The following is a 288,358-nucleotide window of genomic DNA, read 5'->3' as shown; positions in this document are numbered from 1 at the left end:
GAGCCGTGACCACGCTACTGCACTACAGCCTGGGTGACAGTGAGATCCTGTTTCAAAAAAACAAATGAAAACAAGCCTACAACACTACTTCTTTAGTTCTGAATAACTCTAAATTATATTTTAAATTAATAATTTCCAAACCAAGAAAATGAAAGACTAAATTAATTATAAGACCCCAAACAGAAAAAAATATTTTAAAACAATCAAGACCATAAAATTCACAGACCTTCTATTTGGTCAATGCAGAGACATAGATCTTTGTTCTGAAGTCTCAATTTAAATGCAAAGCTTCAGAGTCTGAAAACATCGAAAATTATACCCATAACTGACAACTGGCCTAAGCTCAATGTCTTTGGAATTTGCTCTACTAAATTTGCTACTGTTTGAATGTGTTCCCTCCAAAATTCAGGTGTTTCTAATGTGATGATATTAAGAGGTAGGACCTTTAAGAGGTGATTAGGCCAAGAGGGATCCTTCCTCCTTAATGGGATTAAGGCCCTTATGAATGAGGCTTCACACATTGGACTAGCTTGCTCTCCTGCCCTTCTGCCTGCTACCATGTGAAGATGCAACAAGAAGGCCCTCAGACACCCAATGTTGGTATTTTCATCTTGGTCTTCCCAGTCTCCAGAACTGTTAGAAAATAAATGTCTGTTCTTTATAAATTACCCTATCTCTGATATTCTATTATAGCAGCAAGAAACAGACAAACAAAATCCCTTGATGATTTTTTCAACAAGAGACAGTTTCACTACTTCTGGTGAGTAGTCCCTAACATGTTCTCAAATTCTCCTTTTATGCAAACATAAAATTTTTTAAACTTACTAGTCTCTGCCTAAAAATAACCAAATACAGGGTAAGGACTGATTAGTATTAAATATAAATAAAACTTTGGTGCTAAAAGTTAAGAGCTTTTGTTTTCCAGGAAATCAAATCCAAAGAATTCAGATAAAGCAATTTGCTCAAAAGTGTCTCATCAGTTAGAGGTAAAGCCAGAGTTGAGAAATTATATTCCATTCCAAATACAATGTGCTTTCAATTATTCCACATTAATAGTAATTTACAAAGGAGATTTAGAGAATTACTCAAACCAAAAATGATGACATTTATGAAATATCATTCTTACATAAAATACCTACTTCTGCCATCTCCTCTTCTTCCTCTTCCTCTTCGTCTGAAGTCACTTCTTCTGTTGTCCCATTCTGAAATAGAGAAAGAATCTGCCAGGGCTACACAGGCTGAATATAGGCTGAGTCCATTAGAAGACTGGTGCCACAGCTTTAGTGACAAACTCTCAACCATCTGTCACTGCAGTGCCGCTATCAGCTTATTAAAACTAAATGTTTATTTTTAAATCCAACTTTGACTTGACAAACAACAGTTATCAGCTTTTAAAAATGGAACAAATAAAAGAATTAGGAATAAAGAAAAGCAGTCAAATATAAAGCAAAACAAAAAAAAGTTAAAACATAATCTAATTTAAAATAAGAAAACATTTTACTTACATGGCTATGTGTATAAGATCAATGGCTTATTTTGTTTAAAATAAATGTCACAAACTATCCATTCCTTAAAATAACTACCGTTTTAACTTTGAAAAGCCTGAATCATTACATAAATTCAATTGCCTTATATTTTAAAAGATCAGATGTGTTATTTATGGACACCTCACAAAACTAAGAATTATGAAATGATTACCACCTTACTAAAATGCAAATTTCAGTTTTAAAAACATGTTATTTACTACAAAATACCTCTCTACAAGACAGAATTTAACAACTGACACAATTTACAATTACTAAGTTTAGAAATGAGTGTAATGGGGTTTTAGGAAGGGCCTTCATACTCAGGGCAAATTTCAAAAGATAAGCTTCCTGGCCAGTGCACAGTATATAAATGCATCTTTAACCATGAAGGCCAGTTCAGGTTAGAACTCAGAATATGTAAAATATCAAGGAACTATGATCCAGAGATCAAGTAAGACCAACAAAGGTCTCAGCAGTATCTAAGCATCTGTTCTTAGATACTCTGATGGAGGAATACTTAAGAAAAACAACCCATGATCACAGAGGGTGTTAGAACTCTGCTGGATTAGTAAGCTGGAGAATGCCATGTAGATAAACATACCCATGCAGCATTAACTTATATTTCCTTTAAATCTGCATCTCTTTAGACATTGTCTTCTAAAAATTAAATGGAAAAAGGAAGCAAGCAGCAGCTTCCAAAATAAAATTCACCCCTTCTTCATTTCCCTAAATTGTTATATTCCAAATCAAACTATTCTGAGTATCTAAAGAATATATACTTAGTCTAAAAGTCCCAAAGACTTTGGTTGCATCAGTGATTGAAAGAGCATTTTTGAAATGCTCATTTCAAAGCCTACCCAGAGAATGGTTTTTTTTTGTTTGTTTGTTTGTTTGTTTGTTTAACAGATGGAGTCTTGCTCTGTCGCCAGGCTGGAGTGCAGTGACAGGATCTCCGGCTCACTGAAAACCTCTGCCTCCTGGGTTCAAGCGATTCTCCTGCCTCAGCCTCCCCAGTAACTGGGACTGCGGGTGCGTGCCACCACGCCCAGCTAATTTTTGTATTTTTAGTAGAGACAGAGTTTCACCATATTGGCCAGGATGGTCTGGATCTCTTGACCTCATCATCCGCCCACCTTGGCCTCCCAAAGTGCTGAGGAGAATCTGTTTTTAAAAAGCTCTCTGAGGTGGTTCTGACATGCATCCAAGTCTGTAACCATCAGCCCAGTTACTATCCTTCACTTTACACATGACACAGCTGAGCCCCCACCCCTCAAAAAGGGTAAATTAATCAAAACAAAAAGTGAATTAGGCTCGATCTCCGCTCACTGCAACCTCCTGCCTCTGCCTCCCAAGTAGCTGGGATTAAGTCGCCTGCCACCATGCCCAGCTAATTTTTGTATATTTTAGTAGAGACGGGGTTTCCACCATATTGGCCAGGCTGGTCTCAAACTCCTGACCTCAGGTGATCCGCCCGCCGCGGCCTCCGAAAGTGCTGGGAATTCAGGTATGAGCCACTGCACTGGGCCAAAACACCTAAAATCTTAAAGGCCTTTCCCATTCCCCGCCTGGGCTCAAACAAAGCTGGAGCCGCCCTGCCCCGCCCTGTCGCGGTCCCAGGAGCAGGCCGGCTGACTGAGGACGACCTTGGGTCCCGAGAGGGCTCTGGCTTCCGCGGGCTTCTACCTTGGGGCGCGGCGGCGGGGGCCAAGAGGATCCAGCAGCCCCCAAGCCAGCCCGGCGCGAGGAGCCTAGAGACCCGCCCTCCGCCTCCTCCCACCCAAACCTCGCGCAGTCCCGGGGCAGGGCCGGGCCAGTTGAGGGAGAAAGGGGCGGGGAACCTGGGCCTCTCCGGGGCAGGCTCCCCTTTGTCCCGGGACTCTGGGCGCCCCCTCTGCGCCCTCGGCCTGCCTCGCGAGGCCGCCGCCGGGCGCCTCACCGTGATGTTGCAGTGGAGCGTGAGCGGCGGCTGGGCTCCTGGTTCTTGTGGAAGGGACGCCAGCAACTTCAGTTTGGCCTTGAACCCTGACACGGACATCTTCCCCTCATCTCCGCTGGGAGGGGCGCAGAAGGGGAGCCCTCCTCCGGAGCCACTGTCATGGCCCAGACCACCTGGCAGGGCCGCACGGCCGAGCTCTAGCGACTCGGCCTCTCCCCGCCGCCTCGACCCTGGTGGGAGCCGGCTGGAAAATGGCAAGGGGCATGGAGGCCTTGGCGGGAGCTGTGTGGCGGCCTGGGGGGCTGCTCCATTTGTAACTGACTCCACAGACAGGAGGCAAGGCTCCTGTCAAGCCACAGCTTAAAAGGGCAACAGCACCACCGCCCCAGCTACCACCTGGGAAAGGGCTGCCCCCACCCTGCCACCGTCCCTGTCACCCCTCACTCCTCACCCCTCAACCCTCACCCCTCAACCCGGCGCACCCGCGCGCACCCGTTTCGGCGGGTACACGAGTCCAGAGCGTGCACTCGCTCCTGGCTGCCCCCTCCTCCCCTTGACCCAGCACCTTTCTGTGCGACCCATCTGATCCCTTCCTCACACTCGCGGAGTGGAGGCCCAGGGCGGCATAACCACAAACTCGTGTGTGTGTGTGTGTGTGTGTGTGTGTGTGTGTGTGTGTGTGTGTGTGTCTCCCAAGGGTGGGTGAGTGTGTCTCCCAAGGGAACAGAGCACTGCTGAGTTCAGGCTGATTATTAGTTCCTGGGCAAAATACAGTCACAAGAAGGCTATGTGCTGATTTGTCTTTTGTGGTGACATCATGTTGCTCGTGTTTTATGTTTTTCAGAGTTCATTAGTTTCTATTTGTTCTCAGTTAATATCCAGCTGAATAGATTATGTAAGTAGAATACCCCCAAACTGAAAGTCACCTACATAAAATATAGTGAAAAATATGTCATCCACTTAAACTATAGTTGAAGATGTGTACACATTAGTTTTGTGTAGCCAACACTGGATAATGGGTAAGGGCACAGGATCCCGGGGCCAGACTGCCTGGGTTCAGGTTCCAACTTAGCCACTTGCTGGCTGTGAAATACTTCACAGCTTTAAGCCTCAGTTTCTTTTTTTTTTTTTTTAACTTCATCCCAAATGTGATAGTAAGTCTCAGTTTCTTGATCTGAAAAACAGAAATTATTCAATGAGAGTCTATGTGAAAACTTAAAAGTTTTTAAAGCCACTGCCTGGCTCAGGAAAGTCCTCAGCTTTAGCTGTTGAAGTTTTAAAAGCCACTTTAAAGATTTGAAAGCCGCTGCCTGGCCCAGGAAAGTCCTCAGCTTTAGCCGTTATTAGCTATGATTCTTATTGTGTTGGCTACACGTGCATTAATGAGACAGGAAAACAATCAAGGATGACAACCAAGTATCCAAATTACCTCATCAGACCCAGAGAGATGCATATGTGTGCATGCTCTTGTTTCAGCTCAGAGCTCTTTGTCTAGAAGGCTCTTGAACTCAGAGGCCCAGGCATTATCAACTTGACTTGGCAGTGGAGTCATCACTTTTGTTGATCAATGAAATTGACATAATGCTCTTTTCTTCTTCTTTTTTTTTTTTTTTTTTTGCACCAACCATGTGCCTAGAGCTAACTGTGTCAAGAAGAGCATGCTTCAGTTGGCTGGAGTGAGCAATTCAACTTGTGGAGGAATGAGAAATGTTACTGTTGAGACAAGAAACATAAAACCCCAGGGTAAGGTAGGAATCACTGAAAGTCAAGCAGAGGAACTGGCATCCAGTAATGAGTTAGACTTTGTCAGCCTCTGGCCCTACAGATGGCTCTTTGGAGAGGAAAAAATTAAGCCAGGCCTGAGGGCACAGATCCTAAGGGAATGCTGGCAGCTCTAGGCTGTCTATGGAAGAGAAGCAGAGGGTGGCACCTGGTTGAAAGAGGGGGCTGGGGGACATAGCTTGAGCCTGTGTATATAGATGGAGTCCCTGATTCCTGCGACTGGGGAAGGAGATCGTGCCCGGATCAGGGGACCTCAAATCAGAACCCTTCCCACCCACACACCTTCTTTTCAGGGCATCTTTCATTGCAAACAACAGATAAACTAGTTGGAAAGCTCAGCAGATTCTCACGGTGGTGCCTAGCAGACCAGGCCTAGCTGCCCTTTACCCTGTGACTGAGGGTGATGCCACTGGCCTGTAAGCACACATTGGAAAATCTTTACATCCATGGACATGCCATGCCCACAGAGACAGCTGTGCATGGCTCTTTAGGTTTGGGGTGCTGTCCTGGCAGTTGCCTTACAAATATGTAGGATTAAAATGGGATACCCTAGAGCTTATCTAACATTTATCCTCCTCCCCCTCAAAATGAAGGGGAACTAGTTTTGTTAGCTTTATGAAAGATGGATCTGTCATTGTTTTTAGAATCTTTGGAGAAAGATTTCTTGGGAGGAAGCTATCCTGAACCCCCAGAGATTTTCTCATTTACTGGCGCACCAGCTTTAGAGTCTTAAGTCTTCATCCTGGCTCAGCTACCCTCCAGCTGTGTGACCTTTGAAAAGTTGCTTGACTACACTGAGTCTTGTTGTCACCTATGAGTGGAGGTTGCTATATTGCTACTGTGTGGAGCACCTACCCCCAGGCACTCTTATAGAGTGATGGCAAAGATTAAATGCAATAATAAGGCTGCAGGAGGAGGATCGCTTGAAGCCAGGAGTTCGAGACTAGCCTGGGCAACAAAGCCAGACCTCATTTCTATGAAAATGTTTTTTAAAAAATGAGCTGGACTTGGTGGCTTAGGCCTGTAGTCCCAGCTACTCGAGAGGCTGAGGTGAGACCACCTGAGCCCAGGAGTTTGAGGCTGCAGTGAGCTGTGAGTACATAAATAAAATAATAAAATAATGTATACAATTAGTACACTAGTACATGATCAGGTACATGATAAATGCTTGATAAATGGTAGCCCCAATAAACTTTGTAATGTTTTGGGAGACGGTGTCCTTTGGACTCAGCCCAGAAGCATTTGAAGAGACTGTTTTGTATGATGGCTATTTCCTACAGGTATAGACTATACCTTCAGGGACCCAAGGCATTGGCTCAGTGGGGCACCTTGTTCTATTTACTCTTGTTTTGGTTGGCACCAATTGCCCTACGGCTAAGCAGGACTGCCACCACAGATTGCCAAGAGTATCCCCCTCCCCATGCTAGCCATGGAAGCCACTTGCATCATAAGACTACAGGAAATCAAAAGGAATAAAAAGCACAATTTAGTCACCTGCTCTCCAGCTGATGGGCAATAGGTTTTTGCTATTTTGAACAGAGCTGTAAGGAACATTCCTTGTCCACATACCCTGTTTTATATAGGCAAGAATTTCTGTTGCATTTAGAGTAGAATTGCTGGGCTGGGAGGAGTGTGAATATTCAACCTTATGAGATGGAGCCAAACTGTTTTCCAAAGTGGTCATACCAGTGTATACTCCCAGCAGCAGTTCTTAAGAGATCTCAGGATCTCTATCTTCTGGTGAGGTCACAAGCAGTCAAAAAGAATGAACGCCAGCTATAAACAACAATAAGAATCTTAGCAATATAATATATTAAGTGAAAAAAAAAACAAATTCCATAAGGATGCATATAGCATACTTTATATAGCTTGGAAAAGAAAATGTATATATAGGCCAGGTATGGTGGCTCATGCCTGTAATCCCAGTACTTTGGGAGGCCAAGGAAGGAGGATTGCTTGAGGCCAGGAGTTCAAGACCAGCCTGGGCAACATAACAAAACCCTGTCTCTATGAAAACTAGAAAAATTAGCCAAGTGTGGTGGTGCAGGCTTGTAGTCCCAGATACTCATGAAGCTGAGGTGGGAGGATCTCTTGAGTTTAGGTGTTCAAGGTTACAATGAGTCATTGCACCACTGCATTCCACCCTGGGCAACAGAATGAGACCCTTTCTCTAAAGAAAAAAAAAAAGTAAATAAGTAAAATTTAAAAACAAAATGTGGGCTGGGCACGGTGTCTCATGCCTGTAATCCAAGCACTTTGGGGGACCAAGGTGGGCACCTCATTAGGTCAGGAGTTCAAGACCAGCCTGATCAACATGGTGAAACCACATCTCTACTAAAAATAGAAAAATTAGCCAAGCGTGGTGGTGCGCACCTGTAATCCCAGCTACTCAGCAGGCTGAGGCAGGAGAATCACTTGAACCTGGGAGGCAGAGGTTGCAGTGAGCTGAAATTGTGCCACTGCACTCCAGCCTGGGTGACAGAGCAAAACTCTGTCTCCAAAAGTAAAAATAAAGTAAAATAATTTTTTAAAAGTTGTTTTTTTGAAAAGATTAACAACATTGACAAACAAAAGGAAACATGACAACTGATATCGCAAAAACTCAGGCTGGGCATGGAGGCTCACGCCTGTAATCACAGTACTTTGGGAGGCCGAAGCGGAGAGATCACAAGGTCAGGAGATTGAGACTATCCTGGCTAACACAGTGAAACCCTGTCTCTACTAAAAATAACAAAAAAATAGCTGGGCGTGGTGGTGGGTGCCTGTAGTCCCAGCTATTCGGGAGGCTGAGGCAAAGAATGGCGTGTACCTGGGCGACAGAGCTTGCAGTGAGCCGAGATCGCCCTACTGCACTCCAACCTGGCAACAGAGTGAGACTCCATTCCCCCCCACTCAAAAAAACAAAAAACAAACAAACAAACAAAACTAGTGGCTATTATCAGCAACTATATGCAAACAAATAGGAAAACCTACTAAAACTAGATAAATTTCAAGACACATCCAGACTACCAAGATTGAACCACGATGAAATCCAAAACCTGAACATACCAATAAAAAATAATGGGATCAAAGTGGTAATAAAAAGTCTCCCAGCAAAGAAAAGCCTGGGACCTGATGATTCACTGCTGAATCCTAGCAAACATTTGAAGTAGGCTAATACCAACCTTACCCAAACGATTCCAAAAATAGAGGAGGGAAGACTTCCAAACTCATTCTACAAGGCTAGTATTATCCTGATACCAAAACCAAAGATACATCCAAAAAAGAAAACTACAGGCCAATATCACTGATGAATATTGATGCAAAAATCCTCAACCAAATATTAGCTAATTGAATTCAACAACACATTAAAGCTGGGGTGCAGTGTCCCAGGTTCACTCAACACTTCCCATTTTCCTGTGTGTGTGTGTCTACTTTGCCGTGTTCCCTGGTGGCAGCAGGGGTGGCAGTGTTGGTGTGTGGGCCTCCCAGGACAAGGGGAAAGTGAGTATGCCCTTTTCTTGCCTCCTGCCAGGCATCTGCAGCCTAGCACAAGCTCTGGCCAGGTCTTCAAGCAAGGGAGCTGGAGATGTTCTTTTACAATTTCTGGATTGGTAACTTGAGGCAAATTCTGGATAGTAGAGTCAGAACTCAGACAAGACTTGAATCACAAGAGTCTGTGGTCCTGAGAGGCAGAGGCGTGAAACCCTCTAGAGCTGGGTGTGTGTTCGGGCCAGTTGCTTCTCTCTGTGCCTCAATGTTCCAGGTACCCTTGGAGGGGCTGAGATCCTAGGGATCCCTGGAGCCTGGCTGCATGGCCCGGCCACCCTGACGCCCTTGTGTGCTCCATGACAGGACAGCAAGGCTGAGGAGAATGGCTCCGACAGCTTCATGCACTCCATGGACCCACAGCTGGAGTGGTAAATGGAAACCACCCAGAACCTGGTGGAGTCCTACATGGTCATTGTCAACAAGACCGTGTGGGATTTCATGGTTGGTGTCATGCCCAAGACCACCATGCACATCATGATCAACAACATGCATGCACTGCCTCATGGGGACAGGAGGTTCCTTTGGCACTGGAGATGCAGGTGGCCATGTTGGCCTGGGGGAGATGCCGACCAGCCCTATGGGACCAGGTCCACGGAGGGAGGCATGTTCCAGACCATGAGCGGTGATCTCGCCCACTGTACTCCAGCCTAGTGACAGAGCAAGATCCTATCTCCAAAAACATTTTGAAACAACGAGAGTAGACAGGTGTCCTGGTGGCATGATAGGTCCAGGGTCCCCTCCCAGATCTGTGACCTTGGACACGTGACTTTTCCTCTGGACCTCAATGTCCCTTTCTGAGTGAGAAAAGGGCTGTGGGGAGGCAGATCTTTGAGTCTAAGTGGTGTAGAAGCCACATCTGAAAAGCCATACTCAGGGCTCCAAGTCCAGCACACAGTCCCACCAGGGCCCGGCAGGAGGCCAGTGCAGCACAGGCATCAGGTCCCAACCTCCTTCCTTCTTTGCCCACTCTCAGACCAAGGAGTTCATCTTCTCGGAGCTGCTGTTCCACCTGTACTCGCGTGGGGACCAGGACACGCTGATGGAGGAGTCAGCAGAGTCGGCAGAGCAGGCACAGTGGTGCAACGAGATACTGTGCATGCACCAAATGCTAAAGGAGGCGGTCAGCATCATTGGCGACATCAACACGACCACCATCAGCATGTCCACGGGGGCCCATGGACGACTCCCGGTTGGACGCAGGTACCAGGGCTGGCCCCTACTAGCCCCAAAGCCCCACAGCCTCCATGGCTGACCCTGGGCTCTTGGAGCAGGCTCTGTGCCCAAGCTGGCAGACATGGGTGCTCTCTGGAGCTGTCAGAGAGCTTGTGGTTTATGGTGTAAGGGCTGAGAGCTTGGAGGGGGTTGTGTGTGGGGCTGTACTCTGAGGTGGCCAGAGGCCTAGGAATGTCATCCTGGGCACACCGTACCTGTTGTGCAGTCTGAGTCATGCTGCCAGGGCAGGGCATCCAGCTCCCAGTCTGGGAGTGCTGAGAGCCAAATCCACTGCAGAGCAGGGGTGATAGTCAGGGTCTCACCTCCTCTATCTGTCGGCAATTCAGTGGTGATTGAGGATAAAACCTGGAGAGTCACATATACATGATCAACCCACAACACACCTCACAGGCCAGTCAGGGACACACAGCCCCCTTCTCTCCCTCCCAGGTACCATCATAGCTGCTAGTGTGTGCCTGAAGGCAGGGTCCCTGGCCCCAGCTGATGCACTACCGCCAGCCAGCAGGCTCACACACCTTGGCCTATTGCTTCTAGAGGTCGCCTTTGCTATTCAGCCAAGAGAACCACAGTGGCTGCTGGCCCGGCTGAGCTCCGCCCAGCAAGCCCGCCCATCTCCCTTGCCATGGACTCTCCCTGTTCTGCTTTTCCCAACAGGAAGGGTCCAGTCTCACCTGTGCGACCTGCAACCCCCAACAAGCTGAGGCTCTCCTCTTAGACTTATAACATCTATAGCCAGTGGCATCTGGCTGCCTGCCCTCCCTGTTTCCCCCAGGGTCCTGGGCTTTCTGACTGCCCAGACGGGGCTCCAGTGATTACTCCAGCCATCCATCCCTTTTAGCTTCATCACCCTGGTTCAAGCACTGTTCCTTCTTTATCAGGGCTGGTAGTTGTTGCGTTGGACTCCCAAAGGCAAGAGGTGGCCCCGGGCTGGTGGGTTGGGAGATGGATGACCAGAGATGAGGGAAGCCCGAGGGGGCTCAGCATTGCTCTGAACAGTGGGTGCACTGCCTGGGTGTCCTGGAAGAGGCCAGTGTGTGTGGGATGGGGTGGACACTGCAGCCCCCAGGTATAACCCGTGAAGCTCCAGCTCCTCCCTCCATCTTCCTCCCCTTTCCCTTCCAACCCCTTTCCACGAACCTTGCCATACCCACACATGCGCCCTCCCCTCCCCAGCCCTCCCACACCTGCTGTGGCACACCTGTGCTCTGCACTTGCCTCTCCAGCTCTCTGCTCGCCTTTCTCTCTCCTGTTTTCACTCTAACTGCCAGCCGAATGGGTCAGGCAAGACCATGCCATCCTCAGAGCCTCAGACCCCACTTCCACCTCTAAACAGATCTGTCCTCTTCTTGGAGACCTCCCTTTCCAAGCCTGCCTGGGTGGCTGTTCTGTGACTTCACAGTGGCTCCCCCAGCCCCAAAGCCAGCCCCCTACATCTGTGACTTAGTCTGTTGTAGTGGTGAGCGGACACATCCAGGTGTGACTGTTGCTGAAAACTTGTGCCCCCTCTGTGGTACGCCCCTGCCCTGGTCTATAAATATCTTTAAATATATATATATATACACCAACACGTGGCCGACCACTTCACCTCTAGCGCTGGGAATCAGTGACTGTGCTGTCTTTCTGGAGTCTTGTGGCCCAACAAGAGAAATCTGTCCCCTGACATTGCCCCTTCAAAGTGCACCACCTCTAGTGAGCCTCCCTGCCATGCCAGGCCTGTGGACGTCCAGCCCCCACCATCCTTCCCCCCCCCCCCCACCAAGCATGGCGGTGCTGTGCAGGCCTCTGTGTGGCCTGACAGTCTCTACCAGTCCTGCTGTCCCTCAGCTGAGAATCAAACCCATTTCTGGATGACGGGGAAATGTATCCTCTGCTGACTGTGTTCTCTGTGGGCCTCAGAGGAGGGGAAAGACCAAGCCATTTCTAGGGTGCTGTTGGGAGTGGTGAAAAGGCCATACCTTTTCCAAGGGACTGTTTTCCTGGAAAGCCCCTGAAGCTTAGCTGGCTCTTATCCTGTGAAGCCGGCTCTGGCCAACAGGGGGCAGGGCCATGAACTCAGCCTGGAGGGAGACTGAGGGGCAGCCAGCACTCTAGAGGGACAGACGGAACAGGCCACCAGGTGCAGACAGGAGAGGGAGGCAAGAAGACAGAACTGAAGATGCCTGGGGTGGGTGGAGGTCAGTGCCCTTAGGTGCTGGTACCTGTCTTCCTGGCCACCGCCAGATCAGGCTTCTGAGTCTATTGGCTGTCAGGGCCAGACTGCACCCCATAGGCTCCATGGCAGTTCCCATGGAATCCCCCAGGTGTCACCAGGCAGCAACAGGTAACAGGCCTGGAAGGTCCCCAACAGTCCAGCTGGACATGCTCAGACACTCTAGGACTCCCCGTCCAGTGGCACAAACTCCAGGACCCAGTGAGGGAAATGGGAACACACCAGACCAAGCAGTATGGCTAAATCCATTTATTCCAAAATAAAAAGCAAAATAAACAGGAGTCGCATCACCAGGGAGTCACGAGTCCATCCCCTCCTCCTTCCTTTGTCCTATGCTAGCAATAAATAAGTTTCCCAGCCACAAATAATTATTAGAACCTCCTCCCCATGTGTCAGCTCCAACCTCCACTAGCTACGATACAAGGGCGGCCCTACCCTGTGGAATATACAAAACATTACACAGACACAATATGTACATCGGGGAAGGGGGCCCACCCCAGCAGCCCGTGCCCTCGCCTGGTCCACATTTAGCCCCACTGGCCCACCTCAGCTACCTCTCTGAATAAGAAGATGGGAGACCCCCTGAGGGAAAACTTGCTATGGTGAGAGTAAGGAGACCATCAGACCTCCTCCGAACAAACCAACTCCACCAGCCTCTGGCTCTTAAATAACAATCATCATCATCCAGAAATCTAAGAACTCATCCCCGGTCAAGGCAGCAAAGGGTCTGTTTGTCTTTCCCCATTAGACAGAGGTCTTGTGTTGCTACCCTAATTGTAACGGGGTGACTGGGAAGGGGTGGTAGGGACATGGTGGCAGTGGAGACTCCAGCCCCATTTCCCCAGGCTTTGCTGACAGGGACTTGCTTTTAATTTTTATTTTTATCCCATGACTTTTTAAAAAATCCCATAACTTCTTTTTCATAACTTTTTTTGTAACTGTTCATGAAACTTTTTTCTACTTTTATCCCACAACTTTTTTGTCACAACTTTTTTACATTTTTTATCCCATAATTTTCCACCCCATAACTTTTTTTAATCCTGTAACTTTTTTATTTTGTGTTCTCTTAATAAACACTTGCATAGTTATATTCCAATTTTGTAAAAATGAAACAGATTATCTCATGCCAAGCATGCCCAACATTTGCACAGTATCAATATGTTTAATACTATAGTTTTCAAGACAGGCAAAATAAAATTTTAAGGCAAAAGCAGCAATGTGCAATAATTTAATAATTTATTACATTACAGTAGCATCACACCAGCAGTCAATAATTCCACTTTAGGCAAAAGTTTTTCAGTATTTCCATTATACATTCTGTTTACAAGAATTTATAAATAGGTAAAATTCATTCTAAGAAAGCTTGGCAACTAAAGCTTTGGACTGGAACTGGCATTTCTTTCTCTACTTTTCATTCCCACCGTTTCTTTCTTTTAAGCTACAGTATTCATATTTTAAAATGTTTTAACTTATTTCAGAACATTAAGATAGCAGTTACATTTTTTAATAGTTATACTATTTTTAAATGACTCTTTAAGTAAAGGTTTAGAGAAACTATATTACAGATAGAGCTGATTTATATTTTCAAATTTCAAATTTTCTAAAAATCAACTTTGGTTTTAGAACTGATTTTTTTTTTTTTTCATTTCTGGAAAACCTATCAGGTTTAATCAACTACTTTAAAAATAATTATTATATATTGCAATCTTTAAATAGGTGTTTTGATTCTTCCTACAGAAACTCAAATTTATTCAGTTGAACTCGCATTTTAAAATTCTATGTTTCTGATGAACTCTAACCTTCCAAGCAAATCAAAAGCTGCCTTATACTGAATGAGGTATCGCAAAAGACTGTACGCACTTTGAAGAAAGACTTAAGTTATTGTCATATGATTTCCATTCTTTTTAGCTTTCTCTTAAATATACAACAAATACACAAAGAGTGGTATTTCAGTTAATATAGTAAATTTATTTTCCTGACTGACATTCAGCTTCAATATGCCAGTATGTGATTTAATCCATAGGCAGCTGATGAACACATTATTGTCAGATTGGTCACAGATGCTAAACACTATCTGCTGGTCATTCCTGGTCATTGATATTTATCAGGATAAAAGTGAAGTGGTTTCAACGTTAAAAGTACCTTTGAAATAATTTATCGATGTATTAGATAAAGCCAGTTTCAGAATGATAAAGAAAAAACATTAGACCAAATAAAGGTGGCTAATTAACCGTGGTACAATTTCCAGCCCAAGGGTTTAAAATGGACTTAAAGTAACTGTCTTTAAACTGAACTCAAAGAATGCAAAAGTGGCAAGTTCAGAAAATAAAAGGCAAGAACAGGACGTTAAGTCCATTTTAAACCCACGGGCTAGAAATCCTACCACTGTTAATTAGCCGCATTATTTGGTCTAACATTTTTTCTTTATCATTCTGAAACTGGGTTTATCTAATACATTGATACATTCATATAATTTGGAAGAGTCAGTTGAAGACACAAGGACCCAATATTTGCACTCTTTCAGTGAATGCAGGCATATCTGTTATTCCATGTGTAAAATCGTATTGTTGCTCTCCTGTTAATGTCGTATTTATAAGAGTATCACGCTAAAAATTGAGATGGTCTAGTAACTAGAAATCCCCACCCCAGGGAGCACACGTACACATCTCCCTACATCCTAATAAGGTGATGTGTTTTGAACTTCATGAAGTTTGAACTGTTGAGTCTTTCCCAAGCATCATCAAGTTATGATTTAGGCAATATATGAATGAAATCATTCATTCATCATGGATAGGCACAATCACATAAATATTGCACAAAATATGTCCCTAACTGAAACCAAGAGATACAAAAACATATTTCACTCTTTGTGAAGAAGTTTGTGAGGAAATATAGCTCTGTGATTGTATAGACACGTTTCCTGATAATACATTGACATTCGCAAGCAGTAGATTGCACTGTAGTTTATAAACATTTTAAATTGCATAAACTTCTCCTTGAATTTCAAATATAGTATAATACTGTCTACTGTAACTCCTTTTTGTTTCAACTAAGTACTCTCACATATATTAGTTTATAATAATGTTTGTTATTATTTTTTAAAGTGTTTTCCATTCAAGGAAAAGAAGTAAATTCCTATGTCAGAGTAACCAAGGTGGTTGAAGAATAAGTATTATCCAGAGAGGTCTAGATGGTAAATCAATCTTCAAGCCCCAAAGAAGCCCCATGAACAGAGAGGAATGCCAGGTGTCACACAGCTTTCCTTCACTCTAATTCATTCTTGACTAGAGCCCATATGCCTGTTCCAGGGACATCTAAACTCTCAAAGGATTTCTTATGATCTTTACTAAATACGTTAAGAAGAATGCCAACCAGCACTCTTTTGTGTACTGGGACATGTGGCCATGGGATTAAAACAGGTAACATGAACTCTGACTTTAAAATGTATTATAGATACAAATGCTCTAAGCTAGGAAAGGTTTTCCATATCTACAGTCAACCATGGGAGCCTTTCATTCCTCAGAAATAATCCCTTTTTAGGTCATCGAGAAAGAGCACAACTGCTGCAGCTCATGGTGCAACATCTTCATGAGCCCAGAGCACACACAAATCCTGAGGGAACTACCACAGTACAGCGCTCATTCTTGGTACCGGAACAAATGAAACACACTCTATCCCGCACACACCTGCCAGAGCAGGCCACTTTCCTCTTCTGTGAGATTTAAAAATCCCCCAAAATGTTGTTACTCCCATCACCAATACACAGAAAATGGGGGAAAGGCTGTTTCCAGTTCTCAGCCTTTAAACAACTCTAAATGTCAGTACTCACAGTGGCATATTACAAAGTAATAAACAGTGCACACTTGGGGGCAAACCACATATTGAGCTAATGAAGAGCTCACTGTGACTAAGATTAGGTCAAACAGTAGCAGAACATAAGCAGATTTTATCTGAATTCCATAATGAATATACGTGCTGCAATAACATTAAAAAAGCATGGCAGCCTATTCCAAACCAGCGACAATAGTTTTGTGCAAATAGTGGGTCTTTGTGTGTTTGACCTCCCACCACATAAGGGCGAACTCGATACGCATGCTAATGACCTACAATTATGAAATTAAAGAAGAAAAATGCTACAGGATGCCAGAGTGAACATCAGTGAAAGCCTCAGAGACCCACTCTCCTTTAACTTTTTACAAATAAACTTAAATTGTAAATTAGAAACACAAATAATCATGAGTGGCTCTAACATTCAAATGAAGTAAATGAATTGGGTAGGAGATTAACCCCATACCTTTGTTTCCTTTTTTAAAATTTCTTGACCAGCTCTTTGATGATGGTGATGTTAATCTCCTTCTTCTCGGCAGCGAAGCCCGGCAAAAGAATGGCACACAGGGGTTGATGCCCAAGCCTGGGTGCTCCACGCTGTCGGTGAGGCTCACCTCACAAAGATCTTTGGGGAGAGGGAGGCGGGGATCTGAGCGCAGTGTGAGCCTCTCCTGCCCCTGCCTGCCCACCTGCCTGAGGACTCTACTCACCACCATGCTTGTTGGCAGCTCCCAGCTCCTGCGGGGCTGGGTTCCTGGACTGGGCTCATCAGCAGGGTTCTGGGCAGTGGCCGGAAATTTGCCGTGCCCCTCGTTGTAGTCACCACAAGCCACAGCATTATCTCCTGCAGCTCCAGCAGCTTCACCTGGATGGAGGGGTGCTCAGCTGTCATGCAGCTACCAGCGCCCACCCTCACGCCCACCCCCACCCCATCAGATATGTTGCACACCCTACATTCATCTCCTCCTTGTCCTGGGCCAGCCTGATGGCCTCCTGGTGCTGCATCTTTGGCACTACCCCCTGGCTCTATTATAATGTGATGAACTTTCCTTCGGGACAACAGGGCTCAGACGCTGAGGCCCCTCCGTTGGCCCTGCAGCTCCCACTGCCATGCCCTGGCCTCCAGCTCACTGATGGCATCTGTCTTTCCAGTTCTGGATGAATCGAAGCTGTAGTTTCTCCACCGACTCCCTCAGGTCCACCTTCTCCAGGAGGTCCATAAGGCCGCTCTGGAGCCAAAATAATGGTGTCACATCGCGGCAGCAATCAGTCCCACCCCTGCCCTTCTTGGACCATGCCAGGACTCACTCACCTCTAGCTTCTCCATGACCTCCTGCAGGACCCGGTGGGTCTCCCCACTCAGAGACTCACCCCCAGTCACTGGCGCTGGGATCACTGCTTCTGGCTCCTGCTGGGCCGAGGCCACCAGGTGAGCCAGGCGCTGGCAGCACACTCTGTGCTCTGTCACCTGCTCTCGGAACTGTGCCTGCTCCTCCTGGGCACTGGCTCCAGCGGGGTTGAAAAATGCCACCTGAGGGCAAGAGGTGAGCATTCTTGTAGGGGCATACACAGAACAAACGGGCAGAGAGGTGGAGCGCAGCCCCTTCCCTTGGGGCCTCAGAGAGTGCACCTGTTGGTCACAGGTGAAATGGTGTCTGACCACTGGCTCCCAGAAGGGGTGAGGGTCCGGAAAAATCAGAAGGCAGAGAAACCAAGAGCATAAAGGGGTCTTGGAGGGACCACACAGGAAGGTGGCAAAATGGGTGCAGGGGGAGTCAGGCTCACCATGGCCTCCCAGCTCTCCAGGTCCTCCGGGACGGTCGGCATGGGCTGAGGTGCCTCCTCCTGCTCACTGTCCAGATGTCCTCCTCCATCTCCTGTGGGGGGTGGCCAAAAGGGTCCTCAGACAACCCAACAAGGGAGGTACTGTGGGCCCACCTCTACCTCCACCATCACTGTGTAACCCTGAGCCAGCCCCTACCCAGAGAGGAATAAGCTGCTGTTTTTTATTTTTACTTTTAACGACAAAGATCTTGCTATACTGCCCAGGCACAGTCCCACTACCGGTCAGTGCTGGAGTTCTGACCTGCTCCCTTTCTGACCTGGGCCAGTTCAGCCATCCTTAGGCAACTTGGTGGACCCCACTCCCAGGAAGTCACCATATTGATGCCGAACTTAGTGCAGGCACCCAGTCGGCATAAGGACCAGCTGTTCTGAAGGTCTCTTCCAACTCCTCAATCCTGCGCTGCTAACAGTGCCCCCTTCCTCCTGGGGCTCTCTCCTCTTCCTCTGAGCAGGTTCCTGTACCTTCCCCAGGAAGAACCATGAGGCTCAGCTGGGCCTGTAGGGGCTGGTGCTGCTGGCTGGAAGTTTCCAGGCGCTCCTAAGGGGCCAAGAAAGGGTGAGAAGGCATAGAGTTTGCCAGGTTGTCCCCCTTAGGGCCCCAGCCTCAGCAGCTCCCTCCCCTGGGTCTCCTGCAACTTTTTGTGGGCCAGGTTGGCCACCACTTTGCCCCAAGCTTCCTTGTGATGCAGCTGGTTTATTAGCTGGGTCTGCTGCAGTAACTGCCTGTGCAGCACCTCATTCTCAAAGGTCAGCTGCTGATAGGCGGCCACCTGCTGCTGATAGGTGGCCACATACTGCTGCAGGTGACCCAGGTGATGGTCTGGCTGCTGCTACAGACTCTGAGCCCCTTGGCTCTTCAGCTTCACCTGCAGGAATATGCTGGGTGTGAGGGCATGTGGTGGCTGGCTTCCAGATTCTGGGACCATTAACAGGGTAGCCAAGGAAATGTGGGGCTCTGTCACCTGCCCAGGCCCTGGCCCCTTGCTCTGGGCCTAAGTGACTGCCTCCTTTTCCTAGAACCCCATGCCTCCTTCCCCAGCCTCAAATCGCATACTCTCTTCTCACCATTTAAACTGTAGGCCACAGACTGGTGGAAAAGCAGTGAGAGACAACCACCATCTGCTAAGTGTGCTACATCCTTAATGCTTTCCAACTATTATCTCATTTAATCCTCAACTCCTCTGTAAGGAAAATGATAACTTCCTTTTGAAGTTAAACAAACAGAGACTTAGAGATGCAAAGTATTTGAATGGTGACCAGTGGAACCGAGGCTGGAATGCGGTTTTAATCTAAGAAGCGTTTTTGTTTTGAGACAGAGTGTCACTCTGTGGCCCAGGCTGGCATGGAGTGGTGCAATCTCAGCTTGCTGCAATCTCCACCTCCTGGGCTCAATCGATTCTCATGCCTCAGCCTCCTGAGTAGGTGGGATTACAGGCATGTGCCACCATGCCTGGCTTTTTTTTTTTTTTTTTTTTTTTTTTTTTGTAATTTTGATAGAGATGAGGTTTTACCATGTTGCCCAGGCTGATCTCAAACTCCCGACCTCAAGTGATTCTCCTGCCTCAGCCTCCCAAAGTGCTGGGATTACAGGCATGAGCCACCGTGCCTGGAATAAGGAGCCTCTTATACCACTGTGTCTTCCCCTATGACTGGGAGCTCCATGCCTCTAGCTGGGATGATGATGTCCAGACCTGGGAGGAGCCCAGGCCTCACACGTCTAATAGTCAGAGGGCAGGAAGCAAGAAACAGTCACAGGACTGCCCTGGAGGGTGCTGGGGTCACCTGCTCCAAAGCTGGAGCTGGCTCTGGCCTGGCACCTCCCCTCCCCAGAGGCTGGTGCCCGCTTCCCAGCCCTTCTTGGATGGGGCAGAGGTTACCGTTTCCTTCACCTCACCCAGCTTCTCCTGCAGCTCCTTTACCTGCTGCTCCAACTGCAGTGCGCTCTTGTTCTCATTGTTCTGGACAGACAGAAGCAATCAGCAGCCACCCACTGCAGCTGGAGAACCAAGAACTTGGTGTCTGCCTCCCATGGCACCAGGAAGGATGGAGGCAGGTGAGAAAAATCATCCCCTCTCTCCACAGCCTCCAGAGCAGGGCTCTGGCTCACAGGTGCCTTTAGAAGTAACATTTCACGTGAGGGCTACACTGTCCCGTTTTACAGGTGGGGAAACAAAGGCCTGGAGGGCTAGGGAGGAGGGCAGGCTCCCCAGGTGGGCAACACACCAGCTTCTCGAAGCCACTCTGTGGCTCGGCCAGCTGCTGAAACCTCTCCTCCTGCTCCTAAAGCCTCTCTTGCTGCTCCGAAGCCTCTCCTCCTGCTGCTGAAGCCTCTCCTTTTGCCCCCAGATCAGGACACTCATGCGCTGATTGTTGTCCACCTGGGCTTGGAGTTCTCCTGCCATTCTCTCCACCTCCTTCCTCAGATGCTGCAGCTCCACCTCAGAGGGCACTGCTGGAGGCTCCAGAGGCAGGGGTTCAGCGGAGAAAGGAAGCAGGCAATAAGGGCCTCTGGATTCTCAAAAAAACAAAACAAAACAAAAAACCCTCCTCTTAGTGCACAGCTCCTCTCAGGCTCCCCAAACTTGGCCTTACTGCTAATAATTCCTCGGACTCAGATGGTAGGCAATCTTCTGAACCACTTTCAGATAGAGAGCACTGTGGGTGGCTGACAATGGGCCCCCTTTGCTGATGGGGACACTGAGGCTCATGGAGACGACAAGACTTGCTATCTCCTGGCACAGACCTCTTTTCCTCTGCCTCAAAGCCCTTCCATCCACTCACCTCCCTGGGGCACTCTAAGCCACTCCCAGGGCCGTCTGATGCCAGGCCTGCTCCCAGGTCATGCCAGCCCCATCTTACCCCTCTGGTTTTTGTTTGGACAAGCTCCTCTCCAGCTTCTCTACCCGACGTGTATCATGCTTCTTCTCCTTCTTCAATGTGCGAACCTGCCCAAAGCACGGGGGCAAAGGGCCCTGGAGAGAGGGGCTGGTGGCTGGACAGGCTGCCATCTCCCTCTCTGCTCCCACCTCCACAAAGCCCATGACCACCTCTGGCTGTACTATTTTCATTTTACAGATGCCCAGAAAGATCCAGTGACCTATCGAAGGTAGGGGGCTGAAGGGTCAGATCTCACCTCCTGTGACATTTTCCTCATCCTCTGCTGCCACCAGGCCCTCTCTCCTTTTATGTGTTGAGCATATTCATCTCTCTCTAGCTGGACTTGTTTAAGCAACTCCTTCAACTGCAAGAATGGGCAGAGAAGTTAGGAAGGGCCGTCACTGGTCCTCACCTGCTCCTGGCCACCTGGGGTCATCTTCCTTCCACATCCCTCCCTCTGCAAAACCTTACCCATGTCATGTGTGCATTCAGCAGTGCCTGCTCCCATATGGACCACTCTAACTGCCACTGAATAACAGCTTTACTGTGGCTCGAGGTCTGGATGGTGAAGAGTGAGAAGTTTCAATCTTAGGAGCCTGGGCCATTCCACACAGTGCCCCGTAAAAGGGCTGGGCTTGGCTCAATATACAACTTGGTCAGTAAAGATCAAGGCATTTCCAAGCCTGTGGTCTGGTTTTTAAAAGAACTCAGTCAAGTTGGAAGGGACAGGGAAAGAGACTGAATTTACAGCTGGCTAACAGAGGTCCAGAGAGATCAGATAATATTGCTTTGTTATTACTGTTATTGCTACCACTGTTTGAACTTTTATTGAGTGCTTCACCAGTTACCATGCTGGCAATCCCATTTAATCCTCGCAACTACCATAGGAGACAGTTACTATGATTACCTCTATTGTGTAGATGAAAAAACATGGAGTATTCGAGGTTAAGTGCTTGCCTAAGATCACTTAGGCAGAGCTGGGATTTGAACACCCAGGTCTATCCGATTCTCTAAGCCCATTTTTCTTGCTGGGGGTGGGAGCACAGATAGGAAGGGGAAAATTAATATTTTGTTCACTTTTTGAAAGGATGATACATTTGCATAGTCCAAAACTCAGAAGGTACAGAAGGGAAGTATCTCCCAGCCACCCTGTTGCTCTCTCCTGAGTTTTTTATGAATGCTTACAGACATGTTTTATGTCTATTATAGTATGTACACACACACACACACACACACACACACACACACGTTTCCTCTCTTTACAGAAGTGGTAACATATTAAAGGTATTCTTCTGTTCCTATGCAGTACAAATACCCAATACCCCACCTAAGACTTGGCCAAGACCACAGCCAGGTAAGGGCAGGGCAGGCACTTGGCCTCCAAGCTCTGCGTCCAGTGCTCGCTCCCCACAGTGGGCCCCAACTCACCCACAGCAGCTGACTCAGCCCCAGGCTGCTCTAACAACCATACACAAAAGCAGAGGGAAAAGGCCATGCTGTGTTCTGGGCAGGACACTCCATCCTGTAGAATGGAGCTTTAGGCTCACTCCTCCATCTAGGAAGCCAAGCTGCCAGGGGACAGGACAAGTGGCTGAACTCACACTGATCTCCTTCTTCTCCTGTGTGGCAGTGACAGCAGAGAGAGCCCGCTCTAACTCTGCTATACGCTGCAATGAATGTTGCAGGCGGCTGGCCAGATCCTTGGACTCATCTGTAATGAGAGAGTTGAGACGGGGCCCAAAGAACTCCCCCTAAAGACATGTCAAAGTGCCAGGTTGAAGGATGACAAGGTGCCCAGATTCCTACATTCAAAGTATCTGGGAGAACGTTTCATGTGATATAGGTCTGTATTTAGTTTCCCTTTCTGTGTGTTCAATCTCTGGATTTGAACCTTTGGGAGAAAAGCAAGTGCTGAAAGAGAAGGAAAGAAACATTCTCCGGAGGACAGGAGGGAACTGCACAGCCTCCACTCACCTCTAGCTCCCTTTCGGCTTTGTTTCTCATTGTTTGCTTTCTTTTCCTATAGGAAGAGGAAGACAGAGCTCTTACCAGGGGGATGCAGAGATGGCACAGCAAGAGACAGGCCCCCAGAATGCCACCAATGCCCCAGGACAGGCCCACCCATGGGACCAGGTTATCAGGGACCCTGTAGGGATGGGGTGGAATCTGAGGGGTGAGCCTTCTTCCGCAGGCTGGGAGTGGGTGAGATGAGACTTGGGCCTCTACATCTGAGTGCCCCCCCAAACCCAGCAGTCACGTCGCGAGCAAACAAAGAAATCACGTTACTACTTCCAGCTGATGTTGCACTTGTTTCTTCTGTTCTTTCTGTGGGGAGAGTCAAATTAAGATGATGGAGGGTGGCCCCCTCAACTCTATTCCCCAGACCAGGAAGTGGTAGGCAGGGCCAGGGATGGATTTTAAAGACAAAGTTCTCAGACCCAAAGGGAACACTACCTGGTCAAGCTCCCAAGGACAGAGGATTTGGGTCTTTGTTGGTTTTCAACCACAGCCACAGAACTCAAAGTCTGAATCTGTAATCTCTTGAGAAGAGAGTAACATAAACCTCTAGAGAGAGAGTTTGGGAAAGGCCCCCCTTCTGCCAGCTTGTGATTTAGAAAAGTGCGTTCATTCAATAAACATTTCTGAGCACATATGGGCCAGGTACAGTTCTTCACAGCAGATATAGGATGGAAAAGGACAGACAGGAGCCCTTGGCACTGAGATTTCCACTGTAGGGGGCCTTTAAATCTCTGACTCTCAGAACTAACAGAAAGATATTCTGATACTCCATATCTCCTCTGGAAACATGAGCTCAAAAAGAAGAGGTGGCTTGTCCAGAATCAAAGAGCAAATTAGGGACTGAGTCACGGCAGAAATACGGGGCCCCTGACAACCAGTCAGGCCAGCACTTCCCCGAAGGGCAACAACCCCAGGGCATGTGTAGCAAGGAGCACGGGTGACTGGAGAGGAGAGAGTCAGCAAAGAGGGCAGCAAAAGAAGAGCCATGCTGCATGCTCTGGGTTCCCTCCAGTTGAGGCCTGGGTTCCCCAACTCCCTATTTGCCCTTGACACCAGGGGAACCCAGTCCCATTCTTCAGGGCCCCAAGGGGAAACTGGAGCCCAATATTGGCAGCGTGGAATCAGGGAACCCCACTGGACTCTTACCAGAGATTTGATGATGTTATTCAGTTGACTGATTTTTACGGACCTTGAGTCCAGGACTACTGCTAGCTCTTGGCACAGGCTCTGAGGCACATGCAGTGAGAAGGAGGTGGAGGAGGAGTCAGGGGAGAGGTAGAGAGAACAATCATTAGGATTAGAGTGTGTGTGGGCTGTCTCAACTGGCAGAGGGGCACCCAGTCCCCGCTGTGGGAGGAGGCTGGAGGGCTGGCCTGCAGGGTCACTGCACCTCCACCCAGAGCCTCTTACCTCCAGATCCTTCAGGGAAGCAGATGATGTAGGGCCCTCCCCGTGGATACCTGTTGCTGACTACAAGAGATGAGAGTGTACATGGAGATGTTCTGACCCCCTCAGTGTCTAAGCCCTCTGACTTCCTTTCTTCCCCATCAACTGGCAACATTTTCTTTTCTGCCTATCTTGGACCCTTTCTCCCAAAACTCCTCTGTGCCAACTTCTCTCATGGTTCTTATCTCCCTCCATCCCACCCTGGGACCCTTTCAGTGAGTCCTGATGGCAAGTGACTGTTCTCATTGCCCTGGTTTCCCCTTGAGACTGGGGATGAGGAAAATCAAACAGCAATGACAATATCCTGGGTGTCCTGGGTGTTTACAGCAGGTCATGTACTAGGGATTAACATAAAAACAACAATAACAAATCTCATTTAAACTTCACAAATGGAAGTCAAACAATACCACCTCTATTATACAGATGTAAAAAGAGAGACCCAAAGAGTTCAAGCAACTTGCCCTACATCATATCCCTAGCAGACGGAGAGGCAGGATTCAAACCCAGAATTCTTAACCAGTACCTAACAGTCCATCCCCAATCTTAACAATTACCCTCTACTGCTCCTTGGGCCCCCTGTTCCCAGAAGCCTGGCCAGCCAAGACTCACATCTCCAGGTGAGTGGCAACCATCAGCAGTGGCTGTCTCAGGGCCACTGCCATTTGTTTTCCTGTTCCTCTTTGCTCCTGCTGGAACTCCCGGGCTGTTTCTCTGCCAATATTTTTTAACTGTGGGAAAGAAGAGCAGTAATACTCATGAGAACTATCAGCCCCTACAGCCACATCCTCCTTTACAGTTTTTACAAAATACTCTTATACACCAGCTGATTTAATGACACCAACAACTGTACAAAGTGTTGTCACAATCAGTTAGTGACCAAGAGGGATTGATATCATGGCCAGGAAAGAAAGAAAGAAAGAAAGAAAGAAAGAAAGAAAGAAAGAAAGAAAGAAAGAAAGAAAGAAAGAAAGAAAGAAAGAGAGAAAGAGAAAGAGAGAGAAAGAAAGAAAGAGAGAGAGAGAGAAAGAAAGAAAGAGAGAAAGAAAGAAAGAGAGAAAGAGAGAGAAAGAGAGAAAGAAAGAAAGAAAAGAAAGAAAGAAAGAAAGAAAGAAAGAAAGAAAGAAAGAAAGAAAGAAAGAAAGAAAGAAAGAAAGAAAGAAAGAAAGAAAGAAAGAAAGAAAGAAAGGAAGGGAGGGAGGGAGGGAGGGAGAGAAAGAAAAAGGTGATAGTGGAACTTTGAAACTCAGTCTTCTGACTCCAAGCTCTGGGGTTTTGCCGAGAATCAGTAGCTGCCAGGGACCAAAACCAGAAGCAGAGGTAAAAAAGTAAACATTAAGTAGGCAGGAACTGTATGCCGCATGGTTTAGAGTCATACATCCTCACTTGTCTATTAGTGTGAAGCAGTGCACCAGTACCTCTCAAATTTTATATCAATGTGTCCTCATGGCAGAAGGAAGCCTTTCTGTTAAATCTGGGAATTTATCAGAAAGAAGGCAACCCAAACCTCATTTCAGAGAGAAGTCTGGTATACTCTTAGAAACCTATGTGACTGTCATCCCTAAGTACAGTAATGTTTTTTCTCTTGATCTCAGGAGAATCAACAGAAACTGATGCTTCAGAAAGATGTCCCACATTTATCCTGTGGCACTCAGAGTACCCCAGGTTCAGATAATATGAGGAAGATTCAAGCTGTCAAGTTCAGTTTCCCAAGATCTATCCCACAGAAGATGAGCAAATCTCACTTCAGAGACCAGTGAATGAAGGGCAGTCTGGTCCCAGAACCATGGAGAATTAGAATATGAGGTGGAGAACTCAGAAAAAAATGTTAAAATCTCTCTGGAAAGTAGAAGCCTGGGAGAAAAACCAAACCAAACCCATTCCCCCATTGCCACCCAGAGATAATGTCCATATTTTGAGCTCACCGGGAAAGTGCAGGCTTTTCCCACTGTCAATGTCTATGTGAAGGGAGTAAGGCAGCCTGAAACCTCTTGCTCCTAGGTCCCATAGTCTCCATTCCCCTTCCAGTTGGAAATTTGTGCTGTGACCAGAGGAACCAGAAATGGAGCGAGAATGTTTACGGGACTGTGTTGTAAGATCAGTGGCTGCTCTTGCAGTAATGACAGTTCCTAGGCAGACTGCGACATCACTACATTCCACTCCTCCTGGTCGGGGGGAGGGACCACATCAGTACGATGTCTGAGTCACCACTCCACAATGGGGGAGGGAAACACAGGGTTGGGACCCAGGTCCTTGGAGACGTCAGCACAGAGAGCCAAGGGAGGTCGACCTTGAGGCAGCAGGAGTGGACGGTAAAGTCCACAGCAGAGAGCCCCAAGAGTCACCAGCCCGAAGTCACCCAGGGACAACTGACAAGGGTGGGGCCTGCGGTTGGGGGGCTCAGGTCCTTGGAGACTCGAGCCCAACAGCCTAGGGAGGTCAAGCTTGGGGCAGCAGGAGGTGAGGGCCCCGTAATGGAGCAGGGAGCCCCAGGAGTCACCTGCCCAAAGTCAATCTGGGGTGATTGGCAAGGGCAGGGACTGGGCTGCTTGCTGAAGGGGCAGGGCTGATTGACAAGACTTTGGTGGGGGGACCCCAGAGGCGCCGGTGTTGGAGGTCCCAGTCAGGTGAGTCTCAGGAGTGGTAAGGACTCTGGCAGTGGTCTTGCCATCAGAGGGGAGCTGTGGCTGGGTTGGGGGACCATGACCTGGTGCGTTTTTACCTTTTCCTTTGCTGTGGCCAATTTGTTCAGTCAAGTTTCTTCTGCCATCACGGGGTGGGGAGGGAGGTGGGGTTGGGGCCACGTCAGCGAAATCCCAGCGAGCACTGATCAACACCTCCAGTCGCCTACCAGGCAGCTGTGGGACTGAGCCAGAGGAGGCATAACCAGGGCCCCAGTAGAATGCAGAAAGGGGGTGTGGCCTTAATGCTACAAGCCCATTGGTCAATGAGAAAGATGAAGGGGAAAGGGGCGTGGCCAGGCAGTAGTATGTACAGAGAGACTTGTGGCATCACAAGGAAAGCTGCCCAGGCAACCGCTGTCCCCGCCCACTCTGAGAGAATGGAGGGGCCGCCCAGTCTGAGAGAGGGAAGGGGCTGGCTTTTGCTTTAAAAGCTTTAAAACTTTAAAAAATATATGTGTGCATACTTTATATATACGTGCGTCTGTGTGTGTGTATCTATGTGTTCTTCCAGAGCTATCTTCATTATCCAGCTTCTATGCAAGATCTGTGATTGTGGCCTGTATTTTTCATCTTCAAACACAGTACAAAAATTACCAGTATTACCATAACTGAGATACAGAGCCTATAAAAATGGAAAATCCATAGCATGCTTGATGATTAATGAAGCAGACTATATTATCCAACATTCCAATAAGATAAAATCACAATAGTTTCTCTCTTTTGGAAAAACGTGTCTCTTATTCTCCTACGTTATTAAGATTTTTTTTTCTTGAACAATAAATGTCTAATATCTGTAACAACACAAAGCTTTTGAGCCGGGTGCAGTGGCTCATGCCTATAATCCCAGCACTTCGGGAGCCCAAGGCGGGTGGATCACCTGAGGTCAGGAGTTCAAGACCATCCTGGCCAACATGGTGAAACCCCATATCTACTAAAAATACAAAAACTAGCCAGGCATGATAGTGGGTGCCTGTAATCCCAGCTATTTCGGAGGCTGAGGCAAGAGAATCACTTGAACCCAGGAGACGGAGGTTGCAGTGAGCCAAGCTCACACCACTGCAGTCCAGCCTGGGTGAAAAGGCGAGACTCCATTTCAAAAGAAATAAAATAAAATACAAAGTAAATTTTAGAAGCTTTCAATTTAATAAGCACTCAAAGCACTTTACCGGTTTAAAACAAATACAAGGCCCGTTTTTCTAGAATCACCTGGCCTCTCTAAGCTTTGCAAATGAAACTGAATTTCTCACATACTTGGCTATGACTTACAATCGTGAAAACCAAGAATTGTGTTATGTCACTGTGTACTGCTTTTTACCTGAATTCCACACGAGACTGGGATCAAGGGTTGAATCTTTCATGATTTGCTCCATAACCTGTGTGCTTCTTATTCCAGACCAAACCAAGCTTTTGTCTAGAGTTCTATAATTTACAGTTAGTAGACAAGAGTGGTTCTCAGTAATGTCATCTCTGGACTAGCAGCGCCAGAAGCACCTGAGAACTCTTTATAAGTGCAAATTCCCAGACCCTACCCTGGACCTGGTGAATCAGAAACTCTGGAGTAGGGCTCAGCAATCTGTGCTGCAGCCATCCCTCCAGGTATTTAAGAACCTCTGCCATACAGCAGGTAGAAAAATGTGTTTCCTTCTGGAGGCCCAAAGCCAGGGATACTATATGTTCTGTTTGATATGAAACAATGACATGCAATTAAAATACATAACACATAACTCTCCTTCCTACTCCCACCCTCCATCCAATGTGTTTTATTTTTATGAGTTCAATAAGAAAACAAGTGATAATCAGAGGTTTACTCTAAAAAGTATATTTATAGGTATCAGTTCTTATCCAGCTTGATCTCACACAAAACCATTTACATCCTCTTACTGCTAAAGTTTTAAAAAAGTATCTTCACAATAAGTCTCAGGCACACTAGGAGTTCTATAATAAAACACCAAGTAGATAAGAATGTCCAAACTTACTAGAGAAGAAAAGTGGAATCATTGGCTATATTTTCAAATTGCATTCAAAGGAAATTTAAGTTCTGAATTTTTTCACCTTCATACTTCCAAGTTAATAGAATTCAACCAGAACACTCCATTCCTTCGAAGCCTCTAGCCAGGCAAAGTTTTACTGTATTACTTCTTGCTTTCAATGGATACAGGCAGAGTCCTGGTAGGCACATTTTGTATACCTGCAAAGATGCAGAACTAAACTGTTCCATCTGTTCCATGTCAAAACAAAAGTCCTGTAAACCTTGGATGGTGAGTGTAATGCTTCAGCACTAGCACCAAAGCCTCAAATAAGAAAAGATACCAAGAACACCACTAGCAAACAAAACTAAACTCTCGGCTGGGAGCAGTAGTTCACACCTGTAATCCCAGGACTTTGACAAGCCAAGGTGGGAGGATTACTTGAGGTCAGGAGTTCAAGACAAGCCTAGGCAGCATAAGAAATTCACATCCTTACAAAAAAATTTTAAAAATAGCTGGGTGTGGTGACACACACCTGTAGTCCTAGCTACTTGGCAGGTTGAGGTGGGAAAATTGCTTCTGCCCAGGAATTTGAGGCTGCAGTAGCTATTACGGCACTGCACTCCAGCCTGGGTGACAGAACAAGACCTAGATAATTATATTCTCTCCTGCTCCTGTTTACACTAAAATCACTAAGTTAAAACACTTTCAAGTTTGGCAGGACAAAAATTAAGTGAACTGTGACTTCGGCATTTGGAGAGAGAAAAAAAGAAGGAAGGAAGGGAAGGAGGGAGAGAGGGAAGGAGGGAGAGAGGGAAAGAGGAAGGGAGGGAAGGAAGGAAGGAAGGAAGGAAGGAAGGAAGGAAGGAAGGAAGGAAGGAAGGAAGGAAGGAAGGAAGGAAGGAAGGAAGGAAGGAAGGAGGGAAGGAAGGAAGGAAGGAAGGAGGGAAGGAAGGGGAAAATGAAAAGAAAGGAAAGGAAGAAGGAAGGAAAGAAGGAAGGAACGAACGAACGAACGAACGAGAAAAGGAAAAGAAAGGAAATGAAGAAGGAAGGAAGGAAGGAAAAGGAGAGAAAAGAAGGAAACAAAGGAAGGAAAGGAAGGAAAGGAAAGGAAAAAGAAAAGAAAGGAAAAAAAGGAAAGGAATTAATATACATCCAGCTATTAAAAATGATGATGCCAGGATATATTTACTGCCACAGAAATATGTCCAAAATATAGTAAGTGACAAAAGGCTATCTATTATGATTCTACTTTTTAAAATGTTTACATGCATAAAAAAGTATAAAAAGCAACAAACCAGAATGTTTTGAGTGGCAAATTAAAGATTTTTCTTAATATTTGTCATCCAAAGAATTACAAAAAGAATGTGATTTCCTTTATAACCATGGAGAAGTGTTATTTTCATTTATTTATATTTAAATCTCTTTTCTTTTTCTTGGTTTTTCTCCCATATGTATCCCATGTAGGCTAGAATCCCTGTCTCTTAAGGGAAACCAGTCCATTTTGGGGAAGTGCACTACATAAAGTTGTCCCATCTTCCCTTTATTTTAAGAGATCTGGAGACATTTTTGTTTCACATTCTTTTAATGTTCTCGGAATATATATATGTGTGTGTATGTATATATGTGTGTGTGTGTGTGTGTGTGTGTGTGTGTATATATATTTTTTAATATATGAAATTGAGGAAAAGACAAAGGGAAGGCTGACTCCCTACCACCCTCCTGGGGCTACTCTTCCAATATTTGCTGCTATTGTTATGTATTAATATTCACTGGGCACTAAAAAGATGGGCAGCCCCTTAGATCCTTTTTTCTTATCTCTTTCTCATAATCCTACTTCATTCCTTCATTCACTTACTTTTTAAAGGGTCATGTGTACAAATATATAGTCCAGAAATGTTTTAAACATAATTATCCATAAAAGTATGGGGCAAAATCCCCTTCACAGTCTTATTCTCCTTCCACAGCCAAATACTTTTAATTCATTTCTTATATATCATTCAGAATGTATCTTTGCAAATTACACATGTATATTCTTATTCTACTCTTCTCTCTCAACACAAAAATTAGCATACCACACATACAATACCATTCCTTCTCCCTTTTAAAAAACACACACAATAGGTCCGAATTCTTCTACCTGACTACAGAGGTCTTCCTCATTCTTCTTTTCAGCTGCACAGCATGCATCGTTTGGATGTACCACACTTTACTTAACCAGTTCCCAGTTGGTGGACTCTGAAATCGTCCCTATCATACTATCACAAACAATAATGCCAAGCATAACCACCCACACACACCAAGTTCATTTCTGAATCTGCCTTCCATGAAGCCTCTGTTTGAATCACCACAAGGTCACAAGGCTGAAAAGTTAGCCTCTTTTTTAGTTTTCATTATGTACAGCAGCATGTAGCAAAAGACTCCCTCGGGCAAAGCAAATGTACTCTTTGGGGATTTACTTCACAACAATAAATGGATAAACAGAACACCAAGGAGAACCATTTCTACTTAACCATGCACATGTATGTATACAATCATGCATATGCATATAAACTATAAAATAAATAAATCCATCAAAGCATTAAGCATTGTCTCAGTATGGTGGATCTATGGAGTGTTTTGTAGACCGCCCTCCTTGCCTGTCAATTCCTTCTAATTTCACAACAGTAAATGTGTATACTTTTGCAATATAAAATTTCAAAAAATGCTAACTCAAATTAAGCTGCATATATTCCTTCGGTCTGTCCTATATTTGTATGGTGCTCCAGAGTGCTCAAATATCACTTCATTTAAAAAAGTTATTTATTCAAAAAATTACTTTTCTGAAGATTTCCGTGAATATCTATGTGTTAGATCACAGTAAAGAAGTTCAGGCATTTGCATGCTTGATTCACAATGAGACTCAAAATATGGAGCTGGAGGGTGAAATAAGTGCTCACCTGTTCCCAGACTTGCCACAATAGGTGGTTCTGTTTTTACAGAAAGTGAGTGATGCAGAAATATTGACAGCACGTCTGTTCAATCATTGTGTTCCTTTGGACTTAGATTCCAGATAATTGGGACCCTCTTAGCTGGTGGCTAGCTTGAATAAAGTATTGTTTTTAAAATGCAAATGAAGGTACATATATGACTGGAAGCATATTTTGTACAGAAACCATGGGTTTGGGATTCTGAAAGATCAGGAACGAAATGCTAGGTCCATAACTTCCTCCTGTGTGATCTTGGACATATTACTCCTTCTGTATTTATTTTAGATTTTCCATCCTCAAAATGAGTACAATAATATCATCTTATCTTTCCTTTCACTTCTATACCCTTCTCTTTCTAGGAATATTTATTGGGAGTTTGTTCTCTTTCCATTTTGCTGGCTGCTTTAAGATACAATGTAGAGCAAAACCAATGCTACTCCTGGTCTGCTGGAAATTTCAGGCTAGTAAGGTTGTTACGAAGATTAAATAAGATAACATACATAACTTAGCTCATGTGCAGTGTTTCAATAAGTGTTGAGACCCTTTCTTCTTATGAAAGGCCTATGAATATCTTAGGGCATTCTATTCAGGAGATCCAAATACCTCTTGCCAGTTGCCCAAATAGAACAACTTGTTCAGAGCCTAGGAGAGCAGGGTCAATAGAGGAATACTTTACAACACCTAAGAAGTTTAACAGACACTTAATTCTTTGTCTTTAAATGACTTTATTTTGTTGCTCATTTATATATGAATATATAGAGTGACAAAAAAGTAGAATGCACTGAGCTATAGTAAGATAAATCTTGTAAGTGTAAGCATTTTAGATATCAACTCAGTATTAATTTTGACTTGTATGGAAACGTTATGTCTGAGGGTTCCCAGTTTTGCTAATGACATACTTAACTGACAATATAATTGTCACACTGAAGAGCGTGAAATTAAAATCTTAAGAAATATGCAAACTAATAGCATGATTCTTTGTGTGATCAAAGCAGTTTAACTGAATAGTACCTTATTTATGATTGACTTTTCGTACCTAGATGATTCTGTCTGGTATCTAATGGAAAAACTGATCTAAAACATTAATGACCATTTGCCCCTTTAATAAAAATTGTCAAAAACAGATATTGATGATATTTCTAAAAATTATTAAGAGGAATAGAGCAGCATTTCACAACTAGATTCCAAGGATTGTGTTCTGGACAGCACAAACCACATATTTTCATCCATTGTCTAGATCTTTATTAGGTCTAATGCATTTATAATATTTTTGCAAGTTTATAGTTTTAATTATCACTAGTACCTCAATGCCCAATAGAGATGATACAACTAACCAGTCACCAATAAGATGCAGACTTTGAGTTTTATGTTTCAGGACTTATGGGTTGCAATGTTTTATTTATGTTCAATCACACTGTTTCTCTTCAGCTCCAGTGTAGTGATTGAAGTCTTCTACCAGGCAGAGGACCACGTGACTAAGTACGTATGGCACGGGCCACTGAATAGACAAGACTTAATCCTGTGCTTTTGGACTAATGGTCTGGTGTGCGGACCAAATAAGCATTTCAAAACAAATGATTCTCATCAGTATTATTATGTGTTCTCTTACAGATTGAGGATTTTATTTTTCAAATAGGAAATGGCTAATTTATTTTAAACTATGTATCATACTATACATTCAAATTTCAAACAGTATCATAAAATGATGTGAATACTTAAGTTTTATAATTTAGCTTTAAAAAGTTATGTAAATTGTATGGACACTGATGGGATAGAAATCTGCATTGGAACTTTTAACTCCTTTATGTTTTTATAGTGTCATCATAATACAATAAAATTACTGCTCTATTGCATTAAAAGTATATACTCATTAAGGAAATAGCCAGGAAAAAAATATTCATATACTCAGGGAAATTTTAACACGAGATATTTGCCTTAGTGTGTATATCACTTGAACTTCCTTTGAACTCTACACACTACTTGCTATTTATGACAAAGAAAGCCATTGCTCACAAAGTATTGGATTTGCCTTTGAAGAAATATCAGGAGATCACTGACAAAAGGCAGGGCTGAGATTAGATGTTGAGGGTTATTACCTTGCTATAGTCCCAAAGCTATGTGAAACGTCAGCTAATTGAAAATGGTAATTATTCTAAATAACAGCATAAACTGTTTCTTTCTAGGATACGTGATGCTTTCAAATTATATAGCCATTGATCTGTTTTTTGTTTTGTTTTGTTTTGTTATTTCACAATTCTTCTCTGCCTTTTTGTCAAATTATCTAGCCATCAGTCCTTGCGACAAAACCCATTGCACCATTTGTATGGACCATGGTTTAATGAGTGACCTGGTCTTCCTGTTTGCATAGATTGTAATAGGTCCACCCATCTGAGAGTCTGTCAGCCAGACTGAGATGTGTAATTTCTATGTATACTTAGTTTCTAAGTAGAAAGACTTTAAAATGAAAACCAAGTAATTGTGTTATGGTGGCCATTTGCATTTATTTCAGATACTGGTCGGGAGGAGTCCTATTAATCACAGTTGTAATAGATCTTCAAATTATGACCTACTGAGCAAGGTCATCCCATATGAGATGAATATATATTCAAAATGTTCAGCTTGCTTCTAATGGGCAGTACTTCATACCAAATGGTGCTGAGGGAAATATGTATGGTATAATTTTTCAGACAAAGGATTAAAATTCCTAGTTGTGATGGTTAAAAAAAAAAACCCTCTAAAGTGGAAATTAGAAATATATATTCTCCATAGCTATAAAATGAACTACAAGTACAGTTTGATTCTGTAAAATTGAGTTACTTTGGAAAATATTTCAAAGTAACCTAATTCCAAGTCAAGATTCTCTACTGGAATTGGTAGACAACCCAAATATACTTGGGCTTGATCTATTTTAACAAAATGAAGAAGACAGGAAGAGTATAAGAAATTATTCAAATATATTCATAAAAATATCTGCTGAGGTTAGAACACTAATATACAGTGATAACAGAAAAGTTATATTCCGTCCTTAGATCAAGCCTTGCCACAAAATCATAAAACCAATTTTCTTTTTGAGTGTGAAGGAAATGAGTACAACGTCTTTCTAATTGTACTAAAAATAGTACAATTAGTGCTTCCTGTAACTTTTTTCTTTTTTCTTTCTTTTTTTTTTTTTTTTTTTTTTTTTTTTTGAGATGGAGTCTCGCTCTGTTGCCCAGGCTGGAGTGCAGTGGTGAGATCTTGGCTCACTACAAGCTCTATCTCCCGGGTTCACACCATTCTCCTGCCTCAGCCTCCCAAATAGCTGGGACTACAGGTGCCTGCCACCATGCCTGGCTAATTTTTTGTATTTTTAGTAGAGACAGGGTTTCACCGTGTTAGCCAGGATGGTCTCGATCTCCTGATTTCATGATCCACCCGCCTCGGCCTCCCAAAGTGCTGGGATTACAGGTGTGAGCCACCGCACCCAGCTAACTGTATTTTTAACTAGTAAATTGTAACCAGGAAGTATACTCACAAACTGTGGAGGCAAGGACACAGGAACAAATTTAGCATTGAAAATAAACAGCTGAAGATAGTGAATCTGACACATTTAATAATGAGCAAATGCTGTTGTGTTCCACAATATTTAGGCACACCTATGCAACAAATCATTTCAGGAAACCATGGCTTTACATCTTAGGAAGCAAAAGTGGAGGCAAAGGGTTGGCAGTGAAGAATAACTTGTTCGCATCCCTTGTTAAAGCAATTCCACATAACCTTAGTCCATTTCAAACCAAAACTGTTTAGAATCTTATGTCCTGTTGCCACAAGAACTGAGCTCAATACTTTACAGTCCTAAGCCCAATATCTGAGAGTGGGTGAAGGTATTTTTAGAAGAACCCAGGCATGTATCTGTAGGACCTTAGTAAACCTCCTGTTTTGCATAATTCTCTCCTGCCTCCCAGTCTGTCTGAGGGCTATGCTTTCTTCTTCCCTCTCCTAAGTGAAGGCAATTGACTGACGCTTAATTGTTATTTCTTTCCGAAACTGATAACATAAAATGAGGGCATTAGGTTTCTTCCTTGAAAATCTTGTGTTTTAATAATAAAAGTAGCTGTAGCCAAAACCTGCCCCATGTAAAAAAGTATCTGTTAACAATTACAAAAATAGGCATATGCATCCGTTTTTTTTTTTTTTTTTTTTTAAATTTATTTATTATTATTATACTTTAAGTTGTAGGGTACATGTGCATAACGTGCAGTTTTGTTACATATGTATACTTGTGCCATGTTGCTGTGCTGCACCCATCAACTCGTCATTTACATCAGGTATAACTCCCAATGCAATCCCTCCCCCCTCCCCCCTCCCCATGATAGGCCCCGGTGTGTGATGTTCCCCTTCCTGAGTCCGAGTGATCTCATTGTTCAGTTCCCACCTATGAGTGAGAACATGCGGTGTTTGGTTTTCTGTTCTTGTGTTAGTTTGCTAAGAATGATGGATTCCAGCTGCATCCAAGTCCCTACAAAGGACTCAAACTCATCCTTTTTTATGGCTGCATAGTATTCCATGGTGTATATGTGCCACATTTTCTTAATCCAATCTGTCGTTTTTTAAACTCAATGAAGTCCCAGAAATCTTTTTAGTGCTCTGATACCTTGTAATAAAGGACCTCTAGAGGTTACTGAGATGAAAGCATGCAGAGTTACTGTAGTGGTATGTTGTTATAGGGGAAAACAAAACCAGCAGTCATTCACTGTACAGCCTCCATTGCTGTAACTGTTGTTGCCCTGTAAACTATCTGGCATGCAAAATGCTATGTATTCAAAGTACCTGGCATTCATGATCACTGTAATACCAAATTGTTGGCATTTGTTTTATTTTCCAAAGCCAGATCATTTGTACTTCTCTTAATATTTTGGCTTTGGAACTTTGTTGTTGATACAGATAATTTATCTCCTTATTGCCCTGTTTCCCTTATTGCTGCCCTGCATTTAGCTGCAATTTGCTTTAATTGAGTCATCCCCATGATCATGGAGAATTTGTTCAGTATTTTGATGTTTACCTATAATCTCATTTTGGATTGTTTATCTTGATAATTAACATTATTGCATGAAGACCCAGTTGAGAAAAAATATTATGTGGGAAATTCATTTTTTAATAAAAGCTGAGTGTCAAAACCTGGAATTTCTCTTCATCCTTAAAAGGCTTGTAAATAAAGACAGTTCAGTTGAAGAAACTATACTCTTAAAGTCAAATATTTTTGGAAATCAGATTTGAGTCTTTGGGATTTTGAAATTTACATAAATAATCTGGACTCTCAGCAAGCCTGAATAAACAATCACTATTTGATGGGATAATTTAAAGAGCGCAACTTAATATTGCAGTGGTAATTTTGAATCAATAAACAGGAATATAATCAGATTGGGGAATATATAAATCTCTGTCAGTTCAGTGAAACCTACCAGCAGTGAGAGAAAAGATAAAAGTGTAAAAATCAGATTGAATTTTGGTTGAAGGCATATCTGCTTTGCCTCTGACTAGCAACATGAAATTGGTTAAGTTATTCAACCTCTCTACATTTCAGTTTCAGGAAATGAAGTGGACAAAGAAGATCATCATTAAGCAATCTGTACCTCCAATATTCTATATTATGTGGAGATATCAAGTCTGTATTTGATTACACAAATCATAGTTCCAAAAGAGTTCAGAATGAGACATATAGAATTGAAAGTCCTATTTATACAGATACTGGTTAAAGCCCAGGGATTAGATGGGTTTAAAATGCTTTATCCCTATATAGAAAAGAGTACAGGCCCAGGAAAGGCCCCAGGGGCATACCATGATTGGGCCGAGGAGCCAGTAAGAGAGTTTCAGTGACTAAGGAGACGCAAGGAGAGGATGAGGTTTCTGAAACCAGGAGAAGAAAGCCTTCATCATAGAAGCAAGCAATAAACTTCACTGAACACTTCTAAGACATTTTGGACAAGAACAGAAGAGTTACCTTTGGATTTTACTGCATGTAGCTTAACAAAAGTTCATAAAGGCAGTGACAATGAAAGCTCAATTAGAGTGGTCTGAGGAGGGAACTCAGGTGATGAAGTAGAGAATGCGACTATAGATGGCTCTTTCCATAAGTTTTACTTTTAAAGGTAGCAGAGAACTAGAGTAGAGCTGCAGACATAGTTCCCCCTCCTCCCCCTCCTCCATCTCCAGTTTCTTCTTTCCATGAGTGCAACAGAATGAAATTTAGAGCATAATCCTGTAGAAGGTAAGAAATTAATGATGCAGGAAAGAGATTGAATAATTGTCCAAAATAAACAAATCCTCAAACAATGCAAGGCAGTGGGCTCTAGCACACAAAGGGGTTGACATCTGATAGGAATTTAGTTGTTTTATCCACATAACAGTTATTTTTTCAGAGAAAATCTAATTGCAAAAATATAGCTGAAAACCAAACATTAGCCCTATGTGTGTGGTAACTTCTGATGTAAAATGCATTTCTCAGTATAGGTCCTGGTCAAAAATCTTAAAAGTAAAATACCTTGAGGGAACTACAGTTAGAAGACAGCAGGATGAAGGATAATCATCAGAAAGAATACAAAGTGGGTCAGGCATGGTGGTTCATGCCTGTAAGCCCAGCGCTTTAGGAGGTGTTGTTGGGAGGATCACTTGAGGTCAGGAGTTTGAGACCAGCCCGGGCTAGTCTCCATCTCTACAAAAATAAAAAAAATTAAAAAAAAAAAAAGACTACAAAGTAGAAACAGCAGAGTGAAACAGAATCTTCAATACAAACAGTAGGGGGATTTTAGGAAACAGTAGCTGACTAATATCAGATGGTGCTAAGGTTTGTATGGAGCTCAGTGCTGAGAGGTCTTTTTTTTTTTTTTTTTTTTTGAGACGGAGTCTCGCTGTGTCACCCAGGCTGGAGTGCAGTGGCGCGATCTCGGCTCACTGCAAGCTCCGCCTCCCGGTGTTACGCCATTCTCCTGCCTCAGCCTCCGAGTAGCTGGGACTACAGGCGCCCGCCACCATGCCCGGCTAGTTTTTTGTATTTTTAGTAGAGACGGGGTTTCACCATGTTAGCCAGGATGGTCTCGATCTCCTGACTTCGTGATCCACCCGCCTCGGCCTCCCAAAGTACTGGGATTACAGGCTTGAGCCACCGCGACCGGCGGAGAGGTCTTTTTAACAAGCAATTTAAATGTGAATATTGCCTTGTTTACATAGCTCAAATAAAATGCAGTACAATGTGCAGAAAACAAAAAAAAAGTGAAAGTAAAAAGCTTAAATAATCTTTATTCTTAGGACAGTGTTTTTCAAACAAGGATTATGGCTCTCTATTGGGTCATAACATAAAACACATTTCCTTACTGTGGATGGCTCCAAGAAAAAGAAAACCCAAGTTTAAGAAGACTGGACAATAGAGAGTTTACCTATGTCATATAAGAAGTCCCGAGTTATACATCTACTAATAACAGCTCCATGGCCAGGTAAATGATAGTATTTGCATTTTGGAATGGTCTTTCTCTCACGTTAGTTGTCTCAGGGTCACAAGATGACAGATGATCCCAGGCCTCATGTTTACATTTGATGACTAAAAAACACTGTGGTAGGTAGGAAATGCCCCTCCCCAGAGTTGACTCCCAAGTCCTCATTCCCAGACCTGTGAATGTGTTGCCTTACATTGCAGATGTACTCTGCAGATGTGATTAAATTAAGGATCTTGAAATGAAGGGATTAAGCTGTCTTATCTGGGTGAGTTCAATGGAACCATAGGAGTCCAGTGAGCCAGGAGATTCACATAGGGAGGTGTGGCCATGGAAGCAGAATGATGTGGAGTGAGAAAGACTCACCTAGCAATTGCTGGTTTTAAAGATGGAAGGGTATCATGAGCCAAGGCACATAAGTGGCCTCTTGAAGTTGGAAAAGGCAAAGGAACAGGTTCTCCCCTGGAACATCCAGATGATTTCACTCAATGGGTTCTACTTCAGGCTTCTGACCTCCAGAACTGTAAGATCACTAATTTTTGTATTTTAAGACACCAAGCTTGTATTAATTTGTTATAGCAGCAATGGGAAACTAACAAACATGTATGGACAAAAAGGGGAAGAGTCGTGCCAGGTGAGTTTGTCACTTTCTATTTGGAAAGCAAAAACCTTCAGAGAAACCCTACTGAGCTTTCACTTGCTTACATCCGCCTTTCCAGAATTAGGCTGGGTGACCACTCTGGATCAACCACAGACCAAAATAATTCAATTGCCATGGCACTGTTCAATTAGACAATCATAGTTCATCCCTTGCAACTGAGACAGGGGATCATTTCCTTTCTAAGATCTACTGAACTCTCATTAGCTGGGAAAAAAAAAAAACAAAAAACAAATTCTATTGAAAGAGAAGAAGGGCATTGAAGACAAGTGGATTTTTTATACCTAGCTGATGTTGGGAAGCTAAGTATAAAAAGATACTCTGATGTTGGGTGTGTAGCAGATTGTGCCTGACACACTGCCCCATATTCTTTCCACTAACGAGTCTCATTGTTTTCTTTCAAAAATACATTTCAAATTTGTCTTGTATCCACATGTCCACAACCACCATTCTGTTTTAATCAAACAACATCTCTCTTTTGAATTATTCAAATGACCAGTTAATTATCCTCCTAGGAACTGTTTTGCTTCCCACTCACCCCTATTTTGTTTTTTTCCATTAGGCAGCCAGAAGAAACTCCTAAAAAATTAACTTATCCATTCTCTTATTTTTCTGTTACCTAACTACTTCTTGTTGAAGTTAGGATTAAGCTCGAAATCCATAAGCGACTTACCTCTTTTCCAACATTGCTGGCAGAGTAAAAGGTTCCTTAACAACATTCTTCTTTCCAGTTTTCACCAGGTTTATTTTTCCTGAAATATCACTTTTTATATAATTAAAATGTGGTTTATGCATCAATTTGAATGAATACTTGATAAATGTCTCTATTTCTAAGTTATAACTTCCATTAGAGTGGAAGTCAGGTACACTTTTACCCACTATTGTATTGCACTTAAACTAGAACTGCCAAGTGAGTGAATAATTAATCAATAAAACAAGAACAAACAGTTCTCATCCTCAAGAATATTCTAATTCAGTAGGAAGAAAGAATGAGTAACTATAGTTATGCTTTGCTTAATAATGGGGATACTGTATTATGCTGCTAATAAAGATATACCTGCTAACAAAGATTCTCACACTGCTAATAAAGATATACCTGAGACTGAATAATTTATAAAGGAAACAGGTTTAATAGACCCATAGTTCCACATGCTTGGGGAGGCCTCACAATCATGGCAGAAGGCAAAGGCACATCTTACATGGCAGCAGGCAAGAGAAGCTTGTGCAGGAGAACTCCCATTTATAAAACCATCATATCTCCTGAGATTTATTCACTATCACAAGAACAGTATGGGGGAAACTGCCCCCATGACTCAATTATCTCCACCTGGCCCTGCCTTTGACGTGTGGAGATTATTACAATTCAAGGTGAGATGTGGGTGAGGACACAACCCAACCATATCAGATACATTGTGAGAAATGCATGTTTCTGTGATTTCATAATTATGTGAACATCATGAGCATACTTACACCAACATAGATGTATAGCCCACTCCCCACCTAAGGCTACATGGTGGAGCCTTTTGTCCTCAGGCTACAAACTCGTATGGCATGTTACTGTACTGAATAGTGTAGGCAATTATAACCCTATGGTAAGTATTTGTGTCTCTAAACATAGAGAAGATACTGCAAAAATACAGTGTAAAAGATTAAAAAAAAAAAAAAAAGGGTACACCTTATAGGGAAATTACCATGAATGGAGTTTTCAGGCCAAAACGTTGTTGTGGGTGAGTCAGTGAGTGGTGAGTGAACGTAAAGGCCTAGAACATTACTGTATACTACTGTAGACTTTATAAATACTGTACACTTAGAATACCCTATAATTATTGAAAATATTTTTTTCTTTAATAATAAATTTACCTTAGCTTCCTGTAATTTTTTACTTCATAATTTTGCTTTAACATTTTGACTCTTCTATAGTAAATGTAGCTTAAAACACATTGTACAGTTGTACACAATTTTTTTTTGTTGCATTCTTATTCTATAAGCTTTTATCTACCTTTTTTTTTTTTTTTTGGGGTGGGGGGATGGAGTCTCGCTCGGTTGTCCAGGCTGGAGTGCAATGGCGCGATCTCGGCTCACTTTTTCAGTCTTTGGAGAATATTTAAGGTTGGAACTGTTTATATTATTATAAAACTTTTACACAAGTTAGATGTGCAATTCAAAAACCTAACTAAGGGTGTGAATTTTCTTCTAACAAAGCCTTTTTCTCCAATGCTACTTGGGCACTGATACTAAATGACAGAAATAGACCTGGTGAGGTGGCTCATGCCCGTAATCCCAACACTTTGGGAGGCTGAAGTGAGAAGATCACTTGAGCCCATGAGTTCAAGACCAGCCTGGGCAATATGGTGAGATCTCGTCTCTATAAAAAGTTTTAGGCTGGGTGTGGTGGCTCATGCCTGTAATCCCAGCACTTTGGGAGGCCGAGGCCGGCAGATCACGAGGTCAAGAAATCGAGACCATCCTGGTCAACATGATGAAGCCCCATCTCTACTAAAAGTACAAAAATTAGCTGGGCATGGTGGCATGTACCTTCAGCCCAAGCTACTCAGGAGGCTGAGGCAGGAGAATTGCTTGAACCTGGGAGGCGGAGGTTGCAGTGAGCCGAAATCGCACCACTGCACTCAAACCTGGGCAACAGACCAAGACTCTATCTCAAAAATAAAGTAAAATAAAATAAAATAAAATAAATTTAAAGATAATAGCTGGGCAGGTGGCACTCTGCTGTCCCAGCTACTTGGGAGGCTAAGGTAGCATGATCACTTGAGCCTGGGAGGAAAAGGTTGTAGTGAACATGCCGCTGCCCTCCCGCCTGGGCAACAGAGTGCAACTCTGTCGCCAATAAATAAATGACACAAGTCAAGCTTCCTTGAAATATAGTTTTGTCCTATGCTACTATTTTCCTTTCTCAAGGCCTTTCACCTTGGAAGAATATATGACTGCACCAAGCAGAGAACAGTGACAAAAAAGTTGTGCAAAGGAGGATGATGGCATGTATTCATTTATTTTATATATGTTCTGCTTCATAACAATAACTTCCTAGACAGTATTTTTCACACATAACATTCTACATGTATTTCAAAGCATTTAATGGAAGGCAGAATCATTACCAGATTTTTTTAGGTGGAAAATGGAAATTTTAGTAAGGTGGGAAAATTCCCTAGACCTTTACTGCAAAATATTAATTCAAGTAACTTTGAGTATTTCATGTATGGAAAAATATGATTGTGTGATGTATTCTCTGTGCTCAAAAAGCTTACAAGTAGTAGAGGAAACAAAATATGAATTAGACAGTAAAACAAAATGGTATAGAATTAAATTTTTTAAAGTATTATATGTTAAGATATAAAACAATTTATGAACAGTACAAGATAAAAAATAATAAAATGTCAAAACATATAGTACAAGAAATAAAAGCTAGAGGAGGATAGGAAAGGAGAAACAAACACATCCGAAGGTTTAAGGAAGAAAGTCTTATTAGTTTTCAGTTGTACTTCCAAAGATACCTGTGTCATCATATCCTTGGTCCTAGATTGAATCTTTTTCTGCTAGATTCTGGCCCACAAAGTCAAATGAGGTATTACTAGAGTTCTAGTCAAAATTCACTAAATTGCAAAGAACAGGAACTCATTTAAATTAGGTTAGTTTCAGAGGGATGCTTTGAGTAATTCTGGGAAATGTCACGGACTTCCATGGTCAGGAATGTGGCTGGGTTTCATGGAGTCCTGAGGGGAGACATGGAAAGCCATAAAGACCTATGGTGCTGGGGCTTCTCTCTTTGTTGTTTCTTCTCTGAGTCCATACGTTTTTCATGTCTGCTTCATTCTACTATCCTTAATTTATCTTTCTCTTCAGTTCATGCACGTGCTACCAGAACACCAAGGGTTCCGTCTAGGTCTTGATGCTTGCTGCACAGAGAGGCAATCACTGAGACAGTGACTATTGCCAGGGAAGAGACTTTAATCAGGCACTGCAGCCCAGGGGACTGGAGCTCAGTCTCAAATCCATCTCCCTGACTGAATAAAACTAGGGGTTTATATAGCGGGAAAGAAATGTAACAAAATGTAAGAAAACGGGAACCAGGGAGGGGTCCAGAAGCGATCATGATGAATGAGGGTTCTGGCATCTCATTGGAGGCACTGATTTGGTGAGTTTCTGTTCTTTGATACTTTTTGAGAGGCCTGAGAGTAAGTTCTTGAGGAAGGAACTCAAATAAAACAAATATAAATTTTAAGCTTTAAGACTAGAATACTCCATTTCTGTTTATATTAAAAAAACTGTCTGTGAGACTGTCGGGTTGGTTTCACATGGTCCTCTTTGCCAATAACTTACTTTGCACACAGCTTATATTAACCGTAGAAATTTCATACTTAAACACCACATTCCCTTGCACTTGTATGTTAGAAATGGAAACAATAAGGCATGGGGGTTGGGATTAATATAGCAAGTTTGAGGACAATATAAAAACTCACCTAGTGGAATAGTGTGAGCATTGATAATCATGATTATCTTAATCAAAATATGTATTAAATTAAGAGGCAAGCATGAAAAACTGTTTGCAAAAATTAGAAAAGGAACAGATATATTTAATAGTGAATTTCCAGGATATGCTTTCCATGTAACATTAGCTTACCAGAATATTAATAGTTATTATATGAAAAATGGATGAGTATTAAAATGTATTTGGGTATCTTTTACTAAATGACGTGCAAGTTTATTTAATGTGCATCATCTCTGAGCTTTTCATACACCAATATGTGGTATTATTCTTCATGGCAGATAGTAAAATGCAGCATTTTTAAAAGCATTTCACTATAGTTCCCAACTGTCTATGCCAGATACATTTCCAATAGTAGTATTTGGTTAATAGTTTTAATAAATACTGAATATATGCACAGATAACACAGATATACAAATATATGAATGAAAGATGTATACCAATAAAAAGTAGAAGAACCCAATGTTAATTCCACTACTAATAAAAGGGAAACAGATTTGAACAAGATGCTATTTTAATTAAATTAGCATACTTTTTGTTACAAAGATCAGAATATTCAGAGATAGGTCCTCTCACCTCTGCTGGATTGGAAAGCAGTCTGGTAATTTATACAGATGGCACTGAGAAAACGCAAACCACTGGATTCCATCATCCCACTCTAGGTATCCAGCCTGAGGGAAAAACAAAGCCAAAAGAAAGTTTATGAGCAAAGATTTTCATTTTGGCATTGTTTATAATGACAAAAATCTGAAGCAAGTGTTCTCAGGTAGGGAAATTATTAAATTATGGCATATCTCCAAATATAGCCTTGAGTAACCATGAATATCATGGTTTTTGGAGACTGATGATCTGGACAAAGTCTTTTGGTATAAATGTAATTCAAAAATACCATAAAAATTATATATGTATTAATATCATAATTTTGTATATATTAATCATAGAAAAAAGAGTCAAATATGATATATCAAATTTTAATCATTTTATTTTTGTTATGCAGGCTTATTAGTGTGTATGTCTGTCTAATTCTTTGTAAGTTTTGATCTCTTGGCACTTTTCAAATCTTCTGCTTTGTTCATATTTATCAAAGAAAATATGTAATGAGGTATGTTGCCATTGTTAGCTCTGAAAAGATTTATATCTCCTAGAGACACAAAAAACCCTCCAAAAAATCAATGAATCCAGGAGCTGGTTTTTCGAAAAGATCAACAAAATTGATAGACCGCTAGCAAGACTAATAAAGAAGAAAAGAGAGAAGAATCAAATAGATGCAATAAAAAATTATAAAGGGGATATCACCACTGACCCCACAGAAATACAAACTACCATCAGAGAATACTATAAACACCTCTACGCAAATAAACTAGAAAACCTAGAAGAAATGGATAATTTCCTGGACACTTACACTCTCCCAAGACTAAACAAAGAAGAAGTTGAATCCTTGAATAGACCAATAGCAGGCTCTGAAATTGAGGCAATAATTAATAGCCTACCAACCAAAAAAAGTCCAGGACCAGATGGATTCACAGCCGAATTCTACCAGAGGTACAAACAGGAGTTGGTACCATTCCTTCTGAAACTATTCCAATCAATAGAAAAAGAGGGAATCCTCCCTAAGTCATTTTACAAGGCCAACATCATCCTGATACCAAAGCCTGACAGAGATACAACAAAAAAAGAGAATTTTAGACCAATATCCCTGATGAACATCGATGCAAAAATCCTCAATAAAATGCTAGCAAACTGAATCCAGCAGCACCTCAAAAAGCTTATCCACCATGATCAAGTGGGTTTCATCCCTGGGATGCAAGGCTGGTTCAACATATGCAAATCAATAAATGTAATCCAGCATATAAACAGAACCAAAGACAAAAACCACATGATTATCTCAATAGCTGCAGAAAAGGCCTTTGAAAAAATTCAACAGCCCTTCATGCTAAAAACTCTCAATAAATTCGGTATTGATGGAAAGTATTTCAAAATAATAAGAGCTATTTATGACAAACCCACAGCCAATATCATACTGAATGGGCAAAAACTGGAAGCTTTCCCTTTGAAAACTGGCACAAGACAGGGATGCCCTCTCTCACCACTCCTATTCAACATAGTGTTGGAAGTTCTAGCTAGGGCAATCAGGCAAGAGAAAGTATTCAGTTAGGAAAAGAAGAAGTCAAATTGTCCCTGTTTGCAGATGACATGATTGTATATTTAGAAAACCCCATCATCTCAGCCCAAAATCTCCTTAAGCTGATAAGAACTTCAGCAAAGTCTCAGGATACAAAATCAAGGTGCAAAAATCACAAGCATTCTTGTACACCAGTAACAGACAAACAGAGACCCAAATCATGAATGAATTTCCATTCACAATAGCTTCAAAGAGAAAAAAATACCTAGGAATCCAACTTACAAGGGATGCAAAGGACCTCTTGAAGGAGAACTACAAACCACTGCTTGGTGAAATAAAAGAGGACACAAACAAATGGAATAACATACCATGCTCATGGATAGGAAGAATCAGTATCATGAAAATGGCCATACTGCCCAAAGTAATTCATAGATTCAATGCCATCCCCATTAAGCTACCAATGACTTTCTTCACAGAATTGGAAAAAACTGCTTTAAAGTTCATAAGGAACCAAAAAAGACCCTGCATTGCCAAGACAATCCTAAGCCAAAAGAACAAAGCTGGAGGCATCACACTACCTGACTTTAAACTATATTACAAGTCTACAGTAACCAAAACAGCATGGTACTGCTACCAAAACAGAGATATAGACCAATGGAACAGAACAGAGCCCTCAGAAATAATACCACACATCTACAGCCATCTGATCTTTGACAAACCTGACAAAAACAAGAAATGGGGAAAGGATTCCCTATTTAATAAATGGTGCTGGGAAAATTGGCTAGCCATAAGTAGAAAGCTGAAACTGGATCCTTTCCTTACTCCTTATATGAAAATTAATTCAAGATGGATTAGAGACTTAAATGTTAGACCTGAAACCATACAAACCCTACAAGAAAACCTAGGTAATACCATTCAGGACATAGGCATGGGCAAGGACTTCATGTCTAAAACACCAAAAGCAATGGAAACAAAAGCCAAAATTGATAAATAGGATCTATTTAAACTAACGAGCTTCTGCACGGCAAAAGAAACTACCATCAGAGTGAACAGGCAACCTACAGAATGGGAGAAGATTTTTACAATCTACTTATCTGACAAAGGGCTAATATCCAGAACCTACAAAGAACTCAATCAAATTTACAAGAAAAAAGCAAACAACCCCATCAAAAAGTGGGCAGAGGATGTGAACAGACACTTCTCAAAAGAAGACATTCATACAGCCAACAGACACATGAAAAAATGCTCATCATCACTCACCATCAGAGAAATGTAAATCAAAACCGCAATGAGATACCATCTCACACCAGTTAGAATGGCAATCATTAAAAAATCAGGAAACAACAGGTGCTGGAGAGGATATGGAGAAATAGGAACACTTTTACACTGTTGGTGGGACTGTAAACTAGTTCAACCACTGTGGAAAACAGTGTGGAGAATCCTCAAGGATCTAGAACTAGAAATACCGTTTGACCCAGCCATCCCATTACTGGGGATATACCCAAAGGATTATAAGTCATGCTGCTATAAGACACATGCACACGTATGTTTATTGTGGCACTATTCACAATAGCAAAGACTTGGAATAAACCCAAATGTCCATCAGTGACAGACTGGATTAAGAAAATGTGGCACATATACACCATGGAATGCCATGCAGCCATAAAAAAGGATGAGTTCGTGTCCTTTGTAGGGACAGGGATGCAGCTGGAAACCATCATTCTCAGCAAACTATCGCAAGACCAGAAAACCATATACTACATGTTCTCACTCACAGGTGGGAATTGGACAATGAGATCACTCGGACACAGGAAAGGGAACATCATACACCGGGTCCTATTGTGGGGGGCGGGGATAGCATTAGGAGATATACCTAAAGTAAATGACGAGTTAATGGGTGCAGCCCACCAACATGGCACATGTATACATATGCAACAAACCTGCATGTTGTGCATGTGTACCCTAGAACTTAAAGTATAATTAAAAAAAAAAAAAAAGATTTATATCTCCTTGTTTTTGGTTTACAATTAAGGGGTGTTCCAAAAACTGTTACCACATTTAAAATTCCATATCTAAAGCAGTATGAAGAAAAGGTATTCATTTACATTGTATTTTAGCAACTCGTGAACAATCTTTTAAATTTAAGTAGCTGAATGCATATTTCAAAGTTAAAAATTAAAGCATTTTTCAAGTGCAGATTTACAGTAGTGTAGTTGGTATAAGCATCTGTGAAAGAAAATGTATCATGTCAGAAAATAACTGAAATTGTAATTGAAAGGTTCCTAAGAACAACCTTTTTATCTGTGGCTTAAATAAATGCTTTCCATTTCAAAGGCAACTCTAACTGCACCATATAGCTCCAGTGATCAGTAAAAGTAGACAACTGATTTCTTCAAGGAGTTTTAATTTTTATGTGATTTGGTCCACTCACAGACTATAAATTCTACTGTCAGAGCTAAACATATGCAGAGGCTTCTCTGAATTCTTGTATTCCAGGTATCGAGTAAAATATGTTCATGTCACTAGTTTCTTTCAAGTGGTGTTTATCATCATCTCCTTGATTGCCTAATAGAAGTTTACAACCAGTCTCCTACGTGTGCTAGTGCATTACAGCTCTCCCACAGATATCATACACAGCGACATCTTTGGTAATGAATATCAGAATCCTGCCAGCCTAAGAATGTTTTATCCATCTCCATGTCTCATTGTTGATATACCAAGTGAGATGCTCATTCCAAACTCCTTAGTCAAACAAGCCTTAAGATACAAAGTTGACGCTAGTTGCATGAGGAAGGCATTTTATCAATCCAGTCAATTACAAAGACACTGAAAATGTCTCATCTAAATAGCATCATTGTCTTAGTCTTTTTAACTTTTTTCTTAATTTGTCTCCTACTGTGGAAATTTTTGAAAGAATAGGATTTTAAAGCAAGAAGGAATCTTAAAGATGCTGGTCTAAACATTTAATTTTTCATGTTAAGAAGCTTAAAGAAGAATGAGGTTAATGTATTTCTTTAAAATTGGAAGCTAGTGCCCTATTTAGAACTACAACTAAAGTATTTTGACTCCCTGTCTGATGCTAATTTCATTAGACCAGGCTAACTCACCAAATAACTTGACATTTTCCAAATTAGTCTGTTTAGAGTAACCATATTTTACATATGTAAAAATGGGTTATCTATTCGTCATCCTCCACTTCCATTCCCTCTCCTCCTCTCCCCACCTGATCTTCCTCCTCCCCTCCCCTTTTCCTCCTTTTTTCTTTCTTCCATTCTATTTCCTTCCTTTTATCTATCCCTTTCCACCTCTCTCCCTCCTTCCTGTCCTATTCATTTTTTCTGTCTCCTTTCTTTCCCTCTCTCTTGCTTGACTCCTTCCTTCCTTCCTCCCTACCTCTCTTCCTCCTTTTTCCCATTTCTTTTTTCTTTCTTTTTTAAAATTATACCTTAAGTTCTGGGATACATGTGCAGAACGTGCAGGTTTGTTACATGTGTATACATGTGCCATGGTGGTTTGCTACACCTATCAACCCGTCACCTACATTAGGTATGTCTCCTAATGCTATCCCTACCCTTGTAACTCACCCCCCACCAGGCCCCAGTGTGTGATGTTCCCTTCCCTGTGCCTATATGTTCTCATTGTTCAACTCCCACTTATGAATGAGAACATACGGTGTTTGGTTTTCTGTTCCTATGTTAGTTTGCTGAGAATGATGGTTTCCAGCTTCATCAATGTCCCTGCAAAGGACATGAATTCATTCTTTTTTATGGCTGCATACTATTCCATGGTGTATATGTGCCACGTTTTCTTTATCCAGCCTATCATTGATGGTCATTTGTGTTGGTTCCAAGTCTTTGTTATTGTGAATAGTGCTGCACATGTGTCTTTATAGCAGCATGATTTATAATCCTTTGGGTATATACTCAGTAATGGGATTGCTGGGTCAACTGCTATTTCTAGTTCTAGATCCTTGAGGAATCGCCACACTGTCTTCTACCATGGCTGAGCTAATTTACACTCCCACCAACAGTATAAAAGTGTTCCTATTTATCCACATCCTCTCCAGCATCTGTTGTTTCTTGACTTTTTAATGATCACCATTCTAACTGGTGTGAGATGGTATCTCATGGTGGTTTTGATTTGCATTTCTCTAATGACCAGTGATGATGAGCATTTTTTCGTATGTCTGTTGGCCACATAAATGTCTTCTTTTGAAAAGTGTCTGTTCATATCCTTTGCCCACTTTTTGATGGGGTTGTTTATTTTTTTCTTGTAAATTTGCTTAAGTTCTTCGTAAATTCTGGATATTAGCCCTTAGTCAGATGGATATATTGCAAAATTTTTCTCCCATTCTGTAGGCTGCCTGTTTACGCTGACGGAAGTTTTTTCTTTCCTTCTCTCTTTCTTTCCATCCCTCCCCTCCATCTTTTTCCTTCTGTTGCCTCCTTATAGCCTCCTTTACCCTAGTATCTTGGTAATATTGGTACTCACCTCTCTATAAGCACTTACTTTACAGAACATATTTTGATAACATCTTCTATATCATTTTATCTTGCTTAAACATTAATTTTGAGAAGGATGTACATTGGGGCTAGTAATTCTTTTCCACCTTCCAGTTTTCTTAATTCATTGGCTTAAATCCAATCAAAGAACCAAAAAGGTTAGAATTAATTAATAATTCTATGTAATTGGTAGTAATATTCTTTTCTGAATTTTCTAGATTATTATAGAAACAAACATTTTCCTTAAGAATGCACTTTGAAGGACATTATATCACTAGTTTCAGATTAACTGGCTTTGGTTTTTATATTCATTATGTGACTGTTTATAGATGTTGGGGCCTTTCCACATTTGAATTGCAAAATAACAATATATTGATATAGATTAAAATAAACCAAAAAGTCTCCAGCATGCTCATATCTGTTGATCAATATGAAAAGCTCTATCATGAATAATGTGGCAACCTATATGAAGAAAACAGTTTCAGACAAAGGTATTCAGTAGTTTTCTCTTCTTCTTTCAACACACAAATAAAAGCAATTGTTATGTAGTTTCCTAGCTGCATGAGATGTGCCTTAAGGTGTTAGATGACTATAAATATGAATACAGTAATAGTGGTCCTATAGAAAATTATGATCAGGAATTGTGAATTAAAGAAAGAAAAAACAATTTGATGAAATATTAGTGTTTGGTGATAGGGGATACAAGTTATTTTCTTATAATTGATATTTAATAGTGTTATTTTAAAACACATTTAAAGTTGATGTAATCTATATTTACAAAATTGGATCAATTTGCAAATGTCTGGGGTACTTTATCAATTGATTTGACCAGCTTATTTTTGGAATGGCCAGACCATTTGCAAGTGATCCAATTCAAAACTATTTGACTGATAGGAAAAAGAAGAGGAAGGTTTTGTGGAAGAAAGAAACCTCTATTCAGTAGAAAATAATTAATGGCTACATATGCCCTCTATGCAAAATTATAATGATAAATACTTCTGAGACTAGGGAAAATATATGGTCTAATGACAACACATGTATTACATTGTAGAGAACTTTTAGTTTTGTTGTATGACCATTGTCCTTACAACATCTCAGAATAGTAATCACATTAATAAAATAATGAGAACACTAATGTCCAAGAAGACCAGGAGAGTTATCTCATTGGGTGAAGTATGTAGGCAGACTAGCAGGGAATACCACCTGGTTCTAAAATGTAAATGTAGAAAGTTACATAAATACTCATAGAACTTTAGATTGCCATGTTGGATATAACAGATGAAGATTCAAGTACATAAGGACATATACATATGTTTATTATAATGATGTTAATTTTAAAATAATGTTTATGGGGTGGGCACAGTGGCTTACGCCTGTAATCCCAGCACTTTGGGAGGCCGAGGCGGGCAGATCACGAGGTCAGGAGATCAGAACCATCCTGGCCAACATGGTGAAACCTCGTCTCTACTAAAAATGCAAAAAATTAGCCAGGCGTGGTGGCGGGCGCCTGTAGTCCCAGCTACTCGGGAGGCTGAGGCAGGAGAATGGCATGAACACAGGAGGCGGAGCTTGCAGTGAGCCAAGATCGCACCACTGCACTGGAGCCTGGGCAACAGAGCGAGACTCCATCTCAAAAAATAATAACAATGTTTATGAAGATTATGGAATAGTAGAGAGAAATACTGAGGTTATAGTATTAAATAAACAGTAAATCTGAGAAAAATCTTTTAATAACCGCAAGCATATTTTAAAATGTTTCTGAAATGCCTGTAAGGTGGTACATAAAAATGTAGAAATTGAATCCCTTGTGAGTTGCTATGGTGTTTGGCAAGGTAGTACAAGATGGATGATTTTGTATCTATGCATTACTTTCCAGTGTTTTTAAAATATTATATGAAAATACATTGTGTTTATTATGGGGAAACAATAACTTAAAAACATAAACTTGGATAAAATAAAAACATATGATTTGAGAAAAAAATAACTTATTGCATGAAAAGTTAATACATTAATACATGTTCCTTTTTTTGTGTTGTGCCTGTTAAATTCTTTTTACACAACTTCATTTGATTTTCTATTTTTTTATTATTTTAGATACTGGTTATATTGTTAACATCCCTCTCTAGAAATTGCCTTTTTTGCTTTGTTAATGATGTCTTTTAGCAAACAGAAGTTCTTAATTTTAACGAAGCTTACTTTATTGATCTTTTCTGTTATGAAATGTGTTTTTGGAGAATGTTCATGACCATCCCAAGCTCATGAATATATTCCCTATGCTATTTTCTAACTTTTTTTACTTTGCACATGTATGCCTACTAGTCTATATGGAATTCATTTTTGTGTCATGTAAGTTAGAAATCAAGTTTCATTTTTTTTTCCACAAGTATATTCAGTTGCTCCAGTACCATTTACCAAAGACATTATTTTTTCACTTCATTCCAGTGGCATGTTTGTGTTAGATCAAATGACTAAATATTTGTAGGTCTGTCTCTGAAGTCTATTCTCTTCCATTGATTTATTTCTCTGTTCTTGCACCAGAAAGGGTCTGTTTTAGCTACTGTTGTTTTATAATAAATTTCCACTTTTAAAATTTTAATTGGCACATAACATTTGTATATAATATGGAATAAAGCATGATATATCAATACATGTATACCATGTGGAATTATCAAATCAGGCAGGGTAATTAGCATACCCATCACCTCAAATATTTATTATTTCTTAGTGTTGGGAATATTTCATATCCTCTCTTCTACCTATTTGAAAATATAATAAGTTGTTGTTAACTGTAGTCACCCTACACTGCTGTGGAACACTAGACTTGATTCTTCTTATCTAGCTGTAATTTTCTATCAATTAACCAACCTCACCATATTTATTCCCTCCAACACCCACATACCTTTCCCAATCTCTGGAAACTCCTACTCCACTCTCTGCTTCTAAGAGATCAACATTTTTAGTTTCTACATATAAGTGATAACACGTAGTATTTATCTTTCTGTGCCTGGCTCATTTGACTTGACATAATGTCATCTCTTATCGTTCATCTTTGCAATTTGGTGGTTTTCTGTAGTTACACATTTTGATTACTTTGTCTTTCTCATTTTTGTATTTGCTCTACCAGTGAGTTTTACACTTTTGCATTTTTTCATGATGTTAATTATTGTCTTTTCCCTTCCAGATGTAAGACTCTCTTGCACATTTCTTGTATGGCAAGCCTACTTGTAAGCAATTATCGCAATTTATGCTTGTCTGGGAAAGACTTTATCTTTCACTCCCAAAGTGTATTTCCGTTAGGCACGGTATTCTTGACTGGCAGTTTTTTTTTTCTTTCAGTACTTTAAATATATCATTCCATGTTTTACTGGCTTGTAAGGTTTCTGCTAAGAAATCTGCTGTTAGTCTAATAAAGATTCCCTTACATGTGACTTGATGTTTTCCCTTTGCTGTTTTTAGAATTCTCTTTTTGTCTTAGAAATCTGACTATATTATACCTCAGAGAAGACCTTTTTGGATTGAATCTATTAGCATATCTTTGAGCTTCCTAAATATAGATGCCCGTATCTCTCCCAACATTTGGAAAGTTTTCAGTATTAATTACATTAAATAAGTTTTGCATGCCTTTTCTCATCTCTTCCTCTTCTGCAACTCCTGTAATACAAATATTTGCTTGTTTAATGCTGTCTCACAACTCCTGTAGGCTTCCTTCATTTTTTTAAAAAATGCATTTTTTCTATTTGTTTGCCTGGGTCATATCAAAATACCTGTCTTCAAATTCAGAAATTCTTTATTCTGCTTGATTCAGTCTGTTGTTTAAGTTCTCAACCGTGTTTTTTATTTTATTCATGAAATTCTTCAACTCATTATTTCTTTTTTTTAAACCTACCTATCTCTGTTAAATTTCTCATTCAGATCATGAATTGTTTCTCTGATTTTGTTGAATTGTCTCTGTATTCTCTTGTGACTCAATGAGTTTCCTTAAAATATTTATTTGATTTTTTTCCTGGTGCCTTAAGCATGTAGGGGAAGTGTGACTGCTCTGGGTATCCAAGGGACTATTTTCCCAGAAAGCAGGGTACTGCTTCAGCTCAGGCATAGGGAATGTGACTACTCTGAGTGACAATGGCACCATTTTCCTAGGATGCAGGGTGCCACTTCAGTTTCAGCATCAAGTCTAGGGCACAGCATTTACTGGGAAGGATAGAAGGAAAGGCTCTGCCAAGACACTGATTTTACAGGAGAGAGTGCACAGCTGTAGCTGGGATCTCAAGGCGCCGTGTGCAGCAGTGACTGAGAGGTGTAGACAGAGTAGTAGTAAACTGTCTCATGGATATGGAGCCATGGGATGGGGGTGGTTCAGTGGCAGCTAAGCCTCTGGCATGAAAGGATGCCATGGACAATGGCTGTGCAGCAAGACACACTCCAGTAGTAGTTCGAGTTCTAAGATGGGCATAAGTTGTGCCAGCAGCGGGGGTTGGGACACAGTGCCAGCTTCTCCAAGGAGAACGGCTGTGTAGATTTCAGGAAGCTACTCCAACTGAGCTTAGTGCCTCCAAGGACTGCAGGGGTTCCCAGTGGTAAAGATTGGAAGTGCCCAAGGTGGTGAAAAAGGCTGCTGGAATCCTTCTGCTTACCTTTTCCTCTGAGAGAGAAGCTCCTCCTGGCTTGAGCTGGCTCCCACGGGGGATGGGACGGCAGAGACTAGATGTTCCCTTCTATTCTCTATGTGGCTATCATGGGTTGCTCCACAGGGTTTCTGCTACACCTTTCATGACCTCTGGTGGGTTCCTTTTCTTATTTTCAACCAAATATAATTGTTTATTTCTTGTTTTGGCTGTTTTTGTGGGGAGGATGAGCACTAAGGGCTTCTAGTCAGCCATCTTGCAGATGTCATCCTCTATAACAAATCTTTAGATCAAATGTGAAAGCTCTTTAATGTTATTCTGTTTAAAGATTGTTGTCACAATTCTTAGTCCTTTGCATTTCATAAATATGTTATAATTAATTTGCCGATTTCACGACAAAAACTAACAAACAAAAATATCTGCTCTGATTATGATTGGGATTGCATTAAATCTGTAAATTAAAGTGGCAAGGACAATATTGAATGTTTCAATTCATGAACATGGTATATACTTTTATTTCTATAAGTCTTCATTAACTACTCTCCATCAGGTTTTATATTTCTATACTTAATACTTTGCATGCTATATTTCAATAAAAATATTTAAAAATAAAATACTTCATATATATTTATTACATAATAGTAGCTAATAAGAGTAAATATTTATTGAGCATTTACAATGTGTCTGATCCTGTGCATTCATTCAATTTTCAGTATTTTATCTTATTTTCATCACAATCTTACGAGTAAATGTTTTCATTATTCTCATTAAATGTAAACTGAGATTACATAGGTTATATAACTTATCTAAGGTCACATGGGTGGTTTGTGATAGTAACAGGACCCAAACCCAGGTCTGTCAAATGTCAAAGCCCGTATTCTTAAAGCCTATACTCTCTAGTTCAATACATGCACTATTTAGACTTTTATAATTTGAACTATAACAATAGGTGGATTTTACACATGTATTTCCCTACTACCATCTTTTATAAATATTGATAAGCCTTCTGATAAAGATGTATATAGAGAGCAGTATTATTTGACAGGGAGTGCTACTTTAAGTGTAAGGCATCCTAGTTCACCTTGCCTAGTAAACAAATGTTTGGGTAATTATCTGAACTCCATTTTTATCTTGAGGTTCTGCATCTGTAGATGGAACTAATCATTCCTAATTTACTTTCATCAACTACCATTGATACTATTCAATTATATGTTTAAGATGAAAGTGATAAAATAGATATTTATAAGTTATATTATTTCTTTGAAAGCTTATTTCTTTAATATATATGTTACAAGTATATTTGGAGTTCTTGATATAATGATTATTTTGTTGCCCTAGATCCGGCATCCTTTTCATCAATTTATTCTTATTAATTCTATAGAATAAAAAAATAAGATTTTGCTTTCTTTATGTTTTATATTAGGTAGGATGATCATATATCCTGATTTTCCTGGGGCAGTCTGTGTTAATTTATATTTACCCTGTCTGATGAGTAAAATAACCTCCTTCAACTCTCACAAGAGAAAGGAATTGAAAAATCATATGGACACCTTAATACTAGGTGAAGGTTTATTTTCTTGTATTTTAATGAAAGGAAGACTAAAATTTTTCATCTAAATGTTACCTTTTCAATATATTTTACTTAGGCTCCAAAAATATGCCTAAGACTCTTTCTATATATTTAAATTTTTTAATATTTTTATTATTTATTATTTATTAATTTATTTTTTTGAGACAGAGTCCCCCTCTGTCACCCAGGCTGGAGTGCAGTGGAGCGATCTCGACTCACTGCAAGCTCCGCCTCCCGGGTTCATGCCCTTCTCCTGCCTCAGCCTCCTGAGTAGCTGGGACTACAGGCGCCCGCCACCACGCCCGGTAATTTTTTGTATTTTTAGTAAAGACGGGGTTTGACAGTGTTAGCCAGGATATTCGACCTCATGATCTGCCTGCCTTGGCCTCCCAAAGTGCTGGGATTACAGGCGTGAGCCACCGCGCCCCGGCCGATGTGTCCGTTTTGTAGTGAACCTTTAGACAGGAAAAGGCCGGCTCTCCTCACTGAGTATAAACGTTAAAGAAGTAAAGACTACATATATAATATATACTACTATATGCAGGGTATATATATAGTATAGATATAGTATAGTATATATAGTGTATATGTAGTGTAGTATATAGTATATTTACTATATATACACTATATATACTATATACAGTATATAAGCACGTATACACATATGTAGTATATATACTATACTACACACATAGTAGTATATATATGTATATAAAGTATATGTATATATTATATATGTATATATAATATATACTACATACACAGTATATACACATATACTATATATGTAGTATATATAATATATATATACACACACACATCCCATCCTCACAGCCATGTCATTAAGGATACAGGAGTAGGCAATGTCTATGGTACCAAAGTACAATTCCAAATTTTTGAAGTACATTCAAAATAAAACACAATATAATTTATGCAGGTAAAGCTTTGTGGTTCAGACCACATTTGTGGAAAGAGCATTGCCTTCGAGACGTGACCTTGGCTAGTTATCCATGGACTAGCCATAGTAAAGTCCTTCTTTCGTGAAGTAATAGTGTAACAAAATATGCACTGTCTATTGTATTTTTCAACACACCCAAAGTAATTTTCTGTTTTCAGTAAGTTATGCAGCACTTATTTAGATATGACCATTATATTACTTGTCAACATAGTGTAAATATGAAGAATGCCTAACAGGTATTTTAATTAAACATTTTGTAATTTTAAGTCAATAAAAGCAATATAGGTAATGGTTGAGCAGGTGGTCTCTGACTCAACATCCCCTTTCTGCCATTTGCCAAAGATGTGAACTTGAATAAGTCACTTAAATCCTCAATGCCTTAGTTTCTTCTATGTAAAATGAGAATGATCCCAACAGAACCTATCTCCTGAACATATTGTAAATACTGAACGGGAGTTAAATATTGAATGATGCCGTTACAATAATACTTGGCATATAGTAAGCACTATACAAAATTCCATACGTGCTCATAAACTCCTAGGTTTCTGTAAAATGTGTAACTGTGCAGTGTTATCACTATTACCAACCAAGCTTTTCTTCTCTCTCTATATCTGATCTAGTGAAGTTGTCTCCATATTAGAAAGGTTGCCTTACATTTTATTATGAAAGAAAGTTTAGAAGAAAGAAGGTTTGGGGTTTTTGCGGCAGGAGAGCAGCTGCTTTCATGTAGTTCAGTAAACCAATCTCTGCTGCTGAGCATGAGCCTCAGAGGAGAGAGACTTGGGATGATGAGAAAGGAAAGAAGAATGCACCGGTGAATAACATTATCCAAACTGACTGTTGTGACTGAAGAGATCAACTCATTAGACAAATAGCTTCTCTTTCCTGATATCTGTTTCTTTACATGACTATAAACTATCAGTTTTAGAGACCTACTTTATACAGTAGCTGATGTGTTGCCCAGTTTAAGCAGGCAGTTTTAGCCTCCAACAGGAATTCAGAAATAACTGCAATTCTTCACTGTGCCTTCAAAGAACATTTAAAATAAGGTCCAGATGTATAACACAGCAATGATTATCAAGATTGCTTCTGACCTCCTCACCAGCTCTCCAGCTCTCAGCAATTCCACAAGCCTCAGAAAATCTCTCATGAATTTCACCCTGACCCTGTGCATTTTTCGCCCAGGCACACACCACTTCCTTCTTGTGGCATTCCCTCAATAAGTCGGCTCTTGCCAGGAAGTTTGTGTTCTCTTTCCACCATATTCTCTCCACTCTCAGTCCTTTTGGTGCCTGTTCACTTCACATAGGCCCTCCAGCTCTACCACCTACAAGGCTGAATGGTGAAGTGGAAGCCACTCATGGGCACTGAGATGGCAAAGAATTATCTTTTGTATCATTTTCTGTAAAAGGGAGGAGGTAGATTCCTGGTGTCTTAATGTCTCTTCAAACTCTGAAATACTCTGTCTGTTAATAACCAGATAATTTTGACCTCCTAAAACACAATGAAGAGGGCCCTATGTGGGCTCCTCTTCCTTTCACTTCGTTATTTCTTCAATATGCTGAAATCATCCTTGCTTCATCACAGGTCTGGGGGCTAGATTCCAGTCCGAGAGAATTACATATTTTCAGATAACTATTCTTAGGTTTTATAAAAGTGAGTAAAGTTATCAAAAACAGTAACACACCTTGTTTAACTTTGTCTTTTATGCCTACAAAATGGCACCGTACATTAAAACCATGGCGTTTATACTATGAGTTTAAAAATATCTGGGGACTGCTTTTTTGTGTGTGAAAACACCATATTTTGCTGAACAGTAAACCACCATATTATGTACCCTAGCAGGGTAGCATAATACGAGGGAAGCTTCAAAACCCAAGATGGTTCACTGATGACCAACTCAATAATACTGTATAATAGCAAGAAGAAAATAAACGATTTATAAATACCAAATTCCCCCACTCCAATCTGGTGATGGGCAGGTACCAATCGATATCATTTTTCTATAGCGGTCTTAAATTCTTAAAGACCTGGCATATAGTCAGTAATAATAGCGCAATTATTTGCTTTCTGTTTCTTGCTGTATTTCATCTATAAAGTCTACAAGATCACTTAGCTTTTTAGAATATGTCCATGCAAATGTCTCGTGTAAAATAAAATAGGATATCATGATACTAAACAGTGTTTAAAAAAGAGCACCCCAAAAAGCTATTTTTGTGTTAATTATTCTATCTAAGCTTTTTATCTAATAGTTTTTGAAAGAAACATAATAGATGACTAAACATAAAAAGAGTTCCAAAGGCCATTTTCTATTTGAATTTTCACATTTATTTAAATGCAGTTTTCTGTTTAATTTTAACTTGTATGAAATACAATTTATGTTGAAAAGGCTTGATTAATGTATTCTTTCTTTGCTTGTAAAGAAATCATGAATATATGCTAGACTAGCTATACTGTTTAAGTCCAGTGCTTTATAACATATATTAGTCTGTGTTAACAAGTATAGAAACTAACATTTTATCAAAAGACAAAGTAAGATAGAAGATGTATTCTGGGTTCCATTTTAGTGAGTGAAAAACTGATTATTCACTCTGAAGTGGTAAATAGGATTAAGTTCTTTTATTATAATAATGTTACATTTATCACTGTGTTTAATTTATTGTGGTGATATTAGATAGATAAGCTTTTCTCTGACATCACCATTTAATTTCAGAGTTAATTAAATTAGTGTTATTACAGTCTTGCTACATCCTAAACACTTGCATTCATTTATGAAACATATCGTTTGTGGATCCAGAAATTTACCTCCAAAGAGGACAGTTTAGGGTGGTCTTCATCATCCATTAATTACTCATCAACCTTTCATTATTTCCAACTACTATGCACTTAATTTTTTTTTAATAAAAAAGAGGAATTAAGATACATCCCAATTGTGGAAAAAAAGTCTTGAATTTTTACTGTGCTATTGCCAAGTATATAGAGAGAAATAATTCAAGAAGTAAAACATTATTCTATATCTTTAAAATAAAAGTGGTTGTCAGATAAAGTATGCTTTAAACATATGAGCAGACATATACCTTCCAGTGCTAGTTGTTCAAATGGTCACTTAGCAAGTAATAATTTCCATTTCTTTAGGTAAATGGGACCCAAAGCAACCTATTTTCCCCTGTGTCAATAGGATTTGCATGGATCCATCTGTGAAACAAGAGATTCTAAGTCATTAGTATCTGAGACAATGAAATTACACAATTGGAGTTTTTCTATTGCTTTATTCACTAGCCTAAGATTGAGATATTAAAGAGAGTTGTCCATGTGTTTTGTACTGCTGTTTTAATGCAATATGGCTAGCCCCACTGTTATTATTTTTGTGTCTATTTTTCCTGCTTCATTTTATTTTATTTTTTTGCTGTTTCATTAATTAATTAATTACTTTAAAATTTCAATTTCTATTTTAAATTCAGGGGATACATATACAAGTTTGTTACGTGGGTATATTGTAGGACATTGAAGTTTGGGATACAAATGATCCCATCACCCAGGCAGTGAGCAGAGTACCCAGTGGGTAGTTTTTCAGCCCTTGTTCCCCTTCTTCTCTCCTCCCTCTAGCAGACCCCACTGTCTATTGTTCCCATCTTTATGGTCATGCGTACTTAAGGCTTAGCTCACCCTGGCAAGTGAGAACATGTGGTATTTGTTTTTCTGTTCCTGCATTAATTTGCTTAGGATAATGGCCTCCAGCTAGAACCATTATTTTGAGGCTAATGTACTTCAGATTGAGTTGGTTTAATTCCAAATAAAAGATGTTATTCTTTCCTTATCCTAATCAGAAAAATTTAGGAAATAATCAGATAAACTTTAATTAAACACCCAGATGTAAAAGGTGTGACACCTCTTCTACTCCTCTTGTATTCACTTTTAGGCAAGAAAAGCAGGATTTTTTTTCTGTAAGGTAAAAATGCACTCATTTCCTTTTTAAGACTCATAAGCCATTCTGGAGTCCACTAATGCCTAAAGTATTTGCAAATGAAGCATAATTTTGCCTGAAATAGCAAGCTTTAAAGGAATACATAAATATTTTAACGGAAATAAATTTTGAAGAAAATCAACACGTTTCTACATAAGTGTTCCAAAACGGCTTATATATTATTCCACTGAAGGAAAAAGAAACGAACATTTATTGAGTGATTATACTGCTCCAGGCACTTTCACCTTGGTTTCTTCATTTCTTCTCTTAAAGATTATTTCTTCTCTTAAAGAAGTTTTATAAGTTCTATCTTTTTAAATAAAGGAACTGAATCTAAGTGGTTAAGATCTCCATCCAGGGTCATGCAAATAAAAACCTGCCAACCTAACTTCAAGGCCATAGTTCTTCCCCTTGGATGACATCGTCTCTTATATAGCTTTTTTTCAGTGCTATAAAGTGTGGTGAGCAAGGGTTCTTAGGGCTTTGCAGTTACAGTTAAAATAAAGAGTTAAGGCGGGGCGCGGTGGCTCACACCTGTAATCTCAGCACTTTGGGAGGCCAAGGCGGGCGGATCACAAGGTCAGGAGATTGAGACCATCCTGGCTAACACGGTGAAATCCCGTCTCTACTAAAAATGCAAAAAATTAGCCAGGTGAGGTGGCAGGCGCCTGTAGTCCCAGCTACTCGAGAGGCTGAGGCAGGAGAATGGCGTGAACCCAGGAGGCAGAGCTTGCAGTGAGCCGAGATCGCGTCACTGCACTCCAGCCTGGGTGACTGAGCGAGACTCCGTCTCAAAAAGTAAATAAATAAATAAATAAATAAATAAATAAATAAATAAAGAGTTAAAAACTTTCAGTAAAGTTGCCCTATCTCTCAAACTAAGACCACAAGATTTTTCCATTAATTAAGAAACTTGGTTAAAACAGAGTTGTATAAAAAGATCATAAGAGCATATATTTACATTTTATTTCAATTAAATATGTAGAAATTTACATTCATTTGCCACACTTACGACTAAAGCAAGTGATTTTTTGTTTTTATTTAGAATGGGCCTATTGATTGAAGTTTCACTTCATTTTTTGTTTTATATAAAGGAAATACATTTTTCTTTCAAGTTCTTTTTTTTGAAGATTTTTTTAAAGCAGTGAGTCCACATTTTTTTACCCTTCTATTTAGAATTGTGTCTCTCATTCTTAATTTGACATGAACTTTTTAGTGATCAACACTTAGTAGATATTACAATGTATTCTATATATTGTTTATGAAGTCAAATTTATTTTTGTCAACAGTCATTTTAATAATTTAAATTATATAATTACAGTATAAAATACAAACTGGTGAGGAAATAACTATAATTCGACTTACGGGATCAGAGGTCTTCTTGAGTTTAGAACATATTATCATTTAATCTCAATGATCTGTTAAAGGCCATGGAAAGATGCATGTCTCAGACCACTAAAGGTCCTATACACTATTGAAATGCTGATTTTCCAGGCAGAATTTAACAACAGGTCAGCAGGAAGATGATCCTATGTTCAGAAATTGTTGAGTAGCTATCACCTTAGAAATCAGCACCCATCATCTTCTCATAAGTAAAAATCAAAATGTTTGGAGATATACAGAACTTGATTTAAGAGAATATTGTTTCCAATATCTCAACATTACCTTTAATATTTTTAAAGCTAAAGGAATCACATGAAGACAAGGAGATTGAATAGAGGAATACTGAAAATAAGCTGATGCAGTCAATTCATTACATCATGGCCCACGGGTTTTCAGGGCCCCAAAGGAGTTGAAAGTTTCAAAAGTATTGATCGTGGCCCTTGAAGAGGCTAATGGATGTTAAGTCAGTCCGGCCATTAGCAAATAAATGGCATTGTCCTTAAACATATTTTAGCTTTTTCTTGATTTTCATGATAATCTGGCTTTAGTGTTATTATGGTTTGGTCTTCTGCAGTAATAGAGTAAATAAGTCCATCAATGCTCCAGTGTAGTCTATGTCCTCACCTAGAAGGTAAGAATTTATTCTTCAGTTGTATTGATGCATTTTGATCCCACCTTCCAATTCCCAATCAGAAAAGCCAAACTGCAGGAGCTAAATATCATAATGCCAAAAAATGTAAATACGCAAATAACAATATTGAAGAGATTACCAAATTTGTCAAACTTATTCTATTTAATTCTGAGTTTAGGTTTTTTGCTTTTTTGCTATTGTTGACCTAGAGGATGATAACATATAACAAATATTTGATGACACATTGAAATTCTTCATGATTGACCTTAAAGATCTAGTATATTAGCAAAACTTTCAGGGACTCTTTGATGCCATCCACAAAGACAACTGTCATAGAAGTTGATAAATCTTGATACTTGGCTGCTTCTTGTTTGAAAGGATGAGGAGGTCTTTACCCACATCAAGTATTCACACAAAATGAACAGTTATTTCCTTAAAAGGCCATGTGAAAATCTACTCTTTCAGTTTTGTTCCCAGTGCTAAAAATTTCCCGAGGCCAGCCAGGCGCGGTGGCTCACGCCTATAATCCCAGCACTTTGGGAGGCCGAGGCGGGTGGATCACAAGGTCAGGAGATCGAGACCATCCTGGCTAACACAGTGAAACCCTGTTTCTACTGAAAATATAAAAATTACCCGGTCGTGGTGGCAGGCGCCTGTAGTCCCAGCTACTTGGGAGGCTGAGGCAGGAGAATGGAGTGAACCCGGGAGGCAGAGCTTGCAGTGAGCCGAGAACATGCCACTGCACTCCAGCCTGGGTGCCAGAACGAGACTCTGTCTCAAAAAATAAATAAATAAAAAATAAAAAATAAATTTCCCGAGGCCAAACTTTCCTAAAGATTTGATGATATATAAAATACTTTTGGCATTATCTCCTTCAACTTGTACATAGAAAACACGTGATCTTTACCCTGTTCTTCAGCATTTGTAGGCAAAGGGGAATTTATCACTTTTATCACATAATTGGTATTGTAAGGACCCAGTTAGACACAAGATTTCACAGGCTGATAATATGATTGCTGGCTGTCGTGGACAGAATAATGCCTCCTCCCCAAAGATGTCCATATTCTAATCCTAAAAACTATGAATATGTTCCGTTACATGATCAAGTGGAATTCAGATTATAAATGGCATTAATGCTGTGAATCAACTGATGGTAGAATGGGGAGATTATCCTGGATTAATTGAATGGGCTTAATGTAACCAAAAGGAGCATTAAAAGTCAAAGAGTAAAAAGTCAGTATCATAGTGATGAGATGTGTGAAACACAGGACTCTCAGATACTAGAAGAAGGGGTCCAGCAGCCAAGGAAAGGGGGCAGCCTCTAGAAGCTGAAAAGACAAGAACATGAATTTTCCCGTAGAGCTTCCAGGGGAAACACAGCACTGTTGGTGTTTTGATTTTAGTCCAGTGAGGCCTGTGTTGGCCTCATGACCTATGGAGCTGTAAGATACTAAAACTGTTATTGTTTTAAGCCACTAAGTTTGTGGCAATGTGGCATGGCAGCCCTATAAAACAAATATACTGGTTTCTTGGCATTTTTTAATTCAGCCCAACCGACTTAAATGAATGATAATGAAAGGAAGAAAAAAACCAGAAATTGAAAAAGAAATATTCAAGTTATTGGCTCAGCAATGGAGACTAACAGAATATTTAGTTTAGTTTGTCATAATATTGGCTGAGCACAATGGCTCACGCTGATACCCCAGTACACTGGAAGGCTGAGGCAGGAGAATCTCATGAGGCCAGAAGTTTGAGACCAGCCTGAGCAATATAGTGAGACTCCATCTCTAAAAAGAAGAAATAAATGTTCAAGTTATGACTAATATTTATTACCAATGCAAATAATATTTTGCCTATTAAAATTGAAATTGGAAAAAACAATGTGTTAACCAATCTGTTCAAAGTGATTTCAAAATACCACGAGAAAATTCTAAGTATGCCTGCTTGACAGTTCACCACACTGAACTGAAAATGGAATATTCTTTGCACAAAACTGAAAGAAAAAAAAATTTTTTAACTATAAGTTAAAAAGACAATTAGATTTAGTCTTGCTCAGCATAGGAGAATACTTTTTTTTATTGTCCAGTGTCAATTTATGACAAAGATATTTCCAGCTTGGTTTGTTTAAAATATATTTGTACCAACAGAATATTTAGTTTGCGGTAACATTCTCATTTAGGTTTCCAAGTTTCACAATGTCTTAATACAACAATTTTTATTTTACTGACAACACTCCATTTGTTTTGAATAAATATATGATGATACTAACAATAACATGCATTTGTGTTCTTATGACTGTGTGTTTATGATAATATCACTGAGGGCTAGCTCTGGACTAAGTGCTTTATAAACATTAGTTCATTTTGTCCTCATAGGAAATCAGTGAACACAATGTTACTATTAATCCCACTTTAGAACTAGGAAAATCAAGGCACAGAGAGGTTAAGTTATTTGCCCAACGTCCAGCAGCAAGCAAGTGGTGGAACCAGGAAGGTATGTACTGTCTCTGCTCTCCCTCTAGGTTAGGCATATTCTATACATCTCATATGCATTGTTTCAATGAATGCTCACACTGCCCTCCTGTAGGTACTATTGTTAACTCCTTTGCAAAGGAGGAAATTGAGGCTTAAAGAGGATAAGTGACTTGCTCTAGTCACGGTGTTCCACAATATTTTATTCCACCAAATAAGCCCTTGTGTTCTATCTTACATTATTTTGATGGCATGCCAGGATCTAACTGTACTAGTTACATAGCTAGAACATAATATGGTTATTCAAATAGGAGCTCATGAACAACCCAATCTTTGCCTCATCTTAGAATGTCTTGATGGTGCTAAATAAAATTGCCAGCCACTAAATATGGGTCTTGGGAATAGCAGAGGATGTCATCAAAAACACCTGAACACCTGGCTAGAATGAACAGGGACCAGAACAGAGACAACATTACCCTCTCCCCTAACAAAGCAAAACTAAACTCCGTTTTGCAAGTCCAGTGCACCAGGATTAAAAATGTCAAGAAACAGGATTTTAATGCCACTGTACATCTGCAAGAAATTAGCCTTTTCCTTAAAAACATCTAAGACATATTAGTGTTTTAAAAATGGATTTCTATTGCTTACTTTGATTATGAACTGATACAGCACAGAACTGTCAGGAGCCTGGCTCTCTTTAAAATATAGACAGTTACACTGTGTTCTTTCCTTCCTATAATCTCTTTATGATCAAATGCAGAATATTTCAGTCTGCAATTTCCAATTTAATTCTTGTCCTCGTTTGAGCTATTAAATTGGACTCCATTTCAGCAGCAACTGAGCTGACACTCAATCCTCTATTACCAATGACTGCGTATAGCCATCTGCTTGAATGATTTTCACCATATATGTTTAAAGAAAAACAATGTTTTATACATGCTTGCTGTAGGTAATACTTGAAAATCATAAAACAGGAGCAAAATCAGAGTCAGCTATAAAATTGGAAGGAAAAATTAAAATCCTAAAAATATGTTTGAAATCCCAAGAGTTAATATCAGTGTATTTTCCATAATTTCTAAGTCAATTCAAGTACAATTTGAAGATATTAGTTTCAAACTGAAAAGAAAAAATTCATCACAGATCATGATCTGTGATTAACATTTTAAAAAATTTAGAGTAACATTTTTAAAATTATTCTGATCAAGTCAATTATGATTTGAGATAATTTTTTATTTCCAGTTTACTGAAAACGTTGTTAAATAATTTCCTTGGCCATGCAGAATTTAATTTGCTTTCTCCAAAACATTTTAGTAACATATAAGTAAAGATTATTTAACTTAAACCTTTTAGCAGATGTTGTTCTGTAACTCAGATACAAACAAATTTCTTATTTCTGGTTAAAGATTTATTTCACTTAGTTTATATAATTAACCTTCAATTAATTAATGTTATTAATATTGTGATATGCTTACATGTGAAAAATAGCGAGATTAAGTCCAAAAAAGTGGATATGGAGGAAAACCCACATACAACCAACAGAGCAGAACCTACCAAATATTCAAAAGAAAGTGTGTCTTAATTGAAATTTAACTACAATTATCCCTATTAATATTATTTTTATAATTTGCATCTATTTTTATGGCACCTTTACCTACATTGCTAGAGTTGATCCTCGCAACAGCCACGTAAAGTGCCGAGTTCAAATATCATCTTAATTTTACCAATATGGAAACCGAAGCTCTGTGCAATAAACAAATTGCCCAAAGCCACGTAGCTGGTGAGTGACTGCTCCATGTTTCTCTCCTCCTTCTTTTGATTCCAAGTTCCAGGCCCTTCTCACCAAGACTTACTGCCATCTCTGTTGACTCTTATATCTAACATAGTTTCGGAGACATCCCCAGCATTAAGTGTTCCCTTGGGGAAATGTGCAATCAGTTGTTGCATGCACGATTTGAGAGGGGGCTAGTTTTGTCCATTTCTGAAAATTTGGGAGGGGCATACAAACAGCTGAGGCGAGGACTCTGAGAATGATTAGACTAATATCTCACAGGTCATAAATTGCTGCCGCATACATGTTTCCAGTTCTATTCTCACCGTAATCCTGAACCATAGAGAGACAGCGACTTTGTGCATTTCACAATAGAGCAAATTGAGGCTTACCACTTGGGGTTAAATGACTTGAACAGGATGATACAAGCATTAATTGAGAGGAGGAGCCAGGCCATGCGCCATGGTGTATATTAAAGTGCCTTTCTGGTATCAATGTGCTTCATGATCCTTTTAATTGTATATATTTCCCAATAACCAGATGAATCCAAATTTAAAATATAAATATGAAACTGCATTCCAAATTCAAATATGGCAAATTCACTTTGGAACATCCATTATTTCAAGGCATCTTTATCAGGATTACTTTTATTATTACAAAAATGTGAGCTTGTAATCCCAGCACTCTGAGAGTCCCAAGGTGAGTGAATTGCTTGAGACCAATAGTTCAAGTCCAGCCTGGGCAACATTGCGAGTTCCCATCTTTACAAAAACTAGAAAAAGTAAATGAGTTTGATGGTGCCTGTGGTCCTAGCTACTCAGGAGGCTGAGGTGGAAGGATCACCTGAGCCCAGGAGGTCAAGACTGCAGTGAGCCATGATCGCAACACTGCACTCCAGCCTAGACAACGAAGTGAGTCCCTGTCTGAAAAAAGGAAAAAAAGAAAAAAAAGTAAGCTGTTAGCCATGTGAAATCTTCTTAGGCTATAAATCTACTTCATCTAGGTTAAATAAGATTATTGATAAACTTTTATTTTTTCTGATTGAGGTATTTGAAAATAAGCATGTGCATATTTGAAAATACATTTGTTTTTGTATAATATTGATTTTTCTTCAGAATTAAATATCTGGTGCGAGTTGACTAAATAATAGAACTATCATCTCTTCATCTTCATAGTAAAAATACTATGCTAAAAAGAGACAATTTTCCCAAAGGACCTTCTCTGTCAGGAAGCTTTCTGAGTGTTCAAGCATTGTTGTCCATTTTTTAATGGTATCACCTTTTGTTGGGACATTTTGGCCTTTCTCCATCAGCTGAATATCGTCACTCTCTGTTGCATTCCTTGTTCCGTTTTTGGCGGGGAAGATGGGTGCTGCTGTGGTGACCCTGGCCTCTTCACAAGGAAGGCACACTGATGTCACAGAAGCATTTCTATTAGATATGGTTGGGTTCATTAGGCAAAAAGAGGGGTTTCTTTTTGAAAATAAAATGACATTAGGGTTTCTTTATACCCTGATTAATGCTAAAATAATCCTTTGAGAATAAAAGACAATGAAAAAAGAATTCTTTTTTCCATTAACTTTTTTTCCCAAGATGTTCTTCCTCAATATATTATCTCACCATGTGTCACAAAAAGTCTAGCTTCATGATTATTATCCTGTATATAACTGAAAGCAAGAAATACCTGTTAGCAAAATAACAGCAAAAACTCAACCATTCTACTACGGGGATTGCAGATCTCTATTCCTGTAGCTCTTCCCAAAACAAACAAAAAACAAAATGGTACTTGCCTATTACAACTATTACAGAAAGATTAGATTTTTAGATACTGACTTCTTTGAGATGATGAAGCACAAATAATCTCTCGTTACTTTTCATTTTAAAAAATAAAAAAAAATTAATTGGCTTTGATGTGATCAATTTAACTTTACCAATAACTGCTCCCTGGACCAATGCTTAAGTTTTGAGATTTTTTATAAGTGTATGGAGGTTGAATTTTATCAAAACTATCATGACATTAATCCAGGTAGACCACTATCTCTCCTTCAAACCTTCACTAGCTAGTGGTTTTAAAGATTATGGCTAGGCCTGGTGCGGTGACTCAAGCCTGTAGTCCCAGCACTTGGGAGGGTGAGACGGGCGGATCACGAGGTCAGGAGATCGAGACCATCCTGGCTAACACAGTGAAACCCCGTCTCTACTTAAAAAATACAAAAAACTAGCCGGGCATGGTGGCGGGCGCCTGTAGTCCCAGCTACTCGGGAGGCTGAGGCAGGAGAATGGCGTAAACCCGGGAGGTGGAGCTTGCAGTGAGCTGAGATCTGGCCACTGCACTCCAGCCTGGGCGACAGAGCGAGACTCAGTCTCCAAAAAAAAAAAAAAAAAAAAAAAAAGAGTGTGGCTACCGGTCTGATGGGAATTTATGGTAAATAAAATGTATGTGTCAGTTTCCTCAGGTGTGCATAATAATGGTATTTAACTCAAAAGCTTATAGTAAGCATTTAATAGATTCATGCATAGAAACCATTTTTAAGGGTAACTGGCACTAAACTGCTATTAGTCCAGTTATGAGAGAATTAAAATTTAAAAAGTAGTGCTGAACATTTATTGCCTCATTGTACTACTCCAGAGACAAGGCAGATGATTTTCAGTTATACAATCTTTTTCCAATATGGTTTCCTAGATTCTGTTATAGTTATCAATTTCCTGCCTCTCAGCTTTAAAATCATTCTTCAATATTTGCTCTGTGCTAATGAATGGGATTCCTTTAAGCATTTCTCCGGAACAGTGAGTACATTGTTAAAATTTCTCGGTAGAGGGCGATAGAGTGACATTGCAGGAGGAAGATGGCTTCTGCTGGTTCAGGTGGCTGCACCCTTGGTCAGCCGAGCATGTGTGAAGACAACTGGTGATAGCTCCTACCATGTGGCTAAAATGTGTGCTCCCTTGGCAACCTTGCCATCCCAGTCCAGCCTAGTAACCGCCTTCCTACAGCCTTCCCAGTGTGGACACGGCATACTCCAGTTGTCATCAGCAGCATACCAATGCCTTCTGCATACCTGCCCAGTTGCAGTCCAACTGCACCCTGAAGAGGAACTTCTTGCTTGCCTAGTGAATGTGCATCAGATCTGGTCTGGGCAAACCAACGAACTTCTGTGTCATCCAGTGAACAGCAATCGCACCTTCTCCAATCTCCAACAAGGCCTGAACCTGAGCCCTGGGGAGGTATCCCTCCAAGTTTGTCTTTCCTAAATTACTCTTCCTCAGGCCTAAGATACCTTTTAGCTTTCCATTGCACCTTGTAGTTATGTTCCTCTCATTGCTTAATAATTTTTTTTTTTTTTTTTTTTTTTGAGACAGAGTTTCGCTTTTGTTGTCCAGGCTGGAGTGCAAGGGCACGATCTTGGCTCAGTGCAACCTCCGCCTCCCAGGTTCAAGTGATTCTCCTGCCTCAGCCTCCCAAGCAGCTGGGATTACAGGCATGTGCCACCATGCCCGGCTAATTTTGTATTTTTAATAGAGATGGGGTTTTGCCACGTTGGCCAGGATTATTTCGAACCCCTGACCTCAGGTGATCCAACTGCCTCGGACTCCCAAAGTGTTGGGATTACAGGCGTGAGCCACCACGCCTGGCCAATAATTCTTTACAATAAAGTTTCTCTTGTTTAAAATACTACATGTCTGTAGCACCATCTCCTGGGTACTGTCCTCCTGATAGTGAATGAGTTCTCATGAGATCAGGTCATTAAAAATTTGGCACCTCCCCCTACCCCAACTCTTGGTCCTATCCCTTTGCCTTCCGCCATGATTGGAAGCTTCCTGAGCCTCCCCCAAAGCAGAAGCCACTATGCTTCCTGTACAGCCCGCAGAACCATGAGCCAATTAAACCTCTTTTCTTTATAAATTACCCAGTCAGGTATTTCGTTACAGCAATGCGAGAATGGGCTAATACAGCAGGCTATATCTGCATGGATGCTAACTATAGCAATGTTTATATTGGAAAAAAAGACACAAAACAAAGTGAATGCCGCTGATAGGGAAATGGTTAGATGAATTATGGTTCATTCATACTTGAATAATAGCATCCCTGAGATTCCACTAGAAACAGACTCTAAGATTGAGATTAGTGAGGTTATTGGGAACTGCTTTGGGAATCACTCCTATGACAGAGGCTTTACCAACCCATGGAGAACTGGAGCAGAGCAGGCTTTCAGAGTTGTCCTGAGTGGAGCTCAAGAGCCAGGCATTGGGATCTATACGTTAGCCAGTCATTGACTGTGGATGCCCCCAGGATGAGTCCTAACCGTGAGTGAAGTGGCCCCTGCAGGAGGCAGTGATTCCCAAAGAGAGACTCGGCTATAAGCCACAGTGACCAGCAATCCTAGAGCTGGGGCAGGGTGGGGGCGGATCTGAGTAAGGCACTGCAGCTTCCACTACTGTCCACCCATCGTGTTACTTGGGTCCACGTGATTCCTGTGGCAAGTCTGCCTCATCTGAGAACAGCTCCTTTAAGATTCTGGTTGATCTCTGGTCCTGGAGAAATTCACAGGGGAAGGCCAGTGGGACAAACTCCAATCCCCACAGCTGCCAGTGGTCACGAGGCCCCAGTGGATGCATATAGTTTTCCTTCCCTATAGCCCATTCTGGTTTCCCCCTTGGCCTCAATAACTCCTCCACTAGGCAGATCCCAAAGGGTTCTGAGCCCCTGGTCACCATACCCTGCCCAGGCCTGCCTCTGGTGGAGAAGTGGCAAGTGACAGCTCTGTGGATCACCTGGGGACCAAAGGCATTGTTCCCTGTCCCACCGTTTACCAGCAGCGTCCACCTCCTCCCCGTGAGGGTCCATTAATTGGCCTCACACTCCCCCCGCTGAGGTATGTTGAGACTGGACCCTAGTTACTAATCAGGTGGTGGAAGGAGAAGGAGGCAGATCCCGAGGAGGGAGGCGCATACAGAATCTCAAGGCAGAAGCATCTGCAATTGTCTTTAAGCAAGGGGTCAGTGCTAACCCATTGCAGGCCCAGAGGCTCAGGAGGCTCTGAAGTTTCAGGGCTTCCAAGTGTATCAACCCAGATATCCCCACTCCATGACTCAGGACCTGACCTTCATGTTGCAGGCTTACTTGGGTTGAGCATTCAACCTTCTCTACAGTTCTGCTTCCCCCGTAACTAAGTCTAGGGCCTGATTCTCAGTGTTTTCTTCCCATCAGCTGCAAGAGATGAGATTCTCTGCCTATGCTGTTAAGGAGGCCCTCGGGCTTCCACACTGAGCCTTCTATAGCTGAGTAATCACCCTCACCTTTTGTCTTTTTTACTGCATCATTTGCTCTCTGAAATAGCCATTTGATTCTAAAATCTTTATAATTACAACTTTCTCTGTAGCTCCCCAGATCCTGAAATACTGTACCAGCTGCTGAATTTCTTTCCACCAATACCCCACCTGCTATGGACAGAATGTGTCCTCTCTAAGTTCATACGTTGAAGCCTAATGCACAATGGGATGGTGTTAGGTGGTGGGGCCTTTGGGAGGTGATTAGGTCACGAGGGTGGAGCCTCATGCTGGGATTAGCGTCCTTATCAGAAAAGACACAAAAGAGATGGTCTCTCTCCAGGAGGTGAGGACACAGCAGGAAGGCAGCCATCTGCAAGCCTTCACTAGGAAGCTTGCTTTCACTAGACACCAGATCAGCCGACGCCTTGATCTTGGACTTTTAGGCTTTGGAACTGTCAAGGTCAGGAGATCGAGACCATCCTGGCTAACATGGTGAAACCCCGTCTCTACTAAAAAATACAAAAAAAACTAGCCGGGCGAGGTAGCGGGCGCCTGTAGTCCCAGCTACTCGGGAGGCTGAGGCAGGAGAATGGCATAAACCTGGGAGGCGGAGCTTGCAGTGAGCTGATATCCGGCCACTGCACTCCAGCCCGGGTGACAGAGCGAGACTCCATCTCAAAAAAAAAAAAAAAAAGATCTGTTGTTTAAGTCACAGGTCTCTAGTGTTTTTTTATGGCAGCCGGAACCAAGACCCATGAGAGTTGCCCATTGCATCCCAGGGGCACCACAGAGGTGACAGGTGTTCCACCTCCTGCCAGGAACCGGCTTTGCATTGCTGGGCAGCAGGGCATCCAGCTCCAAACTCTTATGGATTCAGTTTCCTGAGACACCCCCTGGCACCCACTGCCGTAGGACGGGTTCCAGGTGACAGGTTTCAGATAGAGACTTCTGGTGAGACATTTACAGTGGAATGCTCTTGGGGTAAGGGAGGCAGGTTGAGATATTTGCATCAAAGGCTTAGCCCCAGGCAGGGTTGGAGCTGGAATGGCCTCCAGGTGTCCCTAACTGAGGCCAAAGGAGCCCCTTTGTATCTTCGTAGCCCTGTACTGAGCAGGCATTGAATCCAGGCTGTCCTCAGGCGGGACAGTCACCACAGGCAAGGCGGCTTCCTGAGTTGAGGGAAATCCCAAGGGAGGGACTGGGGTGTGTCCAGTCACTCTCGGCACTGGGGGAACAAGTTCCTTCTCTGAAGGGGGGTGGTCTGTGTGGCACACCCCAGCATCCACTACAATTAGGTGGCTGTAACATGAATGAGACAGAGGAATTGACATGCAGTACTGTTGGGTGAGAAAAGCAAGACAGAAAAACCCAAAACCTCTTGGTGTGCCTGTGTCTGTCACATACATATGTACACACGCAACTTCCTACTGCTGGCCATCTGACACTGCAACAGCACCTCTCCGGCCCTGCCATTCTGCAGGCCGGGCACCTGCTCACGGCCTCGGCCCCTTCTCCCTCTGCCGGGACTTCCTTCCACAAGAAATCTATGTGCCTCACTCCACTAATTCCCACCATCTTTGTTCAAATGCCACTCATTGGTAATGCCTGTAATCTTAACACTTTATTCAAATGCCACTCATCACTCACACCTGTAATCCTAACACTTTGGGAAGCCAAGGCAGGAGGATGGCTTGAGCCCAAGAGTTCAAGACCAGCCTGGGCAATAGAGTAAGATGGCGTCTCTTCCCAGACTTCTAGAATACAGCAGTCTTCCTCCCCGCTCACCAGCTTTATTTTCCTCCATAGCATTCATTACCACTGACATCATGTATTTACTTACTTTTATTCCAGTGTCACCTGAACAAATCCTTTCCTCACTCTATTTTATAATAAATAGCGATCACCTCCCCGCCCCCGCTTAGAAATCTGTTTATCTCCCTATTGTATTATTCTGAATCACTTTACCATCTCAACTGTTTTGCTTATTTATTTAGTTTGGTGCAAAAGTAGTTGCGGTTCTTGCCATTACTTTTAATGACAAAAACTGCAACTACTTTTGCACCAACCTAATAGTTTTTAACTCTCTCTCCTCTACACCAGACTATGAGCTGCACAAGTGTTTTGTGCCTGTCTTGATGGCTACCGCATCCCAGATCCTAGATAAGCTATTTAATGTGATAAGCAACTTAGAAGACATTTTAAAAATAAGGAATGGGCTGGGTGCAGTGGCTCACGCCTGTAATCCCAGCACTTTGGGAGGCTGAGGTGGGCGGATCACCAGGTCAGGAGATCGAGACCATCCTGGCTAACATGGTGAAACCCGATCTCTACTGAAAATACAAAAATTAGCCAGGCATGGTGGCACTTGCCTGTAAGTCCCAGCTACTCAGAAGGCTGAGGCGGAAGAATTGGTTGAACCTGGGAGGCAGAGGTTGCAGTGAGCCAAGATTGTGCCAGTGCACTCCAGCCTGGGTGACAAAGCGAGGCAAAGAAAGAAAGGAAAGAAAGAGAGAGAGAGAGAGAGAGAGACAGAGAGACAGAGAGAGAGAAAGAAAGAAAGAAAGAAAGAAAGAAAGAAAGAAAGAAAGAAAGAAAGAAAGAAAGAAAGAAAGAAAGAAAGAAAGAGGATGGGAAGGGAAGGAAAGGGAGGGGAGGGGAGGGGAGGGAAGGGAAGGGAAGGGAAGGGAAGGGAGGAAAGAAAGGGAAAGGAAAGAAAGGGAAAGGAAAGAAAGGGAAAAGAAAGAAAAGAAAAGGAAAAAAAGAAAAGGGCCACATGCAGTGGCTCCTGCCTGTAATCCTAGCACTTTGGGAGGCCAAGGCAGGAAGATCACTTGAGCCCAGGAATTCAAGACCAGCCCGGGCAATATAGTAAGACTCCGTCTCTATTATTTTAAGAAATTATAAAATACTTTTAAAAATTAAAATATAAAAGTAAAAAGAAATGGAGCACTGTGTAGGGGAAGAAAGATGTGATACCATTACAATGGTTATGACTGGCACTCCTCTAACAAAGGACAGGTTAACAAGAGAAATGCCTAACAAATGTATTTAATCATAGTTTCATGTAATACAGGAGGCCTCAGAAATGAGTCTATAAACCAAAAGGTCTCTGAAACAGGCCTCAAGCAATTTAGAGGTTTTTTTAGCGAAGGTTAAGGACGCACCAGGGAAAAAGCAACACAAAACCACAGGAAAAAATCTGTGATCCCTACTTTTTCCCAAGAGGATTTTGAGGGCTTCCGTATTTAAATGGGAAAAGCAGGCAGGAGGGGAAGGAGGGAGGGTGCGGTCATATCACTGAATCCACATGTTGCAGTGAAAAGGAGGGGATATAGGAATAGTTGATTATATATTCATCTAGTGCTTAGCAAGTCAGCACTTTACACAAGATAAACACAGCAGCCACCTGCGGAGACGGCCGGCTTTTGTCTGGCCTTTTTATCTTTAGCTGTCTGCTGGGCAACAAAAGGAAAGGCAGCTTCTTGCATGACTCAGCTTCCAGCTTGATTTTTCCCTTTGGCATAGTGAATTGGGGTCCTGAGATTTTATTTCCCTTTCACAACCCCAAAACCCAGGGAGAACTGTTTGCATGCTTGGATTCGATGAAGAATGGATAGAGTGTGATCTAATGGTGACCGGCTAAAGGGGGAACCCTGCAAGGCCTGTCTGTCCAGATTCGTCTTGGCCTCTCTGGGTAGCATTGCGTCCTCCCAGATATAGGGCAGGACCCTCCAGAATGAGGGTCTTCATGGGAGAAGGGAGAGAGTGACCTTTCTAGTTCTGTGGCTTGCTTTGAGGGAGAAAGATTCTAGTTTCTATGACCCACCTCGGGGAAGAGGAATTCTGGTTTCTATGACTTGCTTGGGGAGAGATGGGAGGGTAGAAGGAGGTCAGGGAGGTCTCACTTCTGAGGCCCTTCCAATGTCCTTCAGTTCAAAGTACCTACCTTGTCAAGATGCCATACTTCACCTGGGAGTATCATGTTCTGAGTCAGGACAACAGATACATTATTTTGCAAATAAAATACGCACCTTTAAAGAAAAATCCATGCTAGAAGAGGAGTGAGAACGCCCACTGGTGCTTGTGGCGTACTGGGTTTCAGGCTTTACATACTTTGTCTTAGGTAATCCTGGCCACCAGTCTGTGAAGTGGGAATCACTCGACATAGAAGAGGAACAGAGAACACTGAGGCTCAGAGAAGCTAAGCAACTCGCCAAGGCCACACAGGAAGTAGACGGCAGCCAAGAACCCCAACCTGTTTCATCCCAAAGTTCATTCTACAGCATCATTGTCTCCTGCTTCCCTTGTCTGAAAATGAGAAGAAAACTCATCTAGCCGGCCTCTCTAGGTTATCATGAGATCAAATACAAAAACTTCCTGGAAGAGAACCACCCAAATGAAAGCACCGTCCTCTGTCCAGACAGTCACGGCCTTGTGCCCGTGGGTGGGACCAAGTTCATCAACTTAGAGTGTGCTAGCGTGCGGGCTACTGGGGAGGGGATGTTAAAGAGTTCTCTCTGTCTTAGCACCGGAAACCTCCATCAAGCCCCCTTTGCTGGGTCAGATTGCCCTAATAGAAACCCACCTCTTTGGCTTCATTCATTCATGACAATATCAGTTCCGGGGGTGAACATTAGAAACCCTGGTGACCTGCGAGAATGAAGTGTCCTACTGGGCCGGGGCCTGACGCTTTCCCAGGCTTCTCCCTCATGGGTTCTGTTGAGGAGCTCAGCATTCAAAAGGGTACCCTTCAGCCCAAGCATTTCTCCCTAGTTACTAGTCAGGAAGTATCAGCTGTAAAAAGCACATCTCCCTTCCTCCCACCTCCCTCCTATCCTTCCCTTCCTTTAATTTTTTTAAATTTCCATTTTTAACAAAGGCATATGAGCATCTGTTTTGGAGTTAAAACATTCTATAAGGCTTTTTTAAAACAATAGCAATCATCTGTCTTCCCATTTCCCTCTCCCTAGGGACAAATCCATTCAACTCTTTCACCCGAATTTTTCCATATTTTCCTTTCTATCTCTAAGTCACTGCCTCTGCTGCTCCTCTTGATTTTTCCAGTGTCAGATACCACCTGTGGATTTCTCAGCTTAGCAGGTGAGCAGTTTAGCAGGAATGGGCATGGTGCTGTGCAATGTAGGATGCTTAGCAGCATCCACGGATACCAGCAGCACATGCATGCACACACACCCACACACACGCACATATACATACAAACACACACACACATACACACAAAACTGCTCAGTTTTGCCCACTCGTCCCATGCATTAATTTTCTAGGGCTGCCATAACAAAGTACCATAAACTGGACAGGTTAAACAGAAATGTTCTGTCCCACTGTTCTGGATACTGGAAGTTCAAGATGAAGGTGGCGGCAGGATTGGTTCCTTCTAAGGCTGTGAGGGAAAGATCTGTTTCAGCCCCTCTCCTTGGCTTGTAGATGGCCGTCTTCTCTGTCATCTCCCTTGTGTATATCTCTCTTTGCGTCCAAATTTTATACGGACACCAGCCACATTGAGTCAGGGCCTGCTCTAATGATCTCAATGTGGTAATCTCTCTAAAGACCTTATCTCCAAATAAGGTCACATCTGAGGTACTGGGGTTTAGGACTCCAACATATCTTTTCTGAGGAGGACACAATTTAATTCATAAACTGTCATGCCCACTGGCTGCCACATAAGGCAGCTGGGGTGCCACGTGTGCAATGTAGGGTCTTGCATACCCCCACCACACCATAGACACCCCTCCTTCCCACTCCCCAAATAGAGTTCAGACTGGGTTAGGTCAGCACACTCTTTACAAGCAAGTCATGTAGTATAACACTCTGAAGTTTAACTTCTACAGTAGGTTTTACTTTTCCTGGAGTCATAATTGTTGGATTTCTAAAAATCAGTAGTTTTCAGTTTTTATCAATAATTGAGCTAATTGGCCGGGCACGGTGGCTCGCGCCTGTAATCCCAGCACTTTGGGAGGCTGAGGCGGGCAGATCACGAGGTCAGGAGATCAAGACCATCCTGGCTAACACGGCGAAACCCCGTCTCCACTAAAAATACAAAAAATTAGCCGGGCTTGGTGGCGGGCACCTGTAGTCTCAGCTACTCGGGAGGCTGAGGCAGGAGAATGGTGTGAACCCAGGTGGCAGAGGTTGCAGTGAGCAGAGATTGCACCACTGCACTCCAGCCTAGGTGACAGAGCGAGACTCTGTCTCAAAAATAAAATAAAATAATAATTGAATTCTAAACTTTCTGTCAATATATCTGAATGTATTCAGACACACTTACCTGACTTGCCTCAGTCTGGACAGGGTGCCCCCACATCTCACGCACACCCTTCACGACCACTATTTTTCCTGTGTGAGACTCTGTGTCCTGGGTGCCTTTTGTTGTATCCCTTTGTTTTGGAGAAGCACATCCTTCAGTAGCATCCTAAGAAAAGGCATATGGAAGGCAAATTCTAGGTGACTCTGCATATCTAAAAATGCCTTTATTCCATCTTCTCATTTCATTGACAGTGTGTCTGGATCTAAAAATTCCAGATTGAAAAGCAGTTCTCTTCTGAAGTTTGAAGGCATTGTCCCAATTGTCTTCTGGCTTCTGGTGTGATCCTGAGAAATCTGAAGTCATTCTTATTTCCAATTATTTGCATGTGGCCCTCCTGAAGCTTATGAAACAGTTTCTTGTCACCAGTACTTAAAAATGTCTCCATGATATGCCTGCATGTGGGTCTACTTCACCTTTTCAAAATGAATACTTATGTTCTTTTTGTGGGGATTTTCTTGAATTTTTTTTTTCCCCTGAGATGGAGTCTCACTCTGTCGCCCAAGCTGGAGTGCAATGGCTCAATCTCAGCTCATTGCAACCTCCACCTCCTGGATTCAAGTGATTCTCCTGTCTCAGCCTCCTGAGTAGCTGGGATTACAGACATGTGCCACCATGCCCGGCTAATTTTTTTTGTATTTTTAGTAGAGCTGGGGTTTACCATGTTGGTCAGCCTGGTCTCAAACTCCTGACCTCGTGATCTACCCGCCTCAGCCTCCCAAAGTGCTGAGACTACAAGAGTGAGCCATCGCGCCCAGCCTCTTAAAATATTTATCAATGATTTATCCTCCTGCATTTTCCCTGTCCTCGCTTTGTAAAACTCCTACTATTTTCTTAGGCTTTTCCCCTAATTTTCTCACACCTTCTCTTCTGTCTTCACTCTGATTTTTTGCCTTACTTTCTGGGAGATTTTTCTCAACTTTATATTCTAAGCTATTTAGTGTTTGTTATTTCTACTATCATATTTTTCATTTTTAAAAGTTCTTATTTGTCTGCTTATTTTTTGCTACTTTTCTTCTTGAGATGGCATCTTGAAAAGACCAGGCTGTTTGACAAGGCTGATCTCAAATTCCTGGCTTCAAGCAATCCTCCAATCTCGGCCTCCCAAAGTGCTGGGATTACAGGTGTGAGCCACCATGTCCAGCCCCCAGCCACTTTTTGCTACTTTTTAAATAGCCTCTTGTTCTTATTTCATGTATTTAGGTTTGTTTTTTCTGCCTCTATCTCTCAAGTTTTATTCTCCCTGTATAATCTATTTCACTCAAGTTACCTTTTTTCTGTGTGTTCTGATCACTATCATTCACGTTAGTGGCTTTCTTCAATTGTCTGCTAATTGATAGTTGTCTGCACATGTTCATGGGTAACTGATTAAAAGCCTGCTTGGATAGTCAAGTGCATGGCAGGCTCATAGACACTGAATTTCACTGAAGGGCAGGTTTCTCAGCCTTAGCTCTGTTCATACTGTGGCATGGACAATTCTTTTTTGGGGTGGGAATGGGGATGTTCCCGTGCAATGTAGGATGCTTGGCAGCATCCACAGATATCAGCAGCACATGCGTGTGTGCACACAAACACACACATACACACACACACACAAACACACATACATTACACACACACATACACACAAACACACACATACACACACACACAAACACACATACGTTACGCACACACATAAACACACACACATACACGCAAACACACATACACACACTACACACACACAAACGCGCACACACACTACACACACATACACACACACAAACGCACACATACACACTACACACACACATACACACACATACACACATACTACACACACACATACACACAAACACACACACTACACACACACACACATACATATACACACACTACACACACATACATGCAAATACACATACACACACTACACACACACACAAACACACACAGACACACACACACACATACCTCTCCAGTCTGTGTCTTCAGACATCCCTAAATGTCCCTTTGTGAGCAAAGTCAGCCCCGTTAGGAAACACTGCTCTAACATGATCTGGCTGGGCCAATCATTAGAGAATCCCAGATATCAGTACCTTCATGTCTTTTCCTTAGAATGACCCTTACCCCTTCCCTCCCTTCCTTCCCTTTTCAGTATAGATACTCTCTTTTAGAAACCAGCCAAGGCCAGTTCTCCACTCTTTCTGCTTTCATCTGAGTCAGTAATCTGAGATGCTGGACATCCCTCCGGCAGTATATAGGTTGCTCCCCGGCATGCATTAGGATAGAATCTGTTCTGGTTCAGGTTCTGATCCTACGGTGATGATGCCTTGCAAAAGGGAAAGATGGAGACAAAACCTCTATGTATCTTGGCTGGGAGCAGCTAAATACTGCTGCGAACCCAAACATGGGCACTTGTACTTAAGACGGCTCAAGAAATCGGGAAGTGTGTCCCTTATTTCTCATTTTAAAATGTGAAAGCATTGACTATGTTGAGGATATCCCCCTCAGTCATAAGCATTGCCAAGGGAGAAAGGAAGGGGTGTTGATTTCCCCTCCCCTAAATTCCAGTGGAAACCCTGGCTTTCCGACCCCATAGCTAGCTGCTCAATGCCACTGAGCCATTCACACATGAAGGAGACAAAAGCTGCATCTACTTGACACATCAAATCTAAACGAAGCCTAGAAAATATCAGTGTTCCAAATGTTTCCCTTAACACGACTACAGCCGAAAACTCATTCATCGATGTCTTGCCACTTCCCTCCTGTGGGACAAGATTCGGATGCACAGGGCCCGGTGGCTTCCCTCCGTTCTGGTTTCCAACTCACCTGGCCCAGAGACCAGGATGGTGTCCCCACTGCCGCCATTATTAATCACAACGTGTAGTTTGTTCAGAAGTGAATCTGAAGAAAATTTTCATAAGGGAATGTGAACAGTGAATTTTATGGTATGTGAAACGTATCTCAATAAAGCTGTAAAAAAAAAAGTGAATGTCAATGGAGTGATTTAGGAATTACACTATTTGTATTCACACAAACTGGGGAGATGATTTCCAATTTCAAAGACAGTAGCCCTTAAGTATAAACTCTAAATATAAACTCAGGACCCCTGAGCCATGTGCAGGTGATATGGAAGGTCCCTGGGCTGGTTCCCAAGAGGCCACTCTTCAGGACAGAAACCTTCTCACTAGCACTGGTAGGGCAGTCTGAACTGAGCACTGCCCCATGATTTCGATGTTTGTCACCACGTCTGAAAGTTCCTGACAAAGCCAGCCAGACTGTCCTGAAAGTAGATGTCACAGCAACTATGGCAAGCCTGGTAAAGTCTGAAGGAGATAGGTCAGGGACCTCCGTGCCCATCTCACACAAGTAGTGAGTGTGTGTGTGTGTATGTGTGTGTATGTGTACGTGTATGTGTGTGTGTGTGTTAGAGACAGAGATCATGAAGGACATTGGCACACAGCCTTCTCTCTGTCACATCTGCCATCCTAGCCAGCAGGGGCACATCTGGGAGAGGTGCAAGGGACCCCTTTGGGCATCTGGGTGGCATTTTTGTGCTGCCATCAGTGGGTTCCCTGCACTCATGGGATGGATTTTTGCTGAATTCTAACTCCACCAGCAACAGAGTCTTGGGCAGTGTTATTAGTCTGCTTGGGCTGCCATAACAAATACCACGGACTGAGTATCTTAAACAACAGAACTTTAGTTTCTCACCATTCTGGCGGCTGGAAGTCTAAGATCATGTCAGTAGGGTTGGTTTCTGGTGAGGCCTCTCTCTCTGGCTTGCAGGCGGCTGCCTTCTTCCTGTGTCCTCACAGAGCTTTCCCTCTACATGCTCACATGCCTGCTGTCTCTCTGCATGGCCAAATTTTCTCTTTTACTTAAACTTTTTTTTAGAGATGGTGTCTCAGTCTTTCACCCAGGCTGGAGGGCAGTGGAGTGATTACAGGTTGTTGCAGCCTCAAACTCCTGGGTTCAAGTGATCCTCCTATCTCAGCCTCCCAAGTTGCTGGGACTACAGATGTGCACCACCATGCCCAGCTAATTTTTTAAAATTTTTTGTAGAGTTAGGGGACTTGCTAAGTTGCCCAGGTTGGTCTCAAACCCCTGGTCTCAAGTGATCCCCAACCTTGGCCTTCCAAAGCAGTGGGATTATGGGCAGAAGCCATCATGCCTGATCCAAATTTCCTCTTCTTATAAGGACAACAGTCAGATTGGATTATGTCCCCACCTTACAGGCCTCATTTTAATTTAATCACCTCTTCAAAGACCTTACTTCCATTTTTGAGGTACTGGGGGTTGGTACTTCCACATATGAATTTGGGAAAGACATATATCAGCCCTTAACAGTCAGGCTGTTCATTTCCTCCAGTAGTGGCAGTCTTTCTTTTCTTCCTTTTTTTTTTTTTTTTTTTTTTTTTTGAGATAGAGTCTCTCTCTGTCACCAGGCTGAAGTGCAGTGGTGCAATCTCAACTCACTGCAACCTCTGCCTCCTGGGTTCAAGTGATTCTCCTGCCTCAGCCTCCCGAGTAGCTGGGACTACAGGTGCTCACCACCATGCCCAGCTAATTTTTGTATTTTTAGTAGAGACAGGGGTTTCACCATGTTGGCCAGGATGGCCTTGATCTCTTGACCTCATGATCCGCCCACCTCGGCCTCCCAAAGTGCTGGGATTACAGGCGTTAGCCACCGCATTCGGCCAGTGACAGCTTTTCAAAGGGTATAGTTATCCCTCAGAGGATCGATTCCAGGGCCTCTCATGAATACCAAAATGAATACTTGATATAAAATGGTGTAGTATTTGCATATAACCTATGTCCATCTTTCCATATACTTTAAATCATCTCTAGATTATTTTGAATGCCTACTACAATGTAAATGCTACGTAAATAGTTGTTAGACTGGATTGTTTAGGGAATGACCCCCCAAAAAAGTCTGGACGTGCTCAATACAGATTCAACTATCATAGCCTAATTAAATTATTGATCCATAATTGGTTGACCCCACAGATGTGGAACCCCTGGATTCAGAGGGCTCACTGTAATTAGAAGCATGTCCCCTGTCCCTATCCTGAGGGACTGGGAAGAGATGGAGACCATGGAAGTGTTGAGTTAGGCCCTCCAGAGCTGGGCATAATTCCCAGGTATGCCCAGGAAGGCCAGAGCTGAGTTTAAAAGTTGGCAATAGAAAGAACCAAGGGGGGCCTGGTGTGGTGGCTCACACCTGTAATCCCAGCACTTTGGGAGGCTGAGGCAGGAGGATCACCCGAGGTCAAGAGTTCGAGACCAGCCTGGCCAATGTGGTGAAACCCCATCTCTACTAAAAATACAAAAATTAGCCGGGCATGGTGGCAGGTGCCTGTAATCCCAGCTACTCAGGAGGCTGAGGCATGAGAATCACTTGAACCCGGGAGGCAGAGGTTGCAGTGAGCCAAAATCGCAGCACTGCACTCTGTCGTGGGTAACAGAGCGAGACCCCATCACACACACACACATACACACACACACACACACAAAGAGCCAAGGGGACTGGAAAATGGGGGTGGGGGTAGGGGGAGGATTAGGAATTGAGTTTTTGCTTCTCAGAGGAAAAGAGAGGAGGTGTTAAGATGTGAGTATGAAAACTCTAAATACCCTGCTGTATACACAAAGGTCTGGTGGCTGTGTCTTTCCGGTGAAACCAATAAAGGAGTCTCAGTTCCCCAACAAGGTGGAGGTGACAGAGCAAGGGAAGGGCTCAGGAGGAAGTCAGCCTAGGAAGGTGAGCCTCGTGGGGAATCCAGGATGCATGGGGTGGGGCTCTGGACTTCCCAAGTGGAGTCTCACACAGGTCTGAAGGGTGGCCCCAGCTGACATCTGCCTAGGACAGCTTGCCCGGTTCATCAACCTCCTGTTTGCAGGCACCTCCCCACATCCTGGCCCTGGGGACCATTGAGTCTGACACAAATAAAGCTGCAGACAAACAGGCTTAAAACTCACCCGACAAACCTGTTTTCAGATCAGAGCAGATATGGGCCCCAGAAGAGCCTTGCAGACTACCTCCAGCTAGGTAAATTAGGGCAGTGTCTTAGTCTAGGCTGCTGTAACAAAGTACCATAGACTGGGTAGCTTAGAAGCAACAGACATTGGTTTCTCAGTTCTGGAGGCTGGCAGTCTGAGACCAGGATACCAGCATGGCTAGGCCCTCGTCCAGGGTACAAACAGCTAGCTGCCTTCTCACTGTATCCTCACATGGCAGAGAGAGGGTTAGGGGGCTCTTTGGAGGCCCTTTCACAATGGTACTAATCCCATTCTTGAGGGGTCTGCCCCTATAACCTAATCACCTCCCAAAGGCCCCACTTTTTTTTTTTTTTTTTTTTTTGAGACAGGGTCTTACTCTGTCACCCAGGCTGGAGTGTAATGGTGCCATCATTGCTCACTGGAGCCTCCAACTGCTGGGCTCAAGGGATCCTTCTGACTCAGCCTTCTGAGTAGCTGGGACCACAAGCACAGAGGCCCCACTTAATATCATCACTATGGGAGTTGGGATGTCAATATATGAATTTCAAAAGGAAATGAACATTCAGTTCATTGCACGTAGGAAGGTATTTGTTTAATGAAAAATTAACTTTCATGCTTTTATTGTTTCCCCTTGATAATAATGATAGCTAACATTCCCAGAGTGCTTACTATATGCTAGGGACATGTCAAACACTCAACAGGCATTGCCCCATTTAATTGTCACAATAGCAGCAACCATCTCAGATCCCATTTCACAGATGAGAAAACTGAAGCTGCCGGGCGCGGTGGCTCAAGCCTGTAATCCCAGTACTTTGGGAGGCCGAGGCGGGTGGATCACGAAGTCAGGAGATCGAGACCATCCTGGCTAACATGGTGAAACCCCGTCTCTACTAAAAATACAAAAAACTAGCCGGGCGTGGTGGCGGGCGCCTGTAGTCCCAGCTACTCGGAGGCTGAGGCAGGAGAATGGCGTAAACCCGGGAGGCGGAGCTTGCAGTGAGCCGAGATCGGGCCACTGCACTCCAGCCTGGGTGACACAGCGAGACTCCGTGTCAAAAAAAAAAGAGAAAACTGAAGCTTGCATGGACCACAGAATTTTCTCATAGGTACTAAAGGATTATGCTGGACTCAAAGTTGAATGTTGAATGCCTGACTTCAGAAACTGTGGTTTTAACCACGGTATGGTATGCCACCTCTTTATAATAAGAGTAAATGTGTGCCATAGAGACAAGTTAAACAATGCAAATGAACAGACACAAGGCAATGAAAGTCACCTAGGACTAGACATTAGGAACTTGACAACCCTCTGGATGTCCGTGGGGTGATGCTGCGGGGTTTTTGTTCCTCGCTTTGTTTTCTAGAGATTTTTGTTTTCATTTAAAAATTTTTTTTATTTCTTTTTTTTCTTTTTGAGACAGTATCTCACTCTGTCACCCAGGCTAGAGTGCAGTGGCTTGATCACAGCTCACTGCAGCCTCAATATCCTGGACTCAAGCAATCCTCCCACCTCAACCTCTCAAGTAGCTGGGACTACAGGTGCACACCAACATGCCTATTGCCCAGGCTGGTCTCAAACTCCTGCCTAGGCCTCTCAAAGTGCTGGGATTACAGGTGTAATCCACCTAGAAATTTTTTTTTTTTTTTTTTTTTTTTTTTGAGACGGAGTCACGCTCTGTCACCCGCCTAGAGTGCAGTGGCGTGATCTCGGCTCACTGCAACCTCCACCTCCTGGATTCATGCCATTCTTCTACCTCAGCCTCCTGAGTAGCTGGGATTACAGGTGTGGGTGACCACACCCAGCTAATTTTTGTGTTTGTAATAGAGATGGGGTTTCACTAAGTTGGCCAGGATGGTCTCGATCTCCTGACCTTGACATCTGCCCACCTCGGCCTCTCAAAGTGCTGGGATTATAGGCGTGAGCCATCACCTATAGTGATTTTTAAAACAGTATTTCTTGTTCCTAAACATCGTTCCATGTCAATAACTATATTTTTAAAAGATTATTTTAAATAAGCATACTTGATTCCATTTAATAACGAGCTTAGTGAACTCAACCTAATCTCCCACTCTTGGACATTTTTAGTTTTTCCACCATTTCTCACCATTAAGAACAGTCTCATAGCTAAATCTTTTTACATGTCCTAATTGCTTCCTTGGTAAACTCCTAAATGTGGGAGATCAGAATCAAACAATATGAAAATTTTAAAAATTACTACTATATAATGCTACAAACATCCCAAGTTTACATCCCCACAAGACTGCCTGAGAGTAAGTACACTCCTTTCCCCACATGCACAGCTAAGTTCACCATCAGCCTTTTAGGTTTGACTTTTTCCAAGTCTGTAGGTGACAAAGAATATCTTGTAGTATCTTGTAGTTTTTGAATTTCCATTTACTTGACTATCTGTAAAACTAACAGGTTTTTTCTATATGTATTTCTTTAGTGAATTTTTGCATCATTTGGTAATTTTTGCATCATTTGGTAAATTTTACATCTGGACATTTTTGCATCATTTGGTAATTTTTCTATAAAGTGCTTTTTTATTGATATCTGTATACCTTTTAAATATCAAGGATATCAACATATCAAAGATGGCAAACATTTTTACCCAATTTGTCATAAGCCCATTAAACTTTTAGTAATCATTTTTGCTGTACCAAATGCAATACATTTCCTATTTTCTTCTTTCTACTACTCTCCCATAAATTCCTGAAGTTGGAATATCTTTGGAACTATGAGCTCCCACACTCATAGCCATGTTTCTTCCAAGGGCTTCACTTCTCACAGTGACTTGACAACAAGTAGAAGTCAGGAAGTTTCTGTTCCATGAAATGGAAATTCCACGCTGGCAATAACCAATGGATTTTCCTCAGTCGTTAGAGAACCCACAACTTAAGGAACCAAATCCAGACTACTAGATACTGCAGAGCAGGGATGGTAAATCAGTATCACCTCCCCTGACAATATTGATTGATTGGTCCTGGCTGTCTTGGATACTGACAGCCATCTGGGCCTCTGAAATGAACTGAAAAAGTCTGCTGGGGGGTCTGTGAGGAGGAGGTGCCAGGCACACAGTCCATGGGCAAATTGTCTGTATTAGTCCGTTCTTACACTGCTATAAAGAGCTACCTTTGACTGGGTAATTTATGAAAAAAAGAGGTTTAATTGACTCACGATTCTACAGGCTTAACAGGAAGCATGACTGGGAGGCCTCAGGAAACTTACAATCATGGTGGAAGGGGAAGCAAGCATCTTCTTCATATGGCAGCAGGAGAGAGTGAGGGGAATGTTTAAAACCTCACACACACATGAGATCATCAGATCTCATGACAACTCACTCACTGTCATGAGAAAAGCATGGGGGAAATCCACCCCCATGATCCAATCACCTCCTACCAGATCCCTTCCCCAACATTGGGAATGGCAATTCAACAAGAGATTCGGGTGGGGACACAGAGCCAAACCATATCACTGTCACACAGAAAGGTGTAGGGTGTGTCCAGACACTATGAGGAGATAAGGAGTGTTCCTAAAAATTGTGCTGTGACAATAGGCATGCTCTAGGATTGTTCTGGACAGAAAGAATGTATGGTCACCCCAAGTATAGGGAACAACACAGTAGCAGTGGAAAACCAAAGTCCAGAAGGCTTACAGGAGTCAGTCAGGGTCACACAGCTGCTGAATGTAGAGCTCGTATGACCTTGAAAGGACACAGCCATCCTTTTGCCTTTACAAAGTTCGTATAATTTTTGCTCACACGTATGACCTTGTTTTTTGGGAAGATCTTGCACCATCTGTAATGACCTTTTCTGTGTACGTCCTTGATTTTCCATCTTCCTTCTGGCAATTGTAAGGCTATGAGGCCTTATCAGCCTTCTACAGCCAATCAAAGTTGACCTTATAACTTTGTCCACCACTGTGCCCCGGCGCCCAGCACATGGAAGGAGTGCCACAGACATAAGCTTGACAGTGCTGAACTCTACCCAAACCTTGTGTTGCTGGAGAACAGTGGAGTTAAAGAAATTCCTCCACCCTTTGTGTTCTGGAAAACACTTACTACAAAGAACCCTCCTTCTCTATATGACTTAGGTAAGACCCACAAACGCCGCCCTGGTTTACCTATCACAAGGCCAGCCTCAGACCCTCCAAATTCCCTTTCTTTGTCTCATAAATAAGTAGTGGAACTGCTTGACCCCTGTGATCAATTGGAACAACATGCTTGCTAACCAAACTTTGATTAGGCTTCTCTCTTCCCCTACCTAGCCCACTGAATAAACCTTGACTCCACCACAACCTGAGCCAGCATAAGCTCTTCCTGAGACTCGGCTGGCCCTCTAACCTACTACCGGATCCCACCACCCTTTCATCCCGCTTCCCCATACCGTGCTCTTTCTGGCTTTGTTACTTCGCTGTGGAAGGAGAACTCTTTCTGTCTAACTCTTGAGATGTTACAGAGCTTATGGTCAGAAGTTCTCCCCATTGCAATAGTCCCTCCCCACACCTTGCAATAATCTTTTGGAATAAACGTTATCCTTACTAAGTCTGGATTTGTTTTTTATTGGACCCACTGAATGAATGAAACAACCATAACTGATCAGAGAGCAGCAATACTAATCCAGCTTTGCAAATTCTGTTGTGACTTTTCTTGCCATTAGTCACACTTTGAAATTCTGATTCCTGGATTTGCCAAACCCACCAGGCCACGGCCAGGCGCCTTGGGTCCAAAGTACAGCTGGTGGCTGAAAGCCAGGCCTCTGGAATAGACACATTAGGATTTGGATTTTGGTGCTCTCAACTCAGGATTTTAATCCTTTGTCGGGATGCATTTATTTTCCCCAGATACTATGCTTTTTATTTTTGGTTTTCCTTCTCGTATCCTGGGTCAGGTCATCAAAACAGCTCTCCCAATGAGCCCATATTGAATGAGCACCTCTAGACGCCACCACTCAGCTGGACCCTGGAACTTGTATGGGGGCAGGAGGACTCTGGCAACAAATTACAAGCAAATGAACTGGGAAGTACTATGAAGAAATCCTGTTCTCACAGAGCACTAACGGAGAACCTATGTATACCCAGTGGACAAGGAGAACTCGCTAGGAAGACAACTTACTTTGAGGCCTGAGGCTCAGACAGTCCAGTAATGCGAGCAGCTTGAGAGACGGAGCCTTGAAGCCTGTATTAGTCAGGTTCTCCAGAGAGACAGAACCGATAGGAGATACCTATGTATCTACAGAAAGATAGGTCCTCCAGAGAGACAGAACTGATAGGAGATATCTATCTATCTATCTACCTACCTACTGATAGGAGATATCTGTTTATCTATCTATCAATCGATAGGAGATATCTATTATCTATCCATCTATCTATAGATGTATATATCTATATCTACCTATAGAGAGAGACAGAGAGAGAGAGAGTGAGTGAGAGAGGATATTAGAATTGGCACATGCAATTATGGAGACTGGAAGTCCAGGGACAGGCGGGTCTGCAAGCTGGAGACCGTGGGATGCAGATAATATGGCTCAGTGCAGGTCCAAAAACATCAGAACCAGGGAAGCTGATGATGTTACTCTCATTCCAAGGCCGGAGTCCTGAGAACCTGGGGGTTAGGGGAGGGTGTGTAAGTCCTGGAGTCGAGACCATTTGGGGCTTTGTCCACCAAGATTAACAATTCGACTTTTAGTCTAAGTGGGTGTATTAGTCTGTTTTCACACTGCGGATAAACACATACCCGAGACTGGGCAAAAGAAAGAGGTTTAATGGACTCACAGTTCCACGTGGCTGGGGAGGCCTCACAATCATGGCGGAAGGTGAAAGGTGGGTCTCACATGGCAGCAGCTGGAAGAAGAGAGCTTGTGCAGGGCAACTTCCCTTTGTAAAACCATCAGATCTAGTGAGATTCATTTGCTATCTGGAGAATAGCACAGAAAACACTCGCTCCCACTATTCAATCACCTCCCACCGGGTCCCTCCCACAACAGGTGGGAACTGTGGGAGCCACAATTCAAGATGAGTTTTGGGTGGGGACACAGCCAAATCCTATCAGCGGGAAGAGGCTTGTGAGATCTTGTTTTAATGTTTGCTTTGTTGTTTAATCTGATTGCAAGTGAGGGTTAAAAACATTTTCAACCTGTTGACCATTTGCATTGTTTGCTGGATTATCTGCTCCTATTCTCTCTGAGGAAGAGTAGGTCTCCCTCAGACCTACTGAAGTCATAGCATCTTTCCTATTCATATGAAGTCTCTCTCAGTGACAGATTTCAATCCTTTGTTGTGTTGAGTTTATTTTCCCCAGGTTATCTGCTTTTTAATTTTAGTTTTCCTTTTTAAGTAGAATCTCCAAACTTTGTGCCTTAGTGTGTGAGGATTTTTTTTTTCTTTGACGGAGTCTTGCTCTGTTGCCCAGGCTGGAGTGCAATGGCACAATCTTGGCTCACTGCAACCTCTGCCTCCGTGTTCAACCAATTCTCTGTCTCAGCCTCCCGAGTAGCTGGGATTACAGGCGCCCGCCACCACGCCCGGCTAATTTTTTTTTCTTTTTTTTTTTTTTTTTTGTATTTTTGGTAGAGACGGGGTTTCGCCATCTTGGCCAGGCTAGTCTCGAACTCCTGACCTCGTGATCCACCAGCCTTGGCCTCCCAAAGTGCTGGGAATTACAGGTGTGAGCCACCACGCCCGGCCAGTGTGTGAGAATTCTTCCACACTGGAAGAATGGAAGATTCTTCCACAATGGAAGAATTCTCACTTTTTATCTTAAGAAATCCTCGGCCACCTGACATTTAATAAACATGACTTAAGTTTTCTTGGTCCCTGTTGTCCGGATCCATGTTTTACACTCCTGGATTTCTGTTTTCTTCTCGGGGTGGGGCAATACCGCCCCTGGTGCGGCCCTCAGCCCAGGAGCGCAGAGCCCGCCGCAGAAAGACCCCTCGCCCATCTGCGCCCAGCCCTTCCCCGCAGGAGGGCTCAGGGGACCCCACGTTACTGGAATCCGTCCCGAGTCACAGCTACAGATCATTACCCACAAGCGGGGTCAAAGGCCTCTTTATGGGCGAGAAAGCTGCGGCTCAGCAGAAAGCCAAGCACTTTGGGAGGGAGGAGCTGAGGTGCTTTAATACCCTGAACAGACGCGAAACAACCCAGGGCCGGCGGGGGTAGACCTGGTAGGCGGCTGGGCGGGGCCAGGCCACTTCCGGGTGTGGAACCCTGCCCCCGCCCTGAGCCCCGCCCTAGGCCCCGCCCCGGACCCTGTGGGTCCCGGCATGAACTCTCAGCACAGCCAGGCTCGCTCCAGTGCCCGCCCACCGCTGACTTCATTGGCTGCCTGCCCAACCTCGCCCCCTGGAGGGCCTGCTGATGTTCGTAGCCAATCCTAAGGCGCGGCGGCGGCGGCGGCGGGTCGCGGGTCGTGGGTCGCGGGTCGCGGGTCGCGGGTCGCCGGTCGCCGGTTGGGGGTTGCGGTGGAACCTGGGCGCTGAGGTACTGGGGCCTGGACGAGGGGACCGCGGTCTGGCTGGGGAGCTGCGCGGGCTCGTGGCGGTACGGCTGCCTGGCCTCGCTCGGGTTTGCGGGCGGGCAGCCCCTCCCCGGGCTCCTAGGGGGACCCTCCAGCTGGAGGGGCGGTGACCGCGACTGTCGAGGGCTGGCCCCAGGTGGCTAGGGTTGGGGTCAGAGGTCCTGCCTTATGGAATGTTAAGGCCCCGCCCGTGGAGCCCTAGGGCCGGGCCGCTCCCTATTTTCCTGTGAGCTGTTGTTGAGGCGCCCCATCCTTTCGCAGAAGGGACTCGGAGGGAAGCGGGCCTGAGAGCAGCTGCAGCCCCTGAGCTCGGACGCGAAGACTAGCCCCGCCCCCGGGCTGCCGCCGAGGTCCTGCAGGTGACCCTCAACCCCTCGAGGACCGCCGGCCGCCTCCCTCCTCTGGGCAGGCTCAGGAGTCCGCGGAGCGGGGTGTGCGCCTGTGGCCCTCGAGGGCGTGGGCGGGGAGTAGGGGTCGAGCTGGGGCCACAGGCTGTCCCCGCTTGGCCTGCTCCCCTGTGGCTCCGAAGCCAACTTTTTCTGAAGTTGTCAGTCCGCGTGTTTGAGATTTCGTTTCTGGAATCTCACCCGAACAATTTGGAGAGAGGAACAGGGGTATTGTGGCTTTGGCTGTTGACTCAAGGTGAAAATAAAAACCAGACATGGGGATGTAATGAATGCAGAGTGACCCGTGAGCAAACTGGACGATTTTCTCCGGCTGACAGGCATTTATTTTCCCCCTAGCTTGCCCCATATGCTATGAGTTACACTATTGTCAAAATAAGAGCAGTTTAGTCCCATAGTTCTAAGCAAGAGTCCTTAGCGTTGACCTTCTTAGTGAAGACACTTTGCAATGTGTAAAGCATTGAATACAAAATTTTTGTGCAAAGGTTCTGAGTTGAAGATTCTCAGTGCACGGAGACCGGCAGCAGCCTTTACTTTCCATTGCAAGGATCTCAACTTACTACTCTGAGACCAGAAGTAGTTGTTTCTTTACCTATGTGGGTTTGGGGGAGACAGCTATGGATGAGGAATAGGGACAGAAAAACGTATGCAATTAGAAAACACAAAGGGTTTTTATTCTGCCTATCTTCTTCCATCTCAGCCAGCATAAGCACATTCTTTTTTCTAGTGATGGTATTTGTTGAGTATTTGCAGTGATTTGGGAAAGGGATACTCTAACAAGACACTTCTCTTTAAACAAGGCGGTGGAGGGATGATTCTGTCTTCTGTGGAATTAACCCTCGGGCTTGGTTTTCAGTGAAGAAAATGAGGCACAAGGAATTGTTAACCAAGACCTTCCAAGGCCCAGCTGTTGTCTGTAGGACTCCGACCAGCCACGTATACACGTTTAAGAATGGCAGTGGGGACTCGGAGGACTCCTCTGAAGAAGAGTCTCACCGTGTGGTTTTGCGGCCCCGGGGCAAGGAGCGCCAGAAGAGCGGTGTCCACCAGCCTCACCAGGCGGGAGCAGGTGACGTGGTGCTGCTGCAGCGGGAGCTGGCCCAGGAGGACAGCCTCAACAAGCTGGCTCTGCAGTATGGCTGCAAAGTAAGACACCCCTCAGGGGCTCTGCCCCACTTCGTTTCAAGGAACACGGGGAACTCACTGCAGGGTGGGGGCCCTTGCTGTCCTTCTTAACCCTGCCAGGCCATCAGGAGAGGCCTGCTGTAGCAGCCAAGGACTCCCCTATTTAGCCAGAATTGGAAGGCAGAGGGGGAGTACCTTTAGTTCCTAACCCTGGCCCCCAAAGAGTGAGGGTTAGTACATTTCCTTCTCTGCAAGGGACTTCTCCTTTTTCTGTTTTCTCCACACTGGAATTCTGAAACCTTTTTTCTTCTTTCGAGCACATTTTATTTTAGACCTAATGGGGCTGGAAATACCAGGCAGAATTTATCCCAGATTTCTATGGTATGCTTGCTTTTCTTGCTGCTTTTATTTTTCTGAACCTTTCTTGGTGGTAGCTTACTTGACTGGTAAAGTTTTACCTTATCTCTTTAAGAACTGCATGATCTTTTGTATGCTGTGTATCTATGTAACCCTGTTTTTCTCTTTAATTATGTTTTTAGCATTCAGAGTGATTAACAATGGCAAAGTAAGTAGGAAAGTATTTCTAGAATTGCTGCATTTTCTCCTAGATTGTAACTATTTCACTTTGCTAACACTGCTACAAATGTCTATGGCCTTCTCTAAGGGTATATAAGCTACTTAATTAAAAAAATTTCTTTCTCCTACAAGCGTCTTATCTAACAAGGTCCAAATGTCTAAAACATGTTGTGTGGGGTGTTGCAGTCTTTCCCAGGGAAATAAACAGGTGGTCTCCGGGGACATATAGTGGTCTTTAAATTGTACTAACATTTATATTCGGCTCCGATAAACAGCTTCTGCAGGCATACTGTGTGGCTTACAGAACATGGGCTGAGAAATGAAGCCCATCCTACAAAGACTGGAATAGATGGAGTAGGCTTCTTGGTATGGTGATGTCTAAATCTGTAAAGACTATATAAAGCCTTTGATAAGTGATCAGTTTTCCTATTCGAAGTAAGTAAATTTGCTCTTAAGTTTGTTAAAGGCAGAGACAGAAAGATCTCAAGGGTCTCATGCATTAGATTCAGGACATAGTAAATTAAAAATGTCCCCTACTTCGATTCAGTTACAATAACAGCAGTTGCTGAATAATTAAAATAATGGAAATGATTGATTTGAATATCTGTTGGCTGTATTCACTTGCTAGTTTAAGTGGACTTATGTGTTAAAAGTTTAGAGTTCATCTCTGATGCACTTGGAAAGTTTTCAAACATTAGTTTGAGGGAGGGGCTAGTTACCCTTTGACTTAAATTTCCCCCTGCTTCTTAAATCTTAGTGTTTGATTATGAGAGGAGTTTGTCATGAACTTTGTTATTTGATAAAACTCACAGCATTAGTCCTTTTTCCTGACAGTTAAGTACAGTAAGTCACTTTTAATAAGTTTATATGCCCCACAGTGTTTCTGGGAAAGAAAATGCTGAGGGCATATCTCTCAACTTTATTACAGGTAAACTGGATTCTGAGTGTGTCTGCAGAGCTGGCTGAGGCTGTGTGTTTGGTGAACGCTAACATCTCGCAGCTACTTAGTTCTGGCATGAGGGGAAGGCAGGCAGATGGGGGCACTATTGCCTCAAAGGTGGAAAAGGCTGCAACATTTATTTTAGTGCCATGGTTGTTTCACCTAAAGCATTTTGTTGCAGTTACACTTTAAGAAAGATCTGTTTTTCAAAACTGATCTTAAATTGTTCAAACCTATAAATCTTTAGGAATATCTGATTACTAAACTATATATTGAGGCTGAGTGAAAGCCAAAAAGAAACTTTCAGCCTAAACTAATGTTGTGTATAGCTGCAGTTTTCCAGTCTTCATCAGATTAAGTGAAGAGGGCTTGAATCATCACCCTGAAAGATTAAGAGCCACTTTTTGGAATGTTATTTTTAAGGGGCTTCACATATTTTATGATGTTTGTCTTCATGCTTTCCTAGGTTGCAGATATCAAGAAAGTCAACAACTTCATCAGAGAACAAGACTTATATGCTTTGAAATCTATTAAGATTCCAGTGAAAAACCATGGGATCCTAACAGAGACCCACAAAGAACTAAAACCCCTTCTGAGCCCATCTTCGGAGACCACAGTGACTGTGGAACTGCCAGATGCAGACAGAGCAGCCACAGGCACCGATGCCCAGGCTGATCAACTGATGGATTTCTTTAAGGGGATTGACCAGAATATTGAGCGTGCAGTGCAGTCAGAAATCTTTTTACATGAAAGTTACTGCATAGACACCTCGCATCAGCCACTGCTCCCAGCTCCTCCGAAGATGCCAATGAATGGTGCAGATTGTGGCATTCAGTGGTGGAATGCTGTTTTCATCATGCTTCTAATTGGTATTGTCTTGCCTATCTTTTATTTGGTCTATTTTAAAATACAAGCTAGTGGTGAGACGCCTAATAGCTTGAACACAACTGTCATCCCCAATGGCTCGATGGCAATGGGTATAGTTCCAGGGCAAGCCCCTAGACTAGCAGTTGCAGTGCCAACCATCACTTCTGCAGACAGCCAGTTCAGTCAGACCACCCAGGCAGGGAACTAAGCTTTTTTTTTTTTTTACAGAATCAGGCCAGCTTTAGCAGTTGGCTGTTGATATACCTCAGCTGTCATCGGCAATGTCCTAGGGGTGCTGCATTTTGCTTCCTGGGAAGGATGGACACTTTTCAGAAGTCATTGCAGTATTCTCAGTTGCACTGGCCCTGGGAATGGCCTTGCCCAGTCTAAGCCGGCAGGATCTAAGATAGCAGCGACTTCAGCCTCTATCCAGAGAGGTGCAGCAAGAAAGCCATTTCCATGTGACATTTAGTGGACTGGCCATGTGTTCATAGCAGCACTGTGTGGGACCCCAAGTTGGACATGCTCGGAGGGAGAGAAATGGCCTCTGTCAAGGGACCTGCAGTGTGAGAACCAATGGGATCTGCACGGATCGTGGGGCTGTCGCTGTATCCTCACTTGCTGTGGAGTGGGGATTGCCTCTGAGAAGGAGTGTTCTCTGTCTCCCTGGCAAAGGTGCTGTGGAATAGCCTTGGCATGCCACCCTGTTTTGGAGAGTGACAATTACAGTTGTAACAAGCCTACTTCATATTGGTCCCCTCAGTTAGCCTTTTTGAGGCAATGCCATTTCTAGAGTTGAAAAAGCCGTGGACCCAAACTGCTGCACTGTTGAATAAAGGGCTGTCCTGCTCCTGTCCTTTTAGAGCTGCTTGGTGTGACACACAGGCATCTCCCAGGCCAAGCACACACAGGCTGTGCCCAGTTCCGCAGGAGCTGTCCCACAGTGTGGCTCCCTGGCTTCTCCCAGTTGGCCTTCTCAGAAGGAGCTCTTGCTGGCCAGTGTTTGGAGGGGAGGATGAGTGCCTGTCACTGAGGCTCCACCATGGGTGGCATCTGAAGCTGGGCAGTCGCCAGGCCTGCGCTGAGAGCCACAGCCCCTGTGCACACCTAACACGGCACGCCACCTGCTGCTTCCCTGGCTGGGTTCTTCGGAGCTCCAGAGCGAGAAGGCCGCTTAGTCCTTTTTCCCTGGGTGATGTCCCTAGAATAACACTATATACAATGTAACTCACAATGTTACAGGACCAAAGGTTTGATGGAGGGGCTAGAGGCGACCCTTGTGAAAGGCGATCGGACCACCTGAGGGAGGAAGGGCTTGCAGTTTTCCCAGCCCTTCTTGCTGCCAAGGCAGCAGTGGTGCTGTGGATGGGCTGGGGACTGCTGGGCAGAGCCTGCTACTGCTTGGGAGTTGGTGCTACCCTGTGGCATGGAGGGGTAGGAGGGCCTGAGGTGGCTGCTGGCCCAGCCTCCAAGAGTGCTGGACAGGAGGCAGACACTGCCCAGATGCCGGATGGAGGGACAGTGATGGCCTTTGACGCATGAGGCCTGGAGAGAAGTTTCAAAGGTCTCACCATGTAAGAGTGATTTCCGATTTCTCTCCTTTCAGTTGTGTGAAAAAAAATTGACCTGGGTTCCATTAGCAAATTTAAATCGTCTTCAGTCTTAAATTAGAGACCAGAATGATCTTCAGGATAAAAAGAACTTCTGAATCTTTGCAATAGGAAATATTTTGATCATGCAAGTGCTTTTCCAGCCAAATGTCTGTTCTCCGTGTCACTGAGGGCCACAGATTCCTCTAACATCTGTCACTGTCACTTCACCAGGCAGGCCTTGGAGTTCCATGGCAAAATCGCTTTTGTCAGACAAAGAATGTATCCTTTACTTTTCTCAAATGGAATAAAAATAATTTCTTCTGTGAAGGAAAATTGATTCCTCCTTTTAATTTTATTTGTTTATTTAATTTTTTTTGGAGACAGTCTCACTCTTTGCCTCAGCCTCCCGAGTAGCTGGGATTACAGGCACACATCACCACGCCTGGTTAATTTTTGCATGTTTAATAGAGATGGGGTTTAGCCATGTTGGCCAGGCTGATCTCAAACTCCTGACCTGCCCACCTTGGCCTCCTGAAGTGCCAGGATTACAGACGTGAGCCACTGCACCTGCCCCAACCTTTTAAAATTTGGGGATAATTTAGCATTGAAAGATGTGGGACGCTGCTGGAGAAGATGGAGGTGTCTGTCAGGAGTGAGGCCTGTCCCCTGCACCTGGCCACCAACTCGGGGCTTGTACCGTGCCGAAGGTTACTCGGACAGGTGCAGGACAAAGTGGTAACCAGTGCTCTAGGGATGATTGATCTGTATACAGGCTTTAACATTGCTTTATTAGGTGTACATAAGAAATACACAATACTCACTTCCTATTCCATATGTTACGTTTTCAGTGTCTTTGGGGAGTGAATGTTTTAGAGAAATAGTTAGGTTTGCTATCTAGTCTCCAGTCTTTCTGGTTGGACTATAGTGCTGACTGTTGACGCCCAGGGAATCTCCATTGTCAAGAAAATGATGCTTTAATTTTACTCTGGAGAGAGAAAGCTGCAGGGACTAAGCAGATGCCCCAGGGTCCCTCAGAACCTCCACTGCCCAGCAGAGGTGAGGAAGGTGTGGCCCAGCCTAGGTGCATGTTGGGGGAACAGTCAAGGCTTTGCCATGCAAGGTGGTCTGCACTGCAGTGGGTGGAGTGTGGAGGGGAGGGGTGACAGGAGACATGCCTGAAGTCATGGAATTAAGAGCCACTTGGGGCTGGGCGTGGTGGCTCACGCCTGTAATCCCAGCACTTTGAGAGGCCAAGGTGGGTGGATCACTTGAGGTCAGGAGTTCGAGACCAGCCTGGCCAATATGGTGAAATCCCCTCTCTACTAAAATAGAAAAATTAGCTGGGCCTGGTGGTGTGGGCCTGTAGTCCCGGTTACTTGGGGGGCTGTGGCACAGGAATGGCTTGAGCCCAGGAGGCAGAGGTTGCAGTGAGCCGAGATCAGGCCAAGATCTGGGAGATCTGGGAGACAAAGCGAGACTCAGAAAAAACAAAACAAAAAAACAGTTGAGACAGTGGAAGCCTGGGCTCAGCTGTAGGAAAGGCCCAAAGAGCCATGACCATTTCCTCTTTGGGAAGGACTGGGCTGCAGCAACAATCATATAAGCCATGGTGCTCCTTGGATGCCACAGTGTTCTAAGAGCTTCATACGCTCACCCACTTTACCTTCACTACTTCCCCACGAGGCAGGCATTTCTATCCGCATTTTACAGGTGGAAAAAGTAAGCTGCCTATGACCACACAGCTGGTAAATGGGGGTGTTTGGGAGCCTGTGCTCTTAATCCCTTTCTGCTCAGCCACCTGCTTGACAGTCCACTGTGGGCCTGAGGTAGGACACCCATGGCATGATCCAGGCTCACAGAACATGGGGGATGCTCAGGGTCTCCCAAGTCAGGGCTTCGGGAGGGGACAGCAGAGAAAATTTCTACTGGCCCACCTGGGGTACTGGCCTCACAGTGGTGAGAAAAGTTAGATCCATTGCCTGAATCACAGTAATTGTAGAATCAGCATTTACCTGCCCATTTTCTTGGTGCAGAATCAACTGGATTTAGCCTGTGAGCCAATGAACCAGGCCCCTTGACTTTGAGAAACAGACTGTCAGGAAAGGAGCCTCCCTTAGCTGCTTCCCTCCCAGCACTTAATGCCTTGCGACAGCTCTTCCAAGCTTATTTCCAGAGACAGGGTATGGCTGGCTTCAGGCCAGGCAGGGGAACGGTGCTGGGGAGAGTGTGGATAGCATCCACCTTGCCTGTTCTCTAAGTTTGGTAGAGTGGAGCTGCTGTGAGGAAAGGCAGCCTCCTTGCTCCTGCACTGCCAATCAGACACCATTGCCCCTGGAAGGACCAGTGTGGTGATGAAGTGCAGCTCCAGCCTGTGACCTGTTTCCCTTCCCATTCCTGCTCAGAACTTGCAGAGAGATTGCACCACAGAGCCAGTGAGGAGGCAGGGAGTCCTTACCACAACCTGGGGAGACTTTCTCACACCTTTGGAAAACACTGGGTTATTGTACATCACCATTTCACTATCCCGAATAAGGAATATGGGCTACTTTCCATCCATCCATCCATTACCTTACAGAACACCAATTATACCAAGAGGTGATGGGATAACATGACATGGCCCCTGCCCTCAAGGTGCTTATAACCTAGTGGGATAAGACCTATGCCAGGGCTGGGCGTGGTGGCTCACGCCTGTAATCCCAGCACTTTGAAAGGCTGAGGTGGACAGATTGCTTGAGCCCAGGAGTTCGAGACCAGCCTAGGCTGAACGTGGTGAAACCCCATCTGTACTGAAAAATTACAAAAATTAGCCAGGCACAGTAGCATGCGCCTGTAGTCCCGGCTACTTGGGAGGCTGAGGTGGGAGAATGGCTTGAGCCTGGGAGGTGGAGGTTACAGTGAGCTGAGATTGTGTCGCTGCACTCCGCCAGGGCATCGGAGCCAAACTCTGTCTCAGGAGAAATAATGAAACTTTTAAAAAAGACCTTTGCCAGAGAAGAGTTATGGTAGAACATGCCCCACAGAGGGAAATGTATGACAAGTGGTTAATAAAACAAAGGGTTTTCTGGAGGAGATGACATTTCCTTAATCAACATCTGAAAGAAGGCTGGGATTTAGTAATATGGCAGAGGATGGTTCTTTTCAAAGAACACTGTTGAGTGTGAGCGAAGGCCTAGAGGCTGGAAACGGGGGATTATGTAGACAGGGAACTGTGAATAGTCTGGTGGCCTGGCATGAAGGAAATGTAAACGGAGCTGTGGGAAAATGCTGCAGTACTAGTTTGAGGCCAGGTTCTAGGCAGCCCTGAATTCCACACTGAAGTGATCTGGACATGATTTGATGGACAGTGGGAAGCTATTGAAAGGCTTGGAGCAGTAGAGAGTTGATGAGCACTGAAGTGAAGAATGGTAGTCACAGTTTTGGAGAGGCTTGGTTGGAGGAGTGGAGACCTTAAGAGCTGATTATCTCAATTTGTACTCATGGGATTTTAATTTATAGAGGTGATGCATGACAACATGGAGACATTGCTTCTTCCTAATGTCATCGCAAGAAGTTTTACTACTTGTAATTCTCAAGAGAAGGGGGCACACCAGGTCCCACAGGGCCACATGGGGGATGCACCAATGTTGGTCAGGAGGCAGAAAGGAGCCAGGGGCACGCTCAGGCCACAGCCTTCATCGTGTTTCTGTGGGAAAGGGAAGGCAGGGCAGGGAGAACAGGCTAGTCCCGGGAGCAGCAGTCTCTCCTCAGTCAGCAAGGCCCCCAAAGCCAGAGCATCAAGAATACAGAAGATAAGAACCGGTTTCTACAATAAGAAAGAGTTAATACAATTGGCTTTGTGAGGAAGGGATGCCGAACAGACAGATGCAGAATCTAAGAAAGCCCAGAACAGTGATGCGGCTTGGAACTGGCAATGTGATTCTGAGGAGCCTTGGTGTGGCTTTCTTCATATTTCTGTTTGGGACTCATTGTTTCTTGGATCTGTGGATTTATATAGCTTCATCTAATTTGGACACATTTTAGCCATTATTTCTTTGAAAACTTTTTCCTCATCATTTCCCTCCAATTATAGAGCTCATTTGTATTTTCTTCTGTTTTATTTTGGATAGTTTCTATTGTTGTTTTCCTTTGTAGTGTATGTCTAATCTATAGTAATTCCATTCAGTGCATCCTTTTTTTTTTTTTTTTTTTTTTTTTAAGACAGTCTTGCTCTGTCACCCAGAGTGAAGTGTACTGGTGTGATCTTGGCTCACTGCAACCTCTGCCTCCTGGGTTCAAGTGAATCTCCTGCCTCAGCTTTCCAAGTCACTGGAATTACAGGTGTGCACCACCATGCCTGGCTAATTTTTGTGTTTTTAATAGAGATGAGTTTTCGCCATGTTGCCCAGGCTGGTCTCAAACTGACCTCAAGTGATCTGTCCACCTCGGCCTCCTAAAGTGCTGAGATTAGAGGCGTGAGCCATCAGCCTCGCCCAGTGCATCTTTTACTACAGGTCTTTTTAATCTCTAAAGGTTCTATTTGGGTCTTTTAAATATCTTCTATTTCATCATTGTGTTTATATATTCTGACACATGGAGTATATTTGTAAATAGCTGTTTTAACATCCTTATCTTCTAATTCCATCATTTATGTCATTCTGGGTCCATTGGTTGATCTCTCCCCCCATCTGCCTCCCATTATAGATTGTATGTTCTTGTTTTTCTCTGTGCGTGGTAATTTGTTGTTGGATGCTAGACATGGTGAATTTTATGTTGTTGGATGCTGGATTTTGTTGTCTTCCTTTAAATAGTTTGTGCTTTGTCCTGGGGCATGGTTAGTTGGAATCAGTTCCATCCTTCCGAGGCTCACTCTTCTGCTATGTTAGGGCAGGTGTAGAGCAGCGTGTAGTGAGGACTCATTCAGCCCTGCTCCCAGGGCAATGCCTTCTGAAGGTTTTTTCAGTCCTGCTCCTGTGGTGATGCCTATTGTTTTTTTTGAGACGGAGTCTCACTCTATCGCCCAGGCTGGAGTGCAGTGGTGCAATCTCGGCTCACCGCAAACTCCACCTCCTGGGCTCACGTCATTCTCCTGCCTCAGCCTCCTGAGTAGCTGGGACTATAGGCACCCTCCACAACGCCCGGCTAATTTTTTTGTATTTTTAGTAAAAACGGGGGTTCACCATGTTAGCCAGGATGGTCTTGATCTCCTGACCTCATGATCTGCCCGCCTCGGCCTCCCAAAGTGCTGGGATTACAGGCATGAGCCACTGCGCCTGGCGATACCTTTTTAAGATTCTCCGAATGCTGTGTGTGTTAGGAGGTCTCATGACCTGACACACACAGCATTAATAAACCTAGTTAATAATCACCTAATAATCTATCTGGTGGGAACACAGGTTATTCCTGGCCCTGGGTAAGCTCTGGGAATTGTCCCGCCTACTTTTTATGTTGGCGCTTTTCCTTGACTCTGTTATTTCCTCACATGCATGTACAGCCAAAGACTTGGGGGAATCTCTGCCCAGCTTCCCCCTCCCCAGTACTGTGCCCCCACAAATTCTACATGCCTCAGACTCCAAACTCCATCTCCTCAACTTGGCAAGGCCACCTGGCTCTGTCCTAAGGTTTGCAAACCCTCCAGGTGGTGAGCTGGGGCACTCATCAGTTTCACCTGGTTTTTTTCTAGTCTCTGAGAAATCACTGTCCTGCACTGCCTGCTGTCCAACGCCTCATATGTTTTGTTGGATTCTTTAAGGTGAATGAATACACCTGGTTGCTGTTATTCTAATATGGCCAGAAGCAGAATATCATAGGCCAGGGTCAGGGGAGGGGCAGCCAAAATGGTGGCATGATGGGGCAAGACTGGTTCTGAGGCAGGGCCAGGGGAGCAGGCCTGTCAGTGGACTCTAATTTGTGAGCCTGGACTGGGTCATGGGACAGGAAGCCAAAAGGGGCAGATTTTCTTAGAAAGACTTAGGAACAGATCCACTAAATTCCATGCACTGTGAAGCGGACAGCTGCTCTGGAGGTGTGTGGTTGACTTAGTTCAATCAACATGACTACATTCCCCCGTCAAGTGCCAGGCTCCCTGTATGTGACAGTCTTAGCCCAGCTGAGTAGTTGGAAAGAAAGGATAGCCCATGTACCAGTCATCCAGGCAGTGGCAGTGTCACCCTGGCTCCTTATTGCCACTTTGAGATCACTGCTCCTCCCTCCTCCCTAAATCCTCCAGCTTCTTTGAAGCACGTGTTATCAGAACATAGTTCCTGCCCCATTTCCTTGTTGCATCATCTACAGATCTCCTGGTCACTTCCTCTCCTTCTCTGATGACTTTAGCACCCGTCTTCATCCTTCATATCCCTGCAGGTCAGTGCTTCCCCATCTTCTTCAGGTTGTATCACATATAGAAAAGAATCAAATATGTCTAGCACCCCGAGGTAAACCAGAGGGGATCTGACGGTCTTCACATGAACCTTACTGTCTTAGATAGACAAAGGGGGCAGTGGTAGTTTTGTTCCGTTTTGGTTCATTTTTGAAACGGGTGGTAGAAAAGCATGCTTTTATGCTGATAGGAAAGATCTAGGAGAGAGGGAGAAATTGATCCTGCCAGAAAGAGGGGATAGTTGCAGAAGTGAAGACCTTGAGAAGGAGATGAGACCCAGGATACAACACAGAAGGCTTGGGCTTAGATAAGGGCACCAAGGTCCCTAGACAGTGCCTGGAGGGAAGATTCCTGAATATCACGTGGGAAGGTGAGGTCGGTCTCATCAGATTGCATCTATTTTCTCAATGGAAAATGTGAGGAGAAGTAACCAGCTGAGAAGAGAAGGAAGTGTCTTGGAGGTGTGAAAGGAGAGGAGATGCAGTAAAACAGTTACGTCTGAAAGGGAGGAAGCCAGCATGCTAGGGAGCTGCAGCTGCATCTCTGGGCAGTGTTGAGAGCCATTTACAAATCATGGTCATGAGGAATGAAAATAGAAAGTCCAGAATTAGCCCCTTTACTCAGTAGAGTAAAGATGAACTTTTTAATAAATGTAGTGGGACAAGTTGAGAGCCTTTACATTTTTGTATTTTTCTTTTTGTAGAGAGGAGGTCTTGCTGTGCTGCCCAGGCTGGTCTCGAATTCCTGGGCTCAAGCAATCCTCCCACCTCAGCCTCCCAAAGTGCTGGGATTATAGGTGTGAGCCACCACACCTGGCCATAGAGAGCCTTTTGTAAACACATAAAATTAGATCCATATATAAGAACAAATTCCAAATGGATCAGCAATCTGAAAGTAAAGGATGAAACCATACTAGAACAAGAATACATGGGTGAGTTCCTCTCTAACCTTGGTGTACGGAAAGTATCTCCAAATGTAACTCAAAATCTACAAGCAATGAGATTGATAAATTTGACTCCACAAAAATAAAATTTTGCATGACTGAAGTACCACAAAAAAGTTATTCATAGCACATACACCAGAGGGTCAATATCCCTAATATAAAAATACCCCTTACAAGTTGGGGAATGAAAATAAAAAAAATCTAATAGAAAAATGGGAAAAAGACAGGAACAGAAATTCACACACTCGAAAGAGATTAAAATGTTCTCAAACATATGAAAAAAATGCTCAATTTAAGGCAAATTACAACATTGAGATACACTTCTCAGACTGGTAAAAATAAAAAATATGACTGCACTCTGTTGGCAAGGATGTCCACATCCACTACTGGAGGAAATGCAAATTGATACATATCTGGAGGCAAATTTGGCAATACCTTGCAAAACTACACGTGAACTTCCTCAGCAATCCCACCTCTAGGAATCTATCCTGAAGATATATCTTTAAAAACACAAATATACACGTGTAGGGCTATTCACTGACGACTGTGGAATATTGGGAACAGCCTAAATGCCTGCACATGGGTTAGCACTATGGTACATCCACATCCTGGATGAAAACATCTATGAACTGATCACTCTAAGGAGTGATTACCAGATAGACTATTAAGTGGAAAAAGCAAAGCTGCTTATTTGTACAAGTACTAGTTGTCTCTAGGGGTTGGTGGGAGAGGCAAGGATAGGAATAGGCTAGCAGGGGTGAAGAGAGAATGTTTTTCTGAGCATCTTTTTTTGTATAGCTTGGAAACACAGTAATGTTTCAGATACTATTCATATACCCCTCAAAATAAATCATTAAAACCAACTAGGATGGGGGAGGGTGCCGAAAGTGAAATACAACACGAACAGATGAAGCTAACCATGTTACAAATGAGTAAGATAACCATACTGAAGAGATTGGAACTACAAGTAACTGGAAACCACTGTCTTGACTGGATAGTGTAAGGCCAAAGGCAAAACCACAAAACCACATAAATGCTCTCATCTAGTCAGTCACTGTTCGTTGCCTACACAGGTGCGGGCAGTTCTGAAAATAAGTGTACACTGGAACTGAACAATAAGTAAAAGGACCATAGATAGTAAGAGCTGGGTTCCCTACCACAGGAGAAAGAAGTTACAAATGAGGAAAGGCTAAAAGGAACCCTGGGGCATTGAATTGGAATCCAAAGCATTAGTGGAAACCATGGCTTTTGACACATTTAGGTAATTAGGAATATGGATGTGTGTGTGTGTGTGTGTGTGTGTGAGAGAGAGCACAACTACATGTATTTCCTTGTGGTGTCTGCAGAAAGAGCCCGAAGGAGGTGACACCCTAGTAACAATAATCACATCTAGTGCCCAGATCTGGTTTCCAAATACCATTCTCCAATAAAAGGAACCAGGAATTGTGGAAAAAGTGGTTGACCCAGCAATACGAGTGTGGAGCATCTTGTAGTGCCAGAAAGGACATGCTAAAGGGGTTGGAGAGACTCAAATTTAACATGGAAGGCCACCTGATCGAGCTCCTAATGGCCAAAGCTGGAACAATTGGAGGAGCAAAATAATGACAGTACTGGATTCTAACCCACAGGAAAAATAAAATCCCTGAGTTCACAATGATATGAGTTAAAGAAATGAAAGGGGTCGGCTGTTCCTCGCAGCAGAATTCCAGTGAATAAATGTGGAAGAGAACAGGCGGCTACCACAGCTGTAGACAAGATGCAAAATTAGGGGGTGAAAATATAACCCTGCATAGTCTCAAGGTATCTCCCCCAATATATGTATCAATTACAAAGGGAGAGAGTGTAACTTTTTACACTGAAGAAACCCTGTAAAAACCACTGAACCAAGTGATCAAAGTTAGTGTCACCCGGAATAAGACATCAACATGGACTCCATGATGCATTAAGGACACATGATTTCTGTGGTATTCTTGCCAAAATGCACAACTTCATTCCAATCATCACATCAGACAAATCCACAATGAGGGGTATTAGACAAAATAACTGATCAGTACTCAAAAGTGTCAAAGGTTATACAAGAAAAGCTGTAACAAGTGACAAAGGGAATGTGGGATCCTCGATCGGATCCTAGAACAGGCATGAGTGGAAAAAATGGGGAGATTCAAGTAAGTTAGTGAAAAATGCTGTATCAATATTAATTTCTGGGTTCTCATACTTGTACTATGGTTATGTAAATGTTAGCATTAGGGAAAGCCCGCTGAGGGATATGTGGAAACCACGTTATTTTCCCATCTCTCTGTAACTCAAAAGTTGAGTTCAAAATGAAGTGTATATAGTAAGTAAAAAAAGGGGGGACTGTGTAGTGAAACCAGTTACTACAACTGATTTCTTTCTTCCACAGCTGCGTTTGCTTTGGTTAGCTAGAAAGCAGGCACATCGTGCATCTCTAAGAAAGTGACTGGAGTGTAGGCCCTGGCCTCTAAGCTGAGTAAGATGCCCTGTCAATTTGGGTCCTCTGGGAAGCAAGACAGATGAAATTAGGAGCACCAAAGCTTTACACCCCAGCTATGTGCACTTGGGGCTGGGGCTGCCTGGGAAGAGCTCGTCCTCAGCCCAAAGCCTGCAACAGCTGGGATCAGGGCTTACCTCACAGATGGGGCTCAGCAGCTCTCTGTGGGATGAGGACACGAGCCCACTCGACCCAGAATATCTGGTGTTTTACGCCCCAATCTGAAACCTCCGGGCCCCGTGGAAGATGGGAAGAAACACTCCTCTTCCTCTCAGTTTTACAACTGAGTGGTCCTTGGGGCCGCTTGTGAGCACTGGACCACCGACGGAGCAGGCTGCGGCCCATCAGCTGGCACAGGACTCCAACTGAAAATCATCTTGGCTGGTGCCACAGAATCGGCCTGAAAACAAGATACCGCCTAGAGCAAGGCACTCAGGGGAGCCAAGCAGGAAAATGTAATGAATTGATTTTAAGTAGCTGCAGCTGTGATTAGAGTATTTTTAGCCACAGGACTCAACCAGCTTTCAAAACCTGCTAATAAGAGCCCCGCTGTAGCCAGCACAAAAATTTAGTTTTCAGTTTAACACCAGGAATCTGCTTAGCTAGGAGTTGGCTTAGAAGGCACATCAGAAGGAGAGAACATTTTCTACTGAAAGTTGAAGATTTTTCATTTTCTAGCTGAATTATGACAAAGGGAGATGACCATTAAGTACCTGCCAGCATACTGGGACGTACACCTATCATTTTTGAAAAGAAAATTCAATTCATGCCAGTAAATCTGTCTTCTGCTGCCTCTAGCTCAGCATCATGTACGTATTTTGGGCAAAACTAATCATTTCACACCCTAGACTTTAGAGAGACACAGAATCTAACGATGGTTCTAACGCACCCACCCCGTCTAACACGCTTTGGCATATTTTCTGAGAAGCAGTTACTGGAGGCCGAATGGATTCCATTCATCCACAGCGCTGTGCATGCAACAGCTGGATTAGGCCCCGTTGGGACTGCATGGCCCACTGCATCCTACAGGCTCCAGGGCTGCCCAGGAGGGATGGCCTCCGACAAGGGGGAGGAGAGTGGGGGCGCTGGGACGGTTTCCTTGACCCTGTCTCAACCCAGAGAAAGGGGCCCTGCAGGTGAAAGAGGTCTTTGTGAAAGGAATGAAAAAGGAGAGGGCTTTAGGGGAAGGGGCGCCTGGTGGCAAAGCCAGCGCCTTGTTTCCCCAGGCAAACATGACAGAGTCTCGATGCACAGTAAGAGCCAGTCCGTCTTTACTGGAGTGAGTGCGGGAGACAAACAGTTTACAACAACCTTTAGCATTGTCTTCACCATTTGATAAAAAGTTCACTATTATATTTATTGTATAATGAAGAAAAACAACACATTCAGGGAAAAATTGAGATTAACTTATTTTTCTTAAAAGGTTCATCTCAAGGATGGCAACAAAGTCCAGCTTGTGCCGCCAAACGGTTTTACATGATCAAACCGTGTACAGCTTCTTGTGTGAACTGTTGACTACAAACATTTACCAAATACATAAATCTCTTTAAAAAAGCCATTTTAAATATAGCAAAGCAGTGTCTTCTTGCACAGCAAAGTGAAGAAAGTTTCTACAGAGAAATAGAAGTTTTACATTTGTAAAATCTTTTTCACATTCTAATCATCTAGCTTCTTAAGATCCAATGCCAGGAGTTTTCAGGTTCCTTATTTACTATGTATTTCTTGTGCGCATGATGGTTAATAGAGAAATTATGTTAATGCATTACTAGTTGTCCTTCTAGTTAAAGGAAATGGTAAAACATGTATTGTTCTTTTAGAACCCCTGATTTAGTCTACAACACAATGGACATAATTGGGCTCAAAAGATGGAGTTTTGATTGGGACCACCTGTGTACACACAATGGTGACTTTCACTCGCAGTGGAGTGGCGATTAGAGTACTAAAGAAGTACAGCTGTTGGAAACTGTACTTTAACCAGTGCAATTTACTCTAAGCTTTTTTTGCTTTTGTTTTTTAGTAATAAAATACTTCTGGAGGGATAAAATTTTCTTGCAATGGTGTCTCATACAAAACACGAGTCTAAAAGGGTAAGAAAAGACGGTTCTAAAGCAACACCATTAGCATTGTCCCCGCTCTAGGCTGGTTTCCACCCAGAGATGTGGATGTGGGTGTGTTCACACATGAGCGTCTGGGTGAGAGATGTCTGTCAAGTCCATATGCTCCATGCCACACTGGGCGTATGGGAAAAAGGTTAACAGTCAAATATTCGGTTCCTGAAATGGAATACATTGTTACTTGGTCAGTGTAATTTAAATACAAACTCCGAGCCTTGAGTAATATTATTTTAGAAAACAGTAGTTGTACTGATTATAAACCTGCATAGAAAGAAAGACTATTGAGATACAGTCAGAAAAGCCATCTCATAAGGCACACAAGAAAATAGACAGTAAATGTGAATGTGTTAACTCCTATTCCAATGTACAGCAGAAGTTCATGAACATGCATAAATAATAACGAAGGAATCACTTAACACTTTCAAAGCTATAAATGGTTTACAAAGTGGTAAGGATTATTTTGGAACTTCAGTGTTGGGAGACTATCTTGTTTGGATTAGGTGTGGTCTTATGAAGAAATGTGCCTGTAAGTAGCTCAGTAAAATAAGTACATTTTTAAAGAAAAATCCTTTCTGAATAAGAGCCAAATGTCTATACTGAAGAGAGGAGACAGCATGTCATCCTCCTTTTTTTGGCCTCTCTCAAAAGTTACTGCCCAAACTGCCATGAGAACAGAACCTCCAGTTTGCAGCCTGTGGTGCACAGGTTTCTCCTGCACTGATCACACCTATGTGTCAGTCAGGAAATCTGGCTGATGACTTGTCACAAACAGCAAATGAGGAAAATGTCAAAAGGAACATAATTTGGGGGTGGTGGTGAGGGGAACAAAATGTACGTAGAAATTGTAGGTAGCTGCTCAATACTGTTTAAAATATAAAATAGCAATATTTAAACCCTTGAGTTTTTCAGGAAAAGGAGTATTTAAAAATCTACAATGAAAGATATACAGGACTTTGAATTTTGCTCATGGCACGAGCCCAGTAAGTGGATGAACTTGCTATCATCCATTAGTTGTCTTCCTGAAAGAATAAGGCCTTGTTCAAAATCCAAGCTGAGGGTGGCACTAATTCCAATTAGAATGGCAAGAGTCATGCCAAGGACCGGCACCTTAAGAGCGTTTCTCCCCGCATACCAAAGCTTTATCTCTGCGATGTGCAGAAGAGCTGATAATGATAGGATTTTGTAACCAGCTGCATCGTTCTGTTTTCAGATGGTCAAGGAAAAAAGATCCCTTTCCCCACGAGTATTTTCCCCTAATCATTTACCACTTATAAAACCTTTGTGCTCATCTACTATTTTGCCATTTTCTCTAATATTAATTAAATTAGGTCAGCTTTTTCTACTATATTTTTTTCCTCACAAAAGGCAAGTTTTAAATAATGCCTTATAAAATTTGTTACAACACATTTTATACTTATGCAGGATGAACTTAACACCAATTTTTTTGCCACTTTGCTATTTATGTACACATATAAAATATATAATGATGCTCAACCCATACAGCACAAAGATTACAATGTAACATCACACATTCACCACCAGTGAGGGGAGAAACCCCTTTATACAATCCTCTGAAAAAACTGGGCTAATAATTAAAATCCAAAGTACAGTATATTTAACAAAATAGTAAATATTAAACAGTGAATACTTAATAAAGGACCTCGCCTTTTCCCCCCAAATTGGCGGCAATCCACAAAAATATACTTTTTAATCTGGTGACCATACAATACATAGGTACTTACATCAAAGGTGATAATATATTTAAGATGCTATATACACAAAGAGTTTGGCTCAACTTTTAATTTACATATAGAATAAGTGTTCATGGCTTTTTTTTTCCAAGGTTCTGCTTGCAAGATATTTTTGTTTTCCCCTCTTAAAATAAAACTAAAAAGTTAAACCAAGATAAAGCTATTCTCTAAAAAAAAGTTACAACATATAGCTTTGGCTTATATAAATAATTCATAGCAGAATGTGTTCAAAAGTAGTGAATATAATTTTATATATAGTCATCAATTCATAAGGGTGTTTTCTTTCATATAAAATATACATGAGCTAAAATCAGTTTCTTTAATTTTTAAGATATGAATGTAAAAAGAAACTTCTGACATATTCCAATTATAACTTAATATATTAATTTTACTTTGTTAATGCTCTATATTTCTAGGCTAGTATTTTCTGAATATCTCATGCGTGTTTTCTATTCTCTTTCTTTATTAGCTAAAGATCACTTCTTGACCCAATACATTTTTGCACGTGCAAAACAGTTATGTGTGGGGCTTTTTTGTTTTGTTTGTTTTTTAATATCAACAGCCCTTTCCCATGCACCCCTTTGCAACAGACACCCATGCCAGGTTGGATAATATAAATGACATTTTATGTACAGTATTGCTTTCTTGGTTCCTGCTTTTCTACTGCTCTGTTCTACAAAGCATTTTCTCTGAAGTAACTACAGTCACCGCACAGTTAAATAAAACAAGTAGGGGGCCCTCTAGGTTTCTGCAAGCTAGTGTGGGAGAATTATATATGGGTACACGTTTCTCTGCAAAAACTGGTTATCTTTATGAAACAAGTAGTCCAAGAAGTGCCAGACTGGTCTGTGCCTACAGGGTGCTTTGTCTGCCATGGGACACACATCTGCAGACCTACAAGGAGTTTGCAGGTAAGTGCCTGATTCTGTGTATGTAACACACACCCACACATACACACACACTCACACCCACATACATATATATGTAAAGGGATATATATATATGTATGTACATATAAATATATTTAACTCATGTCCTTATTTACCGATTTAGATATGTAGGGCAGTTCACTGCAGTAACACAAAAGTACAAACATCAGCCTGGAAGCCTTAGGTCACCCACGCGTCCATCCTCATTCGCTTTACAGAAGGGCTTTCTCTGTCCTCAGTGTTTGGGGGTCGGCCAAGCACAATTGGAGAATGGAAGTCGCCCCGTGGATCCTCCCGATCACTGCCATCATAGGAGCTACTAGAGCTGCTCAGACTGTCCACAGGGGAGCGCCCCATTTCCTGTCGGGGCTGGGGCTGCGGGGGTTGTGGCTGTGGCTGCGGCTGTGGTGGCGGCGGCTGCTGCTGCTGCTGCTGCTGGAAGCCCGATGGGGTCATACGATCCCGAGGAGGTGAAATTGGTTCGGACTTAATGTTGATGTTTTGGTTGGTATTAATGGATAAATTGGAACCCTGAGATAACTGCCCTCCAGCACTGAAGGAAAAAAAAAGAGAGGTCAATGGCTTGTGAGTGCCTCTGCAAAACTGGGATGATACAGTACAGACACTGCCTGACGGAAAAGGGCCCAGAGTCTGAAATCTTGTCAGAGTTCCTCAAGACTGGTTTGGGTCATTTCCTTCCGTGCTTGGCACAAAAGGAAATCCCGTCTTCCTGGGAGGAAAGAAAACAGCACCATCGAGCCCTTACGTTACTTGGTTCTGTTACCCACAACGTTGGTACTCTTGCAGCTGAAGTATACAAAACAATGTCAGTGTCTTAATGCTGTGCAGGGACCAGAAAGACAGAGGAACAGCACAGCAGCCTCATCTGCACACTGTCTCTTCTTCCTCAGCATCTGCTCACCATCTGCTCTGGCCCTGTGACAGGGCACATCTCTTTTATCCTCACAACACCTCTAAGGTGCAAGTCACACCATCCTCATTTTCCAGATGAGGAAATGAGGAGCTGGCTCAAAGCAGTACAGGAGGACGCAAACAGGCTGTTCCCCAGGCCTGGGCTCTGAGCCCTTTCCACTTGCTTTTCCAGGTCTATTTTTAGTGTATTCATTTAGGATGCTCAGGACAGGCCTGAGGGCCAAATCCTGTGTAGGCAAATTTCCCTGAGATACTCTGCTCCTTTTTCCATGACATAATTCTTAAGAAGACCACTGATAACAATCCTCATTGTGCAGTTACTTCAGAATGTATGAGGGAAAGGGACTGCTGAGCTCAGGCTCTCTGGGGACTTCCTGGGCAGAGGCTAGAGGTCTGGGGTATTCCTACTGCCCTGATCAGAGGCAAGGCAGCCAGTCTTCATGGAGGCCAGCTGGGTCTGCTATGTTGTCCCCTCTCTTGGGACACTCTCCTCCACCTGCTCCATGGGTCTACTGTCATCCTGGTTCCACAAAAGCCCTGTTCTTTCTCCCTGCTGTTCAGGGATGTCTGGCCTCATCTGGGCACCAATGTAAATCCTCTTTGCTTATATCCTTACACCCTGCCCATGAGGAATGTTCTCTTTGTGAATGAGGTTTGGTGTGTGCATTGGGCTGGGATCAATCACACAAATTCTATGGAGTCTGACTGATATAGAAGATACCCTGCCCCCAGTTTTCCTTCTCTATGCCCAGGGAGAAAGCAGAAGATACAGCTTGTCTTCCTACTCTTGTCTACAGATACTTGCCAAAGCAATAAATGGCAAGGGTGGCGGGGGGGGCCCGAATGCCTACAGGCTGCCTTTCAAGCAGGGGAACCAGAGGCAGGCGCTTAGAAGCAGCGGTGCAGCAGGTGGCTTAATCACTGGTCAGCGGGTAGAAGGATGGTGCATGTGGGTGATACCTGTGCCTTTGGACCCCCTCAGATCCCGGTTGAGTCTCTCTACCTCGGGATGTCCCTATGGGAGAAGCCTTGCTTCCCAAATCCCTTCAAAATGCCTAGTTTGTCAGTATCCAAGCTACTATCTAGAGCCATGTAAAGAAAATATTTTCTCCCAACACTTGTCTCTACCTGAAAAGGAATCACTACAGGATTCCTCACACGAAACTCAACAGAGCGAAAAAGGCTGTAACTGATAGGAGAAGAGAGTGTGTCGGCCAGGAGTAAAGATGCAGGGAAAACTTCTAGTTACTCACACAAGAGAGCTGAGGGCTGCTTGTCCTAGGTGGTGCTGCTGCCAGGCCGACACCTGTCCCAGCGACAACATTCCTGGCGAGTTGAAGCCTTGCAGAGCTGACAGGTCAGCGCTGGTCAGTGAATAATCTACGAAAGAAGACAAGACAGCTCTGCATGTGATGGAAGGTCCACATGGAATCTATTTTTTAGATAGCTACTGCAAACGCTCCTACACTGAGGCCAGGCATGCTGGCTCATGCCTGTAATCCCAGCACTTTGGGAGGCCGAGATGGGCGGATCACTCGAGGTCAGGAGTTTGAGACCAGCCTGGACAACATGGTGAAACCTCACATCTACTAAAAATACACAAATTATCCAGGCATGGTGGCACATGCCTGTAGTCCCAGCTACTCGGGAGGCTGAGGCAGGAGAACTGCTTGAATTTCACCCAGGAGGCAGAGGCTGCAGTGAGCCAAGATCGCACCACTGTGCTCCATCCAGCCTGCGCAATAGACTCCCTCTCAAAAAAAATAAAAAGTTCCTACATTGAGAGAAGCCAGATACTTCACAACAAAACAACATACATGTGGGTCTAAAATCCAAAATCTTTTCTTGGAAGATTTTACAGGATCTAGCCATATTTAGTTGTCTGGGATGATTCAAATAAGAGGCCATCATTAAAGAATGTTCTGTACAATTGTTATTTTAAATATGCCTGCCGCTACCCTTTGGAACAAACAGAAACAGTCAAACCCAACCAGAGTGAGTTTGAATCAGCAAGTCTTAATGAAGTAAGGGGTTGGGGGACAGGGGACAGGAAAGACAGATTCCCTTCACATGGGGTGCCAAGCTTAGTGACATCATTACACAATTAATTCACTGCATTTGTTTAAAGTACCTAGACTATCACAAACTCCTTGACAGCATGCAAAATAGTTTCAACTTCATGAAAAAACTTGGTGTCCTAGAGTATAACCCAGCTCATATCATATGAATGCTTCAGTCATAATCACTGGGACCAAGATTTAGGACGTTAGTTATCACTCACACGGGGAGTTATTTCAGCTCATCATAACACTTGTCTTTTCCATTTGGTTCTAAAGAGAGGTGGCAAAACTCTTCTACTTTTATCTTCTTTCTCATGTCTCAAGAGAGGTGTTTAAAGAAGTTGGTCTTCCTAGTGAATTAACATGTTAAAAAAGGAACTAAGTTGAAGCAACATAGCTGGTGCTCAGCGCTGTCCTGATTCTGCCCTTGTCATTCATTCTATTCTATACACTCCCATGGGCTGGGGCAAGGGCCTGCCACACTGATGCCTTCCCCAGTGCTCCCTCCAGCCCACACTCTCTTTCGACCTCTAGGTCTTTTAAACGACCTGCATGCCATGTCCATTTGGATGCCACTCCAAACGCCACAAATCTGACATGGCCTGTCCCTTCCTGCAAACCTGTTCCTCCTTAAGTACTCTGTCTTAGTACATGGCACCAACATGCACCCAGCAGCTCGTGCAGAAGCCTATGGGTGTTATCCTTGCTATTTCCCCTCCCTCTCACTCCCCCCATCAACTTCCAGATCTGAGCAATTCTATCTGCTCTCTCTCAAGCCTGCCCAAGTCTCACCATCTCTACTGCCACCACTCTAGTCTATGCTATCAACACACATTGCTTGGACCACTACAATAGCCTCTGATGTCGCTTCCTGGCATTGCCTTGTAACCCTATATATAGCAGCCAAAGAGATCTTTTCAAAATAACAAATATGATCATGGCACTCCTCTACTTAAAACTTTTTTATGGCTTCCCAATGCTCTCCAGACAGTTTCCAAAATCCTTGACATGGTCTACAAATCGCTACTTACTTCTCTAGTCTCAATTCTAACCCACGTTCTGTTCCCATTCCTTCAGCCTTGTGCCGCCTGTGAACTCCTAGCCTTTGTACAGGCACGCCCTCTCCCAAGAGCACTCTACCTCTTCTGCCTGCCTGAGTCATGCAGGTTCCTTCATGTCCAAGCTGAGATACAGCCCTTGACACAATTGCAGCAGCTTGACCCTAGTGCTATGTGTCTTGTGCCCTCCTCCTAGGCTCCACTGTTGACTCTGCACTCCTGTATTTCCAGTGCCTGGCATAGTGCTTACCACATAGTAGCTGCCTGATAAGTATTTGCTGAATAGATGTGTGAATAAGTTAAAAATAACATGGTAAACTTAAAACAGAATAAGTGTTATGAGAAAGAGAACAAAGATAAAGTCAGTCAAAAGGTGGCATGAGACTGACGCTAAGCGACTGATGATTTTGAGAGCCTGCCTCCATTTTTATACGCTTTGGTAATTCCTTTTATACTTTTAAAAAATAAATTCCCAATTCAATGGCATTTCTGAAAATAAGTATAGTGGAATTTCTAAGTATACTGAAAAACCTGTAATGAAACACTCAGTAAACCATAATCTAAGACCTAGTTCAAGCTCCCTCTTCTCAGTCAATACGCCTCTGAACATTATAGCTTTGCCGTACCTTCTCATTTCTCAGAGTATAAATTCATAAACACAACAATTCAGGACTTCCCCTCCATGGTTGCCCACTTAGGTATGTCCTGTCTCCTTGTCTAGAATAAACTTGGAGAAAGGTATGTCCCTAGCATAGTGTCTCTCATAAAGCAGGTGATCAGTGCATCGAAACAGAATTTCTATGAATCCATCATCCCTGGCTTTGCTCTGGAACCTTGTTCTGTGCAAGACACAAATAACAGGCTATGATTCACAGTCCCTAAGATAGTATGCAGTCAACAAATTTGGGCATTATTTTTCATACTAATTGTTGGAAAAGTAATGGATATTTCCTAAGAAGTTTTTTTTTTTTTTCCCCAATGAAACCTTTTATTGTTTGTTTTAAAAGAACTACTTAAAAGTGGCAATCAAATGTTCTCAACACTCTGCCCCCTCAGGTAGCTGCAGACAGCAGTTTCAAAGTACTGTGCCAAAGCATTCACCCTGAAGGCTAAAATCAGACGATCTTTACCACAGTCTACTTATGACACTTAGGAGAATCATAAAAGAATAACTTCTCTGCATTGCAGTCTCGGAGTAATTGGCAAGGTAGAATTTATTGCCTTCTTCCTCTGAAGCATCAGGTGTTTGGCTCAGTCGATGAGAAAGTGAAACCACATGTGTTTTCCACTTCTTCTTAGATTGGTAAATTTAAATGAAACCAGCTGCCCTCGATTCTCCATACAGTCTGCTTGGCTAAAAGCACTCCTACAATCACTGTAATATTCTTAAATTTTCCTAATACAACCCCAAATTAGGGCATTTTAAGATGAAATGCCTAACTAAACATAAATGAAGGCAAAACTCCCCTCAAAGGCAGAGTGACTGGCTCTGAGGAGGAACCAGAACAGTCCTTGCTTTGCCCCTCAGGAGCGCAAATGACATGGACCAAGCTAGTGGTTACAGGGAGGAAAACAGCCTGTCAGACATAGTCAAACATCGGCCACCTCCCGAAGTCTCAGGTCCAAAGGGATTCATGTCTTTCCCAAAGCACGTTAACACAGCATAAAGACAAACATCTTATTTTAAAAGTCTGGAAGACTGTGATATTGTTTAAAGAGAAACTACATCAACAATACTCAAGCAACAGGCTGCTACCCTCTTGGCTTGATGTATGCCACCACTTTGATATTATCTACATGGGCTTTTTGTCAGGGGTAATTGAAAGTTCACGATGGAGAAGCAGAAATAACTTATTCAACTCTGACACTATCAATTTTGTTTGTAATTTTTTTCAAGGCTAGCACATTTAAAAATACATCTTAATTTAAATCTAAAAAACTGGAAATAGTTTATTTCAATAAATATACTTTAAAAAAAAAATCACAAAAGCACACGTTGATCACAAAACAGAGAGAAGTACAACCTATGGAAGGCACCAAAGCAGGCTCACCAGTGTTGTAGGCAGTCGGCATTGCTGAGTACACAAGTCCCTGTGGAGGCAAGCTTGGGGTTGTCACAGACACGACTGGGGTAGCAAGAGGTTGAGTGGCTTGAGAACTACTTATCCTTTGGGTATTCTGTGAGAGATCAAAAAAGAGAAAAAGTGTTCTTATATGGTATTTATGTTGACTTAAAAATAACTTTCAATTTAAAAGTGACATTTTTCAGTTTTATATGAATGTCATTTTCTGAAGCAGTGATGATGTGAAAACTTCAAAAATACTAGTGAGAACAACTAAATATTTGATTTGAAGAGTCATATTTTTACATTAATTCTCCTCTTAAAATAGTTTATTAATGTTAGACACACCACGTTAAAATAGGAACTTATGTTACAGGCATTAGCACTTCTATTTGTTAGCACAAAATGAGGACGTGATGCCGCTACAAATACTGTCAGACTACCCTAAATATATGTAGGTTTTAAATACCTGCTGATGGCAAAGGTCATCTGTATATATAGGGATTGTACGTCTATGAGTATAGGAATCAAAACTACTTTTCTTTGCGGCATTTACATGTTAACATAGTTTGAAGTCATGGCTTATTGAGTGCAGCTTGTATTCTTATTTCTTTCTCTCCAATCATGCAGTTGACCTATTTTTTAACAACAGATTCAGATATGTATCCCTTCATGGTCCCCTGGCCTTCTGTAGGAGACGCTTTGAGTAGAGCATTTTGAATCAAGTACTGCTGACAGGGCTGTGGAAGAGCAATATTAAATGATTGCCAACTGGATGCATCTATGCAGCATCCTATCCATGCTGGGAATGGATTAAAAAAATCAACTATTAAATAATCCAGTTAGTTTAAGATAGTCATTGTCCTTAATGTGTAGGAGTATGACAGAACCAGTTTCTCACCAAACTGGCTTAAGGTAACAGTTTTCCAAAATCTAAGATCGGAGGAACACAACAGACTCTGTGTCACTAGCACACCAGAAAGTCACAGCACAACTCTATTTGTTTTTTATAAATTATGTTACAGCCTGATAACTGACATTCAGGGATCTGAGCCAAATCAGTAAAGTATAATTCAGTGCCGTTGAGATTATGAAGAGTTAGAATGTGATTCCATTTTCTCTACCACAATTTTCAAAAGAGTACATCAGACAAAGGCCTTTGGCTAGATCTAGACACTTACAAACATTCAATGAGGATCCTGATCTCAGTTTATTTCTTTTTAATTTCTGTTTTCTATCCTAGGTTAGAAGATGTGAGAAAGACCATGTGGATGTGGATGTACTGCTTGAGTTTCTGTCCCAGATTCACCACTTCCTAAGCATTGGGAAAATCATTTGACCTCTCTGAACTTCTTCACTGTCAAATAGAGAAGATACAGCAATCTTTGTCCTGGCTGCCTTCAACAGCTACTGTGAGAATCAAATGAGGTTATTATGTCAGAAGTGCTTTCATAACTGAAGTACTACACAAATGTAAGATAATATCCTTATTGTCCCAAGAAACCCTCTGTCCCAAATTTCTATATAAGTGGTGGGAAAAAAAAGATACATATTTTTATTCCTTCTAATCCATAGCCTAGTCTACTGGAGCTTTCATGAAGTCAAGTTGTTCTACTATTGCTCAGCTTCTAAAGGAATCTCCGTGGCTGGTCTTAACAGTACAGTCTTTAGTGCAGGCCCCAGGGCACCTGTCCTTCCGCACTTCGGATCAGTCATCCACAATTACATTTTAGAGCTCAAGGCAATTTGAACCACTTCTAAGTTCTAACGGACTGTGCTTCTGATTATATTTTGGTTCTGGCACACAAAGTTCTGCATTTTTAATTGATTATAGAGTCTCAGGCTTCAGTTTTAAAGAATACAAATGGCTGTTTATAAGTTTTTAGATACGTATTTTAAAGTCTTCAGGGACCTAATATATTTATCTCTGAGGTTCTGTAATTACAAATGTACTTACTCTGAGGAATGTGGAAAACCAACGTATGCCAGTTGGGAATATGTTAGTTTCAGTATCAAGTTTTTAAATTTAATGACTTTTCAAGATACAGATCTACTTTGGACTTAATTTCTTCTTTCATATTTAGTCTGGAACTTCTAAAGTCAAATCACTAGGTGAAAGAATACAGTATGACATAGTTTGGCTTGGACCCTACCTACTCCATGGCATCATCTTCATGGCAATCTTCTGGCATGCCTTTGAAAACAGTAAGACTTCAAACACTGGTTCTACTCAACTAAGCTCCTAATCTCAAAGGCACTGAGTTCTCTAAGAGTAAGTGATTTTCAGAACCACAAGAGGGCAATATAGTGCTAGATAATTCATGGAAGCATTCACAACTCCTTGAACAGTGAAGTCTAACCTAAGGTGAATTATTTTAGCTTGAATTATAAACTCTCATTTACTGATCATTATGGTATCATTAAGTAAAGTGTTTCTCCAAAAGATATTCATAATATAATTCAAAACATTTACAGCTGACTAGAATAGTTCAGTTGGCCAATACAAAACTATATCCAAAACTGTGACTGATCACAAAGCTAAATAAGGAACAATCTCGTATTTTAAGGGGAACAGACAACCTTATTTGAAAAGATCACAAACTGTGCAAAACACACCAGCATGCATAAACATGGAATATTAAAACCAACGGATGCCTTCTCCCCCATGCTTTCATGCACTCTTAACCCCTGTCCATGCTAAAAACATTTCCAAGTTTTTATTCCCCTTAAAGTCTTTTAATTAGCAGCTGACTTTGAGATTATATGATGACTCCTGTGAGGTTTTGGTTTTAGTACCTAAAGAAGAAATAGATAAACTGCAAGTTGCTTTTAGTCAAGTTTATTTTCTAGAGGAAAAGCCAACAGAAAACGTTTGTTTTGGAAAAAGAGCAATAATTGCTTTTAAGAACAGAGTGTCTTCTGATAGAAAAGTAAATATATATACATTGAATTACAGACATTCCTTTTAGTAAACAGGGAACCCCCTTGTGGTTCAGGCTGTATCATGCAGGATGAAATAATTCCAACTCTGAAAAAGGTGACCTCACCAAAAATGATGTAATCTTTTTGAAAGAGAAACAACACAACATCGTGTGTTACAATCTGAGGAACTTCAAGGGTGAAGTCATTTTCTAAAAATATTTCAATAATTTGGAGAGCTATATAAGGTATTCTGTATCTTTCCTTAAAAAAAAAAATTTAACAAGTATCCTATGCTCATGGACAGCTACTGTTTTTAAAGGCTCTATTCCAATGTTCCCTCCAACAAATAAAATGGGTCAACACATAAAATTATAAATAGAAAAACTAGAGTCTGTAGTACCAGTAGATTGCTTTACTCAAAGTGTTTGAATAGTGTTTAAAAAAATTGTGTAACAAAGGGAACATTGGTTAGATAAGAACATGTAAGGTAATTAGTACTTTCTACATCTTTTTCACCTTCCTTCAAGCAGAAACCCACACTCACCAACTCCAATTCCTCTTCCTCCGACTGTACTCAGCACATAAGAGGGATAAGAGAGTTACTAAGACTGTTGGTACTCACAAACAAAATATTTCTTTAGAAAAACATATTTGGACACTAGCAGCTGTCAAACTCTAAAGAGACGATTATATACACAACAGATAGAAATATAAATTACTTGTTGCTATACTTGTTGATTTTTCAAAAGACTAGAAAAATTCCTTTAAATTCTCTAGGGCCAGTATTCAGACACCCTCCTCCCCCAACTTGGTCTGCTCTCATGCTGGCCTCTCGTATACACAGTTATGCTACTGCAACAGTATTTAAAAGGGGTTTCTCATCATGGTATCAATCTGTATTCGGAAATTTGAGAATACTAACTCTGTACCTGTAACTCGGTATCTTAATCATCCTACTATTACCCCACCTGGTGATACATGTTCATTTATCTCCTACTAAATTCTGCTTCTTGGCAGGCAGAAACTGCTATATGTTTTATTTCCCACAGGAGCTAGCACAGTGTTATAAAACAACAGGAACACAAACATTTGTTAATAAATGCAAGAGTTTAAAATACCAGTTTTAGATATGCTTATCATTTGAACATATATTTTCATGTGAATAAAATAACTTCAATGGAGAAAAACCACGTATTTGAAGAAAATGAGACTGGAGGAGAAATAAATTCATTAAGTCATGTAAAGAAAAGAAATGAGGCCGGGCATGGCGGCTCACGAGGTCAGGAGTTCAAGAACAGCCTGGCCAAGATGGTGAAACCCCGTCTCTACTAAAACTATAAAAATTAGCAGGGTGTGGTGGCAGGTGCCTCTAATCCCAGCTACTCGGGAGACTGAGGCAGGAGAACTGCTTGAACCTGGGCAGCAGGGGTTACAGTGAGCTGAGATTGCGCCACTGCACTCCAGCCTGGATGACAGAGGGAGACTCTGTCTAAAAAAAAAAAGAAATGAAACATTTTTGCTCCTTTGCTTCATAATATTTAGAAAATATTAATATACTAGAAACAGTCTAATCAGCTTTCTCTTATTTTACTTGAATAAGTTAAACTTCTCTGTCAATCTGTGAAAAGTGTCGCTGTAAGTGCCACTGATACACAAAGCCCTAATCTGGAAGGAGGTTTCTCTGTAAATGGTGTAAAGTAGGTGGGACCGATTACTTACTCTGAAAAACAATCACTTGATCTACAACTGCTATCTCCAATGTGGGCAAGATGCTATTCAACTGTCCTGTTATAGATATCTTTACATATCTCCAAACACAAGGTACACATCAAAATATTACACTGTCAAACATTATAGCTGTGTATGTGTAAAACATATGGTTTTCACTTTAATGTACAGGAATAAGTGTGTAAATAGTTCATATGACACATTTTGAGTTTTCCACAGAGACGCTTCATGCTTAACAACCAGACATAACTTTCTTAAGCAATTGCTAAATGCTTAAATGTAGTTTGTCTTTAAATTGGCAGTTTACTAACAATTCTTATAAACATTTCTGTGCCTTACATGACATTTGCATAGTTTATTTCTGAAAGACAGTAGCAAGTATTGCATATCCAGTATCTGAAAGGTAAGCTACATAACTATCCTAAATGCCATTTTTTTTCTTGGCTCCCTTTTGGGGTATATTTCTTTGTTAAGTACGTATATATGGATTTTAAACTTTTTATTCTGAAATAATTTTAGACAGCATTTGCAAAGAGAGCTCCCTCACATCTCACTCAGCTTCCTGCAATGTTAACATCACAAGGAAATACAATGCAGTTGTCAAAACTAATAAAACCAATATAGCACCAATTAAAGCTTTGGACTTTACTTGGATTTCGCCAGTCTTTCAACTGATGTCCTTTTTCCTGACCCAGGATCAGATCCTGGATCCCACAAGCCTTTAGTCCTCACGTCTCCTTAGTCTCCTCTGCTCTGTGACAGTTCCTTAGTCTTTCCTTTTCATGACCTTGACACTGTTTTTTGAAAGAGTGCTGATCAGGTATCTTATAGAATGTCTCTCAATTTGGGTCTGATTTTCATTCATAATCAGATAGAAGGTCATGGATTTTTGCAAGAATACCACAGAGAGACACGGCCTTCTTAGCATGTCATGTTGGAAGGCAAATGTTGTCTTTATGTCCCATTACTGGTGATGTTAACCTTGATCCTCTGGTTAAGGCAGTGTTTTCCAGGATTCTCTTATTTCTAATTCTCTAATTTTTCCCTTTGTAAGAAACAAATATTTGGGAAGAGACATTTTGAGACTAAGTAAATACGGTTTTTTACTTAAACTTTTTGCCCACTTATGTTAGCATTATCCACTGACTTTGCCTGCAATAATTACCATTGTACTGTGGTGTTCTAATGGTGATTTACTATCTCTCATTCTTTCTACATTAATTAATTAGAGTTATGTTCTAAGAAAGAGTTGTCCCTTTCTCCTTATTTATTCAATCATTTATTTAAATCAGTAATGGACTCAATGTTTTTTATTCCCTGGGCTATAATCCAATACTATTGTTATTTATTTTGTTACTCAAATTGTTCTAGTTTTGGTATTGGAAACTCTTTCGAAAGGCCAGCTCCTGTGACTTTTGATAAGCACTTTCTTAACCTCTGACAACTCTGGCTCATCCCGATTCCCTGCCCCAATCTACAACAAACCATTTTTTCCAAGCAGCCCTGCGCCCTTATATTAGAAAATGGTGTTCAGAAACTAAAATCTGAGCACCGGATAGTTGAGTTACTGTGTGCTACTGCCTCACAGACCTCTCAGCCAACAGAGCCAGGAAATATATAATGTATACTAATTCATATGTACACACAACTGTATCTTTGTGTGTGCATGACAGGGTCTCGCTATGTCACCCAGGCTGGAGTGCAGTGGTACAATCACAGGCCACTGCAGCCTCGACTTCCTGTGCTCAACTGATCCTCTCACCCCAGCCTCTCAAGTAGCTGGGACTATAGGTGCATGCTACCACACCCGACTAATTTTTGTATTTTTAGTAGAGATGGGGTTTCGCCATGTTGGCCAGGCTGGTCTCAAACTCCTGAGCTCAACATCTGCCTGCCTCAGCCTCCTGAAGTACTGGGATTACAGGCATGAGCCACTGTGCCCAGCCAGACACATACATATTTCTGTATCCATCTACCTGTATGTGTATACACACATATATATGTCTGTATATATATACACATATATATGTAATATATATACACATATATCTATGTGTATGTATGTACATATATATACTCTTACTAAATCCTTCAACTATAACCCTGAAACATAGGCTCATTCTAGACCCCCACCCCTACACCCCCTTGGTTATCTGCAACTTTCTCCTCCAACCATGAGAAACCTGGCTCCCTTTATCTACAATGTCCATTTATTTATTTATATTTAGTTATATGTTTATATGTTCAACCCTTTGTGTATGTGAGGGATGAATTTACCATCTAGAGTACAGTAATTTGCTAGAATTTTGTTGGTCTCTAACCTTACAGTATCCAGTCAAAACAGTTTCCAAATTTACTCAGACTGGGTTCTTTCTTCCTCAGCCCTTCGATATCATGTTACTCATCTGTAATAAAGTTATATTCATGTGTGACAATATGCATTCCATCTTGGGCTCTCCCGGAATCTTTACTAAATTGCATTTAGTAAAAATCACTCTTTGTATGTACAATTTTATGAGTTTCAATAAATGCAGACCCATGCATCTAACAAAACAGCATCACACAGATTAGTTCCATCACCTCGAAAATTCCCTCATACTAACCCTTTATAGTCAACTCCTCTCTCCACTCCCAACCCATGGCAGCCAGGGAGTTTTGCATTTTCCGGAATGAAATATAGATGGAATCATACATGACTGTGGACTTTTAGATCTGGCTTCTTTTACTTAGCAAAATTCACTCAGGATTCATCTATATTGCTGTGTGAATAGTTTACTGCTGAGTAGCATTTCCTTATATGGGCATACAGTGTGCTTATCCATTCATCTGTTGAAGGACATCTAGGCTAGTTTCAGTGTTTTACAATTATGAAAGATATAGGTTTCTGTGTAAGTACAGTTTTCAATTCATGTGCATAAATACTCTAGGAGTGGCATTACCAGATTGTACAGCAAGTGTTTATTTATGTATTTATTTATAAGACAGGGTCTTGCTGTGTTGTCCAGGCTGGTCTTAAACTCCTGGGCTCAAGCAATCTTCCTGCCTTGGCCTCCCAAAGTGCAGGGATTATAGGCATGAACCACCCTGCCTGGCCAGCAAGTATATATTTAGATTCATAAGAAGCTGACCAACTCTTCAAAGTGGCTGTACCACTTTGCATTCCAAACATATAGAGAGATTTTTTGCTTTGCATCCTCACCAGCACTTCTAGTTTTTGAGTTTTCTTTTTTTTTTTTTGAGGCAGAGTTTCGCTCTTATTGCCCAGGCTGGAGTACAATGGTACAATCTTGGCTCACCACAACCTCTGCCTCCTGGGTTCAAGTGATTCTTCTGCCTCAGCCTCCCGAGTAGCTGGGATTACAGGCATGCACCACCACACCTGGCTGATTTTTTTTTAAGTAGAGATGGGGTTTCTCCATGTTGGTCAGGCTGGTCTCAAACTCCCAACCTCAGGTGATCTGCCCACCTTGGCCTCCCAAAGTGCTGGGATTACAGGCGTGAGCCACTGTGCCCAGCCATCGGTTCTTCTTAAATTTTAGCCATTCTACTAGCTGTGTAGTTGTATCTCATTAGGTTTTAATTTTCAATTCCGTAGGGCCTGATAATATTAAGCATATTTTCAAACGCTTATTTGCCATCCATGTATCTTCTTTTTGAAGTATCTGTTCAGATCTTGTGCCTTTTGCCTTTTTAAAAATATGTTTTCTTACTGTTGGGTTTTAAGAATGCTTACAATATTCTGGATACAAGAATTCTTACAATATTCTGGATACATTAAAGATACAAACTCTTTAATGGACATGTGACTTGCAATTACTCTCTTCTAATCTGTAGGTCATCCTATATTCTCCGGACAGTACCTTCCACAGAGCAAAACTTAAGGTTAACCTCCAAAACTTAAGATAACCTCCAATACATCAGTTTTTTCTTTATGGATCCTGCTTCTGGTGTTGGATTTTCTCCTCTAAATTTCAGTTTCCTGTTTTAAATTTGGGTCTATAATCCAATTTTAGTTAATTTTTTAATAAAGTCTGAGTTATTGTCAAGTGGGTTGTTTTTGTGTATCGATGTAGAATTGTTTCAACACCATTAGTTGTAACTACCATCCTTTCTCTGTTGAACTGCCTTACTAACTTTGCCAAAAACCCAGCTGAATATACATGCATAGGTCTATATTTTCTGAGCTGTTTTGTCCAGTGATCTATGTGCCCATCCTTTTGCCAATATCACACTTTCTGGATTACTATAGCTTTATAGTAGGTCTTGAAACCAGGTAGTAGTAGTTTTTTTAAATTTTGTTCCTTCTTAAAATCTTTCTAGCTATTGTAGTCCTTTGTCTTTACCTATATATTTTAGAATTGGCTTGTTCGTATCTACAAAAAAAGCTTGCCAGGATTCTGAAATTGTGTTTAATCTACAGATCAATCTGGGAAGAAATGACATCTTGACAATACTGAGTCTTGAAATCCATTAACATGATGTATCTATCTACTCATCTAGGTCCTCTTTTATTTCTTTCATCAGTGTTTTGCAGTTTTCAACATACAGACTGTGTAGATATTTTGTCACAATTGTACCTAGATGTTTCTTTTCTTTCCTTTAGTTAGGGTTTTTTTGTTTAGTTTGTTTTTTCAATTTCAAATTCCAATTGTTCACTGCTGGCATATAATCGATTTTTATATACTAACTTTGTACCCTGAGACCTTGCTAAACTCACGGATTGGTCCGAGGATTTTTGTAATTTCTTTATATTTTTCTACATTAAAGAATGTATCTTCTGTGAATAGAGAAAGTTTAATTTCTCTCTTCCCGATATATATATGCATTTTATTCATTAATTTTTGCCTAACTGTACTGGCTAGGACTTTTACTACCATGGTAAATATGACTGGTGAGAAAAAAAATATCATTACCTAGCTCCAAACACTAGCAGACTCAGTGCTTTCCCCTTATAAAGTATTTTAGCTGGATATTTTTTGTAGATGCTCTTTATTAATTTCCCTTCTATTACTAGCTCAGTGAGATTCTTTTTGTTTAATCATGAATAGATGTTGAATTGTTAACATCGTGATTATACTAATGAATTTTCAAATGTAGACTCAGCCTTGCATTCCTGGGATAAAACCAACTTGGTCTTGATATAATATCCTTTTTATTTATTGCTCAATTTACTTTTTACTGTTTTGTGTCTAGAGTTCATGAGGAATATGGATTTGTAGATTTTTTTTTCTTGTGTTGCCTTATTTTGGTTTTGCACTGGGGTAATGCTGACCTAAAAAAAGTAAGTTGGAAAGTGTTCTCTCCTAATTTTTTCTGAAAGAGACTGTATAGAATTGGTATCACTTCTTTTGTAAATGTTTGGCAGAATTTGCCAGTTAAATCATATGGGTCTGGAGTTTTCTTTTGTGAAAGGTTTTTAAACTAGGAATTCTGTTTTTAAAATAGTTACTATTCAAGTTAACTATTTCTTCTTGAATGAGTTTAGTAGTTCCTTGGTAGTTTGTATCTTTCCCAGAATTTGCCCATTTCATCTAAGCTATTAAATCTATTAGAACAGAGACGCTTACAGTATTCTTTCAGTGTCTTTTGGGTAATGTATCTGTTCATATTCTTGATACTGATAACCTACCTGGGTCTTCTCTTTTCCATTGGTCAGCTTGGATAGAGGTTTATCAATTCTATTACCTCTTTTTTTTTAAAACAAAGTTTTTGGTTTGCTTTTGTTTTCCTGTTTTAAATTCATTAATTGCTGCTCTTTTTCCTTTCTTCTGCTTGATTTGGGTTAAGTTTGCTCTTCTTTTTTGTTTCTTAAAGTAAAAGCTTAGATTACTGATTTGGGATCCCTCGTTTCAAATATAGGCATTTGTTGCTATAAATCTCCCCTCATCACTACTCTAGTTGGGCCTCAAAATTTTGATGCTGTATTTTCATTTTCATTCAGCTATACGTATTTTTAAATTTCCTTTGAGATTTCTTCTCTGGTCCTTGGGTTAAAGTATATTGTTTAATGTCTAAATATATGGCCATTTTCCTACTTTCTGTTATTGACTTCTAGTTTGATTTCCTTTTGGCCAGAGAATATAACATGTATGATTTCAATTCACTGAAACTTGCCAGTTTGTTTCCTGGCATAGGATATAGTCTATCTTGGTGAATGTTCCATGTGCTCTTGTGAAAAATGTGTGTTCTGCTGTTGTTGACTGACATGTTCTATAAATGTCTCTTAGGTCATGTTGGTCAAGTGTTGCTCAGATCATCTAGACCCTTACTGATTTTTCTGCCTACTTGTTCTATCAGTTACTGAGAGGGATGTTGAAATCCCCAACTACAATTGTGGATTTTTCTACTCACCTTTTAGTTCTATCAGTCTTCACTTTATGTATTTTGAAGGTTGTTGTTAGATGCATAAACATTAAAGACAGTTATTTCTTGGAAAGTGGACTAGGTCACATCCCTCTTTATTGCTGATAGTTTTCCTTGTTGTGAAGCCTACATTGTCTGAAATTAATAGGTCTGCTTTACCTTTCGTTTTGGTGTTTGCAACAGTAAATTTTCTCCCTTCTTTTACCTATGTCTTTATATTTAAAGTGGATTTCTTGTAGGCAGCAATTTTGTTTTTTTTTTCTTGAGACGGAGTTTCACTCTTATTGCTCAGGCTGGAGTGCAATGGCACAATCTTGGCTCACTGCAACCTCTGCCTCCAGGGTTCAAGAGATTCTCCTGCCTCAACCTCCCAAGTAGCTGGGATTACAGGCATGCACCACCATGCCCAGCTAATTTTGTATTTTTAGTAGAGACGGGGTTTCTCCATGTTGGTCAGGCTGGTCTCGAACTCCCAACTTCAGGTGATCTGCCTGCCTCAGCCTCCCAAAGTGCTGGGATTACAGGCATGAGTCACCACAGAACTTTTTAAGAAAAAAAAAAAAACAAAAAAACCACAAATCTGATGATCTTTTAACTGATGTGTTCTCATCACATTCAATGTGATTATTTATATGACTGAATTAAAAGCTACCTTTATGTTGCTTTTTGTTTGTCTTCTTTTCGTCCATTTCTTGGGCTACTTAGTAGAGCATTTTTTATATTTCTATTTTATCTCTTCTATTGACTTATTTAAAGTCAATAGAATGACTTCTTTTAAATTTTCTTCTGTATCTGCACTAGGGTTTACAATATATATCTTTAATCACCTTGAGTTCTTCTTCAAATAATATTTACATCATGTAGAGTCAATTCCTCCCTCCCATCTTTTATTGTCATATATTTTATTTTGACATGTGCTACAGAAACAAAATACACTGTTACTATTTTTGCCTTATATAGTCAGATACCTTTTGGAGCAATTAAAAAGCGGGAAAGCACTTGGATCGTGGTTTCTTTTATACTCCATATAAATAAATTAATGTTCCTTGGAGAAATGCCTGATTCTAGGACTGGTGCAGAAAACACACAAGATCAGCCTAGAACATATTATAGTGCCAGAAAATAAAAAAGCACCCATTTCCCCTAAAAAATAAAAAAATAAATAAATAAAAACCCACAAAAATAAGGATATATTAAAGGGACACAGGAATCAAGCAGACAGCCCTCAAAAGCTGAAGCTAGAACAAAGCAACAGAAAAACGTGGTACTGCATTATAAACCAAAGTATTAAAATAAATGCCCACGAGTCCATATTGATAGAAATAAATGGTTGAATAAATGAGAGAGAAGAGATACATCTCCTGTGCAGAAGAATTCCAAATAACTTATGTAGATATCCTTCTCTTAAGAAAACTCCCCACTCCTTAAAAGTGTGGGCTGAACATGGTAATTTCCTACCCAAAGGCTATAGTATGAAAAGCAGAAGAGTAACTTTACAGAAAAGAAACCTGTTAAACACCTGTTAAACATCAGCCAAGTGACCAAATTAACATCAGCAATAGTTATGACGATACAGGCTGGTCATCCCAAATCTGAAAATCTGAAATCTGAAATGCTCCAAGATCCAAAACCTGTTGAGCACCAACGTGTACTCATTGGATCATTTTGGATTTCAGATTTTTGGATTTGGGATGCTCTACTTATTAGTATAAGGGAAATATTCCAAAACCTGAAAAAATCTGAAATCTGGAATACTTCTGGTCCTGAGTATTTCAGATAAGGGATAATAAATGTAGTAGGCACTCTTGATACGATGTGACGAAAATGGCATCTTAATTCTATGGCCTACCTCCCTCAAACCAACAACCACAGGCTAAGCATGAGAAAAACATCAGACAAATCTTAACTAAGAGACATTCTATAAAAATACCTGACTAGTACTCCTCAAAACTGTCAAGGTCATTAAAGCAAGGAAAGTCTTAGAAACTCTCACAGTCAAGAGGAGGCTAAAGAGACATGATTGCTAAATGTAATGTGGTATCCTGGATTGGATCCTAGAATAGAAAAAGACACAAGGTTAAAAATAAATAAATCTGAATAAAGTGCGAATTTCAGTTAATAACAACATATCAGTACTGGTTCAATAGTGGTGACAAATATACCATACTAATGTTAATGACAGAAAAAAACTATGTGTGGGGTATATGAAAACTTTCTGTACTATCTTTGCAATCTTTCTATAAATCTAAAATTGTTCTAAAAATAAAACGTTTATAAAATGTAGGGAAAACCAGATTTTATTTGTCTTCATTTATTGCATTTCCACTGTTCAGGTCTTTGTGTAGACTTAAGTTTTTGCTGGGATCAGAGTCCTTTAACATTTTTTGTAGAGCAGGTCTGCTGGCAATAAATTCCCCCGACTTTTGTTTGAGGAAATCGTCATTTCTCAAAGATATTTTTGGTGAGTAGAGAATTTTGGGGTGAGAGGAATTTTTTAAAAATTTCAGCACGTTAAATGTTACTCCCCTTTTCTTGCTTGCATAGTTTAGTTTGTGAAGAAAAAAGTACGGTACTAATCCTTGTTTTTCTGTATACAATATATCTCTTCTCTAAGATTATTCTCTTGATCTTTTGCTTTTAGCAGTCTGAGAGTGAGAGTGTGTGTGCGTATGCATGTGTGTGTGTGTTGGCAGTCGTATTTATCCTGCTTGGTACTGGTTATTTTTTAAAATATTACTCCTAATCTGTTCTCTCTTGTCTTTTTGGAAGTCCAATTATAAATATGTTATGCCATTTGATAATGGCGCATAGCTCTTGGATACTTCATTCGGTTTTTTGTCTTGTTTTCACTCTTCTCTTTGTATTTCAGCATGGGTAATTCCTACTAATAGACCTACAGGTTTTTCCCTCCTGTTAAGCTATTAGTGCAAGACTCGAGTTAATTTCATTAGAAGCTGGGCCAGGTTTGAGCCTTACTGTTGCTCTGGTTACCATCAGGGCACCTACCACAAGCTTCATATCCCTCTGGGGATGGGGATCTATCTGCATGCCAGATTTTCCCCTAGTGACTGCTCCACTCTCAGCTTTAAGTCATCCCCTCTCTTGTTGTGCCTCAGGCTGTGGCCTTCTCAGTCATCCTGCCACTCTCCTGGCGTTGCTCCATACCGAGCATGTCTTCCTGTTCCTTCACCACTGGCTGAAGATATTTTGCCTTTTCCATTAAACAGGATTTCAACAGTGCCCTAAGAGTGATAATGTTTGTTGTTCGTCGTCTTAGAGATTAAAGCTTTTGTTCCATATTAGAGAAAGAAGACAAAAAGATCCAGGCAAAACTTTTTGCCCCTAGTGTAGAGCTACTCTTCCCCTCTCCCAGTTGTGTACCACAGCAAGACCTTTGCAGGAGCTTCTGAGCACCCCACGGGATTCATGGAGAAAAAAGTCTACAAGAGAACACAGACTCACCCTGTTTTATACTGCGGCCCCCAGGAGTTTCACACAGTTCTGTCAGTGTACACCTGGTCTCCAGCAATTCACCAATCACCCTAGCTTAACTCTTACTATCTGTGTCTTGCCTAATGCTCAAATGTCATCTCTCCTCACAGTATCTTTGACTCTGGAGCATCCGGGCCAGTTGGTTGCCCTGAAATCTCAGCACTATAATGAGTTCAAGGAAAACTATGAACTTTCTGTATATCCAAGTTTTTTTAATTGTAAGGCTGGGAGTGACTGTTTCCAGACTTCTGTATCACCAAATAAAAAAGTACTTGTTTTTTGACCTGGACTATAAGACTTAAAGAGATTTGGTCCTGGCTCTATTTTGAACTATCTTGGACAAGTAATAACCTTTAACTCAGTTTCCTAATCTTTACCTTGCAATGATCACAAGCTAACTGAGAATTAAATGAGACAGTATACACATGAAGGTGTTTTAGAATCTATAAAGCATTATACCAATGTGGAATTATTATCTAAGCCTGATAGCATCACTTTCACTTAGCAAAAACTCTAATGGTGAGTTTAGCAACTGCTCAGTAGAGAGAACACCTGGCATATCATTTAGTATGCTAGCAGTCAAACAGTTACTAAACTAAGAGATTTTAAAACTTGATTATACATTCCAGTTTTTTTTCTACAAGAGGCTAAGGGGGATAAATATATTGTCCTGTTCTTTATAAACAGACTTAAGACTCAAAAACAAATGAGACCAGAACCCTAAAGCCGTCATCAAGGAGTGGAATAGAGGCTACCTGCATTCTTTATACAGTTAAATAGAAAGGTTATTTGAGAATAAGCAAATAAAATTAATTGGAGAATAACTCACTCAAGTTTGTGTGCATTCTTCCCTATCCTACAATAGTTCTGTGGTATGCAGAATTTTTTTTTTTTTTGAAACAGTGTCTTGCTCTGTCACCCAGGCTGGAGTGCAGTGGTATGATCTCGGCTTACTGCAATCTCCACCTCCTGGGTTCAAGTGATTCTCCTACCTCAGCCTCCTGAGTAGCTGGGATTACAGGCACACACCACCACACCCAGCTAATTTTTGTATTTTTAGTAGAGATGGGGTTTCACAATGTTGCCTAGGCTGGTCTTGAACTCCTGACCTCAGGTGATCCGCCCACCCTGGCATCCCAAAGTGCTGGGATTACAGATGTAAGCCACTGTACCCTGCCTGGTATGCAGAATTTTCTAACTAATAGTTTAGTGCTTCTCTCACAGAAAAGCATGTTTAATTGATTAATGAAAGTATACAAAGTACAGCGAATAAATAACTCATGTTTAATATTTCTAGCCTGGTAAAATTAAAATTAAACATAATAATCTCTAAAAGTGTTACATATTAATGGGGTACATGTGAATATTTGTTACATTCATAGAATGTGTAATGATCAAAGTCAGGGTATTTGGGGTATCTATTACCTTGAATATTTATACTTTCTATTTGTTGGGAACATTTCAAGTCCTCTCTTCTAGCTACTCAGAAATATACTCCATCTGCAATGTTGCTAACTATAGTCACTCTTCTCTCCTATCAAATACAGGGGTATATTTGTTGTATCTAAGTGTATGTTTTTACCCACGAATCAACCTCTCTTCATCCCATCTCCCACCCACACACCCTTCCCAGCCTCTGCTATCATTCTATTTTCTGTCTCTACAAGATCAATTTTGTTAGGTCTCACTCACATATGAGTGAGATCATGCAGTATCTATCTTTCTGTGCCTGGCTTATTTCACTTAATAACCTCCAGTTCCAACCATGTTCATATTTAGCTTTAATTTTAAATAACCGTTAAGCAAATTTCCATAATCTGATTTTTGTGTATTTGAAATAGACTTGTCTCTTCAAATACTAATTTCGAATGGAAATATTTGTTAGGAATAGGTGTAGATTCTATGGTGGCACAGAAAATTCCAAAGGAAGCTACAGACTGACTATGTATAAAATACATGTTTTAAAGAATGAAGTTGAAGAAAGGTTCAACTTACTAGTGGAGGCATCATGCCCTTGCTTGAAGGGGGGATGACAACTCGAAGATCTGGTTTTCTACTGTTCATTCCAAGATTACCACCACCTGGTGGAGGGGGAGACTTCGTAGGCATGACTTTGCCTAAACTATTTGCACCAGTAGTTCCAATCAAATTTGGAGAAGCTCTTGAGTTTACAAATCCATTCCCTGGGGGAAAAATATCATTCAATTATGTGAGAAGAGTTATTAAAACACTTTGGCACAAACAAAGTTTTCCCCAGTCTGAGTTGCAAATAAATTTTATAACAAAACTCACTACACGTTTGAGTATCCCTTATCCGAAATGCTTCGGACCAGAAGTGTTTCTGATTTTGGAATACTTGTATAACATACTTAAGGGCTGAGCATCCCTAAACCTGAAAATCCAAAATCCTCCAATTAACACTTCTTCTGAGAATCACATCAGTGCTCAAAGTGTTTCAGATTTTAGAGCAGTTTGTATTGGGATACTCAACCTGTGGTAACTAATGAAGTATCTTTGGATATTTTAAAAATAAGCAGAGAAAGACAAGCAAAGTCTGAAATACATATAAAGCTTAAGACTAACGACACTTGTACAGCATTACTGCTTGGATTTGCTAAGAGAGATTTAAAACACAACACATTTCTGGCCGGGTGCAGTGGCTCACACCTGTAATCCCAGCACTTCGGGATGCTGAGGAGGGCGAATCACTTGAGGTCAGGTGTTTGAGACCAGCTTGGCCAACACGTTGAAACTCTGTCTCTATTAATAATACAAAAATTAGCCGGGCATGGTGGCGTACGCCTGTGATCCCAGCTACTTGGGAGGCTGAGGCAGGAGAATTGCTTGAAGCCGGGAGACAGAGGTTGCAGTGAGCTGAGATCATGCCCCTGCACTAGAGCCTGGGTGACAGTGTGAAACTGTATTTCAAAGAAACAAAAGATCACATTTCTAACAGGGCATCTCATTTAGTCTCATTTTAGGGACTAAAATAATGGAGGTATTATAGAAAATGTCTGAGAACAGCCTATTCAATCACTCTTGTGAGAGCAAAGGCACTGCTACTACTAAGTTCTGAGTAGTGAACTAGGTATCAGAGTAACTTCTTAACTGTAGCTTATTCAGCACTCATTTCTAATGCCTCATTTTCACCAAGTACTTCTTCCTTATGGCTCTACTTCACTGGTTCTGTTTTTTCAGCTTCATTGAGGTCCTTATTAAATATTTCTGATTTATCTCACATTAATCATCTTATTCCTATTTTTAAACTTTCCCTGACAGAACCTTCCATCTCTCTTAGATGAAATGAGGAAACAGGCATATTGTGATATATGTTCTATGTATATAATACTTTTGGGAACCAGTTGAGATATAAATAAATATGAAACCATCCTGTTTTCATGAATACTGTAGTCAGTCATTCTACTTCTTCCCATGTGTAGCAACCACGTGGACTGGGTGGGGCTGACTCTCTGCAACCCTCTCTCCAACCCCCAGATGAACTTAGTGACAGGCATTTGACTCAGGTCATTCTCCTTCACCACAGTGACTGGATGTGGTAATGACCAATCAGAACCCGGGTAAAACAATTGTTCCATGATTGTCAGGGAGGCTCCCACATTCCCCAAACTGTGCCTGAGAAAGCATTTTATTCTTTTTTTTTTTTTTTTTTTTTTGAGACAGAGTCTTGCTCTGTCATCCAGGCTGGAGTGCAGTGGAGCAATCTCTGCTCACTACAAGCTCCGCATCCCCGGTTCACACCATTCTCCTGCCTCAGCCTCCTGAGTAGCTGCGACTACAGGCGCCCACCACCATGCCGGGCTAATGTTTTGTATTTTTAGCAAAGACAGGGTTTCACCACGTTAGCCAGGATGGTCTCGATCTCCTAACCTCATGATCTGCCCACCTCGGCCTCCCAAAGTGCTGGGATTACGGGCGTGAGCCAATGCATCCGGCCAGCATCTTATTCTTAAGTCATTTTGGGACTCAGAAGAAAGCCGGAATAAGGAAAAAGCTGATACAAAAAGGAGAACAGCAAACAAATGATGTAAAAGCCCTGATTAAACCGTGCTTGTAGTCTGTACCACTTCTGGATCTTTCAGTTACATGTAAGTTAACACATCCCCTATACAATTTAAGCCTGAGGTAGTTTTCTGTTAGTTGCAACTGATAGTATCCTAATAGAAATAGCTACTATTCACCAGTTTGCAGTCCAACAGCAGAGATAATGACACAAATAAAAAGTAGATAAGTAACCAGTGTACAGAAACATATAATGTGAATTTATAAAACAGAGACTACAGTGTGGTATTTCAATTTCAAAGTAAATCACAAATAAAGCAGGGAAGAATAAAAGAGTAAGTGTTTATTACGAAGCTGGCAAAGAACAAAATATTCAGAATAGTGAGCCAGAGGTTCCTGATAAGCCAAACAGGCCTCTTATGTTCTCTGGGTAGGACTCAGCATTCACATGTCCTTAAGACTAGCAACCTTCTAAAATCAGGAAACATAGAAGTACCTTTACTATCTGGAAATTAAAAAAATTCAAACATCTATTATGTATACAGTACTGTGCCCCTAGGAGGGTATATGTAGAGAAGCCATAAAAAGCCTATACAGGTCTTCAAGGAGCTTTTCATCTAGTTAGCAAGAATAGGCATATCACATAGGCATGAATTATACTTACAATATGGGCAAACTAGAGGTAACCACACAAAATTTACAATGAGATAGAAAGCACTGATCAACTGATCACAAATATATCAGCTTAATTAGGAAAGCCTTTGTGGGATTAACTACTGAGCAGTCTGAAATGACAGAAGAAGAAAAGAGAAGGCAGGCATTATGGATAAATGTGAGAAAAATATGTTAAAGCACGAATGAACAACATGTGAGTGAGGAATGGCAGAGCAGATAAGCCTGGAGAATCCACAGCTTCAGGGACCATCAGAAGGAAAGGGTAGCTGTATTTGTTCTGCTCCTTTCATTCTAGTATAAAGAAAAAAAGAAAACTTCAGAATTCACGAAAAATAAGCAGACATTAGATGTTATAAATACACACATACCCACACACTCCTGTATTAATACACATGCAAGGACTAACAAAAACTGAGTGTCTGCTGTGTGCTTAACACTGGCCTAAAACTCGTCCTAATAATCTCATCCTGACAAGACTGCATTCTGAGAAATAAAATGGTTTGCCCCTGGGTCAGATGTGGTGGCTGATGCCTACAATCTCAGAACTTTGGGAGACTGAGGTGGGCAGATTGCTTGAGCCCAGTTCAAAACCAGCCTGGGCAACATGGTGAAACCCCATCTCTACCAAAAAAAAAAAAAAAAAAAGAAAAGAAAGAAAAATTAATAGGACATGGTGGTGTACACCTCTAGTCCCAGCTACTAAGGAGGCTGAATCAGCCCAGGAGGCAGAGGTTGCAGTGAGCCAAGATCACACCACCACATTCCAGCCTGGGTGACAAAATTAACCCAATCAAATAAAGACAAATTTAAAAAAAAATCAAAAAACAAAAATGAACAAAGCCTCCAAAAATTTGAGATTATGCTAAACAGCCAAACCTAAGAATAACCGGTGTTCTTGAGGAAGAAGAGAAATCTAAAAGTCTGGAAAACATATTTGAGAAAATAACTGAGGAAAACTTCCCTGGCCTCACTAGAGATCTAGAAATCTAAACACAAAAAGCTCAAAGACGACCTGGGAAATTCATAGCAAAAAGATCTTCACCCAGGCACACAGTAATCAGATTACCTCAAGTGAAGACAAAGGGAAGAATCTTAAGAGCTGAGAGGCAAAAGCATCAGGTAACCAACAAAGGAAAACTTATCAGATTAACAGCCGATTTCTCCTCAGAAACCCTACAAGCCAGAAGAGATTGGGTTCCTATCTTTAGCTTCCTCAAACAAAATAATTGCTGGCCATGAGTTTTGTATCCAGCAAAGTTAAGCTTCATAAATTAAGAAGAGATAAAGTCTTTTTCAGACAAACAAATGCTGAGAGAATTCACCACTACCAAGCCAGCACAACTAAGAAATGCTAAAAGGAGTTCTAAATCTTGAAACAAAACCTGAAAATACACCCTCCTTAAATCATAAATCTCACAGGGCCCATAAAACAAGAACACAATGAAAAAAAAAGTATTCAGGCAACAACTAACACAATGAATAAAATAGTACCTCACATCTCAACATTAACGTTGAATGTAAATGGCCTAAATGTTCCACTTAAAAGATACAGAATGGCGGAATGGTTAAAAATACACCAACCAAGTATCTGCTGTCTTCAAGACACTTACCTAACACATAAAGACTCACATAAAGTAAAGGGGTGGAAAAAGATACTAGAAAATCTAGAGGAGGTGGATACATTCCTGGAAATACATAACCTGCCTAGGTTAAATCAAGAAGAAATAAAACTCTGCATGGAACAATACAAGTAGCGAGACTGAAACAACAATTTTAAAAACTGCCAACAACACCACCAAAAAGTCCAGGACCAGACGAATTCAGAGTTGAATTCTATCAAGCATTCAAAGAAGAACTGGTACCAATCTTATTAAACTATTCCAAAAGATAGAGAAAGAGAAAATCCTCCCTAAATCATTCTATGAAGCCAGTATCACCCTAATACCAAAACCAGGAAAGGATATAACAAAAGTAAACTACAGACCAATATCCCTGATGAGCACAGGTGCAGAAATCCTTAACAAAATAACAGCTGACCGAATCCAACAGCATATCAAAAAGATAATACATCATGATCAAGTGGGTTTCATAGTAGGGATGCAGGGGTGGTTTAACATACACAAGTCAGGCCGGGCGCGGTGGCTCAAGCCTGTAATCCCAGCACTTTGGGAGGCCGAGACGGGCGGATCACGAGGTCAGGAGATCGAGTCGAGACCATCCTGGCTAACACGGTGAAACCCCGTCTCTACTAAAATACAAAAAAAAAAAAAAAATTAGCTGGGCGAGGTGGCGGGCGCCTGTACTCCCAGCTACTCGGGAGGCTGAGGCAGGAGAATGGCATGAACCCGGGGGGCGGGGCTTGCAGTGAGCTGAGATCCGGCCACTGCACTCTAGCCTGGGCGACAGAGCCAGACTCCGTCTCAAAAAAAAAAAAAAAAAAAATACACAAGTCAATAAGCAAAACTGGCATAGAAGGGACATATCTCAAGGTAATAAAAGCCATCTATGACATTTTTACTAGAGTCAGTAAAGTTCCAGGACACAAAATCAATGTACACAAATCAGCAGCACTGCTATACATCAACAATGACCAAGCTGAGAATCAAATCAAGAACTCAATCCCTTTGCAACAGGTGCAAAAAATTAACATATCTAACCAAGGAGGTGAAAAATTTCTACAAGGAAAACTACAAACCACTGCTGAAAGAAATCACAGATGACACAAATGGAAACACATCTCATGCTCATGGATGGGTAGAATCAATATTGTGAAAATGACCATAATGCCAAAAGCAATCTACAAATTTAAAGCAATTCCCATCAAAATACCACCATCATTCTTCACAGAACTAGGGGGAAAAAAATCTTAAAATTCACATGGAACCAAAAAAGCCTGCATAGCCAAAGCAAGACTAAGCAAAAAAAACAAATCTGGAGGCACCATATTATTTCATTTCAAACTACACTACAAGGCTATAGTTACCAGAAAAGCATGGTACTGGTATAAACACAGGCACACAGACCAATGGAACAGAATAGAGAACCCAGAAACAAAGCCAAATACTTACAGCCAACTGATCTTCAACAAAGCAAACAAAAACATAAAGTGGGGAAGACACCCTATTCAACAAATGGTGCTGGCATAATAGGCAAGCCACATGTAGAAGAATCATCTCTCATCTTACACAAAAATCAATTCAAGATAAACCAAAGACTTAAATCTAAGACCTGAAACCATAAAAATTCTAGACCATTGGAAAAACTCTTCTAGACACTGGCTTAGACAAAGGGTTCATGATCAAGAACCCAAAAGCAAATATGATAGAGAAAAAATAAATAGATGGGACCTACTTAAACTAAAAAGCTTCTGCAAAGCAAAAGAAATAATCAGCAAACAGACAACCCAGAGAGTGGGAGAAAATCTTCACAAACTATGCATCTGACAAAGGACTAATATCCAGAATCTACAAGGAACTCAAATCAGCCATAAAAAAACAAATAATCCCATCATAAAGTGGGCACAGGCCATGAATAGACAATTCTTAAATGCAGGTATACAAATTGCCAAAAGACATGTGAAAAAATGCTCAGCATAATTATCAGTGAAATGCAAATCAAAACCACAATGAGATACCACCGTACTCCTGCAAGAATAGCCTATTTTAAAAATCAAAACATAATAGATGTTGGCATGGATATGATGAAAAGCAAACACTTATACACTGCTAGTGGGAATGTAAACTAGTATAACCACTAAAGAAAACAGTACAGAGATTCCTTAAAGAACTAAAAGTAGAACTATGGTTTGATTTAGCAATCTCACTACTGGGTCAGAAGAAAAGAAGTCATTATATGAAAAAGACACTGGTGCACACATGTTTATAGCAGCACATTTTGCAACTGTGAAAATATGGAACGAGCCTAAATGTCCATATGTGATATATATATATGTGTGTGTGTATATATACACATATATGTGTATATATACACATATACACATATATGTGTATATATACATATATGTATATATGTGTATATATACATACATATGTGTATACATATATGTATATATGTGTGTACATACATATATATATGTACACCATGGACTACTACTACTCAGCCATAAAAAGGAACAAAATAATGGCATTTGCAGCAACCTGGATGGAACGAGAAACCATTATTCTAAGAGAAGTAACTCAGGAATGTAAAACCAAGCATCACATGTTTTCACTTACAAGTGGAAGCTAAGCTATGAGGATGCAAAGGCATAAGAAGGATACAATGGACTTTGGGGACTCAAGGAGGAAGGCTGGGAGGGGGTGAGGCATAGAAGACTACACATTGGGTACAGTGTACACTGTTCTGGTGAACTCCAAAATCACTACTAAAGAACTTTTCCATGCAACAAAACACCACTTGTTCCTCGAAAACTATTGAAATAATAATTTTTTTTTTTTTAATAAAAGACCCAGGCATGGTAGCTCACAGCTGTAATCCCAGCACTTTGGGAGGCCAAGGTGGGCGGATCACCTGAGGTCATGAGTTGGAGACCAGCCTGGCCAACATGGCAAAACCCCACTAAAAAAAAATGCAAAATTAGAACAGTGGGGGCACGCCCAAGATGGCCGAATACGAACAGCTCCAGCCTCCAGTTCCCAGTGTGAGCGACACAGAAGACGGGTAATTTCTGCATTTTCAACTGAGGTACCAGGTTCATCTCACTGGGGCATGTTGGACAGTTGGTGCTGGTCCGCGGGTGCAGCCCGACCAGCGAGAGCTGAAGCAGGGCAAGGCATCACCTCACCTGGGAAGGGCAAGGGGGAAGGGAATTCCTTTTCTTAGCCAAAGGAAATTGAGACACACAACACCTGGAAAATCGGGTAACTCCCACCCTAATACTGCACTTTACCAAGGGTCTTAGCAAACGGCACACCAGGAGATTATATCCCACACCTGGTCGGGAAGGTCTCATGCCCACAGAGCCTCCCTCATTGCTAGCACAGCAGTCTGAGCTCTAACTGCAAGGCAGTAGCAAGGCTGGGGGAGGGGCGCCCACCATTGCTGAGGCTTAAGTAGGTAAACAGAGCCGCCAGGAAGCTTGAACTGGGTGGAGCCCACCACAGCTCAAGGAGGCCGGCCTGCCTCTGCAGACTCCACCTCTGAGGACAGGGCATAGTTAAACAAAAAGCAGCAGAAACCTCGGCAGAGGTAAATGTCCCTGTCTGACAGCTTTGAAGACAGCAGTGGTTCTCCCAGCATGGAGGTTGAGATCTGAGAATGGATATACTGCCTGCTCAACTGGGGCCCTGATCCCTGAGTAGCCTAACTGGGAGACATCCCCCACTAGGTGCAGACCAACACCTCACAACTCACATGGCTGGGTACACCCCTGAGACGAAGCTTCCAGAGCAAGAATCAGACAGCAACACTCACTGTTCAGCAATAATCTATCTTTTGCAGCCTCCACTGCTGACACCCAGGCAAACACAGTCTGGAGTGGACCTCAAGCAAACTCCAACAGACCTGCAGCTGAGGGTCCTGACTGTTAGAAGGAAAACTAACAAACAGAAAGGACACCCACACAAAAACCCCATCATTACGTCACTATCATCAAAGACCAAAGGCAGATAAAACCACAAAGATGGGGGAAAGCAGTGCAGAAAAGCTGGAAATTCAAAAAATCAGAGCGCATCTCCCTCTCCAAAGGAACGCAGCTCATCGACAGCAACGGAACAAAGCTGGACGGAGAAGGACTTTGACAAGTTGAGAGAAGAAGCCTTCAGTTGATCAAACTTCTCAGAACTAAAGGAGGAACTACGTAACCAGTGCAAAGAAACTAAAAACCTTGAAAAAAGATGTGACGCATGGCTAACTAGAATAACCAACATAGAGAAGTCCTTAAAAGAACTGATAGAGATGAAAACCATAACACGAGAACTACGTGACAAATGCACAAGCTTCAGTAACCGACTCGATCAACTGGAAGAGTATCAGTGACTGAAGATCAAATGAATGAAACGAAGCGAGAAGAGAAGTGTAGAGAAAAAAGAGTAAAAATAAATGAACAAAGCCTCCAAGAAATAGGGGATTATGTGAAAAGACCAAATCTACGTCTGATTGGTGTGCCTGAAAGTGACAGGGAAAATGGAACCAAGTTGGAAAACACTTTGTAGGATATCATCCAGGAGGACTTCCCCAACCTAGTAAGGCAGGCCAATATTCAAATTCAGTAAATACAGAGAACACCACAAAGATACTCCTCGAGAAGACCAACTCCAAGACACATAATTGTCAGATTCACCAAAGTTGAAATGAAGGAAAAAATGTTAAGGGCAGCCAGAGAGAAAGGTCGGGTTACCAACAAAGGGAAGCCCATCAGACTAACAACAGCAGATCTCTCGGCAGAAACTCTACAAGCCAGAAGAAAGTGGGGGCCAATATTCAACATTCTTAAAGAAAAGAATTTTCAACCCAGAATTTCATACCAGTCAAACTAAGTTTCATAAGTGAAGGAGAAATAAAATCCTTTACAGATAAACAAATGCTTAGAGATTTTGTCACCACCAGGCCTGCCCTACAAGAGATCCTGAAGGAAGCACTAAACATGGAAAGGCACAACAGGTACTAGACACTGCAAAAACATGCCAAAATGTCAAGTCCATCAATGCTAGGAAGAAGCCGCATCAACTAACGAGCAAAATAACCAGCTAATATCATAATGATACGATCAAGTTCACACATAACAATATTAACCTTAAATGTAAATGGACTAAACGGTCCAATTAAAAGACAAAGACTGGCAAATTGGATAGAGTCAAGACCCATCAGTTTGCTGTATTCAGGAGACCGATCTCACATGCAGAGACACACATAGGCTCAAAATAAAGGGATGGAGGAAGATCTACCAAGCAAATGGAAAACAAAAAAGCAGGGGTTGCAATCCTGGTCTCTGATAAAACACACTTTAAACTATCAAAGATCAAAAGAGACAGAGAAGGCCATTACATAATGAGAAAGGGATCAATTAACCGGGAAGAGCTAACTATCCTAAATATATATGCACTCAATACAGGAGCACCCAGATTCATAAAGTATGTCCTTAGAGACTTACAAAGAGACTTAGACTCCCATACAATAATAATGGGAGACTTTAACACTCCACTGTCAACATTAAACAGATCAACAGGACAGAAAGTTAACGAGGATATCCAGGAATTGAACTCAACTCTGACCAAGCAGACCTAATAGACATCTACAGAACTCTCCACCCCAAATCAACAGAATATACATTCTTCTCAGCACCACATCGCGCTTATTTCAAAATTGACCACATAGTTGGAAGTAAAGCACTTCTCAGCAAATGTGAAAGAACAGAAATTATAACAAACTGTCTCTCAGACCACAGTGCAATCAAACTAGAACTCAGGACTAAGAAACTCAATCAAAACTGCTCAAATACATGGAAACTGAACAACCTGCTCCTGAATGACTACTGGGTACATAATGAAATGAAGGCAGAAATAAAGATGTTCTTTGAAACCAATGAGAACAAAGACACAACATACCAGAATCTCTGGTACACATTTAAAACAGTGTGTAGAGGGAAATTTATAGCACTAAATGCCCACAAGAGAAAGCAGGAAAGACCTAAAATTGACATCCTAACATCACAATTAGAAGAACTAGAGAAGCAAGAGCAAACACATTCAAAAGCTAGAAGAAGGCAAGAAATAACTAAGATCAGAGCAGAACTGAAGGAGATAGAGACACAAAAAACCCTTCAAAAAATCAATGAATTCAGGAGCTGGTTTTTTGAAATGATCAACAAAATTGATAGACTGCTAGCAAGACTAATAAAGAAGAGAGAAGAATCAAATAGATGCAATAAAAAATGATAAAGGGGATATCACCACCGACCCAACAGAAATACAAACTACCATCAGAGAATATTATAAATACCTCTATGCAAATAAACTAGAAAACCTAGAAGAAATTGATAATTTCCTAACACTTACACTCTCCCAAGACTAAACCAGGAAGAAGTTGAATCCATGAATAGACCAATAACAGGCTCTGAAATTGAGGCAATAATTAATAGCCTACCAACCAACCAAAGTCCAGGACCAGATGGATTCACAGCCAAATTCTACCAGAGGTACAAGGAGGAGTTGGTACCATTCCTTCTGAAACTATGCCAATCAATAGAAAAAGAGGAAATCCTCCCTAACTCATTTTACGAGGCCAACATCATCTTGATACCAAAGCCTGGCAGAGATACAACAAAAAAAGAGAATTTTAGACCAATATCCCTGATGAACATCAATGCAAAAATCCTCAATAAAATACTGGCACACCGGATCCAGCAGCACATCAAAAAGCTTATCCACCATGATCAAGTGGGCTTCACCCCTGGGATGCAAGGCTGGTTCAACATACACAAATCAATACATGTAATCCAGCATATAAACAGAACCCAGCATATAAACAGAACCAAAGACAAAACCCACATGATTATCTCAATAGATGCAGAAAAGGCCTTTGACAAAATTCAACAGCCTTCATGCTAAAAGCTCTCAATAAATTTGGTATTGATGGAACGTATCTCAAAATAGTAAGAACTATTTATGACAAACCCACAGACAATATCATACTGAATGGGCAAAAACTGGAAGCATTCCCTTGAAAGCTGGCACAAGACAGCGATGCCCTCTCTCACCACTCCTGTTCAACAGAGTGTTGGAAGTTCTGGCTAGGGCAATCAGGCAAGAGAAAAAAATCAAGGGTATTCAGTTAGGAAAAGAAGAAGTCAAATTGTCCCTGTTTGCAGATGACATGATTGTATATTTAGAAAACCCCATCATCTCAGCCCCATATCTCCTTAAGCTGATAAGAAACTTCAGCAAAGTCTCAGGATACAAAATTAATGTGGAAAAATCACAAGCACTCTTATACACCAGTAACAGACAAACAGCCAAATCAAGAATGAACTCCCATTCACAATAGCTTCAAAGAGAATAAAATACCTAGGAATCCAACTCACAAGGGATGTAAAGGACCTCTTCAAGGAGAACTACAAACCACTGCTCAGTGAAATAAAAGAGGACACAAACAAACGGAAGAACATACCATGCTCACGGATAGGAAGAATCAATATTGTGAAAATGGCCATATTGCCCAAGGTAATTCATAGATTCAATGCCATCTCCATTAAGCTACCCATGACTTTCTTCACAGAATTGGAAAAAACTGCTTTAAAGTTCATATGGAACCAAAAAAGAGCCCGCATCACCAAGACAATCCTAAGCCAAAAGAAGAAAGCTGGAGGCATCACGCTCCCTGACTTCAAACTATACTACAAGACTACAGTAACCAAAACAGCATGGTACTGGTACCAAAACAGAGATATAGACCAACGGAACAGAAAAGAGCCCTCCGAAATAATACCACACATCTACAGCCATCTGATCTTTGACAAACCTGACAAAAACAAGAAATGGAGAAAGGATTCCCTATTTAACAAATGGTGCTGGGAAAATTGGCAAGCCATAAGTAGAAAGCTGAAACTGGACCCTTTCCTTACTCCGTATACGAAAATTAATTCAAGATGGATTAGAGACTTAAATGTTAGACCTAAAACCATAAAAACCCTAGAAGAAAACCTAGGTAACACTATTCAGGACATAGGCATGGGCAAGGACTTCATGTCTAAAACACCAAAAGCAATGGCAACAAAAGCCATAATTGACAAATGGGATCTAATTAAACTAAAGAGCTTCTGCACAGGAAAAGAAACTACCATCAGAGTGAACAGGCAACCTACAGAATGGGAGAAAATTTTTGCAATCTACTCATCTGACAAAGGGCTAATATCCAGAACCTACAAAGAACTCAATCAAATTTACAAGAAAAAACAACCCATCAAAAAGGGGGCAAAGGATATGAACAGACACTTCTCAAAAGAAGACATTCATACAGCCAACAGACACATGAAAAAATGCTCATCATCACTCACCGTCAGAGAAATGCAAATCAAAACCACAATGAGATACCATCTCACACCAGTTAGAATGGCAATCATTAAAAAATCAGGAAACAACAGGTGCTGGAGAGGATGTGGAGAAATAGGAACACTTTTACACTGTTGGTGGGACTGTAAACTAGTTCAACCATTGTGGAAAACAGTGTGGCGATGCCTCAAGGATCTAGAACTAGAAATACCATTTGACCCAGCCATCCCATTACTGGGGATATACCCAAAGGATTATAAGTCATGCTGCTATAAAGACACATGCACACGTATGTTTACTGTGGCATTATTCACAATCGCAAAGACTTGGAATCAACCCAAATGTCCATCAGTGACAGACTGGATTAAGAAAATATGGCACACAGACACCATGGAATACTATGCAGTCATAAAAAAGGATGAGTTCGTGTCCTTTGTAGGGACATGGATGCAGCTGGAAACCATCATTCTCAGCAAACTACTGCAAGAACAGAAAACCAAACACTGCATGTTCTCACTCATAGGTGGGAATTGAACAATGAGATCACTTGGACACAGGAAGGGGAACATCCCACACCGGGTCCTATTGTGGGTAGGGGGATTGGGGGAGGGATAGCATTAGGAGATATACCTAATGCAAATGACGAGTTAATGGGTACAGCACACCAACATGACACATATATACATATGTAACAAACCTGCACGTTGTGCACATGTACCCTAGAACTTAAAGTATTAAAAAAAAAAAAAACTAGAATAGTATTTCTACTTTTCTCTAAAATAACTGTATCTCTAACATCTGAAACATTTCAAAAATTTTCTGGGTCTCTGAACAAGCTGTTTGTCCCTGGGTGAGTTATTTGACCTCCTCAAGCCATAGTTCCTTAAACTGAAGAGGGAGGTAGTAACATCTCTTGTAGAGTTCATGTATTAAGTAATAAAATTTATGTAAGAAAACAACAATAGTTTCTGGTATTTACTAAAAGCTCAGTGAAATCAGCTAGTACTATGTGGACCTCTGAAAAGGTGATGATCATGTCTATCTCAAATTTGAGCCAAACTCAGATGTATATATCTGTTAGTTACGTACAGATTTCCCATGTGCTAAAATGCTATTAAGGACTTTCCATGAGTAAATATTATTACACCTTTGGGAGTCATTAAATAAAAACTTATGCTAACACGCTAACACACACACACACACACACACACACACACACACACACACACACAGAAGAGAAGAAAAATTAGCAGGGTATGGTGGTGCATGTCTGTAATCCCAGCTACTAGGGAGGCTGAGGCAGGAGAATTGCCTGAGCCGCAGAGGCGGAGGCTGCAGTGAGCTGAGATCGTGCCACTGTACTCCAGCCTGGGCAACAGAGTGAGATCCTGTCTCAAACAAACAAAAGAATTTCTGAGCTCCAGATAATTAGTGTGGTTTTTTTCTTCCTTACCCCCACCTTCCTCTTGTTTCCTCCAAAACGTTTACCAAGTGATCCACTCAGTTTTAATTCATATGTATGATCTAATTTTGCTGTGGGGACTGGTATTTCAGTTAACCTCATGAGGTTATTTCCTGCATTCTGCTTTCATTATCTTGAAGGGGTATGTATTAAATCCTTTCCACACCCCATAGAGTAATTTCCTGCATCCTGTTAAGCTTCAGAAAGCAGTACAGTTTAAAAAACAACCACTTCACCAGGCCATCCTGTGGAGTAGAGATCATCTATGAGTCGGAGGGAGGTAATTGCTAAGCCAGACATTTGAAAGATTAAAAATATTTAATAAACAATTTTATTCAAAAATAGGAAGGTTAAATAGAAACTTCATTTTGCGTAACAGTATGAGAATGTCAGATTAATAATTTTTTTAAATATACAATGGCATGAATATGTGTTCTGATTCTGGTATTATTTAGAAGAGTCTTCTTCACTTGATTTATACTCAAATCTGAAGGAGAAATTAGAATTTCCTCTCAAAGACATAAAATGATGTAAATATATAATTCAGAGCCACAGCTCATCAAGAAGCACAAATACCATTTTCCCACGTGCAGTCTACGGTGCTTTAGACAGATATGACACGATGGTAACTCATGAGAACCAAATTTCAAGAGTAAGAGGGGACCTAAAAGCACAGTATTTCTTGGTGTAAAGTCAGGAGTCAGTAGCAGATAATGAGTAAAGGATGATGTAAGTGTTTGGTAACTTGCCAGGCTGAAGCTAAGAGAACCTCCTATGCATGACTTGTTATTTTGTACAGTGTAGTGATATATACCCTAATATATACCTTCTTACCTCCAGCTCAATTTTTATCACAAAAATGAAGACATTTTTCAGATAGACTTCCAAGGTAAACACTTTCAGTATATAACTCATTTTGTCACAGTTTACGAATCTAGGAACTACAGTATCTACTCTAAATGAATAAATCTAATTTAATGTTGTTAAAATGTGTTTCCAGATTTCAAGGTAATTTACTATCCTAACACAAATGTGAAAAAAATGCTCTTGAGCAAACTGCATACCTATGCCTTCAGAAACTTAACAGAACTTGATCTCTATTACAGTCCTATAGCTATAAGATAAGTCAGTCAATTCCATCAGTCTGGCTCATATTCCAAAATATAAATCACATCAGCTGAAACAATGCACTCAAGTAGATGGCAAGTACTCTGTGTCCTTAGATACTACTCTTCTAGGGTTAAACTGCAGACAATGATGTCATTAATATTTCATTATGAATTCATTTCAGAAGTCCAAACTGATATGCAAACGTCAAAGGATTCTGAAAAACTCATCCAAAGCAAAGTTCAATCATATTTGGCAAAATTGTCATAAAATTTGACATTCAGCTGATTATTCAATAAACAAAAATACATTTTAACAGTTATAAAATTATGTCATTTGTGCAAAGAACTGCTTGAGGTTTCTGAAAGTAGAAAAGATCACAGGGCTGCTTCGAAGGTAGTGAGTTATCTCAACTTATCAAACTCCTTGTTCTACTCTTTACCTCCTTCTCACTACTGCACTTGACTAGTCTAAAATAAAATAAATAAATAAGATCACAAGTTTTAAAATAATTGAATGCATATGTACCTGATTCAATGAAATTTCCTGTAAAATGGACAATGTGGATCCTGTCCAATAAAAATTTATAACAAAAACAGGCAATGCTCATGGGGTCTGCTTTTCTTTCTGAATACTGTATTCCCTATCTCGATCCCACGTGGGCAGCCGCCAAAAGGCAACATATCTTCTTCTCTTTCAGAAACTTCAGCATCTTCATGAAGCATGAATGCTGAAGCACATACAACTTCAACTATCACCTCCATGTGAATGACTGAAAACTGGGTTTCTGCTTTGTCCTTCCTAATTTCCAGTTCATATTCAATAATCTGGTGGCCACTTTCACCCAGACATGCTGCTGTCATCTCAACTCAGCTTGTTCTAAAGACTTCTGCTGCTGCTGGCTTCCACCATCCCATCCCCACCTTCAGAGCAATCAAGCTTTCTTTATATCTTTCGCCTCTTCCATCTCTTCTTTTTAATTGCCAATGCGCCTGCTACAATGCAAACCCTTATTTTACCTTCATTAAACCCCAAATAACTCCAAGAGCATCCTGAGCCTTTCTATGTCTAGTACCATATATGTTTTTTCTCTTTCTCAACATGTTTTTAAAAAGTGAAGTTGTTGGATATCTAAGACTTTATTTTATGCTTGATATTTAAAAGTGTGCCCAAAGTAAAAAGTCCCCAAAGTAATTTGAACTACAGCATAAACCGAGTATTAAATATAAACTCCCAGTAGAGAAATATACCTAGTAAATCATAATCAAATAAGCAAATTACCTCTATGAAAGATGTATACAAATTACAATATGTACAAAGCTGCCAAGTTTTATTTGCACAGATGACAAATGGAAAACAAGTTATAAGTAAAAATAAAGAAATGTTCTAATTTACTACAATAAAGATGTTATGATTGTAGAGGTAACTGTATTAATACAGCATCACAGAAACTAGAGTGAAAAACCCTTACAGTCCCACCACCTTAACGTTAAGTATTATAATCTCTTTGGATTTTTCCCTTTTTGTTTTCCATACTCATATTTTTTGCTCATTTTAAATCATAACTAAAAATAAATTCAGTTGAAATTTCATTTACTTCATTTTCATATTGTTGAATATGTTGATTTCTTCCTATTATTCATTACTACAAATAAAGTTGCAATGAAGCTTTGCTTATTCTAACTTACCTCTTCAGGAAAGATTCCCAAAAATGGGATTAGTGGGCTTGGTGGTATAAACATTTTTATGACAACTAAAACATCTTGCCAAAACCTTTCCAGAAAGATTGTTACTAATTTACAATGCCACAAAAGCATGCATGAGATCAGTTTCACCACGCCTTCATTAGCACTGAACATCACAATAAAAAGTGCTAACAGTTGGGAATTAGTAAGTAGCAGTAGTATTTTATTGTTTTGTCATTTTAATTTGAATTTCATGATTACGACCAATGATGAACAACCTTTTCAGTTTTAAAAATACTGGTTAGGTTTCTTTTTTGAATTGTGTATTTTGGTACAATTAAATGCCCATTACTAAACATTCCCCTATCTGTTGCTTGGATTTTATCTTACTTTTTTCCTCTGGAGAATGAGGAACATGTATTATCTCATATAAGAAGTCTGGGGGAAGAGTGGTCCCAGACTCAGCTGCTTCAGCAGCTCAACACTGAGGGCCACCAGCTTTTCACTTTATCAACCTTGGCATTTTGACCTGTCATCTTAAACTGACTTGTCTCATGATCTCAAGACGGGTGATGAGTTCCAGCTGCCACATGCAGACAACAATGTCCAAAGACTCAAAGGCTACCTATACTTTGTGTGTGAGTGTGAGTGTCTATAAATTTTCTCTCTGGATTTTGGAATAGTATAAATACCACAAAATGTACATTATTTTCTCTTATAATTTAAAAAAGTACCTTTATATTTGTTGTTACAGTTCCTTTATCATTATATCTAGTGTACTTTTTATTTTCAAAACTGTTTTCTTGCTAATGTAACACATAAACAGAAAATGTACAAAACAAAAACGTACAGGTTAAGGATTTATCACAAAATGAAGATCCATGTAACCACCATTCAGATTAAGAATACTGCCAGAACCCCACAATTTTCCATAATTGGGCCCCTAAAATATTCCCATAGTCCCACCTACCCAAAGTAACCACTATTGTGAATTTTACACTAATTTCTTGGTTTTTCTTTATGGCTTTGCCATCTGTCTACACAATCATCCCAAACACTGTAGTTTTTTTAGCCTGCTTTTCAAACTTTATATAGATAGAATCCTGAGTATGTATCTATCTTCTTTAATTCATGTTTGGTGCCATTCATCCATGTTGAGAATTGCTGTGGTTTCATTTTCATTGCAGTATAATATTCTTCCATATGAATGTACTCTCTTATATTTATCCATTCTACTGTTGATAGAGATCTGTACTATTTCTAGATATTGACTTTAACATAATGTTGTGCACATTCTTTTACGTATCTCTTGGTACTCGTGCACAAATGCATTTCTGTACAGTACATAAGGAGGAGTGAAAATGCTGGGTCACAGAATACACATATCTGCAGCTTAGGCAGATAATGCCAAATGATTGCAGCAACTTGTACTCCCATTACCAGCGTATGAGTTTGTGCTTTTTCATAGCTTTGTCAATATTTGGTATACCATCTATTTCATTTTAGCAGTTCTGGTGGGTGTGCAGTGTTCTCTCTTTGTGGTTTAATTATGCATTTCCATGACTACTGAGACTGAGCATTTCTTCACATTTATCAGATGCTTCTTTTGTGAAGTGCATGTGTTCTCACGCACATTTTCAAAGTCGAGTTTTCTTTTTCTTATTCATTTGTAGGTATTCTTAAAAAAAAAAAAAACCCTATTGATTTGTATATATACTATACATATTCTCCCATTCTGTCTTGCCTTTTTACTCTCTTTATAGTGTTTTTGATGCACAAAGTTTCCAATTTTAACACAAGCAAATCTATCTTTCCATTAGGCTTTCTTTGGTTTCTTATTCAAGAAGTCTTTCCCTTTCCTGAGTTTGTTCAGTGCTTTAAAAGTCTCAAGGATGCCTCTTCTTTCAACAGTACATGGGCCTGAAGTATTCCAGCTTTAGGGAAGCAGGCAGAAGATGCAACAAAAATTAAAATATGAACAAGGCAAATGGAAGACTCGTCTATAAACAAATTATGCTTTTGAAAATGTCAATATTGGTAAAAATGATATGGTTTAAAGGTAACGCAAAACTATCTGGAACTGACCTATCACAAGTTTCTAAACTGGAGCTGATACAGCAAGTTATTACACATATACAGATAAAACATTTAAAAGGAGTAGAACTTGCAACTCATGCTTATAATACAGAATAAACATTCTTTTCCAGTATACAACACAAACAAAAATTGAGCATATGCTGGCCGATTAAAAAGTATCAGCAAATTTCCGAGAATTTAATCATATAGAGGTAAGCTATCTGGTAACAAAACAATCTGGTTAGAAAGTAATATCTAAAAGATAACTAGAAAATCCCCATGTATCTGAAATTAAGAAATATAATTCTAAATAACTTACAGGTTAGGTTAAAAAGATAAAATGGAAATTAGAAAATATTTTGAATAGAATATTACTGAAAACATTCAATTTTATTAGTCTTTTAAATAATCAGTATTTGTTTTGTTAATTCAATTTATGTTTTTCTATATCAGTATCAATATTTGTATTTTTATGACAACTGAAACATCTTGCCAAAACCTTTCCAGAAAGACAGTTACTAATTTACAATACCACAAAAGCACGTATGAGATCATCTGTTTCACCATGCCTGAAATAGAAAATTTTCTATTTTCTATTTCAATCCTTTTATCTTTATAATTTGGTTCTACCTACTTTAGGTTTAATTTGCTGTCCTTTTCTGACTTTCTGAGAAGCAGGTTTAGTTCACCATCTCCCAGTCTTTTGTTCATAAAGGTTTAAATTTCTCATAAAGCACAGCATTATCTGTATTCCACGTGAGTTTTATAGGCCTTCCCAATTCGTGGCTTTTTTGTTGGTGTTAGTTTTGAAAAATTCTCAGTGATGATCTCTTCAAATACTGCTTCTGCCCAATTTTCTCTGACTTTGCTTCCTGGGACTTCAATTTAATGTATGTTAATCCTGTTTGTTGCATGCTCTGGGTCTTCTTTTTAATTTTCCATTCCTCTGTGTCTCCAAAATTCTGGATAATTTTCTTCTATCTTATCTTTTAGTTTCTTAATTCTTGTATCTGCTTTGTCCAATCTGTTATTAAGCTCATCTGTTAAGTTCTTAACATTACAGGTTTTATTGGTTCTAAAATTTCCGTTTTTTTAATACATTTCAGTTCTCTGCTAAAATTCTCAAATTTTTTTTTAATACCCTTGAACACAGTAAACACTGTTATTTTAAAGTCAAAGTCTGTGCCTAATAACTCCAAATTCTGGAGTTCCCAGGAGGCTGATTCCATTGTTTATTTCTGCAAGTTTTCATTTGCTTTATTTGTGTGTGTGCCTAGTTCAGCTTATGTGCCAAGTTAGAAATAATAAGGTCTGATATGGTGTTTTCTTCTTTTATTTATTTACTTTTGAGACAGTTTTGCTCTTGTTGCCCAGGCTGGAGTGCAGTGGCATGATCTCGGCTCACTGCAACTTCCACCTCCTGGGCTCAAGCGATTCTCCTGCCTCAGCCTCCTGAGTAGCTGGGATTACAGGCGCTTGCCACCACGCCCGGCTAATTTTTGTATTTTTAGTAGAGATGGGGTTCTGCCATGTGGGCCAGGCTTATTTTATTCTTCCAGAGACTATTTGCTTTTGCAGGCATCCTGGAACCCCTAAATCTAATTTCTAATCACTATAATCTAATTTTAAGAAACCTTTGGGAGGCTGAGGCAGGCAGATCATCAGTTCAAGAGATCGAGACCATCCTGGCTAACACGGTGAAACTCCGTCTCTATTAAAAATGCAAAAAAATTAGCCCGGCGTGTTGGCGGGCACCTGTCGTCCCAGCTACTCGGGAGGGTGAGGCAGGAGAATGGCGTGAACCCAGGAGGCGGAGCTTGCAGTGAGCAGAGATCGTGCCACTGCACTCCAGCCTGGGGGACAGAGCGAGACTCCGTCTCAAAAAAAAAAAAAAAGAAACTGTATGATGCATATATAAGATGTTGCTACTAAGAAGAACTGTTTATCTCTGGTTTACTCCCGCCTTTTGGGGTGTCAACCCAATGTGAGAGAAGCATACTAGACTCTTACAATTCTTGGTGGGCCCTGAACTTATTATTTTGTTGGGGGAATCAAAAACATATGCGAAAAGGGACACAAAAAGAGTATGTAGGCATACAAACAACTGAAACAAGAGCTGAAAAAACCCATAAATATTTGGAAATACACATACAAGAGTAGCAGCCCTTGTGTTTAATTGGTACGACCTTTATGTATTTTCCCACATTTAACTGTTTTCTGTTAAGTAAGACTCCACAATAGGTCTTATCTGTTTAATTCCATTAAAACATTTAATACTGTGACAGATATAATTAGGCATTTATTCCTACTTTAAGTCATTATTTTGTAACTTGTCTTAATATCTTTATTGATGTTTCTGTTTATTTCTTCCTCATCATTTTTATTAAGTCATTCAATCATGTCCATAGTTTTGTTTTGTTTTTTTTTTTTTTTGAGAAGGAGTCTCACTCTATCACCCAGGCTGGAGTGGAGAGGCATGATCTCAGCTCACTGTAACCTCTGCCTCCTGGATTCAAGCAATTCTCCTGCCTCAGCCTCCCAAGTAGCTGGGACTACAGGCGTGCACTGCCATGCCGGGCTAATTTTTTTTGTATTTTAGTAGAGACAGGGTTTCACAGTGTTGCCCAGGCTGGTCACTAACTCTTGAGCTCAGACAATCCACCCGCCTCGTCCTCCCAAAGTGCTGGGATTAGAGGTGTGAACCACCACACCCAGCCAAGACAAATCTCTTAATTATCTTTCTATCTGTAGAAGTAGACAGACACACCATTTCTTTTCATTCTAATCTCTCTGAAAACATTTCATGCTATTGTAAGACAGAGCAGGTAACAGTCTAACTTTGGTAAGGAGAAAAGATGGAGAAAGTTTCTCCTTAAGATTTTTAAGGAATAAAACAGGGGTGTTTTTTAAAAAAGTTAAGTATTAGTGAAAGTACCCTTCAGAAGGAAATTTCCCAGAAAGCTTTATTTCAGGAACAACATTCCTTTAATCTCAGATAGGCTAGATACCTACAAAACGAAATAGTAGGAATTCACTCACCCACTGGGCTGCTTCCGGCTCCATTTGGCACTGAGAGGTCTGTAGTGCTCAACATCCCACCTAACAACGTTATGGAGAGAAGACAGAGGGCAGAGAATGAATATGAATTAGGTCTCTTTACCTGACTGAATGTGAACCGAACAGAGGTAACTCTCACTCTAATTCTAAAACGACACAAAAATAAAAACTAGCTCAGTCTGAAGTTGGCATTAATAAGTAATCTGATGTAGTTGCATATCTCATATATATAAGTTTACCTTTCAAGCTTGATGTTGCCTTCAATACCAAATAGTGGTATTGCATCAATACCAAAATAGTACACACTGATAAAAATGGGGGCAGTATGTAGGGAGTACGATTAAATCACTAAATTAAATCTAGGACTTAAGGGAGAGGAGACACTGCATTATGTAAACTAATACAATAAATGCAACGTAAATTCTGCTGAATTAATGAAGTAATTCAGGCAGGAGGAGATGTAAAAGATACTCTAACTCCAATCAGGTAAGTCTATCACCCATATTTCTAACATGAATGGCTCACACTCTACTTTAAATCCTTGCTTGTGATATCTAACTAAATTTTCTGCCTGTCAAAGTATGGCTTTCCCATGAGAAGGAAAGCGTATAAATGGCAGGTTCTCAGTACTGTTCTACTTTGCATGACACAATGCTACACTCACAATTGATTTTCAAAAAAATACTTTAAAATGAGGCCAATTATGTAGCCGTGACTCTTGCTCATTAAAACAATACAATTAAGAATAGCAAAATAAGAAACTGCTTATGTTAGCAAAGACTTTTTTCACCCTCTTTATTAAAGAAGCAGCATAATAGGTATCACTACATACCTGCATTGCCAGTACTCGGTGGTCTCTGAGGAGCTCCAGGAGACACATTTCTATGTAACGTGGTTTGAGGTGGAGACAGCATGCTTGAGTCCGTTAACGTTGAGCTGGCTGCCAAAGATGGGGACACCAATGAACTCCCTGGGTTAGTGTAGGACAAAGCATTGGGGCTGGTCACTGGAACTGTGACAGACATTGAAAAGTTCTGAGGTGGCAAACCAGGCTGTAAATAAAGAAAAAGAAGGAAAAAACTGTTGGTTTCATATTTATCTACAAAGTAACTTTTGAACTTTAATGTGGCAAGGTAACTCAAGTTACTAAAAGTAGAGGATAGGGATAGGTTCTTAACCAATTTACAGATTAAAGCTATTTTCTTTAGAATTATGTTTGAACATGAATATGCCCGACATAAGCCTTTTCAATTTCAATTTTATATATTAATATATACTGTCTATATTCTGTATTTCAAATATTCATAAAGACAAATTTAAGAGGTTAAATCTGATAATCAAGTAGTGTTGTCAAATTTAGACATTACGGAAATGTATCACTGTCACCAAGTAAGCATAATTGGCACTTCGATGTAAACCTTAATAACATTACATTTCTATTGAGAGATACCAAATATAATGGAAGGAGAAAAGTGTATACACACATTATTAACTTAATATGTCAAATCTGAAAAATCATAAATATGTCCCATTCTGATTAACTAAATTTCTAAAGGGCAAAACTAAGAGGTAAAAAAAGTAATTACATACAGAACAATGCAATTTGAGTTAAATGAAAATGCAAAGAAATCTAATCTAAACAACAAAATTAACTACTAACCAAGCCAGTAATAAAAGTAATGAAGTTTTTGGTATCTTCTTTAAATTGTATAAAGATTAAATTACAAATATTGTAAATGCTAACCTTCCCTCCCTCCAAATTATTCCATGCCCCCTTTTTTATATTTTCCTCTCGCATTTCCTCCATAGACCATTTACAATATGCTTGTTAACCATGATAAACAGATGTTGCTTTTTAGAATTTAAAGTGGGAGAAAATAAAACAACTTTACTGTGCCCTCATTTTAAAAGAGTAACATACAAAAATAAGGTAACACTGCTAATTTAAAGTTGGAAGAATATATTTTATTGTACTTTATTCAATAGTTTATTTTATGTAGAAAAATGATAATACATCAACAAATACAAAAACAGTGGGTATATGGCAATTTTTTTCAAAAGTAAAACACTTTTATTTGTGCAATATCTTTGCAGCTTTAACATTAACTGCAAGGTCAACAACATCCCTTCATTTGCTACTGTATTGTTTTTAAGAATAATAATGGTATTTGCCCAAAAGTAACTCCTTAAAGCCATTTTTTTGTGTGAGCTGGCTTCTTATACAGGTTGAGCATCCCTAATCTGAAAATCCAAAATCCAAAACTTTTTAAGCACCAACATGATGCCATAGAGAATTCCACACCTGATGTGTGGAAATGCAGGCATACAATACACTGTTTATTCAGTGTCTCCAAGGAGAAAAGGACCTTCCAGTCTCCCATCAGCTTCAATATATCTTTTCTGTGCCCACTCAGATTCCCTCACGCAAATATATCCACAAAGGGTAACAAAATGGCACATGTGTAGGCTACACATGCTGACAGCAGGTTCCCCATGATGTTCCACATGGGGCCAAGACCTATGACATGGGTAGCTGAGACAGCAACATCTTTGCTTTCTGATGGTTCCATGTACACAAACTTTGTTTCATGTACAAAATTATGAAAAATATTATATAAAACTTCCTTCAGTCCATGAGTATAAGGTATGTATGAAACATTAATAAATTTAATGTTTAGACTTGGGTCCCATCCCCAAGATATTATACATATGCAAATATTCCAAATTTTGAAAAAAATCCCAAATCTGAAACACTTCTAGTCCCAAGTATTTCCGATAAGGGACACTCAACCTGTAGTACAGGACTACTCTGAAGATATGATCCATCGTGCATACTTTAGGGCACAGTTTTGAGAGAATTAACTCCGATAAAATAAATATCAGCATTGAAACTAATTTGTTCAAGGGAGGCTGACCTATATACACAGAATTAGGAAATTAGATCCAAAATAACTGTTTTAAGTAGCTCTTGCCAATGGAGCTTCCAGTGAGAATTCTTTGAAGAACTATCAAGTCTAGGAGCATGAGCTCAAAGAAAAACACTCTTTCACTATGGTTAGATGAATGAGTATACAGAAACTGTAAAGTCACTATTTGCTCTGCAATCAGTTTAAGAACATTGTTGCCTTAAATTAAAATTAAGCCAAGCTGCTCTTCCTTAGTATCTACAGCATAAAAAAAGAACAAAATTTGGTGGTATTGTTGCTAAGTGATTTGGGGACATTAACAAACTGCAAAGCAGTAAGCTTAGCTCTACTATTACGGCAACTATACAAAATAATTGAAAATAATTTAGGGAAAGAAACAAGTTTTGCAACAATCCTAACTACCATACACTTTGCTTTCTCAAGATCTATTTAAGAACATAAATGTTTTTAAGTCATGGGAGTAGAGGGAAAGTTATACATACTCTACAATATAAATCATAGAATTTTAATGCTGGAAGATACCTTAAAAATCATGAGAGCCAACTCACTTTATAGATGACGAAAGAATTCAAGATGTTTAGGTGCCCTATCCAAAGGTACTGGGGTAAGAGGTAGCAAAGTCTGGATCGGCATGTTTTCTCTTCACTTCTACATTTAAGATACTGAACATGTATAAGATTTCAATAATTTTTAAAGTTTTATAAGAAATACTAATAAAATGCCTTTCTTCCCTTCTACTTATTGTTGTCATCACCCACTATAAAAATAAGCAACAAGATGTTTGGTCAATCTCTTCATGCACAAGATAAAAGCACAAACCATACTTTAGTACTCACTGCGATTTTATGATTCCGCATCATATTATCAAATTCCTCATTAATTTTTTTATATTTTTCTTCTGTATGTGGAGTTAGCACATATGAAGTATCAGGGTCTGGGCTGTCGCACCCTCTGTGTTCCTTCTTGTTCAGAGCCTAAATAATGAAGTTAACAAAAAGGATCAACAAATAAAAAGTAGAGGTAAAGTAAAAGTACTTACAGGGCCTCGTTTGAAAATAAAATCACTATCTTCATTTAGTTTGCTGAATCTGTCCTCCGAGAGTGGACTGTGCTCAAAGTAATCGTCAGCATCAGGGCTCTCACAACCATTAAGGCCTTTCTTTCTTAAAGTCTGAAATACAATTGGAAAATTCACACACAAATAATGCTAACTTGCCATGAGTTTTTCTGTAAAATTTATTAAGAGAGCACAGACGGAATGAACTGAATTATACAAGAGCCACTGAAACGGTTTCTAAATTATCACAAATGTACTTACTTCTTCAAATAAGATAAACATTATATATAAGTAAAATTAATCCTCTCGTTGTACGTTAAGAGAAAAGGAATATTTACTTGTTTGGATTCTTCCTTTCAAAACTTCTTAAAATACTAAATTACTCACTGCTCTGACAGTTAAAACTCAAATCTGATTAAAGCCTGATCAATTTATCAATTTAAAATTCTATGATCAATTTATCCAATATAACCAATGCATGAAAGAACTAAAATAGAAATTCATAAAAATACTTTGAGAAGTTATCGCATCTTTATAAACTGAACATTTCAGCAACTTCACGTACTCTTCCTTTCTGCCTATCAGAGTTTACTTTACTCAACAGAAAGAATCAGCACAATATCCCAATAATTTCATTCCTATTATTCACTTTCCTGTATAACTTTGAAATATAAAAGTTCAAACTTGATAATTACTTATGTCTGCAATGACTCTTTCCTATGTAGAATGTACAAATTATTAGTGACTTTACATACTTTTAAAATTTGCACTCAAAAGTTATTCAGAGTGTATTTCATGGTTTGATTTAATCCACTGATTTGACTTTCTGGAGAATTTTCTCTTCTTTGTTTTTTCTGAGATGCGGTCTCGCTCTGTCACCCAGGCTGGAGTGCAGTAGCACAATCTCGGCTTTCTGCAAGCTCCGCCTCCCAGGTTCATGCCATTCTCCTGCCTCAGTCTCCCAAGTAGCTGGGATTATAGGCGCCCACCACCATGCCCAGCTAATTTTTTTTGTAGTTTTAGTAGAGACGGGGTTTTACCATGTTAGCCAGGATGGTCTTGATCTCCTGACCTTATGATCTGCCCACCTCGGCCTCCCAAAGTGCAGGTATTACAGGCGTAAGCCACCGTGCCCAGCCCTTTCTGGAGAATTTTCTTGAGTGCCATTAAAATATCTCCTGGATTATACTAACTTTTTTTTTTTTTTTTTACTTACTTTGGGGTAAGTATAATGCAAAAAACAGTTGGTTTTCTGATTTTTAACTTAAAGTCATCATGAAATAACTTGCCCGGTACTTAAAAAAATAAATTAAAAACCAAGAGCTTGAAGATATACAGAATATTCCTTTACTTTCAGAATGTCTAATTTCTTTCCTTCTTCTTTTTTTAAAAATCCTGGTGGGTCTTAAAGTAGAGTTATAGGGTTCAACACTGAAATGGCTGAGACTTCTTAATTTTCTGGCCAACTGCAGAGAAGGAGTAGGAAGTTAAAATTTCCAAGTAAGCCTAACTAACAGAGCTCTATTAGGAAACAAAGCTTGATCACTGAACTAGTCCCAGAGAAGTTCGTCAATAAATGATTAAATTAGATCTAAAGATATTTTTAATTATGTCATAGCAGATCTTAGTATCCTTTAAAATATGATTAGCAAAAATTATGGATGTTTATTTTACTCCCTTCTTCTTGAATGAAGTGGAATATAAACAGTACATTAAGATTCAAGAATTTTTTTCTTAGTTTCTCCAAAGTCAAACTATTTTTAAAATTCACTTTATTCCATTTGATTTTTAAAAATTTTCCATGAACAATCATAAGCAATCATTAGTATAGATACATTAGCTTATTAAATTACTTAGCATGTGCATATAGCAAACACAACATCTATTTCTCCAACATTTTCTCCATGGCACTAGGCTCTATGAGCCTAAGTAATCACATGGACTTTTATGTGTGCTTGGCCATAAAAGGTCCCGTTGTTGGGAGCACTAAAGGATAAAGGCATTTATCCCCCCCCAACCATGGTAGCAAGTTTACTTGCCAAATCTTTCCAAGTAGCTATGGGCAGTGAAAACGTAGACACTCAGAACACTGGAACACATTGAACTCTTAAAACCTACACAGCACTAGAAACAGAACAAATATAGTAGGTGCCTACACACAGATCTTATCACAAAGTTGTTGATTTATTCTACTCCTCAATCTCTGATATTTCCCCTCAACTTTCATCTATTTTAAGACTAGTTAATTCAGTCTTGCTCTTCTTAGTAAGCAGTAATGCTTATCACTGAAATTTTCACAAATGGCAATCACCAAGTATATATCTCTTTGATCATATTTTAATTGCCAGAGAAAAAAAAAGACAGCTTTTGTTCAATAACTACAGAAATTTTTATTCTACAAGAGTAAAGAGTAGGGTTAACCCTACTTGTATTTATGAAGAAGGAAAGTGCTCTGGTATCTCCAGCTCTGCAAGCCTTCACTTCAGATGGGGTTTCTGTCACCACGAGAGAATTTAAGAGGCTCTATCAGCTTTGCAGATAATAAGCTAATGTATCTCTGTTTAATAGGCAACTTGTGTCTTCTTATCACTAAAACATGAAGAGTTGTTTTGAGGACCCAACTACCATAAAAAGACTTTTTCTGTCTTCACATTACCAAATAGCACAACAGTAGAAGTTTCTCCTGTGCCACTGGTATTAACAAGTGGAATGCCATAATCTATTAAGAAGGCCAGGCAAGGTACATATGAACAAGGCCAGCTTCAGTCTTCTCACGCACAAGTTAGTCACAATACAGACACTTGCTCAACGAGGAAAACACAGTGTGAAAGGTTACCACTATGAGAGATCTGCTTATTCCTCATAAAGTAGAAAAATGCATCAGGAGAGCCAGTACTGTGTACTCTCTATAGCTATCACTAGTCATTATCATAATCCATTCTAAAGTAAATAGAACTTCAAAGATACTTTATTTCTTGTAAATAATGTGAGTTTTTCTATGCCATTCCGACAAACTTAAGGAGAAAACTGAACTGTGCCAAAATAATTTCAAATTTCAATGGTGTGTACCCATTTAAGTTGACTTATCCCAATTGCTTTTCTTAAAGAAATGTATTCTAAAACATACATTACAGACTGCTATAAAGATCAATTTAATCAGTAATTATTAATCAATTTAAGCCGATTGGATGCACCCCGTTCTGTACATGTTCCAAACTAATTCAAAGTTCCCAATTGGCAAGATTACTTAAATAAAATCCTAACATTAACACACTTATTTTTTTCATCAGTTCACTTCCATAGAAGACAGTATTTTTGGAGGGTCAGTTAAGCACTTATTAGAAACAATCATTTTTCTATTTATGTCAATTTTTCCATTTATGTCACAACAAAGTTAAATTCCATTATGATTTTAACAGTTTTTTTGTGACCTGGGCCAATTCAGGTACTTTCTGTATATTGTCATTTATGGTAGAAAATGCAAGATTTAAGTAATAAACTTAGCTAACATTTACCTTTCAACATTAGTTATGTAAGCATAGTGAAATATTTTTAAATGAACCCCAAAAAACTAAATATCTTTAAAAGCTATGTATTGTTTAGAGCACATTCCAAGTTATCTGATTCTATGGGGTTTGTGCCTTGGTTTTTGAGCTATTTACAACTCTATGAACAGAAGATAATTTGTAGAAAACTGAGAGTAAAGCAAATAATTTGTGTTTGTAGATGTGCAAATAAATTTCATCTGGTGGAAGTTCAACTGACTTCTTCCCTCCACTGTGGAAGAGCCAGTTTTTGTATTTATGAAGCAAATTCATTTGGCCTTCTTGGTGGGCTTATATATTTGTTTGATCTTTGAATTTACCAAGGCAACATTTTTTTCAGGCTCCCTCACTAATAAATGACTTAAAATCTTTGACTCATGTTCACTTTATATCTGTCTGACAGTCATAATCACCTTTATAAAAAACTATGTTACGGCCGGGCGCGGTGGCTCATGCCTGTAATCCCAGCACTTTGGGATGCCGAGGCGGGCGGATCACAGCGTCAGGAGATCAAGACCATCTTAGCTAACATGGTGAAACCCCGTCGCTACTAAAAATACAAAAACAAAGCTAGCTGGGCATGGTGGTGGGCGCCTGTAGTCCCAGCTACTCAGGAGGCTGAGGCAGGAGAATGGTGTGAACCCAGGAGGCAGAGCTTGCCATGAGCCAAGATAGTGCCACTGCACTCCAGCCTGGGTGACAGAGGGAGACTCTGTCTCAAAAAATAAAAAATAAAAAAATAAACCCACAAAAACCAAAAAACGAAATTATGTTACCACTTACCACCCAACTCACTGATTTCAGACCTAAATTCAGGAAAAGAGATTCCTAGTAACCCTCAATAGAACTTATTATTGGAGCAAGTATTGGTTTTTAAAAGGAAGAAGTAGTATGCTGTTCTTTAAATTTTTTTAAAAAATATTTGATTAATCTGTATTAATTTGTTATAATATCAAGTATCAAGGAAATATGACAAGACAGGGCCTGTGGCCTTTCAATATTCATCTTCAAAATCCTCTTGTGATAATTCATAAATTCTTATTTATATTACAGCATTAAGAATGTTAACTGTCTAAAACAGCAAACCCCACAACCTTCCTTTCCATCGGAAGCTACTAAGACCTAAAATGAAATTCAAGTTGGTGGAGGAAGAGAGGAGGGCATACTGCCTAAAAATATTTCCAGGAAAAAGGAATCCCTACATGATATCCACACTATTTCTGTGTTGCAAATGCCCAAATTGAACTTAAAAGAGAAGGTTTTGCTTCGTTGTCTAGTATTAATTAAACCAGTTTTACCTAAAGGAAGAGGAACTTTAAAAGACTTCTTTCTTTTGTTTTTGTTTTTTTATTTGCTGATTTTTTTTTTATTAGTATTACACTTTAAGTTCTGGGGTACATGTGCAGAACGTGCAGGATCGTTATATAGGTATACATGTGCTATGGTGGTTTGCTGCATCCATCAACCCGTCATCTGCATTAGGTATTTCTCCTAATGCTATCCCTAGACTAGCCCCCCACCCCCTGACAAGCCCCAGTGTGTGATGTTCCGCTCCCTGTGTCCACGTGTTGTCATTGTTCAACTCCCACTTATGAGTGAGAACATGCAGTGTTTGGTTTTCTGTTTTTGTGTTAGTTTGCTGGGAATGATGGTTTCCAGTGTCATCCACGTCCTTGCAAAGGACATGAACTCATTTTTTTTATGGCTGCATAGTATTCCATGGTGTATATGTGCCACGTTTTCTTTATCCAGTCTATCACTGATGGGCATTTGGGTTGGTTCCAAGTCTTTGCTATTGTGAACAGTGCCGCAATAAACATATGTGTGCATATGTCTTTATAGCAGAATGGTTTATAATCCTTTGGGTATATACTCAGTAATGGGATTGCTGGGTCAAATGGTATTTCTAGTTCTAGATCCCTGAGGAATCACCACACTGTCTTCCACCATGGTTGAACTAATTTACACTCCCACCAACAGTATAAAAGTGTTCCTATTTCTCCACATCCTCTCCAGCATCTGTTGTTTCCTGACTTTTTAATGACCACCATTCTAACTGGCGTGAGATGGTATCACATGGTGGTTTTGATTTGCATTTCTCTAATGACCAGTGATGATGAACTTTTTCTCATATGTCTGTTGGCTGCATAAATGTCTTCTTTTGAGCAGTGTCTGTTCATATCCCTCACCCACTGTTTGTTTTTTTTTTTTTTGGGGGGTAAATTCAAGTTCTTTGTAGATTCTGGATATTAGCCCTTTGTCAGATGGACAGATCACAAAAATTTTCTCCCATTCTGTAGGTTGCCTGTTCACTCTGATAGTTTCTTTTGCTGTGCAGAAGCTCTTTAGTTTAATCAGATTCTACTTGTCTATTTTGGCTTTTGTTGCCATTGCTTTTGGTGTTTTAGTCATGAAATCTTTGCCCATGCCTACGTCCTGAATAGTACTGCCTAGATTTTCTTCTACAGTTTTTATGGCTTTAGGTCTTATGTTTAAGTCTTTAATCCATCTTGAGTTAATTTTTGTATAAGGGTGTAAGGAAGGGATCCAGTTTCAGCTTTCTGCATATGGCTAGCTAGTTTTCCCAACACCATTTATTAAATAGGGAATCCTTTCTCCATTGCTTGTTTTTCTTTCTATCTACTGCTGACCAAACACTCCAAATAGTAGGGAGGCTCTTGAGTTTAAAATTTCCATACCAATTTAAGGAAAAACAGTGAAGGCCTGAAATTTAGTGAGTGCCCTGGTTAGAACCTCCATTTAGGTTAGTTATATCCACGTCTGTTTCTTTGATGAGGCTATTTTACAACACTACAGACATGGACATTAGTTAACTTACAGAAAACTTGTAGTAGCTACAAATAATTCTCGTTTGCAGAAATGTTTCCTATGAAATACCACTGATTGTCACCCTGTGGATACTGACCACTTTTGTTTCTATTTATAAATTTGCTCCTGCATTCTTTAACTATACATGTATTATATTTTGAGTTCTCCTCTGTTTATGATCTTATTGTTCCCTCATTCACTAACGAATCAAATAAAATCTCTAATATGTTCATTTGATAATTTTACGACAGGAATGTTTATGCCTTTGTTCAAATCTAATCTGCAACCTGGAAGACTTATAATCCCAACTACCTGCTGCACACTTTCATTTGGATATTTTACTAACATTTCTATTTCAACTTAGCCAAGATAGAATTCATTATCTTTTATTAAACAGGTCTGTCCTTTGGACTCACCAACCTAGTCAACCTTATTCCCTTTATTCTCTCTCTACATTCACATGGAATACCAAATTTTGTATATTATTTCCCTTTCTACTGTCCCCATACTTACTCAAGCCTGCACTATCTTATGTCTAGACTCTTCTTTTTTCCACTTTTCTCTCTCTCTCCATTCTATCTGTTCCATAAACTGTTACCAATACAGTTCCCCTCAATACCATTCTGAATTTCTCACCTGTTTTAAATCAATTTATTTTTACATGAAGATTATCAGTTGTGCCTGCAAGGAGAGCTATCTTGCAAACCAACCTTGGTGGCAGAGATGAGAGACCATGGAGCCCTTAATATGGAGTTCCTGGTGTCAGGCCTTCAGGAAGCCAGATACTCCTGCCTCCTGCCTTTGAGTGCTATCTGTCTAAATCCTTTCAATAAATTCTTTCTTTAATTGGAGCCACTTTAAGTGGGTTTCTATCCCTTATAATCAAAGAAGCACAAGGAAGAAAACTGTCAGTGATCCTTTAGGTAACACACTATCAGTCTCTTTATCCAAGTCACATATTTCTCAAAATAAGTCTGGCTAGTACTTCCACAACCTAGAATTCATAAAGAGTCTCAAACTTAGAAGTGATGATTAATTACTACTGTTGGTCAAAGATAACTGATTGAAATAATGGTATCTACCCAACAAAAATCTTTTAAGTCATATGTCCTGTCATTCTACTTATAGAGTACTAGCAACCTTCTCTTTCAAATTCAAGGAAACATGTACAGAATTCTGGGTATATGCTAGCACTTGGCTGACCCTGTACATCTGCCTCTCATTTTCTGGTTTATGTACTAAGCCTCTTGGTGAAACAAGAGATGGAAAGGATTAAGGGAAGAGTTGAAAAGAGAAAGAAAAAAGATATTTGAGAAGACAAAACAATATTGTTTATACCTTTTTCTAAGTATGTTGTTTTCTTTTACATAATAAACTTAAAAAATTTATTTCAAAATGAATTACTAATTAGGCAGGGCAACTCATTTAAAATGGGTTTCTTTTAGCTTATGCTCTTTCATGTTAAACACTCAGCAAGAAATTACATATTTAAAATTTCAGCCACATTTTCCATGGAAATGTTATATATATAAAATAGTTAAATACAAACTTTTATATATAAAATACAAAAAGTTTTATATATATAAAAACTTCCATGGAAAATAAGCGTGTCTAAAATTTTAAATATATATATGTGATTCTATTTGTTTGGAATGGAATTTGACAATTAAAAGTTGAGTATATGTTAAAAGTTTTTTCAGTTCCTGGTAGGCAGGAGTTAAAAGTGCAGTCCATTTTGGGGGGTGTGTGTGTGTGTGTGTGTGTGTATCTATACAAACATATATAATGTGTGCATATATATATATGTGCACATATGCACATTACTATGATCTTTGGCATCTGTTTACAGAGTAAATAAATCAGGATTATCTTCCCAAATATGTTTAAATAAATATTTAAAGCATATGGGCTCTTAAATAAGAACTTATAAATATCCCAAGGGACTGGCATTTTCTGGAATCTTGACATATGCCACTAAATTTTGGATAGAAGAGCCTATACTACTGGAGTATTTGCTAGAGCCCATGCTTGCTCTTGGTAACTCCGGCCTACCAAGAACTGAAAAAAAAATTAACATATGCTCAACTTTATAATTGCCAAATTCCATTCCAAACTAATAGAATCATAGCACTTACAAGTGAAACTATGGAATTGAAAGTACTCAAAAAGTATAAATGCATGGTTTTTAAATGAATGAGGAGCTAACTGATTTAAGTCGATTAAATAAACCCACAAAACATTTGACCACCCACCTTAAACCTCATTGCTGTGACACAGCTGAGCAGTAAATGCTCCATAAATACTGGCTGAGTAGTCAGTAAATCTAGCACAAGTATAAGCAAGTGCTTGTAAAATAAAGAAATCATGGCTTGGGCCGGGCGCGGTGGCTCATGCCTGTAATCCTAGCACTTTGGGAGGCCGAGACGGGAAGATCACTTTGGGTCGGGAGTTTGAAACCAGCGTGGCCAACATGGTGAAATTCTGTCTCTACTCAAAATACAAAAAAATTAGCCGGGCATTTAGTGGCAGACACCTGTAATCCCAGGTACTCAGGAGGATAAGGCAGGAGAATCGCTTGAACCCCAGGAGGTGGAGGTTGCAGTGAGCCGAGATCGTGCCACTGCACTCCAGTCTGGGTGACAGAGCAAGACTCTGTCTCAAGAAAAAAAAAAAAAGGAAAAAAGAAATCATGTCTCAAGTTTCAAGAAATTTTTTAAATTTCAAGAATATTTTAAAAATGAGAAAAGTTCTCTTTCCTCATTGTAAATAATTATTTCCAATTTTGAAACATATACTACCTATTCTTTCTAGCTACTCTGACAACACATAAAAACAATTTTTAAAAATTGTGAAATAGGAAAGGTATGTACAAGTTTATAGAAAATTCAGCAAATAATTATAAAGTGACCATCAGTCATTTCAATCAGGTCAAAAAAATAGACCAAGGCCAGAACTCTCCCTATCTCCCTTCATCACATAACCCTCTCCTCCCACCTTTACAGGTAATACCATCCTAACTTTGTGATGACAATTATCTGGATTTTCTTTATAGGTTTACCACATATCTACATATCCCTAAAAATATAACTTTGCTATGCCTATTTGTGAATGATATGTAAATGGTACCACACACATGTAAATGGAACCACACACAGTATACTATTCAGTCTTGCCTCTTTCATTAACACTGTTTATGAGATTCCTCCATAGAGTTACACAGAGTTATAGCTGGTTCATTTTCACTAAATATTGTATTACATGGCTTGGAAAAAAAAAAAAAGACTTGTATCCATTCTACAGTAGACAGACAATGGAGAGGCTTCAATCTTTTGAATCTATAAAAACGCTGCTGTGGACATTTCTGTAGACAGTCTACTGCATAATGTGCACACATTTCTCTTGAGTATGTATTCTTAGGAACAGAAGTATTAGTTCATAAAATATGTGGATCTTTGGCTATACTAGATGATGCCAAACTGTCTTTTAAAGTAATTGTATTAATGTGCATTCCTACCTGTGGGATTTAATTTGCAATACCAACCACTAATGAAGTCAAGCACATTTCGTATCTATTGGCCATGTGGATGTTCTCTTTTGCGAGGCACCTATTCATTCAAGTACTTTGCTAAGTTTTCTACCGCCTTTTGATAATTGTTTTATAGTAGTTCCTTTATTTATTTTTATAGTAATTATTTTATAAGTAGTCAGTGTAAGCCCTTGGCTAATTTTATACATTGTAAAAATATTTTCCCATTATGTGGCATTAAAAGAAAAACAAAAAACGCTCATCTTTGGATGAAGAGTTCTTAAACAGAGTCAAATTTATCAGTTTTTTTCCTTTCCAGTTATCCATATGATAGCGATTTTTATGTCTTATATAAGAAATCCTTTCCAAAATCATGAGGATATTCTCCTATATCATCCTCTAAATAGCTTTATAATTTTGCCTTAGGTCTATAAGCATCCTGGAGGTAATTTTGTATAAAATCTGATGTAAGTCCAATTTCATGAGTTTTCCATATGGATATCCAATTGTCCCTACACCACTGCTAAAGGAGTTTGTTCTGCCACCTCTATCATATACTAAGTATCAATATATGCATGGTTCTGTTTCTGAGCTATTATTCCACTGGTATGTTTGGCATTTGGTATTTGTGCCACTGCCACTGTATGTTCATTCTTATAGCTTTAAAATTAGTCTCAATATATTGTAGTGCAAACCCTCTCACCTTGTTCTTCCTCAGTGTCTTCTCCTGTTCTATTTTCTCTGTGAACTTCAGAATCAGTTGTTGAAATTCTCTCAAAAAGAATTTCTTGGGAGTCTGATTGATATTTCATCAACTCTACAGAGATTATCTTAAGTGGCAAAGATACATATAATTTGAGACTTCTGATCCATAAATATGGTATAACTCTATATTCCTAGGATACATTCAACTTAGTCATAATATATTATCTCTTCTACATATTACTGGATTTAATCTCTGTATAAGTAATGCTAGATGCTTTGATAAATCCATAAATCTCAGTGGCTTAACACAATGAAAGTTCATCTCATTCATACAAAGCCCAAGAAGGATGTTTCTTATTCTCAGTGAGCCCTGTGTGAGAGCCCCTGTGTCAGAGCCCAAAGACATTTATCTTATGGTTCCACATATAGGACCACAGGGTTCCCATTCTTAGCACATGGTATGCCCAACAGGGAAGAAAGAGTATGAAGATTATGTAGGAAGTATCTTACTGGTCATGCCTGGAAGCAGCCTGCCTCATTTTCACTCACATCTCCTTGGCCAGAGGTCAGTCACATGGCCACTCCTAACCACAGGGAAGGCTAATACAGAGCCTAGTTTTATGCCCAAACAGTAGAGAAAGTGGGTCATTCTGAAAATAAAAATGTCTCCCAGGCGGAGGTCGGGGAGAGCAGAGATCACACCATTGCACTCCAGCCTGGGCAACGAGCAAAACTCTGTCTTCAAAAAAAAAAAAAAAAAAAAAAAAGTCTCCTATAAAAAAGATATGAACACAAAGAAGTAGACTAATATTTTGCTAAAGACTTTCACATTTATGTTCAGTGAGACTGGCTTCTGATTATTATCTTTGCAACTCTCCTAGTTGGTCTTGCTATCAAGATTAGGCTAACTTTAGATAATGAGGAAAGGAAAGCTCTTGGTTTTTACTATTCTTTGGAAGGGTTTGTGAAATACTGGAATTATTTCCTTCTTAAAAATTTGCTAGTATTTGCTTATGAAGTCATCTGGACTTGTAGTTTTGTGGAAAACTTGACAAGATTATTCAATTTTTCTATTTTTTCTTTATTACATTTGTTAAATTATATTTTTCTTGAAATCTGTCCAATGAATCAAAGTTTTGAGGCACAGGATTCTGAGATTATATATGCTCAAAAAAGTATGTTAAAATCACCACTGAACAGAAAACTAAATGGTACTTTTGTGATCCTCTAGTTTATCTCCTACCCTTATAGAGAAGAATATTAAAGTTAAAAGTGATCCAGAGATCCAAGTACTCTTCCCCCACCTCACCTCAACATACAGCTGTTAAGTGACAGAACTGGGACTAGAATCTAAGTCTAGTGCTCTTTCCAACATGCTATGCTCATTTGTTAAATGGACGGCATCCATCAGTCAGCAAATCAAAGGGAGAACAGATAAGAGAGCTGTAATCAGGAACAACTTCAACCCCCGAGAAGAGATAATGTTCACTGTGTATGTGGTGGCTGTAGGCACTGTCTTCATATTCCTCTCCAGTTCCTCCATGATCTTATTATCCCTATCTTCCTCAGTGAGAAGTGTGTGGTGTTCAGGCCATGGCTTCTCTGAATTCTAAGATCTTACCCAGTTCTAAAATACTCCTAGGTCTGATGGTAAAAATCCCAACAAATGGTAGTAAGATTCCCTACCTGCCCCACCCCCCAATTCCAACAGTTTTGAGGGACTGTCTCCCAGGAGCTGGATACTGAGTAGCCAGGTAGTCTCAGCTTGTCACCAGAAATAATGTAAGGCTGTTTAGATCTCCACACATAAATGAATACTAAGACAGAGCTGATTCTCAGTGCACCGCAAAGACAAGAAAGTCTATCTTCAAAAGTCCTGGAGCTTGGTTCTTCACTATCCCTTTTTGTTTACTGAATAAATACCTTAATTTGCCTGTTTCTTTCATTCAACAAAATTTATTGAAAGCACCCTACTAGATGCTGACATTTACTGATAAACTAGACGCAGACCATTAGAGGTCATCTGGTCATTCCATGAAGACTGCTTTCTTACCATGGCAGCCTGACTTGGTCTTGGTCCTTTCTTCCAAAGCAGTAGATGGTTTGATTGTAACACTGATATACAGGTGTTATGCCTTCCCTCTTGAAATTTTCTCTGGGTACAGAACTCTAGGTTACACTCTACTCCCTTCCTAAACAGCACACTTAGGATATCATTTCATTGACTCCAGATTTCATTTGTTACTTGGAAATAGCACTCCTTTGAGGATAGTCTCTTAACGTCTTTCTTGTCTTTGTTTTCTGCACAGTTTCACTATATATATATGTTTTACATTTACTCTACACGGGATTTGAATTTCTTAAATCTAAGGATGGTGGGCTTTCATCAATCCTAGAAAACTGTGTCATTATCTCATCAAATATTGCCTCTACCCGATTCTCTGTTTCCTTCTCCTAGAATACCAATTAAGCATAGGCTAGAACTTCTAAACATGATCTTCCTTTTCTTTAAACCTTTCTTGATATTTTCTACCTTTTAATATTTGCATTGAATTCTAGATAATTTCTTCTATCTTCGGTTCACAAATTATCTGTGCGGTTATGGAAAATCTACTTCCACCATGTCTACTGCATTTAGTTTTGGTTATTATATTTTTTCACATCTTGAAGTATTTCATTCAACTCTGCTATGTCAATCCCTTTATAACTTCCTGTTTCCTACAGATATTTTCAAGCTTATTTCTTAAAACATAGAAAGTGAAACTGTTCTATAATCTACATATAACAATGTCATCTGAAATACATAAGAGTTATTTTCTGCTGTATCCTGCTGTGTTTTCCTTACTGTGCCTTGTTTTCTTGTATGCTTTGTATGATGCCCAGTAGTTGTGAAAGGTTGTTTGAAAGAGATTTCTGATGCACAGAATAAAGTGACTTTCTTCAAAAAGGATATAAATTTGCTTCCCCCAGCTGACAGGGCACTAGTTTTCTTGAATGTCTTGTATAATATGACTTGGGACTACAGTTCCACACAATGCTGGTAACTTGGTTTACAATCTGTCAGATATGTTCTTTTATTCTTTTCTTGTTCTCTTCTTTCCCCTATCTGCTCAGTACTAAATATCTCTCCTTGCAATCCTTTGGGAGTAGGAGAAGGCAGTGGATTTTCCTCCTTTCTTAAAGCCCCAGTTTAAAGGGGTTTGGGGGGTATCTGTTAGGCTCATAAACCTATAAGTGATCATTTTCCCCTTGATTCTGAATCTATCAGAACCCGAATCTCAGTTTTACAAACTGTTTTATCCAGACGGACAAATGATTCAGGGGCCAGAGCTTTAAATACTTCTTTACCTTTATGTTCTTACCTTCTCTTAAATTTTGGCCTGGCATATTCCTTGATATGATAATGTAAAAAAGTTTTTTTGTTTTGGTTTTACAGTTTATCTAGTTTTTAGATGTCTTCAGCAGAAGAGCTGATCCAGATAACCTAGCCCAACAATATCAAAATTAAAAACAAATCAACCTTTTTCTAATAATATCCATAAAGTTATTGGGTTTTGTTGATGCTTTTGCTTTTTTTTTTTTTTTTTTTTTTTTTTTTTTTTAAGTTAGATGTAGGACAGGGTTTGGCAGTTCCTCAAAAAGTTAAACACAGAACTTACTACACAATCCAAGAAATTCTGCTACTAACTAGATACCCAAGAGAAGTGAAAACTTATACCAAAACTTGTACACAAACTTCATAGTAGCAAATGGAATGCTATTGGGTCACAGAATGAAGTACTCATACAGCTACCATACGGATGAACCTTGAAAACATTATGCTAAGCGAAAAAGCTGGACAAAAGACCACATATTGTATGACTCCATCTATATCAAATTCCCAGAATAGGTAAATCCATAGACACAGAAAGTACATAAGTTGTTGCCAGGATGTAGGGGAAGGAGGAGTTGGTAAGTGACTGCTAATGGGTACTGGGTTTCTTTTTGGGTTGATGAAAATGTTCTGGAATTAGATAGCGTTCACGGTTGCACCAACTCGTGAATGTACTAAGAACCACTGAACTGTGTGATTTACACTGGTGAATTTTATGGTATACGAATTACATTTCATTTAAAAGAAGAGAAAAAAAGTTAATCTCAGGTATGTCTACCATATTTCAATAAGTAATTAAAATATGCATTCAATTTCACATGATAGTGAAGGATGTCTGGAGCAATTACTTATATAAAGATACAAGGTAATGTGACAGTACTACTACAGTGTATTAACCTGATGAATTAGGTTACTGAAAGCTCTGGGAATGTATACTAAGATCATGAAGTTATCATACTGGAAATCATATCATATTGTCCTAAGATGCATTAGTCCATCCTAACTAAAGTGTTGTCAGCATTTCTATTATTTCTATTCAAGTAATTTTGTGTATTTACAGGACCCACCATAGTGGCCACTAGCTACACTAAAATGCCTTATGAGCATTTCAAGCTCTCTCTCCAATTATCATTTATGTTCATGTGCAGAATACAAAGCTGCATAGGTTTTGCCGTCTACCAGATTATCCAAGACTGCATACACTGCAATAGAGCAGAGGCCTCTATACTTATCTTTTTAAGTATGTTTACTTCTCTAAAGGTTGGAAGTAATATATATTAGATGTGGAGGATGGGGAGATAAGGAAATAAAGTTATCATTTCCAGTGTTACAGAGTAAAAAGAATCACCTCCTACATATTGAGTGTTTCTTCCACTTAAATATATTTTATATTTTTGTCCCTACTAGATTTTATAATATTTGATGAAGTTTTAATTGAGTATCATAAATACTTCTCATTTATGATTACGTGAATGCTGAAGTACACAACACTACCTTTAGTTCCATTTTACAGGTCATTATTCAGCTGTGTGCTGAATCTTTACTGAGCACTGTGAAAAATACTAATGTTCCTTAGCAAAGTCTTTGCCTCAAAGATCTACAGTCTTTCTTGCTCTCTATGGACACGGCTTCTTCATCACTTAAATGAAGTAGAGAGCCAGATCAGAGTTTCCCAACTGTTTTATAACACACAAACCACTTTTCACAGCATTATTAGGTCAATTCTCTCTATATATAATAATATATAATATATATTTTATAAATTATGCACTCAAATTTTCTATAAATCAATTTTTAAAAAGCATGATGTGTCAATATATTATATTCCTTAGAACACGGCCTAACCCCCCACTTTAATCTCCCCTCTGTATTCAAACCAAATGGAATTGCATTCCTCTTTCTATAATTCTCAACATTACTAAAAACCTATCATAAGTAATAGGTGAGATAATTCAATTTATTTTTAAAAGCTACACACTTCTTTTAAAATACTGCTAATCTGCTGCCAGATTAATTTCTGTAACAATGATTTATTTGACTACTTAAAACTTTTAAACACCCCTCTAAAGGCTGCCCAATGCCCATAAGACAAATATTAAATACCACAGCTGGGTATTCAAGACCATCTATCAACTATATTCAATTTGTCTCCTCCTTACCTTTGATTACTCCCCTATGCAAAGCCTCTATTCCCTAAACATTTTGTATATGATGTAAGGTAAATACTGAGGCTTATTTATTTATTTTTTTTCCTATATGGATATCCAGGTTTTCCAGCACCATTTATTGAAAAGACTGTCCTTTTCTCATAGGTTTACCTTGGCTCTTTTGTCAAAAATTAATTAACCATGTATATATGGGTACATTTCTGAGCTCTCTATTCTGTTCTATTGAACTACATGCCTATCCCTATGTAAACACCACACTGTCTGAATTACTTCAGTTTTGTAGTAAATTCCAGGGGTGTAACATCTGGCTAGAAGCAGCCAATCAGGACATTCTATCCTTTCTCTACCACTGTGTTTAGTGTTTTCAGAGTGGGAGATGGAGAGGCAAGTGATTTAAACAGTACAATTAGAATTAATTTTAGAACATCTGCTGCGGATTCTGGGACACAACTCATCTCTGATACTTTAGATTGATGCTCAAGAATATAGTAACCAATAGCCACATGTGGTTAAATTAAAATTTAAAAAGACTAAAAACTCAGGTTTTTCTGTTGCACTACACACTCAATATCCACACATAGTTAATGCCTACTATATTGGACAGCACAAACATGGAACATTTCCATCATCACGAATTCTATTAGATAGTGCTGCTTTAGATGATGCTGTGTTCAGATATAAGGCCTAGAGCGGCCACTGCTATTTTATCAACATGAAAAAGCCAGTGTGAAGACAATGATGCATGGGCAAAGGCAGAGACCTGGAGCCCGCTTGAACACAGCCTCTACCTAACCTCTACCATGCTGCTGGAATTTTTGTTACATGACATAACCAATACCCCTATTTTTATTTATTTATTTATGAGACAGAGTCTCGCTCTGTCGCCCAATATCCCTATTTTTAAGATCAATTTCAGTGAGGTCTTCTGTTGCCTACATCTGGAAGCAGATGGTATAGTTTTCAAAATGCTTTCACATATATTATTTTAACTGATTACCAAAACTCAGTAAAATTTAAAAATTTAATGCTATTCTCTCTGCCCTATTAAACCTTGAGCTTAGTGACCCAGCACACTAATCACTCAATAAACAAATAATATAGCAAATATATGAGAGTTAGAATACTAAATACAGATAGTTACTTTACTAATAAGTGACATATTAAGTAGGATCTGAGAGTCTAATATCAAATAACTTTCACAAAGTATCTAAAATGTTATTTTATACTGTCCCACAGAACATAACTGATAGGTTTTTAATAGACCAAAGTAAAAAAACCATTTTTAAAAACTTTATAAATGTGGAAAACCACAATAAAAATATTTTAATTATATAATAGTATGGGATAATCCTATATGAACATGGGTGGCAGAAAAAAAGCAAGCTAATGTCTTGAATTCCTCTACAAATACTAGTTGCTATTTCTACGTTCTTTTTTCAGAGCATAAACATTTTTAAGGTTTTCGAGGTAGATTCTGGAAATAACACTTAATCCCAGAAATTACCATAAAATAAACCATTTATTTGAAAAGAAAATTTATATAAAAACAAAGCATGATAGAAAAATACTCGCCACTGAATTACAGGAGATAAAGTCCAACATGCATAATAAAGCTTTGGTTTATTCTAGAAGGCTTAAGCATGTAGTGCCTATTTACCAAGTTTTAAAAATCACTAACATTTTAAAATCAACTGCTAATGAATTAAAATGAGAACTACAAGAAACATTATTTGAGGAAAAAACCATAATCCCATATCAATTACCTAAACATACAATGATATTCTTTATAAAAATACCCTTAGCGTACACAATCAGTGAAACATGTTAGAAATTTGAAAATCAACCAACAAAAACCTAGAAAATTATAAAGTATGTCCCATTTTCTAAAATACAGCTCATACTATCATTTGGATTTTTTTTTTTTACCAGTACAGCACTGATTGCATAATTGTAAATTAAAAAGTTGAGTTATGACTAATCTATGCAAGAAGATATCTTTCTGTAGAATCTGGAGCCCTACTCTCTCTCTGAGAAGAGCCACAAAAATAACTTCAAAATAAATATGAAAACTATACAGCTCTCTCTTTAATTTTAAATTATGTGTCTGAAGTGCCAGGTTTCACAAAACTGTATGTCTGCATTAGCCATCTATATACAAGAGAACTGAAAGATCATTTAGACTATATACATCTTACTTTACAGACTGACACAGAACACTGAGAAACATGGGAAGCACCTAGTATCTTCTGCCCTAAATGAGCTTCTGGCTCAAATAGCAGTATAATATCTTATCTTATAATATTTATATGCTTAATGATTAATATTTGATGAGAAACATAAAAATCCTGGCATTCTAAGGGTCTTAAATCGATATTGAAGTGTATCTAACAAAAGGACTTCTGCCATAAGATAATAAAATAGCCAACATATCATCTTATTAGGAAAAAGGCAGTAATAGGGCCAGTTACCACTATATTCCCAGTGTTTAGCAAAATGCCTGGTACACAGTATGATAAACATCAGTACAATAAATTTAAAATGTAGAACTATTACATTCAATATTTTTACCTCTTTTCTCTTCCTTTTTCTTCAACTCCCTTCAAAAAATTACCATACAGTTCTAACACAACTTACTGCTTGGGAAATGCAAGGAGAAACCTAAGCAGCTGTTTTATTCAGCTCTTTCAGTGGCTATTCAAACCTGCAGGATAAAGTGAAGGGCCTTATATAGCTCATGAGGACCTGGTTTACTTCTCAAGTCTCAGTTATTCCACTCTTCACACTATACTATAGTGACACTTGGCCGATATCAACTCCATACACTAACTGCTATGTCTCATTTCCTAATTTCCACATAAGCTGCCCCTCTGACTTACAGCATCTTTATTTTCCACTTAGCATATCCTTTACAGCAAGGGTCCCTAACCCCCGGGGCCACAGACCCTGTTAGGAACCAGGCTGCACAGCACGAAGTAAGTGGTGGGTGAGTAAACACTACTGCCTGAGCTCTGCCCCCTATCACATTAGCAGTAGCATTAGATTCTCATAAGAGCATGAAACCTATTGTGAACTACGCAAGCAAGGAATCTAGGTTGTGCATTCCTTATGAGAATCAAATGCCTGATGATTTAAGGTAGAACAGTTTCATCTCAAAACCATCTCCCTGTCCACATTCCTCCCACCCCCAACCCCCATCCCTGGTGCCAACAAGGTTGGGGACTGCTGCTTTAAAGAACTCTGGTGATAGGATCACCTCTAGAGCAACTTTTCTCTGACCACTCTCTCGATCCTCTTTATCTCCTCTTCTCATTGGTCAAAAGTTGACCACATATCTTCTGGAGACAAAGGAACACATTAACTGATGGTAAGTACTATTAATAAAATATTCAATCCCTGACACATATGACATAAAAAGAACACATAGATAGGTATTGATCAAGAATCACAAGAAATGTATTACAGAAAAGTGAGTTATATATACAGGTGATATCTATCATCTTTCCCCCCCCAACATGAACTTTCATTTGTGTATCAACGATATCAACCTCTAATGGAGAAAAATATGAACCTCAAGAAAAACCACACTTAGAGACACGTAGTCCCTTATAAAAAGCACATAAACAGAAACCAATAATTGTAAGATAATATTCAAATACATAGCAAAATAAAAGTAGTAAAATTGAAATTACAAGAGCTATGGTGACTGCTGTGTGAGGTGATGGTGCAGTGACATGTGGGAAGTGGAGGAGAGCCATGAGGATTGTGTGCCTCACCCTGTGAATCATCATCCTGCTGCTTCAGGCTCTGTTAGGAATAAAAGAGCAGAGCAAGGGACTGGGGGTGGAGGAAAGCTTTGTCTTGTCTTCAGATGTCTCACTATTTTTTCCCTTTCCCTGATGCTCCACTGCAGCCCTGTAAAACATTAGGCAAGCCTCTTAAATACTGCCTGTCTGTTCCATTCCTCGTCTGTAACATGGGGAGAAAAGACGACTGGCTCACAAAGCCTCTTTGAGAATATCATGATACCGTCAGAAAATCCAAGCATAATCATGTTTCTACTTTTGTACGGTCAGCACTAGATGATCTTAGCAGATAAGCCATTTAACTTTCTTTTCTGTTCATCTGAGGAGCCAGATTCCACCTCTGACTCATCCCCACCACACGTCTCAAAGAAGCACTCCTCAAAGAAACTACACTCACACAAGCTCTTATAACCATGTAGAACTGAACTGAAATGTAAACCATTAGAAATGTATTCCTTAGGTGCAAGGCACACCAATACTGCATAATAGTTTGAATTACTTTTTAGAGGGTTTTAAAAATTACAGTTTGTGCTTGCTCACTGTTTGAAATTATTTCAGGGGATATTCTTGAGGATAAAAATGTTTAAAAAGCTGGATAGCCACTCCCAAGAAACTGTTAACCTGAAACTTTTAGTCTATAACTGCACTTAAGGCAAGTTAATTCAAACTAATTCATGACTGCTTAGGCTTCATCTCAAAAGCTGAGGATTCAGTAGGTCTAAGGTGGGACCAAGAATTTGCATTCCTAGGAAGTCTCTGGGGATGCTGATGCTGCTGGTCAGGGTACTACACATTTTGAGGACCAGTGATTTTAAATAACGCACTCTCAAGTATGATCACTTTCACTACCATCTGCTTTTATTTTCTAATTGATAGATGGATCTTACACTGATTCCCTATCTTCCTTTCTTTTAGATGTTACTTCCAAATTCTTTTGTAACTTGAAAATAGGCAGGGATTTTTAAGACTCAAATAAACAGATTTTCTCTTTCTTCAGAATACAAATTATCAACATCTGACTTAATTTATCAATGCCTCCATTGCCTCAACGTGAAATAAGGGCAACAATAAGGATTCAATAAGATAATTCAAAGAAAGTCTTTACTAGACCATGTTAAGTGCTTAATAATTTCTATTATTCTTACTGCTATTATACTCACTTTTTGTTCATTACTGAAAAAAAACTTATTCATGATTGCTATGTATTATACATTATTGGTATATGTATAAAATCTTATCTATTTATGGTAAAATGTTCCAGAGCTCCACTGGATGCAGTAAACTAGGGAGCAATGGGAAAGTTTAATGTCACAGACCTGGGTTCTCATCCTGGTTCTGCCACCAAATTGCTACATGACTCTAGGCAAGTCATTTTAATGTACATCCCAATTTTTGCTTCTGAAAAAGCTTACCTTGGGTATGAAGATTAAATGAGATCATGTGAGAAGAATTTTTTTTAAGTACTGTAGTATTCCTGTGATGAAAAACTCCTCTCTTTGGGAATAGTGCACAAGATATTAACAAGAGAGATAAATGGCCATGACCCTTTTATTTACATCCTTAAATGACAGCACAATAATCTGAATTGTCATACAAATGATTTTGGAATGTTGCCCAGTCATGCCTATTTTTAATAAATTATAAGCAGAAATATTTAGTATTTTCAATATTTCTGCCAAATGACAGGAAAAAACATGGATACAAAAGTAATCTCAAGTGTTTTTTAGGTAGTATCTGCTAAAATCCTCATTTGTTGCCTTTTAGCATAATTGTTCTTTTGATGCAGAATCCCAAAGCCTCTATTGGCTCTAGGCTTTTATTTAGTATAAATTCTAATTACACACATATACATGTGTATGAACAATGGCAACTGCTTGTGCTGGTAATTTCCATTTGTAGTTTTCTATACTCTAGGACATTTCTAATATTCCTGTAAAATTATATAATATAGTTTATAATTTTTAATCTTAATTTTACTGAAAAGAAAACTGAGGAGTTATAACATTTTCTTCATACATTTAAATTAAATTACTACATTTTATAGGACCAAACAAAAGTCTGTCACCTATTTTTGTATCAATGCTTAATAACTTGAAAAGATAAAATGTATGTCTTTGACAACATTCTTTGTGGAATGTCACCTAATGAAATATGGGAAATAAAGTTATAAAATCATATTTTGTAAGAAATATACTACTGAAAAGCAGTGTAGAAACATTTTAAAGTCAGATATGTTTTAAACACAGCAATATTCTTCATTTCAAAGAAATTGAGTTATGAAGTCTCTTATGAATCTCACCCTAATGGCAATCTCTTAATTTACTAATGTGTAAGTTTGCTTTTTCATATATTCAGCTTTCATAATGCAGGAGATATACACATCCTCAAGACACTGCAGACCTTAATTTAAAATACCTAAATGCAATTTAAAATATATAAGTACAAATTAAAAAAATAAAGCTGCATAGAAATAATTTTTAAAATTTTATCAACTCTAACCAAAGTTTTAAAAATTGATTAAAATTTTAAATTTAAGAACTAGTTTAAAAACATAATTAATATAAAATGAGACAGAACAAAGATAGATGGATTTAAGTTTACAAATAAAACTGAAACAGAAAAATAAGAGCACCATGTCTACCTGTTTATAATAAACAATATTCAAATACCAACTACTTTTAATACATTATATTAATTTTATAGTACTCCCACAAAACACACTATATTTAACTCTCCAGACCTAATACATGTGCATCCTTGTACTACAGACTACACAGGTGTGGTTAACAGCATATCTTCACAGTACATCCTCAAAGGGCTTGTATATTGCATACAATAGAAAAGGAATACATCTAATGAAGACGCCACGTTAATCTACTAAAGACTTTGTCAAAGCATATTTCAGTAATACAGGGAAAGTAAAATCCTGCTGATTTTCAAGACTAATATATATGCAAATGGAAATATGTGGAGTCAGGTTATAGGCCTTACAGAAGTTCTTGTTTTCAGAGTTTGTGTCATCGTTGGTCATATAATGACACAAACTCTTAAGTATATTGGTCATATACTTTAGAAAACACTCTAAAGTAGATCACTTATAACTGTTTATGCCTCTATTTTCTCCTGATGTTTTCAACCACATGAGATGGTTAAGGAGTCCAGAACCTTATCACCAACTTGTTCAAAGTTTTTATAAATATACATAAAATCTTCTGTTGGTAAAAGTATATTTCAATAGTTTATAAAAACATGGGTAGGAAGAATAACCTTCTGGCTTGAATTAGGAATCTCTAAATAAGATCAACTTGCAAAGCACATAGAAGCCCCTCAAATATTTGTCAAATGAGTAAATGGGCATCAAAAAGCCTGCTTCCCATTAATACAACTGCCTGAAAGGAAACTGTGAAAAAGGAAAAAATGGTATTCCAAAAATATCCTTAAACAAGATACTTGTAAAGCGCTTTGTAAAAACTAAGGCCCATAGGGAGCTCTATGTAAGTAACTTCATTACTGTTATCCTATAAACTTAATTTGGACCACAGCAAACTATATAGATGCATCGGCCTAAGCCATTACACCACTGGCAAAAAGAACTCATATGTGAATTGCACTACTAGTGAGGACGTAGGTTGCATCTTCTTCATATGTGAAAAAAGGCCTATCTTACAAGTTTACCAACCACTCTCATAAAAGCTGACTCAGTAAGACGTTAATAAGAAGTGCAAATTAAGCCTTGTAATTTATTCTACCACAATAAATTAATCCCTAATAATCTGTCTTCCATCTAACGTATTTATATAATTTAGAACTTCACAAGGAACTATTAACACGATTCATTTTATTTTGAGGAAATGCAAATAAAAAGAAAACATCAAAATCCCAATTGACAATTGAGCTGCAAAAGTTTTCCTTCATATTGAAACAGACTGTAATATAGGAGACTGCTTAAAAAAACGTTTGGGATCTGCTCTCTTACACTTTGCTGACCACAACAGAGATGAAGATTGAGGTAGTTTGAAAATTCTATGAGGATTAAATCAGACTGCATTCTCCGTATTCTCTAAGGAAGTAAGCTTTAGGCATTGTGAAGTACCCTCAACTTCCAGGGACCAAGAATAACAACTACTGCAATGAAAGAGCAGAGTAGTTAGGGTTAAGGAGGTGGTTGCCTCTATAATGAAATTAGCTAGAATACTTATTTGCTGACATTATCAAAGTCAGTTCCATTGGTTTGAGTTGAGGCAGTGTAACTTTTGATGAGACATTTAGATTTATAACATAAGAAGCTATTTTAAACACAACAGAGTTACTCTCCATTTCAAGGAAATCCAGTTATGAAGTCTCTTAACAAAGCTTACCTGAATGATCCCCTAATTTACAAAATCACAATACAAAATGTATTCATGACATATAACAGGGGAAAGGTCTACTATACAGTGTTATAAATAAATGATAACATATAACATAAATGCTAAATAATATAATTTATAAATGACATAAATATAACTGCATTAAGGAGTTTAGCTAAAGATATAACCATTTAGTTTAATCAAAGTTATCAACAAAAGCAAAATAAAAAATTTCATGTACAATTCGGGGAGGTTAATAGCAGCAAGCCCCATAAATAAAACTGTGGATAAGTCAAGCAACAGAGATGAGTCCCAGCTGTAATTATGCTATACTTTTACTTCTCATTTGAAAAAATGGCTAAAAAGTAACAAAAGTTGTTTTTAAAATGTAAGTAATAGTTTTTATGTGTGTAGTAATGGTATCAATCACTGCCCAAAGAGGGACAGTTAAGGCAAAGAAGTATAGGGGAAATTTAAAATGCATTTTTGGAACAATAACAACTTGTGGAGACAAATAAATTAGATTCCTATACAACAAAAAAGCTAAATTATCTTTACTTTAATTTCAAATATTAGAAATACAATCTAGATTAGGACTCCATTTGTTCTTTTTCAGTTGTTCTACAAAATCCTCACATGGTTAAATGCCTAACTTAATACTTTTCTATTACAAACTAAGCCAAAATTATGCATCTTTCAAGTAATAAAAAACTCCTCCGCTGAATAAATATAAAATAAAACCTCCAAATATAAACAAAAGAGACAAAAGTAACTATGAAGCTAATTTAAAATGTGATTAGAAATACACATGGAAAAGTTATCTTACGGAAGATCTTGAAACAGAGAAGATATAAAGGGGGAAGCATACTGGTTTCCATTTTGAAGGTTTTATTGTAAAACACTATTTCTGAGAAGATCATTCTAATAATAAATCCTTTTCTTTTTCACTTAATTAGGTTGGTAGAACTATGAGAGCTATCAAATAGGCAGCAGATAAGGAAAATGAGGACTTTCTCCTCTTCCCCAACTAAAGCACTATTAACAAAGCAAATTATTATTTACACAATTGTTTTCTTAAGTGTTTGAAGTTGTGAGTTGTCAATGACATAATGAAATGATTAAGATATATCAAAACTGTAACTTCATACTGTTCAAAAATGGTAAGTCTCTTACAATATTAATTTTAAAACTCATACAAAATAACTAATCATAGATGAAATGCTAGATTATGCTGGTATACATGGTAAAACAAGTTTACTTTGAATGAATAGGGTATGTTTAAAACACAAGTGAGTCGCCATACAGCAATCACTCTTCTAAGAAATGATTCAGAGAAAAGACATGTATATACCTAATTTATGCTTTAGATGTAAAAGTCATTCTGACAGTTAATGCTATTAAAATATTTCAGTATTACTTGCAATTCACGCATTACTAGCAATTCACACATTACTAGATATGTTACCTCAACAATATCCGAGTTGGTTCTGCTTTCATGAGGTTCATTATATTCTGTATACTTGAGAAGAACTTTGTCCATATCAGTGCTAGCATACTGAAACAGTTTGTTAGAGCTGTTGAAAATGATGAGTGCTATTTCACAGTCACAGAGCACACTAAGTTCATAGGCTTTCTTCATTAATCCAAACTTTCTCTTTGTAAAAGTGACCTAAACAATAAAAAAGGTATATTTTTATTAAAAGCATTAGTAGTACTTGAATATGGGCTATCTGAAGATGAATCTTCTTCTTAATACTGAGCCAGATTTCAAAGATGGAAAAGGTTCCCAGCTTCCTGCTCCACATGAGCCTTCCCTCTCCCATTGTGCTACAGTCCTACATTTGTTTTGTATATGCAAGCTCTCTGACAGAGCTGTCTCCTGGGGAAGTATTTCCTTATCCTTGGCTGCCACTCCACTACAGAAGGGAAGAACCGCAGAAGGAAACAGCTGATCAGTGTTCCCTTATCATTCAGTTACAATTGTTACCATCAGAAACCCCAAATCCCAGCCAGGTAACGTAGCATCAGCCAGACTTTAATCCCTAAACAACTAAATACATCTACTAATCTAACATACTTCTCCTCCCTCCCAAGCCCTTCTCTATTGTATCCACTGAAATTCACAGTCTGGGATCAGCAAATTCCCCAGAGTCCTCAAATTCTTCTTTAACTGAAACCTGTTACCTGAAATCCTCTCTAACAGAGACCCCTCCCCCACCCCGCCAAATTTTTAAATTTACATCCCTTATACTGACTGAAGGCCCTAGAAGAGATGTCTTTTTATGCTCTGTAATCTCTCTTTGACACTGCTTTTCTTTCCCTCCCCTTCAAAAATTTTGAAGCTCATGCCATATAAAAATTATGCCACCCAACAACCCTCCTTGGGGTGAGCAAGAGTTACCCTTGATCCCTCTTCTTCTAATAAGGGATGGGAAAGGAGTGCAAGGGAACTCTCTGCACTTTCTGCTCAATGCTGTTGTGAACCTAAAACTTCTCTAAAACATAAAGTCTATTTAAAAAACAGTTTTTGAAAGGTCAGTAAGAATGTACTTTTGAATAATCTTTGGAATTGTGAAACAACATAAAGTTCAGCAATTTTCCCCATGGATATCTATCATATGATTTTCTTCCTATAACTTTAACTATTAGGCTAGACTTAAAATCAGTTATTGAAGTAGCTATTAAAGAAGTAGAGGATCTTCAGTATCATGAAAAGCAATTACAGCCACTAGAAATTTTTTTCACAGGCATAACTTTAATATCCTCTTTCATTACAGGTATAATATGTACATGTAAAAGCAAAACAACAACAAAATTCACTTCACATGTACAATTCAAAGACATTTCTGTATTTTTTCAGTCTGTTTTATTTCCTATGTAGCATGATAAAATTAAACAGTAGTACAGTAGTTCAATGGTTTTCACTAAATTTAAGCAGAGTATCTGTTTTCTCCCTATAGTAACACCAAATTTATTTAACATCTACACATCTTAGCATTTTATCACTTTAATCACTCTTAATTTTATGTAGATCTAATCTCTTTAATCGTCTCAAAACCTTATGTCTCCTCTGTATTTCTCAAGTGCACAAAGCACAATACTCCAGGTATTATATGACCGCTCAAATATTCTGTTAGCTAGTAAACTGAATGAAAATAGAGTTGAGAAGGTTCTTTAAATTTTCATTTAACAAGAAAATTTAGCCAATACAATCTAGTCTGTTCAAGATACATATTTATGTGTAAATTGTGTCATATATCCAAATCACCTTTTACGAATTATCTTTGAATACTGGTCTATATTTGATACTTTAAAATTCTCGGCAGGGCACGGTGGCTCACGCCTGTAATCCCAGCATTTTGGGAGGCTGAGGTGGGCGAATCACAAGGTCAGGAGATCGAGACCATCCTGGCTAACAATGCGAAACCTCGTCTCTACTGAAAATACAAAAAATCAGCCGGGCGTGGTGGCGGGCGCCTGTAGTCCCAGCTACTCAGGAGGCTGAGGCAGGAGAATGGCATGAACTCGGGAGGCAGAGCTTGCAGTGAGCCGAGACTGCACCACTGCACTCCAGCCTGGGGAACAGAGCAAGACTCCGTCTCAAAAAAAAAAAAAATTTCTCAATATAAAACAGATACAAGTAAAAAAACCTCAGCATCTGTTGATGTACTTGTTTTTACAAACAGATTTGGGAACAAACAAAAACAAAATAGAATACAATGGAGGAAAGCAATAAGGAAAGGAATGAAAAAATACTATCACTTATGACAAGAGTATTATGCCTAGAAGATTAGATTATAACAAAATATAACAAGTCACAAAGCAAGAAAACAAACTGCTAAGAGTCTACATTTTGCCTCAATTTTAGTGTTTTCAGTTGAAAAGAAGTTTTTGGTTGTCATACAAAGATTTTCCTTCTATATATAACTACGACATCTAAAAGTGAAAAATTAGTAAAAGCCAACTAATTAATTAGTACAGTGTTAATTACTAATTTTACAATATAGCCACGTTTTAGTTCATAAATTGCATATGAAAGAGGTAACGTAATCTAAAATTAGGCTACAGAATACTAACTACATAATTAAAACTCAAGATTCAACTTTATTATTCTAAGACAATATTTTTAAACTGATGATTTTAATTACATTAAAATGATGTAAATTCTTTATATAAAGAAATCACAAAATTTAGTTATAAATTCAAAACAGAATAAAGTCGTGTTTACTCCTCTCTACTCCTCTAAAACATGCATACATACACATACACATACACACATACACATACATACATACATACATACATACATAATAAAAAAGAGACTGGGTTTTCTTCAAGGAAAGAAAGAATCCCAAACTACAAATTTTCATCTGCCAGATTTGATGAAACTTAGATGAAAATGAAAGTGGATTCAGAGAATTCACACTGAGTTCTTCACAAAAGTGGCAATGTCCTCTGAGAGGATCCTCTGATTAGTACCAGAAGATTCACAAGTGTGAGAAGTCCCTGAATTAAGAATCTTGTTCTAAATGTAGAATGCCAGGTAAGGTGGAAACAAAGCAAATAAAGAAAATAATTTTATAGGAAAGCTATTTCTGTTAACTCATACCTAATTGCCAAAACTGTCAGAGATCACAGATCTAAAATGTGAGCTGGTATGGCTCAGAAAAGAATGAGAAGAGAAAAAAAATCAAATCATAACAGAGATTTTTAGCACAATAATAAAAATCAAAGAATCAAAACAGAAAACTAAAATGAATAGAAAAAAAGTTGTTTGTATTGTTGGCAGATAATGAAGACACCAAAAAAGCCCAGAGCAATTGACAAAGGGAAAATATTTATTAAAAAATAAAATACAGAAAGGCTATACCATCTCTTAAAAAAAGTGACAAGGAATAATCAAATTCATGGCATATTCAGATTAAGTTACTGAATGTCAAGGTCAAAGAAAGAATACCGTGTACACCAAGGAAGGAAGTGGGTCACTTTTAAGAAGGGAAAAAAACTCAGTCTGGTGTTAGAATTCTGGCAACATCCAAAATCAGAAGACCAAATCTCTACGATGTTCTGGGGAAAAGAAATAGGGCCTATACCTAGAACGTTAGACCTAGCCAAGTTAGACTTCAAGTATGAAGACAATAAACATTTTCAAACTTAAAAAAACTCATGAAGTATAACACCTACAAGCCCTTGTTAGGGGTCCAAAAAAAAAAAAAAAAAAAAAAAAAACAAGCATTACTTGCTGGAAAAAAAAAAGTCATCTGAGTAGAATATAAGTTGAAAAAAGTTCAATGCTGCACACTCAGCTTCTAAAACAAAGATACTGTGTAGCAGTGAGTCGGTGCTAAAAAAAATTTGTTGAATAAATCTGTAAAGGTATAATGAAGAAACAGTGAGAAACCCCAGAGGTTATGCTGGAAAATGTACAGGGTAATGGGTGTGGAGGCTTGTATTCTGGAGAAGAAATTGGCCAGTGGGATTATGAGAAGACAATTTTTTTTTTTTTGAGACAGAGTCTTGCTCTGCTGCCCAGGTTGGAGTGCAGTGGCGTGATCTCGGCTCACTGCAAGCTCCGCCTCCCGGGTTCACTTCATCCTCCTGCCTCAGCCTCCTAAGTAGCTGGGACTACAAGCCCACCCTGCAACGCCCGGCTAATTTTTTGTATTTGTTTTTTTTAGTACAGACGGGGTTTCACTGTGTTAGCCAGGATGGTCTGGATCTTCTGACCTTGTGATCCACCCGCCTCGGCCTCCCAAAATGCTGGGATTACAGGTGTGAGCCACCATGCCTGGCCAAGAAGACAAATTTTTAAAACAGCAGTTTGGGTTCAACTTGTGCTTCTCACCTCTGCTGCTTGGAACACTCAATACCTGCCACATCACAAGAGCATTAGCAGCCATGCTGATGCAGACAGACGCCCTCCAGAATAAAACCTGAGGAGTACAGAAGCTCTGCTGGAGATAGGAGTTGAAGATACCAGGTAGAAACTGACTAACCTCTGGCAGTGTGACTTCTCAACCATTCTTACTCAGAACCTCCAAGTTTGGTGGATTACCAGGTAGATAAAGTATCTTCTTCCAATGTTCTTTTCCCTGGGGGGCTCTGTGTGGAGCTGCGATCAGAGTTCTTTGCGGATACTATGACTTTTGTGATGGCTGGGGCCCTCTAACAAATTTATATGATCAACTAGAATCATGTAGACTAGTACAAATATATACAAGATCACAGGGAATAAAAATCAACTAGACTGGTGAGTTAAGAGATGTAACAAACTAGATAAAAAACCAATATCCAACCTTTTATACTATCTATAAAAGACATACCTAAAACATAAGGAAACAGTAAGGATGAAAGTTAACACAGAGTTTCAGACCTATCAAGAAAATACTGGCTGGGCGCTGTGGCTCACACTGTAATCCCAGCACTTCGGGAGTACCAGACAGGAGGATCACTTTAGCTCAGGAGTTTGAGACCAGTCTGGGCGACATGGTGAGACCTCATCTCTGCAAAAAGTACAAAAATTAGCCAGGCATGGTGCACATACCTGTAGTCCCAGTTACTCTGGAGGCTGAACAGGAGGATTGCTTGAGCGCAGGAGGTCAAGGCTGCAGTGAGCCATGATCATGCCAAGGCACTCCGGCCTAGATGACAGAGCAAGACCCTGTCTCAAAAAAAAAAAAAGAAAGAAAAGGGGGAGAGGAGAAAGGGAGCAAAGGAGGGAGAGAGGGAGGGAGGAAGGAAGGAAAAGAAAAAAAGAAAAGGAAAGGAAGAAATGTGTAGCTATATCAAGGTGAGGTAAGGTAGATTTAAGACAAACATGCCTTACTGAGGATAAAGATGGTCAATATGTATTGCGAAATTCGCCAAGAAGGCATAACGACTCTAAATATGTGCAAGCCTAATGAAATAGTCCCAAAATGTATAAAACAGTATGTATTAAATGAATAAAATATACAGAGAAATGGACAAATCCACCATTGTGGTAAGTACAATTATTGATAGATCTCAATGAACGAAAAACAAAAGTCACAAAGAATACAGAAGGTTTGAACACAACAATGAGAGTGATCTGAAAGCTATATGGAGACACATGCATCCAACAATTAAAGAATACATATTTACCCAACTCCACTTGGAACATGTAAAAAACCAATCATGATTTAGGAAATAAAGCAAGTCTTAACACACTTAAAAAGGCTCACAATCTACTGAAATAAGAGCAATATAAACCACTATAAAGCACTGTGATAAGCCCTGTCATAAAAGTGTTTACAAAATGTTTTGGTAAAGACTGAAAGATACCATCCGAAACAGAGACAATACATATAGAATATCCAGAATATGTAAAGAACTGAGAGAAAAAAATCAAAACCAACAACCCAGCACAAAATAAGCAAACCACAAAAATAGGTTGCATTTCACTTTTCTAAGACCAGAAAAGGCAATAAAATAAAATTTTAAAAAGGACAAAGACAGAAAAAACAGAGTTTTAAAAGAAAGGAAGACAAGATAGATAGAAAGAAGGAAAGGGAAAGTATATGGGCAAATAGGAATTCTCATACTAACTTACTACAGTGTATCTAGTACAATCACTTCGGAAAGCAACTTGAAAACATGGTAAAGGTGATGATGGACATACTCAGCCTAGCAATTCCTTCTGAAAGTATTTATCACAGAGCAACTTTTACCCATGTATAAAGAGACAGGACGACAGATGTATACTGCAACACCATTTATAATAGTAAAAAATTAGGAACAACATTAATTGTTCTTTGATAGAAGTATTGATGAATTAAGAATATTTATTCCTACAACTAGCTGTACTGAATGAATAAGAGCAGATGGATCTAAAACACTACATTGTGTGCAGATGAAAGCAAGTGCAGATGAAAACGTCATTATGTAAAACTTTAAACCCATGCTGAAACAATATTAAATAATACCTGTTAAAAAAAAAAACAAAGAAAATACAATGTAAATTCATGACAGGGGTTCTCATGAGAAGGAAAGTAGGAAGAGACTAGGAAAAATTATAAAGAGGACAGTAAATCTCTAATTTTTTTCATTTTACAAATAAAAATAAAAATACATACAACAAATGTGTCAGCACTGACCCTTCTGGATAATGAATATAGCAATCCTTGAGGTATTGTTCTCTGTATTATACCTTTGGAACCTTTAGAAAAAACATTTATTTTTAAACTGCTTTCTTTCTTTTTTTTAAGTATATAAGGATGTCTGCTTCTAGGTTAGAGGGAGTAGTTGTTGCAAGACCAAAGAACCCACTGAAATCAACTAGTAAAACAGAATGAAATATAGCCAATATCTGTTTAAAGGTATCAGAAAGCTGCTGAAGCAGGCAGACTGGAGATGCTAAGATTCTATAATATCTTTCACATACAAGGTCTGAAGGCTCATTAAAAAACCACTAGACATGTCAAAAGACTGCATCATATAATTGAGAACAAAGAAAAAAAGGGATCAGATATGGACCTACAGGTAATCCAGATATAGCTGTTAGCAGACATGAGCTTAAAGATAACTATGGCTAATATTTTTAAAAAATAGTTTTAAAATGGAAAAAATGCATGAAAAGATGGGCTATTTCGCATAAAAATGAAAAATCAAAAAGAAATTCTAGAATTGAAACTATATTATCTGAAATTAAGAACTTATTAGGCTGTTTCATCAGTTAATTTTAAAAAGCAGAGAAAGGCTTACTAGAAAATAGATTGCTAGAAAATAAGTAACTAGAAAACATTCAAACTGAAGTAGAGAGGAAAAAAGGAGTAAAAAATACAGGAGGACAAAATACATAAGAAATGTATGGGACACAAAACAGTTATATGTAACTAGAATCCCAGAGAAGGAAAACAATGGGACACAAGCAATATCTGAAGACACATGCCCCTTGTGGGTCCATCACAGTAAAAATGTATATTAACAAAGGAAAAGCAAAAGGCTTCAAAGCAACAAAACAAAAAAAGGCACATTATCTTTAAAAAAAAATTTTTTTTAAGATCAAAAGCTGGCCTCTCAACAGAAATGAATGGAAGTTGGAAGACAACTGCTTCAAAGTACTAAGAGAATAAAACTGCCAATCTAGAATTCTACAACCAATAAAAACAGCTTTCAAAATGATGATACAACTAAAAAACAATTAAAAATTACGCAAAGGATTTAAATAGACATTTTTCCAAGGAAGATATATAAATACCCAATAAGCGCATGAAAAGATGCTCAACATCATTAGCCATCAGAGAAATGCAAACTAAAACCACAAGTACCAGTTTATACCCATCACGATGGCTACAACAAAAAAGACAGGGCCGGCGGGGCGGGGGGTGGGCAGTGGTTCACGCCTGCGATCCCAGCACTTTCGGAGGCCGAGGTGGGTGGATCAAGAGGTCAAGAGATCGAGACCATCCTGGCTGACACGGTGAAACCCCGTCTCTACTAAAAATACAAAAAATTAGCCAGGCATGGTGGCGGGTGCCTGTAATCCCAGCTACTCAGCAGGCTATAGCAGGAGAATGGCATGCGAGCCCAAGAGGTGGAGTTTGCAGTGGGCTGAGATCCCACCACTGCACTCCAGCCTGGGCAAAAGAGCAAGACTCTGTCTTACACAGGAAAAACAAACAAAAAGACAGACAGACAATAACAAGTGTTGGCTGGGATGTGGAAAACCTAGAATGCCGACACATGGCTGGCAGAATGCAAAAATGGTGCAGTCACTTTGGCAGTCTGGCATTTCTCAAAATGTTAAACTTAAGAGTTACCATGTCATCTAGCAATTCTTAAGTACACTTTTATATACTTAGCAGCAAATATGCAGAAACTAAAATTTGAGAAGAAATGTAATAATGCTTTAGAAAATCAAATATCTACTAATAAATAAAAAATGTAGAAGACTTATTTTGAAAATCAGCCATTAAGGAATTAATGAAAACCAAATGAAATATAAACATGTTCACAGATTGTAAGACTTGACACTGTAAAGATTTCAATTCTCCCTAAACAGATCCATACATCCAGTGGGAAAAAAAACCCTAAATTCCAGTAGGTTTTTTGTTTTCTTAAGTGAACACTCACACTTGGTTTCATTTGGATATTCTGAAAAAGGGCAAGAATAGTCAGCTGGTTCTGCAAAAAAAAAAAAAGAAAAAGGTGCAGAACTACACTACCAGATATCAAATTATAGTAATTAAAACAGTGTAGAATTAAGCAAGGATATACAAATAATCAAATGGAACAAAATAGAGAATTCAGAAAGTTTCACATACATATGGTTATTCAACTCATGCTAAAGGCAACCCTGTCATACAGTGATGAAAGGATGGTTTTTGCAATAAATTGTACTGGGACAACTAAATATCCATCTGGAAAATAACAAATTCTGACCCCTACACCTCAAACCAAACACAAAAATAAACACCAAATGGATAACAGGTCTAAAACATGAAAGGTTAAAAAAACCAAAAGAGTTCTTACAGAAGAAACCATAGAAGAATAGCTTCACGGCCTTATGGTAAGTAAAGATTTCTTAAACATGACACAAAAGGCACTAGTCATAAAGGAAAGGGAAAAAAGGAAATGGGAAACCATTAAAATATTATTGATTTTTTAAAACATTAAGAAAATGTAGGCCTGGTGTGGCGGCTCATGCCTGTACTCCTAGTGCTTTGGGAAGCCACAGCAGGAAGATCACTGAAGGCCCAGAGTTCCTGATGAGTCTGGGCAAAACAGCATCTCTACAAAAAATAAAAGAATGGTACCTGCCTGTAGTCCAAACTACTCAAGAGGTGAAGATGAGAGGATCATGTGAGCCCAAAAGTTTGAGTTACAGTGACCTATGATCACACCACTGCACTCCAGCCTGGGCGTCAGAGCAAGACCCTGTCTCTAAAATAAAATTTTAAAAAAGAAAGTGAAAAGGCATAGTTTTAGAGTTAATATTTATAATGCATATCATGGACAAAACACTCATCTGATTATATAGAATGCATATTAATAATAATAAAGCGGGCAGCCCATTAGAAGAAAACAAAATGAAGTGAATAGACGAGTCACAAAAGAAGATATATATCTAAATGGCCAATAAAAATATGAAAAAGTGAGCACCTTCATTAGACATCATGGAAACTTAAGATTAAAGTAAATTACTATTGCTCACCTAACAGAATGACTAAAATGAAAAGGACAATACCCAGTATTGCTCAAGACTGGAGCAGCTAGAACTCTTACACACTGCCAGCAGAGTGTAAACTAGAAGAACTACTTTAGAAAACTTCTGTCAACTACTAATCAAATGTATAACTTTATGACTCAGCAATTGCACTCCTATTTACCCAAGTGTTCATGTATACTATCGAGAGTATTCAAAATTACAGCCTTCATAATAGTTCCAAAGTAGAAAGCAATCCAAATGTCCATTTACAATAGAAAAAAGTAAATACATAAATTGTATTCTACTGACACAATAGGTTATACATCAATGAAAATGTACAAGATATATTTACATATATCTACATGCAACAACATTGATACATTTCACAAATGTAATATTGTGCAAAAGAACACACACTGTTCATATAAATTCAACAACAGATATAATTAATCTATAGTGTTACAAGTCAGGATAATGACTTTCCTTGGGGCAGCGGGAAACAACTGGAGACAGGATAAACAGTGCCTCTCGGGTGGTGCTCTGGGATATGCTGACTACATGGTCTTGTTCTTTGTGCAAAAATTCACTGAACCACACTCTTAGGATTTCTGAATTTTTCTTAATCTTATACTTTAATACAGTTTACTTTTTAAAAAGTGTTTTAGACAAGGAAGGACAAACATAAGGTTTCACCAGAAGCTTCTAAGTGGAAGTAAAGTGAAGCAGCTCTTTAAGTGTATGATATTGTCACTCCTCTACCACCCACAAGATTGTGTACTGTTCCAATGATGAAGTGTGATTTTTATTTTGCTAGTTCACACCTGTAATTCAAAACTCTTATTTGCTACTACCTCCTCCAATAAATAGTCCCTAAACCACTCCATTAGAAGTTAGTGGTTTCTTCTATAAATTCTCCCAGTATCTGAGATTATTTCTATTTGCCACATATTTAGAGCTCCTGTGTAGGCTATATATTTTTAGTGAGTTTCCAGGACCTAACACAGTCTCTTGGGATATCTGAATCTGGACAAATAAATGACATCTCTTTTCTTCTGCAAATATATACTTTTTCTCCCTTTCATGAAGAAACATGAAACTTTTAACTCAGAATCAAATTCTAAAATCAATAAAATTAAGATACTCTTTTAGTTTGTGACAAATTGTTTCTGTGTCTAATTTAACCTGAAAAATAAACTGTCCAATTATTTCTTTTACGTCTTTTCTCCACTCTTTGCCGAAGTTACCTGAGACAGAAATTCAGATAGTCCTTGTCCCATTTGGCAGCTAGGCAAGAAGCTGACACAGCAGCTAAGTCCAATGTAAGAACAGGCTCACATTCTAGTTGCTTAGTGGCAGTATCCATCTTTTTGACAAGGTCATTTCCTCAACTCAAAAAGTTCCATTACACAGTCACCTACACATTCCTAAGCTACTCTTTCCCTCTAAAAATGTAAATCCCTTCCATAGGTTAGGTCCAATTTAGCTATGTCCAACTTAAACATGACTATCTACAGAATAATGAGGGCTCAAGAATTTTATGTGTCCTCCAGTTGTCTGCTTGTATGTTATTCCCCAATAAACCCTATTTTATATTTATACTGCATATATTCAAGAAGCAGGTCCCTATGCCTCCTCTATACTTCCTAATCCTCAGATTGTGAAGGGAAGATAATGTGCAGCCTTGCTTGGAATCATTCCTTTGGAATAATAGCATGGATAGTTTACCAATCTTTCCTATTGTAACAACATTCACAATGAATCATACTGTGTGGGCCTTATGTCTTTGTTGAACAATCTTCATGAGTTGAAACCAGGGCCTCCTCTTTAATTCAGTCTATGGGCAACCCTCATCACTCCCACCAACTTCCTTACAGGCTGCTCAGTTGAGTTTTATCTCCAATTATATCTATATTTCAGTGAATTACTACTCAGATTTTGCAAAACACATCTTCAGTTTTGTTCTGTTCCTGGTAAACTTTCTGAAACCACCTGTTCTTGAAACTTTTCCTGATATGCAACTTTCCCAGAGACAGCATCTCTCCAGTAGTTCCTTTATAATATGCTATGAAATGATTTTTCCTTCTTCCTTCTGAACTAAGGAGTTGGTAAACTTTTTCTAAAAGTGCCAGAGAGTAAAGATTTTAAGCTTATGGACCATATAGTTTCTGGGGCAACTACTCAATTCTGTTGTTATAATGCAAAAGCAGCCACAGACAATATGTAAATGAATGAGCATAACTGTGCTCTAATAAAACTTTATTTACAATAACAGATGGCCAGCCCATGGGCCATAGTTTGTTAAGCCAACATTAGACACTTAAAACTTCTAGCCTCTTCATATGCCAGCATCATTATAATTATCTTGAGAATCTGTAATTTGCCCACATGGTACCATAAAATAACTTCAATATATTTTATCAATTAAAACTGAGGTACATACATAAATTTATAAATATTTGCAATAAGTATAAAAAAATTCTCATTATATATTGGTCAACTAGAAAATTTAACTGACTAGAACATTCACTGATAATTATAGTTAACTTAGCTACTACCTAATTATAAAAACAGATAACTTAAAAATAATCAATATAAAAAGACTAACAGTCAAATATATAATCAAATACACAGAAGACTAAGTATCTTATGAAAAATCTATACAATGGACAGTAATGGTGGGGACTGTGGTGATTTTACTCTTGAGTATCTATGTTTTCTGTGACATATATCTATAATAAGGAAGTCTCTTTAAAGCAGATGATGAAAAGACACAATTTTATGATTGTTAGAATTTTTCATTTAATCTGTAACTAAAAATATTTAGACTTAAAATTAAGTTTAAGAAAAACCCAACCATTCTGTCCTATGTTCTTTTTTTAAAAGAATATTTATATCAATTAAATAAATTAAAATTTTCATTTACCTGTCGGTTCCTTTCATCCATTATGCGTGTGATTTGTATTTTCTTCCGCCCCATTTTCAGTCACCTTTCCTTATTTCCTTATATTCCAAATATTTAATTCAAAAGCTAATTTTCTTCAATACCCTAATGCATCATATACAGCTTCTATTATTTCAGCTTCTAGTCCAAGGGGTACAGCTGAAATTTTCTACAAGATCTAAAAGAAAACACAAATTAGAAGATTTAAAATCTGTGAGTTTACAAATCATGTAAGTGTTATACAAATTTCAAATTTGCTTTTATACTGCACACAGCATTATTAGTTGAAATTTCTGGTTATACAAAATTAGTAAGTAAGTTGAAGTCGTTAACTTTACCCCTAAAATACCTCTTGAATCTCTTTGTGTCTCTAATTCTGGATAAACTAATGCAATAATAATGTTTGAGGTTTTCTCAATGTATATAATAATAGCAGCAAGAGCCAAGCCTTACTGAAATTCTTCTATGTACTAGGCATTTTCCTAAGTATGGACATGTCTTAACTCATTCAATCCTAACAGCAATCTGTAATTATTACCTCCATTTTATAAATAGAGACAATGAGACACAGAAAAATTAAGCAATACGCCCGAGGTCACATAGTAAGGGGCACAGCTTGGGGTTATAAACTCAGGGAGTCTGGTTCCAGCACTTCTGTTCTTAACAACACAGAATATCCTTAAAAACTTCTGATGACCTCCATACCAAACAATGAACTAATCTGGATAGCCCCAATCTGTCTTTTCAAATTCTTGCAAATTGCCCTAGCCTCCAGCCAAATTACTATTTGTCAATTCACAAAGCCACTATATACTTTCATAAAAACATGCATTTAAATGAAACATTCCTTTGGCCATTTAATGAACACCTCCTTATCAGTCAAGGTTCAGTTTGCACGTCACTTTCCAGATGAAGTGAAAATCTATTTCCCTTGGTAGAATAAACCAAAGCAACTTTGTGTGTGTGTATAAATTCCAAGTCTGCTTTCCTTTAAGACTGTGAATCCTTCAAGACTTAAAAAATCTTTCAGGCGTTTTTTATTTCACTTATGCTGTGTAGCAGGATGACTGGAAATGATATAGTTTGTCATGTCCTGAATGATGGCTGTGTCATTTTAAAAACCTAGTGCTTTCAGACTTACATAATAAAAATATGAGGAGATGGGGGAATGAATGCTATAACACAACAGTCATAATAATACATTCCCATGGGAATTTTATGCAAGCATTTTTAATACTGTACATGTGTATCTATAAAACTTCAATTGTACTGTGCATATCCAGTGTGTGATTAAATCTGGCTTTTGCTCAATCAAAAGCTATGAGCCTTTCATTACTTCTCATTTCCAGCACTAACATAAGCACAGCATTTCTTATTTATCTTCCCTCATTATTTTATTTCTTCATTCATACAAATATTAGTTGATCATCTATTAACTGACTGATAACCTATTGTTCACCTACTTCTAATCAATGTACTTCCAAACACTGAACTATGCACAGAGGATAACGTGGCCAGAAAAAAAAAAAAAAAAAAAGGAAATGATTCCTAATCTAGCAGAGTCTAGTAGAAGAAAAAGACATTAATCAAAGCATAATGCAAATGAGTTTGCATAATTCGAAAATAGAAAGCTCATTTATCTGAATTAAATTTATGGTTCAGGAAAGGCTTCCTGAGGATGTGTCTCATACTCAAATCTGAGTATGAGAACAGCATGTGCAAAAGCCCCATGACAAAAGGGAACAGGAAACATTAGAGGAACTGAAAGATGGCTAGTCACTGGTGGGACCCAAACTTTTAAAAGATCACATTGTATCCAATTCCCAATATAAAAACTTGTACTGTAGTAGGCAGGAGAAATATTAATACATTTTACTGCAGAGCTAGTATTGCTAAGGCATGCAAGATATTTTAATGGCTGTAAGATGGATACATTGTACTACCTTATATCACCTAAAAAATTCTGAATTCTATAACATATTTGGGCATTTTTTTGCTTTTGACAATGGTGGAGTAGTTTGCTTCAAACCAACCTTCCTTTGAGAACAACTAGAAAAGAAAAACACAAGATAATCAGTTTTATATCACTAGAGAACTTTCAAAACTAGAGAATCTGCAGGGCGGAGATCTGGAAGAAATAGGTGATACCAGTCTCTGGACTCATCTGTCTGTAGATTCCAAAACCATTGCCTGAGACACTGAGAAAGTTAATAGAGTTTTCAAGAGACCTGGGGGTGGACATACAAAACTTAGATTTAGGGCCTGCCAAGGAGGAATAGTCCTAGTAAACACATCAGGCATATGGACAGACTCCAAAGAACTATACTCTAGGCATAAAGGTAAACTAGAAACAGATGAGCCCACACAGGAAGAAAAGCACAGCTTTAAATCATCTCAATCCCTAATTCGATTAAGGCAATCTGGGCTAACTACTCTTATCAGCCTAGCTGTACACCAGTAGCAAAAGTAATTCTCAGCAGAAAGATAGCATCATCTAGAAATTCATATTTTTTTCACGTTTCATATAAATGTCTAGAAATCAAAATATAACCAGTCAAAACCCAAATGAAACCAAGATTTTTAAAATGGCAATAGAAACAAATTCACAGTAGATCCAGATAATGGTGTTATCAGAAAAAAGTTTAAAATAAGTTAAATATTCAAGGAATTAAAAAGTAAAACTAAGAATTTTCATGAACAAAAAGTGGAAAACATGAATCAAAACATACAATTTTGAAAAAGAAGTGATGCATGGTTTTAATAATACTTTAGACACAGCTGAAGAAAGAATCAACCCAGAAGACAGGAAAGAAGAAAACACCTAGACTGAAACACAAAAAGAGAATGAGAAACATAGACAACACTGAGAAATTACAGCACATGGAAAACGGATACAAAATACATGTAACTGGAGTCTCAGAGGGGAGGAGAAAACATACAGGCAAGAAAAAAATATCTGAAGACATAATAGCTAAAAACTTTCAAAACTGACCAATGAGACATCAAGCCACAGATGCAAGAAGCTCTATCAATCCTCAAGCAAAATAAATACAAAGAAAACCACACTTAGGCACATCAAAGGGGAGAGGGGGAGAAGGAAAGAAAGAGGAGAGGGAGAACAGAGGGACAGGGGCAAGAGTGGGGGAGAGAGAAGGAGGTCCCCCATCCCCATAGATTTTTTTTTTTTTTTTGAGACAGAGACTCGCTCTGTCACCCAGGCTGGAGTGCAGTGGCGTGATCTTGGCTCACTGCAACGTCTGCTTTCCAGGTTCAGGAGATTCTCCTGTCTCAGTCTCCCAAGTTGCTGGGACTACAGGCACCCATCACCATGCCCGGCTAATTTTTTGTATTTTTAGTAGAGACAGCGTTTCTCGGAGTTAGCCAGTGTGGGATATGATGAGGTTTCTCTTCAAATAACACGTTCAGTCTTTTATTCTTTAATTCATAGTACCTCCCCAAAGCCTTTTCCCCTTTTTCTCCTTTTTGCCTTTGTGAGATGCCCAGGCATGCCACAGTAGCAGGCATTATCAGTACCAGCTCACATTCCTTTCCTGATTTGGAAAGAGGACTAACTTTCAAGGTCATTACAGACACCCCTTCCCCTTTCCCCTCCACTTTCTTTTACGTGCCCATCTTATCTAAAAAAAATCAAATGTTTAGCCAACCGGGATTAGTTCAGATTGTACAACCCCACCCCAGCCAACGGGGAAAGGGTACAGGGGCATGTCTTACATCAGGAATAAAGGCTCTCGTGCCCCTTTATTCAGGTGTGCTCTCATGGCGACTGGCCAAGGAAGCCCCCTCTGCGGAGAAGTAAAATTGCTTTGCTAAGAATCCTTTGGTAGAGTGTTCAATTTCCTTAGGATTTTGAGTGTTATTCCTAAAACCAGATAGTCTCAATCTCCTGACCTCATGATCCACCCGCCTCAGCATCCCAAAGTGCTGGGATTACAGGCGTGAGCCACCGCGTCTGGCCAGACAGAGAGATCTTACAAGCAGTCAGAAAAAATTTAAAAGATTAACTTCAAGAGGCAACAATAAGAGTTATAGCTGGTTGACTTTTCCCAAATAATAAAAGCCAGAAGACAATGAAATGATGTCTTCAAAGTGCTGGTGGGGAAAAGGCAAACTAAAATTTTGTATCTGACAGAAAAAAAAATCCTTCTGAAATGAAGGCAAAAGAGAGAGGCAACTTTAGGCAAACAAACAGTTTGTTGTCAGGAAATACTGAAGAGGCTTTTTCAAGTAGAAAGAAAAAAGAACCCTAAATACGGCTTGGATATGCACAAAAAATGAAGTGCAATGAACAGGGGTGAACAGGGTTAAGTGAATAACTCCAAAGGAATACTGACTAAAAAATAATACTTTGTGGGACTTCAAATGTTACAATACATAACATTAATAGTACATAACAGGGGAGGATAGCAAAATGAAATAAAAGTGTCCTAAAATCCTTTCATTGATTAGGAATTGGAAAAAACACTCATTTACTTTAGACCTCAATAAGTCAAGGATGCATGTGGTAATCTCTTGGGTAACCATGGCAAGAACAGTAAAAGTACAAATAGTTAAGAGGAGGGAAAAAAATGGATTAATAACCCAAAAGAAGGCAAGAAAGACAAATAGAAAGCAAACAGGGAGATGACAGATTAAATCCAAATATGTAAGTAATGACATTAAATATGATTAAACTAAACCTCCAATTTTTCAAAGAAGATAATAGAAGTGGATTAAAAAAACAAACCCCAATTATATGATGATTACAGAGGACACATCTTAAATATGAGGATACGGAAAAAAAGTAAAAGCATAGTGAAAGACACACCATGTAAAACACAAACCAAAAGAAAGTTGTGTGGCTATCATAGTAAACTTGAATGCAGGAGGTAGACACTAGATACATATACATGGATTGCATGGATAGACACAGGATACTTCAAAACAATAAAAGTTGAATTCACCAGGAAGACATATCAATTCTAAATTTGAGTGTACCTAACAACACTTACAGTTAGGAATCTGCTCTTGAAAATCAGATATTCTGCATGAAAACCATAACCAGAAATTTATTTCCCATTATTTCAAGTAGGGAAAAATTATAATATGTTACACATCAACCATAATCCCCAATCATTTCTCTTTTAAAATTCAACACACAAAAAAATGCCCATTTATAGTAAATTACCATGGCTAAGGGATGTAAAATGCTTACTACATGACTTCATATGCAGTTACTTTCTCACAGCTTTTTTCCCTTCTCCACAATTTAACACTTCCTCAACTTTTTTGTGCATTCTACAAATCTAAGCAAAAATAAGGGCTAAATACGAAAGGCGATTAGAAAAGTGTTCAGGACAAACACACAGGAAGACAACGACTCAGAGGCTTCTAATATTATAATGTCTTGCTTATTGCCAGCAACATCAGAGATGCACATTCCGTTTACATGCTTCAAAATGCCTGAACATGATTCTAATATTCTACAAACTATACTTTGAATATAATCTGTGACTTTTCCCATACACCAGTTTGTTAGACTACTGAGTTTTGCAATGTAAAAATACACTTTTCCTAAATAAACTTCAGCTAAGAAACAGGGTATGCCTATATATAAAGCCAACACCAAAAAAACTAAGTCAAGTCTACAATTATAGCAAGTCAATTTTTTTTTTTTTTTTTTGAGATAGAGTCTTGCTCTGTCGCCCAGGCTGGAGTACAGTGGCGTGATATCGGCTCACTGCAACCTCTACCTCCTAGGTTCAAGTGATTCTCCTGCCACAGCCTCCCGAGTAGCTGGGACCACAGAGACCCACCATCAAGTTCAGCTAATTTTTGTATTTTTAGTAGAGGCAGGGTTTCACCATGTTGGCCAGGCTGGTCTCCAACTCCCACTTTTTCACTGGCCCTAACCCACTTCATGTTCCTTACTATCCTCCTTAACCAGTTTAATTTTCACAACCTCACCTCCTTTTGGCTCCAAACCCTTGCCTCCATTTTGTTGCAAAACCTGACCGCTGAAGACCAGCTTCCATGTAGCTAAATATGGTTAGATGAAAAAAATTAGCATGCTAATCAAGCCAATTAATCTCACTTTAAGTTCATGAAGGTCATGAACCTTAAACCTCAAATATTCCCTTCATACTACAATCTTCCATTTCCAGAAACTTTCCATTTCCCAATTCCTTGTTGATTATTTTATGCCATATTCTCTCTGCTTACATCTCCAACATTCATCAGACATCTTCACTCTCAGTTAGATGACTTTGCTTGTCTTGATCCTGAGAGAAATTTAAAATGTACAAAATAATAAGCAAACCTATATCTGCAGAATTTCAAAAGTTTCAATTTTATAAAGATGTTAATTCTCCCCAAATTAATGTACAGACTAAATGCAAACCCTATCAACATATCAGCAGGCTCTCTCTTATTGTATATGGAAACTGATAAGCTGATTCTAAAATTCATTTGGAAATACAGAGGTGAAAGAATAGCCAAGACAATCTTGAATGATAAAGCTAAAAGACACACATACCATATAAAGCCATAAAAATTAAGATGCTGTGATTTTCCCCCAAAGAAAAACTCAAAGCTAGCAGAAAGCAGGAAATAATACATTTGAGAGCAGAGATAAATGAAATAGAGAACACAAAAACAACAGAAAAAAAATCAACAAAGCCAAAAGTTGACTCTTCAAAATGATTAACAAAATTGACAAACCTTTAGCTAGACTGACTAGGAAGAAAAAGAGAAGACTCAAATTACTAAAAAATCAGAAATGAAAGTGGGGGCGTTACAACTTACTCTATAGAAATAAATGAGACTGTAAGAGGGTACTATAAACAGCTATATACCAACAACTGGGATAACCTAGATAAAATGGACAAATTCCTAGAAACACAAAACGTTTCTAGAACTACCAAGACTGAATTGCAAAGAAATAGAAAAAGAGTTGAATAGAGCAATAACTAGTAAGGAGATTGAATTGGTAATTAAAAATCTCCCGACAAAGAAAAGCTCTAGACCCAATGGCTGCATTGATGAATCCTACCAAACAATTAAAGAACTAACACGAATCCTCCTCAAACTCTTCCAAAAAATTGAAGAGGGAGGAACATTTTCTAAATCATTCTATGAGGTCAACGTTGCCCTAATACCAAAACCAAAGATACAACAAGAAAACTATAGACCAATATACCCTATGAATAGACAAAAAACCCTCAATAAAATACTAGCAAACTGAATTCTACCGAATATAAAAGGATTATAATGGTGATCAAGTAGGATTTCTTCCTGCAACGCAAGGATGTTTCAATATACTAAAATCAATGTGACACACCAACCACATGAGAGAATAAAGGGGGAAAAAAACATGATCATCTGCATTAGTACTGATAAAGGATTTGACAAAATACAACACTCTTTTATGATAAGAACACTCAACCAAACTAGGAAAAGAAGGAAACTACTTCATCATAATAAATACTATATATAAAAATTCCACAGCTAACATCATATTCAATGATCAAAGACTGAAAGCCTTTCCTCTAAGATCAGGGATGAGATATGGAAGACCACTTTCACCACTTCTATTCAACACTGTAATGGAAGTTCCAGTTAGAGCAATTAGACAAGAAAAAGAAATAAAGGCATCCAAATTAGAAAAAAAGAAGTATAAATATCTCTGTTTTAAGATGACATGATCTCTTTTGTCCCCTAGAATCCTTTCATGAGCAAGCATGATCTTACATGTAGAAAACTCTAAAGAGTCCACAAAAGAAATGGTATAACTAATAAATTTAGTAAAGTAGCAAAATACAAAATCAACACACAAACCAGCTGCAGTTCTATATATTAACAATGAACAATATGAAATAAGAAAATTCAATTTACAATGGAATCAAAGAGAATACAGATGCTACTTGACTTATGATGGGGTTAAATCCCTATAAACCCACCATAAACTGAAAATATCTTAAGTCAAAAATGCATTTAATACACCTAACCTACCAAACATCACAGTTTAGCCTATCCTATCTTAAACGTGCTCAGAACACTTACATTAGTCTAGTTGAGCAAAACCATCTAATACAAAGCTATTTTATAATAAAGCTTTGACTACCTCATGTAATTAATTCAATACTGTAATGAAGTATGGTTTCTGCTGAATGCATATTGTTTTCACAACACTGTAAAGTCAAAAAATTGTAAATCAAACCACTCTAATCGGGTATCGTCTGAACTTAGAAAATGAAACAAGGAGGTGAAGGTGAAAAGTTTGCATGCTAAAAACTAAAAAACACTTGACAAAAGAATAAAGACATAAACAAATGGAAAGATGTCTTATATTCATAGATTGCAAGATCATGTTATTAAGATATCAATACTGCCCAAAGGGATCTACAAACTCAATGCAATCTCTATTAAATCCCAATGATATTTTTGCAGAAACAGAAAAGGTCACCCTAAAACTCATAAGAAATCTCAAGGGACTCCAAAGAGCCAAAATAATCTTAAAAAAGAACAAAGTTGAAGGACTCACACTTCCTGATTTCAAAATTTACTATAATGCTATAGTAATCAAAACAGTGTTGTCCTGGCATAAAGACAAACAAAAAGACCAGTGGAATAGAATAGAGAACCGAGAAATAAGCCCTCACATATGGTCAAATGATTTTCAAAAAGGATGCTGAGACCATTCAATGGGGGACAGTCTTTTCAACAAATGGTGCTGGTAAAATGGGGTAACTACCTGGAAAAGAATAAAGTTGGATGTTTATCTAACACCACATACAAAAACGAAATCAAAATCGATCAAAGATTTAAACCCAACTGCTAAAACTATAAACTCTTAGAAAGAAAACATACAGCAAAAGTTTCAAGATGTTGGATTTGGCAATAATTTCTCAGTCACAACACCAAAAGCACAATAAACAACAACAACAAAATAAACAAACTAGATTTTATCAAAATTAAAACTTCTATGCATCAAAGGGCACTATCAACAGAGTAAAACAGCAACCCCAAATGAAAGATAATAATTGCAGATCATGGCCGGGCGCGGTGGCTCATGCCTGTAATCCCAGCACTTTGGAAGGCTGAGGTGGGTGGATCACCTGAGGTCAGGAGTTCAAGGCCAGCCTAACCAACATAGTGAAACTCCATCTCTATTATATACAAAAAATTAGCCGGGTTGGTGGCGCATGCCTGTAATCCCAGCTACTTGGGAGGCTGAGGCAGTAATCCCAGCTACTTGGGAGGCCTGAACCCAGGAAGCAGAGGTTGCAGTGAGCCAAGATCGCAACATTACACTCCAGCCTGGGCAACAAGAGCAAAACTGTCTCAATTTAAAAAAAAAAAAAAAAAAATTGCAGACCATATATTTGATACAAGATTAATAACCAGAATATATTTTAAAACTCAAAAGCAACAAAAACATAACCCAATTTAAAAATGGGCAAAGGACTTGAATAGACATTTCACCGAAGACAAACCAATGTTCAATAAGCATATGAAAAGATGCTCAACATCACCTAACTAATCATTAGGAAATGCAAGTCAAAACCACAATGAGATGCCATTTCACATCCATTTGAATAGCTATTGAGAAACAGAACAGCAAGCACTAGCATGGGTGTGGAAAACTGGAACACTTGTGCACTGTTCTTGGGAAAGTAAAATAGTACAGCTGCTATGGAAAACAGTATGGCGTTTGCTCAGAAAAATAAATATAGAATTTCTATCTGATCCAAGAATTCCACTTTTAGATATATAATCAAAAAAACTTAAAGCAGAACTCAGATATCTGTACACCAATGTTCATAGAAACATTATTCACAATAGTCAAAAGGTGGAAGCAACCTGAATGTCCATCTGTGGGAGAATAAACAAAATGTGGTACATACATACAATGGAGTATTAACCAGCATTAAAAAAGAAGGAAATCCTGTCACATGCTACAACAGAGATGAACCCTGAAGACATTAGGTAAGGGAAATAAACCAATCACGAAAGGACCAATCTGCTAATGAGTCCATTGGTATGAAGTACCTAAAGTAGTCAAATTCACAGAGACATAAAGTAGAACGGTAGTCAGTTGCTGGGGTTTTATGGAGGGTCAAGAGTAGGGTGTCACTGTGTAATGAGTACAGAGTTTCAGTTTGAGAAGATGAAAACATCCTAAAGAAGGATGGTGGTGATGGTGGTACAGCAAGGTGTATTTATTTAATGCCACTAACCTAATATACTTTAAAAGGGTTAAAGTGGTAAATTCTATGTTAAGTATGTTTTACAAATTTCAAACAATTTCAAAGAATTTACATACAATTTCAAAATATTCAAATACTGAAAAAAAAATGCATATATCTTCCAAATAATTCCAGGAATCAGATTTTATTAATTCAAGCTAACCACTAACTTTTTAAATCATGCATGTAGTGATTTTTCCATATGGTAAAGCTAAAGGAGTTTTACTCAAAATGGCAACATTTAAAACCTACCTTTAGAAAACACAGATGGGCATTTCTCACATAAACTAATATTATCTTTTCCTAGGAAGGAAAAAAAGAATCTCTCTAATTAAACCACAAGTCCTATATCTGTTATTCAGGCAACAGGCATGCAGGAAAAAATTACTTTAAACTGAATACTCGGGTAACTGAAAAAAAATCTGTCATGTTTTTAAAAAATCAGGAACCAGATTTTTAAAAACATTCCCAATATGGGCTCTACTGTCTTAATTTAAAAGGTATCATAGAATCTAGCACTCATATTCAGACCAATTTAGTACTAATACTGATCACAAATGTTCATAGTCTTTTAAACTCAATTTTGTTTACTGTTTTAAAGAACCTTGTTGCTTAAGTAAATAAATATTTTAAGAGCATGGACTTTTAACGGGGTAAACTTTACTTTTTAAACTGAGTCCTTATTAACGCCAATCATTGAGTTCATCAGAACACCCCATTTTGATGACTCTGGCCAATCAACTACACATTAAAAATTTTTTAAACTAGCAAATGATTTTTTGAATAAAATGATTATGTACAATCAACAACTGAACTCTTTAAAGAAATAAACAGGCATCTCTATCAAAAGAAAATCTTTAAGGATCCATTACTTTTTTAAGAGTGGAACTTAAGAATTTAATTTTGTACATACTAAACTTGAGATGGTCATGGACAAGTGAAAATGTCAAATAGAAAACTAGACATAAAACTCATACATCAGGGCTAAAAATAAGCATTGGGAGTCTTGGGCATATAGACAACATTAAAGGGACAAAATGTAAAATGAAAACAGCAAACTCAGCCCCAAGGAACAGAAACACTTACTACTGTTGCAAATGAAGGGCCCCCAAATCAACCTGCAGATGTAAAGTTTTTAAACAATTTGGGCAACATTTAAAAACTTAGTATTTCAAAAAGAAATGAATTTCAGCTTCCCCTGAAAAATCCATTCTACTTTCAAGAATTTAGTCTAAGAAAAAAATTATGAAAATTAAGAAAAAATTTTATAAAAATTAAGAAAAAAATATACAAATAAGGATGTTCACCCCAACACAATCAAAAGAGTGAATACATGGCAGGGGAATAATATAAAAGCCTACAAAGATGGCCTGTCCAATCAGTGCTGTAGTCATTAAAAAGGCTAAACACTGTACAATAAATGTTCACAATGTATTGTTGTGGGTAGAAAAAATGTAATTCTAGTTTTGCTTTAAAATATTCTGTAGATAGATGTTGGTGAGGTTGGCCGGGTGCAGTTGCTCACGCCTGTAATCCCAGAGCTTTGGAAGGCCGAGAAGGGCAGATTACCTGAGGTCCAGAGTTCAAGACCAGCCTGGCCAACATGGTGAAACCCCGTTTCTACTAAAAATAGAAACATCTGCCAGCCGTGGTGGCAGGCACCTGCAATCCCAGCTACTCAGGAGGCTGAGGCATGAGAATCACTTGAACCTGGAGGCGGAAGTTGCAATGAACCAAGATCACAACACTGCACTTCAGCCTGGGGGATAGAGCAAGACTCTGTCTCCAAAACAAAACAATACAGAAAAAGGGGAATATTTACACATTGTTTGTGAGAATATAAATTAGTTTAGCCACTGTGGAGAGCAGTTTGGAGATTTCTCAAAGAACTTAAGACAGAACTACCATTTGACCCAGCAATTCCATTACTGGGTATATACCCAAAGGAAGATGAACTAATCTACCAAAAAGACACATGTACGTTTTACTGTAATACTATTCACGAGAGCAAAGACATAAAATCAACCTAGATGTCCATCAACAGTGGAATGGGTAAAGAAAATGTGATGCATATACACCATGGAACACTACACAGTCATAAAAAGAACAAAATCATGTCCTTTGCAGTAACATGGATGCAGCTGGAAGTCATCATCCTAAGCGAATTAACACAGGAACAGAAAACCAAATACCACATGTTCTCACTTATAAGTGAGAGCTAAACATTGAGTGTATATAGACACAAAGTTGAGAACAAACACTGGAGACTACTAGAGGGAGGAGTGCAAGAGGAGGGTAAAGATTAAACAACTATCACCTACTGTGCTTCCTATTTGGGTGACATGAATATTCACACACAAAACCCCGGTGACACACAATTTACTCATGTAACAAACACACACATGTACCCCTGAACCAAAAATAAAAGTCAAAGAAACAAATTCTGTAGATATTGTGTTCACAGATAAAAGACTAGCAGCATATACTCAAGTTATTTAAAGTAATAACTTAAAGGCAATTTTAAAAATTATTTTCATTTTTCCTAAAATATACACCATTGTTGTGGTAAGAAAAAAAGTTACTACAAAACAAGAACTAATGGATGCTTTGAAAATTAAGAAGAAAAAAATCCTGAATGCCAGAAAACAATCAAGGATGAACTTTAGACATTACTGAAATGTTGCTTCTACTTTACTATCTTGTGCAATTTCCAGTTACTCTTTCTTCACAACCTGACTGAGAAGGTTTATTGCAAGCCAAGTGAGAAAACCTGGATCCCAGCCCCAAACCTATCACTAAACTAGTTGTATAACCTTTAGTACCTGACAATTTCTAAGTAAAAGTGACTTTTTATAACAGGAAAATCAAATTATATGCATTATATGTACCACATGAGGTCAGAATAAAATACCATACATTTGTAAATATTTTGAGGAAAGGGATCCGAAAGACAGTATTACTACAATACTAACACGTACATTTTCAATCATGGTACAGAACACATTAACATTTATGATCTGAAAACAAAATGAGTCATCAGTTGGCTGAATGGAGAAATAAAGGTTTTCTAGGGCTCTGCTGCACAGTAACAACAACAATGCACTTTACACATAACTTTTTAAATTCTCACAACCTCTTTATAAGACAGGCATTATTATTATTCCCATTTTAAATCTGAAAAATAACTGAAGCCTAGGCAGTAAATATCACCCCGCCAAGGTTGCAGATGCTAAGTACTGAAGCCAAGACAACTCAGGTCTGTGTTACTCCAGAAGAGCACTCCAACCACTGTATTCTGCTGCCTTTATGAGGGGGTGAGAAGCTAAAGTCCTGCATCAGTTTTCAAAGCAGCTAGTCTCAGGCGCAATGCACCAGCCTTGCCCAGGAACCATAGATCCAGGCCTTTCCCAGGGTAAGTCTGGTTGCCACTTGCCCAGCCCTACCACAGAAATCCTCATCTCACTGCTGCCAAAGAAGCACTGACTACAAACCCCAGCGACATAAAGAAACCCACCACTCCTCTCACAGCCTGGTTCTTTTACTCCTTCCCCCTTCCATCCTCAACAGCCATGCCAGAGGTGTTATAATCTTTCAAGCTCCAAGTGCTGCCACCTCCTGTTTGCTCACACTTTGGAATGTAGTTCCGGTATACCTATCCTTTCACAATTGAAATTTCACACATGCCTTAAAATATAAAGCTTGTCTTTAGCCAGTATACACATATTTGCAACCATTTAGAAAATCTTTTTATTTTACTTAACTTACAAGTGCTAACTTTGTATTTTAAAAACAATTTCAAACTTACTGAAAAGTTATAAGAACAGTAAAGAGAATGCCTGCCTATTACCCTAGATTCACCAATTTTTAACATTTTTTCATTAACTTTCATTCTCTCTCTTCTCACTCTCATGGGTATGTTTATGTGTATATGCACTACACATCGATATAAAAATATATAAATAAATGTATTATTCTGAACTGCTTGTGGGTAAGTTGCATATATCACACTCTTTTACACCTCAATATTTAAAGTGTAAATTTCCTGAGAAGAATATTCTCTAATATAAAGATAACCACAGCACAGTCATCAAATTCAATAAATATAACATTGCTGCAATACTTTAAAGTGCAGGCCATAATTGCAATTTTGTCACTTATCCCAATAACATTCTTTAGGGCATTTTTTACCCTCTTCAGTAACAGGACCAACTCAGGATCATATATTACATTTAGTTGTCAATCACTTTAGTCTCTTGTAATCTAGAGCAGTTTCTTGGCCATTCTCCTTTCGTGACACTGACATTTTCAAGAATATAAGCACAATATATTCCTCAGTTTAGGACTGTTCCAGCCAAAATACTACACAAGTGATTCTCGATCCTTCTTAGGGTAACATATCCAGAGGCATATGGTACCCATCTATCTTTCACTGATACTTATTTTGATCACTTGATTAAGGTGTCATCAGCTTTCTCTGCTATATAAAACCTCTTTTCCTCTTGCAAATAATCAGCAATCTGTGAGAAGACATGTTAAAACCATAAAAAGATCTTACTCTGCATCAAGCTGTCCCCTTGGATTTAGAACTGTTGGATGATTTTTGCCTGAACCAATCAATACCATGACAATTACAAAATAATTTTTCAATTCTACTACTCCTTCCACATTGATTAACTGTAAAGACAAGTCCTTTCCTCTCTTCCATTTTATTTAAATATTTATCTATTTATTATACATATAAATGTAAGTATTCCTCTTTTATTTAATGGCTATAACCTATTGCTCTCCTCACCTATTTTGATATTCAAATGATCCCTGATTTGGCCAGTGAGACTTCTCTCAAGCTGGGTCCTGTGGTTTTTTTTTTTTTAAAAAGCATTTCCTTACTTTCTGGTCCAACAAGATGTTCCAGACTGATCTGGTAACTTCCTGAGTCATCCCTAGAATCAGCCATTTATCCAAGTGTTTCTGGTTCCCTTCACTGGGAAGTATTTAGAAATCAAGATCTGGGTGGTGCCACTGCGGCTTGGCCATTTCTGCGAAATATATAAATATACTATGAATACATCTTCATATTGATACCTCCAATTCTCACAAGATTCTTTTCTCTGCCTTTCCATTTCTATATTCCAGAACTTCCCTTCTCCCATCATTAAGAACCCTAGCTTGTACCAACATCAGTGCATTTGTTCATTTCCTTAATCCAGAGTTTCTTTGGTTATTTTATTTTATTTATGTATTTATTTATTGTATTTATTTATTTATTTTTTTATTTTTTGAGACAGGTTCTCACTCTGCTCCCTAGGCTGGAGTGCAGTGGAGCAATCTTGGCTCACTGCAACCTCCACCTCCTGGGTTCAAGCAATTCTCCGCCTCAGCCTCCCGAGTTGCTGGGACCACAGTTGCATGCTACCACGCCCAGCAATTTTTTTTTATTTTTAGTAGAGATGAGGTTTCACCATGCTGGCCAGGCTGGTCTCAAACTCCTGAGCTCAAGTGATTCACCCGCCTCAACCTCCCACAGTGCTTAGATTACAGGCGTGAGCCACATGTCCGGCCTGGAGTTTCTTAAAGGTGGCACTATTGACATTTTGGACCAGATATAATTCTTGATTTGGCGGGGAGGTGTTGGGAAGTCCTGTGTATTGTGCAATGTTTAGTAACATAACCTCACCACCATCCACTAGATGCCAGTAGCACCTCCCTCGAAGTCATGATCAATCCAGAATATCTCCAGACATTGCCAAATGTCCCCAAGGGGTGAAAACTGCCCCGGTTGAGAAGCACTGCCTACAACACGTATACAATTGTTTCAGAATTGTCTCATTTATACCATTACAAAAACAACAACAAAAATCACTAAAAAAGAGCTCCAGATTTGTTTGCAGTTTTTTCCCCACAGACTAAGGGGATATAGTAAAAATCCATGTTCAAAATTTAGATGGATCAGTTCGTTTCCTCCCTTTGCCCCCCATCAAGATTGTTACTCACTGACAATACAGTTGGGTTAGTATCTGTTTCCATTTAGTTTTAGGATGTTTCTCCCTCGTCCTTTTCTAAAAAAAAATTTTTTAAATACGTAGAACGTTAACATGCGTCTCCAAGTCCAAACTATATTAAAATGTATAATCAAAGAATGGACACTTTCCCATACTTCCCCCTCATAGGTAACCAATTTCAGTGCTTACTGATTTATCCTTACTGTGTTTCTTTTCTACAAACGTAAGAAGATACATGTGTGCTTTCTTATTTATCCATTTTACTTACAAAAGTAACACACTATACTTATGTTTCTGCAACTCTGCTTTTTTTCATTATTAGTTCACACTGACTTCATTTTTCCTACTGAATTTCAGTGTGAAGTCTAATATGTATTAATATGTTTTGTTAATACTATGAAAACAGCCTTAAAATCTAAAGCTTGATATGGCTTTCTTTTATAAACTGAACAAAAAACTCTAAATTGTAAAAGGTTAAAAGAAGAGCAGGGATTCTAGTCCAAATTATTCACATTTCATAGGCAAAAGAAACTGAGATTAAGAATTAACAGTCACAAAGTTCAGTCCAAAATATACATGTCACAAATATTAAGTATTGAACAAAATGCTAAACACTCAAGAAACAGACAAATTTTTAAAAAATCTTTCTACCTTCAAGAGAGCCACATGAATAAATGTCAATATAGTGCCACATTCAGTGACAAACAGGTACGTAATTTACTAATATAATAAAGGAGGGAGCAAGTAAGACTTTTGTTTGATTATTATTATTTGATTTCAAGTTTGTTAATGTTTCTTGGGATAGAGGGTACATGGTATGAAAGAACAGGACATCAAATTTGCATAAAACCACAAGGAGTTAGACTAGAGTAAGCACAGGGCATCTGTAAGAAAATGAAAAACAAACAAACAAACAAACAAAAAACTACCGTACAGGTAGGTAGAGGTCAGATTCCAAGAGAGACAGAGTTTATTTTAAATGTGATGAGAAGCCATCATTAGTTGTATTCTGGCTTTGCTACTGTGTGATCTTGGAAATGTCATTTGACTTCTCTATGTCTAACTAAGGAAGATAAGTAAGTAAATTAAGGAAGATAAGTAAGTAAAGTAAGGAAGATAAGTAAGTAAAATAAGGAAGATAATAATAACATATATGTTATGTGGCTATTCTGGAGAATAAACACATTGATGTGTGTAAAACTAAGTGCCAAGCACATTTAAAGTACTCTACAAACAGTACCCAGTATTTCAGCTCTAACATTCCATGGTTCTAATATCTATAAAGCACTTCTAAAAATGAAATATGTAATATTATTTGAAAATTATAATCTCTGCTAAGCAAAGATTAATATGCTTTACAACTCAAGGGACATCACAGTAAGTGCAATGGATTTACTGACAGGATGCTTTGTTGTCTGTGGGGCTTCTGACTACAGAGAGAAACACTGACTTTCTGCGCTTTTTTAAAGTTCGTTTCATTAAATGTTTACATGTTATTTACAAATAAACACTGTTAGGTATCTAGGCAACAATTTATATTCCTTTGGGTTCAACTATGAGAATAAAAGACGAAACAGAAAATACACTAGAATCATTAGAAACAATTCAGAGCAAAGAAGCCTATGACCACTGCTTCTTCTCCCCAGAGGCATAAACACAGTTTATGTCAACCACACAGTGCTTAGAGACTATGCTAATAGTCATGGGCAATTTAACAAAAAAATTTAGAATGAAAGAGTAGAAGAAAATGAAAATAACCAAGAAAAGATGAAAGAGGGACTGTAGTTAACCAACCCTGGAATCACCCTACTGTACTTCTCATTATATGAGATGACAAAATCTTTCCTGTTTTGATTAGCCTCTCTGTTACTTGCAGCAGAAAGCATCCTGATACACACATGCTGAAAATTTAAGAGCTGATTATAATCTGTTTCCAAAAGGGCAAAGAGATTACAGATCATTCAAAAATGTTTTAGTAGGTCATTTTCATATCAAGTCATAAATATTCTTTCTCTGAACTGTCATTTCATCTTATAATTTCTATTCGAGCCATAAAAACTGTACTAATAACATATCTAAAGTTCTGAGACCAAAATCATCTAAATCAAAATGCCAAATGATACTGAAGGCTAGAAACAGAAAGCAAAGTTACCTTACAAATAAATACAGACCATACCAAAAAAAAAAAAAAAAAAAAAAAACCCCACACATATGGTCTTAAAAATGAAACTTCTCATACAGTTCTGAAGTTGACTGTTTCTGATATCCTATAGGTAACTCAATATGGCAGTCTTTCTAAGAAAAAATGATGTGTGAGTTAAGTCCTCAAAAACTGCTGAACAGCAGCAGTGCTGGGTGACAGAAGATAGCATTCAAAGAAAAGCAAGCAATTCTTATAAGATACATAGATCATAATCACATGAAAAAAGACAAATTAATAAATGACTGGAACAAAGACAAGGCAGGAGACAGTGGAAGAGTAACATGTTGATTTGGCTTCCTGAAATCAAAAGCACCTTATAAGACTGCTTCAAAATTCTCTCACATCCAGCCAACCAATCAAAACCCAATTATCTGTTTCAGACAGGTTCTGCTAGCATCAGGAGATAGGCTTTTTCTTACTGTAATAAGAAGCCCCATGGCCACAGCTCTCAATGGTGTACCCATCGACCGAAAGAAAACCAAGTATAACATTACAGGTATTCAGTACCCAAAAGATGTCCCTTGTCATCAACTGTCAGTAAAAAGGTGGAAGGCACATGATAGGTGATATATATATTTTAGTATATGCCTAAGATTAGATCTCTCTGTAAAGGGCTTACTGAAAACCGAGTATTCCAAAAGCCAGATCCCAAAGGAGCTACACTGTTAATACTATGCTTAATTGCCTCTCACTACTTTTTAGTAGGCAGCAGAAAGTACTGGTAAGGTAAGTCTGAACTCTGATGCTAAAAGAAGCCAATATTTAAGATGCATTATACTATGTCACCTCATTGACTTCATTTCCGTTTGTCTTCTCAAAACTAAGGAAGAAACAGAAGAAATTTAAAGGATGGAGTGAATACAGCAAGATTAAGATGCAGTCCTATACAAATGCTAACAATTAACTGACAAAAAAAAAAATAGTCAAGATATCAATATTGTAATTTTGTCTAATTTATTCACAGATATTATAAAATGGATACACATTTCCTTGAAAATATTTTCTCATTTTATCTTTTCTAACATTAATAAAGAAGTCTTTACTTTGTATACATGTAAAATACCTATTATTTATTTTTAAGTATTTCAATTTTCTCAGCTGTTTGTTCTCTAAGTTCAATCTATAAGTTTAAACATTGAGATCTAATTTTTTTTTTTAAGAACGAGACTGACTGTGGTTTGACATATGAGAACCACTAAATCTAATCGTGTTCCCCAGCGATATTTTCTTATTTTTAAGTCAACACAGTTTTTATTTTTAAGTAGTGTAACATAAAAGAGTCCATTTTGAATCCAAGTTCCACTAAATAGCTACTAGTGATCTTGACCAAGTCACTTACTTGCTCAGCCACAGTTTCTCATTTTTAAAATGAGGCAAAAACCATACTTCACAGGCCATGGGAATGTTGATGTAAATAAGAAACTATATCAAATTATCTATGGTACAATGTGCAGTATACACAGGTCTTCCATAGAAGTTCAATACTAAATGGTTTCTCAGTCATTCTGTTTTGTTTGGTTGGTTGGTTCAAATTTCACAGAGAAGTGGCATATGGTAGTGGTTAACAGGACAGGTTCTGCAGCATGCCCGCCTAGATTCAAACCTCAGCTCCACCACTTACTACATGTGTTGCCTTGAGGAAGTTACTCAATTTCTCTAAGTTTCAGATGCCAAATCTTTAAAATACTGGACTAATGATAATGCTCATAAGCTTGTAAAGATTAAGAGATAACACACATAAAGTATTTGGCCTAGTAATCTGCACATGTGCTCAATAATGTTGGTCATTATCATTACCATTACCTAATATTAAAAACTGTAAAATAATGCAATAACCATTACTTAATAAAGTGATAATCATACTTAATATTAAAAACTGTAAATTAACAAGTACAAAAACACTCACAACACATGCACTCAAGTTGCTGTGAAGTCTCCATAAAAGACAAATACCAGAAATTCAGCTTATCAGCCTACTGCAAAGGCCTCAGCCAGAGCTACATCACTAGCCTAACTGGCTATGTCCAACCACATTCTCAGCTACCCAACTTAGATATCCCACAGGTATCTCAAAACCTGACATTTTCTTAAACCAAACACACCAAGCCAATTCCTTTTCTGTACCAGCCACTGTTCACCTTTAGCCTAAGCATTGCAACAACCCCCTAACTGGTCTCAGCAGGCACTTTTATTTCCCTCCAATGCAATTTCCTCATTTCATTACAGCAACCTTTTAACATGCCAATATAATCGTGTCACTTATCACTGTTCTTAAAAGCGCAAGCCTTTAACATGGCCTAGAAGGCCCTGCCTTATCCTGTCACTCCTCTACTCAAGGAACTCCTCATTCCATGCCACGCTTCCTCTTGCCCAGCAAGATTCTTGACACAGGCTGTTACGTACTTAGAAAGCTCTTAACTCCTTTCTGTTTCAGGGCCTTCACACATACTACCACCTTGCTTTCTCTCAGTAGGTCTTATCCCAAGCCCTTCTCCTCACTGACAGTCCTATCTATCCTTTGTGTCTCAGTATTACCATTATTTCCTCAATGAAATGTTCCCTAACATCCAAACTATGTTAGGATTTTTAATACACTTTCCTAACAAACTGTACTTCTCTCTTACGGCATTTACCTCAACTGTAATTACTTTCTTATACAATTAAATGTTCAATTTCTTTTCCCCCAACCAAACTGTAACCAAGGGAGAAGATTAAGTCTGTTGTATTTACTCCTATAACCTCAGCTGCTACCATAGTTGCTTAACGAATGAAAGCAAAAGTCAAAGTATGAGATTTACAAGCTCAGGCTGTTGGACATTCTCTAAGAACCAATTTTTTGGAGTTATAAGTTATTGTTGGGCTTGGCGCGGTGACTCATGCTTGTAATCCTAGCACTTTGGGAGAGTAAGCTGAGAGATCACTTGAGCTCAGAAGTTCAAGACCAGCCTGGGCAACATAGTGAGACCTCATCTCTAAAAAAAAAAAAAAAAAGAAGTTATTCTTCACTGAACTGCAGAAGGGAAGGTAACTTAATATTTATTAAATATCTTCTACATTTATCAGTAGCTGTGTTAGACCTTAATATATATTATTTCATGTAACAGTAAGAATAACCCTGTGAGGTAGATGGCATCTGTTCCACCTCCTGAATGAAGCAACTACGAGTCAAAACAATTAGTACTCACCCTAAGTCACACAAGGAGGCAGAGTTGAAATTTTGGTGCTAATATCATGTCTTTTTCCATAACAGTACATTATCACCACCGGGAACTATTTAAATAGTGGTCAAAAATGTCACTGATGTGATAAAACCTTCAAGGAGCCATCTAACTCCAATTTCATGAGTTTATGGTACTTTTCAGTAGCAGAATATTAAAACAATTTCTACTAAGTTGTGTATGGCTGCACAAGGGAAACTAGAGCATGTGGAAGGACCATTACATTGCAATAGTTACCTTTAAAAGGCAATTTATCTGATGCTACAATAGGCTGTCAAAATACAAATGCCTTGAGCAGTTATCAGCTAACTTAAGAGTTCTGACCTCCTCAAAGGTCTCCATTTCCCAATCCCTCCTGCTCTGCATATCAACACCGATAACCTTTCCCTGCCTTCCACTGATACACTGTAGTTTCAAGCATTTGCAAAGGAACTTGAGCTTCTTACTTCCCTCTACTACTCCTGCTTCAAGGTACCTTTAAAAAATGGTACCTTGAAAGAAATGGCTCCTCTCAATCTCAATTATTAAAGACTTAGAGGAATCACAATTGCTAGATTACCCACAGGGATGACCCTAGGAGGGGTGGCTGGGGGGACTGTTAAAGTGTGTATAGTTTAGACTGAGGTTCTCTCAGTTCCTACTGCCGTTTACTATTGTTGCATAAAACAATAACTAGATAGTTCAATAAATGGATCAATAAAACTCACTGATTTAATGCAGTGGTTCTCAACTTAAAAGGATACCGGATTCAAATGAGGAACTAAAACATATACTCTGCATGCACAAACTTGCCCTAGACCCACAATAAAACTATCAAATCATAATTGAGACTAATATCCAAGCAAGAGTACTTTTTAAAAGCTCCACAGATTATGATGATGTACATCTTTAGTTCACAGCCTCTGTTTTATTCTATTACAATATTAAACTCCTTATTCAAACACTGATTGGCTATGTGCAAGAGTGAAGTAGCAAAATCATACAAATGAATCAATTCCTGACTGTATTATATCTACCCACTGCAATTTATACACACATTTATGTCCTTCATTTCCATAGAAAAGTATCTCTCCCGTTTCCTTGAATTACATGGTTTTCTTGGTCTTTTCCTTTTTTTTTCTCACTTGCTAAAGAAGAATACAAGAAGAATTTTATATTCTTCACATTTCTGAAGGAAAAATAGTTTCAACACACCAAAGTAGGGAGAACACACATTCTGGTTTACCTGAGACAAGTAAATCCCAGTTTATGTCTATTATGCAGGTGTAAGTAAGACCCTTTACTGTCTAAAGTATCCAGGTTAGATAGCAGTAGTTTATTAGAAGCATACCACTGTTTTCCTTTTCTTATTTTTTAGAGACAGAATTTCCACTCAGTTACCCAGATTGGAACACAATCGTAGCTCAACCTCCCAGGTTCAAGGAACCCTCTCATCTCAGCTCCTCTCCCCTGCCCCTGACTCTAATTTTTAAAAAAATTTTTTGAAGAAACGGGGTCTCACTGTGTTATTCAGGGTGGTGTCTTCAATTCTATATGATTTTTAAGTTGAATTTAAATATGGTATTTGAATGGTATTCATATACCGTGAAACTTACCTTTTTAAAGTGTATAATTCAGTGTTTTTTGTTTGTTTTTGGAGAAGACTCTTGCTCTGTCACCTAGGCTGGAGTGCAGCAGCACGATCTCGGCTCACTGCAAGCTCCACCTCCCAGAGTCACGCCATTCTCCTGCCTCAGCCTCCCGAGTAGCTGGGACTACAGGCGCGCACCACCACGCCCGGCTAATTTTTTTTGTATTCTTTAGTAGAGACAGGGTTTCACCCTGTTAGCCAGGATGGTCTGATCTCCTGACCTCGTGATCCACCCACCTCAGCCTCCCAAAGTGCTGGAATTACAGGCGTGAGCCACAGCGCCCAGCCCAGTGTTTTTTTTTTAACCATATTCACAAAGCAGTGCAACTATTACCACTATCTAATTATAGAACATTTTTATCATCCCAAAAAGAAATTTGATATTCATTAGCAGGTATTCCCCATTCCTTCCTCTCCCTAGTCCCCAGCAAATACTAATCTACTTTCTGTCTCTATGTAATTTGCCTATTCTAGAAATATAAAATTATACAATCTGTAGCTTTTTGTGTCTGGCTTCTCTCACTTAACATGATGTTTTCAAGGTTCATCTGGGTTATAACATTAATCAGTACTTCATCCTTTTTTGGCTGAATAATATTGTACTGTATGGATACACCGTATTTCATTTATCCATTCAACAGGTGATGGGCATTTGAGTTGATTCCACTTTGACTATTATGAATAATGCTGCTATGAATAATGGTGCACAAGTTTTTGTGCGGACATATACTTTAAATTCTCCCAGATATATTGCCAGGAGCAGAACTGCTGGGTCATATGTTAACAATATTTAACTTTTGGAGGAACTGCCAGACTACCCTCTAAGGAGTCTGAAGTATTTCGCATTCCCACCAGCAAAGCATGATACCAATTTCTCCACATTCTCTCCAATACTTGTTATTTTCTGTCCTTTTTTATTATGCCATCATGGTGGATGTGAAGTGGTATCCTGTTGTGGTTTTAACTCTGCACTTCCATAACAATTAATAACATTAAGCATCTTTTCATGTGCCTATTGGTCATTTACTTATCTTCTTCAGAGAAAATCCTTTTTGAAGTTGGGTTACTGTCTTTTCATTGCTGAGATGTAAGAGTTCTTATATTCTGGATACTAACGCTTACAAACATGTGATCTGTAAAAACCTTCTCCCACTCATCAAGTTTTTTTTGTTTTATTTTGTTTTGTTTTTGAGGCAGAGTCTCGTTCTGTCACCCAGGCTGGAGTGCAGTGGCACATTCTCAGCTCACTGCAACCTCCACCTCCCAGGTTCAAATGATGCTCCTGCCTCAGCCTCCTGAGTAGCTGGGATTACAAGTGCCTGCCACCACGCCTGGCTAATTTCTATATTTTTAGTAGGGATGGGGTTTCACCATGTTGACCAGGTTGGTCTCGAACTCCTGACCTCAAATGATCCACCCACCTCGGCCTCCCAAAGTGCTGGGATTATAGGCATGAGCCAACACACCTGGCCTCATTTTTCTTGATAGTGTCCCTAGAAGCAAAATGTTTTTAATTTCGCTGAAGTCCAATTTACCTATTTCCTCTTTGGTTTTATCTAAGAAATCATCGCCAAATACAGGATCATGAAGACTTAGCCTACATAGTTTTAGCTCTTACATTAAGTATTTGATCCACTTTGAGCCAATTCTTGTATATGGTGTTAGGGGTATGAACACCATTTGTTAAAAAGGCTATTTCCCTCCAATGAACTGTCTTGGCATCATTGTAAAAAAAGAAAATTTGTTTTAATTAAAAAAAAAAATCAATTGGCCATAAATGCAAGGGTTTATTTCTAGACTGTTAACTCTGTTCCATTGATTTGTTTATCCTTATGCCAGTAACATACTGTCTAGGTTACAGTAGCTTTGTAGTAAATTCTCAAATTCAAAAGTGGGAGGCCTCCAACTTTATTCTTTTTAAAGATTGTTTTGGCTATTCTAGGTATCTTCAATTTCTGTATGAATTTGAGGATCAGTTTGTCAATTTCTGGCGGCGGGAGAAGACCAGCTGGACTTTGATAGGAATTGTGTTAAATATGCTGATTTGGGATGACTGCAATCTTAACAAGATTAAACCTGCCAATCAATAAAGATGGTACATCTTTGCATTTATTTAGGTCTTCTTTAATTTCTGTCAATGATGCTTTCTAGTTTTCAGTGTACAGGTGCTCTGTGTCTTTTGTGAAATTTATTCCTAAGAACTGTATTATTTTGATAATACTATAATTTTTGTAATTTCATTTTTGGATTGTTCACTGCCAGTGTTCTATACGATTATTGATTTCAAACACTTTCAGTAATATAAAAGAAGGTTAATTAAAAATCTTTACTGTATTTAAATACGATACCCTGGGTCCTCTAAACAGTATCTACTAGAAGGAAAAAAATTGATCTAAATAAGTAAGAAACCCAAGTGGCTGTCTACTTTGCTAAAAGATTATGAAAAACCAGAATCAAGAAATGCCAGATAACTTTAACACCAATTTTAATATGAGACAATGCAACTACATTCCACACACAAAAATGATGCCATATATTTTCTTATAAAATACATAAATAAAAAACCCACTCATACTGTATACTCTCTTTGTCAAGCTTGAGGTGAATTATCCTATAATTTGTAACACAATGGCAGACTCTTTACCCTTATGGAATTATCTTCTAATTACTTTTAATATAAGAAAACTTTTCTTTGTTCCCACTAAACTAATACGTTTTAATTAATATTTACAATTAAATCCAGGCAAAATTTCAAATTCTAAATTAGCCTGAGACTATCATAAGCTATTATTTTATGGAAAATGACTAAGGTATTCCATTTGAGCCTGAACTGTACATGCTATATTATCATATGTTTTTAAAATACAACATTATGTTATATGAACACAATCACAGCTATAAAGAAATGATTCGATAAAAACATAAACTGTACTTTGAATATAAAGCTCATAGACTTAATGGTCATTACTTGAAAGTGCAGTTTGGCTTTACGTAACTTTCATAAAGCCAGAACATACCCTACAAATACACTAATTTTATGAACTTCTGAATTCAATTAGGTTATTATACATTTTTAGGTAAAATTCAAAAATACTAACATCTGATTCAAGAAATAAGATCAATAAAAGTACAAAAATTTGGACAGCATTGAGAAAAATAATCTCATACTAACAAGAAGAGAGCAAGAAATCACTATGACCCAAAGCCATCATGAACAATGTTGTGCCACGCACATGGGCCTGGGGCCAAGAGTGAGCAGGTGGGGTCTGAAAGCCAACTTGTCTTCCACTTTCTAACACCCTAACCCTAGCAGAAGCCACTATTTACTTAAAATCAGAGGGGCCTTTTCCAACTTTGCAAAGACTAGCTGTGGTCTAGCTATGATACCTGTAAACTATCTACTTGTTCAAAAAGTTAAGACAACTGAAATACTGAATATTGGTACCTTTGCCTAAAATCAAAACAACAAAATAGCACTTTTTCTTTTTTTTGAGATGGAGTTTCACTCTTATTGCCCAGGCTGGATTCCAATGGTATAATCTCAACTCACTGCAACTTTCACATCCCAGGTTCAAGTGATTCTCCTGCCTCAGCCTCCCAAGTAGTGGGGATTACAGGCACCTGCCACCACACCCAGCTAACTTTTTGTATTTTTAGTAGAGACGGGTTTCACCATGTTGGCCAGGCTGGGTCTCAAACTCCTGACCTCAGGTGATCCGCCCACCTCGGCCTCCCCAAGTGCTGACATTACAGGCGTGAGCCACCACGCTCGCCCAAAACATCACTTTTTATCATGTGTTTATCTATTATGTTTTAGGTAAAATAGTCAATATACCAAAATAAAAACAGGATAGGAGGAGGGGAGAAATCACCTAAAAACCCAAAACATGGTTTAAAAGATGGCATCTTTCTATTTTAATTTGGCTTTCTCTGATTAATAACAAGTTACATATTTTTGTACGCTTCCACACAGTGTTTTTAGATTAGAGACATTCAGAGCTGAATGGGGAAAAACAAAAGCAGCTTAGGGGTAAATTGTTCACAGCCTATTCCTATTAGACTCTATTCCTATTAGTGAAATATACAACATGTTTTACACAATGAATAGCAAATACAGTGCAAGTACCTTACATTCACAGTGAAATTAACTAAATTTGATTAAAACTGGAAGCAATTTTTTTTTGTAATGTCAATAATCACTCCCTTCACTTAACTGCAAAAGTTGTTCAGAGTTTTTTTAAGTTGGGCCTCCTTAAACAGGACATACGATTATTTTAAAACTATGTAAACCGTTAGTTGATCATGGTAAATCATCCAAACTACTAACTTCAAAATTTTTATCTGGATGACCAGTCTATAAAATATCAAATATCAATGAATTATAATTTGATTTTCAGTGATTCATGTCTTTTACTACCTCAATTCATTTCTACAAAGCACAGCAAGACTATCGCTCAAAACTCCTACGGGAGATTATAAGAATTGAAGATATAATCACAGGGCACCCTGAACTCCTTAGAGATAAGCATAATATTACGAAAATCATTAGAAAGGAGACTTTGTAAACTGTCCCTGTTAAGAGGAGAGCCCCTCCATCCATGGTCTTTCATTCTCAGATTAATTATACCTACATAAAGAACAATGTCCTGTCTTCACATGGGACACAAAAGAGAAATAAAGGATACAGCAAGGCAAGGCATAGAAATGAAAATGAGATTCTAATCCTCTACCACCAACAACTCACTCTCAAAATTAATGCCCCCTCATTTGTAAAATGCAGATACTTATGCCTATCTCAAATACTTCTCAGGATGTCATAACTACTGGAAAAAAAAAGCTTTACAAATAATTAAATCATACAAAAAGATGAATTATCATTACTAGAAATAATCTCGGTTCTCTACATTATGATTCAAATATCAAATACATTAAAACGTTTTAACCTCATATCATCTGAATCAAACCTGTGTATAAATGCTGCTCTAAGTCTAACCTTATCTGTATTTATTCAGTAAAATATGATTTTGAGTATACATCAGAGATGTAAAAATACATAAAACAAAAATTCACAATTCAAGGACTGATTACAAACTCAAGTTACAATTCAGATCTAAGAGAATATGATAAGCACTCCTGAAATCACCCACTATTCAACAATCATTAAATCCCTCCTCCACCACACCTAGGAGTCAACTATTTTCCTGATTATTCTGGTAGCAACTCTCTTCTGTTTTTTTTGTTGTTACTCATTTTCTGTTTCATGGCATAAGCACAGATCCCTAAACATCACGGCTTATTTTACCTGTTTTATTTTTGCGTATTTTGTTTTTATTTTATATCAGTGGAATCACATATAATGTGTGATTTCTGGCTTCATTTGAGAAACATTTTGTGATATTTATCTGTAGCTGTAGTTCTTCCATTTTTCAGCTGTAAAGTACTCCATTGTATGAATGTATCATGATTTTATTTATGTAGCCAACTATGATGAACATCATATTGAGTGTGAGGCTATTACAAACAGCTACCAATGTTCTTTAATACATCTCTCCACATACATGTACATGTATTACTCAAGTGTATACCCATGAAAAGAAATTAACGGGTCACAGGGTATGTAAATGTCAAGATGTTTCTTAAAGTGGCTGAGTTCCCATAACCTAACACCCTCTCAAAAACTTGTACTATAAATTCCTTTTTAAAATTTCAGCCATTCTAGTGGGCATATGATGGAGCCTCTTTGTAGTTGTAATTCGCATTTCCCAGGTTATTAATAAGGTTAAGTACTTTTTTCCCCACATTTCTTAAATATCTGAATTTCTTTTGTGAAGTATTTTTCATGTCTCTTGCCCATTTTTCTATTGCATTGTCTCTGTCACAATGATTTGTAGAAGTGCTTTGAATATTCTGATACATGTCTTTTGTCTGTTAAAGGTACTGCAAATATCTTCTCAGCTCTGGCTTGCTTCCCTTTTCTTAATGGTGACTTTGCAGGAACAAAATTTCTTAATTTGAAGGTAGTCAAAATTATCAATTTTTTAATATTTGCCGTTTTTATTTTTTTTAAGAAATATTTTCCTAGCCAAAGAGCATGAACCTGTTCATCTATATTAGCGTCCACAAGTTTCAGTTTTGTCTTTCATGTTGAAATATACAAATCATCCTTAAACTGATTTTTGCATATGGTATGGAACATAAGTCATCTCTTTCCATATAGATTATCGCTTGTTCCAGGATGACTTATTGAATAATTCTTTCCCTACTACTCTAAAGCGTGCGTTTTGTCGTAAAGCAAGTGTCCGTGTACATGTGAACCCTTTTCCAGGCATTTAATTTATTTTGTTTTTATACTTGTGGCTTTATTTCATGAAATTAATGACTGTAGATTTATATAAGTTTTTAACAGAGAAAGTTCTTCCACTATGATCTTCTTTCAAGACTACTTTAGGCTATTCTTGAGTCACAAAATTTCCTTTAAAACCCAACACAGGCCATGATCTCGGCTCACTACAACCTCTGCCTCCCAGGCTCAAGTGATCCTCCCAACTCAGCCTGCTGGGTGGCTGCGACTACAGGCTGTGTGCCACAGTGCCTGGCTAATTTTGTATTTTTTGTAGAGACAAGGTTTTGCCGTGTTGCACAAGCTGGTCTCAAACTCCTAGCCTCAGGCGATCCACCCATCTTTGGCCTCCCAAGGTGTTGGCATTACAGACATGAGCCACTGCACCCAGCCCTTTTTTTTTTCTTTTTAAACCTGTGAGAATCTAAAAAGTACTGTAAAGCTCCTTAGGCCCTGAGCCAAGAATCCTACAAAAAAAGCATACCAATTTACTTGTTCATGCTTTATGTACAAGGTTTACCTTTCAGGCATAAAGAAGAATGTAATGTCTGTAAATGTACTGAACAAATCTAAGCTTTCAACACTGTTGGTAGCTTGGATGTTCACCTTGCACAATACAGTTCAACTTTGGAAGTTGTGATAGGCAGAATAATTACACAGGAAAGATAATCACATCCTAAATTGCCAGAACCTGTGAATATGTTACATTACATGGAAAACGAGAATTAAGGTTGCAGATGGAATTAAAGTTGGTAATCATTTGTCCTTAAAATAGGTAAATTAATTTGGATTATCTGGGTTGGCTCAACGTGAACACATCTTTAAAAGTGGAACAGAGGCAGGACACAGCGGCTCACACCTATAATCCCAGCACTTTGGGAGACCAAGGCAGCCAGATCACTTGACGCCAGGAGTTCGAGACCAGCCTGGCCAACATGGCAAAACCTCGTCTCTACTAAATAAACAAAAAAAAAAAAAAAAAGCTGGGTGTGGTGATGCGTGACTGTAGACCCAGCTACTTGGAGGATGAGGCACGAGAACAGCTTGAACCTGGGAGGTGGAGGTTGCAGTGAGCAGAGATTGCACCACTGTACTCCAGGATAGGTGACAGAACAAGATTCTGTCTCAAAAACAAACAAACAAACAAAAACAAAATAGCAGAACACAAAAACAGACAAATAACAAAATTTTTGGAATACTGATTGGGATTACTTTGAATTGAGAATAATCCTCAGAAGAGCATGGAGTATAGTCCTCAAAAGCATATAACCTTAACAGGCAATAAATTAACCCCACAATAAAGGCTTCTCTGGACCAACACTGACAAGCTTAAACAAAAAGATTCAACTGATACCAATTTATATATGTACAAAAAGTCCAACACTATATAGAAGATACAAAAAACAACAACAACAACAAAAACCCTTCACCCAACAATGTCAAATCACAATGTCCAGCATCCAAACATTACAGGGAATGAGAAGAGGCAAAAAAATGTGGCCCATGTAATAAAAGTCAATCAATATGAAGAGATCCAAAAATGTAAAGTTAATGGAATTGACAAGGGCATTAAAAAATGATTATAAATAAACCTACTATGCTACAGAAGGGAAAGAAAAATAAGAACATGAGAAGAATAATGAAGAAATAAAACTTCCAGAGATGAAAAATGATTTTCAGAAATTAAAAACACCCTGGATGGGATTATTCATTGTGGAAGAAAAGATCAGTGCACTTGAAGGCATGGTACTATTAACCAACCAATAAAGCACAGAAAGAAAAAAATGAAAAACAAAAGCAGTATCAGTGCCAAGAGAGACAATATTTCAAATATATAACTAAAATTACACGGGAAACAAAAACAAAAACATTTGAAGAAATAGTGGCCAACATTTCCAAATTTGGTTTTAAACAATAAACTAAAAAATCTAGGCAGCATTATTGCAAAGAAAACCATACAAGGCCCATCATAATCAAATGACTAAAGCCCAGTAATAAAGTCTTAAGAGTAGCCAAAGAAAATAGAAAACTTACATACAGGGAACAAAAGGTAAGAACAGCAGACTTTTTGTCAGAAACTATGCAAACTATTTCACAAACTATTTCACAAAATTTAACAATGACAAAGACCTAATTCATCAAGAAAACGTAAAAACCCTTATTACGCATGCACCTAATAATAATAGAGCCTCCAAACACATGAACCAGTAAAAGGAAAAATAAATCCACAATTAAAGTTGAATATTTGAACACTCCTCTCTCAGAAATTATTGAAACAAATAGAAAATCAAAAGGGACACAGAAGTCTTAAAGAACACTATCAACCAATTTGACCTAGTTAATTAACATCTTTAGAAAACTCCACTAAGCACATTCTTCTTTACTAACACTGGCTGGGCATGGTGGCTCACACCTGTAATCCCAGCACTTTGGGAGGCCAAAGCAGACAGATCACTTGAGGTCAGCAGTTCAAGACCAACCTGGTCAACATGGCAAAACCTCGTCTCTACCAAAAACACACACACACACACACACACAAATTAGCCAGGTGTGATGGCCGCATGCCTGCAGTCCCAGCTAATCAGGAGGCTGAGGTTGGAGGACTGGTTGTACCCAGGAGGTGGAGGTTGTAGTGAGCCAAGATCACATCACTGCACTCCAGTCTCGGTAACAGAGTGAGACTGTCTTAAAAAAAAAAAAAAAATTTACTAACACAGACCACCACAACTGTGCCTTATGATAAATCTCAACAAGTTGACAAGAACTTACATCACACAAAGGATGTTCTTGGACTACAGTAGAATTAAATTAGAGACCTGTAAGAGAAAGAAATCTGGAAAATTAACAAAATATTTGAAAATCACATGGGTCAAGGAAAAAAAATCACAGTGGAAATTTTAAAATACTCTGAACTCCATGTAAATGAACACACAACATTACTAACTTTGTAGGATGCAAAACAAAGGAAAATTAAAAGATTAAATACTCTTTTAGAAAAAGAAGGAAGTTTCCAAATATCAGGAACAAAAAAGGGGATAGCACTACAGATTCTTCAAATGTAAAAGAACAGGGATCCTAAAACACAACTTCGTGCCAATAAATTAGACAACTTACATAAAATAGACAAATTCTTTGAAAAAGAAACAACTAAAGCTTATTTAACAAGAATTAACATAAATCCATGAGTTAAAGAAACTGAATTCATAGTTTTGTTACACTAGGTAGCTAGTCAGACATGAGCAGGGCAGGAGAAGCTACACACACACACACACACACACACACACACACACCACACACACACACACACACACACACACACTCACACACACACACACCCCTTCCCCCCCCACCATCACCAGCTGATGGTCAGGCAGTTGTTAAACTGTCTCTCTAAAATGATAATTGGTCGCGGCCCACGCCAGTGAAAGGCAGTCTCCCAACAGATAAAAAACACCTGAAGCCGGTGATCAGCAGCTTCCCTATAACATCTCAGGAGTTGGACGAGTCGGCTCCAGCATGCACATTAAGAGGCAAAATGGTGGCATTTAACTGGTGTATGACCTCCTAGGACACTGGACTGGTAAGGGAAGAATACTTCAAGGAAACATGCATACGACTTCAGTAAACACACTGCACAGGCTCCCCTCCCAAGCGCTAGGCCACTGTGAATGCAGACGGCCCACCCCAAGGGAAAAATCAGGGCAGAAGGGACACAAGACTCCAGAAGTATGCCAACATATAAAACCCTGAGTCAAAAGTCAAACCAAGCACTGATCTCTCAAGTTGCCCACTTGGCCCTCTTCCAGGTGTTCTTTACTTCCTTTCATTTCTGTTCTAAAGCTTTTTAATAAACTTTCACTCCTGCTCTAAAACTTGCCTCGGTCTCTCCTTCTGCCTTATACCCCTCAGTCGAATTCTTTCTTCTGAGAAGGCAAGAACTGAGGTTGCTGCAGACCCATGCAGATTCACCGCCGGTAACAGTTTAAAACCTTCCCACAAAGAACCTCCAGGTCCAGAGGTCTTCATTGGTGAATTCTACCAAACACCTAAAGAAGAAATAACATCAATTCTATGCAAATTCTTCAAGAACAAGAAATTTTAACTCATTCTATGAGACCAGCATTACCCTGACACACACACACACACACACACACACACACACACACGCAAGCAAAAACTACAATCCAATGCCTTCTAGGAATGTAGACTTTTTAAAAGAGTCAATGCAATTTTAGCAAGTGAATCCAGCAATATACAAGAAGTGTAACACATCATGACCAAGTGATAATTATCCTAAGAATACATGAATGGTTGGTTAAATATTTAAAATCAATCAATATAACTGACCACATGCACAGACAAACAGGAGGAGAGGTAGGTGACCATGTCAATAGATGCAGAAAAAACATTTCACCAAAATTCAACACCTATTCATGAAAAGGAGAGGGGGGAAACAACAACAACAACAACAACAACCTCTTACCAAGAGCTAGTGAAAAACTTAGTTTTCTACCTAAGATCAGAAGTAAGGCAAGGATGTTAGTTCTCACCACTTCTATTCAACACTGCACTGGGACTACCAACCAGTGTAATAAAGCAAGCAAAAGTAATAAAAGGTGCATAAATTTAAAAGGAGGAAATAAGATAGTCTTTATTCACAGAGAAGATAATGGTCTACATAGACTATTTGAAGAAATCTACAAAAAAGCCACTAGCACTAATAATTAATTTAGCAATATTACAAATTATAAAGTTTTATATAAAAATCAATTTTACCTTTGTATCCTAGCATCAATCAATTGGAAAATGATATTCTTTTAAATTCCCATTTATAATAACATAAAATTAAAATAATTAGAGATGAATTTAACAAAATATGTGTCACACCATTACACTGAAAACTACAAGACACTGCTGAGAAAAAATAAAGACGATTTAAATGAATAGAGGTACCAAGCTCATGCATTAATGAGATTCAATATCCTCAAGAAGTCAATTCTCCCAAATTGATCTCTAGGGTAAAAACATTCATAATCAAGATCCTGTTAGGCTTTTTTTGGAGAAATTAAAAAGCTGATTCTAAACTACATAGAAAGAAATAAAAAGGATCCAGAACAGAAGAAACAACTTTGAAATAGAAGAACTTAGAGGATTTACATTACCAGATTTTAAGATTTACTATAAAGCTTCAGTAATCAAGACAATGAAGCATTGTCATAAGGATAGATATATAGATCAATAGAACAGAGTTCTGAAAAAGACCCACACATAATGGCCAATTAATTTTCAACAATGTGCCATGATAATTCAACAGGCGAAAATATAATCTTTTCAAAAAAACTGCTGGAACAATGTGATATCTATATTCAAAGAAATAAACTTCAACCCTTACCTCACACCATATACAAAAATCAATTCAAAATGGATCACTGACCTAAATGTAGTAGCCCAAAGGAGTTCTAAGACATGAAGGAAAGCCAGGAGAAATTCTGTCTAATCCCTATGACAAACCTCCAATTTCTACTGCAGCAGAATTGTAAGGAAAATCTCGAATCTGAGCTTCGCCAGTTAACATATTAATCTATTCAAAAAGAAAGGGCATTTCCAATCTAAGTACAAAAGTTAACTCCTAAGCAAGTAGTTATTAACTCAGGCACAACCCATAGAACTACAGAAGGCCCGTCATGAAGAGTAAGACACTGTCTACATCCTTAGAGACTAGTAGAGGAAGCAGCATAGAGGATTCCCTAAAATTTAAACACGACTCAAAATATAACATATGAAGTTATACCCACAGTCATCACTGAGGTTCAGAGAAAGTACAGAGTACTCAGCCATGGGCATGAGTGCTTTAGCTCATATCACTCAGTTTCCAGCAGTTAATGAACAAAGTAAACAGATGAGAAACGTAAGTAAAATCCTTGCTTAGCATCTGTGGAGTGGGAAATTGGTTCCAGGATCCCCCATGGATACCAAAATCCTAGACACTCAAGTCTCTTATATAAAAATGGTGTGGTATTTGTATACAACCTACACAAATCCTCCTATATTTTGAATCATCTCTAGAATATTTATAATATCTAATGCAATGTAAAATTTTTATTGGTGCATTATTTTTTATTGTTTTGAAGTATAGGGTTTTTTTTATCCACAGTTGGTTGATCCACAGATGAGGAACCTATGGATAGAAAGGGTCAACTATAATGATGAGAAAAGAAGAAAAAGATTTACAGAAGACTAACCAAGGTTTATATTTTAAAATGAGAATTAAACTCCACTATTCCCATCCCACCTACACATACACAAGTTTTAAACTGAAGGTACTTTGTATCAGCTGGATAAACAGGCCCTTTTCTCCTAGTCTCCTAAACTAAAAGATTATCAATCATTAAATGGGCTGTTCTTCAGTCAAGTTATAAGAAAAATATATAGCCATATGAAACTGATGTCAGAATACTTTAACAAAGAACTCATTTTTGTAAGTTTGTAAAATGTTATTTCTTTCTACTATTTAATTATTCAAGAAAAACAACCTCAGACCTATGTTAAGTAGCAAAAGTATTCCTGAAATGGGCAAAAAAAAAATTTTTAAGATACCTTTTCCAAGATTTTTACTGACGTAATCATCAGGCTTGATCAATGATATCTAATATTTAAAATGCTAATGTTAACTCATTATAACACACTGAAAAATATCCCCTAACATTTTTCAAAATTACTTCTTTTAAAATATTCTAGCATTAATATAATTCACTTCTTTTCCATTTTAAGTAGAAGGTGGAATTCAGGTAAGGTTTCACACATGAAAACTTTTGAGGACTACACATCTTACTGAGATACTGTGAATGTTAACCTAGGCCAACGTAATTTTTTTTAACCAAAATAATCTACTCCTGAGCTTTGCAAATATGAACCCATTAATTTAAGGCAGTTAATTCCAAGTGTTTTAAAATGTCCACATTTTAAAAGATCCCCTAAAATTTGCTTTTTCTATTTGACCTTTCCCACGCTTCATGAGATACAGCTAGATATGTCCACGTCATCTTTCACTTCAAAATCTTTCCTCAGCTCATGTAACTCATGTCCCCCAATGCTCCCTTCATCTTATTAACTGTCTCAGTGACTACCAACTACCTACTTAATTTTTTCTTCAAATAGAGGTTAACTGATAAAAGAATATGGAAGAAGTGTGAAAGATGAAAAAATCTGAGATTATTTCAGCAGCGTCAGACAAAATGTAAGAGAAACTAAACTGCCAGTACACAATATTATGCATTTCAACTGAATTTTACAAATTTCCTTAACTGGTCTAAATTAAGCCCCGCCTCGGCCCCAAGAAAACCTCTATAATAACTGCCATTCAATCTCACAAGCACAGCTTGATTTTTAAAATACATTTCCATTGTATTTACTTCTTAACATAGAAAAGAAAAAATGACTTACTAGAAATGAAGTATCAGCAAAAAGTGCACTTAGATATGATCCTTGCAGAAAATTCTTGTTCCTTTTCGCAAAATGCAATTCCTTAAAAAAGAAAAAAATTTGAGTGCGTTATTGTTCTTGACTCCAAAACTGAATTAAATATACAATTATACAAAATTCTAGCACTCGACACCATTCTTAGCAGAAAGCTCCACAAATACTGTTAAATGAAAATTAAATTTTAAAAAGTCATTTGTTTTATTTGGAATAAAACAAAATGTTAGCCAACTATTTCCATTGTTACAAATCCTTTTTCTTCAGCAAGTATTACTCAAATGTTCAATAATATTCTTTGCATTGTGAGATTCAAAACTTGGTGTCCTAGGTCCCATTTTCCTATCCTCTGTATCATATGTTATACTTTATGTTTATCTGTACTGTGTGTATAGCCTATTGAACTAACTAGTTTCAATAAACAACTTGTTTTAAATAGTTTAAAATGTTCACCATATTGCTTTCATCAAGAAAATTGTGAAATAATTATGTTATCACCATAAAATATACCTGTATTTCAATACAATGTGTATATCTGTACTTTTCACTAGCTAGCTATCTTTTTTTTTTTTTTTTTTTTTTTTTTTTTTTTTTTTTTTTTTTGAGACGGAGTCTCGCTGTGTCTCCCAGGCTGGAGTGCAGTGGCGCGATCTCGGCTCACTGCAAGCTCCGCCTCCCGGGTTCACGCCATTCTCCCGCCTCAGCCTCCCAAGTAGCTGAGACTACAGGCGCCCGCCACCACGCCCGGCTAGTTTTTTGTATTTTTAGTAGAGACGGGGTTTCACCATGTTAGCCAGGATAGTCTCGATCTCCTGACCTCGTGATCCACCCGCCTCGGCCTCCCAAAGTGCTGGGATTACAGGCTTGAGCCACCGCGCCCGGCCGCTAGCTATCTTTTAAAGGGAACAATGAAATTAACACAAAATGACAAAAATGAACAGAATACTGATGGTTGTCCATAATTCGCATTAATAAAGGAACACTAGTGAACACTGCTCAATGGATTAGGTGCATAAAGAATAACCCAGCCCTGCTACATTCTTGCTTGAAGATAGAGCAAGACATTCAGGTAGAAAAAAGAAAGCTCTCTCTCTCCTCACTCCCATTGGCCAGGATCAATTATAATGCTAACACAGTAATTTAGAAATGCATGATCAGGTGATTCAATCAATCCCCAAGTAAATCCATTTCATCAAATGAAAATAATTTCTCCACAGAAACGCCAATCTTCTGAATCTGATTCAGCAGTATTAATTATTATGACAGTGATTTTGCTTCTATTCGGAAATGGACACCTCCTTTGGGGGTGGGAGGGAACAACACAAACTGCCAACCATTCTTTTTATATTAACAAATTAAGTATTAAAAGTCCAAACTTTAAAAGACATAAAAACACATAAACAAGGCTTTTTTTTTTTTTTTGCAAAGGTAAAAGAAACTTGCTTTAAAACGCCATTTCAGCTTTTAATCTAATTGTACTAAAATGCAGAAAAAAATTCCTCAAACTTAGATGCATTACCAACTTCTAAAATACAATAATTGAAAGTGAAGCCAAAATTTAGCTATTTGGCCTATAGCAAACAAGTGATTAAACACAAATTTGACAGTTACACATCACAGTACAAATTCTCACATCAAAATGTATTCCTCAATTATATAAATGTAGTTATTGATGATGTATTTTGTACTTAGTTTTCAAGTAGTTTCTAAAAGACTATATTGTTAAAAATCAAGTTTTTATAGTTCTTTTACAGTAATCTATAATGAAACACAGTCTTTCAAAAAAAAAAATAAAATGTTAGTGCTGAGTCAGTTATCACCAAATTTCATATATTGAACCTTCAAATCCCACGGCTTCTGTCCATCTAAAAGGGAGACAACCTGGACCTCTAATTGCTATCCCTATCTCCCTTTACTACCCGTTGACATACATTGTTAACCTGGACAACAAGCCATTGCCAAAACTGTTAAGCTCTTTAACTTTGTTTTTACCTCCACCTGGAAATAACTTTCCCCTTTGTCTCTTATATAGATCAAATGTCCAATTCAAAGACGCGTTCGGTGATGCCATCTTCAGTACACCTTAACTATCACCATCACTCCCAGGGAGTAAAATTATTGTAGTTAGTTGTACAAGTATGAGTCTCCCCTATTATACCATATGCTTTTTTAAAAGAAGGAACTTTGTACTTTGTTCTTTTTATATCCCCAATATCTAGTCAATATCTGGCCCAGGATTCAGTATAATACATTTGGAAAATATTTACTAAGCATCCAACATATTCCAGGCACTTTTCTAGGTGCTAGGAATCAATCCCTATCCCTATTCCTGACTTCACAGAGCTTACATTCTAGTGGGGAGACCTACAGTACAAGGTGAATAAGGAATATATAACATAGGTGGTAGGTTGGTGGAAAAGTCCTTAACGAGAAAAAAAAATTAAGCAGGGAAGGAAGTACTGTCAGAGGAAGGAGATTAAAACTATAGACAATGTACCCAGAGAAAGCCTAATGTAATAACAACAACTACAAGAGCAGCAGTAATACTTGAGTATTTATCATATGCTATTCAGCATACTAATTGCTTTACATGTCATTACCTGACGTAATGCCAACAACAACATTATTACCCCATTACTATTCTCAAGACGCAATGCAAATACTAAAGAAGCAACTTCCCAAGGTATTCAGCTAGTAAAGTGGTGAAGCCAGGATTAGAATACAGGAATGCTTTTAACTGCTATACATAACCACAGTTCAGTAAATGCTTTTGTTGAATAAAGAGGTGGAAAAAAAATGAATGCCTAATACAGCAAAGCAAACCTCAGTCTCAGAAGACCAGTACATTTGAGCAGGTTCAGATATACATTGTACATCAATACCTCTATATGATAGAGACCATGAACAGGTAGATACCTGCTGTGAAATATTTACAATTATTGATAATTTCATAATATCTTTTAAAATATATTTAATGTTTCTATATGACAATTACCAGAACTAAAAACTATACAACATCACACAAATCACATGGATAGAAATAATGTGATGTAATAAGAAATACATATTTGGTTTCTCCTGGAGTGGCAAGTGTCTCTTGTACGCCAGTGAAATGACTAGTGACTAGGGGGCCCTAAGTAGCTTCAATACGTGTGCTGGTCATCAGAAAGACCCAGGCATGAATAGAGAGTTAATGTTTTCAGCCCCAACTCCCAACCTCTAGGGAGGGGAGAGAAGCCGAAGGTTGAGCTGATTACCAACGGTCAATGATGTATGTAATCAATCATGCCTAGGTAACAAACCCTTCAAAAAAAAAAAAAAAGGACAGGGTTTGGAGTGCTTCCAGATTGCTGAACACATGGAGGTTCCTGGATGGTAGCATGACCAGATAGAGGATGGAAGCTCTGTGCCCCTTTCTATACACCCTACCTTATGCATCTCTTCCAACTGGCCATTCATCTACATCCTTCATAATAAATGGGTAAACATAAATAAAGTGTTTCCCTGAGTTCTGTGAGCTGCTCTAGCAAATTAATCAAACCAGAAGAAGGGGTAGGGAGAACCCCTGATTTATAGCCAACTGATCAGAAGTACAGGTCACAACCAGGGACTTGCAATTGGCATCCAAAGTGGGCCAGTCTTGTCAGGCTGAGCCCTCAACCTGTAGGATCTGATAGTATCGGGTAGATAGTATTAGAATTGAACTGAATTATAGGAAATCCAGCTGTGTACACTGGAGAACTGCTTGGTAAGTGGGAAACCCTCAAACACGTTTTGGTGACTGGAGGCAAAGTATCCCGTGGCGAGTGGTGTATGAAAGAGTCCAAAAAAATCTAATTTGTTTTTTTCCTATCTCAAATAGGTGATTAAAAACAAAACGCCTTTTTTAATAGAAGGTACTCCTGAAAGAAACGAGACCTTTGAAGCATTATCAAGGACATTTGAATGTTGAATATCATGTTTTATACCATGGTACAACTTTCTCAGCTTCCAATTTTCCGTACTAGTAAGAATGGTTAAATGAAACGACTTCAACCAGTGTTCAAATTATTTGTACTACCTTACATTTGAAAACAATCAAAATTTCACTGGATGTTCTGTAATGAACATAATGCAGTGTCAAAGAAAACAAAAGTTTCTATATGAAAACAGTTCCAAAGTCAATCCAAAATGAAACTCACAAAATTATGAATTTCATTTGTAATCAAAATTTAGGATTAGCTGCAAAGGGTATTTTTAATTCAAATGAGGGTGAACTCATAAGGGCACCCAATTCCTCATGCCTTAAGATTTTTGCTACCAGCCATGATGTAGCAACTGGTATCGGAATGCTCTCCCATTGAACTAAACTAGAAAACTGACAAAATATATAAAACTACAATTTTAAAACATCAGACAATGAGCAGCTCAGCACTGTGAGGCCTGGAAAAAGGGAAAGTATCCCTACAAATACTTGGATGCACAGTCAGGATGACAGTGCAGAAAAGGGAAGCCAAGAAGAATATGGAGGACTCACTGAGTACAAGAGACAGATAAAAATTTAGGAAGTCTGAGGTAGTGGGAATTTGTGGGACAGATTAGCAAAAGGATGGTACTCAGGAGAGAAAGTGCTCCTGAAATCTGCAGAGGGATTCTAGAGCAGCACTGCCCAAAAGAAACATAATATGAACCTAAAATGTAATTTTTAATGTTCTAGTAACTACACTGTAAAGTAAAAAGAAGGTGCAATTAATCTTAATACAATGTATACCACCCAATAGAGTCATAATATTATCACTTCAGGATGTAACTGATATTTAAAAAATGAGATTTTCATATACGTTTTTCCAACCTACATCTCTAACATTCAGTGTGTTTGAAATGATTTGGATATTTGTCCCCACCCAAATCTCATGTTGAAATGTAATCCCTAATGTTGGAGGTGGGACTTGGTGGGAGGTGTTTGGGTCATGAGGGCAGGTCTCTCATGAATGACTTGGTGCCCTCCCCTTGGTAATGAGTTCTCACTCTGAGTTCACACAAGATCTGGTTGTTAGTACCTCCCCCACCCACTCTCTCTTGCTGCCCTCTCTTGCTGCTTCTCTTCCCACATGACAAGCTTGCTTCTCTTTCCCTTCCACCATGACTGTAACACTTCTGACACACTCATCTGGAAGCAGATGCCAGGAGTATGCTTCTTATAAGTCTGCAGAACTATGAGTCAAAATAAGCCTCTTTTCTTTATAAATTATCCAGTCTAAGGTATTCCCTTATAGCAATGCAAACGGACCAATACAGTGTGTTTTACACATACAGCACATGTAAATTCAGAATAACCATAATTCAAGCACTCAAGAGCCACATATGGCTAATGGCTACCACACGTAACAACACAGCTCTATAGTTTTTCATCGAATGTGTGCATGAATAAAGTGAAATTCACAAGGCCAGGCAAAGAACAATGATCAGGAAGCACTATAATTAAAAAAAAATTTCCAAAGATTACATAAGACTGCAGAATGTTCAAGTTTCACCCAGAGAAACCTGGGCAATCAGTAGAAAATGACGCAGCAGCACCGCCAAGTGCTAACCTAGTCCTATAATAGTAAAGGCTACACTAGATCTGCCAGAACAAAGTTTAAAAGTAAGCTCAAAAGGTTCATACATGTCTGCAAGAAATTTATCAGTCTGCCAAAACAAAATAGGAATCTCTTGACAGGAAATCAACAAAATCCAGACAACAGTGCAATGAATGTCCAGGAGTCAATCAAAACTTACTAAACATAAGAAAATGAAGAAATGTGTGACCCACACCACCTAGGGGGGAAACCTGATAAAAGAAAGAAGCCTAGAAGCAAGAGAGGACGTCTTTAAAGGCATAAACTTCAAAACATTATAAATCTATTGCTGAATTTTTTTAAAGGAACAAAAAAGAAAATGATTTTTAAAAGAATAAAATGCATTTTCTAAACATGAAAAATGCAGTATCTCAAAAAAGTAACCGGATGGAATTAACAATAGATTAAACTGCAGAAAATATCACAAAATTGAAGATATAAAAACAGCAAAAAGAGCAAAACAGATCATCAAGAACCTGTGAGAATATCAAGGGCAATCTAAAAATAATGTCATTGGAATTGCTGAAGGAAGGAGAAACAAAAAATGTATGAAGAAACAGGGCCAAAAAATTTCCAAATTTGAGGAAAACTGAACACACATATTCAAGAAACTCAACATACATACAGCAGATTAAGCACAAAGAAACCACAACAAGGCACATAATAGAAATCCAGTCATATAGCGAAAATCTTACAAGAAACCAAAGAAGTGGAAAGACACATTACACACAGAGGAACAAAGATAAGAATTACCAGACTCCTTGTCAAAAGTAATGCAACAAGTTTAAAACAAAGGAATTACACCTGTAAAGTGCTAAAAAAAAAGAAAAAAAAAAAAAAACTGTGTTAAGCTAAAATCTATATAAAGCAGAAATATTCTTCACCAACAAAGGGGAAATAAAGACATTTCAAACAAACAAAAGCTGAGACAATCTGTTACCAGGAGGCCTGCAATCCAAGAAACACTGAAGGAAGAGTTTTAACAAGTAGAAAAAGGGTAGCAGAACTGTACAACAGAGAGTGAGCCCTAATGTGAACTATGGACTTAGCTAATAATAATGTATCAGCCCTCAATTGTAACAAATGTACCACACCAATACAAGAGGTTAATCATAGGGAACCTGCAAAGGGTGCGGTTGGCGTGGCATATATGAACTCTGTACTTTCTGTTCAATTTTTCTGTAAACCTAAAACTGCTCTAAGATATAGTCTATTAAATTTTTTAAAAGAGCAGATAGAAACCTAGCTCTACACAAAGAAAGAGTAACAAATGGTAAGCATGTGACAAATTATGACATTTAAGTTTTAAGAAGATATTAAGCAAAAGTAGTAATAATGTACAGTAATAATATACGTTGAATAAAATCAATGACAATAGCAAAAAAAAATGAAGGGAAGGAAATTGGAAGTACACTACTGTAAGGATCTTACATTATTTCTAAAGTGATGAAGGTGGATTGTGATAAGTTCAAGATTCATGTTGTAAAACCCTACAGCAACTACCAAATACATAAAATAAAACTAATAAACCAAGAAAGTAGATTAAATGGAATGCATATTTTTAAAATATGTAATCCAAAAAAGGTATAAAAAGAGGAAGAGAAAACACAAAATAGGTACGACAAGTAGAAAACAAAGATGGTAAGATAGCACACTTAAATCTAACTATAATAATAATTACAGTAAATATATATGGTCTACACACCTCAATTAAACAGTAGAGACTGTTATACTAGATTAAAAGTAGAGGTTGTCAGATTAAGTAAAAAAAACAAGACCCAACTATATATATGTTTCCTATAAGATACTACTTTAAATTAACACAGATAAGAAACATAAAATAGAAAAGGATATATCTATAAACATTAATCCTACAACCAGGAGTGCCTATATTAATATCAAAGAAGAGTACAGGAGAATTAATAAAGGGATGTTTCATAATGCTTACAATGTCAAATTATCAAAACTACCAAATAATTCTAAACATGTATGCAGTCAATAATTTCATGAGTTCCAAAACACATAAAGCAAACATTGACAGAAATAAAAGGAGAAATAGATAAACCTACAATTACAGCTGGAGATTCAAATACTCCCTTCACACTAACTGGTAAAATGAGTAGATGGAAAATCAGTGAAGATATGTAAGACCTGAACAACACTATAAACCACCTTGGTTTAAATGAATATTACAACCAACCACTACAAGAACAAACATGAAAATATACATGTGTCTTGGTACAATCAACAACAAAGAACATATGCTGGACCATAAAACAAGACACATGAATTTATAAGAACTGAAATGACATAGAAACTGTTTTCTGACCACAAAAGAATTAAAGATCAGTTACAAAAAGGACATTTTTTGGGGGGGACATTTTCCATTTTGGGACATTTTCCAAACATTTGGAAATTAAGATTTCTAAATAACTCATGGATCAAATAAATCATTTAAAATTTTAAAAATACGTCAAACTAAATGGTAAAAACATTATTAGATTATACAGGGTAAAACTAAAGATACGGTACTTGGAAATTTACAGCTTTTAAGTGCATATTTTAGAAAAAAAAAATGGTTTAACAGTGTTCCAAACTTCCATCCTAAGATGCTAGAAAAAAGGAGCACATTAAACTAAAAGTAGAGGTAAGGAAATAATAAAAGTAGAAACTGGTAAAAGAGATGTGGGACAAACTAGATAAAATCAATTATAGTAAAGTTGGTTATTTGAAAAGAATAGTTAGACTGGTCAAGAAAAAAGACACAAATTACCAACATCAGAAATAAAAGAAAGGACATCACTACAAATGCTGCAAACATTAGAAGTATACTAACGGTGATTTTATGCCAATAAAACTGACAACTTAAGTAGACAAAATTTCTTAGAACATGCAGATTATCAAAACTGACACAAAAAGAAAAGTCTAAATAATTTCTGTATCGAATAAACTAAATTCATAATTTAAAAGTTTTCCACAAAGAAAACTCCAAGATGGTTTCACTAGTGAATTCTGCAAACAGCTAAAGATTTACTATCAGCTGTACACAATCTCTTTAGGAAACAGAAGGAGAGGATACACTTTCTAACATATTTAAGGAGGCCAGTATAAATAACTCTGATACCAAAATGAGTCAAGAGGACCACAAATAAAAGAAACTACATACCAGTGTCACTTGGGTACAGATGCAAACATTCTTAACAAAATATTAGCAGGTCAAATCCAGCAAAATATATAAAGAAAATATCAGTACAGATGGGGTTTGTCTCAGGAATACAGGGTTGGTTCAGTATTCAAAAATCAATGTAATTCGCTACATTAACATGCCAAAAAAAACCATGTGATTAATTTCAGTAGACATAGAGAAATAACAAAACACCCATTCAGGAAGAAATTTCAAAAAACAAAAAAAAGAAAACTCAGAAAACTGGCCAGGTGCAGTGGCTCAGAGCTATACCCCCAGCACTTCAGGAGGCTGAGGCAAGAAGACTGCCTGAAGTCAGGGTTCGAGACCAGCCTGAGCAATACCATGAGACATCATCTCTACAAAAAAATACAAAAATTAAGGACAGGCGCAGCGGCTCACGCCTGTAATCCTAGCACTTTGGGAGGTTGAGGCGGCCGGACTGCCTGAGCTCAGGAGCTCAAGACCAGCCTGGGCAACAGGGTGAAACCCCGACTCTACTAAAATATGAGAAAAAAAACTAGCTGGGCATGGTGGTGTGTGCCTGTAGTCCCAGCTACTCAGGAGGCTAAGGCAGGAGAATTGCTTGAACCTGGTAGGCAGAAGGTGCAGTGAACTGAGATCATGCCACTGTACTCCAGCCGGGGCAACAGTGAGACTCCTCAGAAAAGAAAGGAAGGAAAGGAAGGAAAGGAAGGAAAGGAAGAAAGAAAAGAAAGAAAAGAAAGAAAAGAAAGAAAAGAAAGAAAAGAAAGAAAAGAAAGAAAAGAAAGAAAAGAAAGAAAGAAAGAAAGAAAGAAAGAAAGAAAGAAAGAAAGAAAGAAAGAAAGAAAAGAAAAGAAAGAAAAGAAAATACAACAAAAAAAAAAATTAGCTGAGTGTGGTGGCACACGTCTGTGGTCCCAGATACTTGGGAAGCTGAGGCAGGAGGATTGCTTGAGCCCAGGCAGTTGAGACTGCAGTGAGCCATGATGGTGCCACTGTACAACAGCCTGCGCAACAGAGGAGACCCTGTCTCAAAAAAAAAAAAAAAAAAAATCCTCAGCAAACTAAAAAAGAATGGAACTTCCTCAACCTATAAAGGGCATCCACAGAAAAACTACAGCTAAGATCATACTTAATGGTAAAAGACTAATTTCCCCCTCTAAGACGAACAAAACAAAAATGTCCACTCTCACCATTTTTAATTGCTATTTTACTGAAGGTCCTAAGCAGCTTAACAATGTAAGAAAAAGAAAAGGCAACCAGATTGGGAAGGAAGAATTAAAACAGGTTCTATTCACACACATCATACCCAGTAAAAACCAAAAAAAAATCTACAATAAAGTAACTGGAACTAAGAAGTGGAGTTTGCAAGGGTATTGGATACAAGATCAACATTAAACGTTAACTGTATTTCTACATACTTGTAATGAAATTGCAAAATTAAGTTTTGTAAAAATATATTAGTTTCAAAAGCAGGAAATATTTAGAGACAAATTTAACATGTGCAAGACTAATATTCTGAATACTAGAAAACACTGCTGAGAGAAATTAGGGAAGGCCTACAAAAATAAAGATTATATACTATGTTCATGGAGCTGAAACTCAATACTGTTGTGATACTGATTCTCCCTAAATTGATCTATAGATTCAACACAATCTCAGTCAAAATCTCAAAAAGCATTTTTGTAAAAATTGACAAAAAAATTCAAAATTTATAAATTTATAAACAGCCAAAACAATTTTTAAAATAAACAAAGGCAGCCATAAAAAAAGGATGAGTTCATGTCCTTCGCAGGGACATGGATGAAGCTGGAAACCATCATTTTCAGCAAACTAACACAAGAACAGAAAACCAGACACCACATGTTCTCACTCATAAGTGGGAGCTGAACAATGATAACACATGGACACAGAGAGGGGAACATCACACACCAGGGCCTGTCAGGGGGTGGGGGACTTGGGGAGAGATAGCATTAGGAGAAATACCTAATGCAGATGACGGGTTGATGGGTGCAGCAAACCACCATGGCACATGTATACCTATGTAACAAAAGACCACGTTCTGCACACGTGCCCCAGAACTTAAAGTATAATTTAAAAAAAAAAAAAAGTTGAAGGATTTACACTACCTGATTTTAAGACTAAATACAGTGTGCTCTTGTAATAACAAAACATAAATCAATGGAACATAACAGAGAATCCAGAAATAAATCTACCCAAATATGGTCATTTGATCTTCAACAAAGATGTCAAGGCAATTCAAGGGGAAAAGAAAAACCTTATCAACAAATGATACTTGAACCTTGACATTACCTCAAAACAATCACAAAAATTAACTCAAAATGAACTGTAGACCTATAAATAAAAGCTAAACTATAAAACTTCTCAAAACTGTATAGTTTGGGATAAAAATCCCACTGCCCCATGTAAGGCAAACATTTATCAGACAGGACACCAAAAAAGCAGGTACCATAAGGAAGAAAACTGACAAACAGCACTTCAACAAAACTGAAGCCTTCTGCTCTTTGAAAGACACCATTAAGGGATAAAAAATAAAAATATTCACAACATAATGGAGAAAATGAAAAAAAGACTTCTATGTAGAATATATAAAGATGCCTTACAGCTGAGTAATAAGAAGGCAAATAACCCTATTAAAAATGGGCAAAAGATGTGAACATTTAACTTAAAAAGATGTATGAAAAGACACTCAGTAGATTAAAAACGTTTAGCATCATTAGTCATCAAATAAATGGAGACTAAAATAAGGATATACAAGTATACATCCACTAAAATGGCTCAACTTAAAAAGGCTCAGAATGCAAAGTGGTGGTGAAGATATGGAGAAACCTGGAACTCTCATTTACTACTGATGGGACTGTAAAATCATGCAACTACTTTGGAAAACAGTTTCACAATTTCTTATGAAATAAAATATACATATAGCATGTGACCCAGAAATCCTACTCTTTGGTATAATATTTACCCAAGAAAAACGAAAGCATATGTCCATACAAAGGCATGTATTCAAATCTTCATAGCAACTTTATTCATAATACTACCAAAAGTCCTTGAAAGGCAAACAGTGAAATTGTAGTTTAAACATAAAAGGAACACTAGTCAACAGAAAAATGGAACAAACTACTGATAGATACAAACACAGAAGAATCACAAAAACATTTTGCTGAGGGACAAAAGCCAGACACTAGAGAATACCTATTGTATGATTCCATTTAGGAAAAAACCTACAAATTTTTAAGACACCACTGAAGAACACAAAAAGATCCACAATTCATACATTATGAAAGCCACTCCTCAGCACTGGAAAGCTATAATTTAAAAGATTTTTGTGATTTCATAAAGTTAACACCAAGAATAACCAGCATTACTGTTTGAGTCTGTTTCCTCATCTATAAATAGTATAATTTCTATACTTCATAAGTTGTGAGAATTAAGCATGTAATGTGCTTAGCACAGTGACTAGCATACATTAAAAACTCCTTAATTACCAAGTGTTTACTGTGGTACACAATGACTAATTTCTTAATGACATTCCTATCGAAAAGTCGTCACTACGTCCAAGACATCAGAAAGGCAAATATTACAGCAAAAGCCAAATTAGAAGTTTTGGAATATATTTAGAATGATTAAATAGCTGATACTAGAATTTTAAAAAAAATACTATTAAGGCCTTAAAAGAACAGATTTATTTCAAAACATATAAATAGATACTAATTCACAGGAAACAATATCTTTAAATCAGTAAAATTTTACAAAAGCAAGCATTTAAGGAAGAAAGTGATTATACACACACTCACGAAACAAGAGATTGTTCCAATTACAGGAAGTAAAAAAGAAAAATGACACAAACTTGAATAGGTATGAAAAAAAGCAAAGGAGGGTGTAGGGTAGACAGATAGGCAGAACACAATTTTGTATAACCTTAACCCTGAAAACAGGAAACCATCGGAATTTAACATAAAAAAAATATAGATACGAGAATGGTAAGATTAATCCTGTCAACTAGAATAATGCACAATTCCAGTCCCAGTGCTAGGTAAGGTTAAAAAGATACGTTGTTATACAATCTCCACTAAAACACAACTTATTACATTCTTAGCTAGTGGATGGAGGAGAAGGTAGCATTTGTGTGACAGTGTGGTAACACAGTAATGCCAAGAAATGCCCATTATCCCCCCAATGCCCTTCTACCTCCATCTACATCCACCAAAGGCCCAAAACATCTGTTCAAACAGCTTCTGTTCTTTTTTGAAAAAAATAAAAAAGAAAGTAGTTTTATTGAGATATAATTTACATACAATTCACCCATTTAAAGCCTACACTTGAATGTTTTTATATCCTCAGGTATGTGCAACCCTCATCACTATCTAATTCTATAACATTTTCATCACCCTTTAAAAGAACCCCAGTACTAATTAGGACTCACTCCCAATTTCCTACGCCTACCCCAGCCCCATATGGCTCAGTCTCAGGCAGTGAGACACCTACTTTCTGTCTCTATAGATTTGCCTATTCCAGAAATTTCATATAAATGGAATTATACAATATGTGGTCTTTTGTAACTGGCTTCTTTCACTTAACATGTTTTCAAGATTCATCCATGTAATAGCACATATCTACACTTTATTCCTTTTAATTGTTGAATAATAGTCCCTTGTGTGGAAATACAACCTATTATGTATTCTTTCATCAACTGATGGTCATTTGGGTGGTTTCAACTTTTTACCTATTATGATTAATGCTGCTATGAGCATTTGTACACAAGTTTTCACATGAATCTATGTGTTCATTTCTAGCTTCTGTTCTTACACACACACACACACACACACACACACAAACCTAAGAGTGTCTTCAGATTGGGGTATCTAACATCTTCTCCATAGTGATCCACATATTGGTTGACATTCCACAGTTTAGACATTTTAGATAAATTACTAATACAGTCTTTGCATAGTGACATTTCAGTCAGTAATGAACCACATAAATGACGGTGGTCACATAAGATTATAATGGAGCTGTGCTATATAGGTATACCATTTTTTATCTTTTATACCATATTTCTACTGTACGCTTTCCACGTTTAGATATGTTTAGATATGTTACAAACGCCTACAGTATTCAGTAGAGTAACACGCTGTAAAGCTTTGTAGACTAGGAGCAATAGGCTATACCAAATATAGCCTAGGTGTGGGGTAGACTGTACCATCTAAGTTTGTGTAAATACTGTGCACTCTATGATGTTCACAAAGTAACAAAATTGCCTAATGATGCATTTCTCAGAACATATCCCTGTCACTAAGTGACTCATGACTGTACCTATTATATTTTCCCAAATTATCACTACCACCTCAAATCTATAATCAGTAACCATATTGAAAGCTTTCACATTAAACTTAATATTAGCCTGTAATAAATACTAAGGCTAATATTTATTATTAATATATATTATCAGCAATTACAAATTCATTAGAATTTGTAATTCTTCAGGTGGAGGATGTGACTTCCCAAATGCTAAGGTTCTATTTGCCCTACTCTTCAGTATCATGGTACAGGCTAATACTCCCAGTATTCCTTCTCAGGCATATGGTGACTGGAATCCATCACTTTTACAGTCCTCAACCACCCAAACACCTGTAACAAGCAGCACACACAAACACAAAGTTTAAAAATTGGAACACTTCAAAATGTAATCTTTTGTACTTCACATAATGATCAAATATGCATGACTTTGGTTAAACAATCTAGTAAAGTGTCGAAGTCTATCAAACAGGTTTCCATATTAATAAGGCTTTCAACCAGAATGTAGAAAAAGTTTGGATGCTCTACTCATGATATTCACCAACTTCCTACAGTTCTGAACCGGAAGAAGCTGCAGAGGACATTTTAGGAATGCAAACTCTAAAGCTCATAGAAATGAAATAGAATCCAGGAGTATAATCCCAACTACCAATCTAATCTATATTGAAATAGGATTATATCTATTTAAAACAAACAAAAAGCACCTGAACTAATGGAAAATAACAATTCCAAAAGGTCTTAAAGCTAACTTGACAGATGAACATCATAATAACTTGGGAGTTATCTCACAAGTAATGTGACACTCCTAAAGTATTAGTTTGAATCTTAAAAGAAAGATGAGTGGTTTCAGATTATCCTCATAACATCCCCTTTACTTACACTATGATATTACTTCTTCCATGGAAGAGAACTGGGCTGATTTATAGCTACTGCCCTAAGAATTGCACATTAACTACTAACTATTATATCTACAACATATCCCAGGCTAGTTGTGGCAATTATAAATTACTGTAATACTATACCTCTCTGCTATAAAAGTCATGGGAGTGCATCATGCATGTCAAAATTTTACCTACTGTATCTCACAGCACAAAAAAAGTTGACAACTACTGATCTAGACCAGCAGAGCTATAGAGATGACTTTAAAGCCATTATTTCAAAACCTTAGCTCAGTCCAAATGCTAGATCAATAGCAACTTTGCAAAGTGTAAAATCCTGAGTCATTTGTAACAGCAATTTAAAAGATTCATTTACTTACTATATTTTTACTGAGATGCTACATGAAGAGAATACAAGAAGAAATAAGACAAGCATAAAAGCCTTCAATGCAGTGTGTACACATCTATTACCTTAGTATAATAAGGTCAAGTATGAAAAATAGAGTAAGGCAGAAAAAATACTATCGGATTTTAAAAGACAAAAACTACTACTGAGAAGGAATCCAGTTTTCAAGGGCAGCAGAGTCTGGCCTGGGAAAGGAAATCAAGAAGAAAGTAGGATACAAGCAAGAATAAGGAAAGGACAATCTTTACCCACATCTTCCACCTGAAAGCTGTAAGTCCCCCTTCAACTCCCTTCAAACAATCAAAGAATGAGCCTATCACTATGCTTTCTTAAAAAGTATCTTAAGCATTATTCTTTAAGGCAGCAAGCTTTATTAATAATTATTAATGTTAATAAGAAACGACATACACATTATCTTCATTATCTTATATGGGCATATTAAAGAAGGTTTTGGTCATTTCCATGCTTAAAAACTGTCAATGGCTTTTTTTCACCTGAAGAACAAAATTTAAACTGCTGAACATTCCAGCACCACTACAAACTAGTCTCAAGCTCTCTTTCCCACTTTACCATCTCTACTTCTGAAAAACCCTCCAATCTAGCCAAACTGTCCAACAAGCAGCTCTCCTTCTTCTGTTTTGGCTCTTTTGCTCAAACTGTTCTACGTGGTGTATTTTTTCCACAACTCTGACAATAAAACTTGATATCCAGTTCAAATGTCAATCCTTCCATGAAGCATTCCCTGAACACCTCAAAACTCTTCCTTTCCTGAACTCCCTAATCCATTATTGTGTGTAAGATTTACACATCACTTAGTAATTAATGGGATTTTACCCTCCTTAAACCATTACTTCCTAGAAGCAAAGAGCTATATCTTATATATGTTTCTATTTTGGAATCAACAATATAGAAATAATCATTAAAACAGTGAGAAACAGATAAGGGACAGAGTCCAAAAGAAGAAGGGTCTGGGGGAACCAGAGCCCAGGCCACCATATGGTGACTATCCATATTTACCAGTTGAAAGGAAAAAAAGGGAGATCAATAAAAAGAAACAGTTTTAGCAAATGATCATTCAAATAAGGAAATGAAGGTATAATGAGTCTGAGAAGTCCTTACGACTTGTGGAAACTATGAAAAAAAAAAATGAAAGCTCATAAATGAAGTCCCAATGACAGACAGATGGGCATAGAGACTGACTGCCTTTAAACAACATTTGAAAGACATGTGGATAACTCCAAAACTGTGTCATTAATAGCAAAAGGTTTTAAATTATATTATGATAGAATTCTGATGTTAAAAGCCAATATACTCTTTAATTCTGGTTGATATTTTTACAAAAAGAAATGTATAATGACTAATGAAGTCTATTTCTCACTCCAACAGAAAATACTGACAGACTACTTATTATCTTTAGGGAAAGAAATGTTCACAGGTAATAAATATTTTAAGCAACTAATTTATAGAGGAAAACCAAGCATAAAGAACTTCTACACATTTCCAACTTTATGTTAAATTTCTCATGTTAAAAAATAGATAAAAGGCATAAAAGATAGATAACTAACTAACTTAAGCTACCTAACAGATTTAGTACCATCTTATTAAACACAATAACAAGTGTAGAGTCAAGGAATAACATCGTACCTACCATTTATTGGAAGAAAGGAACAACTGTCAAAACCATAAAATAATACCAAGAAAACCAAAAGTAGAATAAATATATAAAGAGGTAATAAAGTTTAATTTTCAAAAAGTTAACTTCTACCAAACCAATTCACAAGTTTAGAAGTTACCTTTACAGAAAACATCTTATGTTAGATTGACATTGGAATAAAAAGTACCAAAGGAAGCCCTTGGCCAAATATAGGCCTATAACTCCTTCATATAATAAAACCAAGGCATTTCTGATTTATATTATAGACACAAACCTTTGAATAACCTTGCTTTTCAGAAAAAACAGTAAGACTTGCAATAACCCAGAACCAGCATTTGCATGTTATCAGAATGAAGTAAGGGCATTGAAATGCAGTTTATTTCTCCTCCTTCATGATACTTTCCAGAGACTCTAGCTCACCAGTGGAAGCTGACTGCCTATGTCTTTTCCTAACTAAAAGTTTTATTAGCACCGGCAGGACAAGTCAACGAGTTTTCCTCACTCCTCTCAAAGTACAGACTTTAGAAACTGAGGACAGTGATGCCAAGTATATCTATGCAACTCTAAAATACTATCCCTAAACCATGTGAAAAAATAAGAAAGGAAAAGGAAATTCTATACAAAACCACACAGCACAGCTTGAAGACAAAGAATGTTGACACTGCAAAACTGCGTGGGCTGGGGGTGGGGGGGCGGAGTCACCAAATCCCAGCAATTGATCCCTCGAACTGTCATTCACCCCAACTCTTTGACTGATCCCCCAAACTCTCATCCATCCAAAACCCCAAACCTTTGTGGCAGGAGGCTAGCAATGGGGCCTAAGGATCATCTGGAAAGACCATCAGAAAGATTAAACCCACCCTAAATCTGAAAATAGTGGAGAAGTGTCTAGAGAGATCAGAACAGAGACTACAGGGAACTAATTTCAAAATTTTGTTGATTTAAAGGGCCACATAAAGAGGCACGCTGAAACACACAGCTTCTGGCAGCTGGCACAAATAGGCAAAAAGGAGAGGAAACTGTCCTTCGGTAACTGTAAGGTAAAAGGAAAAAGAAAAGGGAATATTCAAGGTACTACAAGACCTTAAAAGACTCATAAAACTGCAAGTCCCACAACTCTTCTTCAACCATTGAAACAATAAAAACCACTGAAGTAACAAGACTATACTAAAAGAGAGAATCAATAAACTAGGAATACTATAAAACTCCCAATACTATAAAAATGAACAAGGCTGGGCACACTGGCTCATGCCTGTAATCCCAGCACTTTGGGAGGCTGAGACAGGTGGATCACTTGAGGCCGGGAGTCCGAGACCAGCCTGGCAAAACCCCGCCTCAACTGAAAATACAAAAAATTAGCCAGGCATGGTGGCGCGTGCCTGTAATCCTAGCTACTTGGGAGGCTGAAGCATGAGAATCGCTTGAAACTGGGAGGCAGAGGTTGCAGTGAGCTGAGATCATGCCACTGCATTCCAGCCTGGGCGACAGTGAGACTCTGTCTCAAAAAAAATAACAAAAGAAAAGTCCAGAAAATTAAGAAAGAGAATGTGGTAGGAACATATCCAGCAAGGAACCCTGCCCCACCCTCCACTGACCAAAAAAAAAAAACCTTAAAGCAGAAAAAAACTATAAGCCAATACTCCAAACAGAATTAAATATATTCAAACAAGCATTTGATCATATGAAAACCACCATGAATCAGAAATCTAAAAACCAAATGAACAAAATACAAAGAGAAACTTTAAAAGCTGGCTAAATTCAGACCAGAAATGGGAAAAAATACAAAATTAGTACAGAAATGAAGACGAAATTGCAAGGCACCCAAGAGAGAATTGATTTAAATGAAAATGAGCTACCACAGGTCATGTGTTATGAGCCCCATCTATCTACATTTTGTGTTAGGTTTCATCTGACAACTCTCCTTCCACCATTTCACAGTAACTCAAAAGCCACACCTCTTAGGACACCCACATAAGCAAACTTCATGCCTTTTTCATGGTAAACTAACACATTTATCATGTACTTATATATTCCTTAACAATTTAACATGTCTAAAACCATGCCACTGTTTTAATCAGGTTTAAGTTCCTATCCTTTCTTTTAATGTGTCAGCGACAAAGTTTTTGAATGCTCTTTCTCTAACTTCATTGATCACACAAACCCTGTGGCTTTCACTGCATGATTGTGCATACATAGTGATTCTGAGGAACAAATATGCTGCGGTGTAGCAGAATTGACTGTGGATGTATGTAAATGTGTGGGTTCGTATACACACAGATTTCTTAGCTCTGTGTGTTGAGGAGGTCTAGAAAAAAAATGACTCCCCCATAGCAATGAGCAGTCCTAGTCCTCGTACCCAGATCTTGGTTTCTAAATGCTATCCCCCAAAACAAGGAGCCAGGGCTTTTTGGAAAAGATGATGATTACAGGGTTGGAGCTGGTAAAATGCAAGATGAGCCTGAAGTTTCTCAGAAACTTTTCAGTACCAGAAAGTGAAGAAGAGCTTTGAAACGGATAGGGGCGTGTTAAAAGGACAAGGAACCAACCTGACAGAGCTCTCAATGTCAAAGCAGAACAATCTGAGCAGTAACGTAAGTGACAGCATCAGATTACAACCTACAAAATAAAAACCTTTGAGTCTATACTGATATAAATGAGTGAATAAATAAATGAGGGAGAACGGACGCTTCTTCATTAAAGAATTTTAATTAATAAATGAGAAAGGAACAAGGAAACCACAAAATCACCATGAGGTTAATACCACAGTACTAAGTGTCACAGGTAAGTTCCAGCAATGGATGACAAAGTGAATGGATGAAAGTTGGATGAAAAAACAGAAATCAGCATAATCTCAAAGTATCTCCCCAAAAATATTTATCAATTACACCATGACTTTACAGAGGAGAGATCAGCAGATACTACCTTAATTAGGCGAACAAGATTAACATCACTAATAATAAAACAGTGACATCGTGTAGCCCCTGATATAAACATACCTCCTGATATGAGGTACCAGGTGCCTTGCCTGATAACAATACACTTCGGTGTATTGCCAAAAAGATATAATCCCACATTAATCATAACAAAGCATCAGAGAAACCCAAATTGAAAGACATTCTACAAAATAATGACCAGTACTCTTCAAAAGAGCATCAAGATCATAAACACAACAAGAAAAAAAATGAGTTAATATCACAGATTTCAGGAGACTAAAGAAACACAACAAATAAATGCAATGTGGAATTATGGACTGAAACTTAGAACAGATAAACATCATTAGAAGAAAAACTGATTAAATTCAAAAAAAGGTTTTCATAATGAAAAAGTAAATAGTATCATACCAGTATTGACTTTCCTGGTTTTGGTACTTACATTATGGTTATATAGCTGTCCAACATTACAGCGAGTTGGATAAAGAATAAAAGCAAACACTCTATACAATACTATTTTTGCAACTTTTCCTAAATCCAACATTATTCCACAATAAAAAACGTTTTAATGTTGTCTTTTATGGATGGGAACATTTAAAAAAAGGAAAACTCATGATTATTAGCTTCATTTATACAAAAACAAGTAAATTATACCAATTCCTACGGCAATTCAGAATAATTCATCAACGGCATAGTTTCTCATTGCTTTGTTCTAATGTTAATAATCAGTTCATTACATACTGAAAAGAATATTTATATTGATATTTGCTGAGACAAACTGCAGAAGGTATTGAAGAGTTCAGTACCATTCAATACAGTTTTCAAACATGCAAAACACTACATATTGTTCAGCAATATATATGCCATTTTAAAAACAAATCAATGAGAAAGGTAAATCCAAGTTTTAAGATAATGATTATCTCTGAAGAAGGAAAAAGGACAATGAGACAATGAGACTGAGAGATGTCCACTGCATTCTTTCTGCTAGTATTCATTACATTATTCACTAATTCTTTTTGTATGCTTGATATGTTTTATGATTTTTTAGCCACTACTGAGGGGCACATTAAGTATCTGGAATAATCAAATAGTATCCTGCTTTGTTTAGGAAAAAAGATTTTACTTTTGTGGGGGTTTTTTGCTTTTCTGTTCATTTGTTTTAAATTAAGATAATCTTATTGAGAATATAGCATTTATCATTTTTCATTTCTGTTTTCCAAGACCAAACATTAAATACCTTGAGGTCATCTAAAACAGGGTGCCCCACCTTAGGGTAGACATATCCTCAGGCTTTAGAGATAAATCCTCTCAGTTCCCTGACAATTTCATACCTTCCCTTCCACTTCTCTTCAAATACTCAATCCATGGCCTTGTCATTATCAGGAACTGTTCCACTCCTGATAGTAAATTCATATATCCCACTCTCTGCCTACACCTCTTTATTCTTCCTGAGCACTCTCTCACAAATAAACTCATCATCTTCTCTCAAATCTGCTCTTCCTTCTATGCTTCCCATTTCAGTAAACAGCCGATTCATTCACCTCACTGACCATTATTCCTCTTTTTCCTCTTTCACATTCAACATGCCCTCCATCACTGAGTCCTTTAATCCTACCTCCTAGATATCTCTCATGTCCACCTATTTCTTCAACCCTCCTCCCACCAACATAGTCCAAGCCACCTTACTCCTTTCAAATAATTTTTTATAAAGCTCTCCTAAAAATCCTCCCTGCCTACCAGTCTTAACTCTCTCCAAATAATCCTCCACGGTGAAACCAGCATTATCTTTTTAACTAGTTTCTTCCCAGGTTTAAGATCCTTCCATTTTCCCCAGGATAAAGTCACCCAGGAAATTCTTTTTTTTTTTTTTTTTTTTTTTTTGAGACTGGGTCTGGCTCTGTCATCAGGCTGGAGTGCAGTGGTGTGATCTTGGCTCACTGCAATCTCTACCTCCTGGGTTCAAGTGATTCTCTGGCCTCAGCCTCTAGAGTAGTTGGGACTACAGGCGCGCACCACCACACCCAGCTAATTTTTGCATTTTTAGTACAGACGGGGTTTCGCCATGTTGGCCAGGATGGTCTCGATCTCCTGACCTCATGATCCACCTGCCTCGGCCTCCCAAAGTGCTGGGATTACAGGCATGAACCACCGCACCTGGCCAGTTCAAATTCTTTAACATAACTTAAGGGTTCTTTATAATCTAGTCCTTATTTCAGCCTCATCTTTCACTACTCTCTTGGTATCTGCCCTCCCTTGCTCTCCTGATTCAGACATACTATACTCTGACTTTCTCCAAAATAATCCAAGCTCTTGAAGTGTATCTCTTGTCCTTAAGACAGGCCTGGTAAACTCTACTTTCCTCTTCACAAGACCCTCAACTTAGGCATCACTTCCTCTGGGCTTATTTTCCTGGCATTCCTGAAACTAGGTTAATTACCCTTGCAGATGTGTACTCTGCACTGTACACATCTATTATACGTCAAAATCAAGCACAAATCATATATGCCCACACTCCCCAAGACTGTGAAAGCCAAGCCTTGCTCACCATTATTTCCAGAGCACCCGGCCCAGTGGACTGTATTAATAAAGTAATGAAGTTACCAGTTATTTCAAACTGTGAAATAAATCGCCAAAATAACACAATAGTTACAAAGATTTTGAACTCAATAACTCCTGGATCAGAAGCATAATATTCCTTCCACTATACTTTGATACTTAATCTCACTTTCATAAACAATTTAACATTAATTATATATACAGTGTGTAACACAGAGTTAAAAGGGATCTAGATATCATCTCATTGTATAATTAAAGTGATGCCCAGAAAGGTTATTTTACTTGTTAATGAACAAAACAGTATAACAGCAATGCCAAGATTAGGCATTTTGATGTTCATTAATTATATACTTTAATTTCAGGAATTAGGCTTTTAAATTTTTTAAGTTAAAACCTAAAGTTTATGTTTCTTCTAGAATAACAGTTATTAAAAACAAAATATATAAAATCAACACTTCACTTAAACGTTTCCACAAAATTAACTAAAGTATTAAAACAAATATAAGAATATTTCATTATGGTCTAAGAGTAATAAAGATAATATTAGGTCATTATTATAATTATACATTATAAACAACAACCTTGTTCAAGACAAATCAACCACGCTCAAGACACTATGGAACATACTCAATGAATAAATAAAAGACATAAAACAGGATTCATACTCCTGTTTTAAAATATGTTTTGGAAAACAAGATGCAACCACTGCAGAATTAAATAGAAGAATTCGGTGAAAGTAGTTACTTAAATTGTTAACACTTTCAAAGAAAACAGTTTTCTCCTAGGAGTTTTGGGAATATAAAGAGAAATTACAAACTACTGCCCGAGGAATCAGCATAAATTCAAAATTTCTTAGCTTAATAAGCCAAAACAGCTCTGAAACAATGAAACTCCAATATCAATAGCATACCAGCTGCCTGGTTTCTGGTGTCTAAATACTCTTACCCAATAAAGGAAAACTTGAAATAATGTAATGACTGATTGCAGGACAACAGCAGGAGATGACCATAAGATAAGCCTGGAATATCTTACTGGTCCAGAATGCAAGAAAGTGCTCAACAAATGATGGGAACATGTTAAAACAACCAATGAGTTAATGTGAAGAAGTTTCCACTAACCAAATGTGGGTTAATTTGGAACATCAAAATGAATACTGGCAGGTAATAGACAATAACCTACTTAATAAAAAAGAATCTGTGATATATTGATATCAAAATGAATAGGACAAGGTCTTCTTTAAAACAGACTAGAATGCCCACTAATAAATGGAGAGGGAATGATGGTTAGAAAAACACTATTTTGCAATTCTGTGTAATAAGTAATTCAGGCAAGAGTAATCAATGAATGCTAAAACCATTCTGTAAGCGTTTGGAGGAGGAAATTTTCAGTCTCCAACAGATTACTGAGTAATAAAAGGGGGACTATGATACCTTTTGTAATAGAGAAAACTAGCAGGTAAATCCTTAACTAAGTGGTCCAAATAAACATCAACAACATAGTCAAAATGACACCATACTGCCTCATGATGTGATGCACTGAGAATACACCACCACTTACATGGGATTTCTGCCAAAAATGCAAACCCTGAATCTAATTACAAAGAAGCAACTGGACAATCCAAACCAATGTACATCCCACAAAACAAAGGGTCTGTACTCTACAAAACCCAAGAATTAAAAAGGCTGAAGAACTGTTTCAGATTAAACAATACAAGAGATATAATTAAGATACATTGTATAATATTGGAATGGGAAAAATATTAAAGGATATTATTGACACTACTGGAGAAATTTCAACACCAACTGTACATTAAACAATAAGATCAATATTAAATGTCTTGAATCTCCCATACTAATGTAAGAATATGCCCTTATTAGGAGATACCAGTTGAAGCATTAAGGGGTAAGGGAACTTGATGTGTGCAACCTCCTCTCAAATGGTTCAACAATAAAAATAATTTTAATAGGCAGAGAACAAAAAAGAGAAAAAAAGGAGATGAGGAAAAAGATCTATTCTTGATATTACATAACACCAGATATGTTCAATGATATTCCATGTGGTTTCCTTGTTGGAAATGTACACAGAGCATTAACATAGCATTTCCCTGTATATAACCTGAATTTAATCAGACCTGTGATGTTTTGCCACTGACTTTAACTAAATAAACTTGCATCATTGGCATACTCTAGACCAGGGTCCCCAACACCAGGGCCACAGACCGGTACAGTCCATGGCCTGTTAGGAATGGGGCCACACAGCAACAGGTGAGCAGCAGGCCAGCGAGTGAAGCTTCATATGTATTTATAGCCGCTCCCCATCACTTGCATTACCGCCTGAGCTCCACCTCCTGTCAGTCAGATCAACGGCAACACTCAACTCTCACAGAAGCACAAACTCCACTGTGAACCGCACATGCAAAGGATCTAGGTTGTGCACTCCTTATGAGACTCTAATGCCTGATGAGATCTTTAGTCACTGTCTCCCATCACCCGCAGATGGGACCCTCTAGTGGCAGGAAAACAAGCTCTGGGCTCCCACTGATTCTACATCATGGTGAGTTGTATAAGTATTTCATTATATATTACAATGCAATGATAATAGAAATAAAGTGTACAATAAATGTAATGTGCTTGAATCATTTTGAAACCATCCCCTCCCCCCACCATTTGTGGAAAAACTGTCTTCCACAAAAACAGTCCCTGGTGCCAAAAAGGCTGGGAATAGCTGCTCTAGGAAGAAGATGTAATCAAGGAGTTTCAAACTGTAAATAAAATAATAATCTCTGCTTCCAGACTTTGTACCCACTCTGCAAATATAAAAAGAGAGCAAGAATGACAAAGCAAATGTGGTATATGTTAACAACTGGTGAATCTGAGGCAGATATAAATGGGAGTTCATTGTACTATTCTTGTAACTTTTCCCTAGGTTTGATTTTTTTCCAAAATAAATTAAAAAAAAAAAAGTTTGTCAACCCTAAAACTTTACTTTGTGGAAATTAAGCCATTTCTGAAAGAAAACAAAAACAAAACCTTAACCCCCATATTCTTCTCTCCCTTTCTCTTCATAATCCATATCATCAATTAGATTTAACACCATTAACAAAAAGGTTTTCAGTATCAAAATAAACATTTTGCCAAGAAGTCCCCAATTTACAAATGGGATATGTTCCAAAAGCCTATTTGTAAGTCAGCTATTTAGAATGGGGAATGACTTTCACAATTACAAATGGTGGTTGGATTCCTAATGTTGGCCACAAAAGTTCTTTGATGTATTTTCATTAGCAATACAGCTGAATAAGTAATGTATTTCACGTATACTATGTTAATTTCCTTAAAGTTCCCCCCTCAACTTGGAGCTTTTCTGTAAACATATGAAATTAGCTGGATAAGCTAGGGGGAAGGAATAGGGCCAGAAGGGATGTTGGCTAGTAAGGAATAACAGGGATATGCACTTCAAACTAGAAATACTTCCTTCAGACAAGATGGCTACTCAGTGCCCGGCAAGAAAGCAAAATAGAATCTGAGGAAATGCCCTTGTGCTCCACAGCTCTCGAATTCCTGCCCCTTAGAACGATAATGATAGTATGTTAATAGAAAACACATAAAGTAAGATTATAATCTGGTAAGTACCTTTATGATTTTTAAAGTGTGATTTGAGAAAACTGGTCTGTGGCTGGTTATTTCCGTTGATTAGGACAACTTCTACTCAATTCAACATTTACTGAGAATTCACTATATCTACTATGATAGGTTAGTTGGTAGATACTGAGCACACAAAAAGAGCTAGCTGGTCCTTGACATAGCAACTCAGCCTAATAGAAGAAACTGACATCAATTATAATATTCTAAATACCTAACAAGGGATTTACTCTAAAACAAACAGTGCATATATCATGGGCACACAAAAGCAGGAGCAAAAAACTTTCGTCTAGGAGATTAAAACTGGTATCACAGATGACATTTGAGCCAAGACTTAAAGGATAAGTAGTTCAGTAACTATTACTATGTGAGCAAGACAGCATTCCGATCATTGGCAAAAACATGAACAAAGATACAGAAGCATCAAATATCTACTATCTTCCAAGTGCCAGGCAGCATGCTAATGCCTGGGGATACAGCTAAGAATAAGATGAACAAGGCCTCTGCCTTCATGGAGTTTATATTCAGGTAATGGACAAATACCATAAATAAGCAATAACTAAGCAAACCAGGTATACACAAATTACAATTGTCTTGAAGGAAATAATCTGTGTAAGAGAGTAAAATGGTAGAGTGCAATATTAAATAGGATGGTCACATTAGGCCTCTGAGTGAGAAGTGAGATTTGGGCCAAGCTCCAAAGCGTTTGGCCAAGCCAGACATTTGAAGAATATCCCAAGGAGGGAGTACAAAAAGTGCAAAAGGCCCTAAAAGAAAGGGTGCATTTAAGAAACACTGAGAGGCCTTCGTGGCTGGCATCCAATGAATGAGGGGAAGAATGATGAGAAGGAGAAAGATCATTCAGGGCCATTTCGGCCACAGAATGGAGGACAGCCTTGATTTTGAGAGGAATGGGAAGTCACTGGAAGATTTTAAGCAGAAAAATGATATGATCCAATGTAGACTCTTAAAATGATTCTTAGGCTGCTGTGTGAAGGAAAAAAAAAACTTGTGTGGAGCAAGAAGAGAAATAAGCCCACTTAGAAAATTACTGCAGTATTTCATGCAAGAGGATGATGGCTTAAAATAAAGAGGTGGCAATGAAGACTAAGAGCAGTGGACTGCTCAAGATAAAGTGGGAAGGTACAACAGGACATGGGGATAGATTGGATTTAAGAGAAATGGAAAGAATCAAGAATAATATCATAAGTTTTTGGCTTAGGTACTGCCATTTATGGATATAGGGAATGCCAGCAGAAACACCAGGGTTTAGAGGTAGGAAGAAGGCTAGGGGAGAGGAAAAATATAGCTATATTTTAGCTATATCATTTATATTATATCTGAGATTCCAACTAGACTTCCAACTGAATATCAAACTCAAGAGAAGTCTGGGCTGGAGAAATAACAGTAGTAGTCATCAGCATGAAAACACATAGCCTTTTCAGATTAGCACTAATAGTTGGCTTTGACTAGGGCATAGAAACTGAAAGGTGATGGCTGAAAATGAGCCTCAAAAGATACAACGGAATCATATTATAAAGTGAGCCATGACTAATAGCAATAGCAGTAGCAGTAATGATAGTAATAGTAGGAGGAAAATTAATGCAGGTTATATACCAGGCACTGCACTTTATAATACACACCTCATCTAATCCTCTCAAAAACCATATGAAATAATGTTATAATTACTATTTTATACACTAAGCCTCAAAAATCCTAAGAACTTGCCAAAGAACACAAAGTGTAAGTAGCTAAATAAGAACACAGTAGGTATTTTAACTTAGGATGGGAAGTCTGTTGTTGTTGTTGTTGTTGTTTTTTTGGAGACAGAGTCTCACTCCATCACCCAGGCTGGAGTGCAGTGGCGTGATCTCGGCTCACTGCAACCTCTGCCTCCTGGGTTCAAGCGATTCTCGTGCCTAAGCCTCCAGAGTGGCTGGGATTACAGGTGTGAGCCACTACGCCCAGCTAATTTTTGTATTTTTAGTAGAGACAGGGTTTCACCATGTTGGCCAGGTTGGTCTCGAAGTCCCGACTTCAGGTGATCCACGCACCTCCACCTCCCAAAGTTCTGGGATTACAGGCATGAACCACCACGCCCAGCCAGGAAGTCTGATTTTATAGGCCAATCTTCTATCCCTGACATTACTGCCTCTCTATTGATCTCATATGCCTTCAAAGTTGTTTTTTTTTTTCTTTAAGAAATGACACATAGATCTGAATTCTAGAAATATAATTCCAATTTCTATGTAGAAGATGGACAGCTAAGGATGAGGATGAGAGGTCAAACAGGCTAATATAGTATTACTCAATGCAAGAGCAGCTTGTTTTATTAAGCCCAAAAGTTACAAGTTCTCTTACCAGGTCGAACGGGAAGCAGCCCTTTGTTCCAAGTGTCACAAATCATGCCTCAAATGAATCCAAGTCAACCTGCACATGCATGCTGCTGGTCACACAAGTAACGAAGTAAAAACGTCCAGCTCATGCAGTATAAACTTACTGATCACTGCTGAAAACATTTCTCAAGCATATAATTTTAATAATGGTGAGAATTTTTTAAGTCCATGTATTAAAGTTTTTTGTTTTGTTTTTGCTTTGTTCTATTTTTTCCTGTTTATTTTGTTTTTGAAGTTTATATTTTTGTGTAAGGAAATAAAATTAGTATTAATTCAAGACAACCACAAAAAGACATGCCCGGGTTGGTATTTACTAGACATTTGATTAATTAATATGTTTTTCACCCATGTTTGTTCCTCTGGCTTTTATCAACATCACTTGTTAAAATAATGATGAAGTAAATTACCTGCCTTCATACACCAATGTTGAAATATAGTATTCCACCTCAAAAGGAGCTAATATTTTTAAATCATATGCTTATGATTTCATCTTGACTAAGATAATTAAAATATTAAATTCAGTAAACATCAATTAAATTCAGTAAATATAAATATTAATTATTAAAGTATAAATAAAGCCTCTATATAAAAATTTAGTACTTATTAAATAAGAACCAACCTATATCATGTGCTATGTGTAAGACTTACTAATTAACAAATGGATTTACACTCTTAATTATAATAAACCGGACACAAGGTCCATTTCTTATAAGGCACACAGATAGACTATACACAAAGAAAATCATTAATTTCACACCAAATAAAAGTATTTAAAAAATTACAGATTAACTGTTAAAGAAGTTACTTTAAAATATGAAAATAACCTTCAATATTAAAATATTTAAAAACTTTTCTTCAGTAGATAAAGCTATTTTAAAATACCTATTCAAGGTAGATTACAAAAGTATTCTTCTAATTTTAAATTTTAAATACCATATCTTAGAGACCACTCCCACAGACAATCCCTAAAAGACAGAATTCACTGAAGATTGGGAAACTATTTCTATTTAACTTGAACCTTTAGAAAAATATTTGGGGAGACTATGGAGATTAGAAACAAACTATGGTTGAAGATCAAAATTCTAATGTTTTAAAACAGCCAATCAAGTATTTTATGTATAATCTGACAATGAATTTAGGATGCTGGGATATTTTATCCAAAACAAATACATAAGCATTCTCTATTGATATACTATACGAAATCCTTTTGGTCACAAACACTAAACGTATAGGTACTGGGCAGGGTACCTATATAATCTTCAGCCAGAAGGGATGCAGAGAGATCAAGCAACACACATTTTTGCACATTAAGCTTCAGGCAGTGCGCTAGAATTTTACACTCATTATCTCATTTAATTCCAACACGGGACAGGTAATGTAATTCTATCTCATTTTACAGGAGATATCTCAACTTAGTCAGCAGTGGAGCTGGATCTGAATCAAGATCTGACTAGAGTCAAGCAGCCTTCCTTTACTGGGGCTTGCAAATCAGCATATGTTAAAGCATTCTCTTGCTTGAGGTTATCCAGCTTAAAGGGTGATCTGATTTTCATATTTACACTTATTATTTAAACATTAGCAGAGAAGGCACTCACTTCTCCATTTACTAAGAATCCACAGATTTTCTTTCTTATCTAGAAAAAAGAAATAGTGATCATTTTCGGTCCACAACCAGTTTTCTCATAGTGTCATTGCATAAAAAAAACTTCGGCTAGACTTTGAAACATTCATATGTACCATGAGTAACCGGTGCATGGTCTTATGACAAGACAGAATATTTGAAATCAGAAATGCCCCCAAATCCAGGCCCATTATCATGGTATATTACACCACATTCTTCTTGCCAGACTAAAAGCAGCAAAGGGAGGAAAAAAGATGGTTTTCCAAAACTGACAAGCATGCTACTTTTCAGTAACAAATTTGTTTACGGCTTCTTCCTCCTAAATCAGAACACAAATCTACTGCAAATATTTAACTAGACTATTTCAAACTCCAAAATCATATTCTAATAAACATTTCCATAATTACTTAACCAACCTCAGAATATAATTCAATACTCCTCTTTCTGGTAGGCAATTAATGGATGACACTACTATTGCTGGAATATTAATAAAATTAATATTAACCCACAATGTATTCTAGATGGAAAAGGCAAATTGTAATGAAATGGCTTTGAAAAACATAACATCACCATTTGAAACAACTCAACATTTTTAAGAGATTATTTCCAACTGCATTTACAAAAAAACAATCTTTGTCGCACATGCCCACATGAAAACAAACTCTAAGAATACAGAAGGAAATTGTTCTCAAACCATAATTCAACATGGTGACATTACAATTATTTCTGGGCCTCAATAAGCTATTTTCCTTCCACTGAACACCCCTCAGAATGTAACTTTTTAAAAAACTTTTGAAGGCAAGTAAAGAGTTAAGTGTAATTTTAACACTTCTGTTCTACTATGAAATAAAACCACAATTTTATATATAACCATAGTGTGAATCAAAGGAAATAGGGAAGCAAATAACTGCGTTTAGAGAGGTCACCATTACTTCACAGTCACTGTTTTCACTAAGTAGCTACTGGAAGCATACTCTTCAACAAAATTGTTAATCTAGAGTCTACAATCATTCAAATCACCAGTTTTAGCTCTTCAGAGTACTTTTGATTATTATAACACCATTATCACAACTTTTTGCAACAATGCTCACTGAGAATTAAAGGTGATTCTATTGTCAATTAATGCATCACCACATGTAACAAATACTGATCTTAATGTTTTATGATAAACATACGTGTGTTTATGACATTTAATATAAACGAATCTAAATCGGCATCTGCTTTAGTGAAAACTTTTGAGTCCCTAAAAGTTGTAATTTACAGAAAAAGAAATAGAGACTGAGCTCTCCAAAAAATTCACACACCAAAAAAAAATTGTACATACAAAAGCCATAAAGGCACAATACAGTTATTTTTATCCTCACTTCCTAAATTCATATTAAAAGAAATGTCATTTTTGTATGTTTAAAAAAGAACTATTTTGTTTACCTTTTCCACAGACTGTTCAAGAACTGCCAAGGTACCACAGATCTTAAAACTGACAACTAGAGTACTTAGCAGTTGCCAAAACAACACAGCTGGATTCTTAAAGGGAAAGTACTCTTGGGTAATGTACACCTAATTACAGCTTTAGAGAACCTCCTCTTCATATAGTAATAGATGATACAAGACACAAGGGAAACATACTGTGCTAAAAACCCGAAAAAAAATGTTAGACAATGTTTGTTTAAAAATACATATGCTATTGTTAATACATCACGGCAGGCCTTTCTAACAGGGCATTTATTGGAAGCCCAATCTCACTGTAAACTAAAACGCAGGTTAACACTACATTACAGTCAAGCTACACACGGTTCCCTGCTGGACCATAACAGGAGGCTCGCTTCACAGCTCAGGAATCTATTTCAGATGTGAGCAACAATTCTAGTTACACTTTTTAAGAAAAACTGTTTTCTTATTCAGGATTGCTCACCTTTTCCAAACTTGTTTGCGCTATCTCACTTACTTTAAGAAACCTCACTGCTCAAAGGCATGAAATCAAGCCAAAAAGCAAAGTTTCTAACACAAAAAATCTTTCTGCGTGCTGGGATCTACCTGAATGGCAGGGGGCAGCCAGCGGTTCCCTGTGCAGCCCCTCTGTCCCCGCGACGTCTCCCTGCACGATCGGGCGTCCGCAAGCGCAGGTGTCCGCCGCAAACAGCGACACCGCCACTGACATCTACACACTCACAGAATTCGTACCTAAGCGTTCCGCCCCGTTAGACCAATCTTCTCCCAAAGCAGAAGTGGGGGAACTTCTTCAAGTCCAACAGGGAAGAAGGCCCCCCGCACTTGGGGCTAATCCCTTCAGGGAGACCCCCGGACTTGGAGGGAAAAGGGGAAGGAAAGGGCCCTCGGGGCGCACTGCCCCGGAGAAGCTCCGGGGGCCCCAGAGAACTCCTTCAACTTTCAAGGAGGCGACGTCCACCACCGCCCCCCGGCCCCAAGCGGTGCGCGCCCGGGGAGGCTGCTTGCCACCAGCCCGCGCCGCTGAGCTGCCCTCGGCCCGCCCAGCCGAGCCCCATCCAGCCGCCCAGCCGAGCCCCATCCAGCCCCCCGGCCCGCCCTCGGGGCACCCCGCCCCCACCTCCCCGGGCGCCTAGCTCCTCAGCGCCGACCCCGACCCGACCACCCCTCGCCGCCTCCCAGCACCCTACCCGCCCTGCCGACGCGCGGCCGCGATCCTGGCCCCCTCCAAGCCGGACATGGCCTTGTCCAGGGGTCCCCGGAGCCCCGCGGGCGACCCTCTCTGCCGCGCCGTCCCCCACCCCAGCACCCCCACCCCAACCCCTACTCGGCCCCCTAAGCGAGACACGGCCCCCTAAGCGAGACACCGCCCCCTCCAGCACTGCCGGCGCCGCGGACTGAGCCCCGCTGCCCGCGGCCCTCACCCTGTCTCTGGATTAGCTGGCGGGCGCGCACACGCCGCAGCCCGGGCCCGCCACCAGCGCTCCGCGCCGCCCGGAGCCGCCTCTTTCAGCCCGGGACTCGCCGGGATATCCGCGCACGGATCCCCACACCGGGGCTATTTTTAGGAGACAGGCCCCGGCCAGACCGGAACTCGTTCTGTGGTGCGCTTGCGCACTACGGCCTCTGCTTCGGTGTCCCTCCGCCAGCCCTGTCTTCCCCTCCCTCCTGGGTTGCCTTCCTCGCTTCTCCCGATCAGTTTCTTTTCAGGGCTGAATTATCCTCTCGGTGGATTCTAGAGTAGCTGGAATAGGAAAGACAACGGTAGGGCAAAGAGAGTCACAGTGCTTGGAAGCGGGCGCTATTCCACAAGGACGTGGGGGCGGACTATGTTTTTCCGGGTGGGTGAGGAGACGATCACCCGGCACAGGAAGGAGATGACGGCGGCTTGGCGCCGGGGCCGCGGGTTGGAGCTCGCTTCCCTCTGAAGGACCGTGTTCTCCTGGAAGGGATACTGGTCACTTGATGAGGGCCCAGGCGCCTCCCAGGGCGGGGCGGCCAGGCGGCGTCGCGCCCTGCCGCCCCCGCTCAGCCGCCGCCGCCTCCCTGACCGACCCGCGGGAGCCCAAGCCGGGAGCGGCCCGGTGACGCGGCGCGTGGCAAATCGCCGCGCGTGGCCCGCAGGGCGGCCGGGCGGTGAGGCTGCGTAGCGGAGCGGGGCGGGGCGCCGCGGCGGGGCGGGGCTCCCGGGGGCGGGGGCGGGGCGCGAGGCCGGCGGCCGCCCAGAGTCCGGGACCAGGCGGGTTCCTGGGCCAGCCCCCTCCCTCCCTCCCTCCCTCGAGGCTCTCTCGACCTCCCCAGACGTTGGCTACCCACGCCCGCATTGTGGTCAGGGCCGCACCTGTGCTCGCCCCGGGGCATGGGCAGGTCACCCTCAGGAGCAAGCACAAGGGGACCCTCGGACCCGGGCTCGGAGAGAATGGGACTTGAAGGAATCTCGAGGGCGAGAAGGCCCTTTCAGACAGGCCAGCCGAGCTCCGCAGGTCCCAGGACAGTAGCAGCCTCCTTGTTGTGACTTAATAATTGCTAGGATGCCTGGGGCGGTAAACTGTGATGGACATTTCGCGTATGACAGCTTATGTAATACAACGGCCCCATGAAGCGGATTCAGTTTCTATTCCCATTTTACAGATGAGGAAAGGGAAGCTGAGAGCTAAAGTGACCAGTCAGGGTCACAGCTTCAGAGGAGGGCTCTGAGGACTTGAACTCCTGACCACTCTGCATGCTGCCTTTTCTGAGACAGGTGCCAAGGGGATAGGCTTAGGACAGCCGTTGTGTTTTCTGGGGCTACTGATTTTGTTTAGAGAAATCTTTAGGAGATGAGCCATTGTTGGCCCTCTCATCCAGAAGACCGCTCACCTCTGAAGTTTTTCGGGGCCACAGTGCCTGCATGTGCCCCCAGAGGTGCCTGTGTAATGGACACGAAGCCAAATGGTTGTTTGCATTTGAAGATGAGAAATTCAATCCCACAGCACTTAAAACAAAGTGGTTGGGGTGGGTGAGCAGATGAGCAGAGGCTGTGAGCAGAGGAACTGGGAAGTTACAAAGGAAGCCAGAGACTGGCCGGCTTCCTCCCTCAAGGACAACGGGGCAATGTGCTGGGGAGAGCCCAAAACAAAGGCGGCACATAGACAGCAGACGCCAGAAAATAAACCTGGAGCTCTGCACAGAGCTCCACAACACCAGTGTTCAGGAGAGCCAGCAAAAGGGACTGCAGGGAGGTTTTTAAAACATGTCAAAATGTGGTGTAAATCAGCAAGTCATGTGGAAATGCATGCTTTTTAACCTGCCAGAAGCTGCAGAGCCGGCTGGATTTGGCTCTTCTGCTCCAGGAGGACAGGAAGAATTTGATACTTATCCTTTAAAGCTTCGGGTCTGGAGTGGGGGCACAGTTATCAGTGGCCCCCTCCTTGCCACCTGCTGTCACCCTGGAAGAAGAGGCAGTGAAAACAGACTGTTCCAAAAGATGTTTTCACCCTCATTGCTCCACTCCAGCTCCCACCCTTCCAGAAGTTGAGCCTCCTGAGGCACAGAAGACTCAGCGCACACTGCCCACCCCTTACCCATTCCAATGCTATTGTTACCCTCAAAAAGTCAAGCAGAGAACTCGACTATGAGTCCAGCCAAAGCAGAAATGCAAAGAGTGTTTACATCACTTTAGAGAGCACGTCTCTCCGTACCACTCTCCACGTCAAAGCCCTTGTCTGAGAATTGCAGGCAGTGGTACAAAGGAAGGAAGGAAGGAAGGAAAGGAAGGAGAGAGGGAAAGGAGGAAGGGTAAGTTTAAGAATTCTGGAGCACAGCTATTAGCAGAGCACAATCACTGTTATTTGTAGTTAAAGCAACCAATTTTAGGAAATTGCCACAGCCTCTGTTCAGTTGTTGAAAACCTATACCTGAAGTCTAGTGTCTCCAGCAACTTCGAGTGCTCAGAAAGACCCTGTGCCGAGCACTTACGTGTGCCACTGGCTTAGAGGGAACTGAGGAGCAGCATCTGTCAGTCTTTCCCCTCTGGCTTCCTTGAAGGCACTCAGGGGTCCAGGTGTTTCTGAGCTGCAGGGGCTGTGCACTGGGCCAGGCACTGAGATACAGAGGTGAGAAGGAGCAGCCTTTTCTTCAAAGGGGCTAGCAGGCCATGGGGAGGATACACCTTAAAACACAATCCGTCATGAGGAGTTTCCTAGGGGTGTGGGAAGAGAACAATGAGTGTCTAAGGAGGGACAAAATTAGGGTAGGCTTCTTAGAGGAGGTGATGCCCACAGTGAATCTGGAAAACCTCCTGGTAGGATGCAAAAGGGACCCTCACTGTGTCTTGATGTGAGGAATAATGCTCAAGCTGCCTAGAAGCCAAAGGAACCACTGACGACTCGGCCAGCTTCTCCCTCACCTCTTCCTGACACCCCACTTTCTCCATTCAGAAATTCGAGAAGCTTCTCTGTACACACAAGCCTGTTTCCTCCTGTCTTCAGGGTAAACCCTGCATCAAGTCAATCCATCAAGTCTCCACTTAGGCATCATTTTCTCTAATATGGGGTTTCACTCAATGTATAGTGTGTTTCTTTTTGTATGTCTGTATCCTCCCTTTAGAGAGTGAGCTCCTTGAAGAACTAAAACTGTAACTTATTCTTTATTGTATTCACTGTGTCTAGCACCAGTGCCTGGAATGTCCTAGAAAATCAAATAAATGTTTCATATTTATGAGCAGCCTTTAGGCAGAGGGACTGCTGTGTGCAGGGACCTTGAGTGTGGCTCTGAGACCCCACAGCTAGCACAGTATGCCTGGAGTCTGCACTGAGTACTGGGAAGCAGCTAAAAGAGTAGTTGGGAGTGAGATAGTGCATTGATTGATCATTAACATGTCAAGATCAAGCCATTCGGATTTTATTCTGAACCCCAACAGATTTTAAGCAGGTGAGGAGCTTGAGCTATTTGGCATTTTAGAAAGATTACTTAGGGAGTAGTGGTTGGTGGGGAGAGAAAGCCTGGAGGCAAGACAACCAGTTAGGAGGTACTGATGTTGTCAGACCCCCTCCCGCCCCACCACCTCCAAAGATCTCCACAAAGTTCCCACACGTGCTGATGACTTCCTGTGTGTCCGTGTTTGAGAGTATGCTCTAGCTAGAGGGCTGGTCTCGGTAGATAAATATCCCAGCTTCCTCAAAACTCAGGAAGACATTTCTGAGGCATGCTCCCCGAAGTCTCTTGTGGAGGGATGGGTTGTCCCAGTAGATTGGGCACCCATTGACAGCCGTGGTGACCTACTCATTTGCACACTTCTGTTACCTCTTCTTCTTTCCCCTCTCTCACTTCCTGGGATCACCTTCCAAACACTCTACCTTCACCAGAATCTTTGGGAGTCTACTTTTCAGGGGACCTATTTGATGCCAGTGCTACCTGAGATAAGAAAGAGGACCTGAATGAAGGCAGTTTCCTGATACAAATGAGAAAGCAGGGGCAAAATAGAAAACTGTTTAGAAGTCACAACTCACTGGCTTGCTGACCTTTGAACCAGGGCTTAGAGGGAGTCGAGAAGTCCCAGTTGTCCCCCCAGGTTTCTTGTTTAGGCTGGACAGTAACAGCATTATTTAAGTGGGGAACACTGGAGGAAGACAAAATGGAAGGAGCTGGGGCTGAACAGAAAGAAATAGAATGAGTTCCATTCCACTTGTGTGGAATTTGAGATGCCTGTGGGACAGTATCTCCTTAGCCTCAGGAGCTGGAGAAAGATACAACTAGATGAGACTGGACATGTTAGCAGGGGACTTCTTGGAGGAGGAAAAAAAAATTTTTTTTTTTCTTTTTTGAGACGGAGTCTCGCTCTGTCGCCCAGGCTGGAGTGCAGTGGCGCTATCTTGGCTCATTGCAAGCTCCACCTCCCGGGTTCACACCATTCTCCTGCCTCAGCCTCCAAAATAGCTGGGATTACAGGCGCCAGCCACCACGCCCAGCTAATTTTTGTATTTTTAGTAGAGACAGGGTTTTGCCATGTTGGCCAGACTGGTCTCGAACTCCTGACATCAGGTGATACGTCCACCTTGGCCTCCCAAAGTTCTGGGATTACAGGCGTGAGCCACCACGCCCTGCCAGCAGGAAAAATCTAAGCAGATTTTTGAAGTTGAGGTATATGGGCTGAGGAAAAAGGGAAATGACTTATGGAGTAGAGGAATGACCAGAAGGAGGTGGTCAGGGAAAAGAATGGATTCATAGAGGAAAAAAGTAAGTTTACCCGAACCAGGGAAAACTGGAGCAAATAAGTGATTAGGGTAAAATGAGCCTCGAAGGAGTTTTGTGAGCCACTTGAAGACAGGGACTATGCCATGTTCAATCTTCTGTCTCCAATACTTACACAAAGTTGATATTTTTTAGGCATGGTGTGAACCAAGCAAAGTATCTTAAAAAACTAATATTTCTATCTCTCAATATTGTATGAGTATAAATAATTAAAAATTGAAGGTTTTTAATTTGTTACCCCAAATTAGTAGTAAATTCTCCCTCCAAATTTAACTTCGTATAAAGACTTTTATCTTGTTGAGAAGTGCCACATATAAGAGAACTATGTCTTACTTGTTACATCAAAGATCTAGTGACTTGTAACTATTTCAGAAAATCAAAATTCTACACTATTAATTAAACCTAAAGATAAAAACAGAATCTGCTTTGTTCTGTTCATGGGAAGTTCATCAGCTTTAAGATCCCTAATGTCTGTGTGCCAGAGAGAGAAAATCGTATACTCCTTTTCTATTGCAAGTTCTACAATAAACACCCAGATCTGTAACAAGTGCCATTTTACGATAAACTATGGCTAAGGAACTATAGCTCCTTAGATAAATAGTTGATTCCAGGACTGGGGCAAGAAAAAAGCAAGATGAACTTATGGTACCAGAAAATAATGGGGTCATGTCAAAGGAATAAAATAAATATCCATGAGCCCGTACTGATACTAATAAATAGTTAAGTGAATAAATAAATGGGAGAGAGGGTACAGATCTTCCTGACCGAAGAATTCCAACTAAAAAATGTAAAAGGAATAAGGACAATACAAAGCCATCATTAGGCAGACACCACTGTTAATAATTGTTGCAGTGGGTGAAAGGATGATTAGAAACACGACATTTACATAGTCTCAAAGTAGTTTCCTATAAGATATTTATTAATTAGAAAGGGAAAAATAGCAGCTTTATAGTAGAGAAACCCAGCAGACACCACCTTAAGCAAGTGAATAAGGCTAGCATCGTCAGTAATAAAGCATATCAACATCATGTATCCCATTATATGATGCAGTGAGACGGGCATCTCACTTCTTTGGTATTCTTGCTAAAAATGTATAACCTGAATCTAACCATGAGAAAACATCAGACAAACTGCAATTGTGGGGATATTTTACAAAATAACTGACCAATGCTCGTTAAAAGTGTCCAGGCCATGAAAGACAAGAATAGACTGAGGACCCGTTGCAAACTGGAGGAAATCAAGGAGACCTGATTACTAAATGTAAAATGGGATTCTGGATTGGATCCTGGTGCAGAAAAGAGACAGAAATGGGAAAACTAGTGAAATTTGAATAAGGTCTGTATTCTATGAGCATATATAATAGTGTTATGTCACTGTTAGTTTCCTGATTTTCATAATCATATTATCCTTATGCAAGAATTCAATGAATTTTCTGCACCATTTTAAAAACTTTTGGTAAGGCTAACATTATTTCAGGATAAAAAAATTAAGTGATAAAATATTTTAGTATTCTATGCTTTACTCAATTCCCCAATTTTAACCCTCATATGGAGTTAATATAGCCGGTATAAAGTATTTTTACAATGCTTTACAATAGTAAATTCAACTTCAGTTTGGGCAATATTAAGACCATTAGAAAATGTTTATAAGTATGAATGTGTTAAGGTGATCAGTGTTCTGAATCGAGGGGGAAAAACACAGAAAAAAACAAAACGTTTGCAATTATTACACAAAGCCATAGGGTTCCATGTCCACCATGTGGCTATTCCTAAACATCAGAAACTGACACATACACATGTATAATGTGGCCCATTACATCCTTTTCAGGTATTGAAAGGGGTGTTTTCACTTTTCTTATTTTAATATCACATGGGCTTTTATTCTTGAATGGCTGATGATGAAAAGGATGAATTCAGGTTCTCAAAGAAGCAGATAAAAGAACTTTTCTTTGCTCAGTTTATATTCTTGCATGTAGAAGTCTACCTAAAGATTAAATAAACTTTTAAAATATAAGAAATTGAATCTTTGACAGCTGGATGTTTTACACAATTGAACTTCAAATAAGTCTTTCAATTTCTATTATATGTTGTCATTTTGTTATATTGTATTTTTTCTCTTGTACAGAGTTTATTCAGACTTTGTGATTCTCTCTACAACCAACAATATATTCACATGTCAATTACAGTAATTCCAAACCTTGAGTTTATTTTCTTTTCATGTTTTATATTCAATCCAAAGAGAGGCTGCATTTCACACATCTCCCGATATCCCACCCACATCGACCCTTGCATATGCAACCATCGTGATCTCTCCCTACTGTTCTCTTTGCCTGTGTATTTTTGTCTCAAAATTTCTTTTAAAGGCTTGACCTCTCTTACCGAGAACCCTTTAGTTACCCTTCAATAATCTCTTTTGAAATGCATTCCAGGCATTATCAGACTCTACCATACCTATTAAGATGTCCATTTAGACCAATTCTGGGTCTGGATGTCCCCAAAGATCTTGTACAGAGAGAACGGTCAGTTCTCTGTGATGACTACAGAGAGAACACAAATCAGTTCCAGACTGCAACTCATGATCTAGCAAGGATTTATATCTGTTAGAATTTTCAAATGTTGAGATTGGAGACAAATCTGGTAGTGACTGAAAAGGCATGACCACATATTTTCGAGTCAAAAGTTCCTTTGTTTAAATCACATCTCTACCATTTCCTACAAGTGTTACGTTGGGCAAATTGCTCAACCTCTCCAAACCTCAATTTTCCTCCATATAAAAGATAATGATAAAAGGTTATCATCTTTTACAATACCATAAAAGATGAAAACTTTGAGTAAGATTATCTTACTCAAGGTTATTTAAAGAGCCTCCATAAGCTACATGTACCAACATAAATAATAGTTACATGTGTGGTTCATTGATTCCTTCCGCAAACTTCTGAGCCCCTGCTGTGAGTCAGGCACTATTCAGGCCCTGGAAATACAGAGAAGATCCATGTTCTCTTGAAGCTTGCAGTCTTGGGGGTAGACAGACAATAAAAAAATGCACCAACAAGAAAATGTCAGATGGTAATAAGAGCTATGATGAAAATAATCATGAGATAGAGTAACTGGGCCAACGCCTTAGCTCTGAGTTCAGGAAAGGCTTCTCTGAGGCGGTGACATTTCAGGTAAGTGGCCAGATTAAGACCTGGAGAAGAGTATTTCAGGCAGAGGAAATAGCAAAGTTCCTGAGGTGGGACAGAGGTTATTTTGTTGAAAGAACAGAAAGAGCACAAGTGTGGCTGGAGCAAGGTTAGGGGGCAGGGGGTGGTTTTTAAGCCATTGGACGGTTGTTTTGCATTGTTGTTACCTAAGGAGGAGAACCAGGAAGAAGTAGTAGATTAAATCATTACCAGGGTTAGTACAAACTGCTCCCTTCCTGTTCAAAAGGCAAGTGACTCTACTTCTGGCTATTAGGTCTTTTTTAGTTAGTTAGTTTGTTTGTTTTGTTTTGTTTTGTTTTTTGAGACAAAGTCTCGCTTTGTCCCCTAGGACAGAGTGCAGTGGCTCCATCTTGGCTCACTGCATCCTCTGCCTCCTGGGTTCAAGTGATTCTCCTGCCTCAGCCTCCTGAGTAGCTGGGATTACAAGTGTGCGGGGGATTACAGGCGTGCGCCACCACACCCAAATTTTTGTATTTTTAATAGAGATGGTGTTTCACCATGTTGGCCAGGCTGGTCTCGAGCTCCTGACCTCAAGTGATCCACCCGCCTCGGCCTCCCAAAGTACTGGGATTATGGGCATGAGCCACTTGCACCTGGCCTTGGCTGTCTATTAGCTTTTTAGCTGCAAGTAAAAGGAACCCAAGTCAAACCAACTTAAGCCAAAAAGTAAAAGAGAAAGAATGTATTCATTCGTTAGACTATAAAAGGCTCAGGGATATTTACAATCCCAGCATTGCTGGATTAGAAGCTGAAATGACATCATCCATTCAGATGCTGTCCCCCAACACCACCACCACATTCTGTGCTCCTCTGTATCACCTTCACTCCCATGCAGGCCCTCTTTACAGCTGGTCCTGCAACAACTCTGGGTTTTGTTGTTGTTGTTGTTGTTCGTCCGAGTCTCGCTCTGTCGCCAGGCTGGAGTGCAGTGGTGCGATCTCAGCTCACTGCAACCTCCACCTCCCAGGTTCAAGCGATTGTCCTGCCTCAGCCTCCCGAGTAGCTGGGACTAGAGGCGCGTGCCACCACATCCAGCTAATATTTTTGTATTTTTAGTAGAGCCGGGGTTTCAGCATGTTGGCCAGGATCGTCTTGATCTCTTGACTTCGTGATCCGCCCACCTCGGCCTCCCAAAGTGCTGGGATTACCGGCTAGAGCCACCACGCCCGGCCTCAGCTCTGATCTTATAGTTTCCAGCTTAAGATCTCCATCAAAAAAGAGCTTTATTTTACCTTCTTATTAGCAAAGTCCCAGAGTTGAGCCTGGCCCAGGTCACATGTCTCTCTTAACCAATCACCATGGCCAGGGTGATAGAGTACTCTGATTGGTCATGTCTGAGTGACTCACCCACCCCTGGAGTCCTGGAAGGGGACTCAAACTCATCAGAACCTCAGGGGCACGTGGACTGAGAGTGAGGAGAGCCATTTTCCCCAAATTGGGATGCTATTATCAGAAGAAGGGAGCCTGTGTGTCAGACAGACAAAAAGAAAATCAGTATCACAACAATTGTTCAGCAAGTGTTAATTGTATGCTTGTATTCAGGCTGCAGTTGGCAGAAATTTGGTCCATATCCTCAAAGATAATCCTGGGCTACTATTGGAAGAGATAGAGAAGGAAAATTGTCAGTAAGAAATGTAACAGACTATCTTGTAAGACCTGAAATGTCATGTGCTGCTGCCTTGACCCTCTTTGACCCTCATGAGATCCCAAAGGTCTCACCCTGAGTCCCCTTGCTTTCTCTCACCAGATATGCCCCCCACCCACCAGGAAAGATTCCTCACCCAGCTAGTTCCCCTATCAGCCAGACCAGTTGCCCACTATCTGGACCTAAACCTACTAGGTTCCATGTCACTGCCAGCCTGTAAAATTATCAAAACAAGCCAATGACATCCTCCTACAGGAACCTGGGGACACCTCACCCTCTTGTTACTACAAGGCCTGATTCCCACGGCCCCTGCTGGTTCCCTCTGCCACAAGCGTAACCCCAACGTGGCTTCACATGGTGCATGGTATCCTCCTCCCCAAGGCTGTGAGGATGTGTGACAAATAAACTGATGCCAACCTCACCTATCCAGTGTCAAGTGTCTTGTGTTTGGCCATCTCATATTAATTAGAGCAAGGGATCCCTCCTTCACCAAGAGAGTAAACAGGAGGTGATCAGAACTCACACTCTAATTACTTTCCTAACAATAGCCAGGAGCCCTTTGCACTGGTCAGTTAATTTCAGGCCAGACTGGACTATGATAAATCCCAAGAGCTGCTACTAGTAGGCATGGGGGCAGCTGTGCACACCAGCAAAGCTCCTCTATTCCCCTGGTCCCCAGCCTCTCTTCTCAGGTCTTCTCTCATGTGAGGTCAGGCCAGCAGCTATGGTGTCTTCCTCATTAGTACCTTCCCCAGAGTCTAGCTGAGGGCCTGACACATAGTAGGCTTCCAATATATGAGTCCTGAGTGAACGAATAGATCTTTGTCTTCAATCAAGCAACTGCAAAGTGTGGAACACTCTGGTCTGATTCAAAAATTTCTTTTAAGTTGGAGCCAAAGTGACCAACCCAGAAAATCAGGGAATGGAAAATCTATTTCACCCTGGGCTTCACAGTACATACTGGAAGTACATACTGGAGGTCAGAAATCATGATTTTTAGTGTTCACATTAGCAAAGTATTGAAGCAGCCTTTTTTTTCTCTTTTAATGAGGATTCATTTTATGCTTACATTTTCAATGAGGTCCCTGTTTTTGTCAGAAATTTCAACCTCTTCTGGGTAATTGCACAACTTCTGGCTTCACTTGGCCTGCATAGCCTTGGCGTGACTGACTTTTTTGGGTACATGCTGTAGGCAAGATTTTTATGAGGCTTGATTCTTGTCTTGACTTTATTTGATCATGTATATCTGTAATTCAGCACATAGATGAAAGCAGACAGCACCTCTCAGCACCATGATGGTGAACGCCACAGAAAATGATAAAAGTATTTATCATATATGGATCTACAGGAATGCAAAAAGCCTTTCCAGAAATCATGCTCTGGCATGTTGTGTGAATTAAGCACACAGTTTCAAGGGGCTGGGTCTCTCGTTGAGAATCATTTGCAATTTCCAGCAGCTTAGATAAGTTGGATTTGACCTAACCTAAAAAAAGAAAAAAGAAACTGAAGTGTTTTATCAGAATTCTTCTCCAGAATTCTCTGTCCTGGTCTTTGCATCTATGGGAAGGTGCATTTTTGAGCAACTTCTCTTTAGAATACCTCTTCTAGAACTGAACACAGCGGCAGAGCTGTGACAGAAAAATCCCATTTTTCACCTTTCAGATTAAAAAACATGAAAAGGTTTGTTAACATGCTGAATTGGCAAGGGCGTATAGAAACAGGCATTCTCATACATTGTTAGTGAGAGTGAATATTGGTGCATTCTCCTTGGAAAGCAATTTGGTTAATATCTATCACAATGTCAAATGTGCTTAGCCTTGACCCAGCAATTGCACATCTGAGAATTGTCCCTTGCAGAATATATTCCTTGTGGAATTGTTTATAGTACAAAATAATTCAAAAAAGGAATAAATATCTATCAAAGTGAGATTGAGTAAATAATTTATAGTACAACCATGTAAGAGAATACTATTCACCTACTATAAATATATGACACAAATATATGTGCATGTGTGTGTGTGTGCTCCTAGACCAGTTGTTTCCAACAAGAGAGACATCTGGTAACATTTGGAGACAACTGTGGGTGACCTGGGGAGTGGGTGCCAGAGGCATCTAGTGGGTAGAGGCCAGAGATGCTGCTAAGCATCCTCCTATACACAGAACAGCACTTCCCCATGAACAACAAAGAACCATCCAGCACAACATGTCAACAGTGCCAAGGATGAAAAATCCTTCTTGTAGACAAATCTCTTCCTCCAAGAAGGGAAACTGGAAGACCCTTTTGGCTTAGTGTGCATGTGTTTATATTCCACATTTTCTGTTAAAGAGTAAATGCTAATCAGTTTTCCAATATGCATTCTCAGGCTCGCTCTCAGGCTGGGTATGAGACAGCAGCAGGTTTCACAACAGCCATTCCTCCATCTTCTTTTGCCTTGATCCCTTCCTTGCTTAGACAAAATGGCAGACGCAGTGAGTGAGCTTGAGGTTGAGAAAAACTACTTGGAATTCACAAGTTCCTAGGCCATTTCTGGTCACCCAGGGACAGAAACATCACTGATATGTTGGGTGTTGACTTTAAAAGTAAAGAAAAGAAGGTAGCTTTCTTTGACTGGTTGCCTCTGCTCATGTTGACTCTAGAACTTGGAGATGTAGAAAAGCAAATCACTCTTTCTCTTCCTCTCAGGATAGCTAACCTCAGGGCTACACCTCTCTGATGGCCAGAATGTGCAGTTTTTACTATTCAAATCATATATTAGCTCTTGAGATATTTTAAACACCAATTGAAGTCTAGCATATAAAAATTTACCCACAAAATTTGGCAAAGATAGGGCTACCAGGATATTGGTTGTAGCACTGTTCATAATGGCAAGAATCTGAAAACTTTTAAAAGTCCAGGAGAAAACTGTCATATAAACTACATCATAGTCACGCTATAGAATATTCTGCTGCTGTTAAAAAATGAGGTGGGTCCATATGTGTTGATATGGAATAATCTCTAAGATACATTCTTTGAAAAAAGCAAGTTAGAGAACACTATGAATGATAGGCTTCTTTCTATGTAAATTACAAATATCTATCTATATATGTCTTTGTCTGTATCTGTCAATCTACGTACATATATATATATTAAATTGCATCTTGACATAGACATTTCACTTTCTGAACGGAATAATAGTCACTTACATCATTGCTATGGGGAAAGGAGCTGAGGGCAGTGTAAAGGTGAGTGTTCCAGGCAGCTTTCTCATAGCATTTCATACTCTCACATGCTGTTTAAACATTCTAACCATGTACATATGCATGCACTTTTAAAAATTTTTGACAGATGTCATCAGGATGGTAAGAGTATAGACTATTTGAAATGTTTTTCTTTATATTCCTTTTTACTTATACAAATGGACACATATGAATATTATGAAAGAAAATTTAGAAAACCTCAGAATCTAAAAGAAGCTATGTAAAAGACTAAGGAATTAAAGAGACAATTAAAAACTTTTCTTTAAAGTTATAGCGAAATTTATTTACAGTAAAAATGGCTCATAGACGAGCTCTCAAGTATGAGCAATGCCATTGAATAAGTATGAGTGGAGGCTGGGCATGGTGGCTCACACCTGTAATCCCAGCACTTTGTGAGGCTGAGGTGGGTGGATCACGAGGTCAGGAGTTCGAGATCAGCCTGACCAACATGGTGAAACACTGTCCCTACTAAAAATACAAAAATTAGCCCGGCATGGTGGTGCGCACCTGTAATCCCAGCTACTCGGGAGGCTGAGGCAGGAGAATCACTTGAACCCGGGAAGCAGATGTTGCAGTGAGCTGAGACTGTACCACTGCACTCCAGCCTGGACAACAGAGTGAGACTCTGTCTCAAAAAAAAAAAAGAAAAGAAAAAAAGTATGAGTGGAACATGTCTTGTTATTATCATCATTATTATTATTAAGGTTACTATTATCCTTTAATCTGTTGGTATTTTTGAATGTCTACAATAAGCAAAAAACATTTGTGGTTAATTTGATGAAGGAAATAAAGATGATCCAGACATGGACACAGGCATAGACTCCTTGAGGTAACTGCCAGCTGAGGGGATGAGTTTGCACTGAATTCTGTCTGCAAACCAGCTAACCAGGGCCAAAAACCTGGGTAACATCCAAGAAAGGATCAGGGCATGAACTGAACCAGTGGTTTGAGTACCAATTGCCACAAAAATCTCTTTCATGCGCATGGACCAGGGCCTGAAATCTCCACCATTACAGTGAGTCCTAGAGATGACAACAGAGGCTGTTTTAAAACAAAGTGCGCTCTTGTCCACTGGAACCCTGGAGGTATCAAAGAGGAGAAGGTTCCTGCTGTGCCTGAAACCCTTAAGAAAAAGCAAAGGAATTTTGTAGAACTGAAGATTAAGCACCCGATAAAGAAGTTTGCCTAAAAAATGCTTTGAAAGGCAAGGAGGAAGCTTATCTATGAAAAAGTGAAGCGTTATCACAGGAAATATAGACATATGTACAGAACTGAAATTCAAATGGCTTGGATGACAAAAAAAACTGACAACTTCTAAGTATCTGCAGAACCCAAATTGGCATTTGTCATCGGAATCAGAGGTATCAATGGTGTGAGTCCAAAGGTCTGAAAAGTGTTATAGCTTCTTTGCCTTTGTCAAATCTTCAATGGAACCTTTGTTAAGCACAACAAGGGTTCAATTAACATGTTGAGGATCGTAGAATCACATGTTGCATGGGGGTAACCAAGCCTGAAGCCAGTCAATGAACTAATCTACAAGCGTGGTTATTGCGAAATCAATAAGAAGCGGATTGCCTTGGCAGATAACACGTTGATTGCTCAATCTTTTGATAAATGTGGCATCGCCTGTATGGAGGATCTGATTCATGAGATCTATACTGTTGGAAAACACTTCAAAGAAGCTAATAACTTCCTGTGGCTCTTAAAATTATCCTCTCCATGAAGTAAAATGAAGAAAAAGACCACCCATTTTGTAGAAGGTGGAGATGCTGGCAGCAGGGAAGACCAGATCAATTGGCTTCTTAGGAGGATGAACTAAGGTGTCTACCTGGATTTTTTCTAGTGTGGTCAATTAATAAACAGTGCCTGCTTTAAATCGAAAACAATAAAATGAAATGCTCATGATTAAAATGCAGGTGAGCAGGTACTTATTTCTCAAGCCATGCAACCCAGTGTCTCAATGTGACATTTTTATTCCTCTTGATAGCAGCAGATAATGTAAATCTCAGCCAACCAGGGGCAAAGTGGGTTTTTTCAAATTGAATCTCATTTAACTCAAGAATCTGGCCGGACGCGGTGGTTCACACCTGTAATCCCTGCACTTTGGGAGGCCAAGGCAGGCAGATCACTGGAGGTCAGGAGTTCAAGACCAGCCTGGCCAACATGGTGAAACGCCATCTCCACTAAAAATACAAAAATCAGCTGGGCATGGTGGTGGGCACCTGTAATCCCAGCTACTCAGGAGGCTGAGGCACATGCATCGCTTGAACCTGGGAGGTGGAGGTTGCGGTGAGCCGAGATCATGCCACTGCACTTTGGCCTGGGTGACAGAGTGACAGACTGTGTCTCAAAAATACCCCTGACATGTATTGGAGTGGAGAGAGGAAGGTGCTGGTTCATGGTCATTCTCTGTAACCGATTGGCATCCCCCCAAGATCTCCAGTCTGCTCTGGATCTTGAGCACAGTCACCCCGTTATTGGTGTCTACTAAGGCTTGGATGCAGTGTTCCCTTACTCAGCTGTGAGGCTCCTATTTATCATAAAATAGCTGTAAAACCCCACTGGACAAAGATCCATGAATCTGGTTCCCTAGGTATTCATCCTGGTTTTGTAGTTCTCTACTCTGGCTGCGCATTGGAATCAATTGGATAGCTTTAAAAAATGTCTGGGCCTCACCCTTTCCCCAGATCTTCTGATTTAATTGGTCTTGGGTGCAGCCTGGGCCTCAGGGTTTTTTAAGGGTCCTCAGGTGATTTTAATTTGCAGCTATGGTTGAGAACCACTGCCCTAGTTTCTCTAGGTGAGCCACTAAGCTCTCTGAGGTTTCAGTGGCAGAGATGGGCTCCCATGTGGCCCTCTGACTCATTAGTTTCCACTGCTTCTTCACCCTCTGACATGACCTGTCACTGTACTAGTTGGGGCAGGCACGGCTTTAGTAACAAACATACCAAAATGTGTAATGGTGCAAGGTAAGAGGAATTAATTTCTAGCTCACATAATCTAGCTCACAAGTGTCAGGGTAAGGTGGATATGAGTGTGGTGGTAGAGTGGCCTCACACAGGCCTCAGCAACACAAACTGACTGCAACTGTGCCATCTTCAACAGCAGCTTCTATGGTTCCCCCAGAGGTCACCAAAACAGCTCAGCGGGGACAAAAGCATGGAAAGACACATTTGGAAGGTTTTAATGGGCCAGGCTTAGGAGTGGCCCTCAAGACCTCGGTTCCCATTCCACTGGTTAGAGCCAGTCTCAGGGCCACACCTACCTGCAAGAAAATCGGGGAAATGCAGGAAGGAAGGAGAGGAAAATGGATTTGGGTGGATGCATTGCAGTCTCCATCACAATCACTGTAGTTGCACCTGGCAAATTGCACCTAGCCTCAATTCTCTTGGCCCTCTCTGCCTTCAAAATAATGAGCTGGCAACACCCTAACATTGTGATGAACCCTTCATCTGCCCTCTTGAGGACTGCACCTAAGTAGCTGAACATGACTGGACACAGTTTGGCATTTAATTCATGATTTTAAACCTTAAGTGGAGCCAGGTGCAGTGGCCCATGCCTGTGATCTGTAATCCCAGCAGTTTGGGAGGCCGAGGCGGGCAGATCACTTGAAGTCAGGAGTTCGAGACCACCTTGGCCAACATGGTGAAACTCTATCTCTACTAAAAATACAAGAATTAGCCAGTGTGGTGGTGCACACCTGTAATTTCAGCTACTCAGGAGGCTGAGGTGAGATAATTGCCTGAACCCAGGAGGCGGAGGTTGCAGTGAGCCGAGATGGCACCACCGCACTCCAGCCTGGGCAACAGAGCAAGATTCCATCTCAAAAAAAAAAAAAAGAAAGAAAGAAAGAAAGGAAAAAATATTTTATTTGGACACCCAATGCCTGAGGCAATCTGACTACATTTCCTTAATAAGCTTGCTCCCCTCTTGCTCAGTGTGATCATTTTATACCTCAGCCTCTTCCCAGTCTTAATATGTTGAAACCTGAACTTGACTTTACCTCTTAAACCAACCCTGACCATCCTCCCCAGGCTTCTACATCTCAGGAAGCAGCACACTATTCAGCCAGTTGCTCAATCTGGAAATGCGGACATTATCCTGATTCTTCCCTTTCTCTTCCCTATGTCTAACCCATGAGCAAGTCTCATCAGCTTTGCCTCTGAAATCTATCCAAATTCTACCCGCTTCTTCCCGTCTTTTCTTCCACTGCTATAGGCCAGGTCACCACTGTCTCTCGCCTGGACTGCTGCCTCTTGGTCCATGCCCCTAACAGCCTATTCCCCATCGATAGCCATGGGATGTTCCTGAAACACTAGCACCATCACCTCACTCCCCTACCCGATCCCCTAACGTGGCTTTCACTGCACTTTGTAAAAACTCCAGGTTGCTGTACCTACATGGTACCCGCTGCATGGTCCCACCCCTCTCATCCCATCCAGCCCCACTCTCCCTCCCCTTTGCCCTCAGGTCCCTCTACCTCTCCAGTCCTCGAGTCTCATTCCTTTCTCAAAGCCTGTGCATTTGCTGTTCTCTTTGACTAGAATGCTTTTCT

General features: G+C 39.4%; 2 protein-coding genes and 1 pseudogene across 14 annotated transcripts; 1 reads left to right on the top strand and 2 right to left on the bottom strand.

The window, feature by feature from the left end:
- Positions 1-15,979: 15,979 nt before the first annotated feature.
- Positions 15,980-27,026, bottom strand: LOC717635 (golgin subfamily A member 8F-like; annotated as a pseudogene).
- Positions 27,027-93,466: 66,440 nt separating this feature from the next.
- LYSMD4 (LysM domain containing 4) lies at positions 93,467-99,402 on the top strand. Its single transcript, XM_077940455.1, is given in 6 exon segments — positions 93,467-93,528; positions 94,826-95,115; positions 95,412-95,455; positions 95,458-95,475; positions 95,634-95,659; positions 97,077-99,402. Coding segments are annotated over 5 exon segments (891 nt in total). The 5' UTR covers positions 93,467-93,528; positions 94,826-94,921; the 3' UTR covers positions 97,686-99,402.
- A 10,723-nt stretch (positions 99,403-110,125) lies between these two features.
- On the bottom strand, positions 110,126-271,025 carry MEF2A (myocyte enhancer factor 2A). 13 transcript variants are annotated; one of them, XM_077938236.1, is made up of 13 exons: positions 270,913-271,025; positions 237,846-237,926; positions 234,280-234,448; positions 200,751-200,946; positions 188,126-188,329; positions 162,345-162,476; positions 159,211-159,430; positions 158,361-158,420; positions 136,285-136,472; positions 123,251-123,274; positions 119,773-119,899; positions 115,857-115,983; positions 110,126-114,223 (listed from the first exon to the last, which is right to left on the bottom strand). In XM_077938236.1, the coding sequence occupies exons 4-13, from the start codon at positions 200,802-200,804 to the stop codon at positions 113,851-113,853; spliced, it is 1,509 nt and encodes a 502-aa protein (XP_077794362.1). In that variant the 5' UTR covers positions 200,805-200,946; positions 234,280-234,448; positions 237,846-237,926; positions 270,913-271,025; the 3' UTR covers positions 110,126-113,850.
- Positions 271,026-288,358: the final 17,333 nt, after the last annotated feature.

The sequence above is a fragment of the Macaca mulatta genome, chromosome 7, assembly GCF_049350105.2.
Source record: "Macaca mulatta isolate MMU2019108-1 chromosome 7, T2T-MMU8v2.0, whole genome shotgun sequence".
NCBI lineage: Eukaryota > Metazoa > Chordata > Mammalia > Primates > Cercopithecidae > Macaca > Macaca mulatta.
Note: the sequence above shows the minus strand (reverse complement) of the source record. Positions and strands in the feature narration are given on the sequence as shown.

What these genes read in the sequence shown, in the direction of transcription:
- MEF2A (XM_077938240.1), bottom strand. Translation starts at nt 200,804, where the DNA reads ATGGGGCGGAAGAAAATACAAATCACACGCATAATGGATGAAAGGAAC. An exon ending in AGCCGGAAGCAGCCCAGTGG is followed by an intron (nt 136,473 to 158,360) that starts GTGAGTGAATTC and finishes TTTTTCCCCCAG; the next exon opens with GGAATGGATTTGTAAACTCA. An exon ending in GCCGACTGCCTACAACACTG is followed by an intron (nt 115,984 to 119,772) that starts GTGAGCCTGCTT and finishes CTTCTTTCGTAG; the next exon opens with ATTATTCACTGACCAGCGCT.